This window comes from Phyllostomus discolor, chromosome 5, assembly GCF_004126475.2.
Source record: "Phyllostomus discolor isolate MPI-MPIP mPhyDis1 chromosome 5, mPhyDis1.pri.v3, whole genome shotgun sequence".
Lineage (NCBI taxonomy): Eukaryota > Metazoa > Chordata > Mammalia > Chiroptera > Phyllostomidae > Phyllostomus > Phyllostomus discolor.
Window position 1 is genome coordinate 148,735,428 of NC_040907.2, and position 254,533 is coordinate 148,989,960.

Genomic DNA, 254,533 nt, shown 5'->3' on the forward strand with positions numbered 1-254,533 from the left:
TGCCTTTAAAGACATATGCGTTACTTTTGTAATCACAACAAATAAACACATATAGAAAGAATGGTGGAAAATAATTCAAAGAGGGTCATGGAGTTAGCTTATTGAGAAAAGATAAGGTAGTAAGTGGAGTCTTCAAGGACTAAGATGGAAGAATGAAAAAGGAGAGTATGAGAAATTGAAGCAGTGACTAATAAAAGTCTCCTTTGGGAAGCTTGGCAAAGAAAGGAAATAATGAATGATAAGAACAAACAGATACCACATGATTCTGAATAAAGTTTATTAAATAATATGTACAGCAAATGTAGTAATTCAACACTTCTATTTATCAAATCAATCCACTGCAATAAAGAAAAGTAAATGAACAGAAAAACCTGTGTCTGCATGGTACATGCTCCTGGGGTGTAATTTAAATGGCAAAACTTTAAATTAATTGGTTATATATAATGTCAGGTATTTTTCTTTCAGAATGTAATCTTTTTTGTAGTAACCTGTTCTAGAAATAGGACTTAATACTACTTCAGAGAAATAGAACTGCCAAAAAAACCCACAAACAAACCAAGAACCCCCAAAACAAAAAATTCCAAACCAAAAAAAAAAAAAAAAAAGAAGAAGAAAAAAGAAAGAAACTGGGATTGAAGTTACCTTCTCTTCCGGAAATAATGATTATTTACTTAAAATTTCAACACTTTACAATGGCTATATTTGTGCTAAAAATCTGCCGGTGAGTTATTTGTAATTCCTTCATTTAAATAAAAATGCAAAAAACTCCATGACTTCCTTATTTTACCCCGCTTCAGTTCAAATTTTTAAAATTATTTTTCTATACAAAGTAGGTACATGGGCTATACAAAGTTAAATATACATATTTACAGTCCCACTTAAGCATATGATTTTCTTCCTTTACTGATCCCGGAGAGACTGCAAAAGAGAAGTAGTTTGGGGCTTGCCTTTACCCAGAAGCGTGGCTAATATATCAAAACTGTTAGCAAGGCATGCCGCCAGTTAGTTGCACTTGCTATTAATAAACCTGTATAAACATATCAGCATAAAAATAGGTATTTTATATTACTAAATGTCTGAAGACAAAAGAGCCATTGGAAACCTCTGTTCCTTGTTTTGTCACACATAGGAAGCTGAAGTTTGATGCAAATTTTAACATATGATTTTATTAAAGACTGGCAAATTAGTGAGGCATATCTGAGTTTCTGGAGATATACAAATGCGTGAGGCTGGCGTCATATGCAAATGTGGCTTTACAAATTGGTTTTATTTTCTAGCTGTATTTAAAGAGGTGTTCAAAATTACCTACTTAATCAGGAAGCACCCCTCAAAAACCTATTAGATAAAATCATGTTATTAATGGTTTGCATCTAAGAAAGACCAGGAAACACATCAGCCAATACAAGAATTACATTTCAAAATGGGTGAAATGCTGCTGTGCAAATGCACGTGCATACACACTTGTACTATATTCTCTCTGAGTCAAAAACACAGTGTCCTGGGAAGGTGGAGTGGACCTTCCAAAGCAATGAGTCTTATTTAAGGAATTTCTATCCAGGAAGCTCCTCCACCTACCTGCACCCCCAACATTAGTTCTACAATCTTTTCCTTTGGGATTAAGGCTCTGCTGTAGTTACTGGGAATAGGTAACACATTCCTCATATCAGCCATTTACACTTTAGTGTGAAGAAAGTCAGCGAGCAAGATTTACAAAGAGGACAGGGAGAGAAGTGAGGGTACTGTGGCTGTCTGATGGGGGTGGGCAGCTGAAGGGATCCTAAAATGAGTAATGGAGACAGAAGTTGAGGCAGGGACACTGAAGACAGACTTTGCGTAGTAGAGACCCCAGACTCTGGGACAACAGTCCGACGGCAATTCTGAGCTATATGCCAAGAGGCAGGATTCCTATACACACCCTAGCACTTGGAATTGCTATTCCTATTTGTGACTGTGGATGTGTTTGTGGGGAGAGTGAGAGTGTAAAGAGTGTGGAAACAATTCCAAGTATTTTCAGCCATAAAGTACCCTTGGGCAAAGGTCCTTCCGGCATCCTACGTATTCAACAGTGAGCTAATGGAGACAGAAATGTGATAATGCTTTCTAGGATCCCTCCAGGGAAAGTTTACCTCTTCCTCTCTCCCATCCTTCTCAGCACATATCACAATCTCTCTTGGTTTTTTGTGTATCTGTCTCCCTGGTCACCTGTGAGTTTCCAACAGGCAGGGAATGGGCCATTTCCATCTTTCATTCTCCAAGGGGTCTAACAGAGAAGCCAATAAACATTCCTGAACTAGGTAGAGTTGTGACTGAACACGCCTGGTGTCGCAGGGGCCCTGGCATAGACCTGACCTCCCGGAGTGGCAGAATTGCTTCCTCACGCCTGGGGCCACTGCATCTGCACCTCTCTGAAGAGAAGCCTCATAACCCTGGGTGACTGAGCACGTTTTGAGTGGCCCTTGAACTCCTACGGGAGTACAAATGAGACACGGTGAGTCTCTTCTCGGCTCAGAGCACGCCTTGCTCATTGGCAGCCCCGGCATCCAGCATGCATCAGTGTGTGTTGTTAAATGAGTCACTGAACACTGCCATCCTTGGTTGTCTGAGAACAGGCCTATCAACCTCAAACTGCTTGGCCAAAAACAATCCAAAAAAGAGAGGTTAGCAATGGCATTGATAAATGAAACCGCTGCCCTGAAAGTGACCATCTGTGAATGCCAGCACTATGGGAAAGGAACACACTGCCTGTGACCTCAAAAGCTAACAGGGTTTCTTGACTGAAGTCACTCCAATATAGACATTTAACTATCTGCCTGGTCACCAGCTCCCACAGGCAAACCTTGTGTGTGTTTCTGTCTGAACACCAGGGGTGTCAATGGCAATGCCACATGCAGGTTGGACGCACAGGGTGCCTAAGTTGTGCCTCCATTGCTCCAGAAACTTCAGCAGGTCCAGTGAGGGTCTCGGCCTTCGGGAGTTTGGGGGTGTCAGCAGCCTAGACAGATCTCCAGCAGTGTTGGGGGACCAGGGGGCTCTGAGTGGTGAGGAGTGGGACTGGAGTCTGTGTGTGGAGCCTTTGGAGAATGGCTGGGAAGCTGCCTGGCACTCTGAGGGCTGATTCGGGCTAAGCGCCGAGACCCTTTAGAGATGGAGCTGGTCAAAGGTGCAGCAGCCGGAGGCATTTCTGGCCTACCCGCTCCTGGGCTGGGCTACAGGTCAGATTACCTAAGATGGGGAGAGGAGGGGAGGGCTGGAGTGGCTCCCAGAGCAGCTAAGTAAATACAGATTTGCCTCATTCCTTTCTGCTCAGCACATGGTTCAGGCCTGTCTGATACACAGTAAGCTTAGACAGGCTCCAGTTTCAAACACAACACACTTCTCTGTCCCTCTCTTTTGCTTCTTACTTTTATCCACTGCATTACTTTTCCTACTGACTCAACTTTTAAATAAAGAGACTGGTTCATGAATTATGCTTCATCCTCCAATAAAAATCATCTCTGTGGTTTTCAGTCTTCTTATAGATACAAAGGCTTTACATAGTTGCCTGGAAAAGTACCAAACTGTCTTGTCCTTCTTGAAGTACCTATAAAAAAACACACATATGCACAATGAGAAGACTAGCCCACATGAGTTCAAAGACAGCCCCTGATAACACTCCTGCAGCTTGTAGTATAGTGTATGGTTTTCCAAAGCACTTTCCCTTATCTCATTTAGGTTGCAAAATAATGCTGAGTGGTAAGCAAGGCAGGCATTTTTAATACTCCTTTTTTTAAAAAAATGAGCTTTTTTCAGAGCGCTTAAGTGACATTGCTGAAGTCCCATAGCTCAGCAAGCATCGTAGGCAGACTTTGATTCCAGGTCTTCTGACTCCCAGCCCACTGCTCTTTCTAATACTTCTCCACTTTGGAAGAATGAGCACATTCATCTTCTAAACTCTAGAATTTCTAAAAGTCCACTGGATGTGACCACACATCAAAAGGAAATTCCTCTCATAAGCCTGCTTAAGTCCTAAATTGACTGCCTGTCTTTGCTACCAACTTTATTAGGGTTTCCGTTGAGCCAGGAACACTAAGCACTTGGGAACAAAGCCCTTCCTGGGCTGCTCCAGATCCAGAACTGCTGGATTCCTCATCTCCTTCCTGCCCTTGGGGGTCTCTCTGGAGAATTGGCACTGTGTGTGTGTGCACGTATGTGTTATGTTGTGTTATCATTACCCTCTCATGAACAGACATCACAATTTGATCACTGCTTCCTTTTCCCACCTGGCTTGGACAGAACTTCAGAAACCTGTTGAACATATTTCAAGCAGCCACTATCAGTGGGTTGGAGCTGTTGCCCGAAGTGAAGGAAGACATCTAAAGACATCTAAAACAACTATTGGAACCCCTTGGGCGGTGGGGATGGTTAAGGAGGACCCAGAGATGCGCTCAGATGCTGGTTAGCACCGTTCCTTGTGGGCGAGAAGGAGCTCTGCTGGGTTACTTTATTCTTAGTCTGAATATTAGGTTACTTTTTGAAGTGTTTGAGGCATTGAAGAATCTGAAATATTTCCTTTACCAAGCTGCCGGGGATGCCCCATTAGAGAATGCCCCTCACCCACCCCAAGTTCTTATAAAGAATGTAAATGCTTGTGGAAGAGGTTAATAGCTAATATGTACAAGAGCTGCACTCTAGTGTCTTAGCCACACGTGTCTACATGTCTACAGCACTTGAAAAATGGCCATTCTGAGCTGAGCTACACTGTAACTGTAAATATTTATCGCATTTCTAAGACTTAGTATGAGAAAAAGAATGTAAAATACTTCAACTTTTAAATACTGGTTACATGTTCAAATGACACTATTTTGAATGCATTGTTTAATAAAACATATGAACATTAATTTCACTGGTCTTATTTTACTTTTTTCAACATGGCTTCCAGGAAACTTTAAATTTCTTACATGGCTTCTATTATGTTTCTATTGGACTGCATTGCACTAGGTCAGCAATTTTCAACCTTTTTCATCTCATGGCACACACAAACTAATTACTAAAATTCTGCGGCACACCAAAAAATATATTTTGCCAATCTGACAAAAAAGAGGTATAATTTTGATTTATTTGTACTGGACCACTATTGTGTTGGCTATTGTCATTTTTTTTATTTGACAATGTAAGGGAAGAGAGGTCTCCGCCCCACTTTTAAATAGGTATTGCATGTTTTAGAAATTCTTGTCACACACCAGCTGAAAAATCACTGCAGTATACTACTGTTGACTTCTCAGATCTGGTTTTCTTCTATACACAACGATTTAAGGTAGCGAGTGCTACAGGCTTCTGGGGGCCTTGGGAGGATGGGTCAGCTTTCTAAGGAGCTGGTGAGGCCGAAGCAGATCTTTCTGGCTTCCCACTCATGCCGAGACCTTGCTATTCTTATTACCTCAGCCCTGACACTACTTTGCCTTTAGCAAAGCTTTTCCAGCAAGATCAGGAAAGAGCTAGTCTTTGGGAAGAAGATAAAGGTAAAGCCATTTGTAAAAGGGAAAATTGAGGCAAAAGGGGAGTCAGTGGCTACCAACATCATATGCATATCTGAGCAGAAAGAACAGAGGCTTGGGGAGAGATGAGCCTTCGTTCAAATACTGGCCCCACTATTTGCTACATGGGTGACCCTGGGCTAGTTAGTTATTTTCTTTGGACCTCAGTTTTTGAATCTGTGAAATGAGGAGGATTCTTGGCTTACAGGCTGTTTGTTTGTTGAATGAATGTCAATTAGAAAGTTTATCAAGCAAGCATTTGCTTTATAACAGAATCTCAATAATGTTGATCTTTCCCTCCCAGTTTTCAAAAGGTGAATCCCTTGTTTTAATTAAGAAGATCACTTTGATGAAAGTTATTAGAAGGCTGGGGTAAATAGGATCTTTAGAATGTCTAACACATGCTTGAGTTTCATGGTATAGGCCGAGGCTCCGTCAAGTTTTCCTGTGTTGTTTCACAAATGAGATTTAAAAAAAAATTTCCAAATGTTGAAAAGATACATGTCAATTAGAAATACAAACATAATCAGTGAATATGACAACTGCCTTTCCATGCACTTGATATTGGCACATTTGGTCTTTAGGTCCAACATTACTGCCATCCACACAGTCTTGAGAACAAACATAAACTGGGTGGCCTAGCCTTCCTCATGGTGGTACGGGAACTGAGAAGCTCCTCTTTCCACACAGAGAATATTGCTTTCTGCACAGTTCATCACTCCTAGTCATCATTCCTTCGAAACACAGCTGGTAGGAAAAGCATGACGAGATCACTCACCAACAAACCACCCGTCGTCACATTTTTCCATGACATCAACAATATCTCCATCTCGGAGTTCCAACTCATCATCGTTCTGTGGTATATAGCTATATAATGCTTGGTAGCTAAATCTATAAATGAGAAAAATGAATAGTAAGGGGCTAGTAGGGTTAAATAAGGAATTTTAAAAGCCATGTCAGTTAAGTCAACATTTAGGTAGTGTTTCTTACTCATCAGCAGAGATAAAAATATTGTGTTGGCTATCTCTCGAATGACTTAGCATTGGGGGAGATCCATTCCACATATGATAATAAATTAAGAAGGACAGGGATGGAAAACTGCTGATAAGCAGGTCATGATCAGTCCTTTTACTTAGTTTCAATTGGTTACCATAACCAAGGATTTTGTCTAGATGCCTGCCCCCTTTAAAGTTACCCAAGGTTTTCCTTAACATAGGATGATATGTGTAGATTGTCAAGAAGAATCACAGGTTACTTAGGTCCAGAGAAAGACATTATATTCTGGTCATTTATACTGGACAGCCCAAGACATTTGTCATATATCATAAAATTGTCATATTTATATGGAAACATATATATTCCAATTACCACACTGTTTAGCAAAACTACCTTGAGTTTCTTAATACACCAACATACATCTCATTCATTGCTATTAAGTATGAACATAATTTTCCTGAAATTCTTGAAAGCTTTTTTCCATCCTGTGGATTTGGGAGTTAAGATTTTTATTTGCTTGGTAGTTGGCCTAGGGCAACTTGGTGTGTGCTGTTCTGCTTGTTCTAACAATAGTCACTGGAGAAAGATGGACTACATGTGGTGAAATCTGATATCTGCTTTGGCAACAGAAAAAGCTTTGTTTCCACTTATTCCTTTCACAAATACTTCAGAAGCATCCACTATGCACCAGTTCACAATTCTGTTTACTCATTATTTTGAAACACAACAGTAGCAGGCAAAACTTTGCAAATGAGCCAAACATCTACCATGTCAGCAGATGCCAGTGATTTCCATTGTGGGCAAGACAGACTAGATACAAGTAGGTGGAGCCAGTTCCCAGAAACAAGGGGTTCATTCTCCTCTGTTAAAACCAAAGGGACAATTTCATTTTATGTACTTGTCCAAATGTGCTGATATTTTGGTAGATGGATCTGTCTGACAGAGGAAGGTCTCTAAAGAGGAATTAAGAGAGGCAGATAGATTTCCAGTTGGTAAACGAACACATTTTGATGTTTCTATGTTTGCCTCCTGTCCCCCCACCCAACCTGGACTCCTTGGAATGCCCTATCCCCCTCACTTGCACTTGGCTGCTTTGCTTGGCTCAACTCTGGAAGTAACTCCTGATTTCTGCTCCTCTGTCCTCACTCCCAGACTATGGAGCCTGGCTGGAGAAAAGTCCTGTCACCCTGCTGCTTGGGTCGCCCAGTCAGCTCTAATTTTGAATGGGCTGCATGCTGCTCAGGACCCTGTTCCATTGAGTCTGCCCACCTCCTGTGCCACTTCTGCTGCAGAGGGCTCTTCACTCTCCCCCATTTCCTGAGAGGAAGCTTGATGTGGGCATCACTTTAACTTTCCTCCCCTTCAGGTTTAAGTCTCTATACCTCTTCCCACCTGCCTCTGTTCTTATGTGTGAGGAAAGGTCCCTTCTGGCCATGCTGAATTCCCCTCCATGGGCTGTTTCCTTAACTTCGGTCTTCTCTCACATCTTTGGACTCTGTCAACACTTTCTCCTCTGGTACGAATGTACTGAAGTCTCTGTACCCTAAAAATGCCTCCTCTGTGTTTGCTACTCCCTCAATCTATAGCCCTTTCACTCACCACCAAACTGACTCATCGATCCTCTCTGACACTGCTGTCTCCCAGGTCACCAATGATTTTTCTAGCTGCCAAACAGAACACCTGGAGGACCCTTCTCACTTCCTACCCTCCTGGGCCTCCCTAAAGCAGGAGGCACTGCTGACCGAACATGCTTGCGTTGTTATGCGCAAGTGATTGCTCCTAGACCCTCTCCTGAGTCTCTTGCTGCTTCTTCTGTCTCCTTTGCTGCTACCTCTGTTGCCTTAAAAACTGGTTCTCCAAGGATCTACCTTCGTTTCCTTTCAAACTTTACCTTGAATCTCCTTGGGTAATCTTGTGTCCATGGTCATAAATTACCCACTGTCACTTCTTGGCTGGATTACAATATCTCCCAACCAATGTCTTTGTCTTTCATCTCCACCTTCTACTCTATTACCAGAGTTATCTCCCCAAAACAAAACATAATCAACATGCTCCTCATTTCAAAACTCTCTAGTGGTTCCTGAGTGCCTGCAGAATAAATTCCACACTTATTTCGGTAGCATGATGGATTCTACAATCTGGTCCCAACCTACTTCTTGAGTGTCATCTCTGTTTTCTCCATGAACTGTATCCCGTGGCCACATGGGCATTTTTGAAGTTGTCCTAACACTCCACTTCTGCACACGTAGTTTCCTCATCTAGAAAGATCCCTATTCTAGCTCCCAAATCCAATTTGTCTTTCAATGCTTATTCCAAACCTCCTTTTTCTGTCAATGGAGTTAACGCCTTTGTGCTTAAAACATAGGAGACAGCCAGTATTTTTAATTTTTGTATTGTTAATGGTTTATTTTATTCTCATTCGAGAGAGAGGGAGATGGGGAGAGATAAAGAAACATCAATGCTAGAGAGAAACACAATCAGCTGCCTCCTGTATGCACCCCAACTGCGGATCAGGCCTGCAACCTGGGCATGTACCGACTGGAAATTGAACCAGTGACCTTCTGGTTATGGGAAGACGCTCCAACCAACCGAACCACACCAGTCAGGGCAATGTTTTTTTTCCTAATGAATGGATAAACCCTATTCATTCAGCTCTGGTTGGAGCTAACCATTCCTTCCTCTACATTCCCACACTAGGAGTGAAACCAGTCAGCACAGCTCCCATTTGCCCTTGGGTACCAGTCTGCTCTTTACCCGCCTCTTTCTCCCAATAGGCCATGACATCCTTCATTTACCGGCCACCTGTTCTCACACTGGCTAATGGAAAACATGGTATTCTCAGAGAAGCTGGGAGTGCTTCATTCATTCCCCCAGAGTCAGTCAATGACCCACTTTCTAAGCCCAACTGTCCACTGAAACGTGAGAACTGAAGTTTGCCAAGTGTACTTACAAATCTTGTGAGGCTTGACTCCTGTCTGGAGTGACTCTTCGCTGCTGGGCTTGAGGTTGCTGAGAAATGATTAAAGATGATTTATTGTCAGAAGGGGATACCTTGTGATGAAAGTCAAGGGGATGAGAAACAGTGCTGCAGTAATGAACAGATTTTTCGGCAATGTTTATGATCTCATTGCAAACCGCTTCCTGTGAGGTGGCCCCGAGAAATCCAGAAACCCCCATAAAACAGTCAACATGGGGACAAAAAAAGAAAGAGAGGAAGAGATGGAACATTCCAGACGAAGCACATAAGTCCAGGGAAACAACAGAGTTGAAGATCCAGGTTAAAAAAATAGATATTCCAGTAGTGGAGTGCAGGAGGGATCCAGGCGTAAGCATGGAAAGACAGGTAAGATACAGAATTTGGAATTTAGTATGAATATTAAAAAAAAGGTAGTAGCATAAAAGGTTGTAATTAGTGAGTAACTGTTATAAACAGAATAATTTCAGGATAGAAATGCAAGTATGTATCCCCGATCATGCACTAAGAACATTCATTTAATCCCACATGTAGGCAGAGTACAATTATCATCTCTAAATTCCTCTGCTTTTTTTGAGAGGGAAAGGGGTGGCCTACCATCTCTCTCTACTGCAATAGCCACAAAATTCGTATAAATAATGGCTCGGTGAGTGAACCAAGCATTACTTCAGGCAAGACTCTAGAAGTCAGTAAGGATTCTCTTGAGAAAAGCTACAGTCTTATTCAACAGGCATCTTACCACATAGCTCTTTTCAGATTCTGTGAGATCAGGTCCTGCTCTCAATGAATGATGAGAAGGCTGTGATCACCAAGCAAATTATAAGGGAGACATTTTAGCAGATGTCACATCGGAAAGAAATCAAAATAAAAGCATGAGCAAATACATGTACCACACCATCACACTCGATGACACTGGATACTCGTGGCCTATGCCACTGAGTTTCCACAACAACACGGTGGGTGCACAGGAGAAAATGCAATGTACAGAGTTAGAAGCAAGCATCCAGGCAATGAAATGGGAAGTTGGAAACATGGCTGCGGTGAGGTGCGCATGAACAACACAGGGTCCCCGGACTGGCAGGAAAGAGACTCGGAAGGCTGTGTTAAGGAACAGCTGTGTCCCTCTGCAGCCATAGGCATTGGTCCCCTCAGTCTCAGCTGGGAAGCATCTGTGGATGGGCTGCTGGACCAAGAGCCAGTTTCAATCATCTGGTTGACTAGGAGCCTCCTCTGACTAAGCAGGCTCATAAAACAACAGGTATGACATATTTCGGTACTCATAAAAACTGAAAAGGAGAGTAGTGCTTTTGAAAAACTCCTTGGTAATAGTTAAAGTATCAAAAAGACCGTCCACTGGGAAATCTGCACATAACACACACACCAGCTAGGTATGAGAGGAGTTCAGAAAGTTTACGGAGCCGAGCTTGCTTCCAGAAACGAGTGTCCGGACGCAGTTGCAGAAACGAAACCATCACTCATCACCCATCAGCTCAGGTACCACATGCTGACAGGGAAGCACAGGTGCGATCATGGCTCACCACCCATCTTTTAAGGGGGTCTCCCACAGCAGAGGCCAGGCCTTCATTGAAAGAGTGTTAGAAATCATTTCCCTTAAAACAGATTCAATTCCAAGCTCTAGGAAGTCTCCCTAAGTAAACATTGGAAGAGCCGTCCCTGGAGAAATCCTCCAGGCAGCCCACAATCATAGCAATGAGCCTCAGTGATTCCACGCCCTTCGAGAAGGGCACTCAGAGGTCTTTTGTGCATAACTCACTTCTTTCACAACGATGCCCAGAGAAGGTGGCAGCCTTCCCTGATGTCACACAGTAAGTTAGGGGTACACTTGTTTCCTGGATTCCTCTACTGTCTCATTGAAACTTCCCCTTCCTCCTCGGACCATCTCCAACATTACCAAGTGTGCTCACTGACATTACCTTCACTGAGTTCCACAAAAACACTGGAGACAGGTAGGTCAGGGTCTATCAATCCTGCTTGCTTTCAGAACCCAGGAAGCTGATGCTCAGAAGGGTTTTGTGCATTCCCCACGGTCACACAGCTGGAGGTGCAAGGCTGCTAGGCTGTCTTTCCACATCACCACGCCATCCCTGCCTGGTCTTCACCACTATAAATGACCTCGCCTTTCAGCACACATGCCCTGCAGGTCCCATGTCCACACAAGATGCCACTTGTACACTCTGGTCCTTTTGGGAAACCTCTTCAAGTTCTCCAAACTCCGTCTAAACTTTTGTCATTTAAACCAGCCCCCTGGAGTCTGACAGGAGTGAAGGAAGAGAAGGGACTGGAGGAAGCCATTTCAAGCTCCTTTTGCAATGTCGCAGGACCTGCAGGCCTTTGGCAGGTGGCCAGGAGCTGACCTAGCGTAACGCCATTCACCATCTGTCCATCCTCTGGATGGGGCTTCTAGGTAACAAAGGAAAGTAATGACATTTCCAAGCACCTAGAGTGAAACTTATTCTGGGCACCCTGAGTGGATGATAGCTCCAGGCAGATTTAAAAAAATCTTTTATTGTATCTTTTCCATTACCATTTAGCCTCCTTATACTCCTCCCTACTATAATCCCCACACCGTTGTCCATGTCCATAAGTACTTTTTCCTTTTTGCTCAATCCCTCCACCTGCTTACCACCACCCCCGCAATACTCTCCATCTATGAGTCTGTCTCTATTTTGATTGTTAGTTCAATTTGTTCATTAGATTCCACATCTAAGTGAAATCATATGTTACTTATTCTCTGACTGGCTTATTTCACTTAACATAATGCTTTTCAGGTCCATCCATGTTGTCGCAAAGGGTCAAGTTTTTTTCTTTTTTATGGCTGAGTAGTATTCCATTTTGTGAATGCCCCATAGTTGTTTTATCTATTCATCTACTGATGGACACTTGGGCTGCTTCTGTATCTTGGCGATTGTAAATAATGCTGCATCCAGGCAGATTTTGACTTGAGAAAAGGTGATAGGGAAACTCAAGAGTTAAAGATTTTAGCTTCAGTCATAGTTGATAGCTTAAGTAATTAATGCAGGTAGAAAGCAGTTATCCCAGGAACTGAAATGACCTATTAAACTCCAGGACAAACAATCCAACCTTTGTGTCCCAGAGGGTCTGCAAATGATGGAGATGGTATCTGAGCCACTGAATTGTTGATCAGCAGATAAAGAAATACTAGCAAAATTGCTATGGACTGCAACTCTTACCTGATTAAACTTTTTCTAAACCCCTTACCTGTCCTTTCCTTAGCTCTATTAAAGAGGTTGGCTTGAGATGAGATGTTAAGATGTTTTTTTTCCTTTCTTTTTCTATTGTTGTTCAAGTACAGTTGTCTCTATTTCCCACTGACCAGAAGGTTTTTAAGGAAACATAACCTGCCATCTTCTCAGATTGCCAGCATCTGAATAAAATGCCCATAAAGATTTAGTCCTCATCTCTACGTAGTGGTTCTGATAGTGACAGGCAGCACCAACACTGACTTTTCTGGTTTCATTTTCTGGTGACTCCTGTGCGACACTTTCAGGACTCTCTGGTAAGTCTGGATATTCGGGTGGGGAGTCATGTTGGCTGCCTAGATTGCAGGGGGGGGAGTTGGGGTGCAGACTTGGAGACTCCCCAGCAGCTGCCAAAGTGATTTCACATGGGGACCCTCCTCTGATTCTCAGCATTCTCCATCACCTTTGTTTTTGATCAAATCTGGGTCATGACTCAGAAAAGACCTCAGGAATTGAGGTGCCTTCTACTTTGTGTGACATATAGAACTCTGTCTGGAAGAACTGTAGTCCCAGGTTACAGCTCAGAATGGTTGTCAGGAATTAAGCTGCATTCTGGTTTGTGCGCTATTACAGTACTCCGTCTGGTACTATGGTGTGGTGGGGGGTGGGGGGTGGAGCAGGCCTCCATTCTGGAAACAGCCTTCTGGGGCAAATTCTGGCTGATTGGTCAATCTATGTTTATGAACCTGAGAAAATGGTGTTTTATCCTAATACTGCTTGGCTTATGTATAATCTTGACTCAGAAGAATGCTGGTCACCAAAAGGACCTTTAAACCACTGTACTATGCTGCAATTAGAGTTGTTTTGTCAAAGATCAGGGAAGTGGGAAGATGGTTCACAGAATAGGGAATTTGCCTGTGGCAGATAGCAGAAGCTCAGAAGAGAGGGACCAGGAAGATCAGAATGGTTGCTGCGAGCAACCATTCTGCGGCTCCCACAGCCGCAGCAGCCCTGAAGGATTCTCCTCCTTCCTCATCTGAGGGAGCTGAAGGAAGAGAGCAGACTTCTCCAGTTTCAAAGGGAAACTTTCTGAAAGTTAAGAGCTGTCCAACCATAGAAGGGGTTTTCTCAGCTGTTCCAGCTGAGGCCGTGCTGACTACTACTAGTTGGGATATTGCAACGCGGTGCTTCTCAAACTCTAATGTGTGCTGGTATTCCCAGGGATGCTGTTCAAATGCAGGATCCTGTAGGATACATCTGGAGTGTGTCTTGAAACTGCACGTTTCCATCTGGTGAAGTTCACGCTGCTGGCCCACAGAACAACTGTGGGGGAGCAAGACAGCAGAGGACCTCAATTATCTGACACTGAGATTCTTTGTGGCGAGAGTGATAGGAGTCACACCTCATGAAACACAAGTTCTCATACAAATAAAAATATTTCCAAACTCCAGCTGGTGGCCTAACAACCTCAGGTCAAATGCAGAACAAAGAGAGAATGTGGACAATCTCTTAACATAATCTCCACAGTTTACAGAAGCCCCCCAGCATCTTTCAATTAACTTAATCCCACAGTGGTGACTGGAATTGATCAACTAGTAACTATTGGGCATGTAAGAGATTTGGTGAATCAGTTACAGAAAGAAGGACTGACATTTTACTATTCCTTTCTTTTATCAAGCACTTCTTTAAAGCAGCTTTCAAAGCATACATAGGTCCATTTCCTCATCTGACTCTTGTACTAACCCATTGACTTGGGGAGGGCAGAGGATACAATTTTAAAGCTGAGGGAAGTCTGAAAACTAGCACGAGGTGGCAAAGCCACTGAGTGCAGAGCCTCTCAAGTGTCTGATCACCATACACCACCTCCCTCTTAAGTCTTGATGAGATAGCTGGTATCACCAAACGATTAACACCCAGCTTCTGCCTCTTCTGAGGACAGGCAGTGAAACTTCTATTCTTGATTACTTTTTCGTTATGTAAAAGGTACAGTGGGCATTAATAGATATCATCCAATCATTAACTCGTCCCCAGTACTGGAAGTAATACTGATAGCTCCTCTTTCCTCGGTCTCAGGTCCTGTCCAGACCAGAGGGTAATCATCATCATAACCTTCACATCTGGACAAACTTATCCCTGAGAGCTAGAGACAACTTGATTGGTTCCTTACTTAATGAAGGAAGAAGACAAGATAAACATTTATCCTATTAGTGAGAGAGAAGGAAAGATAAACACTTATCTTATTAGCTAAGATTCTGTTCTCTCTCTTGGAAATGCCTTCCTTAGACTTAAATCAAATATCTCATATAACTGAAATACAAACAAGGTTTTTGGGAGGTGAGCCCTTAATGGAGATGGAAACCATTAACATCCACCATAGGGATTCACCCTTTGCTCGGAAGGTTGCTTATCCTCACATTTTTTCCCCCTCTAGGCCTAAGTTTTATTTTCTTTCCCTGGCCCCACTTATTGTGTACAGCTTTATTTTTCTCTTCCTCCAAACCTATACCATCCAATATGGTTGCCAGTAGCCACATGTATCTACTGAACACTTTAGATGTGGCTAGGATGAAATGTGCTGTAAGTGTAAAAATTTACACTGGATTTTAAAAATGTGGTACAAAATAAAGACTGCAAAATATCTTAGTAATTCTTATATTGATTATATGTTAAAATGATACTACTCTGATATATTAGGTTAAATAAAATTATTAAAATTAATTTCACCTGTTCCATTTTATGATCAGAAAATTTTAAATTACGTAATGCAGTTCATATTATGTTCCTACTCAACAGCATTGCTCTGATCCCCAGTCCTCATTGTCTGTCCTTATTTAGCTTAAAAGTAGATACAAATTCCCACCAGGACCTCAACCAGGGTTAAGAAAAAGGGGGTAATCATCTCGTGCTAAGTACACTTTGGACTCTGGGAGATGCAATGCAGTTTTTCAAATATTTAGAAAAACAGGAATTGGCTCAACACACACACACACACACCATTCCCCTTCCCTCTCCCATCAACAGTAAACAGGTGATAGTGGCTGACCCACAAACTGCTTTTCTTCCATATTTGCAGACATGCACTCAAGTGGCCTTTCTTGGCCTGAAGTACTTGTTTCATTCTTCCCGAGTGAGCAAGCCTGCATGTGTCCTTGCTCTGTTGTCCTGTTGCCCTTCTATCCTCAGTTCACAGAAGTTCCTCAGAAATCTGACCCCAGCCTCCCTGGGGCTGTTAATCCCTCAGGATCCACAAAACACCTGGTGCTACTGTGGTTACCAAGCAACCTCTTCCAGCTTTGGGTATGTGCCAAAGCCCTGAAGCCCAAAATAACTGACCACAGGCTAAAGAACAGCAGGAAGTCCTGGAGATGTGGACAGGATAGAGGAACTCAACCTCAACATGGTCTGAACCTTCCTGGAAATATCTGCTCTCCTAATGCCAAGTCCCTCAGAAATGGTATTCTTTTACTCATCTCAAGCCTCCTATCTTCCCATTTCCTCATACCGCAAACCACTTTGGGTGACCTACACTGGCCTCTTGGGTGGGCGTGGGGTGGACATAGGACTTGGAGTGAGAAAACCTGGCTTCCAGGCCAGGCTCTGATACTAATTTGTCTTTTGAGCAAAATGCTTAACTTCTTTGGACTTCAAGCTCTTGGTAAAATAAGAGTATTGGACAAGATTTATGTAAATGTCGTTTTGGCTCTACTGTTCCATGATTGGAGTGTGAGCACCCTATGAACTGAGAACCAGCACTGGGCAGGGCTGACCTGACTGAAGGGAGACAGCACCTCACTCATTGCCCTCTGAAGACTAGGTGGAGGGCTTTTGACAGCAGCCTCCCCATGTAGAGGTCTGGCAGTGTGGGAGGTGAGGGGTTGCCTCCAATGGCGACAAATTTGCAGCTCCTGGAACACCATGGGCAAACTCGGCCAGAGGAGTAGGAAGACAAGAATGATTCAGGCTACTGGGTTTGGGCTCTAGGCAACTTCCACGTGACCCTTCAGTCTCTGATTCCATTGAGTTCTCTTGAGTTTATTGAGAAAAATATCCCTTCTTAAATATTAAAACAATGACAATTAGTTCAGCTGCTTACTACCCAGACAATCTCCGTGCAGATTACTCCAGAGAATACACGTTAGCTTTGTTGCAATTTGAATCTGATTACAACACTCAAATGCTCCTCAGTCACCTCATCATAGTCTGGAATGTGGACTTCCGTTCCTTACCTAAAACAAGCAGAGGAGTAATGGCAAATGTGTTCTCAAGTATGAAGAAACCAAAAGCTTTCCAAAATGAGGGCTTTGTACTCAAGGTGGGAGAGAATAAGGAGGAGCACGAACTGGCAGAATGAAAAATCTGAATTTGCCAAATTCTGGAATTGTCTAACCCAAAGTAGAAGGATTCTCCCATTACCTACTTTCTTACCCCATGTTCCTCTCTTAGGTGGAATGGGGTAAGGAGGGTAAAATAAACTACTTCCATTTCTTTTCCCTGTTACACTGGTATCACGCAACAGGTATTAATTGAGTTCTAACTGCATGCTCAGTGCTAGGTGCTTGTCTCCAGGATATCTCATTTAATCCTCACAATAATTCAATAAGGTAGTCAACATGTAACTCATCTTACAAAACTAAGACCCACTATGTCTTCAGTTGGGAATCTGAAGAGCCAGGATTTGAACCCGTCTCTCTGACTGCAAGTCCTGCATATTCCACTGCACCCTGATCTCTGGTATTGGGGCGGAGTCTACTACCTACCATTTCTCCTAACACTTTATAGGGGTGGACACTTCAACTTTGGGTCTTAGTTTCCTACCTTAGATGCTGAGATGATGCTTATTTTTCTAAGAACTACAGCCAATGTCTCTCCCCATCCTGTGAATTGTTAAGTACCCTTGGTATTTACTTAGAGATTTCCCGCTTGAGTGAGCCAAAGGAAAATGTTTCCCATTCTTAGTTGGGTACCTCAACATTTTAATATATATTTATTGATTTTAGAGAGAGAGGAAGGGAGAGAGAGAAACATTATTGATCAGTTGCCTCTTGCTTGTGCCCTGACAGGGGACTGAACCTTTAACCTAGGCATGTGCCCTGACCGGTGTGCAGGATGATGCTCCAACAAACTGAGCAACACCGGCCAGGGTGAGTGTCTCAACATTTTAAATTTCCTTTTGGTTCTTGCAAGGTGCATCACATGCTTTCCATTCCAGTTCTGACTCCCATGCTCGTAGCAGGCCTATGCCTTTGTTGTTCTCTTTCTGGAACCAACCTAGTTTCCATGTGGTAAGGGATGTTCCCTCCAAGTCACCAAAGCATGTCTTTCTGTGATCAGCTGGGTAGCTTTCCTTCCTCTCCTTTCCTAAGGTTGTAGAATAGTTTGCTCTGCATTTCTCAGACAGATGCTTTGAGGACACATCGCTTTCCTGAATATTTTTATGTTAAACTTCACGCCCTCAAATTTTATTGTTTGACTGTCTTCCTTCCCTTTAGGAACCAAACTGACACCATAGAAGTGTTGCTTTCTTCAGGCTTCAGCTTTCTCATCGCATCATAAAAATCACATAAACTGGGGGCTCTTAACCTGGTGGACCACGGAGCTCTCTGGTGGACTCAAGTGTGACTCTCTTGAAACTTGATGCAAATTATATAGGCTGGCCTTGAGTTCCTGGTGACCTCAGACTCTCAAAGGTTCTGCGATCCAGAAGAAGGTACAAGTCACTGAAGTAGGTGATTTTCAAAGATTCTTTTTAATTCGGAAGTTCTATGAGGTGCTCTTATCAACTGTAGGGACTCAAAATCCAAGGCTAGATGCCAGTCCAAAACCAGGGCTTCTATCTTAGGGAAGAGCTTGGTAAGTAGTTGGTGATGCCAGTGAAAGATTTCTACCACCATCTTCCCCTTCACGTTCCTGATTGATGGGTCTAAACTTCCTTGGCCAAAACTATGTGCCCTAAACCCAAATCCAAGAACTTCATTGGTGATTCTTAACTCTTAAGCATTTTGTACGTATGTTTTTGTCGAATTAATTAAGCTGTCCCTCAAATAATAAAAGGGAAAACTTTCCCTTTTCTATTGAGAAGGTCTGCGGGTCTATAATAAATGCCGTACTTGGTATTTGTTCTTTTTTTTCCTTTCCACTGAAATTCACACAGATTTTTAGCTAATCAAGAACATCAAAGGTAAAAAGAACTTCAGTTTTCTTGTCTGAATGTTCTGTTTACAGACTGGGAAGCTGCAAGAGAAGGGAAGTGACTCACCCAGAGACACACAACAGTGATGCAGAGCTGAGCTAGAACAAGGCATCCATCCTGTCAGCACAGTGCTCTTCCCACTCAACCTCGGATCCCCCTAGGTACCCGCCCACCTGACTCACCCCCTCCTGCTGTTCAGACAGTATACACCTAAAAACATGAGCGATGGGCCCTGTGTGATGTCAGCTTGAGAGGCTACAAAGGAGTGGAGTGTCAAACCCTTTCGTGGAGAAATGGCGAGGAGCACAGGACAGGTGACGAAGGAGAAGGGAAGCAGCAGAGCGGGACTTAGGACCAAAAAGGTAAGTTTGACAACAGAGTCACAAGGTCACGTGACAGTGAGGAAGCTGATTAGACACACTGTCAGGAGGTGCTGATGAACATCCATCATGGCACCAGCGAGCCCCTCCAGGCTCTGCTCCAGCCTCTTCTCCACACCACCCCTCCCTGCCCACCTGCAGACACCCTATAGGTGTCACTGCAACCAGGAGCTCACCATTCCCCATACCCCCTTTCACATCCCCGCCCCTGTACTGTGGCTGGGCTATTTGTTTACCATGAATGCCACCCTCTTACTGTTCACCTATCTTTTTTTAAAGCTTTTATTTCTTTATTTTTTTTTAAAGAGAGGGGAATGGAGGAAGAAAGTGAAGGAGAGAGACGTCAATCTGCAAGAGAAATATCCATTGGCTGTGTCTCATGTGCCCCCAACTGGGGACCTGGCTTGCAGCCTAGGTAGGTGTGGGACGATGTCTGGCATCTGACTGGGAATTGAACCTATGACTTTTCAGTTCACAGGCCAGCACTCAATCCACTGAGTCACATCAGCTAGGGCAAAACTCCTTGTTCTTTACACCCCAGGTCAAATACACTTTTCTTATGAAGTGTTTCCAGATAGCGCCTTCTTCCTCCTGATGCTTATTATTTCTCCCCATCCTGAACTTTCAGAGTGAGCTGTTTGTGACTCTCCTCCTCTATCTGCATTATAATTATTTGTGAACATGTCATTTTCCCAATGGAGAGCATACACTCCTTTAGTTGGGGTCAGTCATTTTTTTAATCTTTTCTTTCACTCAACAAGTATTCATTGAGCGCCTTCCATGTCAGGTATCCACCTGCAGGGATCTCTCACTTTGGGGCGCTAACACTCACTGCGGCATGGACAAGCAAAGGGGCATATACCCAAGAGATGAAGAAGTGTCCCCACAGGTGAGGTGCAGAGAGCTGGGGAAGCAAAGTCAGAGCACTTAATCCGGTCTTGCAGGGGTGGGAGGACGTCGTCCTCTGAGAGGAGAAGTGTAGGGCAGGTGGCAATTACCCGGGCAAACAGCATGGGAGGCTTTGGAAGGTAAGGCTGGCTGGCTGGCTGTCTGAACAGCCCATCACGTGGTGCTTCGGAGCCCGTGAATGAGAGGCTCTCCTGAGAGCAGCAGGAAGAGGCCCTGATACCGTTCACCCCTCTGTATCTCTTACAGCACTGAGCAGTGCCTGGAACGTCCTTGATGCTTGAATGGGAGAGTGAATGATCACAACATCTCAGAATGTCTGCTATTTTAAGGCTCTCAGGGAAAATTCCCTCTGGCCAGATACTCAACCTAGCTTCCCAACAACTAAAATAAATATGAACTTTTGGTTCAGCTCCCCACAGCAAGTGGCCAGCAGTTTCCCTGATAACACAAACTGGCCTGGAATGCATTTATCTACATAAGTGACTCAGCCTGAGGTCACATCATCCTGATGGGCCACCAAAGAACAGCTGTCATTTAAGTCCTCTCCATCTTTAGCTCTGTTACCCAAAGAAGGTCTCAAGAGGCAGGAAGCTTCTTTTGAAGGACCCCATCTCCCGAGTTGAGGGATCCTATTCCCAGGCACAGGAGGGGAAAGTGAACGGGGCAGGAAGGGAAGTGTGTGGGCGGGAGCCCTTTTCTCACAACCCTCTACCTGTCAACAGGGAGCAAGGCCTGGGCCCATGGCCTGGGCACCCGCATGGAGAAGGGGCTTATGCTGGAAGAGCAGGAGAAAGGGAGGGGACCAGAAGGGGTACACGTGGGGTCTTGGAGGCCCACCAAGAAAGGAAAAACCATTTCCAACAAGCCTGGCTTTCCGTGCTGCCAGCTTCTCCTCTCCTACCCTTCCTAGGAAGCGAGAAGTGGATACCCCTAGGCTCCCCCCGAGCTCCGGCACCACGCACACTTCCTGTACACACTGGGTCCTGGAATCAGGTCATTATGACTCACTGCTGACAATAACAAGGTCTCCGGCCACCACATACTGACTTGGAATGTTTACAGAATTGTTCCTGTGTCAGGGACATTTAATTGTTTTCCATGAGCCACTTCACCACATCTCCCCAGTGAACTATTCTTCCCTTAACTGGACACACCCTCTTCTTCCTCGTGGAACCCACATTCCAGAAGTACCTGCCAGGCAAAGCCTTCCCCAGGTATTACTGTTTCCCTTGGCCCCACACTCGGAGCTGCAGCAAAAATCCCCTTTGTGGAGCCTCTCCCCCATCAGGCACCACACCTCCTCATTTGATCCTTACAACTACCCTTTGAGGGAGGGACTGCCCTGCACAGGAGAAAACTGGCTGGGGAGGTTAAGTGGCTTGCTAGCGAGAGGCTAAGCCTGATTAGTTACCACTGCCCCACACCTTCCTTCCCTGCAGCAAGCGATCCCCCTCTCCCAGTTGTTAGGCTGGAGCTAGAGGTCCTGCCTCGTCTGTGTTTCAGGCCTCTGTGGCCTCCAAGCACCCTCCCTCACTGCAGTCTGACGCCGCTGTGCCCGCCACTCACAGGAACTTAAGCGGGGATGCAGTGACCTCTGTAGCCTCCCCAGAGGCTGGTGTCTGTAAGTCCTGAATAAATATTTGTTGAGTGAATAAATGAAACTTTAAAGGGAAACTGGGATTGTGGGTCAAGCATAGCCTACGGTGGGCATTGTACACAGTAGACAATACATGGTTTGGAGAGACATCCTCAAGAATTCCATCTGGTTCTAAAGATATTCTAGAATGTTCTTAGTTCCAGAAGCAGCTCTAGATCACTCAGGATGGCTAGCTTCCATTTGCAAAGTGCTGGCCCTGCTCCACTCCCAGCCCTTGTGCTTAGCACTTCTCGTACGTCACTCCATGGAATCCGCTGAACCACTCTGTGAGGTAGGCGTTATCATGTCCATTTTAGAAACGGGGAAACTGAGGCTCAGAAAGGGGGAGTGACTGCCAAGTCCCTAGACATTAGGAGGTAAGCAGGCATTCAAACCTAGCTCCTCGGGAGAAGGTAGCCAAAGTCTTTGACTTTTGAGGTATTAAACAGCCTAGCAAAATTAGACTCATGATCTAATTGTCAAGCTCATCTCCCCTCCCCAACCCCAAATTTTTCAGCTCCCAAAACACCCTGGGTTCACCTTGCTCCAAACTGTGAAGTCTTCGTAGCTGACTCAGAGAGAAGATGGAATATTCACCTAAAAACCTGGCATGCCCACTCAAGGACCCCATGCCTGTGAGAGCCCCAGTGCCGGGCCTGCACGCTCCTCCCAGAACCAAGACACACTGGCTCCTCAGTGAGCGAAGGCCCTGTGCACCCACATGGACACGAGACAGGACAAAGACCTGACGGAGCGGAGCCGGGCACAGCGCCACGGGCCATGGCAACAGAGTGTCTCACACAAAATCAAACCACACTGAGCCAAACCGAAGCTTGGTGCTCTCAGCTGTGTTAGTCCGAGCAAACTGAGATGATCTACAAAGCATGAATGGGGCGTGAGGAAGGCCTTCCTTCCTTCTCAGGGGCTTTTGCAGCAGGCGAGGGAGTACCCAAAGTGGGAGTAGCTTTCGAATCACCTCAAGATGCCACAGCAGAGCCTGTCTTTAGCCTCTGACTTTCCCCAGGCCCGACACCTTAATCGAGGACCCCTCTGTTCCCTCCTGGGTGGTATTTCTGCTCCCAAGACAAGCAAGTGGGTCTCACTGGCATCCACAAGGCCTCTGTCAATGGACCGTGGGTGAGACCTCTGGCCCACCCTGCCACCTGAGACGCCAAGGCACACACGTCATGCTGCAGCCTACCTGGCTCACACCAGTCCGAGCAGCCTTCCGCTCAGCCTGCTCGCCACCTGTACGCGGCTCTGTCTGCTCAGCCTCCCTTCCCGGAAAAGGGCTACCCAGGGGCTTGCTGGGCTGGCTCTCCTCTGGGCTGTGGAGGTCTGAGAGTCTCTGTTCGGTGCTCAGGCACCTGACCACGTCTGACGGTTTCAAGCAGCTCTTCTTAGAGATCTTGGGTCCACCAGGGTACCTCTCACCTGCCTCCTTCTCTGCTTTCCTCTCATACTGTCTGCTTTCTTCTCGCCACGGCTGCCGCTTACCCTGGCTGTTAAAGGCATTGCTAAGCTCCGAGATGACACTATCAGAGCTCCCAAGCAGCGGCTGGGAGTAGCTGTCCTGCTGGAAACCTGAAGGTGGCACGTGGATGCCACTGTCACCGTTGATGTGAAGGGAGGCCTGGCCACCTGGTGCCATGGAATAGGCTTTGTGGGGGGCAGGAAGGGCCAGTGGGGAAACCATCGAGCGTGGGGTGGGACGATCTGACCAGCTCGAAAGGGGGAGGCTGAAGGACAGGGAGGGACTAGGCCTTGCCAACGAGGCAAGGTGGTCAGTGTGATAGACAGAAGCCTCCGGCAGAGGCGGCAGAGGCGGCGTCAGAGCCAGGGACCGCCTGCCTGGGACCCCCACAGTCAGCGAGATCCACTCAGAGGTGACAGCTTGCATCTCAGGGGACAGAGCTCGGTGGGAGTGAGGCAGAGATGAGGGGGCTGGTATGATGAGCTTGCTGTGACTGGGAAACTTAAAAAGAGAAAGGAAAACAAAAGAAAGAAGCAGAAGGTATAGAGTCAGCATAGAGAAGAGAGGAAGGGAATAATCACAAGGGATATGTGGAGAGGGGTGAAATGGAGACGAGCGGGACTCTCTGGCGTCCCAGAAGGAAACTGCTTGGGCTGGAGAGAAACTGGGATGTGGGTGTGGGTGTCTGTGACTGTGTGCAGGTGGGGGTGGATGGAAGAAGCAAGTGGGAGGGGAGGAAGGGTCCCGGTCCCCTCAGGGCAGCCACACATGGTGCTGGCCTGGTTCGCAGAACCGGACTTTCAAAGGGACACACTGGAAGCTCCCCACCCTGTCCCACCCGACCACCTCTGCCCCCGAAGCCCTGACCCAGAACCGTGAGGAAAAAATGATGGCCTGCCACTGCCCTGGCCTTCCCTTGGGCGTTTACTCTCTCTTCCAGAGAGGAGTATGAGCAGCGTAGTCGGTTTGTTTGGTAGTCTTGCTTGGCTACGGTCAGACAAAGAATCTAGTTGAGTTCCCCACACTGCAAAGCAGAATACCCTGCACCAGCCTCATACCCTGACCCCATAAGACATGGACCTTGGTGGTCAGGAAGCCTGCCAATACCCATCTCCCGGGTCAGCAGTGGGAGGTTGGAGGAGGAGAAAATGATGTGAGGATGAGAGAAAAGAGGCCCCGTCCGGCTGTCATGCTGGGTCCCTGGCCCTGCTCTCCATCCTCTGGCCATCCTCCCTACAACTTACAATGGCAGAATGGTCGGGCTCTTCGACGGAAGTCACCCCACCAGGCCTGTCCTGAGTCCAAGGTCCTCATTTTCTCTTGGCTTTGGGAAAGTGGGGATGGGTTTGGAGTAACTTATATTTGAAACAAATTTGCTCATAATTAACGTTCAGGAAAGCAAACATTTTATGATAATCGTTCTTTCTTTCAGCCCAGTGTAGACAGAGATGCTATCAGTTACATTTTCAACCTGGTTTCTGCTTGCAAAGGATACTCTGGGTCTTCATTTTCTGCAGGCCCAGCCTGACCAACAAGGTGAGTAAGAGAACCGTACGGGGCCATGGTATGTCTGGTACAGCAGTGGTACCCCGGCCACCAGGTCACTGGGTACTCCCAGTACAGGGTTTTGCACACACTGATAAAGGCTCCTACTTCTCTTTCCCTGCTCATCTTATCCCCAGAGCAATCACCTTAAGCTCTTCCTTTTCCCCTGAGATAATACTTCTCTAGCCAAGTATGTGAAAAATGCCATCTGTATGCATAAAAACAGACCTTGGTGTGTACACTCTGAGTTGCTGAGGGTGGTTCTTGATCACAGTGCTGAAGAACCACCTGCAAGAGGCGTGCGCCGTGAGCACTGTGGGTCTGTTGTGATGACTACGAAAACCAGTGACGAGAAGCTTAGGTACCTGTGGGCTCGCGGTGGTGCTACGACTTGGGGAGGAGGAGTAAGGCAGGTCGATGTAATCCACCGGGTTTTTCACCAGTGGCCTTTTGATCACATCCACATAGGTGATGGGGAAGATGCCTTGCCGAGATGTTCCTGGGATCCTCCCTTCGTACCAGTTCTCATCCACCTGTCGAAGCAGCGTGATCCTCTCACCCTGTAAGACACGGCAAGGCACAGGTCCTTGTCCCACCAGGCCTCAGCACACCTGAGGCCCTGCCTGCACCCTGTGCTATCCTGCTGGTTCATTACATTCTATGCTCCAAAAACCTTCCTAGACCTGGAAAGAATGAATTTCACTGGGAAGGAGATACTAACAGAAGTAAGGCTACCTAGATGCTGGGGAGTTAAGCTTGGTTGTGAAATATTTCAGTAAAGGAGAAGGTCAGATTCATTCCCCTGAGCTAGCTGGCAAGTGTAGTGTTTTTGGCTCACTGAGTGCAAAACAGACATGCAAACTTCTCGAAGGTAAAAGTTTTAGGGGGAGGAGTTTCCTTTTTTCTTCATTTTTGTAACTTTATTTTTTCCTGTACCATTATAGAAAAATTAAAACATAAGTAAACATAAAGCAGAGATAATCATTACCCATACTATTATCACTCGGGGTTAACTATTAATATTTTGATATATGTACTTCCCATATTGAATTCTACACATGTGAATTAGACTTGCACATATTTTTTCTTATAAAAATTGAGTATGCATTGTATTTCCCTTTTAACTTGCTTTTTTATTCTTAACAACATACAATGAGCCTCATTCTTTATCAAGAAATGTAATTCTACATTCTGAACAGTGTTGCCCAGCTTAACGGACCAGTGCGGACACCCTCTCTCGCGTGCACACACACACACACACTGACTCAATCACTGGTCTCCTGGTGTTGGGCAGCTGGGCTGCTTCTAGGGTCTGTCTCTTCTATAAGGGACTCACCTTTATCTAAGGCATGGGCTTGCTTCCCTCAATCCTCAAGAACAAGTAGTAACTTCATTAACTTTGGCAAGCCAGAGAATGTGACAGGTAAAGACAGTGTCTGAATTCCTGGGAAGAACAGTGTCCCTGCACCGCTCACTTGTGTTGGGAATAAGCACGCTGAGCTCCACAGCGGTGATGATAAGTGAGAGTAACACTGGCGCCTCCTGTCGGCTGAGCGCCGACTGGATGCCGCGTGTCATGCTGGGGGCTTCACCTCTGTGGTTTCATTTAATCCTCTTACAACAGCTCTCTGAGAGCCACTTAGCTTCAAATTATATACGAAGAAATGATGGCTCGGAAAAATGATTTAAGTCCCTAAAAGCCACACAGTTGATAAACTGTGACTTTTGACTTCAAAGTTTTTCAAACTTCTCCTGGTGTCAAGAAACTTGGTTTCCTCAACAAGGCCATACCACTGTAATGTAAAACCTAGTCACTTCTACAGTGCTTGCCACATCGTAGGTGCTCAATAAATGCTGACTGATACAGTTTACAAAAGGGGTCTCAGATTCCAGAAATACTGCTTCTACTCAATGAACTCAATGTAGCTAAACTCTGACACTAGCCTAGGGCTTATTTTTAAAATACCTCACCTCAGAAAATTCTCCAATTATCCTCCCTGCTACTCTTGACTAGAGGCATCTTCAAGGTGTTACTGTAGTGCCAACACTGCTGTGAGGACAGTGCCACCTACTATGGCCCCGAAGCCCGGGATGAGCGGGTGGCTTACCTTTCTGAAGGACATTTCTACTTGTGTATCACCATTAAAGTTAAACTTAGCAATAGCTTCTCCATACTCCAAAATCTGCACCGGTGGCAACTTTTTGGGCTGAGCCTTCTCCGCAGGAGGAAGAAGCTGAGAAAGGGAAAGAGGTAAAAGAGAAGAAAGTGGGGACATGGGAGAAAAGGAGGAAACAAAACACAAGGTCTCGGTAAATAAATGGTGCTTTGGGCACCACCGGGCTTTTCTCTGAGAAAAAGAAGGAGCTGCGGTACCTCGATGTAGGTGCGCGGGAAGATGCCCACCCGGCCATGGTGCTCTCCTTCGTACCAGTTCTGATCAATCTGCTTATAAATGTAAACAATGTCTCCCTTTTGCAGAGGAAGCTCCCTGTCAACAGAGGGTCATGCATGTTAGCAGATGTTCCAATATGTGTAAGATTAAGAAGCGTAGTTCTTCACTGAGAAGAGACCTTGAGTGGGGTCAAGAGGACTACAGTACACAACAGTGGACTCCATATTTGGGCGTGAGAACCCTACTAGACGGAAAATTACATCACACTGGCATTGTTCCAATCTTTTGTAGGATGGATGTCAATTTTCAGACGGACTGGCACTTGAAAATGCTCCGAAGCCCTATTTGTTGTGGTTTTCTTCATGTCTTTTTTTGTGAATGCTGTTCTATGCTCAGAATGTTTATCTAACACACAGCAATGCACTCAACAGTCTTAACTGATGTTCACTAAATGATGACATGTTTTTTTCTAAATACTTTCACAGCCTCCACTGCTTTAAATTACCATCACAGTATTTCTCATATGCTAATATCCTCTACCATTCCGTCCATTTAGCCACCCACCCACCCACCCGTTTCACCACCTGTCATTGTGTAGTAGAAAGGCTCTAAAATTAGGCAGATCTGGCTTCAAAAGCCAGTCATACCATTTACTAGCTCTGGAACACTGGGCAAAAACATTAATATCTCTGAGATACTTTATTAAAATAGGAGTTAACTCAAAATTGTTGGAGAATTCAGCAACAAACTACAAATAAAACACCCAGCACAGTGCCTGTCATATGGTTAACACTTGTTAATTCTCTTCCTTTTCACCATAAAGGGATCTTGGAAAGAAAAGTAGATTTTCAAATGTTCTTCATGCTTTTTCCAACGTTTCCATGTCCATCCCTTTGTTTGCTTAATAATGATGATGTTAACTTCTAATCAGGACTCCTTTTTGAAGGATAAAAAGGAAACACAAAGAAAACTTATACACAAAATGAGAACTTAAAAGGAGAACAAAAGTTGTAACTTGAAATTTTCTTGAATAAAAGAAAAATAACCTAGATCTTTTCCATTTGTGCCTGGAAAGAAAGGTCTCTGATTGCAATTTGGGGGCATTGTGCCTACTTTGCAGTGTGCCAGAAATCCCGCGGTATGTGAGAGATGCTGGCTAAACAATGGGGCCACATCTGGAAAACTTTACACAAAGTCAGCACTGTGCTGAATGAAAGAACAAGGCAGCCTTTGTGGGTCTCACATTGGTGGACAAGCTTCTAATCCTAAAGAGGCCCGTGAAGGGATCCGGGGCATTTGTCTCTGAAAGAAGGAATGTCTTTGGCCAAATTTTTACCAGAGCTCTCCTTGGTAGTGTTCTAAAATCACCCCTCCCTCTACACTCCACCATGGACACATGATGAGCAAGACCCTCAGCATCTCCACCCGTGCTGGAGGTCTGCAGGCTCCAAAGCTGCTCCCCCACGTGATTTGCAGTTGTGCAGGCAGGTGGGCGCCTAATGTTCCCACCATAAAGACAGGTGAGAAGAGCCCTCAAGAGGGGGAGGTGTGATTCATGGTCAAAGGAGATGCACCACTGCCATCCTTCCCTGCACTGTGGACCACACCCTGATCTCCCAACAAACCACATGATGAGGCCCGGTGGTAACAAGTTAACAGAATAGAGGCTCAGAGAAGTTCCATGGGAAAGAATCTGTTGAACTGAGTGTTCCCACAAAACACTTGTTTGAGTAATATACTATGGGGAAAAAAATAGAACCCAGTGACTGAAGATGTTTAAAAAATTCAGGTCTACAGATATGCCATTTGCTCTTTTTAAAAAGTTTGATGAAAGCACTGAGTCAGGAGCAAGCAGCCCTCTCTCCAGCACTGGCCATGTTGCTAAGTGGTGACAAGTCCAGTCTACCTCAGCTTTCTCACTGTTCTATCTGACAGAGTTGCTCTAAAGAAAAAAATGTTTTAACACTTTTAAAAATGAAGTCTAGGTAAATGCAATATTATCAATACAGCACCATTCAATGAATATTACATGGACCTTTCTCACATGAAATAAAAAGGGAGAAGAGAAGGCATCTACTTGATTAAACTAAATATTAATCTATAAATCTTTGTTATCCTCTCTGGTTAAAAAAAGGGGGTACTAACTTGCTACATTGTGCAAAATGTTTTGTAGTTATATTACCCTGGCTGCTCTGCCAAGCATTAAGAGGCATTTTTATGCCCATTTTACAGATGAGAAAATTTGAGGTGGGGAGGTGGGTGACTTGCCCATGGTCACAGAGACAGTAAGTGGCAGAGTCGGGACTGTAGAGCCCACAGTCTTTCCAGCACATGATGCCACCACCTCTTGTTCGCTGATGAGCTAAAGAACCGGAGCATTACATACCCACAGGCACCAGGTTTGTGCCCAGGTTCTGGAAACCATGGCCTGGTTTTGTGCTGGAGGAGATCACAGCCGAGCAGCCTCCACACAGCAGTTCCTGGTGTCTGAGGGTGGGAAGCGCTCTCCCTCATCACCAGACAAGACATCGGAACGGTTGCTGGCCATTGCTGCCAACGAAAACTCACTGCCCATTTTAATCCATGCTTAAACATTCATTCTGTTTAATCCTTTTGGACCCCTGTCTTTGGTAGCATTCCCCAAATTTCATTCCATGGGAAATACAAAGGTTTATTGGTCATTTAAATGTAGGTGACACTGGGTTAAATAAGCTACTTGGGTTTCTTTCTTCATTGAAAGACTTCTAGAGCCAGTAATATGCTAGTAGCAACGCATCTCTTCAAGGGTGCGGGGGAGGTATAGATACAGTAAGCAGTGGTCCCAGACTCACTTCTATGATGGAAGACCCTTTTTGAGAAATATTTTACAGAGAAACATACTTAGAGAAATGTTGGTCTCCTGTGGGTTCCTACAAGCCTTTAACCTCTCAGGATGTTGAAGCAAAACTGGTCAAGTTATCTTCCTAGAGACTGACTCTGGTTCTTTCCATGGAAAGGGTGGGTTGGATTGAGCCACCACTTAATCAAGCAAACTGAATCTCTATGTAAGAGAGGGCAGGATGGCGAGTGGAAACAGCCCAGGCTCTGACACAAGGCTGCCTGGGTTTGAATCCTGACTCCATCACTGATCAGCTTGGACAAGTTCCTTAACCTTGTAGTTCCTCAGTTTCCCCATTTACACAAAGGGAAAATAGTAGTACCGACCTCAGAGGGTCACAGCGTAACCTAGGCAACACCGCAATACAGTGTAAAGCCCTTTGAACAGTGCTCGGCACATGATAAACTCCACAAATCACTGATCATTATTCCTTCTCCAACTCTTCTCTATAAGTGAACTTCTGTGTTTCAAAGAGGCAGTTAAAATGGCACTTACTTTAGTGTCTGAGCTTTAAAGTCAAATTTGGCTCTGGCAGGTCTCATCTAAACATAAGAAACAATGTCAAGTTAAAAACCACGATTCATGTACAATGGAAAGGACACATTTTCACGAGTTTCCAGAAAGCAAAGCAGAAAAATTCAGTCTAACCAGTTCATTCTGGCGTACACATCTGGGCCAATTCCACTGTCTGACTCTAGCAGGACACTAGGTGGATGTTTGGTCAACTATGTCATGCATGAGACTCTCCCGGAGGAGGGCCAGATCTGGGGAAGAGATGGTTACGATAGTCTCAAAGTTCCAGTGCTATAGTTTCCCAAAGCTGACCATGGCTATTAAAAAACAAAATGGGAGTCAGCCAAAAGTCTTACTGTTGAGGAATTATCACTGTCTTACTCTTACATTTTTCATTTGCCTGACTTAAATTATGATATGCAAGTGGATGAAAAACTATGATTCATCTTCAGCTCCATACGTTTCTCGTGATCTGTGAGCTCATCCAAAAAGCCAGATAAAGTGAGCCCTGAGCTCATTCTTTCCCCAAGGCTTCCCTTCCTATAGGGGAGCCCTCTCCTTCCAGAACTCCAGGCCTGGCCATTGCCCTCGGCTCCAGGCTTCCCTTCTTCATCGAGTCTGTCATTCAGTCACGCCAACCCTCCCTCACCCTCCATCCCTCTACAGCCCTGCTCAGGTCTGGCCTCTGGTTCACAGGCACAAAGCTTCCTTTGACTTCACTGCTCGTCACACTAATCTACTGTCACTCAGGAGCACAAATAACATTCCTCAAATACTTCCATCACATCACTTCCTTGCTTTGAAGTTGGCTGAGGCTCTCAACTGTCTCTCAGATCAAATTTCAATTACTGAGGTGGGTTAAGGCCTTTGGGTAATTTCTCCCAACTCATACCTAACAGCCTTTATCTCTTATTACACTCTTCCTCTTCCCCTCAAGCAAGTCTGTTTGCTACACCTCAGTCTAAACTCCCTTCTCTGGAATTTCTTCATTTCCAGTTCTGGCCAAAAAAAAAAAAAAAAAAAAAAAAAAAGAACAAAAAGTTCACCTTACTTACTTACATGTATTTGCAGATCTTTCTCCCCTACCATTAAAAGTAGTTATTTTAGGTTGGAGGGGAGGAAGGCAGAAAACTGTGATTGAAAAACAATTTAAAAAGTGTAACAAAAATAGTAGTTATTTTAATTAACTTTTTTTTTTTTAAAGAAGGGTAGGGGGGGAGAAATCATGTGAGCAAGCTGTTTACAGCTGCCAATATAATTCTGACCCCATGGCTTTCTGGTCTAGGGAAACAACGTGATGAAAACTACACCGCACACTTCCCCTTCAATATTAGAGGCAGGGCCCAAATAGAAGGGGAAAATGGGAGACCCCAGGTGAGAAAAAAATGGTATTTAGAAACCTCATCAGGCTTAGTTTTAGATCCTAATCCCTCAGTGATATGCCCCAAATGACCAGGAATCCTCAAGGTGTGGTCTTGTAGGGATCTCCTTAAGGGCCATGAATTCTTCATGGAATTTTTTATTTTTTATTTTTGCATTTTCACACTGATATTTCCATCCCTCTACCCACACACACACATATCAGAGGTCAACTGAACGATGACCTTATAACCAATGCCACACAATTTCAGTGCCTGCATGTGTCCGTCTGCCACCTAAGAGCATAATGTATCAGTTGTAGACGAACACAAGGATGGATGTGGGGTTAGAGAAAAATGACAAGTTCACAAGAGAAGGCCAAATGACCAAAACTGTAAGGACAAACTTCCTAGTGACTCCAATAAATTGGTGGTCACCCCATGACAGCCGTAGAGCTGTGTGAACTTTAAAAATTTGTACCCAAACAGCACCATATTCACACTAGGAGTGGCAACTGAGTTCAGGCAAAATGATATGACCTATCAATTAAATTAATAAAGCTGTATAGGTGTGTACTTTACCATTTAAGTTGCAAATTGGCTTAGGCCAATACTGGGGGTTGGTGAAATTTCTTTTCCCATTAAGGGGAATGTATATATTACTCAAAGTGGAGAAACACTAATTCCCTTGATCTCGAGATATATTACCTGAGTCGTCATTGCTTGCAAAAAGCATCAGCTCCCTCTTTATCTTCCTGTGTCTCCCTGAGGGCGGACCCACCTGGCTCCCACAGCACTGTAGAACTCACCACAACAGAGAGAACTGGGTGTCTCTTCTGTTACAGTACCAGTTCACCAAGGGCGTCATCTGAGTCTAGCTTCTGCCTCCCCACAGGGTCTTGCACAGAACTAGTGTCAGTCAAAGTCTACTTAATGAAGTCTACTGAAGTATGTCCGCACAGCCTGGTGCCCCTGGGACTTGTTGGTGTCTATTTTCTCATGTCTGTTGGTCAACACCTAAGGCAGTGATTTTCAAAGTGTGGTCCCTAAACTGGTATCACCAACATCACCTGGGAAGTGGTTCGAAATGCACATTCTCAGGCACCACCCAGAACTGGAAGCTTTATGGAGGGAGCCCAGCAATCTGTATTTAACAAGCCCAGACGGGATACTGATACACTCAAGTCTGAGAATCACAGCTCTAGATGGGAGGCAGGGCGGGTAAGGCAGTTTGCTGGCCTCTGTCAGTGGTTACTCCAGTTGCATTTTCATTCATATGCATTGCCCACATGTGTGAGTTTGCAGGCCCAGGGTGCCTTTGTGTGTTCCTGTATTCCCCATCACTTACAAGCAAGCAGGCCTGGGAATGAGGGCCAACCACCCTCAGAGCCTTCAGAACAGGGGAGGGTACAATGAGGCCTGAGGGGCTGTCCTTCCCTGGCAACTGATTCACACTTGAGACCTTCTGCCTCCTCCTCATGACATTTTCTTTCCCCGCATCACTTTAGAGTCTCCTTTCCCTCCCTAGTTTCCCTTATTCGAACTTGGCTTCTTCTTCCCAGACAACAATTTGACAACTGGCCAGTGTTGCCTCTGTCACTCAAAAGACAGTAAAATGAATATTAATCTACTATTATACTGAAAGATTATAAAACTGTACACATACTTTGGGTGTCACTCATTTCCATACTGCCCAAGCCCCGGACACACATGTTCCTAAAAGGAGCTAACCTTCAGCAGGGCCACTGAGGAGGGGTCACGTGGCAGCCTTTGGGCAGCACAGGGATTGCGACACGCTGACCTCAGTGTAGGAAGCCAGGCCTGAAGAAAATCACTTCAAGGGTTTGTGCTTCTTTGTTTGCTTTATAATATTAAGTTTCATAATCTCAGCTGAAAAATGTTAAAATTAAGGGAACCAAAGAAATGTCCCTCGAAGAACGCTCACCATAGCTTACCCTAACTGCAACACTCTTTGGGTTTCAAAATTCGTTAGCGAGGGTTAGGTACTACTGAACACTTTATTCATTAATTCACTGTAAAAGACTGAGAGGCAGTATTGTTCTCTGACAGTTCAATATTAACATCACTAAATTTTGAGGACAGTGTAAATAATGCATCACTAGCTAACTTCGTAACATAATTTCTCTCAACCATCTCTTTAAAGAATCTTGTCACAGTCCGCACCAGAGCTCCTAATACACATGGACTAAGGAAAAGGATTCTAGGCAGAATGCACAGGCAACACAGTATCATGATGAAATGCAGAATGTGGAGGACTGGACGCATGAAGGCAGCCGATGCTCTAGGCATGCATAGGGGTGTTGCCAGCAGACCCGGTCCCACAGCCAGGCATGCTTGAACATACAGAGCGCAGGACATGATGGGACTCATGTCCACTGACCAGCCACAGAGAGCCAAAGCAAGCCTAAGGGAAGCCAGGATGACAGATGCTGTGTGGAGGACTAATTTGGCCTACAGAGGGGAGGCAAATATGGCTTTGGGTCAAGCAGCAGATCGAGGCGACCAAAACAGACCTCTGACCCAGATTTCCTTTTTGCCGTATCGTCTATATTGAGGAGGTCCCCAAAGCGCTCATTAGTGATAAACTGGTGGTGCGTTGGAATGACACCCGTGTGGCGCCGAGCTGCAATATCGGCCTCTTCTTGCTCACGCTTAAGTCGTCTCTGGTCCGCTAAAAGTTTCTGCCATGAAATCGCATAAAATGGGCAGTGAATCATCTGGTCCAGGGTATCGAAAAACTATCAACAAAAGCTACTATGGAAAAGGTGCTGGGTCAACAGGGAGGAAAGGGTTAGATGTTTCAGGGGCTTTACGGCCACAACTACCACGTCCTGCTATAACCACCCCTCTGGGCCACTCCACGTGGGGAGGAGATAGCCCTGCACAGGAGAAGCCTGGGGAACACTGGGGCACAGGGACGGATGAATTCCAGAGTTACACTGTTTGCAACCCATCCCCCTGCTCAGCCCAAAGCCTCCTGCTTCCTCATACATGGGTGGCAAAGGCCAGGTGACCCAGGGGGTAAATCCAGGGCATTCATAAGCATGCTGGGCTGGGGGCAGGAGGCTGGAACCACTGTCCTTACCTCACTTAAACAGTGGTGAGTTCCCCCAGAGTGTCCCCATGCGGGACTAGGGCTGGCTGACTCGTCTGCCCACATCAGGTCTATTAAACCTGCTATGGGCTTTTATTCTGTGGGGTCTATGGCAACTGGGTCATTTTTGTGTTTCCTATGTCTGCTACTGTAATATGCTTGACAGAGTGGAGCTGCCCATTTCAGAAAATATGGCACCCCTTCTCCTAGAACAGCCAATCTTTTTTCTGGATACAATTTTTAGGAGGCCTTAGCAAAAGGCTAGGTATGTGACTGACAGAGAGCATCAGTTACTTTCCTGCCACATTAAAAAAAAAGATTTTATTTTTTTATTTCTACACAGAGGGGAAGGGAGAAAGAGAGGGAGAGAAACATCAACGTGTGGTTGCCTCTCACCTGCCCTCTACTGGGGACCTGGCCCACAACCCAGGCATGTGCCCTGACTGGGAATCAAACTGCGTCCCTTTGGTTCACAGGCCAGCACTCATTCCACTGAGCCACACCAGCCAGGGCTCCTGCTACACTTTTAAATGTAACTATTTCTTCATTAGGTGAAATTAAGCTGAGTTTAAGTGAATGATGTAGAATATAAATATAGAAGATAAACTAAAAAGAATGGTACTTGGGTTTTGAAGAAATATTCTCTCCCAAATTAAGAAAATAAGTCATCTATTTCCATTTTTAAAGTTCTTTTAAAATAATTAAACAATGATGTATTTTACCAAATGTTGCATTTCCTCATTGCCTATTGAAATGGCCCTATGGAATAGAATTTTAATGTTTTCTTATTCCATACCAAATATACATTCTTAAGATTAAAATTTTTATATGAAAAGTATTAACTATAATGGATAATTCTTACATTCTTAGTAAAACACTAGTCTTTTTCTGGCAGGTAATTAAATGCCTCAAGTGACAGTCCTAAAAAACAGTGGGCCCCATTTTCCTCTTTTTTTCAGGGTCTACAAATAATAAAGTAATAATTCATCAAATGGCTGTAGGATTTCCAGTGCTCAGCTATGTTGCTGTAACAATTACAGAAGAAAAGACATAAAGTGTTTTGCAAAACACAATGGAGCCTGGTTTCTAGCTTGGCCTCTTGACTCAGTACAAGTTATCGCGGTGTGTGGCCTTGGGCAAGACACTGCCCTGTTGGAGGAAACAAGGGGACTGACTAGATGACCACTAATGTCTCTTCCAGGACCAACACACTATTTTTTCCTGAAATGCCATTACCATCCATGTTAATAATACAGCAGTTGCATAGAAAAATGCCAGGACTGACACCCCATTAGCTGGGAAGGGTATTTTTTTTGTATCAGTGGGAGTGGACAAGTGCTTGAGGCCATACCTCTGGTGCTCTGGCGAGGTTACATAAACCCAGTGAGAGTGGACAGGGAATGGAGTAAAGCTCCCAAACCAGTGCTTGAAGCTGATCTCAGTAAACCCATCCTTCCTGTAGTTTAACCACATAAGCCAAAACCATGGATAAAGACATGAAGTTTTTAAGGGTCTTTGAGCCAGTGTTATTCAGGAAAAAAGATGCTCCCTTTCTGAATGTACCTCTTAACAGATCAGTAGCTACACTGACTTAGTAAAACAGGCCTCTTGTATAGTTAGCAGAATTCTATCACAAAACCTTCCATGGTGGGTGCTACGGTTCACACTAGTAAGCTGGAATGTTGTCTTCCACCATAGCAGTCTGGGCTTGCGCAGGTGGGAACCTTGCACCTCGGGGATGGTGACTCATAATGAATCTGCTCTGTGGCCTTATGAGCACTCACTGTCCACGAGTTTTTCACCTCGTTATTACACATAATTCTGTACATCAATCCTCCCATTCTTTTCTTCCCAGGGACACGTGCAAGTGCCTTACTGAACAGTGTCTGCGGTGCCTGGAGAGGGGAGAGCCGTGGTCTTTCCTGGCCTTTGTCTCACCGTCTGGCAGTGATGATCATTATCTAGCTCTCCTCAAAGTTGGCCTTACTCTAAATCCTTAAGGAAAACCCACCTAAACTCTGAAACCACTCAACGAAACAGAACAACATAGGGCTTCAGACTTTATAGGGAAAGGAAGATTGCACAGACATGAACAACCTCTCTCTCAGGCTACCTCTTCAAAGCAATTCTTCCACCTCTTAATTCATTACAGGAAAATGGGCATCATAGCTTGTCTATTCTATTAGACCCTTTCTCCTGGGAATGCAGCACCTAGAAAGCATGCCTCACATCAACACTGTATTACAACAGAAGCTCATGATTTTGTCCATTTAGCTGATACATAGAATGACCTTGTCCTAAATCCCAAAATGCATTACTTTTCCAGCCCACTGCAGTATAAGACATGTCGGTAGCTGTAAGGGAAGGGCTGAGTCCTGAAGTTCTTGGTGGGCATTCACCAGCATTTACTGGGGTGTCTCTCTTCTTCTAAGTTAAAGGCAACTTCACATTGTTTCATAATGACCATGCAACCATGGTCATTATTATTTTCCAGTTTCCTTTTTCTCCTACTGCATCCTTCCCAATGTGAACTGTGCTTTGTGGTGGGCAGTATAGGAGAGGTGTGTGGGTAGATTTCCCTAGAGAATAATCAGGCAGGGGGTGGGGGAGGGATGAAAGAGCAAAGAGCAATCCGGGGTGCGTAACCTCTTGCTGAACCTCCTGTGCAGCAGTACTGGCTTGACACGGCGTTGAGAACCCAGCGCCTTGGGACCATCACTCCCACATTTGGGAAGAGTGGAACGAAAGGGGAGTGATTAAGCCTATGTCACATACAAAGTTACTTCTGACATTGCCAGTTGCTAGGCCACATCATCTGTCTGACAGGCATCTAGAACGTTTCCTTCCTTCATATTTTTACGTGTGCGAGAGCCAAGAGATATTAGACATGGCACTTACCTCTTTATCATCATGACGTCTTCGAATGAATTCTTCTGTGGATTCCAAGTAATCAGCGGGTATAAAATGTCTTGGTGATTCTGAATCTTCAAAACAACAAAGTAGAATTAAAACAGGCAACGATTTAGTGGGAAACCAGACTGGGAAAAGATTTCACCTTTCATCCATTCTAAATTTCAGGTTTTTACAGTTGTTGAGACCAATGATCAACAATCAAATTCTGAAGGAAAACAAAACAAAACAAGTTCTCCCCACGTTTTGGACTTACTTGTGAACTAGCATAATACAAAGAAAACTCATTAGAAGGCAAAAGGTAAGCAGAGAGGACCTTCTCTGAAAACTGTCCCTGCCAAGAGGCGTGCAGGATCTCACAGGGACACACTGTACACTCACACACACACACACAGGGCCACTGAGAGAGGCTGCCCCTCAAAAAACCGCGGGGTGAGTTGGGGTTGGTGCAAACTGCAAGGGGCTCAGAGGTTCAAATGAGCAAATTTCTCAGATGAGCTAAACGGCCAATTTTTCTTTCGAAACAGAGTTTGGTGGTTAGTCTAAATGACATGGGGGCTTTGTTTTTAAAGAAGTGCAGCCACTACGAGCCATGGTTAATTGCCAAGCAAAACAAACAGAAAACAAAGGGTGGACCAGAAAATGAGCACCAAGAGCACACGGGAGGAAGGGACAGAGCAAGCAAGGTGGAGAGACAGGTGAGGTGAGACTGGGCAAATACACAAAATGCCACCTCCGAGGGATGGTCCCAGTTCACTCTGTGGGTTGTTGTTTCTGTCCAGACCGCGGTCTGAGTGCGGCACAGAGTTCCCATTACTAAAGGCCCTGGGGCAGTCCTCGGGGACCATGGGTCTCTCCTGAGGGGGCTCTGAGATCCGCCTCAGCCTGGCCATGGTGTGTCTCGAAGACAAGCGTTTGGGGACCGAGGGCTTCCCCCTGGAGCGGGGCTCATCCTGATGGGGCTGACTGGGGAGGTCTGGTTTCCGGCCCAGCGGTGGGCCTGAGAAGTCCCCAGGGGAAGGTTGTCTGGGGTGGTGCTGGAGGGGCTTTTTCAACCGAAAGGGGAGGGGGCTCATCAGGTAGATGTTCCTGAGGAGCGTGCTCCTGTCCCCTCTGGGATCCAGGCGCCAGTCGGGCTGTCTGGAGGTCTGCTGCTGCTCATGCTTCCGGATGGTGGTGAAGCGGGTGTATGAGGCCGGGCAGGTGCCCTTGCACTTGTTGATGTGGTGTTTGGGGAAGTCTCCATGAATGCTGCCACTGCTGCCCTCTCTGCTGTCACTGGAGACGTTTGAGCAGTGATCGAGCTCGTCAGAGCACATGGAGAGGGGCTCCGCAGGTGCCAGACCCCTGAAGCCCAAGGTGGGGTCCACCATATTGCTGCATGTTGGGGAGACGTAGACCCCTCCAGGGTTCATCCCACCCATCTCCCTGGGCCGGAGCTTGGTTGACTCGAGGAGGGACTCAGCAGAGCGGGCCGAGGTCAGGCCACTCCGGGAAAGCACAGGTGTGGGAGACTTGCTCAGCCTGCCGGACAGGTCCAGGGATGGCATGGACCTCGACCTCTGAATCAGCTGCTCAAAAGCCGTGATGCGAGAGGAGACAGTGTGCTTGGGGATGTGCTCCGGGCCCTCCTGGCTGGGGCCTAGCTCACCCCTGGCCAAGGCCAGGCTGCTCCTTTCAAAGTGGGAAGCAAGATCGCGCACGCTGGAGGAGGAGGTGGATCCCAGGAAGAGGCCAGCTCGGTTGATCTGGTGCATGTCCCGGTAGAGCATGGAGAACTGCATCCCAGCCTTTCTCGAGAGAGGGCAGGGCCTCCTGGCGCTGGTGCCATACTCCTGCAGGCTCATGGTGCTGCTGGACTTGCTGTCATAATCCCGCCGGGAGCGCATGAGCAGGTTCTCAATGCTTCCCCCGACCTGGAGGGGGAGCCCTCTCTTGGAATCATTCAAAGAAACTGAAGTGCAAAGGTTCTCACAGCTCTGAGCCTTTTCTGATGGCAACAGGACACTCTTCTGTTCCTGCAAAAGAGCGCTGGGAGCAGAGAGCCTGGGTTTGAACTTGGAGGGAAGGATTTCCGAAATGCAGGCTTTTGCAGCGGACAGGGGTTTCTTGTGCTTACACACAGGGCCTAATGCATTGCTAGTGTTAACCGTTCGGCTATGAACTGAAGATGAAGAAATCATGTGAGCATTCCCACCTTTACGATCCACTGGAAAGCATGCAGAATAAAATAAACAGACCCATTAGGTTAAAGCTGAAAGCTGCTAAAAAACAAAAAAGGAGAGGTAACATGCTCATTTGTAATAGGATTCTTTTTATTAAAAAATTTCCAGTTGATGTCCAGAAGCAAAATAATCTATGCTGCAAAGCAGGTGCAAAGATGCAACGAAAAAATGGCCACCTTGCTAGAGTCAGGAAGGACTAAAGCTCAGCTAATTTCTAAGAAAAGGGAATCGGAACAAAAAAAAAATAAGAGAGAGAGAGATGTTTCAGGGAGAGCAAGGTTGGGGTTTACAGGAAGGGAAACTATTAACACCAGAAAGAAAAATGGCCGGTGAGAAACTAGCGGAAGGGACATAAGAAGGCTTGAAAGCCTGGAAGTGGACCTGAACAAGGCAGAAGTTATCCCAGTAGCTGGAGGTTCACCCACTGCCAACACCCCGATAACAGTGTGGCTAGGAGGCACCCCGATTATGGTAGACAGGCGAGAGGCCTGAGGCTTCACTCAGTTACCTTTGGTGGAGGCCGAGCTGGAGGGTCGCTTGAGCCCACTGAGGCCCTGGAGAGGGATGTCTCCACCTTCCAAGACGCTTTTATAAATCTGCCTCTCGTTCTCCAAGCTACCGAGGTCCCCAGGAGCCCCATCTGATTCCCTCTTCACTGCGTGGAAGTTGGAAGAATATATACTATGAACGATGTAATTTTAAAGGAAAGAGGGAAGAGGGAAAAAAAAGAACAGATGTTAGTATTTTTAACATATTTCTAAAATGCACATTTCCAACTGAGGATAGAAAAGACACTTTCTAGCTAATCAAGCACCACCCTTTCTAAAGAACATTCTTATTTAGACATGGAGCTAGACAGACAAGGCTGGCCCAGGGTGCCCTTAAATGCTCAGGAATCATTTCCAAACAGCAAATGTGCCCTGACTGAGATGACTGCGCTTGTGCTTTCAAAGAATAACTGAGAAATGCTGCTGGGGGAGGGACGGCAGGAGATGAGACTAGGAGGGGGGTGAGGGAGGAGGAGGGGTGCAGGGCTGGGCTGGGGGGGGGGGGGGGCGGCGCAGTGTGCCCAGGGGCTGCACACAAGACGGGGCAGTCAAGGGCATAAGGGGGACCTCCAACATGTTGCCGGCCAGTGTTGGTGACTTCAAGTCCATCACTTGGATTATTTTTCTCAGCTACTTTTCTTTGGCTGATGGAGCATTAAAATCAACCATGAAAAGAGGAAACCCAGCTGTCCTGAGGCTCCAGGAAAATCAGCCACCAAGTGAAAAAGGAACCTGGGATTCTCTGTGCTTTTATTATGCTAGCCACATTTTGCACCCATGTCTTTCAAAATGTATATTCAGAACGTGATGACACGTATATCCTTCTTTCACTGATCTACCTTTCATTTATTTTTATCTCGTTGAAGTTCCAGGTATTTTTGCAAGTTACCACAAATCCTTTTTGGAATGAGGTGGGGCAAAAAAATTGAGAGCATGCATTCAATGAACCCCTCCCTTCCCCTACCCGTTTTCTGTGCCCTCACGCACAGCCACCTTGACACACGGACACACACTCACTCGGACAGGGGAAGGGCTCTTCCGCGCGAAAGCACTCAGGCTTCTGCGAGCCCGCTTCTCAAGGCTACTGAATTCAGTTTGCTGGGATCAATATAGATTTCTCAGCTCCAAAGATGTGAACAGCTTGGTGAAATTTCCTCGTCCCCATGTTTTATCATGAATATTATCAAGTGCATAGAAATGCGAAAGGAGTTAAAATAGAGAACTCCCACACGTTCCCCCACACTGTTCTACAAGGCACACTGGGCTGCGCCTGCTTTATCGCACATCTGCCCATCTCCTTCCCTTCACCCATCAATCACGGTGGGACTATTTTTACAGCTCATACAGCCTCTGGGGCCCCATGGGCACAGATAATGATGGCAACAGCAACTCTACACACCACCAGGTGAGATGTCCGATGTGGGGAGCACTGTGCAAAGTGCCTGACGATCACGTTCTCTCTACCCCTCACAAGCAAACCTACTTTTTCCATTTTCAGACGAGAAGCCCCTCTGAGAGACTGGGGTTCCGGACAACACAGGCGCGGCGGCTCCGCGGAGCGCGAAGCTGCAACCTGAGCCATGGCTCGGAGCGCCACCCAGAGTGGACTCTGAGCCGCTGTTTTACAGGGCATTTCCCGGTAGCTGTGGAGGCTCGCACAGCACAGCACATGGGGCCTGAGGACCCTCCAGCTCCACGTATATCAGAACCCGTCACCAATGGATGTCTGGGACAAATGGCTGCAGAACCCAAGAGTTGGAAACATAAAAGAGATGAAGACTCTGGTAAAACAGGCAGTGTCTCCACCTCGGGGAGGGGAAGTTCGCCTGGACCACACCACTGGTTTTAAGGGCCTTGCCTGCCCTAGGTCAGGGGATTACCCTGGCGGCTAGGGTTCCCCTGGTCCCTCCCCCTTCTCGCAGGCCTAGGTCAGGTGACCGGATGCTTTTCCCCCTTTCCTCAGCCAAGACAGAGTACTGGGAATCTAAGGGAGAAGAAAACCAACCCCCAAAGATGAAAACAAAAAAGCAGGCGGATGAAGTGAGTCTACAGAGCAGCCTCCAGGGTGCGTCTCAGAGAGGAGAAACCTCCGGGACGGCCAGGAGGGGGCCGTCTACCTCCCCAGGCTGTGCACTGATTTTTAAGAGCCCACTTGACTACAGGGTCTACGAGGACACTCAGTAAATATTTGTTGAATGAGTGAAAGGTCACATTTTCTGAAAGCCAAACTTGCACACATTATCTGATTAAGGCTGTGTTTTGATTTGTGGAAGTATGTATTTAGATACTCTTCCACACACATACAAGAACTGTGTCATGTTTACTGAGGGCTCTGAGCTCCTGAGGTCAGTGGCCACAGAGTCATCAGAACAGCGGGCAGAAGAGGACTGCAGGGACTCCGGGTGGCCCAGACCCAGGTTGGCCGTCCTTCCTGGTGTCCAGGCCCCTGCCTGGGTGGCCTATTCCTACCTCTAGAGACAAAAAGCCTTGGCTCTCCCAGGCTTGGAGGCCAGGCCTAGGGACAAGGCCTGCCACCCTCACGGCTTTGGGCTCCCCTGCTTCTGCCTGCAGGGACATTCGTAGATGTCCCCAGTTCTGACCGACAAAAGCCATCAATTCTAGTTAGAGGACTGGAGGACCCCTAACAGTGACTTGCAAGGTTGTGGCACTCCACGGCAATTTAAATAAATGTAAGCTCATCTAAACTGGCTTTCCTTAGAACTTCCTAATTAAAAATAAATCTTTCTCTTCCCTACACCTGCCTTCCACAGTCCACCCTCTTCTTTTTGGTTGTGTTTTCTGGTCTTGTCCTTCAGCTTGCCCCCGAGTTTCTCCTTTTTGTACACCCCAACCGCAAAAAGATCCGTACGTGGATGTCCTTTAGTCTTCCAACCAACAGCTGTAATGACTGAGGGCGCTTTGGTGAGGGGGGAGTCTCCAAAGCCCTGGTTTGGGGTGACCAGACTTCACTCAGCACTGAGTGACTCTGATGGTGGCTTCTGTCCTGCTGTCCTTTCAACTGCCTCTGCCTCGGGCAGGGCAGCAGGACAGAAGCCAACCAGTCTGCCCTGGCTCCTCCTGACTTCTTGGCCATGACGCGGCTGCTGACCTCACCTCCTCTCCCTCCTCAGCTGTCAGAACTCACCCCCACCCCACCCCAACAGCCCCCCCCCCCACTTTCTGGCTTTATTCCACCCATTATCACCATTTTTTTCCTGCTTCCCCACCAGAACGACAAACCAGCCCTCAGGAAACCTCTCAGATTGGATTTGCTATGGCCAGTTGTTTTGTTTCTGATACCAAAGCCAACATGCTTTTTCCAGATGTGGGGCACTTTGCAACTAGTTTAAAAACAGTATCTAAAAGGCCTGGTACGGTGTTTTGTTTGTTTGTTTTACAATAAATGTATCCTTTTCATTGGCTCTCCTAATCAGAAAGGCAGACATCCACTGCACCAAAGGGGGAAACTGAGGATCAGAGTGGAGAAGGCATTTGTCATTGGTCACAGAGCTGCTGGGTGTTTGGTGTGTTCAAATAGATCAGAGGATGAGAGAAGTGGCCTCAGGCCGACTTGAGAAAGACACTGATTACTTAACAAAACAGGTCAAGTTCAGAAGCTCAGCTCTCAGCAGCTCTGGCTGAAGAAGAGCAAGCCAGGAGGAGACAGAGAAGAGAACTTACCCCCTGGCCAAGATGCAGAGCTGGCTGCGGAGTTTCAAGGGGATTCAACAAAAACACACTCACTCGAAGAATCAAGTGAGAGAACAGAGCGATCATTTTAGGGCCAAATGTTCCCAGTTGTGCTGACTGGAGGCCCTGGAAGAGGCGGGCAGGGTCCTGGCAGCTGGGATTCCAGCCAGACTCCAACAAGGAATGCGGGTCAGCCGAGGCAAAGCTGCTCCTTTTAAAGACTGGGAATCATTCGGTTTCTCTCAGCCTCCACTCCCTTCATCTGCAAAACCACTAGGTGTGGGAGACTGTCCTAAATGTTCACCTTCCAACCTGTTATCTATGGAGACCTTCCTGCTGGGCTCTAGACACATACATTCAGCTGCCTTCTAGGCCGCTCCACCTCGATGTTCCTCCGGCATCTTAAACCTGACATGTCCCAAACCAAACCCAGCTCTGTTCCCCCACCTCCCATCTCCCAAGCCAGAAAGCCCAGAAAATCAGCCCCCTTCTCCCCATCCTTGCTCCCAAAACCTAATCAGTCACCAAGTCCTGCTTACCCCTTGTCCTTGACACAGCTCACCTTAACCCTTCGTCCTCCGCCTCCTGGTCACCACCTCACCCACTCGCCCACACCTCTGCAGTCAAACACTCTCCTGGGTGGAGAGTCAACAACGAACAAACCAAAGGAATTCCAGCGTCATGGAATTTACTGTTCAAAACCATTGGTGTTTTCAGGAAGAAACTAAAAAGCAACTGTGGCTATGGGGGGGGGGGGCGGTGCTCTAGGCAATCCGGAGAGTGCAGCTGCATCGTCTAGCCTTTTGTACCACATGAAAAAAAATTTCTTTTTCTACTTGTAATCAAGTAGGAAATATCATGTTGTTGTTATTCACGTTTTATTTGCTGCTCCTCTATAAAGCCCACCTTTCCTCCTCCACAAAACAGAGGCGCTCACTCCCCCTGGGGTCCCACCATCATAGGTGCAGCTCTTGATTCTGACCATTATTTACAAGTCGGTCTCCCCACTACATTAGAATTTTTCCCTTGGGGTCAGGCAGTTTATCTGAGTAATCTGTGTGTGACTGGTACCTAGTCCCGTTGTTCAGTAAATACCAGTAGAATAAACGATTCCATGAAATTAAATGTCTACATGCACATAGATTTGACATATTTTTAAGCCTTGGGAAGTTTCTAATGTTTCATCAAGTTCTTCAACTAATGAGTTGTGTTTTGAGCTTCAGTTAGATTAAGGGGAAAAGTGTTTTTTTCTAGTGTACGGTTACCACTTAGGAAAATAGCAGCTTCTTGGGTGCCACCTGCTGGCCACATAAAGTAAAGCTCTTTGGTTAGGCAAAGAATGTATTAGTGCTGATCAATACTAAGTAATGATGAAAATGAGTAGGCTGCACTGTTGATTTGCAGGCCTGGTTAACACTACAGAAGTAAAACATTGGACATATACTGTGATCACAACTCTAAAAATGTATTATTGGAGAGGAAGGACTGGTAGTTATATAGGGCATTAGGACAAAGGGTAAATTTCCTCCTTGCTGTTCCCACATTCTTTTGATAGTCATTCACAATCCCTCTTTCTTCAGGCCTTAGGTTATGTCAAATCTCACCAACACTCTTTTTAACAGTTCATTCCTGTCTGAGTGAAAGGGGCCAGATTCAGTCCACAAGTTGCCTGCCTGGGTGCTGAGCAAGTTGGATTCTAGTTAATTAGACCTGTAGATGCCTTCATTTATCCAGCAGACGTTATCCTGCACTTCCCAATGTGTCGGGCACTGCACTCAAGCTGGTTCCTCACCAATTCCAAATGCAGGAAAACCTTACTCATTCGAACAAACGGGGAGAAAACCAAGCTCGAATTACTGATAAATCCCCAAATGGTAGAACAGCAGGAGGAAAACATATCTCCTCTATTCCTGCCAAATATTTCACGTGAGCTAAGCTAAGGCTGAAAAAAAAACAGAGGTCTTTGGGACCTGTTTCGATTGCGCAAACAAGAGTGCTTGGTCAATTAAAACATCAAATACCTTCATGTGCACAAATACTCAGTCTGACCGCAATTTGCTCTTTAAAGCAGCATGCCTTAGTCCCCCTCTATCCTGCCAACACAATGGCACGAATAGTTGCCTAAATTGCCTTTTTTTCAGTCACTCAAAAGACAATCAATTGTAGCCTGCTTTGTGTTAATTTATTACCCAATATTGAATCAGTACAGTGCAGATGAGAGCGTACTGCCGACACCAGTCCCATGCCCGAGAAGTTCGAGAAGTTTGAGGGGGCTGGTCTGATAGGATTAGGACAGTTCTGCCACACACCCCCTGTGGCACCTTGGGCATTGCACTGCCTACTTCCTCATGCCTCCAACAAGGATTAAAAATAATGTCTGATCCTGGAATGTGGAGAGGACTAAGTGAGGTGAATCACATAAGGAGCTAAGCATAGGGCCTGGCACCCAGTGAATGCTGAATAAATCATTAAAGTCACCACTTCATTCAAGAGCTGTGTGCCTGACTCTGACAGCCCAGGGGCATCGCTTTCTTTGCTTTTATCCATATAGTCTACTTCAATCACTTGCTACTTTGCCTTCTTATTTACTAGCATTCATTTTGTGTGTGTGTGTTTTACTCCCCCCCAAACTGTTAAACGACTATTTCTTATGTTCCTATTGTAATACCTAGCATAGTGCCTCAGATCCAGCAGAACTAAGGAATTCAATGAGCTGGCCGCCTGCAACCGGTGCATTTTTTTGTCCTGGGCATTTCAGGGAGATGGAGGTGAGGAGGCAGAGGGGAGAGACCAGGCAGCAGGGCTAATTTGATACAATCCTGGAAATGTCAGGCACTGGACAGTCAGGATTGAAAAAATGTCAAGCTTTGTCACAGACAAACAGGTGACCTCAAGGACCAGGGAGAGTTTGCTTGGAGCCTTGGGTTGAAGAAGCCCTTTATCTACAGACATCCTAAGGTCGTCTGGTGGGCTTCGCCCTTGACAGCACATCTGTAGGACCTTAGAAGGCCTGTGACCTGTCATCCTTGGAGCTAAGGGCATGGTTCAACTAGCTCCTTAACACAGAGTAAGCCTCAGAGCCCCAAGTTGGGGGAGAAGGGGGCAGTCCTGATGATACAGCTGAACTTCGGTTCTCCCTGTCGTACTGGCAGCCTCAGCACCAACCCCACAGTGAGTGCAGAGACTACGCTCAACCTTCTCCAGATGGAACCGTCCTTCCCGATAGAAGCTGTCCCCCTAGCCGCTGTCCTAACACTTCATCTCGACTACATCTGACACTCTGGGGTACATTAATCAAAATCATTAATGAACATATTTAGAGAAGAAATACTCACAGAATAGATCTGGTTAGGGATTTGGTCACTACCCTAAAAGGCTCAAGGTGTTTTCCCAATTTTCCAGTGAACTCCTCCAGTCCCAGCTGATTGACGTTCCAATGAAACTACTCTTGCAAAATGCCCAAGTGACCACAAAGTTTGCCACAAATCCGCATCAACTCAGCACCAGATCAAGTCAGGCTTCCATTTGAGCAGGTGAATTTTGCTCAGTATGGATCTGCCCAACCCAAATGGAGCAGGTAATAGTTGTGCCTCCCTTCCTGCCACACTTTGAAGAATAAGCCACAGATGCAACGGCGGTAAGATGAGGAGCTGCTCCAACCACAGCGAACTCCCAGATCCATGGGGTGCACCAGGCACGGTGGAGATGCAGTCCTTGTCCTCAGGAGTTTACGATTTATTAGCAGTTATAAAAACACAGAAACATAATCCAGGGACACAACGAAAGTCGGTGTCACAAGAGGTATTAACATGAGATTGGGTACAGACAGGCTCAGTGAGGGTCTTCTTGGACAAGCTAAAATGCTTGTCATTTACCGTGTGTGCAGGGCGGGGCAGGCAGCACCGAACCACTTTCAGCTGGGGCAGCAGCTGCGTGGCAAAGCTCTAAGACAGAATCTGGTAGAGAATGCAGGGGGTTAGGGGGGTAGTTTGGGGGATGATGTGGAGGAAAGGATGCAGGATGGTTTCAGGATGGTTGCCCTGTGAAGACGTGAGTGAGGTGTGCACGCACCACCCAGGGGGAATCCTGAGAACTGGTATGGGGAAGTAAAGCCACATCTCTGAGAGTCAGACCGGCGAGCCCCCTCGGCTCCGCCTGTCCCTGTGACAAGTCCTTACACATTCACATGCCTGTTCCCCACAAGAATCAGCAAATGAGGTAAACTTTGATCCTAAACTCAGGCTGATACACTCACATTCTAAAAGTCAAGATGACAACTCAGGAAAACCTGTCAAAGTTAACATGAAACATCACAAAATTAATTTGGAAGAGGAAAAGAAAACAAAAAAAAAAATCGAAGACCAGAATTGAATTGCTACTTATCACCAAACCATGCACCATTCAAAGCCACTGCACTGCTTCAAATAAAACGCACTCGGGTCCAACACACCAGCTCCTTCCTGTTTTTGACATCTCACACATTTGGTCACGATCATGTAAACAAAGGGGCAACTTACTATCCAGGAGGCTCTGAAGAAATTTCCGGAGTGGGGCTGACTGCTGAGCTCTGTAAATGTCAAAAAAAAAAGAGAGAGAGAGAGAGAATATGATTTATTTTGACTCCGATGTTTCAAGCCAAGGGGCAGAGAGAGAAGTCCCTTCCCTTTGCTAACTTAGACAGGGACCCCTGGGAGCAGGGGAGCCTGGCAAGAAGGGACTCAGTGCTGGTGGGGGTGGCGCCTTTTCCTTGGGAGGAGGCTTTCTGGGGAAGCGGGTGTTCTCATTGTCTCTGGTCTTTTGTCCCCCAGCGACTGCAGCCAAGGCTCTCTGGGTGAGTTAGGAGATGGCCTCCTCGATTGCTTGTACTTTCAGTCATGGGCCCACTGGGTGGAGGGGCCCACTGGGCAGAGGGGCCCACTATTTGGCTGGCATGCATTAGTGGCATGGACAGCATACCCTACGCCAGTGTACCCCAACCTTCAGACACCCCTGCCAACCCACCAGACTCCTTCATGCACCCCAGATGCCACATCCAGAGAGAGCCACCCAAAACTTCAGGTACAGAATACCCTGGGTTTGGACCATTGTTTGCCCCTGCAGATTTAGAAGTGTGAAAAGGGGAGAAATGCAGTTGTACAAAAGCTATTAATGACCATCTCAGCCTTGGTGGGGAACATTTCATGGGATTACATGCCACTATGCAAAAGGAAGAAAACAACTGAGAACTACATGCAGAGAAAAAGCAACATAATTGTGTAGCTTAGGGATTCTGTTGTCTTGTAGAGAAGAATGCAAAGGGTTCAATATACGTGCACTTAAAAATAGTGTGGTGGTTGAAAAATTCAGTGAAAAAGTTAACTTTTAAAGGTACTTCTAGCTCTGATGATGACCATTACAAGGAAAACAAAGTATCTAGGGGAGAGAAATTTGAGGCAAGGAGAGAAAGAGAAACACCAGGAACAAGGAAAGGGAGAGATGGAAAAGAGGGAGGTGACAGGAGAGAGGTGGCCTTTGTCAGGAGCTCGGCCACCCGGCCCCCTTCCTGCTGGGTCCTGTCATTTCTGAGGGCACCTCTGCCTCAGGAGGACAGCACCCTCTGCTCCCCATTACTCCTCAGAGGAGGCACCCCTCCTACCTCCACATTCATCCACCCAGCCCTTTGCTAGCCTGGTCTCTCCTGCCTACCCTCTCTCCCTGAATCTGACCTTTGACATCTGCCCCATTCTGGGTCTTCGCCCACCTCTGTGGACGATGTCCAGGTTTCCATGTTGAAAAACTTTTGCATAACCCTGCCGAGTCCCCTGGGAACGCCCCTGCCTTCCTTCCACGACCACGTGTTTTCAATTGGTGCCGTACCCCTGGGGGTCCTGCTGGTTCTCACCACGTACTCCGGCTCCCATCCACACTCACCCAGCAACCTCCAAAGTGTTTTGAAACCTCTTGGTTATCAAACTCATTGACCTTTCCTCAGGGTCTGCTTTTGGGACCTCTCTGGAGCCCTGGGTTGTTCTCCCCTGCTCACTCCACCACTCGTTTTCCCTCCCACACCTCAGAACTGTTCTCTGCCTGGCCCTCCCCGTGTCCTCCGGTTCCTCCATCAACATCCCTCAGTAGTTGCTGGTCTTTCATCCTTTCGCTGAACCTTTCTTTTACTCCTGGGTCCGGCGTCTTCATCCCCTGCAGGATGCCAGCCGTCGCTTCTGTTCTGGAGACTCCAATGGGCTTTGTAAGCCCCTGCCTCTCCCACGAGCCCCAGTTTTATGTGTTCAACTGTCTACCAGATATTCCCTACGTGATACCCAACCAACTCCTCAAAAATAAATGACCTAAAACCAAATCCTTCATCTCACCTCTGCACTGACTTTTCTCCCCATCTTTCTTCTGTGACCTACAATGTGTCCCCATTGTTCCAGCTGCCTGGACGGGGAGCATTGCTTTGTTTCCCACCCCATTCTTTGTTTCTCACACCAATTAATTAGCCGGTTCCCTGCCATTTCCTCTGCTCTCACACGCCCCACCGCCCTCATGCCATGCTGCTGAGGGTGGGTTCTCACCATTACCCGCCTCCTTATCCTCTCAGCCCCCACCTGGATGGCCTTCCTCCAATTCAGCATTTCTAAGTGCTGACACTACCCTTCCTGAAACACTCTGGAGTTAAATCATCGGTCCTTGGGCAACATCAATAATTTTCTTAATCATCTTTTCTGAGTCTCTGTAATCCAGGGTCAGCCCTGTTTCCCAAACCTATGCCCCCACTATGACCACCCCAAATGTTCTGTTATAGCTGAATCTTACTCCATTCCTCGAACACATCCTCAATACGTTCATGCCTGTGCTCCTTACCGGGCCTCCAGTGGCCGCGCCTACTGTCACTTCGTACCCGCGTTCCACCCTCTGGGATCTCAGCTACGTCTCTGAGAGTGTGCTCAGACTTCACATAAGACGTCCCTCCCTTCTGGCACTTACAGCCCCTCCCATGCACTTAGCTCTTAGCAGGCACTGCTGTGTGCTGCTGGCACTCTTTTGTTTAAGAGTGTGACTCAGCTGTCATGTTCCTGAAGGCAAAGCCCATTTTCTGGTGCTGAATTAGAACTTCCATCAGCATATCTCATATGTATTAGGGACTAATGGGCAGCAGTTAACTGAACCGATGGGAAGATGATTCATTTATGTATCAAACTCTTTGTGCCCATCTTGCCCCGGGGAATGAGGCCAGGTACTGGAAGCCATCTCGACCCTCAGAGAATTGCAGTGAGGTCGCTTCTCTAGTGGCCGTCCATCCTCACAGGTGTTACAGAACCACTCATTATCTGGACTACTTTCAGTCCCCTGCCCTGTCCCAACTCACTTTAGGACACACCTGTAGCCACAGCTGTCAAATGCAGAACTAACTCAGACCTTCAACCCCACGGTGGCTCCCCCCTGGCTGGGAACAGCCCTCTGCCCCCACCTGCGACATCCCTGTCTCAGCTTCATGCACCGTGGCTCAGATGTTGTGCCTCCCTGCAGTTCTGAAGGGACCCAGGGCCTAACGCTGGCCCCCTGGCTTCCTCATCCTTCACTGACTCTGGCTTCTGAAGCCCAACTCCCCCAATCTGTTAGTGGTTCCCTGGCCTCTATTCCAGGCTCCCACATCCCAGTGCTGCTGTAACCCCTGCTTTCCTTATCCTGGCCCTGGGTTACGTCTGGCACTCACATGACTTTTGGTACCCAAGTCACTCATGCTGGTGGTCTGACCCTCCTTCCTTGTCTTAGTTCTGAAGTTGACCACGATCCGCTCACAATTTCCACTTTTCCTGCCGCAGTCTGGGGGTCTTCCCAGCCTCATTAGCAGTGTCCACATTCCTTTGTATTTTCTGTAAAGACTCCCTTTCCTTGTAAGGGCCTCTCTTGTTTTGTCAGGGAGCCCCAGGAGCAGTTCTGCAAACACCGGGCTGTTTTTCTTCCCCCGGGAGCCCATTTACCTTGGACTTGCTCTCTTTCTGACCTATCCCTTAATAAACCACATTTTGACACAGCTCCATTTAAAAACATCAGTGCCGGTCGAGTTTCAAACGCTTGTTTGTGGCCAGGCAGTCTGGCCTCTGGGGTGCATTTTCTCACTGAGAACTTTCTGACCTTTTAAATCACAAATACGACTGCTCTGACAATGTCGTGCACATAAGAGGCACTCAACACACACTGCTACACTCTTACAATGACCTCCCGGGGCTGCAATAATGACAATGGCCAGATAATGGCTCCCTGAAAATTCAGAGAAGGCATTCCCAGGAGAAAGAAGGGAAGTTAGAGGGTCACCCCTGAAAGCAGAGGAAGAGGAGGAGCAGTTTAAATCACCAGCCACCCATGAGTATGTGGAAAAACCCCTTTAAGGAAGATGCCAAGCTCAAAAGAAATCCAAGCAAAAATGCAGGAGGGGAAAGGAATGCAAAGCGGGAGCCAGGAAGCCATGCAGCTTTAACGTAACCAGCGTAACTACTCCTCACCTTCCCTGCAGCGAACACTGCAGAGCTGAGGAGACAGAACAGAGCTGGGAAAGGGACTGACGGCATGAGGAAAAACTCAGAAATACCTGTGACAGGTTTGCACTGGGTGCTTTATTAAGCATCTCCATTTTTTCTAAATCTGCCTCTAACTCTGTTTGGCAGAGGTTGAGATCTTTTTCTAGGTTAGTCTGGTTCAAGAAAGAAAAGATGGGAAAGAATGTTTTAGTTTAGAGGAAAGGCAGAGAGAATGGCAGGTTAAGTTTGAAAAATGAACTTTTTAGTGTTGTATTTCAATAAGGCAGAGGTGGCATGGTTAAAACACAAGAGCTCACTGGAAGTTACATAAAGCCATGAGGACAGAGAATGCAGCATTAGGCACAGAAAATCTACATCCTGAAGTAACCTGAGATTCAAAACTCTATTCTACTTCCTAAAGAGAACTATAATTTCAACAAAAACCTACCTTTAAGGAAATACCTATTTTGTCTCTTTTCAGAGTAGGGTGACTGTGACAAATACTACGTGTCAGAAGAGTAAGTCATTGCTTAAAAAAAAAAAAAGCAAACGTCTAACCATTAGTACAAGTCTTAGAGACTGTTAAATAATCACCAAGCCAAAAAAAAGTTATCAATTTAAAGTAAAAGTGATTTAAGGAAATAAAAGAAAACCCCACAGCACACTCACACTAACCAGGCTAGAGAACACACACACAGCCCACGGAGGAGGCGCGAATTACCTTTCTATCCTCTCTAGGAAGGATAGAGCAGTCTCCAGGAGTATAATCCCATATCTTTTTGGGAGGCTGATGGGAAGCAGAGGAGGAAATGAAGAAATGAGCATAAAGACATAAAGACAAACACGGAGACTGGCTCAAACCAAGAGGGGCACACGGGGGAGCTGCCGACACAGAGAGGGTGACCAAAAGCGACGGGGTGGGCCCTGGCTGGGACGCTCGTTTCTAGGTCTCTGTCTCAAGAGTAAATCTTTGTTGGAGTCCAAATATTGAAAACTTAAAAGAAGACACAAAGAAAAATAAATAAATAAAAGCATTAACACTAACTTACACTGAAACAGAAACTTTAAAACTCCTTATTTTTCCTTTCGAACTGAGATTGACACTGAGATCGACACTGACATCCCACATTTCCGAAGCACTCTTCTCCACTATAAACTCCATGCTTTGGTAATAAACGTGTGAATTTGGAGATCTAGCCAGTGGAGGATAAACTGCACTGCATGCATTGTCTGTGCTTGGTGGCAACGATACCCACACATACAATGGGTGTCGGATTTTGAGCTGTGTATCTAGACAATTTTTAAAATCTTTCACTGTTTACTCGACTTTGTTAACACGCTAGTGGCAGAGCCATGCCTTCCATCTGCCTCAGAGAACAGAGTTTATACCATGAATTTAAATAGCGAACTGTAAGGTTATCTTTGTTTTCTCCTTTAACTCTTCAAGATAGAATTGGGTGCATTCCTACAACAGAAATCTGCCAGAATTGCTGTAAATTTAGTGAGGGAGGGGTTTGAAGGGTAGGACACCTGGAAGTTACGAGCCAATTCTAATTCTCCTCCTCCCCCATCCATCTTGCATGGCTTATTTAGACTTGAAATTTCCTAAACAGTGACTTTGGAGGCAATGGGATCATTAATAGCTCCTGGAATTTTGTGAAAATTTCATTATAACCAACTATGGAAGCATTCAAATTGGTTTACATTGTGACATTTTGCCCTGAGCTTACTTATAAAAATCACATCAATTTCTGTAGAAATTAGGGGGGCAGGGAGGCTAACGCTCTGGCTCTTTGCAATGAATTTGCAAATGAAAAGTAATCTGATTTCAACATGCATTCACCACTGACAGCACCAGGCCAGTGATGTGACCTCTGAGTCTACAAAGTGCTGTTAACAACCATCATTCTTCTTCAGGCACTTTGTACACATCACAGATGGTTCATATGGGGAAGCAGATGTTCTAAAGCCACTGATGGCATTCCTACTCATTTCTTTACTGGGGAAAAAAAGACAGTGCTTACAAATTAAATTGGTTTTAAATAACCTTCCCCAAAATGGTCCCTGGCATCTTGAATGATTTGATACTCTACAACAACCTATTGGAGCTAAAAGGTATTACAGTCAGGATCTTGCTGAAATTTCAGCTTGTTCAAGGTGGCTTTCAGTGAAGGAGATGGAGGCAGGGAGGCTAGGGTGAATGTCTAGTGTCTAAGTTCTGGCAGGCTCTCCTCTCTCAGGGGAGAAGGGTCCTGCGCTGGTAGGGAATAAACAGTGGAAAGGATGATCCAGAGGCTTTGGTAGGAGTTTTAATTTCACTCTGCTTCTGAATGACTGAAAACATTCTAAAACAACTTTCATGGTTTATGCCACTTTTTATTTATGTCTCTTACCCTTTTATGGCCCACAGTGCCCAGGACAGGAGAGAAGTCAAAAGAAGAACAATGTTCTCCCTACCACACCTTCTCACCAAATGCTGGGAGTAACATCCAGTCATTCGACTTGGTTCAACTAGGAACAAGTCAACCCCTAGAATGCCTTAGGCTGTAGGGAACCGTTCACTGCAACACAACACTGCTCCTCAGGATAGACATTAAGTTATTTTGGTAAGTCTTCAAAAGCATTATCTTCTATTACTTTAAAAGACTGACAGAGAGGAGGGTGAGAGGTAGAGGAGGCCTACTATATGGTGGCAGAAGATGGTTTGACTTCGGGTGGTGGGGACACAGTGCAATATACCGATCTAGTGCCATAGAAATGTGTGTTTGAAACCCATTTGACCCTGTATTAACTAAAGTCACCCCAGTAAATTTAATAAAAATTTCAAAGACTATGAAAGACCTACACAAAAAAGTATCAGTCCCATTTAAGAAGGACTCTAAGGTTTATGCCAGCAGTACTCATGGCTTTAGAAAAAGTGTCATTTTTGGAAAAGCACTCTTTAAATCACGAAGAGGCAGTTAGAACAATAGGGGAGGGATACAAATTACGGCGAGGCCCCGATGTCCAGATGGGCTGTGTTCCCAACATTTGTGTGGATTGGCTGTGTGATGTTCAGACCAGTTTCCAGTAGAAACAGTATTAACTTACTAAGCTCTCCACTGAGCCTATTTAATGTATGCTGGGACTGAAGTACTGCCTACTGCTGACAAAAATAGAATTATTTGCAATGACAGATTCAGTAAAACAAGCCAATCACAATTCATTATAAAAAACTGTGTCATAATGTTTCCTAAAAGCCAATATTTAAGATAGAACTAATTTAGTTACTTGGCCAATGAGGACACAGCTAGAAACTGTGGATTCTGAACAGGACTTGAAAAATCAATGGCACAAACTCTTGCTTATACATAATTTAAAGCTAATAGCTTTTGTTCTCCTGATGGAAATTTAGAATTATTGTATATGCCAATCTTGGTCTTTTGGGGGGAAGAGGGGAGGAACTATATATCAAAAGGCTTTTCTGAGATATTTGAACAGGTTTTAAGAAAAAGAAGAAAAGGAGAAGGGTTAGAATACTATTAAATATTTGCATGTGGAAAAGATTGCCTGAGGTTGACCCCATGGATGTCTGAAAGGCAGACAGCAGAGAAAAAAGGGAGAGAAAGGAGGAGTGAGGTGTGCATCAAACTTTGGGAAGGGGGAGTTGGTGCACACTTTGGGTTAGACGCTTCCCTGTCCACTCATCACTAGGTGGCGCTGTTCCCCCAGGACAGCTTAGCTGCCATTATTAGGACACAGTGTCTAAGGAGGGGGCCAGGTGGGAGGAATGTCTGTTGCTACAGGCAGGAGGTTTGCAAGCCAGGTGCTTCCAACTCAGAATGCGTGAACTTGGAAACAGAGCTCAGCATTGCTAAATCAGTTTAGTAGTTCCAGACACCAGCTTAATTTGCCTTTGTCTTCATCTTAACAAAAATACACACCATGGAATTTAACATTTTACTAAACTGTGAAGTTAATTCCTGCCTGGAGATAAAACTTTCATACCAAACCACAGCAATTCAAATACTGGATTCAATGCTTAAAGTCTCATACAAACATCTAATAAAAATGTTCTATTTTTATTCATTTAATCCTTCTACCTGTAAATTCTTTTTCCAGATGTAATAATTAAGATGTAAAATAACTGGAATTTTAAACTCAGTTTCCAGTCATTTCCAGTGGAAAAACAAGCTCAATTCTCCCTTCTGTCTGATACTAAGAAAATCCTCCTTTAATTGCCAAAAATCAATATTGACCAAAGCCAACTCAGACACACCAGGGGGAAGCTGCAGAATATTATTAAGCTGAACACTAAATTTGCTAGAATTCCTAACTCTAATTTCAAATTTTGGGAACTATTATCCTCACTCACAGAGATCACTCCCTAAAAGTTGCCTGAAATGGGATCGTATTAGTGGGTCAGATCTGCACGGAGAGACCTCTGTGGCTGGCTTTGGCACTTCCCTTGCACCTGTGCCTTTAAAAGTTCGATCTAACACGTGACAGTGCTGGTCTGCTCAGTGTGCAATGCATGTTCCTGCTTGCCTTCAGGATGCCACGAAGACTTTGGTCAAGGAACTAAACCAACAGCCAATACAATGCCATCCACAGGCAGGTGATGTTTGTTGCTAGTGGTGGGAGGTCCTAAGACAAGCAAGGATTTACTCGTGTTTCTCTGGGATCTCTGGCAAGAAATACTTGCAGGTACAGTCCTTTCTTGATCAAGTTAAGCAATGGAAAGCTTACAGCTTGTGGTGAGCGTAGATAGTCCCACCAGGGACAACTGACATGGTGCTCTCCACTCCCTGAATTCCTTATAGATAGATTTGATTCTTTAGTAGGGACAATGCATCAACAGCATTATTTTCAAAAATGTCTATAACCACTGAGGCTATTAAACTTACCGGTTTCCCAAACTCCAATTCCGAAAAGAATTTATACCAAGGTTCATTCTTTAAATCTATCTCTTCTGGGCTTATATCCCGACTCTATAGGGGTTGGTGATAGGGAAATGAAAGAGAGAGAAGGATAACATTATGCAAAGATTACATAGGAACAGGCCAGTAGAGATGCAGTGGATTCCAGTTATATGCAGCAACTGCGTTCAACAGCAGCGATCATCCATTTTTGCTGACATTGGCAAAACCACGGAGCTAAAACAGGCAGGGAAGGATGGGGACATTGAGCTAGGGAGCAGGGAGCGAATCCCTCCCAGTCCTAAGGCAGAAGACAGATGGACTGCTGATGGAGAACTCCGCACCACACTGCTGCCCTGCACAACAAATATGAATATGACTGGAACAGTAGTCCCACACTGCGGGGGAAAAGAAAGCCCTTATTTCCCCCTCATAAAGAACTATTAGTTATGAGCAGATAACCTGGTAAGCACATCAAACATTTAGCCATTTATGCCAGGTGAGTAGAGCAAACAATTTTTACAGCCTAGTACAGATTTAGTACTTATTTGCAAGGCTGCCTTAAGGGTTTCAAAATAAATGCAAATACTGACACTTTTATAAAAGCCAATTTGTTAATACTGCATCTTTAATGGCACATGAGTAGGTGAGAAACCATGTCCCATACACAGTAAAGTGAAAGATGATATAAGTAAAAACAGAAGACACAAGTGAAAAAACATTTTAAACAAGCATCCGTGGGGGATGAATACAGACAGGATACACTTTATGTTCTAACAAATAAATGTTAAAGGACTGGGAGAAACTAAAGGGAGGGAGAAGCTGAACAAGACGGATAACAGAACAACAGAGGTGGAGACTTCTGGGTCATGTTACAAAAATAGGTTAGATTTCTCACTTAAAGAACTCTAAGAGGTAGTTCACACAGACTGATCATTGATTCTCTGGGAGTTCATATTTAATCAGATATTTATAAAGTTCCAGTACCTTTCTCTGTGGAATAACATGTGCTTCTGGAAATAATTAGTTAAAAATGAACACCTGGAAAGCAAACCAAGTTTCCCCTTAATAAACTGGAGATGTGCTCACTGCAGACAAAACTGTTAGAGGCTCATGGCTGAATTAAATTCATACGTGTATGTTTCAAAAAAACCTTGATAGTCACAGGAGAGATGGCGATTTCCTGGAAATAATATAAAATGTACATGTTCCACTGAGATTAAAAGCAATGCGTAGGAAACTTCACTCCCTCGGGGCTCCACTCCCCGCGGCAGGGGCTGCTGTCCTGTGGCCAGGTCGTCACGTCTTCACCGTGACCGCTTCCCAAGCAGCTCTTCCTGGTCCTGTTTTTCTTCACGTGCCATTAACGGGCCTTTTGCAGCTGGTAGGAGTGGCTGTAAACTTTCTCAGTGACCTTCACCAATCGCTTCTTCTAAATCCTTACAAGAATCTTCACCGTTATTTCTACTTTTGTTTTAAATCAAGGAAAATATGGCAGAGAACCTTCCTGAACTGAAATTCACTGAATATAAGTTGAACTCAGCAGGATAAATGTCCAGATTAAAAGCTCCCCCCATTGTCTTTAGGGACTTGGGGCTTAAACCCTGAGGCAGAAGTCATGCTCCCTGGCAAGGGGCTCTGCAATTACGTAAAAATTTTAATGGATTCTGCATTTATTCAGTGAAATGAGGCCCAGTACCTTCAAGGACACAACTAATTGGGGAAAAACAGTTTAGACATTGGGATATCCTGGATGCTAATATGATGGGATTTCGTGAAACCTGTTTCATGTTCATTATTTTTAGAGACTATTTATAAGCTGCTTTCTTTGAATAGTTTAGGCTTTTAAAAAAATTATTAAAATGTACCAACTCCTTCAGGAAACTGCCTGAATGCTTTGGTACACAGACCTGAAAGAATGAACCCACTTTATCGCCAAAGGTTGTCTGCAGAGCGTTTCACTGCCGAGGTTGACATTAGGCTGAGAACGGAATCAGGGGGGATGTCGAGCAATGTGGGCCCAGAGCCGCTGGCCTCAGGCCTTCGAGCTCCCCGGGGAGAACGTTAAAGAGGTAACACCACACAGCGCTAAAATCTGTGCTTGATTTTGTCATTTACATCTCAGCTGTTGCTCCCGTTGTAGAACGGACTAACAGCCAGGACAGACGTGCAGAGCAGACGCACACCAGGACCTGGGGACTGGCGGGCGGGGCTGGCTCCACAGCACCTGGCTGCGTTCTCTGCCACCGGGGGCTCTTCTTTTCCCAGCTTGGCAAAGTCCTTCGAAAGGACAGGGGCCTTGTCAGGAAAATGCCTGATGCTCCTCAAGGACAGTTTTGCTGCTTGAATAGGAGCCAGCGACTAGCTTCAGATTTTAATTAAATAATAATCTGAATGTTCACTGGCACAGCACTTTATAATACTCGTGGCTCTTTTACCTGCACTGTTGCACTCGATCCTCTCACTCACAACCTCAGTGAGGTCGGCAGGCCAGACAATGCTTCTGGTTCCCAGAGGAAAACACTGAGGATCAGAAAGGTTGACAGACTTGCCCCAAGACAGAGGGCAGACCCGGAATCTGAACTCAGGTCCTCCGAGTCCTAGTCCAGTGCTCTTCAAACCACGTTCCACTTCCCACACGCCTATGACAAGGGGCAGGGCACTAGGTTTGCAGGTGATACCAGGCTAAAACAGGGCCAAGGGACAGACTTGAAATGCTAGAAAGGAACTTGAAGTGACTGTGAACTGGGAAAAAACCAAGCTGGGTAAATCCCCTTACTTTACTCTTCAGATACATGTTGTGTGATTATTACCTTAGTGTCTGCCCTTCCCACTACTGCCCCACAGGAGCAGAGACCCCTCCATCTAAGCCAGGGCCTGGCATATAAAAGTTATTCTATCTATATTTGTTGAGTTGAGCTGACATTCAATAAGGGAATTTGGAGGAAAGTAAGAGGAACAAAGCCTGAAAGAGGCTATTTCTGACAATGATCTTCAATGACAAGGCCACAGATAAGAAAGTGGATTCACGCTACGGCAAGACAGGCCAAGTTGTTATAAAGAACTTCATATGATTTTGCCAAAGAGCTGAATAGGTCACCCAGGCTGTAAATCTCCTATTGGGGTGTTTGGAGGTAGCATGGTGTTTTCTCTCTCTGGGATGGTTTGCGTTCGCACCAGATGAGCTCTAGGGCAGGCCTCACGGCCCACCGCTCAACCCTTCTGCAGACAGGTGCGCCAGTGAGGTCGCAATTTACATCGCCAGGCTTACGCAGACATGGGTACCTCAAACTGGAAATAAAAGCATTGTTTTCCCCCCAAATAACTGTGTATTTCTGAAAGTAAATTTAGATTCTACATTTGTCGCTAGTTAGTATACTTATCCATCGTTAGCTGTGTGTGTGTGTGTGTGTGTGTGTGTGTGTGTGTGTATGTGTCCTCCCAGTCTGGCAAAGCAGACACTGGACGTCAAAGGCAAGACTCAGACCCTGAAACTCATGTTCCAACTTTTCTGCTCAAAGTTAACAGGAAAAAAATCAAACACAAAGGACTAATTCAACTATTATGAAGATGGAAAAGATGGAGATGATGGAGATGTGACTGAAATTTCTCTCTCAAATGAAAAGCGTCCCTTTGGAAGAAGAGTGCTAAACAGAGTGAAGGCACTTCGATGCAAGGTGACGGACCCCTTTGGTGTTCGTGTCCCCTGCCTGGCTCGCCCGAGGGTGCTTCGCCACCAGGCGCCTGGCCACGACAGCTCTCCCAGGAGAGCCCCTGTCAGGTACTACGTGTTCCTCTTCTGAGTTTGTAAAAACAATACAAATGATCCCAAGGAATGATATGGAAGATATTTGATATCAAGGAGAAAAATAAAACGATATGGGTGTTTTTTTGCCCTAGTTCTGAATAGTGGTGAAATTAATAGGAACCAAGGAAAGGAGAGGAAAATAAAGGGGAAATGAAGATGTCTGGGATACACCCAAAGCATGACTTTCTTTCCAGGAACATCTATGTGGAAAATTGTGTTTTGTGTTTATTGTCTTCTAACAGGAAGAGAACCTCCAATGAAGGGTGGAGTCAGAGGCAAAATTCTCTGCTGCTCTCTGAACATTTTGCTTAAAATAACTGTGGTGCACGGAAAATGTTAAAGAATGACAGCTCTAAAGCATTTCTGCAAACTGCTTTATCCTAATTAAAATTACTCATCCCTTGGTGCTTTTAAAGATGTCACATTTTATTTTAGTAAAAGTCAAATCAATTACTCCTTAAAAACATGCAGAGCAGGAGAGGCAGAGGGGAAATAATTTGCGCCTGTATTTCAGAGGCTTACTTATTCTGTACTCAGTGTGGTACCAGCATTTTAATAAAATCCAATTCCCAGTAAGATCACTCCATCCTGCTGGCGCGGCTGGAGGGCTGCGAGGTTACGGAGCTTTGGAGAATCCCTTTAACCGTGATCAGAATCCTGAATCAGCTTGTCTCAAATAAAGGGTGAATAAAAGGAAGTGTGATTGGCAGGCAGGGAACTAACGGGTTTGTAAAAATTCTTCCCCATGTACAGCAGAAGCCGCTTGTCCAGGGTGGTCTGCTCTGCCCTGCAGGCCATTCCCCCAGCTTGTAATTGCCTGGAGATGTGAACTTGCGTAGGGAACCACAGACCAGACTGAACACGAAATTCTTCCTCAATATTGCATTTGTCAGACAAGGAAGACCTAAAACGCATTTTTTTTAACAGCCAGGGGTTTCCCCCCACACCAAATCACATGTTAATTATTCAGCTTTTAATGATGAACTAGTAGTAACTTCTACTACATGTATGCATGTTCAAAGAAGAGTCACTTTAAAAAACCCAAATTTAGTCCAGTTAGTAATAAGCCTGCTAAATTAATGGTTAGATGTTTAAAAAAAGACAGCAGCAAAACCAATCTTTACGTTAGTAGAAAATTTGAAATTATGAAAGCCATGCACACAAAGCGCCGGAAAGCCACAGCAAGAAGGTTCTTTCACAGAGGACTTGTTTTATGAACACCTGCAAAAGTGAAAAGGGTAAAAATACTTCATTGATTCATTGTCTTCCAAAGACAGCACGTCTATCTCAAGGGAGAAAGAACGCCATCCAAGTGCACAATGCCTCCGGATCAGAGAACAGGGGCAGGGTGAGACAAGAGAACTGCAATATGCACATTACCATCTTTTCGTTGGTCAGAACGGAGGACTTGCCCGGCTGATACTCGTAAATGCTTTTGGGCTCTGCACGGTATTTTCTTGTATCCACTTTCTTATCTGGGGGCTCCCAGTCGTTTCTGTAGAGAGAAAATCCTATTAGAACTATTTTCATGAAAATTGGCATCCCACATGTTCTGAGTTTGGCTGACTGTAGTCTAGCCAAGGAATTTTTATATCCGAAGCATAAAATCGGACTCTGTGCAAAGCGTCCAGTTGTGCTGGTTCCCTTCTCAGTACAACAGTTAAATCTCTGTGTTTGCTTCACAAAAGGCTTGAGGTGTCCTGAGCTCAAAACCAGGTCCTAGAAAGCAGAGAGAAGAGAAAGGAAGGAAGCAGCAGCAGCAAAGCTTTCTCTAAAAGAATTCTTTACCTTGCTCTGCTCTCCTGAGCCTATCATTCCCCAAACATGCCTGTACCTCCCACTCCTGCCAGTGCGGGGAGAGACAATGTACGTGGCAGAGCCAGTGGGTGGTGGTTGTAATCCCTGCAATATACTTGCTACCTGGTGACCCAGGCTGAGCACCTTACCTCTTGCTACCTTAGTTTCCTCATCTGAAAAGTGATTCCATTTGCAAGGATTAAACAAGACAGTGCATGTAAATTATGAGGTCCACAGAAACCACTCAATAAATGTTATTTGCTATTACAGTCCTGTTCTTCCTTCTTCCATGCTCCACCCCCTATAATCACCAAAATCATAGCCTTCAGCACAGATACTTAACCTCATCCAGTGGTGGGTTTCAAGGATACATGAATCCTTGGAAACTGCAAAATTTTTATGCATGTACATTATTGCATTTACACTGTGATTATATTTAGTTGTCCCTGCAAGGCTATAAACCTCTGAAAGGCAAGGACAATAATTTATGTGTGCTTTTATTCCCACACAGCTTCCAGTTCCATCAGCACACAGAATGCACCCAGTTTGATAGATGCACTTGAAAAGAATCTATAGGTATACCCAGCCTTCCTTTCAAATTAATTAGCAAACGCCTCAGCCAGATGCCATTTACGCATGCGTGAGACTTTCGAAACAGCTATTCATTTGTCTGTGAAGATGGAAGAGGCATGAAGGTGTGAAACTGAGTATGTCTTTTAGGGAAAAATAATTCAGTTTGGGTAGAACCTTTTTGTGTGTGTTGAGAAGTGGCAGAAGGTGCATGGGACACGGGTCCAGATGGCATAAGGAGGTCGCTCCGGAGGACCTGAGAACCCAGTGAAAGGACATTGGATCATCCCGGACAGGTGTTAAGAGATGACCGTCATCATCGTTACAACCACTCCAAGCCTCATGTCTGAATAATGTATGCCACAGAAATAAATGGACATTAAAAATTGTGGCTTCATAATAAAATTATAGTCTCTGCTATGGTCTCCATTAATAAACACAGAGTACAAAAATACACAACACATCCTACAGCTACAATTTCTCTTGGGAAAAGGTAAAAAAGTGATCATAGTTATAGTCAACGTTAATGAAGCCCATACTATGAGCCAGGGACTACTGGAAATGTTACATCATTATCTTGTTTTGTCCTTGCAACATCCCTAACAAATGTAAAATGCATTCCCATTTTACAGATAAGAACACTGAAACTCAGAAAGGATAAGTCACTGACTGCTAATACATAACAGAGTAGGGATTCAAAACCAGGTCTGCTTGACTCCGGACTCCAAGGCCACCAGCCCGGCAAAGAGAGAAATGGGATGGGACTGGTAGACTGTGTGTGAGCACCTGAAGTCACAGAGCTGACTGCGGAGCGGGGGAGCACTCACCTTTCTGGGCTTGATTTGAGTGAGGAAGAGCGGGCCGGGAGGGGAAGTGTGGCTGACCTCTTAACTACCTTCTCACCATCGATGTAGTTCATCTCACTTTTTGAGCGAGGCACAGAAAGGGGAGATTTGGCTGGAGAAGGAAAGTGGGTACAAATGACTTAAAACTGATGAAAACTGAAAACAAGAAGATGTCTTCCCTTATCCAACATGCCCCGCCCCATTTCCTCCTCCACACCCAGTATATTCTAAGTCACTTACTGTCTTCAGAAAAGGAGTAGCGAGGAGAGTACAGATCTGAATCATCATCTATTGAACAAAACAGAATGCAATCAGGAGAAGTCTGGCTAAGGTAGGAGAATGAGCGACTTGTCCCCCAAGCCCACTGTCCTGCGCTGGCCTCCTGCCACACCTGAGGGCCCACCGGGAGGGAGGGAGCAAAGCTAGAAGCTATACCACAGTAAACCACACTGGAGAGGAGTCATTCTGTAGAGCCCACCCACCCAAACAGAACCTGCAGTCTGGAAGGTACATTCACGCTGCCTGGGAGACAACTGCAGCCTAACTCTAAGAAAAGCATGGGTACAAGCAGCCAAAGGTCCTCCTCAAGAGAATTCCCACAAGCATAGCTGGAACACGGGGGTCCCCAGACTGGCTGAGCTGGAATCAGGAGCTGAGACAGACCCCTGATGCTCACCCCAAGTCTCTGGTCTATCCTGTTGAGTTCCCTGGAGTCCCCGAAGGCCTGCTGCTGGGTGGGATGGGGTGGGGGGGGGATGTGCGTTCTAGCTCCCCACCTCGGCTGTGACCTGTTTTACACACTAAGGTTCCCTAAACAATGTCATTGACCAGGCAGGTTCTGCAGCTAAGAAAACAGTTTGAGAAAACCCTGATATTCATGTTTCAACTCCACCCCAACCAGGTTCCTTGAGTGGCTCTTTCCTCGGGACATGCACAGGCATGGCAGGTGCGGTTACATGGTTTGCTCTGCAAACGTCCTGCTCGGGGTAAGTGTCTACTCTGTGACGCTGGGACAAATGAAACCCACAGGGTTCCTGTGCTGTGAGATGGCCCTCCATGGGCCTGACACACAATGCCCCCTCAGGGGGCACTGAGATACGATCCCAACCCCTCTTGGAAGTGGCTGCACTGCACTAAGGTTGAGACCACAGGTGTGTTTATAGGAACAGATCTCAAAATTGGGAGTGTCCTGAAAATTTGGGATATCTAGTCACTATACCCTGGACAGTCCCTCCAGAGTGTTAGGGTGAAACAGCCAGCCTTTCCCATTTTCTAATACTTGCCAACCCAAGTTCAGAGTTCATGAATGTGGAATGAAGACCCAACACCTTCCCTTAAAAATCTGTAGTGACTTTAACAAAACACATGAACTAACCTAAAAAGACAAGCCAAAGGATCCAATACATGTTAGTGACTAAGTGTTAATTAAGTCCTTTTGTCTATAGAAATCATTTTTAGTTTCATAGCAGTAAAGGTCAGAATATTTTGTGAAATGTAAATAAAGCTAACACTGCTATTATTGTTGAGTAAATATTAATTAAAGATGGCCTATCACCCTTTCTTACTTCCTTCTTTTCTCCACATTTTTATCTGCCCCAGGTCTCCCCGAGCCTGAATACAGAGAAGTCTTCAGGTTCCAAGTTATTTTTCCCTCCCTCCCCGCTCCCTCTCTTTGCTTTAAGGGTGGGAGTAATTGACATTGGCGCTGACCAGGGCTTAAGGTTCTTCTAACCAACACAGCCAAGCCTTTCTCCGCCATAAACTGAGTATGCAAGCTCATTTAACATCTGGAAACAGGGCAGAAGAGATAACACGGGATCCGGAAGTATGTATTTTGCAGTACTGTCGGAAGAATTTTGTATTGTCTGTTTTGTTTTAAACAGAACTTCTGATTATTGTACTGATAAAATGCTGCAATGTGAAAGACAATTAAAAATCAACTTTGATTGCAGGAATTTGATTGGAAAAATATTGGCCATCAAATAAAAATTAGCTTAGTTGGAAACCAATGTATGTCGTGCTTAAAAGCCAGCCTAGTGTTTTAGCTAACAACCCTGTATCTGTCTGAGCTGTAGAGAAATGCAGTTTATCTGTAGATGGTAAGGTGAGGATTAATTTCTGTTACCTGTCATTGAGGTACAAAGCAAATGGTGAAGGAAAAGGCATTTAAATATTCAAAGAATTTTTTTAAAGCCTGAGCTCTTTAAAAAAATTTTTCCTTCTAGAGTTTTCTAATGTGGATTTCTAGAAGATTTGTTAAAAGAAAATGAGACATATGTCTTATAAGATGAAAAAAAGTAGCTCCAAGTGTTAAACAATTTATGTATTTTGAAACCCAGAAGTAGGAAGGATGTGTGGGCGCAGTGAAGACAACAGAGAAAATGACTAAATGTTCTTTTTTTAAAAAATCCTCACTCGAGGATACGTTTTTATTGATTTTAGAGAGAAAGAAAGAGAGGGAGGGAGGGAGGGGGAGAGAGAGAGAGAAACATTGATAGGTTGCCTCCTGTACATACTCCAGCTGGGAATTGAACCCACACCCTACTGGTGTACAGGATGATGCTCCAAACAACTGAGCCACCTGGCTAGGGCTGACTGAATGTTCCTGAAGTTCTTTCTTCCTTGGTGTAGTTGGAAAAGGAAACCTCACCAATCAAGGCTAACACAGGGCATCTCAGAGGGAGCAAGGTTTGCATTTCTCACCCAGTGTCTATGGCATCTGACATGTGGATTTCAGGTTATCAAACTTTGAAGATGGCAAACTGAACTTGTATGGATTCATCTGAACATCTAGGAATACATAATTTATTCTTTGAATTTATGTTTGTGTTGCAAACCTCATGGAAGAAAACTTTACCTGTACTTTTGAATAAAAATAATAGCAGCCCCCATTATTAAGTGCCTAATAGTAGCTGGTAATTTACTAATATCATCTCACTTAATCTTTGCCAAAACTGTAGGAACAAATATCTTATTTTACAGATAAGGAAATTAAGGGCCAGGGAGGTTAAGGAAATTTGCCCGTAGCTCACAGTACACAACACAATGGGAATGAAATCAAGATCTTTCTGACTCCTCTTCCCTATGCTGCCTCTAAGCCCCCTGACGGGGATGGGTGCTTTATTCTATGGGTCACCCAACCCTAGCTGCCCAATTCTGGGGAGGGGACGTGGCTATTCCACTATAATTTATGTTATGCAAGAGACAAGGGCTGGGGAGTGTTTCTCTGCAGTGTTGGCCCGGCTGCCTACCAACCCTTGAGGCCTTTGCTCTGCTTTTCTGCCACCCCCTCCTTGGCGACGCTTAAGCAAGTTTTCTGTTGCCCCATCACATTTCTAGTTTTCCTCCTGCTGGTCTCCAGGGACAATGGGTAAAATTGAGTCACTCTTGCTGCATCTTCCATTTGCTGCTCCTTGCTCTCCACTCCTGGCAGGCTAGTCTATGCTGGGGTAAATGGGTATGAAGTTAGAAATACCAGTGAATGGGAAAACTGGGGTAAAGATACCCGCCTATATTTCTACATATTAGAGTTAGCCAAATGGAGTGTGTGTGCATGTGTGTGTGTGTGTGTGAGAGAGAGAGAGACAGAGAGAGAGAATTTAACCATAGTGAAGACACACTCAATAAAACACTTCTCAAGCTGTCCATGAACACAGACATTGCCAGTGTCTGAAATCCTGCCTTTACTCTTTTCCCAGGGCTTTTTAAAAACACTGCCAGAGTGGGCTCTGCTGAACCGGGATCCTGTGATTCTCGCTCATGGTGGAGCCACATGCTGCCTGTGCCCCTCAAAACAGCTAACGTCAAACCTTGGCAGCAACACTCAGAACTTCCTGTGCCAGTGCCTTCCAGGAAGCTCTGACTGTAAGCAGGATTTACTCAGGGTGAACAGCTCACTTCAGGGCCCGAAGGGCCCTGCTGGGCTCCGGTGTCCACGCGCCAATGATTACACTCTGCGCTTTGGCAATGTGTCCTGGGAGGCGCGTTTGGGAACAGCTACTCTCTCAAAACTGCCAGGAGGCACACAATTGCCTTTTCAGCCACAGTGACTTGAAAAATTAAGTTCTAATAAAAGACTTCTCTTTTTTTTTTTTGTAGAATTAATGACAATCTTAAAGACATTAGAAAAGGTGCTGGTTGAAAATGATTGTTCTATAAAAAATATCTAATTGTATTGTTCTATTAAAAGTATGGGATGATAGGCAAAGAGCAGTATTTGCATAATAACTCACCTATTATCAATTAAATTTCAACTTTATGCATTTCCTAGGCCTTGAGGATTCAAAACTATTTTTCAATATCAATGGCTTGTTTTTAATACAATCTTTTTCCACTGCTCAAATTAATTCCTTCTGCTTTATCCCGCACACTTAGGGAGAGAAAGGATAAATGGGTCAAGATAAGGACACACACCACAAACAAAAATATTCAAAGAAAAAGGCATACGCAGAGGTGGGTACACAAAGTCTGGGCAGGACGGAAGAGGAAGAATTTGCAAAAGAGGAAACGGGGTCAGGTGGTCAGGAATAGTCCAGGGAGTTTGGGGTAAGATTCCTAAAGCTGTCTATGTTCTGGTGAAAGGCAATCGAATTTTAAGGGATGAAAAAACGATCCGTAGAGGCTATAGAGTAGCTATGGAAGACAAATTCGGAAAAAAAGCAGATTTGAAGGAGAAGAGAATGAGGTGGAGCAGGAAAGGAGCAGAAGGAGTAAAAGCTGCAAAGGGACTCACCGACCTCATCGCCTGTGGCATGCCCGGCCTGTGAAGGTGGGAAGCGAGTGACTGCTAAGGCCTCAACCAGCTGCAGGCCCGGCAAAGATGTGCGCACTTGCTAGGCAGAGACCTTCTGGGCAGCTCCAGTCAGGAGAGCAAAGGTGACCGCTGTGAGCAGCTCAGCCCCTCCTCTGGGCAGTACTAGCTGGAGTTTGGGGCAGGAGGCACAGATCCTGGCCAGGCATCTTCACAATAGAGCGATTTGCTTGGGCTCAAGCAAAATAAGGCTATTCTTAGAAATCCTGTAAGGCCAGTAGGGGATTCTTTTAACTCAAATATAGATGTGCCTGGGAAAATCAGCCTCCTAAATCCTTGCCATGGTGCATCCTCATCGAGAAATAAGGAAAACGTGCAATGAGACAGACCAATGGACATGATGCATCTCCACAGCCTGGGGATGTCTTGGGGATGATGTCTTAAGTTATTTCACCAGAAATCAGCCTGACAGTGGTGCCAGAAGAATTCAAAAACAAGGGGAAAGCTGGTCACTGGGACTTCACACCTGGCTGACATGATAGCTCTTCATCCTGATACGGCCAAAGGGGTCCTCACAGGCCCTGGACCACAAGGTTTTATTGTTGATTTGGAGGGATAATTTGAAAATATCTTTCGTTTTCATGAATAGAACTTTTGCATCTGTATTCTCCACTCTAATCCTATATCCAAATTCCCCACATTGCACTAGTGAGAGTCTTCTCCTTTTGGAGAGTAAAAAGGGTGGTGTTCCCCCATCCCAGTGGTCCTCAGTCCTGGGTGAGGGTCGGGGGCACTTTCCTCACTTCCTATTCCCAGACACCATCCCAGGAGACACTGGCTCAGTGCGGGGAGACACAAGTGACTCAGAAGCAGAGCCAGCTGGAGTTGGGCACCAGAGAGCCCTTGGCAAGGGGCCAGCCAAGAACACAGAGTTCAGCAGGAGAGGAACGGGGATCGGCAGAGCAGAACACAGTAGGTAAAAGCCCAGGTCTGGGGAGCTTCAGAGACTGGGGTTTGAAATCTGCCTCTGCCATTTCCTGTGTGATGTTGCACAAATTACTTCACCTTTCTGAGCCTCACACCTTTATTGATAAAATGAGGACTTGCTCATAGGTTGCTGGGAAAATGAGAAGACCTCACGACTGTGATGCGCTCAGCACGGAGCCTGGTATTTGTTAGGGGCATCACAGAGGGCAGAGGGAGGCACAGTCACTGTGGTGGCTCTGCTGTTATTATTAATAGGATTACAACTCTGAGCTGCTGGCATGCTAGCCACCACGCTGCTATTTCTGAAAGCAGAAGAGAGAAAGAGGGCAAGAGGCAGTGCCAGTGTTTCTCAAGCTGTTTCTCCATAGTTTGTTACTCTCACTCCTGCTTCAGGGGGAAACCACGGGCAGGGCATCTGGAGACTCCTCTGGGCATCCCCTCCAGCTCTGGGTGCAGCCGGCGGGAGGGGCTGGTACTGGTCTCCATCAGCATCCCCCTCCCCACACCCACAGTCTTTTACACTTGGTGGCAGCTCAGGTGCAAGGAAAGGACATTTGCTTTTGAGAGAGAGAATGGAGTGTAATTTCCAGACAAGTCACTTTGAGTCAGAGAGGAAGAAATGATGGAGAAAAAGAAGATCAAGCAAAGGGAAGGAAGGAAAGGAGGGAGGGAGGGAGGCAGCCTCATTTGCTTAGCATTACTTGAAAGTTATTCTGGTAAACTATTTTTATTTTTGATAAGCTTCCCAATGACAAAGGTATACAGGAAAGAATTCATTCTACTCTTCCCAAATTTCCTAGCCCCGACTCTTCCACACTGCCTCATGCAATGAAGAGTAATTAAACATATTGCTCCTGCCCCACAGGGTGCTTGAAAAGGTTCTGCAGTGACTGGAAGGGCAGCTCCTTAGTGGAACATACAGGTTTCTTTAAAAGAACATTTTAAACCTCACTGATCAAGACATGCTAATTCTATTTATCTTCTGAAACTCTGGCCAGAAGTTTACTTTTCACAGTAGCTGGGGAAAGAAGGTTGCTAAGCCAGCATAAACAAACTTTCACATGGTCCTTTACTACTTAGGAGAATCGGCTTTGAGACTCTTAGAAACATTTTTTTCATGTTGTATAAACAACCAGAATTGAGACAGAGGCAGTGGCTTTAAGCTAGGTTTTGGTAGGTTTATTGCAAATAATTCTAGTTTCCAATTTTGAATTCAAACCAAACAAAAAACCCAGCAGCAACAACAGTCTCCTCCTCCCCAGAGGATAAACTCTGAAATGATGATTCACATTTCTTAATAAAGCTGTGTTTTTTATCGCTCATTAAAAACTACTGGTAAAGCCTCAGGTGCTAATCTGCCTTTAACACCTTTCTCTGAAAGGTATAGCTCGTTCCCATGTTTGGAAGAGTGTGCAGCCCCGGCCTACGTGGCTCAGTTGGTTGAAGTGTCATCCTGTATACCAGAAGGCTGTGGGTTCAGTTCCCAGTCAGAGCACATACCTAGGTTGCAGGTTCAATCCCTAGTTGGGGCACATATGGGAGGCAACCAACTGATGTTTGTCTCTCTCTCAAATCAATGAACATATCCTTATGTGAGGGAAGGAAGGAAGGAAGGGAGGAAGGAAGGAAGAGAGGGAAAGAGATAGAGATAGAGGGAGAGGGAGAAAGGAAGGAAGGAAGGAAGGAAGGAAGGAAGGAAGGGAGGGAGGGAGGGAGGGAGGGAGGGAGGGAGGAAGGAAGACCTGCCTACAAAGCCGAGGGCTGCCCATCAGGAGCACAGGCCTGGCGCCACACCAAGGACAGGACTGAGGAAGACCTGCTGGAACTCACAGACATCAAAACCACAAGCCAGAGACTCTCTTAATAGTTAAAAAAAATTAAAATCAAAATAACAATTCTTTCAAGTGATCTAGTTCAAACGTTTCACTCACTTGTAAAAAGCCCTCATCTAATTGAATGCATCTGTCATCTCAGCAGAAGTGTGGGCAAGAGATGACATCTACCCTATTTTTAAAAGATCTCCAGGGAAGAAGACTTCTTAGAAATGTGTGTTAAAGTTTAATTATATTGGATATTATGAATTTTTCATGTCCAATCTAATTTTTTTTTCTTTTTGTCCTTTAAGACTATTTCTTCCTTTTTGGTCTTTGGGGGAAAAAATAAGGTCTACTCCCTAAATTATAGGTGAAAAGTTATTATGTCACTGCTTTTCGTTTATGACTTTAGGCAAAACAACCCACGTTGCGGCTTGTGCCTGAGTTGACGTAAACCAAAAGGCAGCCATCACCGTCACCCTGGGTCGCTAGGTATGGCAGCGGATGGCGTGGCAGCTCTGGGTGTGAAGCCGTGAAGCCCTGTCTTCAGATCAACAGCCCGGCTGACTGTGACATCTGCTGGCACTGCCTATGACGGGCCTACGGCATTTTTCCAGTCCAGCAGGCGCCACTGTTCTGCCCCCCAGGACTCCTGCAGGTGCCCTTCGTCTGCCTGTGTCTACAGGATAACACGCCTTCAGGCATGGTGTGCGCTGGTCATAGAAGAGAACCTTATCTTATGGAGTGGGTTGGGTTCCCAGGTCCCAATAAAGCAAAAATCAAGAACGGCATTTAGTCAAAGTTGCCTGGAAAAAATTCCCTTGTCCTCGGTCAATTGTTTCTTAAGCAATGCTTTTTGGGTAGAATCAGCACTCCAAGATAAAAAAGGCTAGGTTATCTCAGACCAAGAAGGCCCTTGGTGGCAGTGAGGAGGTCATCGATTAACATTAAATTCTCAGCTTTTAATTTTTAAGTCTGTGTTTGTCCAGTAGACTTTTCTTTTCATTCAAAACAGGCCCCAGGCATGAAATGATTGGAAACCAAAGACTAGCACATAACAACAAGGAGACCGAAAAGGAAATAAGGTATTTTAACTAAAACTAACACATGCCAGTGTGTCATCTCGTATACATTAAGTAATGGATAAAAGTGTAGTGAATGATCGAATGGACAACTCTAGTGATGACGAGAAGGGCTGTGCAGGATGGTTTGCTGGCCTCATTAGAGCAGAGAAGAACAGTGGTGGTAGCCCTGGGCTTGTCCTAGAGAACAACTCCGATTCCATGGTCCAAAGCCCTCACTCATCAACATCCTCCAGGTGTGTGCTAAGGACCTGCTGTGTGCCAGCAAGGTTTTCTCTGCCCTTCTGGACACATGCTTTTGCAACAGCCACCACACTGGACAGGGTATGATGGAGTGGTCCCAACTGATTCCCTGCTAGATGTGGACTTTTGAGAACAGAGGACAGATCTTAGTCATGGCAGTAGCCTCAGTTCCGAGGACAGTGTACGGCACATGCAAGTGCTCAGTACTGCCTGAGTGAGTGAAGTTCAGAGCACTCAACACGTCCTCCTAGAAGAGCAGTTAATGAAAACTTGCCCTGCGTATCCCATGGACTCTCTCCTCTTTCTGGACCACTCATCCAAAGATTGGGAAATCCTGGGATTAGAATAATTCTTGGGATGTTGCCTTTAACTCCTTAACTTGCCTATTAGAACCTTCTTTGACACCTAGATTTTTTGCCCTAGTGAAGAATCTCTTAGATATAAATGTGGCTATCCTCCCCAGCATGTCCAAATTCCTAAGCCGGCTCTTTCAGGAAATATTTTCTAACTTGAACAAAAACTCTGTTTTCAAGAAATATCATTTCCCACCATGACTGAATCTCACGCCTGGATACCTCTTTGGGAATTCCCTACCAAGCAGATACACCTTGAGGGTCTATGACAAGAGGGGCCCAGTGATGAGCCAGTTGCACATGTGGGGATTGGGTAACTTTTCTGTTGTTGACAGATGGCATGTCGACCTTCTGCTCACCAGCCATAACGACTCAGCTTCCCAGAGTCACTGCCCAGCCACCGATACTTTGCGAGTGCGCCCAACATAAAGCCCTGGTTGGTTGGATATGGACAGCTTTTCCCAGAGCCCTACATGTTCAGAGCATCATAACTAAGCTTCACTGACTACCCCATTAATCCTGTGACTCCAAGGGAATAGGATTAAAACACCATCTGGATAGACACTGGTTACATAGTCGGCGAGGAGCAAGACACCACCACACAGCACGAGGTTAGAGGGAAGCAAATGATCGGGAGACAGACCTTAGCCACCAGAGAGAAAACCCAAGGTAAAAAAGAAAGTAACAGCACGGGTATGAGGAGAGGCACATGATTTCCCTTTAATTACCTTCCGATTTAGGACTAGGAGTAGATGCAGGAAACTGGTAGGTGGGAGTGTAAGGATTGTCCTCTGCAGCAGAGAAAAGCAGTGGATTTTGAAACTACCCACCATGAAGTGGAGGAACTGACAAATCCCCAACTGACTCTCTGAATGACTGATCACCTATTTTAGTGTTATTAAAGCACACAGGCACTGCACTTAAAAACAGGTTAATGCACTAGAAAGGCCTTAGTTATTTTAATGTAGCACATCATGCAGATGAGTGAAATAAAACGTTCGCCAACCAAAAACGACTACAAAAACAAAATCTAAAGGCCGAATCTCATTCCTACAATGGAATTATAGGAATTAATTTAAGGCTAGGACAACAGACACACTGTCTAAGTTTATGGTACCTTCAGAATTTTGCTGGCTTTCAGGAAGTTCAGGGAATTTGTACGTAGGGAAATAAGGGTTTTCTTCAGGAGTGTCTAGGCAGAGGAGCAGGTTTGGGAGAGAGAATAGAGGAAGATACAAATGGAGAGAATGAACGAATAGGAATCCACACACAATTCAGGCTCCTTGAGTTCTGGAACATACCAAGCTTCACTAGTGACATGAAAGAAGTTAAAATGGCTTTTAAAAATCCAGTCCTTTTGCCTGAAGTACTGAGACACATCTAAAGAGACAATACCATTTCTCTTCTTAAAGAGTCATACATATATATATATATACACACACACACATAGGCTCTAGTAAGCAAGAGGCATTAGCACAAAGCTTCAGGTTTTTACCTTTGATAGGCAAAAATATTAATTATGATAAGAAATAGTATGTAATGAAAACACTATGATAAAATGTTTTTTTAAAAATAAATCAAACCTTGTACTGTGGACGTGAGAATCAAGGAAAACAAATGGGTTCCTCTGCCTACCACTAAGGCAGGCGGTTTCGTCGAGGACGTGTGATTTCGGCTGTTAACAGCTGTGACACAGGAGAGGACCCACACTGCCTACAGGCAGAATTATATATTTTTCACATGTGTACCTGTGTCTCAGCACCTGGGCTGCCAGAGCTGGGTCTAAAGGTGAGACACAGGTGGGTGCAGGAAATGGACACTGGCTTTAGGCAGTGACCAGTGGAACTAACGCCATCCCATCAGAGACCCAGGCTTTAGCATCACCACCATGACTGAGCTCATCCGCCCAACGACAGCGGACTTACTCCTGGCTCAGAGACATGAACACAAATGAGCATCTTGATATTTAGAAGAGTGTGAAGAGGGGGCACAGCCAGGTCCATTCTGAGCACTGCAGGAGCTAATTAACAGCGACGTTAGCTGGCATCCACTGTAATCAGAGAGATTCGTTATTGGTGACTTAGGCCAGCACTGACCAGAACGTTTTTTCTTTGCCTTCGTGTGTCATCTGTGCCAGGCAGCCAGACTGGATTTGGCCACAGGGGAGGACAGGATGCCCTGCCTGCAGGAGAAGTGGGACTTCCCATGGTGCAGCTGTGTCCCTGCCTATCAGCTGACTGGCGGCACAGGCGGATGGGAGCTGTGGGCTCATGACCTGCCCAAGCGCTGGCCTGGGGTTCTCCCACCATGCTGGGTCACCTGCTGCCACCCAGCGGGCCCCTGACTTGGAAGCATTTCTCTTCCAGCTTGAGCAGGCTTTGGTGTGTCAGCTCTTGACTGACTCGCAGGGCTACCTGCCAAGGACTGGCTCCCAGGTGGGGGAGATTATTTTTCATATTAACACCACATTACAGGCATACCAGGCATGCTACTTCACAAGGCAGGATTTGCTCTCTTTTGCACCCTGCAACATCCCTTGGAGGAAGGGAAGCGGGACAAACACAAAGAGGTATATGATTGGTCCAATGTCACATGAGTCCTGGGGGACCGAACCCAGGTGAGAAGTTTTTAACTCCCAGTTCAGGACTTTCTCACCTTGCCCTGCCTACAAGGCAGTCATGGGCTGACACAGGGAAGTGCACCTAAAGCTGGAAGCAGGTGGGAGTTGGGCTGCTTGCATCCCAGGCAGGCAGATGCCAGAGCGCAGGGAGGGGCCTGGGCTCAGCCTGTTGCATCCCACAACATCTGGGAGGGAGGACTTCTGAGCCGACCTCAAATCCCACATCTAAGGCAGGTGCACAAGTGCCCCCTCCTTCCTCAGCTCTGAAGGTGTCTGGCTGGGCTCAGGCAGGCTGGTGCTTAATGAGGTCAAGTGCAGAGGCAGGCTCCTGGCACCCGAGAGAAGTGGGTTTAGGTCCTCACCACAACAGTCAACATACGAGCACAGCAGAGCTTCTACAAAAGCAAACCAGTACCTCTGTTTAGTTTGTGGATCTGTTTAAACATGGTCTTGTACCAGTCTTTCGATCTCTCGGTGTTCTGGAGAAAAACAAAGGCAAAGAGTAAAATGAAATGGAAATCTTCGTATGTTTTAGAACCTCTACGATTACAAAATCAAAACGGAAAGTGACGACATCTCAAGTATAAACTCATGTAATTCTATACATCTTTGTGATTCCACATTTAAATCTTTTTACAAAAATGCAAAACTGCCCTGGCTGGTGCAGCTCAGTGGACTGAGCACCGGCCTGTGAACCAAAAGGTCGCCAGTTCAATTCCTGGTCAGGGTGCATGCCTGGGTTGTGGGCCAGGTTCCTAGCTGGGGGCATTCAAGAAGCAACTGATTAAATCTCTTGTACACAGTTGTTTCTCTCCCTTTCTTTCTCCCTCCCTTCCCCTTTCTCTAAAAGTAAATAAATATGGGGGGGTAATGGGGGGGGAGAGGGGAGGGTTGGGTGGGTGGGCTGGAATGGGAGCAAGTGGGAGAAAACTGTACTTGAACAATGATTAAAATAAAATTAAAAAAAAAGTAAATAAATAAAATCTAAAAAAAAGCTGGCTCTGTAACTAATAAAAAAAATAAGAAATTCAAAACTTTTGAGAAATATAAGCCAAGGGATTCAGACGCAAATCTGCAGAGTAACATTTGGCCAAAAGGCCATAGATTTTGAAAACAGTGAAGAGCCACTTAAAACTGTCCATTTTTACATAAATTTTTAAAAATTTCATTTTTAGAGAGAATCTCTTTCCATATACAGATGACTAAACTGAAGTACCCCCCTTGAAGCACGTGTGAGACAAAGAACACGGGCTTATCAGGTTGCCCTCCACTGTGTCTAAGCCTCCTCGAGCCGGGCCAGACTTAGAATGCACACCTTCCAATGTAACCCAGTGGAGCGCCAATGCCAGAGAGCTGTCATTTAATAACTGGGCTTTTTTTTTTAAGATAAAAATAAAACAAGGAAGGGGATAGGTGGTTAGATCGGGTATTGTCACTCCCACTTTACAGAGGAGGAAAAATGCGTCGCAGCTGCCCGAAGTCCAAGAGCTGCTGAGAAGACGAGTGGAAGGGTGTGGGTTTGGACAGGCTGCTCCATCGCCCACAAATTACGCAGTCCTAGGCAAGTGTTGTAGGCTCTCTCAGTCCCTGCTTCCTCATCTGTAAAATGGGAATGACATTCGTATCCACCATGTAGAGTGAATGATGTTTAAATGAGATAATGCACTTGGCAAATGGTAGCTGTGATAACTATGAGTAATAATTCTCATTCTCATTATTGTTATTATTTTACAGTTATTATTCCATAGGACCAGACAATGGTTCTTTTGAGATGTAGTCCACTGCTCTTTCTATTGGCCCTCTCCAAAGGGACCCAGAAACCTGTCTATTAGCTCAATGGACATCACAGAGAAACACATTTCGACCAGTGTTCTGGTGGGCACCTGGACAGGAACGAGATTCACCCTAATCTAGTGTCAAAAGCTGGGCTTGCCTAGAGTCCCTAAGGGCCCGCAGGAGACTGGCATACCTGTACAGGGGGGAGGGCCGGGCAGGGCCACCCGAGACCCACTCTGCTCTGGAGGCCTCAGCAGGCTGAATCCATTCTGTGGTTGCCTTCGCATTTCCTTCTCACTTTGGGTGATGGGCTAGATCCCATCCAGGGGAACTTCTCCCGGAACCCGTGAACAGGGACCCAGAGCCTCACTCTCCCCGGGGTCCTCTAACCCTAGACTGACAATTTCCAAGCCTGCTCCATGGAACAGTAAATAATGTGTCCATGAAGGGGGCAGACTGGGAAACTGCCCACAACATCCTCCCCTTGAACTCTCACGTGCCCAAAGCCTCTCAGAAGTTCTGCTGCAGAACAAACTGCCTTTGTTCCACCCAGCTTTCCTTCACGTTCATTCCACCATGAAATCCTTTTCCGCACAAGACTTAGTAACACCTCACCCATGCTTTGGGGAAAGCTGCTGCACACTGAGCCCAGGACCAAGGCGGGCTTGGGAGACTGGAGCACAGCACTTTGAGTCTCTGAGGCCCTTAGTGGGCTTGGAGGGTGGACAGAGGTGAGGACCCTCCTTAAGATGCTTTTGCAACCCACAGGGGTGTCCACAGGCACTCAGGGGTGTGTGCCTGTCACTGGCTTAAGAGGAAGCCTAAGAAGGACTCCTTGGTCAGGATTCATACCCGGAGTGGGATGCCCACTTCGTCCATGGACACATCGCTTAGGTCCTGAGCGCTCTTAACCACCCGTCTGCTGTCATCCTTGGCCTTTTTCTCAGTAGTCCTGCCAGCGGAGGTGGGTTTTTCCTGGGCCGGTGCCGAGTCCCGTTCTCCCACTCTCCTTTCAGATGCAGGATCTGGAAGTGAAAAACAATCATTAGCTGAAGCTCTTCTGGTGGCTCCAAAGCCAAAAAAACAAAAAAAAAATCCCAGTTGGGGGGAAGTGTGTTTGCTAATTCTCAATTGGAATGAGTTTCACGTAGAGCAAGGGTCAGCAAACTGGGCCCAGCCACCTGTTTTTATAAATAAACTTTTATTGGAATACAGTCACACCCCTTCACTTACATGTTATTTATGGCTGCTTTCAAGCCAAGGTGGCAAAGTTGAGTGACTGAGACAGAAACCGTATGGCCTGTGAAGCCTGAAATATTTACCATCTGGCCATTTAAAAAACAAATCTGCAGAGGGATACACTCAGTACTCCAGACACCCCAGTGGTTCCAGCTGTCAGGGAACAGGTAAAACCTTAAAGAGATGGCCAACAGTTCTTGAAAGTCCTTGTTTCATCTTGGGGCAGCCACCTAACTTTTCTGTGCCTCTCCTTTCTCTTCCAAAATGAGGATAACACTTCCGCTGGCCAGCTCACAGGGATGCTCTGAGAGGACCTACCAAGATAACTTATGCCAAAGTGCTCAGAAAGCTGTAAATAGCTAAGTGAACATTAGAATATTTTAAATTTGATTCATGGTTGGAACTTATAGAGCTGATAACATACCCCATGCAGTCCACAGATTATAAAATTGCTTAATTTAACCTGTTATTCCAAGCCATGTCATTTATTTCTGGTAAAGCGTTACTGAGCACCTGCCAGGTGCTATGCATTCCCATGCAAAGAAAAGGGACCTGGGTTGGGGAAGGCAGGGAGAGATGGCCTCTTCCATTTAGACATGGTAACTGAGGTGACAGCGAGATGTTCAAGTAGAAATGCCGTAGAAACCCCTAGAAGAAATGCGGGAGTGGAGCCCAGGTGAGAGGCCCCAGCAGAAGGGCAATTTTGGAGCCAACAGCACAAAAGCGATGGCTGAGGTCAAGGAGATGGAGGAGCTCGGTGGGGGAGGTAAACAGGACAGAGTCAAGGGCTGAAGTCATGCACTGAGGGACGTCGCAGTCACAGGTTGAAAAAACAAAGGCTCCCCCAACGAGGCAGGACTCGTTAGAGGGACAGGAGATGACCCGGAAGGGCGGAGTGAGGTGTCTTTAAAACCAGAGAAGACTGAATCCAAGCAGTGCATGGTTAAATATGTCAAAAGAACAAAAAACAGCCCAAAACAGAAATGAAGCTAGAGAAGAGTCACGGATCGCTCTGAAGGAGAAATTTCAGGAGAGCAGTGGGGGCAGATGCCAGGTCGCAGGGAAAGAAATGTATAAGCAGTAAGTGGGTTAGTAAGCAGGGAGATGGGCATGGAAGAAATAGGGCAACCGGAGAGGTCACAGGATTACAGGGGCAAAAAGGTCTAAGCCAGGGAAGACTACATCCTATCAGTGAGGCCCTGGGTGAGGCCAAGGGGATGGAGGTGTGCCCTGGCAATGACAACTGCTCACTCGGTAAGCACCTGCTCATGGACTGAGGAGGGGGTCCTCATTTTTGAGAGAGGAACGGGTGCAGAGTACTGGCTGGAGGACTAAATTTTGGCTAAAAGGAGGAACTCGAGGCTATGTACAAAGCTGTGCTGAAGTCAGAGATGTCCGTGTGTGGAAGAGGGGCTGGGGGAGTGGGGAAACACTGATGGGTGTGCCCTCAGGTTTCACAACTTCCAGTCTGCGCTGTGGGGCGACTCTGCCTGGATTTGAAACTGACCACTGAAATGAGGATTCATTCTGTGGCCACAGAATGATTTCTAAACATTCTGCAGGAGACTTGGCTCAGGGAGTCCTTTGGAAAGCCCGATCCTGGAAGGCATCACCATGAGTTCTACAGGACGTTGAGACCAGACTGGTTTCATGGGAGGAGTTCTCATGCTCCCAGGAAAGTCTAACAGGAGGCCCAGGATTTAGCAGGAAGCATGGGGCATGCAGAGGGATCTCAAGTTAGCAGAGCCCACCCTTAAAATGGCTCTGCTGGGCATTCTCCTCCCACTGGAAAGGCCTTCCTTAGTGTGGTCACGACTTCAAGCTGTCTCACCTGGTACTGGGAGGCGCTCACACTCCTCTTCTTCAAGGCCATTTCTTTAGAAGAAGAGGAAAATCACAGCTATGCCATTCTCAGGGTTTGGGGGTCCAGAGAATTTTTTAAAAATATTTTTATGGCAGGTGGCTCTAACAACAATTACTTAAAACCTGGGCTAACAGTCCATGGATTTATTCCAAAGCTGCCAGAGTCTGTTTGATCTACAAAAATTAGCCCTGAATGATATTACTTTAGAAGCTTGTGATCATGTGATTTATGATTGAGTGGATTTCAATATGTGGACAGCTGCACAGCAGACCCTGAAGAAAAACGGTTTCTTTATACAGTGAAAACCCAAAGTGACACTTCACTGTGCCACACAGGTGACAGGGCCACCCTTCTGACATACGTGTAACAATGAGGGCTTGCTGCTATTTCTCACCAGGCAAATACAGGTCCCTCACATGACATCTTGGAGCACTTCCATCTAATCTTACACTGTGTTCAAAAGCAAGGCCCTGGAAGGAGCCACTAAGTAAATAATAGTGTGACAACCTGAGACAGGGCCTCCGTGCTCGTGGGGGCTGGGAAAGCTCACCTTGTCTTCACCCCAAGCTTTGTGATTGAGGGTTACAGCAGTGCTGACACCTCCCTCGGGGAGGGCGGCATGGCCCGTGAGACTCTCGCTGAGCATGAAGCCCCAGAGACTCGGCACAAATCGGTTAACGGGCGGGAGGCTGGTGGCTCTTCCAAGTCCCGTCAGCACATGTGTGATGGGCAGAGCCTCCCTCACTCCCGGGCACAGGCTGCAGTGCCAGCCCAGCCAGCCCTCTCTCCTTCAGGAGCTTTCTGAACAAAATGGTGCTTCTTTTTAAACAAAAACAAACACTCAGTGAGCTATTTATGTGCCACTCTATCAAACACCACGCGTGGATCTGTCCCAAAACTCGAAGAGGACAGAGCACGAGGCTTCTTTCAGAGCCTGGGGAGTGGCCTGAGCCTGGAGGCAAGGTAGAGAGGCCAGCCTTTGTCACAGCACTTCCAGGGTGCAAGCGTAGCTCAGAGCTTCCTGTCGCACACCATCCTCACTTGCAACGCTTCTTTGAGGCAGGAGCAAGGACTGTCATCCTCACTTCCCACATGAGAAACCTGGCTCAGAGGGTAACGGGGGCAAACAGCTATAAGAGGGATGAGCCAGGACCAAACTCTGGGTTTAATTTTGTGTGTGGGTATCTTTTAAAAACTCTATTCCACTGCTCCTTTCAAACACCCAAAGGCAGGGAGGAGCCCAGAGGAGCTACCTCTTTTCCTGAGCCACCCTGCTCTTAGCAACCTGGGCTGGGGCCATAGATGAAGTGGACTGGAGCGTGGCCCCTTGGGGAGGGGGCAGCGAAGGACACCTTGTGCTCAGCCACAGCCTGTCCTGGCTCCACAGCCAAGTCCCGATAAAGCTGAGAGGGTGTGAGAACCCCATGTCCTCCCCACCTGGCTTTCCATGAATCACAAGGACAGCAGAGGGATGCAGTGACACAAAAATCATGGGGCAACTGCTCAGAAAATGGCAGCCTTTGTTACCCACCAAACCAGGGGCTCTGAACCCCAGAGTTCAAGGGTCTCTGCACACCCACCGTGAGCGTGTGTTTCCACATGTGTGGCTTTTTCTAGGGAATGAATCTACTGGCTGTCTTCACTAGATTTCCCAAATGGTCTGTGACCAACACAAGGTCACAAACCCTCCCAGCACCAGCTGCCTGAGGGCAGCACACTTCCCTGACAAGGCTCCAGAGCCTGGCTCCGTGCTCAACACAAAGTAGACATTCAGTAATATGACGCGTGAATCAGTGGAGGCACCTACAGAAAACAGGGACTCCCGCCCAGCAAGCACTTTGTGAATGCCATCGCTCAGTGCTGAGCTGTTTATAAGCGGAACGTCTGACAGATAAGAAACTGATCTGTAGTTGAGATCAGGAGTAACCTGCCTACAGCTGCACATCAGTATGTGGTAGAACCAGGATTCAAAGTTAAATAGCTACAGAAAGCCAGGACAAAATGGCTAAACATTCCCACTCCTGGGTCTCCTCAGTTGCAGCCTACATGGGCAACTCCTCCCAGTCCTGCACACGTTATCAGGGAGTGAGCCTGGGTATCCGACTGTATTTGTAGTCACTCCCCGCCACGGCTGCCTACTGATGACGCTTGCTACTCAAGTGTGGTCAGTATAGAGGGCAGCATGAGCATCGCCTGACAGCTGGTTAGAAATGCACATTCTTCCCTACACCCATTCAATCCAAATCTCTGCATGTGCAGCCTAAGCTTTGACCAGCTGCCCAGGAAATTCTGATGCCAGCTCAAGTTCAAGGAGCCGAGCTCACACGCACTCTTCCAGGCACTGCTGGTCCCGAGGCTCTCACCTGGGTCCATCACCCCCAAGTCACCTGGTGGCATCTGGGCTTGCCACTCAAAATGAAGAGAACTTTCCCATGTTTCCCACCCCCCAACCCATCATGTCCTAGAAGAGGGACAGAAGCAACAGAAAGGTGACTTCCTCAGCAAGGCCTGCCATGAGCACACTCCATCTAAAATGTAATTCCTTGTTCTTTTTAATCAGGATATCTTGTTTTTACCCAGCAAGGCATGTATCACGGTTCACAGGAGACGTTTACTAGTTGGGTCCACCTGTCTGGTCTGCCCCCACCAGCCTGCAAGCTGCCATGCCAGCTGTCACCATCCTTGCTGTCCAGCAACAGAGTCCCCAGCACCTCAGAAGAGCTCATAAGGCAGCGCTGAGCAGACATCAGGTGGTGAGCAGAAGCCAGTTTCAACAGGGACAGATATTAACATGTAAAGAAATATTTCTCACCTACCTGAAAGGCTACTGAGTCGTTTCTGCTGTTCTGTGATAAAAAAAAATACACAGTGTGAGATTTACAAACACACAGTAGACTGAGAAGTCCCACCCTAACGCATTAGGACCGCAGGATCTGTGCCCTCGCTGTCCTCGGGCTTAGATGTGAAAATACCACGTGTCCAGTGAATACAGACAGGTTAACGTGTCTCCTGTCATCTCATCCCCCTGCTCCTAGATCTGCACAGGATTCAGGGGACTGTCACTGGCTTCTGGTTGCTTACATCTTGTCTGAAGATAATCTGATCCCTGAAGGAGACCCTCCCAACTCCACTGGTTTCAAGGGAGCAGGAGTTTATACAACCCCAGTCTTGGTACCTTTTGAGGGAAAGTAATTATAACCATAACCACATCAGCTACCGTTTCCTGAGAGCTTGTGAAGTGCCAAACACTATTCTAAAAGCTTTCACACAGGATAATGCATTTAATCTTTGCCACAGCCCTAGCAGGTAGGTCAGGATGGTGGAGACACTCTCAGTTAGGGACGCAAACTACATAAGATGACACTGAAAACCAGAGCTGGGTCTAAAACCTGGAATCCACTTATCTTCTACTCCAGGGTTCTGTCCAGCTCTAATCACCAGGCCCCCATTCCTTAACGGTGAGGCCTACGGGTATTTCACCCTCTGAGGTACTTGTGAGGCAGGGAGGCCAAACTCTCCTTTGGAGAGTTCTGTGTGTACGTGCTATGGCATGAGCACAAAAATGACCTCTACCTTCCATAGCCGCTAAATATAAAGCAGCCACATAGATAAAAATAGAATGCTTGCCAGCCCATGGGTGCTATCATCATTCCCCTTGGCTGTGTCCCACCCTCCCTCCAGAATCAGTGTGGGCAAGAAGGAAACGGAGCAGCAGGGGAGCTCCCGACTGGTGGAGGCAGCCCTGTTCACCTCTGACCCGTGGACAAGGCTCACTGGCACTGGCTGGTCAACAAGAGCCCAGCAGGGCTCGAGGGTCAGCTCTGCCAGCCACATGCCAGATGACATGACCAATCATGGAACCTCAGTTTCCTCAGTCTCCCCCTCAGTTCCCTCATCTGTTGATTCAAAGTGCCCACTGGATCCACGCATCCCGAACTCTGGTCTCCAAGCCAAGAGGGGCAAGGTCTTCCCCAGCAGGCAAAAGCAAATTTATTCAATGTAAAACATGATGTGGTTCCTACTTCTGAGCTGTGGCATGGCCTTTCTTTCTTGGAATGTCATGTGATGTTATAATACCAATTGTTTTTCAGGGGTGTTATTTAGCAGAGTGAGAAATTAGCAGCCCTGGTGTGGTCCCCAGACTGTTTCATGTGACAAGAATCTGGGAACCACTGAGCTCTTGCTCTCCAGTGCGGCCCATGGACCAGCAGCACCAACACACCCTGCGAGTTGCTGAAAAATGCAGAATCTCATCCCTGCCTCCGATTGCCTGAGCCTGAATCTGCAAGTTAAGAAGATCCCCAAGACTCCAGGCACAATAAAGACCAAGAAGCTTTGCCCTGGCCGGGTAGCTCAGTTGGTCAGAGCATCATCCCGACCCACCGAGGCTGTGGTTCGATCTCTGGTCAGGGTACATAAGAATCAACAAATGAATGCATACATAAGTGAAACAAATCAATGTCTCTCTCTCTCTCTCTCAAATCAGTCAATCCATCAATCCATACGTAAGCTGAGCCAGGGGACTCATGCATCTCTTTCAGTCCCGAGAGTTTTCTGATTCGAGTCCTCCTACCAGACTTTCATAAGCAATCTGCGCTCAGACATGTGCAATGTGGACACTCAGGAGTGGAGCAAGGGCTGCTTTGTGCATGGCCCTCAGAGCCAGGCCAGACACACGGCACCTCTCCATTTGTTTGCAGTGCAGGGAGCTGGCTGCCAGAGATGGGGTTATGATCACACTGTGTGCCCTGGGTCAGTCTGGGCAGGAAAAAAGGGAACCTTTCTTCAGGATGACTAAACTAGAATTCCAGAAGAGAAGTCGTTATCATTCCCTCAGGAGACTTTGCGACAGTTAAGAAATTGTTTTTACGGGAATTATCTGTGAGGCAAAGCAGAGCTGCCCGGCTGGGTCAATTCCAAAGCAAAGCCAGAAACACTTGACCTAAACCCCACTGACAATCAGGAAGCCGGGGCTGGGCTAGCAAGGCGCTTCCATTCTCCTTGACTCTTCCTGCCCCACCTCCTCGGGGGAACATATGGTTTGCTCTTTATGGGAAGCTACTTCTAATTCCAAAAAAACGAATGTACGTGTATCCTTTTTTGAAGGATGTGTGATTCAGGCTGCACAATTCTAATTTTTAAACTCAAGGGCAGGGCTTGGACAAAAGAGAAAGGTAACAGCCAAAGGCATTTGGGCAGATAAGAAGAACCCGTCTGTTCAGGGAAGAAAGAGAAAGGAGCCGTAGGTGCTCCTGGGCCCAGAGAAGTCTCACTAGGTGTCATCAGAGGGACTTGGCACGACCAGCTGACATTATACTCGGCATTTCCCAAAAAACCAAGTTGCCTTGGGAATGAATCCCATTTTTAGAGAAACTGCTTTTCCTTCTGGGAACTAACTTGCTTCTGTTTGACTGGGTTTTTTAGAAAGATGAGTCATAAAGAAGTTCATAGAGAACCAAAGTTCCACTTTGTCCTGCATCACGGGCACTTTCTGGGCAGAGAAAGCTGTTGCTGAGAGCAGAATGGGCTCTTACATAATTTGATGTGGGGGTTGGGATATTTTTTTATTTTTGAAGAGCACAGATTCATGGGTGAAAATTAATATGGGAATTGCACACAGTGAAAAAAATAAAATTACTAAAATAACTAAGATTTGAGTGGGAAGATTTTAAGTGAGAGAAATGTTCCATTCATCTGTTTTTTTAAGTTGGAAGCAGGAAACAGAAAACTCCATTTAATATGGAGAACAATTAAAAATAGACTTCAGCCCTGTCCTCATCCAAGTTAATGCAGAGAGAGAGGCGGAAGGGAGGGAAACTATGAGGTAGGCAAGCAGGCAGTCAAGAAAATGAAGATTTGGTACCGAGCTTTGCACTCTGCACAAAATAATTAAACCTCCACTGTTCTTAGAAATTCAGATGAGGAAGCCCTTTCTACACGCAGAAACTCAGAAAGTTTGGAAACTTTACATCTGACATCGCAAAGGCCTTTGGGGAAGGGAAAGTTTATTATTTTACTGAATTCCAAAAACAAAAAATTTGGCTTTAGGATCATCTTCTGGAATTTTAAAGCAGAAGGGTCGACATAGGCAGTTATTACCTAAAAGCACTTCTGTTTCACCTAAGATGCCCCCGCAAAGAAGGGGAAGAAGCAGCCAGAGGAACTGCAGAGAACAAGCATGCAGTGCCGCCGCCGAGCCATCGGGGGCGCCGAGCGAGGGGGCAAACAGCCACTGCCGTCCCCAGAGGGTGTGCCGAAAGGCGGCGGCTCGGCGGGGCAGCTGCTGCTGGCAAGAATGGAGCGGGTGAGTCACTAAGAAAAAGTCCAACAGCCTCTGAGAGGTACGAAAAATTGTTTTACGTTTTAGAAAATATTCCATCCACTATGTTTTCTTTTTATAATTTTGGCCCTCAAACTTTTGCTTTCTAGAAAAACTCATGACATCAAAGAACCAACTGATTCAGGACACCACTGAAAAGAGATATTACTGGACCTAGGTTTTCCAAACACAGCTCTGGTTAGGATTCTCACGGTGAGGAATTAAGGGGCACTGATTTCTTCTCTCTGCCTTTTCTTTCTTTTTGGTGCTAACCTCCGAAGACACCATGAACATCCAAGGTGTGGGACACGCACTGTACCAGCTTACTCTTTCCGATACCTGACATCACCCCAAGTCAGGGGTCTGTCTGCTATGATCTGCTTTGTGGGTTGTGGACTAAAGTGGGGCAGATGGCCTCAGGGAAGAATAAGATTCATGAAAATTTCTGCAGAAAGGCAGAATTACGGACCCAGGTGTCACGGAATGGGGAGCCAAAGGGGGAGGCGTGCAGCAAAGCTCCCTCACCTCGGTTGTGCTGCAAGAGCACGATCGTGGGATTGACAATTGTCGTGGAGGGGTAGGCAGAGGACGGCTTGCTGACTGGTGCGAAGGTGTGGGAGTCGGTGCCGGCCCGGGATGGAGAAACTTCATCTAGCAGGGGGCTGGGATCCTGAAAAGAAAGCAAAGGTTGTAACTTTCAGTACATGAAACCTAGAGTTAACGCTTTTTAAAAAGAAATTCAAAGCTTTATAAGGACCTTAATTATAAAAAGAAATGTAATTAATGAGACATCATTAATTCCAGTTAGAAGCTTAATCTGGAATGCTTATTCTCTGTGTTGGTATTAGTAAGGGGAGAGAGGGGAGGTAAAGTTATCGAAAGTCTCAGCAACATCATTCATTTTTTTCACCTGGTAACAATTGTGGATCAATCCAGTTACTGAAAAAGCAAATTCAAATCAAAGTAGAAAAAAACATGCAAGACTCATGCAATTCCAAATGCGATCCCAGGATGAGAGCTGGTTTAATTGGGAAAAATCAGGAAAGTTTAGTATGCGTGTTTAAAGAAACACTAGACAGTGGGAGGACAGGAAACCATAGACACAGGAATAGAAAGCGTTAAGTGTGGGTACTCTGGGAAAGCTTTTCTTACCCACATGCTGAACAACCTTCCTAGCACTTGCTCCTGAGACTCAGATAGTATCCTGTCCTACTGGGATGTGTTTTTCACTCCAATATCGAGTGACAAAGATCTCTGAAGTAAAGACTTGTGAAAATCCTGACTTTTAAAAACCTAAGTGCATCTGCCAGAAATACCAATAAAATTATTACTACATACTCACATTATAATCTGCATGATTATCTGCAATAATGCCAGTCTTTTTAAAGATAGGAAGACCTCAAAATGCAGTAAGGATACGTAGACAGTTTCCTATCGTGCCTACAAATTTTGCAACACTTCTATTTTACAATTTATAGACCCTAACACCAGTATACAATTCTTGAAGGGACGGAAGAATGAGACTGCGTTACTCTCCAGATAAAAGCATGGCACACAAGCGATTCACGTGCCCCATCAGAGATCATCGCTCTCTAAGTACTTGCAGTACAAGAGCCATGCCTCCTTCCCCCTCCCCCACCCTGGCACAGTGCCCTGCAGACAGCAGGTGGTCAGTAAATGCCACATGAATGGCAGGAGCCGCCTACCAGCAAAGGTGTTTCTGAACAACTTCTGTCCAAAAGAACAACAGTTCAAGAGAACACATGCCCACCAAGAGGGTACATGAGTGTCAGGACCCAGGACAGGTCCCGACACACAGTAGGGCCGCCTTCCTAAAAAACCGTGGCTGGGTCAGTCCAGCTCTTCTGAGAGTGCCCTGATGTGCAGTTGTTATGTATGAGTGGCAGCTCAGTTTAGTGAATAAAACTCTTCCCCAAGACCCCAATATGGCACAACTCGAGCTTGTACAAAAGAGTTTCATCTCAATTTTTCATTTGTAAAGTGGGAAAACAATTACACTGTCCTAATTTATTTCCAAAGTGATGTAATACAGATAAAGGTCCTTTCAGTGAAAACTCTGCCACAATGCAGCCAAGAAACACAAAAACTCGGGCACGTGGCTTGTTACAGTGTCGATACCGCCTGTGATGCCTGGGGGGGGGGGGGTTATGTGAGCATGAAGCATTTTATAAACTTTACTCTGGGGCACAAGTCATTTCTGGGACGTTACAAAAATGGTTATTGACTAAAAAACCTGCACAAATTGACATGAATTTTCTGCTTCCCTCTTACTGTCAGGTAGCTGCAGACAGAGCAGATGTCAGCTTGGGGTTTGGCCACCACGCCCAGGGCGTCTACTCTTCTCGACAATTCTCGTGCAGTTGGGGAACCCAAGCAGCTTCCTTATTCACCTCTTACTTTGTGACCTGGGGCCAAACTACAAGTTATCAGGCCAGCTGAAGCCTCCCGGGAAGTCCATACCAGGTTGATCAGTCAGTCGGGCTTGAGGAACTGAGGACACGGTCCCAACTAACCTGTCCTGGTACACCTGAAACAGACTCAACACGAGCACCAAGATCCACACAGATGATAAAGTACAGGGTGCAGACCGGAACTGCTCACAATGTACACAGCACGCTAAAAACAAGACTCGCTTGACATGCTGCTCTAGAGAAACACCCCGTGCCCAAGGGAAGAATACCTGTATTCTTCAAAACAAGGGCAGCTTCCAAATTCACCCATAAGTTGAGTGAGGGCAAGGTGAGCGCATCAGGGAACAATCTAGCATTTTCCTCCAACAGGGCAGAGTTGCAATGCTCGAAGCTAGGATACCCAAGCCCTGGGCCACGTTTGGCAGGGTCCTGACCTAACTGCAAGGTGCTGCATCTAGAGCTTTGAGAAGAGGTTCTAGCCCAGGATGTTGCCATGCCCAGCTCTGCATCTGAATCTCACTATAATTTATCTTAAAAGCCCCCTCCGCCCCTCCAAAGTTTCCCTCCACTTTCTTCATAAACTCTGTATGGGTTTAACGAGCCATTTGAGCCCATTTTGTAGGCGTACCTCTTTAGACAAAGGGATGTCAGTGAACGTTTAGTTCCATCAGCCAACTGCATGACCCTGTATCTTAAAATGTGGTCCATGGACCCTCAGTGTTGGAATCCCCAGGATGCACATTACCAAGTGGTCTGAGTCCTAGGTCTCTCCCCAGACCACTCAATCAGAACTCTAGCAGCAAAACCTGGAGTTGACTATTTAAATGAGTTTTCCTGGCACTCAGATGATCCCATGTACACTGAGCTTGAGAACACCACCCAGATAAATCCTGAGAGCAGGGGCTGGGCCTTGTTCAAGGCTGTGCACTGAGAATTTAGAAGAATGCCTAGGACATGGTGGGAACTCAGTGATTGTTAATTAGCCAGTTACTTGTTTTGAGGGACTCTGGCCCCCACTTGTTGGGGCAAGTCCACAGCAATGTAGCTAACACTTGCTGGGTGCTGCTCTCCCTGTGCCCAGGACCATAACTGAAACTTTCACACTCTCACCCCACTGCATCCCACAGCCCTGAGTGTAGATCCATGCACCCCCTTTTTATAACTCACACTTAGCTCTTCTCAGTCTCTCAATCCCCAGGGCTCCTGAGAAGGGAACAGGCTGAGTACCTGTACTGAGCTTTTCCTTAAAGCACTTGGGCTTTTCCACCTGCGCTGTGGACCTGTCCCTCAGGTTGTGGGACCTGAAGTGTCAGGGCCCTAGAACTTCAGGCCCAGTGAGGTGCTGTGTTGCCACCAAGGCGCTGGGAGCCACTACTCAGGGGCCCCAGCAACGTTCTGCCTTTTGAGGAAATAGCCCTAACATTTGTACAAGGCTTTTATACCCATTTTCTCAATCACATTCAACTCTTTTTTTAACCTAGTCCCTGCCACTGCTGTGTAGAAAAGCTTGCTTGCTAAGTCAACACAAAAGTGACTCTCTTCCTCCCCTGCTCTCTGGCAGAGAAACTGCTGTTGGCTTCTCCACACAGTTCTTCAGCTTTCCTCAGCTCTCAGCATTGCCTCTGCTGGCCTGTGGCAAGTAGCACCAGCAGGAGGCAAGGCCTTGGAGATGGTTTTCTCTGAGGGAAAACAAAGGTCTTTCAGGAGGACGTGCATTCGGAACAGGACAGCGAGGAGAGCCCCAGGGACACACACGGGAGGCATGCACTCTAGGGACAGCAAACACGGTTCCAGTCGTCACGCAAGCACAGCGGCAGCCAACACTTCCTTCGGAACTTAGTACTTCAGTGAGAAAGGGGTTTTTACTGCCGGGAGCAGACATTCAGGAAAGCCGTGAGGAAGGGATCCCAGCGAGCTTACGGTACTTGAAACAGCTCCCGTGAGGTCAGGCTCCGAGACTCGGTGCAGGCCCTCCGGAACCGGGGGGACCAGCGGAGGTGGTGGTGAGAAGGATGGTGGTGTCTGGCTAACGGGGGGGTGGGGGCCAGGAACGCTGGCCGGCGGGCTGTGGTGGGGCCGCCTCTGCAGATGAGGGGGAATGAAATCATCTAGAGTCGGGAAGGTCAGAGGTGAGCCGGCAGGGGCGGTGGCCGGGACTGGGGGGCCCAGTGGCCCCAGAGATGCTGGAGGTCTGGCAGTGCCTTCTTGCCCTCTGTCGGTATTAACCAGGTAGAGAGGGACAACTATAACCTCAGGCTGGGCTGGGCTGGAGGAAGTGGCATCCTGTGGGAAATAAGGGGGTCGTCACGTAAAGGGGTACGGCAGCAGGGAGAAGGAATTCCATATTTAAACAGTTGCGAGTGGACATGCAATGATGTACTCTGAGAACTATTTAATCGGTGCCCTTTCCTCAGAGTGCATGAGACAGCCGGTGCGAGCCAGTTGGCCTCCTGACTCCCTGTGACACAGAGGGAGCCTCGTCCAAGTTTACTTTCCATCCATCTATTTTTGAATCCTTTTAACACTTTATGAGAGAGAAAGAGAGACAACAGGCAGGCAGGCTGTGCTTAACCCCCAAAGCCGCTTGCGGAGCCTAAAAGCTTGGGAGTAAATACAATTTTTGGCAACTTTTTATAAAACATAAACACTCTCTCACCATAGTGTTAGTCTTTATATTCCACGCGCTGGCATACTTACATATTTACAGGAAAGAGAGAAGGAGAGACAGAGGAGACTGTGCTGAGATGTTTAGAGAGAGGATTTCGGGATTCAAGCTGCAGCAATATTAACGAGGAAAGGAGGGTAGGGCAGCCCAGAAAACAAACGAGCTCTCACGTGAGTTTCAAAAGAGACGGAGTAGAAGACACACAAACATTCCTAATTCCTTGCCTTGGCTGGATAACACGGCTGCAAAAGGTAAGGTTCTTTTCTCCTCCGGTTTTCGGGATCAGAGGTACCCTGGGGGCCTAGCACAGGTGGTCCCACTGCGTCTGGGAATGAAGGCCGAGTCCCCAGGGAAGGACTCTTGCCAGAGTTAACAGCATCTTTACGGGGGTCAAAGAATAGCTTGGGAGGGTGAGGAGGAGCGGAGGGTGGCTTCCCCGTGCCGGCTGTGCAGGAGACAATGCTGGGAGCCGGTGCTCGAGTGCCTGTGGCTGGGTCACGTGCAACACGAGAGAGGCTTTCCGATGCCACCGGGCAAATGTTACTGGATAAACATGGTACATATAAGCTGCTGACCTTTTTATTCCCAACTGCCTGATGACGTGGGTTAGAGCTCACATTCCCACTGTAAACTGTCCCGGCGGCTGCACGGTGGTGCTGCTGGGTTCGGGATGAAGCACTGGGGAATGCAGGACCCGGGAGTGAGGGCCCAGGGCACACCACACCTTTGGGAGCTGATCTGGCTGCCAGGGCCACAGAGACAGGCTGCGGGGGTGCAGGGTTCTGCTGGCTGGGGGTGCTAGGTGGGACATAAGGCTTTGGTGAGCTCCGGTAGAGCGAGTCCTTGTAGGTACCGTGGAGGGCAGGGCGCTGCCATGCAAAGCGGCCCTCTTTAGGGAGAGGCGGGCGTGGGGGAGAGAGAACCTTTAGTATTATTTTCAAGACACAGTGTCAAGACAGGGAAAAAAGAAAGGAGGGGAGATGGAAAGAAGGACGACCATTAGAAATAGCAGCATAACACAACTGGAAGAAAAAACAATTCTAGACATGTTTTTATGCAAATCCTCAAATTAGACTCCTCATGGAGTCTGCATCGCTCTTCTGGGTAAAGCCGAAGACGGAATCATACTCACCTGGAGAGGCAGGCCCGACTCTCCCTCACATCCAAGGGAGGCTGAGCTCAGCCCTGCAGCGGCCACCTGCTGAGTCAGTTCTGACATCAATCCTTGGCTGGCCTGCACCCTTTCAGGCCTCCTGACTGAAGACAGGTGCCCAACAGCTAAGTGCCAGTGGAAGAAGCCCCAAGCTCCCAAGTTTCAACATCTCCCATCCTCAAAGACTCTTCTTTTATGCCTTTGGCTTTAAAAGCTGAAGTTCAGTAAAACACTCAAGTGTCTTTCATTCTTTTCCCTTAGGAAATGTGGGATTGGAAGAATCTTCCTTATTTGTGCTTGCAGGAGATAGATGTCTTAACTGAGTCACTGGGTTTTAGTGCGAGATTCCATAAGCCTAACGAATTAAAGCTCCCCAAGAAGAGAATGCTGAGGACTTAGAATCCCATGTGCTCTTTTCTCGGAGGAAACAATCTGATGGAACTAATTATTAGAAGGAAGACAGGCATGAGACTAAATGCAGGTAGCCTCCACTTTTTGGTGTGCACAGAACACAGGGACCAGGCAACGAAGCACTTAATGGGCCTACCAGATTGGACTGTACCTGGTTTATCACGCACGCTCCGGCCCGGTCCCCATTCCCACCCACCTCACTAAGAGGCATCGAGAACCCTGGAGGGAGGTGGTCAGCCCCAGGGCTCCTGGCGTGAGGCCAATGCTCTGGTCCCAGGTTCAGAACTAGAAAGCCATTGCTCCCAGCACATTCCCTCTCCCTCAGCATGACTCCTCCTTGGATCCCAGTGGGGCAGAAGGTCAGGAAATGAGGTAAATCTCCAGACTGATCCTCATTTCAATGAGAGCCATCTGTGAACCTGTGGCTCAACTGAGAATTAGATCATAAGATGAGCGAGGTTTATTTTCCTAGTGTTGTGGTTGAGTGTCTGCATCCGCCAAAATTCATATGCTGAGCCCCTAACCCCAAGTAATGATTTTTAAAGGTGAGGCCTTGGGGAGGCACTTAGGGTTAGATAAGGCCATGAGGGCGGGGCCCCATGATGTGGCTGGGCCGCGTGCAACACAAGAGAGGCTTTCCGATGCCGCCAGAAAGGAAAGTGACCAGAGGTCTCTCTCTTTCCACCTTGTGAGCACACGGTGAGAAGGCAGCCGTCTACAACCCAGGAGGAGCCTCCTGGTTCCTCACCAGGAACCAGACAGGCCAGCACCTTGATCTTGGACTTCCCAGCCTCCAGAACTGTGAGAAACAAATGTCTGTTGTTTGAGCCACCCAGTCTATGGTGTTCTGTTACAGTAGCCCAAGCCAAGACACCTAGATGCTCTTCACTGGCCCCTCTCCTTAAAGAAAGCCCAGTTCTAGAAGAAAACCAGAACCGTCCACCAAATGGCACAGGTGAGATGCATTAGAGTTTGGTCACTATGTGGCAAATGGGTTGTGGCCCAAAACTGGGAGGGTACGAAGGTGTGGACCTATTTTGAGGTTGTTTTTTACTTTCTGTTTATTTTTTCATGGAGTGCAGGTAGCAAGGGGAAAAGGATGTTAGCAAGATTAAATAAGTGAGAAATGAAGAATTTTTTTGAGTCTGGATTAGAATATCAACCCAGAAACAGTAAACAACCTACCCCTTAACAAACTCAAGTAACCTGGGAGGAGAAGAAGCTATCTGAGCACCAGGGCTAACCTGACGTCTATCCTTTCCTCAGGGCGCCCGTGACAGCGCCAGTGGAATGTGGCCGTAGGTACCAGCCAAAAAGACAAACCGAGCGACCCTCTTCAGTAGCAACGAGGAGCAAAGCTTCCAGATGCACTCACTTGGTTTCCGTGAACACAGGCTGGAGGTTGGGGGTGCGTATAGACTAAATGATGCTCTCTGGAAACAAAACACTTGAGCTAACACACACCAAAGGGACTGTGGGGTAAGCTGATAATGGTTATCTAGGGACGTAAGTAAAAGACAATTTTGAATTAGGTTCAGATTTACTTTTACTTTGAGCTCGAGTGTCCCCATGTGATTCCTTCTTGTCCAAAGATAGAAATCCATTTCAATTGAGTTTTTAACTTAATTTGGCTGTGGCCGTATATGGTGCCGCAGCTGCATGACACCAGGCGTGAGCCTGCCCAGGGCTTTGACCCTGCAGAGAGGATGCATCCCCAGGGTGTTGACCACCACGCAGAGCCAAAGGCCTTCCTGTCCTGGGGCTTCTTTTGCCCTAAAGGAGGAGCTGGATAGGCACAGTCCCTTTGCACGGAGGGGGCCACTTTCTGTTTCATGTAAACATTGTAGGAGCCTCATAGTAAAGGCTACCAGCAGAATTTCATTTCTCTTCTTAGAAAGTGAGACAGTGAAAACATGGGAAGAATCTGGGATGTTCCCAGTTCACACAGTTCTGGGAACTACCGATCCCCACCTCCACTGGGGACACCAACATGATGACGCTCTTGGAGAGGGCAGCCCTGGCTCCCTGTCACTGTCAGACAGCAGGGCAGCAGGTCCAGGCTGGCGGGAGGAAAGGCAGCCTCCACCCCCAACCATGTGCCCCTCGCACCCCAACTCAGTCCTTTAGAGGAGATGCACAGTACTCAATAAACCTGCAGTATATAAATGTGTAAAGTAATTTTTATTTACTTCACATGCTTTTAAATTAAATCATGCCTTTTGAAGAGTTGTTTAAGAAGCCAAAAGGAATTAGTGAGCTCTCCTTGAGCTAAGTCACTGATAGTGGAGGAGGATGTGCTTTTACATTTGCCTTGAATGAATCAGCACTGCCTCCTAACCTGGAACAGAGCCAGCTGCATCTACTCTCGAGGTGGCTGAGAAGGAAGCCCGTCTGCCCCAGGCAGCACATTCCTATGCCAGGGAAGGTCTGATCCAGGGAAACCAAAGACAAGCCATTTACTGGACAGGTGACCTCCCGAGTCCCCACGTCTGATGAAGACTTCAGGAGGTGCCTTCACAGCTCCTGATTCCAACAGGGGCCCTGGGTGCACACGGCCAGACCTGAGACAGGTGAGCCATGGTGGGGGCGGGAAGGCTTCGTGGTACTGCTCAGCACATCGGGGAACAATTAAATGACCAACTGTAAGCGTGGGGAGACAGGGGTCTGCAGAGAGGAAGGGGGACATTATCTCTGACTCAGTTGCCCTTCAGGGGCCAGTGCAATTTTACGTCCTCAGGAACAGGAACCAGAGGATCACTGGAGAACGAGTGTGGGAGGCAGGATGGAAATGCAGAGTACCGGGCTCTTGGTGAGCTCTGGGAGCACCGTGACAGGAAGGAGGCACAAGGAAGTGGGCCACATGAGGAACACATTCCTGCAACATATTTTGGGCTGCAGAGCTTCCTTTAAAAGAAAGAACTGCCCCGTCCCATGGCTGTGGCTCCTCCGTGTAAGCACTCTTCGAGGATTGCCTGAATTAAAGCCGGGTCTGCTCCATTCACCAAAATGGCAAAGCAGCCACGGGCGGGGGAGGACAGAAAGATCAGGAAAACAACCTGGGGGAAAGGCTGAAGCAAAATGATCCCTACTCCAAGTTGTACACCTTGGAGTTTTGGGGGTTTTTTTGTTTTTGTTTTTTTGTAAGGAGGCCTAGGTGGTTTAAAGAGTTTTTAACAGACAAGCTCAGAACTTTCCCCCACTATTCAAAGCCAAATGATTCTCTCTTCCAAAACATTCCCAAACACACTGAAACATGGTCAAACATTGGGCCCATATTTCCAATACTGTGGTACACACCAGCCTCACCCCGTGCCTCTGCCTCCCTCAGCCCTAGCTTCTCCCTCGCTGATTCCTGCAGAGCTTTTCCAGAGCTGGCCACCAGGGCAAGTCTCAGCCCAGCCCATTACCCAGCTGAACAAGCTGGAAGCCTGAACTGAAGCAAAAACACTTAAGAACAGGTGCCGCCCAGCAGTCCCTACCCCGCCCTGGGGCACATGCCTACCTGGGGCTTGTCAGAAGGAAGGTTGGGATGCACACTTCTGTAGCCCTTGGCAGCGAGTGAAGAGGGCTGGGCGTTTCCGTTGGCATCGGCATTGGAAGAAGGCCTCCACTCATCTGAGACGGAAAAGAGAAAACAAAAAACACTCACTCCCAAGGAACACTCCCTGGCTCCCCTCTGGTTGAGGGGCCCCTGGTGGAAGGCAGGGATGGGAGGAATGCAAGGGAAGCCATACCTGCCGAGGGACTCTCTGACTCCAGAACTATGTGTGGTGCAGGAAGGATGAAAACAAGAAAGAAAAAGGGGTGGGGGAGACAGCAGTGGTTACATTTGCAGGAAACAAGCATGCGCCCCACAGAAAGATGCAAGTCCAGCACCCCGCTGCCTGACACAAAATGCCCTCAGTCACGATGGCCCAATTACCATAGGAACCCACTCCAAACCATGATGTGCTCACAGGCGCTGACCTTTGAAAACACAAGGCTAGCATTCACAGCAATGAAGAAACAATTGTTCCTTGACATTCTTATTTTACAGACTAAACGGCAACAGAACTTCACTGTCCAGTGCCTCCTCACTAACTCTCCTTCCCCTTCTTCACGCCTGACGGGGGTTCAGCATGACCCCTCCTCATTAGCAGGCTGGGCTAATTAACAGACCCAGCGGAGGGAGAAGAGATCAGCACTTTTTCCGTCGGTCTTTGGTGCTGGGCTAGCGAGAGAACATTTCAGCCCAGAGGTATCTGAGGTGGTAAGAACACTTTTTTCTCCCCGGCTGCTTTTCTTCTTTCTGTTAAATGAGTCACATAAACATTTAACACCACCAGGCAACATGGTTATTAGCTCGCCTGGGAAGGCAGGCGGACCTCAATTCAAATCCTAACTCCACCATCCATGGACTCTGTGTCCCTGAGCAAGTTATAAGCCTCAGTTTCTCCATCTGAAGAGTGGGGATAATGGGATGCCTGCTTCATAAGTATTGCTATATGAATTAAATGATATAACGCATAAGAAACACTTAGCCCAGTGCCTGGCAGAGCTCGGTAAATGTCTGCTCTTATGATCTTCTGCATTATCTCTCGTCTCCATTCTCTATCCTCCATCTAGCCCAGGGGTCGGCCAGCTTTTTCTATAATGAGCCAGGCAGTAAATGTTTTAGGTTCTGCAGCCACATGATCTCATTGGAGACTATGCAACTCTTCTGTTGCTGCGCAAGAGCAGGCATAGATGCTGTGTGTATGAGTGAGTGTTCCAATACATTCAATACAGCGAATGGCTATATTCCAATACACCTTTACTTATGGACACAGATCTGAATTTCAAAGAATTCTCATGTGGCATATAATATTGTTTTGACTTCTCTTTCAACCATTTAAACATGTAAAAGTCGTTCATAGTTCATGGGCTGTGCAAAAACAGGCACTGCTGCCTCTGGCCCACGGATCAAGTTTGCCAACCCCTGATCTGGCCAATGCCTTCACCTCCCTCTCCCTGCGTGCCTCCTCCTGTCTTACCCTGCACAGAGGAAGGGAGGGAGTGACCCAGCAGCTCTCACAGCCCACGGCTCCATTTCAGTGTGTGTCCCCCAAGGACTAGCGAGGGGCCTTCCAGAGGTCAAGCTGAGATTTACAAACGTTTACTGAATACCTTTCTAAGTGCCAGACGCGGTCAGTCACCTGTGCTCCAATTTAGTATTTCATTTAGGCGCACAAGCCTGTGACACAGGTAATCATTTCACTTCATGGATGAGGAAACAGAAAAGCCAACTGACGTGCCCAAAGTCACCCAGCTGGGAAACAACTGAGCAGTCAGCCCCGGTCTTTAGAATGATGTACAGTGCGCTGTCCACCATCCACAGCCACCATCGGCCACCAAGGAGAGCCTACATTTCAGGGAGGTGGTGGGCGCCACAAGGTGGCAGAGCTGCATCAGAATCACAGGGAGGATGTGAAATCGGACCGCTGGGCTTCACCCCCAGGTTCCTCCCGACTCAGTGATAGGAGGTTAGGTCTGAAAATTTGCATTTCTAACATGCTCCCAGACGATGCTCAGGCTGATGATCCATAGCCCACACTCTGAGAACCACTGATACAAGCAATACTTGAAAACATTCTTATTCTGGAAAACTAACTGTTTATTTTTGCTTATTTTCCCCCCTGTAAGTCAGTTTTAACATGTTTCAGGTGCATATTCCTTTAGCAGGCCGTCTGTTACATTTCTGCCCTTCCCTTATGGGCAATTCACAGATGCTTGTCCTCTCTTCCCAACCACGTAAGTGGGGACATTTATAGGACTTGATTTTTATCTACATCACTGCAGTGGACAGCTTGTATGACCAAGGGCAAGCTGTTCATCACTTCCATCTGTAACATATAACCCTTACTCCATGTACACCTCACAGGGTTGCTGAAGATCCAGAGAGCAGGCATGTGAAGTATCCTCTAAGTGACCATTTTCTAAGTGTCTAAGTGACACTCTCTGCTGCATCTGCCCAGAGCCCTGGCCCAGAGATTTCCTCACACCTAACAGGTCCCGAAACACCAGGTGACATGTGGTGACGATGGCTCTCATTTCTCATTAGAAAAAGTTATTTCTAATTCACCTTTGTGAGATCTTTCTATCAAACCTATTAGATTTACAAATATACTAGAATGTCAATAGGTGCTGAGTGAGGAACTATTCAATAAAGGATATGAGCTTTGTACATGGATTTTGGGACACCTTATTTTGCTTTCTCTTTGGTTCTCAGTGGGGTTGGCTACTCAGGTGACACTGATAACAGATAGGTTATAGAAAACCGAGATGAGTCTGTCCCTCCAAAAGTCTAGGTACCAAAGGGACCACCATGTCAGCCCCAGACCGCCAAATTTAAATGCTGACTATCCTTCTAATTGCATATCCTGAGGCAAATGACTTAGTCTCATTTATAAAAGAGATCTATCTCTTTTGAGTCTCGAGGATCCAGTGGAAATGAATGGCATAAAGTATGTGCTTAGTAAACGAATCCAAAGCATAAGAAAAAAAAATTTCCCCAGACAGAAATAAATGAGAGTTGCTGACTTCTGCCATTTGATAAACAGTTTCAAGAACATAATATCCTTAGGGATCAACCTACTTTTTCCTTCTAATTCCAAGTCATTAAAACTGTTCCCCTTACCCTGACCTTATTAGTTCCTGGGACCCTTCTAAGCATTTCCCTCTCCCTTTAAAGGGGGGTGGTATGTCTGACATTTCATCACCCTTCATCTGTTACCTAGTCTTCTCAGCCTGGAAGGGTGGTAGCAGTGCAGGGTCACTGTGTGCCTGAAACAGCATGTGGGATCTTATACATGGAGCCATCAATTATTAACTCTGGGCGAGGAGATTGTCAAAATGCTTCTTACAACAAATGTCACCTGGAGCTCCTGAGGGGAAGAGGGCCCTGGAAAGTTGGATCTTAGGTAGGTTCTGCAGCCCTGAAGAGACCCAAGCCTTCCCAGGAGAATTAGATTTCTTTCATCTCTTTTCCTCCATCTGTTCTTTATACTCCACCTTTTCTGGCCTGTGGCCAATAGCCCCCTGATATTTCCTTGTGTGTTATTCTGTGCTAATGTCATTTTGGTCTGTTCTCAATTGTTCTGCTGGTCAGTTTCTTCTTGGAATCTTAGGATAACTTTCTCTGAGCGATTTGATGTGTTCTGGTAGAGTGTCCCAACAGATGAGAGGGGTTAAAAGCAGCTCTAGGAGTGTTTTAAAATTCTTTGCTTATGTTTATTTCTTCTTCATGCTGTGTGGTGAAGGACTTAACCTTGCCCAGAACGATGTCTGGCGTTGCCCTCTGGCTTCTGGGAGCCGATCTCTAAAGCCCTGGACGTCACCTGACGGGCGTGTCTCTGTCTCACACCAATAATGTGCCTTAGGGTGTCGGCCACGTGGGCAGCGGGTAATGCCTACGTGATGGAGCCTCAGTAAAACCTCAGGACACAACGGCTCAGGTGAGTTTCCTGCTCGGAACAGTCTGAGCAACGGTTGCACCTAAATGGTAGTAACTACGTGTCCTGACTCCACAGGAGAGGACACTGGAAACTGTGGTTCTTCTCCTGGCTGGTTTTAATCTGTAGTAAACCATACCCATGAGTGTAATAGCTTTCAGTGAGTTCTCTGAGGCCTTCTAGAAGACTATGAATACTGAGGATGGCTTGCGGAACCCCCTAACCTTGGAGCTGGCATCAGAAGCGATGGTGTTCTCTCACAGGGACTTTTCCTTCCATCTCCTCAGTTGGCTCCAATTCTCACACGTGGGCTCACAGAAAGTTAGTGTGGGTTAGTGCGGGTAGGAGGTGTCTTTCACCATCCTGGTGTTAATTTTCTCATGACATCTTTTTTGCTACTACTGCCATTTCTGGAGAGCAAATGTGAGACTCCAACTAGAGTTAATGAGTTGACTGCAGGCCCAAGAATCTTTACGTCCAAAGCAAACTTGGTCCTCCAGAATCAAGCAAAAGGAGTGGAGCCAACTGGCACATAATTAACGAAATGTAAGAGTTGAACTGGGTTTTGGCTTGTGAGTCAAAACACAGGCATTGATGGTCTTCAGGCTACACAGGACAGGAAGCTTGGCATCACACCCCCCACCATTCCAGGCTCCCTGTCTCCTCTGGAATAAAAACTCCTGACCTGAGGGCATGGGTGGGGTCACTCTGGACCAACAGACCAACACCCAGACCTGGCCATGCAACCATATCAGGAAGCAGGGATAAGGTAACACCTCTCCCAGGGTCAGGGAGTCAGCACTAAGATTACTGCACTAAATCCTCTCCAGATGGTTCTATTCCAAAAACTAAGGTCCACAGTCAGAGATTAGAAGCTGGTCAGAAAACCACGGCCAGGGATCCAGAGGCAAGCCACCACGTGAGAGCAAGAGTCTGGACAGGGAGTTTAAACCAGGCAACTCTAAAAGCTCCATCTGCCACTGAACCTCTGAGAGCAGCTCCACCCTCCCCTGTGTTCATTTGGTTGCAGGTGGCTACCAGATGCATATCTAGACTCCAAATTTCCAAATGCCTATTAGAAACTTCCTCCCAGAAGTCCTTCCCTTGCCAAAAAACTCAACATGTCAAAAAAAAAAAAAAAAAGGAATTCACCATTCCTTCACCTTCCCTCACGTCCACGAGTGCCAGCCGCTCTCCTGGTCAGCATGGAGCCCGCCCTCCGCGCTCCTGAGGCGCACTGTGCTGAGCCCTGCCATTGCCCTCTCCCGAGTCCATGCAGCCTTGGCCCCTGCTCTTCATTCCTGCCGCCAGCATGCCAGGCCCAGGCCCTCAGGGCCTCTGACTGAAAGTATGGGAAACCTTTGGGGAACCTTCCGGTCTGTGGTAACTAGAATGGTTACCATTAAAGGGCACCTGCTGTCTGCCAGGCTCTGTGTTAAATGTTTATATGAAAGAGCTCATTGAATCCCAAAAACTCTATTAAGAGCATCCCTGTTTTATAATTGAGAAAATTGACACTCTCTAAGGCTGAGTAATTTGCTGATATTACAAAGATGGTGGCAGAGCGGAGCCTCAATGGAGGACTGTATGACTCAGGAATGAGAACATGTTTCCCAGGATGAAGGATGAGAGGGTTGGATATAGGGGGTGTCTCTGGAATGTGGGTGTCAGAGGTCCATTTAAGGAAAGAAATCAGGACACAGTGTGGGAAGCTGGAGCTTCCAGTCTACAGGCAACTTGGAGAGCTGTAGGAATGGAGGAAGAAGGTGGTAAAGGCAGGGAGCAAGGCAGCGGGGGGGGGGGGGGGCAGGACACTGCCTGACATTAGCTATCTGTGCAGATGCTGGGAGTGGGGGGACACACTGCCTCACACTTGGGCCCCCAGTCCAGGTGGGGCATGGCTGCCTGACAGCACTGCTGAAAACTGTTTTCACGAGGCTGGTCTGGGCCCAGGGGAGACCAGGACAGGACTGGAGACTGGTGTGAGCCAGGAAGATGTCATCTAGCGGCCCTGATGGAGGGGGCAGGCAGGGATGAGCGGGGGCCAGGGGGCTACGAGGACACAGCCAGAGTCAAGAGCCAGCAAGACGCTGGTCAGCGAGCAGTAGGATTCGAGGACAAGATCCCGAAGGTCCGACCTCTAGAGTCACATCCCTGGAACCTCCCCCGCAGTGTCAACTCATTCAGCCTGCTGTGCACCCTTACTCAGGATGGGGCCTCTTCCCCTCTATGCAAGTCAAGCTTGCTCCTTTGGAACTAGAATGGCTTGGAAGCAAGCTTACCCAAGTCCCTCATACTTCATATGTGCCTGAAACGTGTCACTTAGCCATGGTCAGATAGCACAGGGCTGGGCCAGGGGCTCGTGCCCGACTCTGCTACCGCAATAAGCTGCACTCTGTCCTCGCCTAATGCTCCCAGAATTACTCTCCCTTCTCCTCCCCTCTCCCCACTTCTCATCACAATCCCCTGGACTCACTTAGTGCCTGGCACAGAGATGATGCTACATAAATGTCTGAATGAATAATCTGGATTCAGTTGATCTCAACTTACAGGATGAAAATCACCTATTAAGGTTAATTTATTGGAAGGTGTGAATGACAGCTTGTTATCCCCTAATTATTCAGAGTACTTGTGTGTTTAAACATGATTTTTTTCACACAAATTACCTGTTAGAAACTTATAAGATATAGAATGATTTCAGGGCCAGAGAGCTTCCTAAAGTGCCTCAAATAACTGCACAGTGCTGTAGCAAAAGCCTACTACAGACCGCTGGATAGAGGAGCATTTACATTCTGATAGTGCCACACTGTGCCCACCAGGGGGCGCTCAAGGCTCCCTCGCCTCCCATCCTCCCATTCACCATCAGAGAAAGGACCAGGTGATTGATAGGTCATTTTATTGAGCCATTCGGCTGTAGGATGGTTTTTCTCTTTAACCATCACTTGGGATTCTCTCTTCCTCAAACGTCCTCCAGCTTGGCAGCTGGATATTCCCAGTTAGGCCTGAGGAACAGTTAGACTTTGAGAAGAAATTATTTTGCCTTCACTGCTTGGCCCCACCTTTCCTGGAGAAGAAGGTGGCAAGCGGCAGTGGGGCAAGCGCGAGGTGTGGGCCCAGAAATCCAGCGCCAAGAAGAGACTTTTGAGTTTCGGTGCCAGAGGCTACTCACTCCTTCCCTGAGCCGAGGGAGAAAGCTCTCCACAGGGACCAGCATGACCAGAATGGGGCTTGTGCTCAAACCCCAGCCTGGCCTTGTCCCTGGACACCTGCCTGGGCACCTGTTACAGGTGGCTGGCACAGAAGGGAAGTCAGTTCCCTTCCCACGGCACACTGCTCCCCACTGTACCGACAAGCTTTCATGCCCGATGCCCTTTCCTCTCTGCTCCCTAGGGAGCAGTCATCACCCTGATCCCTTTTCTCCCTGTATCGCCTTCCTTCTAGAAGGCAACTTCCATACTCTACAGTTCTCAAATGTGGTCCTGGCACCAGCATCATCAGTATGACCTGGGAACCTGTCAGAAATGCAAACCTCTGACACCACCCCGGGCCTATAAGTGGGAATCATAAGTTCTGAAGCTCTGACCTGGGGGCCCAGCAACCTGTGTTTTTACTCCAGGTGATTCTGATGCAACTCAAGTGTGAGAACCATGCACTGCCCTACAGAGTGCGGAGGGGCTGCCCCACCCTGTGCTAGCAGGGCCTGTGGGACCTCTAGGTCAGCATTTCCCAGCTCCCGGGACACTTGGGCTGTGGAGAGCCCTCTCCAGAGAGGCTGAAGTAATCACATCTTCCAGAATTACAGAGCACTTTCGAATGAGCTTGGAAACCATCTTGCCCAAGTCCCTCAGACTTTAAATGTGTTTCAAAGGTGTGACTTACCCAAGGCCAGAAAGCACTCCCCAAGGCAGCGCACGAGGGGCCCACCCCTGACTCTGCTGGTGCAACAAATGCAGCTCGCTCCAGGTGTGGTGCACAACACTTGCCGAATTTCATCCTCACAGTAATGCCATGAGGCAGGTGCAGTCATCAACCTCATTCTACCAATGAGGTTACTAGGGCTGAGAGACTAAATGCCTCATCCAAGGTGGCACAGCCAACAGGTAGTGAAGGACTTGAACACAGATCTATCAGGTTCCAAAGTCCCAGGTTTAAACTTCAACACCATGCTCTAGATGCCCAAGTTTCCCAAGGGATGGGTCAGGGTGGGCAGGTGGGCTTCAGGTGGACTTCTTTCACCTCCCTTTGCTCCTGGTTTGCACTGGCCTCAGAACTGCTCTTTGAACCTGCTTCCTTGGCTGCCAGGTCATTCCCCCAGGCCCGAGCCTGCCGCACCTCCACTTTCCTGGGAGCCAGGTCAGCCAGCTGCTGGCACTTCTCAGTGTCCCCTGGCTGCTTCCCAGCCCCAGCCCTGCCTGGCCCTCAGAGACACCTAACCACTAGCCCATCTCCCCGGTCCCTCCTCATGCCTGCAAGCCATCTTTGTGTTCACCAGCAAGGTCTGCAAAGCCACCAACTCTGTAGCCAAGTTTCTGCTCAATTGTTCCATCAAAAGCTGAACTAAAGTGGTGGTTGCTGAATCAAGTGAGTACCTGTCAGTTCAGGGCATCGATCGCCACCCATCGCAGATGGAACAAGGAGCTGACTGACCCAGGGGCCCCTGGGAGAATCAAGAAGCAGCTGACGAATCCATGCCCTTCCCATGTGGCTTTGGCCACCTGCCCCTAGCAGCAGGGGTAGCGCACCTGGTTTACTTTCCTGTTGTGGGGCTTCCTGAGGGCTCACAGGGCTACTGCTTGGGGTGTCCCTGTAGGAGGATGAGGCCCGGAGAGTCACAGCTCCCTTCCCAGTGCAGACTTTTGTAGGATCCATATCTGAAAAGGAAACATCCAAAAGGGAGCCCTGAATCCAAGGCTCCTAATGAATTAAGCAACAGTCAGCTAGCAACTTGTTAAAGCTGGGGAATGAGATGAACCTGGTTAGAGCCACGCACAGTCTTATGGCGAATGCAGATAAATCTGTGGGTGGTGGAGAGGAACGAACCGCATTTTCAGAGGTTCACCGCCCATCATGAGGTTAGGGAAAACAGAGGCAACTGTGAGTTCTGAGTAAATGTATGAGTTGTAATATCAGCTGAAAACATTTCAAAATGAAAGTGGGTTTATTTCTTTTATTAAATGAAGTTTAGCTTGGTGAGCAGGCGTCTGACCAATTAGTAAGGCACAGTTCAAGAAAGGATTTAGGACAGACTTCTCAAGCTTCCAGGCGAGCTGTCTTATAAAAGGCCAAGCTGGCGATATCAGGAACGAGCACTGCTTCTCACACTTCTCCCATGGGAAAAGGAAAAGAAAGTCTGTATCAGCAAGTCAAAGCCTGAAACGACGAGGCGGGACGTGCTGCCTGGGGAGAGAGCATGTGAGTGAGAGAGCCTCACATTCCAAACTTAATGAAGAAAAGTCACACCAAAGAGAACGGCCAGAAACACTACACCCTTCCACGAACAGTGTTCGCCGCACCCCAGTGGAGCCATCCCTGCGTCCTGACCTCTCCTGCAGTTGACAATGGCCTAATAACAGACCCAGGTCACCTTTCGGAATTCCACCGAGAAGGATTTAAAAATAGGCTTCAAAAGAGCTGGATGCTCATCCTCCAGGAAATCAGTCACAGGAGGCAAGAAGCCGATGCAGACCGCACAGTCCTGGAAGGCACACGTGCTAAGTGTTTCTGCGCAGCTGAGCTGAACTGAATTCCACAGTTCATTTTTTCAAATTGCTCGCAGCACAGCCGGGATCTCTGACCTAAAATCACCAAGCCTGGGTTGTGGGGTAAAGCGTGAGGTGGACGTGGGACAGGATGCGGGCTCGGACGTCCAACGCATCCCCACGCCTGGGCCAGGCAGAGAGAAGCAAGGCCCCTTTGCTCCTTCTTTCCACCCTAGCAGCCTCCTTTCTAACAACTTAGAGCAGTCCTGAGTGTTACAGAAAAGCACAGATCTGCCCCACCGAACACGAAGCACGAAAGCACAATATGTGGCAGAGCGGGCTGAGCCTCTGACTCGTCCAACCCTATCAAGAGGATGAGTGACTGACGTCACAAAACAGCTGGGAAAACTGATCCATAGTCCACGGCCTTCTCACAAGGAAGAGGGGCAAGCTGACAAATCCAGCCCACTCATGGGTCTCTGAATGCACGGCCAGACTTGCCCACTTCCTGAAAGCACCACTGAGACAAAGGGTCACCCGGGCCACACTTGTCCTGCTTCGTACAGAAGGCAGCTATGAGCTGGAGCTGACACCTGAACCTTACCCCTTCTTGCAGAGGAGAAGCAGGAAGTGGCCGCAGGTGAAGGTCGGGGTGGGGAGGGAGTGCTCTGGGAAATGGCCCAGCGAGCTTCACAGAGGTACGTCTATCTAGGTTTGGCAGCTGCTTCAAGTTCAGCCCAATTCAGAGGTTCCCTGGGCAGCCACATTAATTCTCGGGGAGACTGGAATTCTAAATGAAGTACTGGAAGCTGGAAACTTCTAGGGAGAGCCCAAGAAGCCCATGTACCTCAGACCCACACCAGATTAAATGTTTAGCCTCTGGGCTGACCCCTGTCCTAACAAGGGGCAGGGGGGCCAGGTATCTGTCAGTTTGTCTCCAGGCTGGCTGGCTCACAGGAACACACGCGTGCGCGTGCACACACACGCACACACACACACACACACACACACACACACCGAAGAAGAAAAGAAACCACTGCGGAAGTGAGAGGAAATGGCTCCTTAAGCATGCAAGGATTAAGCCTCCAAGTCTTTGTTAGGTGGAAAGAAGGAAGGAAAACCATGCATGATCTGCTAACAATTAAAAAAAAAAAAAAAAAAAAAAGAAACCAACCCAAGGAGAGGTACCTGAAGGGAATACTAGGCCTGAAGAGCTTTTCACTGTCTTCACAGGAATTATTTTAACAGCGGAAATAGAGCGTGCGCGTAAAGGGTCGGCAGCTGCTGCAAACACAAAAGGGTAAATGGTGCCTCCAGAAAGAACATTTGGGAAACACTCAGGCAGTTGAGGAACTGGGCAAGGACAATAGGAGGAAGTTGCCCACATGAAGAGAACACTAGAAAGAGCAGTAGACACAGTAATTTGAATTAACCTGCTTTCTCTGTTTAGAGTTCGGTGCCAGGACGACAGAACCCTCCCTCCAACCGTCACCCACATGCAGTTGGTCAGTGTCTGTGCCTCCTGCCACACCAGGAACTTGCCAAGATTTAGAGACGCAGATGGCCTGGCAAACAGAGGAAGGGGAGAGCAATCAGGACCCAAGCCGCCCCCAAAGAATGTTGGAGTATCTGTGCTGGGGGGGAGGGCTCCAGGAAGGAGAGCCATGGCTCAGGTCCCAGGGGAGTGGAGGAAGGGAAGGGACGCATTGCAGCTGCTTCCCCAGAATCTTAACTTCTGGGGTCCTGTGCCTGCTCCTCTCTGAGCACCCACATGTGCAGCCTGAGGTCCTGACACTCAACTGAGATTCCAGAGAGCTGGGGTAACTTGCCTGGGATGTGGCAAGGGCTGCTGTCTCTCCAATGGCAACAAATAAAGAGAGAGCTCAGGTGCTGTGCACCAACACCACTCCAATGAGCAACACTCGGAGGTCTTTTGGCCTCAGATCCATGTAATAACTGGGGGAAGGGCGGGGGAAGCAGGGCTGTTTAGGAAGCAAGATGGTCACTGATGAATTAGTATTGTGCTGACAAGCCCATCCAGGGGACAGGAGGCAGGGAGGAGCCTCTGCAATAGCCGGTTCACCTTGCAGTCCATCAGGCTGCTATTTCATAGGGCACACAGCAATCATGTGGCCGTCAATAACTAAGTCGATCGTATCAATGCTGCCTGTCTGGAGATACAAACGTGCTTTTACGGCAACCCTGTGGACTGCTCTTTATGACCAGCTGGGAGATTGGCTGGGTTGGAGGGTTTTGTTATGTTACCATTTTCAGAAGAAGAAGCAAGAGGCTCAGAGAGCTGCTCTCAGGGGAAGAGGCTGAGACTAGAGCTCAGCTGGGCTGGCCCTGGGTTCAGCGACCAACTCGGGCCACCACGATGACCTTTAGGTTACATCTGCCTCCTCTCTCCAACCAAAAGTAAGTCTTACTGAAGAGAGGGTGGAATCGACCTCCATCTGCCATCCTCCCCCTGCACCCCTGAAGTCTCTTCTTTCAGTGAATTCATAGGGATGGTGTTGATGGCCCCACAGGTTTTAAAAGCATCAGAGTCCCAACCTCTCCCATGCTCCTCATTGGATGATTAAACCCTCCCCTGGAGCCACTCCATAGGCACCTTCAACACCCCTACATGCAACTTAGCTGAGATCATCCAGGACCCCAAGAACACAGGCCTGTACCACGAGTGCAGAAGGGCGGTGGGCAGGGAGGCACGGAACCTGCCCCGACCCAGCCACCCCCCGTGCCCTGTCCCTCCTGCTCTCTATGCCTCCCCTGTTCAGCTCCCCGACTTTACCCTTGGCCTTGTCTCAAAAGGGATACTTGGCAAACCCAGATAAAAAATGCAAAAGCCCAACATGTCAAACTCTGAAATTACTTAAATACCCAATGATAGAACTTTGGCTCTCCCTCTTTGGCACCATAACATGCAGTGCGATGGAGGCAGAGAGAATCCCTGGAACCCAGAATCTGAAGCAGGAATAATACTGCAGATCCTACAATTCCTCTGTTTCCTAGAAATGGGAGTTTACACCCATGAAGACAAAGGCCTCCCAGGGATGCATGTGAGTGGCAGAACTGGTACTTGAACCTGCATCTTGTCACCCCAACTCACACCACACTGCAGAAGTGATGTGGGCACTGAGCTCTCCGGTCAGCCTCGAGACACCCGGATGAGAGACCACAGGGCAAATGGGACCTCAAAGGTCATCTTATCCGTCACTCATGTCACACTTAAGTTTTTCATCCTAAAGCTTTTAAAAACTGAAAAGATGAAAGGGTGTGTATGAAACTAGTGCCACTGGAATCATTTATTTCAGCAATTCAGGCTCTTGCCTCAGGGTCAAGACTAAAGGTGAAATGCCGGGTAAGGGAAATTTCAGGCTGAAAAACGCCACATGCATGAGGCATGAGGTACGCCTCGGCCTGTGTGTTTGGGAGCTGAGGACCGTTTTCAGTATGTCACCTCTGATTCCTGAGATGCAAGAACATGCTCACTTTTTCAGAAAGTCAGTCTGGGAAATGGGTCTCCAACTCAAGGCCCAATAGGACCAGAGACCAGTCCTGCCAGGCGAGTGGTCCAGGCCCAACATCCTCTGCTCCTCCTACAAACGTTTTCCAGTACCAAGCCGGGCTTCCCTTTCAAAGCCTTACCTCTGTCCTGCCCATTGCTGCCTGGTGCCAACCCGTTCACCACAGCTTTAGAGGCGCCAACGTCACATTCTGAAAGAAAGACAAAAGGCATGAGGCTGAAGATGAGGTCTCCCTCCCCAGCAGACACTGAGTCCCACACAGTGTGAGGCGCTGGGGACACGCAGGCTTCCGCAGGCCTGGGCATGGGCCCCTCCGGCGTCGTGGGAGAATTCTGAGAACCGTGTGCAGCCTGAGGCAGGAGAGAAGGCAAAGCTGTTTGGGGATGGAAGTATGTGGTGGGTGATATAAATTCTCCTGCCTTCTTGCTATGGCTTCATTTTGGACATTTAAAAGAAATCTGCTTAATTCCCTCAAAATGGCGTCTCCTGCCTGACAAAGGCTTATCTCTGCCCATTCAAAGGCCAGCTCACACGCCCCCCCCCCCCCCCCCCCCCCCGTGAGATCAGACTGAGGGTCAGGCGGCTGAAAGCTCAGGCTCCGTGACCCTTTTCTTCGCCCCATCCCACGTCCAGTCGTCAGCAAAACCATGCTGTAGCTCCCTGGACACTGCCCCTCCTCAACCGCCCACTGTCCCAGCTGAGGCTCCTGTGTTATTGTCCCAGAGATGACATGACCCCCTGACCGTTCTCCCTGCTTCCATTCTGTCCCTCCTCGTCCCCACTCCTCAGCCTGCACCGGAGAACACTTTCTAGACCTGGACCTACCCACAGCCCTGGGCCGACAAGCCCCAGGGTACAGGACAGATGAAAACCAAACAGAACAACGCAGTAGGATTTTCTAAAATTCTTCTACTTTAACCTTGCTGTATTTCCTCTCTGCCTTATTTTATTTTATTATTTTTAAAAGATTGTATTTACTTGTTTTTAGAGATGGGAAGAGAGGGAGAGAAACATCAATGTGTGGTTGCCTCTTGCACCCCCCGCCACTGGGGCACCTGGCCGGCAACCCAGGCTTGTGCCCTAGATTGGGAATCAAACCAGTGACCCTTTGGTTTGCAGACCAGCACTCAATCCACTGGGCCACACCAGCCAGTGCTCACCTCTGTTTTAAAAGTAAAAATGTTGGGGTTTAGTCTGGGAATTCAACCATTTATTTATACTATTTGCTTGAAAATAAATGTATTCCAAGTTCCCAAAAATGTACCAATGATTGTTTGGAATACGGTTTTGTAGTAAGTGGGATGACCTGTATCTTGGCATACCTGGTTGTATTTAAATTAATGAATTGGCCTTCTTGATAATTAAAAGCAAACCAACAAGCCCCAAAGGCCAGCAGGCACCTATGGGACAAAGCCTGGGGACATTCACCCTGGACTGGAGGCTCTTCAACCACTGGTCCCAGCTCTCTCACAGCTGCACTGTCCTCCTCCCCCTGCCGGACACACTCACCTCCTCTCACGGCCTGTCAGGTACTTTTAGACCAGTAGGCCTGTTCCTTCAAGGCTCTGGCTTGAGAATGTGCCTCCCCTTTTTTTAAGTTGTGGAAATCCTATGTATCCTGTAGGCAATGCCACCTGCTCTGTGTCTGCTGAGACCTGTCTGAATCCTGCTCAGCTGCAGACACTGAGGCCCTCGCTGCTCACCTTTGTCCCACCCAGAATTGATGGAGGCGGGAAAGAGAAGAGAGGTGGGTGGGCAGACCCTGCCACCCAAGAACATGTGACCAGTGTGCTTGGAGTGACCCTTAATAGCCAAAAGCCAACCAATCATAACAGCTATGGTCTTTTAAATGTCTGTGTGGCTGGATCTGAGGAGCTATGCTAAGCATTCCATAATTAGCCTCTCATTTTGTCCCTAAGACTCAGGGCTCTGGAGTTCGGTATTAGGAATTGCTATTTAATAAATAAAAAATCTGAGGCTCAGAGAAGATGCCAGGCTCTAAGGTCATGAAGCTGGAATTTGAACTCTGGTCTGTTCCATCCACAGGCTGTCTTGTTCATCCCTGACTGGGATAAACACTTTTTTAAAAAGATTTTATTTATTTTTAGAGAGAGGGGAAGAGAGGGAGAAAGTGAGGGAGAGAAGCATCGATGTGCGAGAGAAACATCAATCGCTTGCCTCTCACACCCGGGCCAGGGACAGAACCAGGAACGGAGCTGGAATTGAAACAGTGACTTTCTGCTGTGCGGGATGATGCCCGACCAACTGACCCACACTGGTCAGGGAAAACACTTTTTATTTTTAAAATTAAAAATATTTTGTATACATATATGTCAGATATATTCTATATAAAATGCTTTATGTATACATATGTAAACTAGATACATTCTGTATTATATATATTCTATAGAATATGTTGGGTTGATATATCTCCTACTTCCCTAAATACTAGCTACTTCCCTAAATGCTAGCACTGAAGCCCTGTCCCAAACCCCAGCAGCTCACTTTACTGAGACAAGGTCACCCCACCTGTCCTTAACAATCAGCCTCCCCAACACAAACTACCCCCACAGGCCCTCCTGGATGCTCCTGGATGCGGACAGGGGCAGGGCCCACTGCTCCTCCTACCAGCTGCCTGGACAGGCCCCCCAAGCTCCGTTCTGTTTACTGCCTTCGACCCACCCACGGATGAAGGCCAGTTCCCCCAGAGGCCAACGTCTCCCTTGCACCTCTGTTACTGGGGTGGGTGAAAGGAGGGTGTGGCAATAAGGCCAGAAATCCAAGTAAAAGAAACATCACAGGTTCTATCACCCCACCTGTCCTTTGACTATCCCTTTCCCCACACACCTGTCCAATTTTTCTTGGCTGTCTTCTTTCTAGGACCGTAGACTTGGCTTTGGGTCCCTCAAGCCAGCATCAGAGCAGCCTCTGAGCTTCCACCAGGTCTAGCTCCATGTCTTTCCTCTCCTTTTTTCCCTTCTATTAATTAAACACAGCTAACTTAAAGAAATTTTGCAAAATCATTCCATCCCCTTAGACTCAAACTCTGCAGCACAGTGATGTCCAACATTACTATGGGTTTGCCCCAGCTCCTACTCACTAACCAGTGATCCCAAATTATTAACCACTCAGGGCCTCAGTTTCCCCATCTGAAGAATGGGAGAAGTAAACCATGCCCACCTTTGTGGGTCTGCCAGGAGAGCGAAATGAGATAATGCAAAGTACCTACCTCGGTGACTGGCAGCCAGTCCTGACTCGGAGTAAGAATGTAACAGGGTGCAGCCAAGAGGGGGGCCCCAAATAGGGATTTGTAATGGGGTCCAGAACTCAAGGTGTCCAGGAAATTTTTAGAAAAAAAATATATAGGATGTCCTCACCCCCACAAATCTGAGCTGATTCTTCCAGTAAAGCTGGAAGAATACAGGAATGCTGGCTGGTGTAACTGATTATAGGGGGAGTCGGAAATGGGGCTGCAGAGGAAGACTGGCGCTGGGATTTAAACCCAGGCGCAGCAGCCATGCCAAGGAGAGGACCCCACAGCTGGGGCAGTAGGGGGCGAGTAGGTGGCTTTGGGGTGCTCCTTTTTGCCACGTGACTTAGGAAGCAGGAGAGACTTTGCCTGGAAGAAAAGGGGTGAAAGGACTCTTGCTGGTGGGCCATGAGAAGGTGCCACATGGCTTTGTATTAACTGGAGATCCTGGCGGCGACACAACTGATGATGCCGGGAGCCTGAATCACGGACTTCTACTTCTTTTCCTGAGATACGGTGCCCCGGACTGGGCAGAGGGAGAAGGAAGGACTGTGCATTTGTAGGTATTCTAAAGGATTCTAGTGTTTTAATGAAGACATTAAGTCATTACTCTAAGTCTGTATAGTTTTAAAATAAATAATTCCTTTCCTTTTCACCAATCTCTGGCATTGAGAGGTGTCTTTCCTCTGGCGGCAGGCAAAGTGAACTTAGTATGGAAGGAACCCCTGGAGAAAAAAGGGGGGCCTTTTCAGTAATAGCATATTGTATACCCCGCCCCCGGTCTGTTCTGTAACAAGAAGAATCCATCATTTTCATGCTGCTCAGTCTGCCAGAGGTTAAAAGAAATGTTTTCTACATAGCTGCTCTCTTCCCAATGATCATTTTAATATTGGCATAATATTCCATCAAGTAAGTACACAGAATGAACCTACTGATTCCCCACCTTCCTTTGGATGTTTTTGTTACCTTCGAATGAAGACAGACATTTCCAAGAGTGGGATTATCAGGTCAGAGGGTCCAGACTTTTTGGACTCTGGCTGTGCAAAGCCTCCCTCCAGCACCACACCCGAGAGCGAGACCCTGGGGAAAAGTCCCACAGGGACTCCCACACCCTCGGCCTCGTGCTCAGCCCCTCCCTTCCTACTTCTTCTGCCCTTTATTCTGCTGGGAGTAAGCAGCAATGCCAGTTTAGGCTAATTCTGATATTAGAAGAACAAAAAACTTTAGGCTGCAGAATAAAAGTTTTAAAAAAATGACAACAGAGACAAAAAGTTAAACAAAAACACAAAACAAGTTACAAAGCAGGAACTCCTGGTGCTACCTGAATCCACCTGGAAGGGAAACGTGTGCAGCCTTCTCCTGCACAGCAGAAGCACGGGCGACACCCGGGAGCAGTGAGTCCTCCTTGAAAGGAGGAAACCGGGGCTGATAACCTTCGGGCGGAACACCGGCCAAGCCTTGGGCAGGGTGCTCAGTGCACCAGAAGCACTGCCTCACTTAATCATCACACAGTGCCAGCGAGCTGGCACTCTTAGGATGGCCACTTTACAGAGGATGCGGAGAAGGGTCTACCACAGGCCCAAGGTCACACAGGTAGCACCTGAGGAAGCCGAGCTGTGGCCCTGATTGGCTCAGGACCTGGCTAAAGGGCACTCTGTGCAAACAAACAGGAAGCCTTGTTTTTCACCCACAGAGGTCTCTGGTAACACCCTGGAAATAACGCAGGATTAGAGCACCCTTGACCGAGCTATCCCCTCGTCATCCCTCCACCCCTGGTGCCTCCAGGTCGTGGGAGGCTGCAGGCAGGCTCAGTAGCTAAGGCAGGCCTTCATCTCCAGATGGAAGCATCTCATCCTCCAATTCAGGGCTGGAAAGCAGACAGCTCTTGGCCGCACAATGAGCAAGAACACATTCCCTTCTCATCTTCCCCAGCCCGTACTTTCCACGCCAGCTCTACATTAAACACACTCAAAACCAGTCATTTGTTTAGGTCTCACAAAAGGGCGAGCGAAGGGCTCTGCCAGCCAGGATGAAGGCCGTGTTAGATTAACTCGCACCCTGGGGCAATTATGGCCAATCTGTTTACTTTCACTGCCGTCACTGGGATTAAGAAAGCCTTTGGGGTGTACACACGTCAAATTTTTATCGAATTGTATACTTAAAATATCTGCAGTTTATTGTATCCCAATTATATCTCAATAAAGTTGTTAAAATGGAGGGAAAGGAAGCTATTATAGAGGTCAGGATATGTGCATACAGAGTGTGTGGCACAGTTCCTGTCACGTGGTAGATAATGAATCCATAATAATGAATGTGATGACAGTGATGATGATGGTTTATGACAAAGCTTTGGCACTCACCCAGGTCTCAAAAACTAAAAAATGCAGTGCAGTTGGGACTTTCAGAGTAAGGAGGAAATCTGGGTAAACTGCCCAGTTGTGTAGATTTGTCCAGAACAAAACAGGTTTTAAATGACTTACCAGAACTCATGGTGGTGACAGGACAAGTCTGCAACTGGGGCTCTGCACGGCTCTGCAGAAAAACACATACCACACAACGGCAGCGATGAGCAGCAGGTTCAAGACAAATCCCCATGGTTCACGTTAAAAATGAGAATAACATATACATCCTTGACCAGACAGAGTGGAAATGGGAGTCAGCGTGGCCAGGCTCCTGGTTCCTGGTCTGCTCCGCACCGACAGGACCTTGGGCACACCACTCAGCCTTCCTGGCCTCAGTTTTGTTACCCATACTTGGTCTCAGTATTATCCAAGGTCTCTTCCAGCTCTAAAATTCCATTAAAGCCCTCAAGTTACGGCAGTGCACATAGGTCAGGGAGAGATTGAAGGAAAGAGCCACATTTTGGGAGAAAGTTAAAATCACAATATTATTGGGGGTTAATAGTAACAACAACAGCAGCAATAAAGACAGCTTATTAGGCACAGGGAAATGTTCTAGATGCTTTCAATAAATTAGTTCATTTGCTCTTCACAACGACCCTACAAGGTAAGCTCTACTGTCATATTAGCTCATACAGATGAGGAAACCGAGGTACAGAGAGGTGAACAGCTTGCCTGCCGATGTAGCAGAGTGGCTGCTGGAGCCCGGACAGCCTGACTTGAAAGCCCAGGCTCGCAGGCGCTACACTGACCACTGAAATTCAAATGGACCACCCTCTTATTCAGTGAAGTCTTATCCTTGGGCCCCAGTAACCACTGATCTGCTTTATGTCACCACAGTTTCTTCTCTTCTAGAACTTTATATAAATAGTACCATAGTGCATGTAATCTTTGTACCTGGCTTTGCCTGCTTAGCATAACACAATTTAGCATTTGACCATATATATGTGGGTCCTTTTCTGGACTTCATTCTGTTCCACTGATCTGTCTTAATCCAATAACTCACGGTCTTGATTACTATAACTTTACAGTAAGTCTTGATATAGGTCATGTCAGTCTTCCAACTTTGTTCTTTCTCAAAATTGCTTTGGTTCTTCTAGGACCTTTGATTTTCATATAAAGTTTAGAATCATCTTGTCAACTTCTACCAAAAACAAAAACAACAAAGAAGAAGAAGAAGAAGAAGAAACCTGCTAGAATTTTTATTGTGATCATGTTGAATCTATACATTAATCTGGGGGAAATTACCATTTTAACAACATTGAATTTTCCAATTCATGAGAACAGGCTATCTCCCTTCTTATGCAAGTCTTCTTTAACTCCTCTCAGCAGTGTTTTGTGATGCTCAGACTGCAGGTCTCACACGTATTCTGAACAGGAAGGTACAGCTGAACATCTGAAGGACAATCTGAAGAGCGAGTCTCCAGGATATGTGGCTCCTTGCTATTTAAAGAGTGGTCTGCAGACCAGAGGCACTGGCATTGGCTGGGAGCTTATTAAAAATGCAGAACCTTAGTCTCTACACCAACTGAATCAGAATCTGCATTTTAAAAAGACCCCCAGCTGGTCCCTGGGCAGTTTAAAGTATGAGAAGCAACAATGTAGAGGAAACCAACTCCTAGGTTGATAAACTCTGTAATAAAAAGGTCCAGGTATGGATTGAAGGTCTGCACAAGGAGACATGCTTTAGCTTCCTTTTGACATGGGCACTGTTTCCTTTCTGGGTGGCTGCCTTGATCACTACCCTTGGAATTGACCCAGGAGAATGCTCAGGGCAACAATGAAGTCATTCCAAGTCCTATGCAGCCCAAATCAGCAATACTTTGCCTCTGTCACTGTCAGTACACCTGAGACTACCCTTGACCCTCAAGAGCCCCTCAGATCATTGTCTAAGTGGTGGAAACATTTGTTTTCTCAGTCAAGGAACACAACCCTCTGTGTTCTCTAAGCCCAGTGGTTTCCAGTCCTGGTTTTATGATACTTTAGTTTTCTTCCCAGGACCGAGAGGGCTGTTGTGGCCCTGACCAGTGTGGCTCACTTGGTTGGGCGTCGTCCTGTACAGTGAAAGGTCATGGGTTCAATTCCCCTTCAGGGCATATGCCTAGGTCACAGGTTCGGTCCCTGTTCAGAACATGTACTAAAGGCAACTGAGTGATGTTTCTCTCTCACATTGATGTTTCTCTCCCTCTTTTTCTCCCTCCCTTCCCCTCTCTCTAAAAATTAAATACATTTAAATAAATGAGTGAATAAATTTAAAAAGGGGGGCTGTTCGATAGCATCCAAACATTTGTATTTTAAAGATAATTTTAGTAATCAATTTTATTATGTTAAGGTTTTATGCATTCAACTTTTAAGGCATTATTGAAGAAATGGTATTAATTCAACCATGGAGCTATCTTAATAGCTTTATAGTCCTTCTGCCTTTAGCTATCTGCATAAATAACATTTACATAGTCGTAACCATAATGTCTGGACATTTTTGTGTTCTTTTTTTTTTAATTGTCACCCAAGGATACATTCACTGATTTTAGAGACAGAGGAAGGGATAGAGAAAGAGAGAGAGAGAGAGAGAGACATCGATGTGAGAGAGAAACGTCAATCAGTTGCCTCCCACAAGTGCCCTGAATTGGGGATCAAACCAACAGTCCAGGTATGTGCCCCAACTAGGAATTGAACCCATAACTTTTTGGTGTATAGGATGATGCCATCTGGCCAGGGCCCAACTTTTAAATTAAATATTTCATTAACATTTCCTGGATTTTTACAGTCATTATATCCATCATTTTAATGGCTCTATAATATTTCATAGTAATAACACTCCATAATTTATTTACCAATTCCCTCTGTATAGTTTATTTTAATCCATCTTAATTTTACAAATAAGTATGCAGCATGACAGCATGCTTAGGCGGGGAAGAGACTAATGGAAATATCCTATAAAGCAAACACAAAGGATGTCTCGTCTCACAAGTGATGAGTAATCATCATCACATGTGGGTAGTCCTTTGTCCATTTTATATTCTTTAATATGCACACTAGTGATTTCTAAGTGTCAGCCCTTTCTTATTTACAAACTAATCTAAAGTACACATGGTCAGGGATAACATCCCAAATACTATCCGTTGCTTTGACACAAACGTCCACCAACCACAGTAGATGCCACTGCAGCTCTCTGGGAGGCCATCCCTGTATCAGGTACTAACCATTCAGTGGTTGGGTTGGAAGGAGAAATCCCTGGCCAGGTATCTCAGTTGGTTAGAGTATTGTCCCCATATGCCAAGGTTGCATGTTCCATCCCTGGTCAGGGCACATAGAAGAAGTAACCAATGAATGTATAAATAAGTGGAACAAAAAAAAATCTGTCTCTCTTTCTCAAATCTACAATAAATATTTTTTTTAAAAAGATGAAAGGAGAGTGGGCCCAGAGTGACAGGACACTCTTCTGATGACAGTGTAGGTGATAGTGACAATGTATAGGGGAGTAGCAGCTCTGCACATGAAGACTTTTGGGGACTAGGTTCTGCTGCATGCTGTCACTTGGTGATTGATTGAATCTGCAGCAGGTGACACGAAGGCGCAGTGGGCAGTTTTAAATAAAAACTGCAGCAAGAATGGCAGTGGCAGCTGTGCCAAGGATGGTGCCCAGAGTCCAGTCCTCACCAGTGGTAGCGACAGCAGTGACACCCTACCCAGACTATTCCAGGGCCTGATTTTGGCTCTGATTCCAGCCAACTCAGCCTCCTTGAATTCCTGCCCCTGTTCTGAGTGCCATTCTCCAGCTTCCCATAAACTCAGAACCACCCAAGGTCTTGCCAATAAATCCCTTTTCAGTGTGAGTTAACCAGGGGTGCTTTCTGGTGGTTCTGCAACACAAGAACCTTGACCGGCAGAGATGAGGGGGAGGAGGGCGTCCCAAAGGTTTCACTGGGAAAGGAGAGCCTTCATTCCTCTCTCCTGCAATATGGCCAGCCAGATCCGAATCCCAAGTGGCTCAGCAAATGGTTTTGTCAGCGGATGCATCCAGGAAAATGCACAAACCCAGCCTGACCGTAAGAATGCTAAGCGCTTTGAAAGTCATAATCCAGTCTCTACTGTTTATTTGGACATAGTACAAGCTATTACAATCATATGTAGAATGTGAGAGTTTATTTTACATAGAAACCTGTGACACTTAATATTTATTTAAAAACTAAGCTGTAAAGAGCTTAATCTGGTTGAGAACATGATGGCACCTCTTTGGAATCTCTCCCATTGGTCTGCTCCAAAGGAGGCAGGCACCTTTGGGTAAAAGCCAAACATGAACAGCGCCATCTAGTGGCAAAACTGGACTGGTTTCCCCCAATGGGTTGCAGGAAGCTACACAGTTGAGTGTCACAGTTTGGGTGGGCCAGTGAGGGTCAAGCCACCATTCCGCCCACAGGCTGTGGGACCTACCGTACTTGGTCAAAGCACTGCTGCATCAACACAAACATTCCACCAGAAGAACAAGATGTGAAGTAGCCAGACTTGTTAAGAATGCATCTAGATAATGAACAGTTCTGCATGGTCCCTCCCTAATTCCACGACCCTGTAATTCTGAGATGACACAGAATGAAAAATTACTGAAAAGCAAAAGTTATACTCCTGCTTCCAGCTTATGAAACAGGATTCAATAACTAAATATGGGTCTTTTGTTGGGGAAGGAAAGAAGGTCCTTATATGGGTGGTTCAGGGATATATGTATGACCAGGAAGGAATTGAGTTTGCCTATAAACACGAGCTCAAGGTTCAGCAAAGCTTCTTAGAAGAGAATAAGCCTTCGGTTGGCCTCTCAACACAGCATGCTCTAGCTTCACCGATGCACAGCAGCATTTTGCCTCCATGAGCCACCCTCACCCCTCTGCACACACACAAGACTGTAAGTTTCCGGAGCAGAGACACTGGCATCCTCAGGACCAAGCATACAGTGGGTGCGCAGTCATGAACTTGGCCCTTCTCTCTATTTTGTCTTCAGGACCTAAGTTTGGAGTCTTGTCTTCGAGATAACCAGACTGTCCTTAACTCCACTGCAGCTGCTTAAAAGGAAGCTAGCTCCCCACTCTGACCAAACCCTGGTTCTACTCTAGCTTTGAAATGCAATCTGGGACTTGATATATTTGCAGTTACTTCCAATGGCTTGAAAAGAATAGAGGCAGGTCACAAAGCCTTATTGCTTTAAACTTGGCTGATCCACCACAAAGTCATGCTTCTCCAATTTGACAGCTCATCCTCTTCTCAATCTCTATTGATGTCATTTTTCTTCAAATGCACTCTCTACAGTGTTGTGCAGAGGCTCCTCAGAAAGCCAGAAAAGACAAACACTGAGTCACTAACACTTCCTTTTCAAGGAGAGGAAGTTAGAATAAGCTCGACCCTGACATTAACTTCAGTCTGGAATCCCATAACATGGCTGGTGGCTCAGAACACAGCAAACACAGGATTTCTGTGAAACGATCGATGATCCTGGAGAGTGAGCGATAGGAAAACACATCAGAAAGGCCACCCCCCACATCCTCCCATTTCCTCCTGGAGTCCCTCCAACACAGTTTCCGTTCTAACCAATTATCTGAAATGGCCTTCAGAAAGGTTTCCAGTGCACACACACGGCCAAGCCCAATGAATTGTGCCCTGACCGGGGCCTCACTGACCTTTCCACTGAATGTAAGACAGTTAACTCCTTCCTCCTCCCACAGTCACTTTCTGGTCCTGATCTCTAAGTGTCACTGTGCACTGGTTTACCTTCTGTGATCCTTCTAGGAGTTTAAGAGCTGGGGATCCCTGGCTAGTCCTCATTCCTTTCTGACGACACACTCACTCCCTTGAGGATTTCATCTGGAATGTTAGAACCAGAGGATCCATGCAGGTTACAGAGTCCTCACTTCAACCAGGGTAGCTGTGCTTTTGACAATTTCATTCATTTGTACTTCCTGAGCTTTCCTTGGATAAATGGGTTCTATAGCTATAAAAAAAAGTTTGTGAACCAGAAATCTATTCTCCCCCTTATTATTTAGGAGCAAAAACAGATTCAGAAAAGCTTCCCTCTGTCTTGCTTTATACTCCTCTTAAACCCACTCTCCCATCCCTCTTCTAACTCCCTCAGAGTGCCTTCGGCCTCTTGGCAACAGAATCTGAATTCCAGATGAAGCCCTCCATAGCTGACAGACTGGGCAGTGTCATTTTCCCCTTTAGAACCTTTTGATATCACACTAAACAATGCAAAGTCCTGATAATGAACTGCCAGGACCAACTGAACCCATCACTCACCTCTCCCCACCTTCCCTCCCAGTCTCCGCTCCTCCAGTCAGGCCTCATACACAAAGTCCACCAGACAGTGAGTACCTTCAGGCAGAGCAGTGTCTTGTTTATCTCTATTCTAACACCTACTAAGGCACCCAGCACAGAGCAAACACCCAATCAATATCAGTGTGGAGTGAATGGCTGTCCCTTGCATATGCCTGAGTGCCCTGCTTTCTCCTCTTTTCCTTGCCACGTCCTCCACCCAACACCTGATAAATTGCCTAGTCTTGTCATCTCTTCCATCTTCATGACTCATGTGTCCTAGCCACCTCTGCTTTTCCATCCGCACACTCACCATTCTATTCCATCAACTCATTCTCAGACCATTACAATAGCCTAATAAGGCTCAGACGCACCCTCATAGTCCGTGTACTGCCACATTCTGGCTTCAGCAGTGAAAGAGTTCCTGGGACAGATTTCAATGGGGGAGAAAATCTACAGGGCCCCTCTGAGCTCAGGGGGGTTGGCTTGGCATTATGGGGCAAAAGAAAAAAGGCGGTGGAGCTCCTAAGAAAGAATAATGCATCTAAAACACAGATCTGTTGATACCATTCAAACAGCATTTCTTCAGCACCGACTATGCACCCAGGGCAGAGCTTGGCCCAGAGGACACCAACATGAATGTGACGCAGCTGTTGTCTTTGAGGCTATCACAGAGTGACAGGGTGACAGACATAGCCCCTTGAAACATAATAATACAATGGGCAACCCTTCTGCTAGCAACCTGACCGAAGTGTTATGGGAACACAGAAAGAAAAGGAATGAATTCCACATCGGAGAGAGAATCAAGGAAAGAACAAATGCTAAAATTTAAAAATGTTCAATGCCATGCCTTCTAAAAATGATCTACAATGACACACTTTGGGAAACACTAGTCTAAAACATCAAGTCCAAATTCTTTAATGTACCATAAAACCCTATAAGATGAGATTTCAAGGACTTTCCCAGTCTCATTTCCCCATATCTCCAATAAGCCCCAAGCTCCACATTCACCGTATGTGCCACTCCTACTGACCCCTGACAAGATTTCCTGATTCTGGGTCTTTAATCCCCTTGTTTCTTCCCAGTAAGGACCCTCCTCTCACCTCCCCACACTTTAAGGCCAATCCCAATAGTCAGATCCACCTGGCCCACAACTAAAGGTTTTTATTTTGGTTTAGTTTTGTTTTTTAACCCCCCATTAAAATTCATGATGATAAGAAACTCATTTTAATGAGACTTATTTGTAATCAAAGGATTCCGAAATCCCATGCCCAGGTCTCAATGAGACCATCACACCTTCATCCCAGGGCCATGCCAGAGAAAGGGCATCCAGAGCAAGAGAGTTAACTACCAATCAGTCTGCAAGCATTTTTAACCTTCCATATCTAAATGAAGCCTTTAAATGAACATACAAAGTTGATGCTGTCAAAAAAATTACCAACAACCAAAGTATAGCCCCCAAATAGCTTAAAGTCTTATGAAAGCAATATTATTTGAACTTCAGACAATAGACTTTAAGAGATAACCTGTAATCATAGATTATTTATATATTATAATGCATGGTTTACAGCAAGCATAATAGAGGGTTAATATCCTTTTTTTTAAAATCCTCACCCAACGATCTTTTTTTTTCATTGCTTTTGGAGAGAAAGGAAGGGAAGAGGGAAACATTGATGTGAGAGAAAAACATCAATCAATTGCCTCCTACACACGCCCAGACTGGGGACTGAACCCACAATCTAGGTATATGCCCTGACTGAGAATCAAACCTGTAACGTTTTGGTTACAGGGCAATGCTCCTAACAACTGAGCCACACCAGCCAGGGCAGGTTAATACCCTTAGTTTACAGCATACTTATACTTATTGCCAAGAAGTATAAAATTTACTAAAAGTAAAAAAACTTAAAAGACATGAAGAAGTAATTCCCAGAAGAAAAAATGCAAATCTGAGAAAATGTTTACTTAACATGATTAATTTTAGAAAACATTCAAATAATGACTAATCCTTTTTTCCACAAATCCTTTTTTCCTTCTTAAATTAGTCCACAAATTTAAAAACATTAATATTCAATGTGGACAAATGCAAAGATGCTGACATTTTCCTATACAGGCGGTGACACCATAGATTGTTACTACTGTTTCCAGCACGGCGTATCAGGAGCTATGCACCTGGTACCCTTGGTGCTTCAGGGAAATCTCACCTGAAGAAAGAACCCCAAGTGACAATAAAGTAATGCAGACAGTAGTGTTTGTCACAGATTTATTAAGGGTAGTGAGAACTTAGTAACACTCCAGTATTCAGTGACAGTGGACCAGACCAACTACATGGCCATGCACTCCTGTGTGGACTGTTGAATAGTTATGAAAATAAATGGTTATACGGACCACACAATACAGGAAAAGACTTCTTATCATAAGATTAGGTGAATAAAGCAAGGCATAGGTCTGTTTGACATTTGTGATTATAATTACATAAAAAACAAAACATATGCACATATTTGAAAGGAAATACGCCCAAATTCTAGTAATGATGTGGTAATGTGGCATTACAGGTAACCTTATTTCATTCATATTTTCCACTCTGTTTATGAGATAGTTATAATATTTTTTTAAGTGAAAAGTGATTTTTTTCATGCCTGGCATTTGATATGCAATTGTTTAATCTTTAGAACTTTCAGGAGAAAATTCTAGGAGACAAGCTTTTAAAAATTGCCACTAACAATCTTGCCCATTAGAACATAGCAATCTTCCACATGACGCAATCTTCCACAGAACTAATGGCAAACACCCCAAATGTGGAATTTCAACATGAATTGCCAGTGATTGCTTTTGTTTAATGAAGCCAAACTACTCCCATGCAGTGTCTTATGAGGACGGGGTTGGATGGGGTTGGGTGGGGTGGGGATGAACTGACTAGAATGTTCAGCCAGATTTCCTAAAGAAGCAATTGCACTGAAAGGTTTCGTCTTAAAATAGTCCACCAAGGCTGCCAGGTGACAACACACACTGCACCCCACTGCTCCCTAGGACTCTGGTTGCCAGTTCCCTGCTCCCGACCCGACTTCATGGCATTCCACAGCCCTGAGCTCCTTCTCAAACTCTTTATATGTACAACTCCGGGCACACAGAGTTTCTGAAACATGCATTGTTAACCAGGATGAGTCTTCAATACAAGAACTGGCCCGTTTGTGTTTCCCAAATATGGCTGTGTCCACGGAGCCAAACCCAAGCTGTCTGACGGCAGCATCGGGATGCGCGGAGCCCTTCTCTCAGACAAGCTAGATGATTCAAACGAGGGCAGATGCGCAAACTCATTAGATAAAAGTCAAACGTCTTAGCTCTATTTCAACTGTGAACACAAAACCTCAAACTAATAAAGGCAAGCCCTGGCCATGGATGACACCCTTCTTCTGAAGTGGCCACCACGTCATGTCTCCCTGTAGAGAAAGCATGAATGAAAGCATTCTGAATTCTCAGGAGAGTCAAGACTGGGCTGTAGTCTACAGTACAGGGAAAGGGGACTGAGATGTTACTGTGTGTGGTTTAACAAAAACCTCAACAAATCTGAAAACAGTCTGTTAGACGTTGAGAACAAGGAAGAAGGGTGGGTTTGATATGGCAGGAGAGATGTCCACTCTTACAGACAATCCACAGTTCAACTTTTCTTTTAAACCACAAAACTGCTCAGGCTACGTGCTTGCCACACCATGCATCACACAGACATCTGCAGAGCAGGCCCACAGCAAGCTCGGGAATGGGGGAACAGAAGTTCCATTCAGTGAAAGGCCTCAAGTACCTCGATTCACAATCTGGCGCATTCAGGAATTGTTTGTTTTCTTTAAGAAGTTCTGAAGTTTTACTGAGTGTGTACTGACCTAGCAAAAAGCCAACATGAAACACTGAAAACATTATCTTTTCTAAGAAAGCCTCTCTTCTTGGTGGCATTTATTTGGGAACTGGGGTGGAACACACACAGGCAGGCCCAGAATCAATAATCCCTGAACTCGGGCCATGCTGAGGCCTGCGAAGACCATTAGTGCCCACCTGCCAAGACCGTGAGACTCCGGCTTCCACGAACCACACAGTGAGCTCCAGTACATTAGCCACTTTTCTCTACTTTCTTAATTTTATCCTGCACTGATTTTAAGCAATTTTTCAATATATCAGGCAAAAGAGTTACATTGAAGCATTTGAGAACACAGTGCAAATTTCTGAAGCAGGTTTTTTTCAAAATAAGCAAAGATCACTAAAATATTCAATGTAGTGCCAAACTCGTAGCAAACATTCAATCAAAATGTATTTAAGAAAATCTATGTTGTCTCTTAGACCAGGCTACCTGGAAATAGATTGGCATCTATTGCACATTTACATACTGATAAATAAAAAATTTAACTACGTGCCCACATATACATGCACACACACTTCCAACTTCAGTTGCTCTATGTGTATCCAACTACATCGATGATCACTTTGAACGTCAATGGTCTAAATGCACCATTTAAAAGACATTGTCAGAGTGGATCAAAAACTAGACCCAACTGCATGCTGTCTGTAAGAAACCCACTTTAACTATAAAGATATACATAGATTAAAAATAAATGGATGGAGAAAAAATATGTCATGTTAATAGCTGGTACATGTGCTCAGTGGCTCTGAAAGAATAAACAAAACAAAATAGGGTCAGAAGAACTGGTCTTGAATCCAAACTCTGCCAGGGCTCTGAGCCCCTTAAATGCTTTATATGTACAACTCTGGGCACACAAAGTTTCATTTTTGTCAGGGCTGTACAAATTGGCAAAACCCTTAATTCCTCAGAGTTTAACTTATCTATAAAACGGAATACCTAAATTAGTAAGGTGTTTCTAAAATTAAAATGTAAAATATATATGAGCTCTGGCCAAGTGGCTCAGTTGGTTGGAGCATCCCAAAAGATTGCAGGTTTGATCCCTGGTCAGAGCACATACCTAAGTTGCAAGTTTGATCCCTAGCTAGGGTGCATATGGGAGACATCAGATGGATATTTCTCTCCTTCTCTGTCTCCCTTCTTCTCTCTCGAAAATCAATAAACATATCCTCCAGTGAGGATTAAAGAAATAGGCTTAAGCCTATTTAAACATACATATATATATGAAACATTCTATATTGTTGTATTATAAAAGTATTCTAGCCAAGAAGGTGCTGGTCTAGTGCTATTATCCTTTGTGTATTACTTTAATAGACTGTTTAATATAATCATTGTGTAACTTATTGTGAGGTTGATATTACCAGCACTAACCTGCACAAAACGTCAGGCTTCTCTAACTGAAGTAGCATCTAAGAACCAAGGCATCCATTTCTGGCTCTGCCTTCCTATGCAAAGCCAGGCAGTGAAGGGCACTCTTAATAAAGGTGTCAGGGACAAACCCTGAGAATATTATGCTCAGGGAATAAGCTAAAGAGTATATGACGCCACTTACATGAAGTAGCTAGAGTAGTCAAACTCCCAGACCGAAAGTAGAACGGCTGCCAGGAGCTGGGGGACCAGGGAGGAAGGGGCGTTGTTGAATGGATATAGAGGTTCTGTTCTGCAAGCTGAGAAGAGTTCTAGATGGATGGTGGTGGTAGAGGTGGTTGCACAACAATGTGAATGTACTTAATACCATTGAACTATGTGCTTAAAAAATAGTTAGGATGTTAAATTTTACATTATGTGTGCTTTACCACAATAAAAAAAAATTTTTAAAAAGAATGACTTCGGCCCTGGCTGGCATAGCTCAGTGGATTGAGCGCGGGCTGGGAACCAGGGTGTCCCAGGTTCGATTCCCAGCCGGGGTACATGCCTGGGTTGCAGGCCATAACCCCCAGCAACCTCACATTGATGTTTCTCTCTCTCTCTCTCTATCTCCCTCCCTTCCCTCTCTAAAATAAATAAATAAATAAAACCTTTAAAAAAAAAAAAAGAATGACTTCGGAATTGCTATCTCTTTAAGGTCAGGTCTCAAGGAACCAAACCATCCTCCGTGAGCACTGTTCATGGTGCGCACCGCCTGTGTGAGGCCCTAAGGCCCTGTGCTCGAGCTGCAGATCAGACAGATGAACCATCTCTTCATTTCCTGAATTCTGGCTGTGAACCAGCCACTTGACACATGTCGTTTCTAATCTGTACAACTCCATGTAAGGTCTCTATACCCATTTTGCAAATGGAGAAACCGAGCCTCAATTAACGTTAAAAGATTCACGGAAGAGTCTTGCAGAAGCCAGCAGGAAAGCTGGATTACAGGCCCTAGCGCTGGCTCCCAAGCCTGTGCTCTTTCCAGTCCACGATGTGGCCTCACCCACAGAGGCACCAAACAGTCCCTGCCTGAAGCCTGAGGCTCTTATGTCAAGGTCGATCAGAGAATCTACAGACCTAAAAAAGAGACACGGATAACTTTAGGGGGCATTTTTACCCAGCTACGGTAAAGAAATAATCCAATTTATCAGCCAAGGTAAAACATGGTGCCTGCCCTCAGAGACCTTACATTCTAGCTGGGGACAAAAGACTAGCTGCCTCAAACCCTTGATGAGTCACTAGAGGCAGCATGAGAGAGCATCGACGGGCCGCCCTCCACTGTGAGGACATGCCAGCTGGGAGAAGGCCAAACTTCCAGACCTACCTGCAAAAGACCTGGGGCCATGCTGACAAAAGCACCTTTTCTGAATGCTTAAAATATCCCTGTCGATCTTGTGACACTAATTTCAGTAAGGCGAGTGTTCGGGGCGGCAGCGGGGAGTGTTAAACTGAATACACTCACATTTTCTAACAGCCTTTAGGAAGCAATGACACCCATCAACACACCCTTACCTACAAAATCCTTTAAAAATGTGTACATGAACCCTGGAATAAATATAATTGGTTTCAGCTGCTGCTCCGCCATTTACTAGTTGCATGATCTGGGGATGGTCATTTAACCTTGCGAAGCCTCAGTGTCCTCATCTATAAAATGAGTAAAACAACAGCCACCACTTTTGGGGGTCACGGTGAGCATTGAATCAGGTCAGGCATGTCAAGTGTGCCTGTCACAGCGTCAGAAAGTGCTCACCACACGTGGCTGCTTTCAGCTTGATCGGCAGCAGCAAAGGCCTCTGAGGGTGGGGCTCAACGCTGTTCAGTCCGTCCTCAGCTGGTTTCTGAGTAGCTGCAGATGTGCTGTTTCATCTACAGAGAGGCTTGTCTTCTCAAGCTGATTAAAAGAGCAGCCCCAGCTCGGCTTGCCTTTCAAGAGCTTACTGCACCTACTTCTCTCTCCTGAAGTTATGTGGCCTGTCTTTCCTCAACAGCACCATCCCCTCTGTAACTCAGATCCCCATGGTTACCTCATACGGCTGCTACTAGCTAGGCGTCACTTGATTTACATCTAGAACTTACTGTCTTCCATGTCTCAGGCTATTAACAAGCTGTTCACCTGAAGTTTCCAAGGTGGTTTCCACACAGGTAGTGCTTGGTACACAGTAAAGAACAGACCCAAGTCCAATTCAATGGGTGGAAAGGATTTCTACTGAAGCGTATGTGGAAGTGGGAGTATATGACAGTAAAGTAAGCACAGGCCACAAAATGGCCTTGAATGCAGTCAAAGGCTCTTGCATTTGTCTGTCAGGCCATAAAACATGAGGTACAGTCTCTGGAAGTTTCCGGATTCAAGATTAATCTGACTGAGGCACACGGGACGAACCACAGAGGCGGGGGAACCAGGGCAGGTACTGCATGTGAGCCGAGGTCAGGCCAACAGAGAGAGTTTTGATGTCCAGTGATTTTTACCAGAGCCCCACCACCCCCCGCCACCTGCCCCAAAACTCCCCTTAACCACATATACCCTGCTCTACCAGGAGAGAAGCTCCCAGCCAACGTATTTTGCCCATTCATCTGTGAAAAGCTCCACAGAGGCCTTGATTACAGCAACCACAGGTGACAATTTCTACATTTGTCCTGTCTTGCTTATTTGTAGCAAAAACTGCTGCTCAGAGAGAATTTGATTTTCTGAGCTTACTGCTGAAATCTCACTCTGCCACTTTTTCGAATCTTTTTTTTTCTGCCCAATTGCCTTGGTGGCTGACAACATAAAATTATCAATAAAGAAAAGGTGTCAAACATCCCTTAGAACTCAAAGAAGCTTACCAACTAGGGACACTAAATTAGCAACTGCTTAACCAGAATAAAAGATGACAGAGTCAGGGAGGTTTAAGGTCATTTTCAAACTGATGTTAAAGAGAAGTTCTCAACACAAAATGACCTTGTCTTCACAACTCACAGTTTATATAAATACAGCATAAGCCATTAGGAGAAAATAACTATGTTTTCAATGAAATTTGTTATAGGATTGGGGGGATACGATAATGACACTGATATTCTGATTATAAGAATATTAAATCCCTCACACCCAACTCTATCAGCAAAGAGTTCTAGGTGTTCAGGCAGTGATTCTAACCACTGTGAGCCTCAGTTTCCCCATGTGTGAAAACAGAGATTAAAATAGCACTAACCTGGAACAATGGGGCTGAGCATTTACCCAGGTAGCTCAGTGCTTGGCATACAGTAAGCACTCAATAAATAGTCAGGTACTCACATAATTGGTTTATTTGCCATTTGTCTGGTTCTGATTACAAAAATGAGGAGAGCAGGAGGTGGGTGGGAATCCTGACTAATAATAGAGGCTCTAATTAGTCACTGTTTTACTATAACAACAGTTCACTGGGATTATGTTTGAAGGAGACGGGGCACTGCCAGGAATGAAGGGTTTTTTTTGCCTTGGGAAGAAAAACCACAAAATTTGTGGTGACCCCACCCAGCACTCACATTTGTGCAGAACTACACAGGTTACAGAACAGCGTTGCCCTTGGCTGTGCAAAACTGGTTGTAAGGAAAGAGAGAAAGAGGCAGAGGCAGACAGAGAAAGAGACAAAGCGACAGAGAGAGAAAGGAAAGAGAAATGCAATATGGTATGTCTTTGAGAAAGTCTCATGTAACCAAAGGGCTCATAGAATCACAGAATTCAGGGCTGGAAAGGACCACGATTTCCAAATGTTACAAGCCTTGAAGTCCTGACAGTGAGATGAGCAAATGCAACACCCAGGTACACATCCTCCCGGAAAGAGAAAGGACCCGCGCCCTGCCAAGCCCTTCCAGCAGGACAAGGCGGGGAAGCCAAGCCAGCAATGGGTGTTACAACCACCACACCTGTGGTCCTGCTGTGCTTTCTAGAAGCTGAGCTTCCCCAAAGACAGGCGTTTGTAACTGTATGAGTTTGTAATTCACAAGGGCAAGAATATTATTCTAAGTTGCTTTTTAAAATCTTTGTTGTGACATTCTCTTCCTTCTATTAAGAAAAGCAGTAGACAATTCAAATCGGAACTCTCATAACATGTACAGTAACTCAAAGTGTCTCTAAAACTAACACCTAAAATCTTATATACAAGTACAAGGTTGGAGAATAAATGGCTTTCTCCTTTTAAAAAAAAACAATCATTAATTAGAGCATATCCACCATCAATGCCCTTTGGTAATTCTGAGCTCATTAATTCATTCAATAGAAGTTCACTAATTTGGGGCATTGAATAGTGGGTCTTCTCACCATTACAATTTATAGTTACGTCTTACGTATTTGGACATGAAGTCATCAAAAATTCTAGCAGGGCATAAGACTGCAGAGGCGGGGGGAAGAATAAAGGTCCCATACCACAATCTCCCCAGTCCTTTAAGTATGCTACAAAAACCCTTCATAAAAAATGGAACTGTAGAACTCTTGGGTGGTTTCCCAATCTTCTTAGAGGAGGCTTTGGTGTTTGTGGAGTTTGGTGAATATATTACATTTCTGGAGGACATCCAGTTTAAGAAGCGTATAATTATAGACTTTCTTCCTATCGGTTTAGCAATAAAGGTACAAAAACAAATAAGTTTTTGTGTGTGTAAAAATGTAAAGTCTAAGTAAATACACTAGATTATAAGGGAGAAAAAAACTAAAATATGTGCCTAGCACTCTAAAAACAGAAATAAAAAACGCTTGAACTCTCGGCAAGGTAATAAAGCATTTCAAATTCCCATCTGCTAATATCACAGCTCTAAAAATCTAACCGGCAAATTTAAATGTGGAGAACCAGGTGCAGTAGACCTGGGGTAGCATGAAATCTGGGATGACCATGCAGTTTGTCAGCAGGCTTTGCTACACTGTCAAGTCCAACCAGTGAGCAGGGACAGAAACTCCCAGTGACTCTAAGTTACATATATGTGTGATTTCAAATACGTTCCTGCTTCACTGCTGGTTACACCAAAGTCCAAAGAGAAGGGAGGGAGGGGCAGGCAGGCTCAGGAATGTGCCCTAGACACCGACCAGATGAGAATGAGCTGGAAAGGCCCTTTCTCGGAGTCACCCAGCAGCCGGCATTTACTCATTGAACTCTGAGCACGGACAAGCAGCCGAGTCCTGCCAATGGGGTGCCAGACGGGGAAACCCTTCCCGGGGCCACTCAGCTCTGCTCCCTCATTAAATGCAGAGTGAAACCAGCTGCAGGGAAAGACAGAGGGTGACCCAGCCATGGCTCTGGAAATTCCTAGCAGAGAAAACAAATGGAGTGCCTGGGTCATGGGAGCTCATAGATCACAGTGGTAGACGGGAGATTGCAGGCAATTAATTTTCAGGGAAGTACAGAAATCATCCAGAGCAATCAGCCTATTGCTCTGCTCCTGGCTAGAAATAAAGTGTGGTTTCTCTATAGAATGCACTGGGTTCACATTCCAGTCCCCTGGGCCCCTCTGTCCTCAGGGAGGGAGAGCAGATGGTGGAAGATGGGGGTTGGGGGACAGGCGGGCAAGGAGTGCCCAAAGGCCAGCACAACAGTGTGCACGAAGAACAGACCAGTGTTGCCCAGTTCAAATAGTATTTCAAGGGGGAAAACAAGGGTCAAAGCTTCACAAGAATTACTAAAATTATATGACAGAGATATGAAATTCTTCCCTAAACAGAAGTTAGTTTTATTTGAATCTTATTCATTTCTTCTGCCCCTGAAATCTACACAAATGACATGACAAAATTATATTCAAATGTAGATGTTATGTGAAATCATTTTTAAAGTCACAAAAGTGCTGAGATAATCAAAGTGCTTGTTTCCTTCATGCCCCGATTTTCCCCCCTTACAGATATATCTGCATACAGAGTGCGGCAAGACACGCACAGACCCTTCTTGGCTTTAATTTCATCAGAAGCCAAAAACGTTGCTTTGTGTAATTATGTGATTAAAAGATCCTAATAAAACCATGTTGTCTGTTTGTGGAATACCGGCTATTGTCCTTATTTTATCCTCAAACAAATTATACTTAGTGAATTATGTATCAGTTTTAATCCTTCACATGAGGTAACATCTCTTCCTCCCTTTCCCTCTAGATTTAATCATTTCTTTCAAATTTACTGGTTTATGAATTCCCAAATGACTCCATGATCAATGACTTTCACAAATGTAAGTTTCCTTCTTGCGAATACTGAGAGAGCATCTTCAAGTGCTACTTGCAATGCTGGTCCTGGTCCATGCCGACTGGTTGGAGAGTTTAGAAAACAGCAAGGAGAGCAGTTTAAAACGTATTCTCCCACGTGCACCTCAACTAAATCTTTAAGTGGGACTTCAGTTTTCATTATGAATTTGAATTCTCTGTATTTAAAACTATTTTCAACTCAGATAACAACTAAACCTTTCCCAGGTGCTGCCCCCAGACAGGTTGACTGAGAAGGGCCCAGGGGGCCCCGGAACCGCCTTTCTGGCAGGTCTGGTTGTAGGCCACGTGCTGAGAAACACTAGCCACAGTGACCACGCTGGAAACGATCACGAATTTCTTCCATCGCTTTAAATGTAATCTATAATTTTGCACTGATAGTGTCAGAATTATATTTAAGCAGGATGTCAGTTTTTCCTTTTTTTCTCTGCAAAAGGTTCACAGTGAATAAAACAATGTGCACATGTAATTCTACCTGCGGGGTCCGCCAGGCGCGGCGGCTGCCCATCTGCACACAGTCTGGCACCGGGCTTCCACCTGAGAGATCCCTGCGGAGGGCACGCGTCGCCTAGCGCTTAGCGTGAAACCTCCCATGCGGACGCTTGAGAAAGCGAAGAATTCAGTTGTACCCTGAAGTAAGGGCTATTTCATGTCACAATCCACAGTGACTATAACCTTAGAAGAGGAATATACTTTGATACACTTGTTGGTGCCATCTAAAGAGCAAATATTTATTTTTTTAATTACACAGACTTTCAGCTTCCACGAGTCTGTTAATACTTTACCCTACTATATTATTGTAAGGGGAAAGTTTTCAATTCTTATCAGACTCTTAACTTCTCAACGTGTTTCCACTAAATATAGTCTCATTAATTATTTAGCACCAGAAAATACTTTCTTGTACAAAGCAATTAGAAAGGCAATTAAAACCCTCCAAATTCAAAAGAGGTTGCTGTTCAAGCATTAAACTATTTTTTTTTAAAGAATCCCTCTTACATTTCATTTCAGGAATGTAGTTTTTAGATTTAACAGGCTTTATTTTTTAAAACATGTTTTAAATGACAAAAGAAATCTAAACACAGAACCAAATATCCAGATATTAAAGAAAGAGGCCCATAATAATCTGTAGACCCAAACTGCCAGTACAATAGCACTCATATCCTGGGGAGCTGGTGTCTGATGCAGGTAGGTACAAAGCATTCAGGACTGCACCAGTCTTCACCATGTAAACTTGTAACTTGGGGGGTGGGGGCCACATACTCAAGTCCTGCTACATATTTATTTTGAAAGGTAGCTAGATCTGAGTTTTCACCTCGAGTAATAAATAAAACACAACTATTATTATTATTAAGAGCTCCCCAGGCACCATGCTTAGCATGATATATATAATATCTCATTTATCCCCAGTACGCTTATGATGTGTCCACTGTTGCTACCAGTTAAAAGAGGCAGCAATGGTTCTTCTCCTGGGTCACATGGCCAATCTGCAGTGGAATTGTGACCTGAAACTCGATCTGTGTGATAGTACATCACAGGCTGTCAACCCCTACCTCACTACAAAGATGTCTTACCACACACTTCCCTTCCTTTCACTCTCCCCCCATTTTAAAAACACCTTTCCACTGCACTCACACCTATGGTTATTAAGTAAACGCACTCAACAAATCACTCCACATATTTACCCAGACTTTACGAAGGGTCTGCTTAGTGCTGCGTACTGTGCTCAGAGCTAGCTCCGGAGATGAACACTATTACTGCCTATGAGGGACTGACACTTCAAGCGCTGGAGGGCACTTAAAAGCAAGATAGTGGGTTTTTGTTTTTGTTTTGTTTGAGTGCCACGTGACACCTGGACAATGTCCACTGCTGGCTGCTGAGACAGTGACAGTGAACAGAAGCTTGGACTGAGGCCTATGAGCGGACACAGTGAGCACTGCAGCCCAGGAAAGGAGCTGAGCGCTAGTCAGGACCTCCACGCTGCTCGCCTGGAGCCTCTCCCGGCACAAGTCCCGGGTCTAGGCTTTTTCAATTCTGCAAGTGGGACGTTAAAAGGAAACTATATTAGTTTACAGTGAAATCACGTTTTGGGAAATTTGAAAAAAAATCATTTTAAGCCTTTTCATAGTTATGCTCTCGGGGTCACCCTTCAATCCCAAGTAACTGAGTCCAGCTGTTTACTCTCTTGACGTGACTTTTGCCAGCTCAAGTGGCAAAGATATCACAAGTTCCAGTAAACAGGCGGCTCTTTTTAGCACTGGTGGGAATGCTGGAGGGAGTTTTTTGGCCAGGCTTGGGCTACAGTCTTAACAGAGAGACAGTATTCCCCAGGATCTAGCAAGGCAGGGACAGGTAATCAAGGTGAGTGAACCATAAGGAAATGGGTCCATGTAGGTGGTTCATGGTCATGAATGCCCCCTTCTCCCTTCACCACCAACTCATGGCCAATTCCATGCTCCCCTTTAATGGGAGGTCTATTGCCTTTCTCTACCCATTACCTCACCCTTCCCTCCGAGGCACGGTGATTGATAATATAAGTTCAATATCAGTTATTGGTTCTACCACTTACGGGCTCTGTGACCTTGGGCAAGCTACCGTGGTTTTCTCATATGTCAAAGGCAGTAATCACAGCATTCCTCTCATGTGGCTACTACAAGGCTTGGTTGGGATAATATAGATAAAGCCCCCAGAAGTAGTTGGCACAAAGCCAGGCATGGGGCAAGAGCTTAATAAATGACAGCTGTTGCTCAGGACCCAGGGCACTTGCTGTCTAGTCCACCTTGTCCCACTTATGTGACAGCTCCTATATCATTTCCTCTGCTGTGAACCAGGGGTAAGTCTTGAAAGGGGGTGCCGAGCACCCCACTCATTGTGACATCCTCTCTGCTCTTGGCAGTGATCTACTCTTGCAGAATGGTCAAAAATATTTTGGTTTGGTTGGTCCGTTTATCTAGCTACGAGGGATCTTTAAAAACTTCCCAAAGTAAGAGACTCTCTTACACTTACTGGGAACTATCTCCGTATCTTACACAGTGGAAAATATCCAATAAAAATCATTGTCGGGCTTATTTTGTTGTGGACACCTTAGAAATAATCCAGTCGGACACCTAACTGTACAGATGAGGAGAAGGCCAGGTGGGAAAGGAGAAGCCTGCCCACGAAGTCGGAGTGAGCTTGTGACTGGGACAGGAACGAAACAGGACTTTTAACTCCCAACCCAGTGTGGCTTCCCCCAAAGGAGGCTCCCTTGAGTCAGGGCACGGCTCACTGGCTTTATCTCTCTAGAGACAAACAGCAAAGAGAACTTCATATTAATGTCATACTTCAAGGGGAGCAAAATTCTTTATTTGCTGCAAATATTCTTTCTGAATCTTCACACAATGTAGTAAATAGGCAACAAATGTTTGATTGATTTGACTTTGTATAAAAAGTATGATACTAAGACCTTCATTAGGAAAAATTCTTCTAGATCCTAACTTTCCATGGACAAAGAGATAATGGAATGTCCTAGATGAAATATGCTGGTTGCTATGGTCTGAATGTTTGTGTCCCCTGCCCAAGTTCATGTGCTGAACACCAAACCCCCAAGGTGATGATATTAGAAGGGGGGGCCTTTGGGAGGCAAGGTGGTCATGAGGACAGAGCCCCAGAGGGATCCCCTCACCCCTTCTGCCATGTGAGGACAGCCTCAAACACGGCCAGGAGAATTAGCTCTGTTTCATAGTGATTTTCTTCAGTGAGTTTGGGTGGGGGGTTGGGGGGGAAGCAGGGGGGCTTGGGGTGAACAGTCACCGAAGTCACCAAAAACTCCCTTGACTAGAGCTCTAGACCCATTTTCTGAGCATTCCGATCAAAGTTTTACTGCACAATAATTTATGAGATGTCTGAGGCATGTTGTGAAAAAAAAATATGTCTGACATTTAAGACTATTTTAAAAGATCTCGCTTGTAAGAAGAGCCGGAGGTGTGGCAGGTTAGGCCAAGCTCGTGCCTGGGGGAGGGCTGTTTTTAGCAGCGTGGGGCAGGGACTGGCGCACCAGGCCGGCTCTCCGCACACCCCGAGGCCCTGTTGGGCAAAGAAGGCATCTCTGTCCCTGTCTGGGGCCTCTGCACTCTGTTTGCCTTTCAAGGTTCCCTGCTGCCTAAAGAAACATTCGAAATATTTCCGTAAAGGACTGCTGTGTGGAAGCAACAGGAAATAAAGGTTTACTCCAGCGACTCCCTGCTAATAAAGAGGCAGGGGTTGCATTTGAGAATCAGTCTTCCAAGAGACTTGTTATTTTTACCAGATGTTTTCAAAGGCAAGTCTTGTGCACAGTATCTGAGAGGTGTTTTTGTTTTCTGGAATAAAGAGGACTTAACCATGAGACATATCTTACTTGAGCACTAAAAGCCAACCCAAGTTCAAAATGGCATGGGAGAATGCAACCTCTTCAGAAATGTGACTTACAAATTTTCTTGGGGCATAAGAGAAACGAAGTATTCATATACTCTGAAACTTCCGAAAGGTGGTGAAATCAGTTCTTAGAAAATCAACATTTACCATCTTCTAAGGAAAAACATTAGGTGAAAGAGACTTCACCAGACCCAGGGATGTGGCCCCCATACACCCTGGCTTCGCCCTACTGCTCACCCACCTCCCACCACCAGCCCCACTTCCACGGGGCCACGGCACCCATGGCGAGAGCACCCTTTCATTCTGCCCCCACTGCCAAGCCTCCCCAAGCTGTGCCGTATGCCTGAAAAATGTCCCTCCACCTCCCCCAGCTCCAACAAACTCGGTTGCCTCATTCATGCCCTTCAAATGGCTCCCACACCCGCCAAAAATGTTTCCCAGAATGAGGCTAATCCCCCCAAAGGATGGATGACAGATTTCCACAGCCCCGACCCACCCAGACGTGGAAACTGCACGTTTACCATCTCTGTCTCTTCCCCGTGCTGTGTAATCTGCATACTTTTACCCTTAATTTACATGTCTGCCTCGTGGGCTCCTCTCTCCTGACTGCTCAGAACGCGAGCTGTAGAGAGCAGTGTTTTCAGCCTCGGTGTGTGGAGAAAACCTGGAGAAGAGAGGCCATTTCTCCTGAAAAGCTGTGTGGGGACGGCACGGGCTGCCAGTCCCAACAGGGCTGTTTGGCTTGGGCCTCCCTTTCCCAGCTTCTTTCCACGGGTGACTTGCTTTGCTTCTTTGAGCTTCACTTTCTTCTTCTGCAAAGAGCGAAATAACAAAACCTGCCTTTGGGGTTACAACGAGGAATGAATGGGGTACGTGGAAAACCCTCCGTGCATAGAGGACTTCAGGCCCTGCATTCACCATTGTCACTTTTCCCAAACTCTGCCTACACCTTTTATAAATAGTTCCTTTATTTAAATCTCTTAAGTTACCTGATTTCAATATGCCATATGTTTCCTGCCAGGACTCCAATACTGTCAGTAAATGACATTTTCCTAAATTGGTCATCCCCCCGCCTTCCCCTAATATACGATTTTCTACCTAAGAAAAATATGACACTGTAGCCTTCCGTTCAGTATCTTCCCAATGTCCCAGTTGCTACCTGAGTCTGGCTTACCTAAGGCCCAAGCAAAGCTGGCCACTAAGTCTACAAGCACCATGTCTGATTTTCCCTGCATCTGAGGTTTCTGCAGTTCTCACTGAGTTGCAGGAACACTGATCTCAAGGCTCCATGTGCTCTTACAGATCACCAAGACTGCATCTCCCAAAATGTGTTCCACAAGATACTGTTCCCAGAAAAGTCAGCAGGGATGTGGCAGAAACAGTGTTGTGGCATCTAACAAGTTTGCAACACCTCTCAGTGACCCTCAGTGACACACCAGAGTAGCCAAGAAGGCTCGCCACAAAACATCCTGTCTAAATTTGGTAAAACCATTTCACTAACTTATTTGGCCACAGAACCTCTTACCTACCCCTACCTTTTGGGCACCTATTAACATCCTGCAGAACAGAGTTCTATAAAACACCCTTGGAAAGGGAGAGGAGAAAAAGAAAAGTTTACTTTCCTACAGTCAGGTCAGTCGGTAAATGGCAGAGCTGGCTTCAAACCAAGCCTCTCAGACTTTTGAACCCCCCTCCTCACTATACCAGAGGCCGTTTAAACTTCATCATGCAGCAGAATCACCAGGAGTGCTCGTTAAACTTCGGCATCCCACCCCCGACTTTCTAACCTAGTGGGCGAGGTGAGCACTTCTGACCTGTTCTCAGGGGCTGCTGCGCTGGGAAGCGCACTGGAGAGCCACAGCGCCACACCCAGCTGCGATGGGGCAGGGGCTGCCCGGTTCCTCAGTTCCTTGGCTCACAGGCAAGACCTAGTAGGGAAGCTGAGGCATACACACAGGAAAACACCCAAAGGACAACAGGGTTAATAACTAACAGCTCAACACACAAGCCTGCATCTAACTAACAGCCAGTCCAATAGCCCAGAATCAAAGACCTACGCAAACTGGACAGGGGGACTTGAGCTGGATCTTAAAGGACAGACAGGTTTGAGCGGAAAAAAAAAAAGAAAAAGAGAAAGAACGGGGAAGAGCATACCAAGTGATAATAATGGTTTCTATTATCCAAATAAGTGTTTGTAGAATCCCAGCCTTTTGTAGCTGGAAGGGACCTGGCCCGTCCACCACTCTGGTTCCTACAGTTGAATATGGGTGTGACTGCTATTTCAAAAATTCACAGCAAAACACTTAATGCAAAATAAAGTAGCTCCTCTCCAAATAAGTGATTTGGAGGATCTCGAAAAGGCCTTCCTGTTCCCTTTCCAGCTGTACCTGACTTCCCCTGCTCGCACCCCCTGCTTGGGTGCCCAGCAGCCCACCTCCAAACCATAAACCAAGGGCCAAGCAAAGCTGGCCACTAAGTCCACAAGCCAACAGGATCATCACTTTTCTTGAGAAGTGGGGGTGAAACAGTCAGAGCTCTTTTCCTGTGAGTCCTGTTCCAATGGAGCTTCGATGAAATGAAACAGGTTCTACACATCCCTCCCACCCCCACGGCTCCCCACAAAAAAATACCTGGGAAAATAATTTCCATGAGTTGGCTATAGCAAATTTCCTCAAAGGGAGAACCAAGAATGAAAATACTGTTCTCTGTGATCACTTCAGGGGCTACCATAACTCCCTGAGGCTCCTAATTCCAATCTTGCAATGCTGTTGCTAGCTACTGCTTTTCAAAGAAATGATAATGACCTCCCTGGGGTAGAGAAATGGAAAGCCTGCCTCTCACAAAACTCAATTGCTGGCATTCATTGAACATTTGGTTAACATAAGGTAGGATACAGTGACAACTACTGAGACATAAAATGCCCTCCCAGTTAAGGCAGAGAAAGCACACCGGTAAAATCATAAGGAAAATCAGGAGCAGCATGCAGACGAAGAGCACTGGAGCTTTAGGTGGAGGCGGCTACCTCCAGGGGACTGTGGTGTGGCGGGAGGAAGTGCTATGCAGGAGGGGGAAAGTCAGAAGAACTGATGGTTCATGAGCACCTGCTCTGTGCCATACACTGTTGGGTTCTTCATCTACTCTCTCTTGTCATCCTCATAAAGTCCTATGAGAGAGATCAATGTCTCCCTTCACAGATGGGGACCCAGTGCCCTGGAAGGGTAAGTGACTTGACCAAAGTCGAATAGCAACACCAACATGGGGATTTCAGCTGTGGTCTGTCTGAATCCAAAAGTGCTGGACTTTGATGACGTAAGACTTATAGGTGACACAGGACCCTGTAAACTTCCACCATCAAAGTCAACTAAATCAGGGTGAGTACACACTCTAGTCTTTCCTAAAGATTTAACTTACAATTTAAAACATGGTGAAATCATTAAATAAATTTGAGTCATACACACATACACACACCTAAGCCGTGTATTTACCTAAATGTAAAAAAAAATATTACAAAGTTCTAAATTAGTTAAGTATGAGGGAAGGGAAATCTGGACCATTTGTTAAAAATTATTGCCATGGGCAATACATTTAATGCAGTTGAAAAAGTTTGGACACATGAGTATAGTGGCCTGAAATACAATCTTCCTTTTTCTCCTCCAAGATGTTACACAAAAGCAACAACGAAATGGGGAAGGGGAGGATGAAGTGGCATTTCAGTAAATTTAGGAGAGAAAACCCTCAGGCTCAAAAACTATGTTATGGCTCCTAAAAGCCAGTAAGAGTGATTCAGAGACACTTAGAGATAAGTGCGTCTTAGAACTGAGGAGTTTCCACATCACACAAAATGATAGCACTCGTAAATACACACAGATCTGTCTACATGCCCAGCACTGGCCTATAAGCTTTAGTGTTTGTTTTTTTTTAATCCTCACCTAAGGATATGTTTATTAATTTTAGAGAGAGAGGAAGGGAGGGACGGAAGGAGAGAGAGAGAAAGGCAGAGAGAAAAACATTGATGTGAGAAACAACTGACCAGTTGCTTCCCATATGTGCCCCAACCAGAGATCAAACCCACAACCTAGGTATGGACCCTAACCAGGATCAAGGCTACAACATTTTGGTGTACAGAACAACACTCCAACCAACTGAGCTACCTGGCCTGGCTAGGTTAGGCTTTAGTGTTTTTAATCATCTCATCTTACCTATGAGATAAATACTATCTTAGAAATGAGGAAACTGAGGCACAGAGAGATTAAGTAACAGCCAAGACCAGAGTATACAATAGTAAATGGAGAAACTAGGGTTTAAACCCAGGTCCTTGGGGTCCAGAGCCCACTCCCATATGACTGAGACAGATCACCTATCCTACGGCACATGTACAAGATTACCACTATTCCATGGTTTTAGTGACAAAAGATTAGAATGGCCTAAATATCATTCATAGGCAATTGCGTGTTATGACACACCTTACTCAATGAAAATAACAAAACTATGAGAGATCATGAGGTAGCTTGAAATATGAGACAGAATGATTTCTAAGACGATGGTTAAATAGACATGCCAAGTGTAAAACACTGTGAAAAGCATGATGTCATCTGTGTAAAGAAAACACAGATACACATATATTTATAAACTCAAGGGAAAATCTCTGGAATAGCATACGAGAAACTGGTGCCCAGAATTGCTGCTGAAGAGAGAACTAGGCACCTTGATAGTGGAGAGATGGAAGATTTACTTTTCACTACAAACATTTCTCCAGTTTTTGAATTCTGAACATGGTCATGTATCACCTACTTATTTGAAATAAAAAACAAAAAATTATTTGAAGAAAATCAATGACTTGCTTTCCAACCTGATTCATAGTAGGGAGGGCGGGTAGAGTAAAAGTGATCAGAACAGTCTCTTTTTGACAATTCTCTATTCACCTCATTGAGAGAAGTAAGTAATTTCCTACAATGTTTTATAATAGAGATTCTGAAAGGTATGGAACCAAAAGAAGAAGAAGAAGAAGAAAGAAGGAGGAGGAGGAGAAGAAGGAGGAGGAGGAGAAGGAGGAGGAGAAGGAGGAGGTAGAGGAGGAGAAGGAGGAGGAGGTGGAAAGGGAGGAGAAGAGGGAGGTGGAAGAGAGGAAGAGGAGGTGGGGGAGGAGAAAAAGAAGAAGGAGGAGAAGAAGAAGAAGGAGGAGGAGGAGAAGGAGGAAGAGGAGGAGAAGGAGAAAGAGAAGAAGGAGGAGAAGGAGAAGAATGAAGAGGAGGAGAAGGAAAAGAAGAGGAGGAGGAAGAAGAAGAAGGAGGAGGAGGAGAAGGAGGAAAAGAGGAATAAGAAGGAGAAGAGGAACAAGAAGAATAAGAAGGTGGAGGAGAAGATCATGCCATCTACTTTGTTAAATTCAGAACTCCCGTTTCTGACAAACGCAGCAGGCAGATAGCAGAACATAATTCTCTGTGTAGATGGTAGTAAGAAGTGTTTCACTGTCTGCGCATGAGAATACAGGAGAGAGAGTGAGAAATCCCTCAAAAAAAATAAAATGATGATGGCAGGTAATGACCCAGCACAACCACTGTGAGGCTAAAATAGAAATGGGTATGTCACCTCCATGCCACTAAAGAAACGGAATCTCTCATGTCCTACAAAACACGCAAGGCATCTTGCCTTGCCAAATTTAAATGGGGACATTATTTTTGAGTTACTATAATTAGTTCCCATTTGTCTATGAATCAGCCTTTATGAGGCAATAGCATCTAAGCCCTATCAGATGAAACCCGAGGCGACATCATCTCTGTTTATTATTTTGAAAAGAAAGAGAGGGTGCCAAGTTTCCTGCAACACCCAATTCAAACACTGAAATTTGGAGGACAGAATGTCCTGTTGTCCCCGTTTGAAGATAGGAGTATATTTTCATGTAATACATCAGTCCCAGGTTCAGCTGGCAACAGGAAGGAATTGAATTCCAGAGCTCAAAAATAGGACTTAAGTACTAAAGCACCTTTCTTTGCTCCTATACCATACTATTTACATTTTAACCTCTTACGTTGCAGCATGTTTAAGAGCCTACGTTTGTGAACTAACACAAAACATTTTCATCGAGAGATACCTGCCTAAGTGACAAGAGATTGGCAAGTACAAGTGTTGTTTGCTTATTTCTACGTTCCTGATACACTGCTTTCAGAATTAAGTTTCTCAAACGCCATGAAGAATTTCAACACCAAATATAAAGACAAGGGGAGGAGAAGGATTCCTATTTGGGCTTGAATGGGACAGGTCTTTTGAGGTGTTCTGAAATCAGGTATATAAGTACGGTAGAATCTCCAAAGGGAGTCCAGCCAGAGGACAGGCAACACTAACCAGGCAGTTAGAGTCTGGAAGAAGCTTAACCTGGCACGTTCGGAAGTCCCAGAGGCCCAGTGCAGGGTAAGTGCCCAACGCTGCAACTCACAGAGACCGCCGGTCAGCATCAGGCCAGGGGTCGGCTGTAGCACACGTGAGGGAGGGAGGGTGTGGGCGCGGAAGAGGGAGATCCACTCTTCACTTGCCTCAGATTTATTTGCCTCCACATTCATTATATCAAAGCCTTAATATATTCACTCACACCCAGGTGGCCTGGGTAAATGTGTGCAAGTGCACCTGGACCTTCTCTTACAGCAAAAGCCAGGGGTTCAGGGCCCAGTTTCAGTATTTACTAGCCAGCTTCCCTTCAGCAAACCATTATAACACATCGGAATCTCATTTTTATCCTCCAATACAGTAACAACGGAAAATGGGGATGCGGAGTGATACCTGCCCATCTAACCTCACAGGGACTCTATAAGAATCAAAAATGAAATAATTAATAATGGTTTTATGGCTTTTAGAATGTAGCAAACATTTATATAACACTGTGAGCCAGGCATGAGGTACTGTGAAATTCTTACTTTTAACAACTCTCTGATATAAGTTCTATTATTATCCCTGGTTCATGCATAAGAAAACTAAGGCCCAGAGAGGCTCAGTAACTTTGTCAAGGTTACATAACTAGGAAGTGGAACTTGGGCAGTCTGACTCCAGGGTCTGTGCAACTATATAATAGTATGTAGCCTATCATCATCATAATTGTGATTATTATGAACACCCTCACATTAATCCCAATTCCACAAATGAGGAAAAGGACGCTCAGAGGCTGTCACCCGCCAAGATAAGATCATTAAGCAAGTGCAAGGCAGAGAGCCAGGATCTGAAACCAAGTCCATGACTCCAGACCTTTTACTCTTAACCCCAAAGTTAATAAACTTCGATCCACAAATATTTACCCTGTACCTACTGTGCTCGAAAACACTACTTTTTAAAAAGGTAAGAGGTAGTGGTGTTCCCTCAGGAGCTGAAGGTCTTTCCTATCACTTCCAGGCTGCAGCAGCTCTACCCACAATCCCAGGGCAAAGTCTGGACCCCGCACGCAGCAGGTGCCCGTGGAAAAGTGATGCCCATAAGGATGATGAGGACAGAAACATTTTCAATGTTAGGATATAGTTTCAAAAGGGAATTAGCCTGCTCAGTCTGGAGGGGAAAAAGCCCTACAAGGCAGAATGCCAATGCAGTTTTTAAAACAATGTGAATAGGTGTGGTCTGTCTCAACAGGTGGCATATGTTAGGAGCCCTATTCATTCCTAGTGACCTTTCAACTCCTCAGGTAGGGTGACCAGCTCAGCCCAGTTCTCCCTGGACTTTTCCGGTAGACTCATGTCCCGGGAAGCCCCTTGGTTGGCCACCCTAGAAGGCAAGTACCAGGTTTTATATTCTTGACCTTCTACCCCAACCCCCTGGTTCTAGCAGAGTGCATTGCAAATAGGTGCTTAGTAAGTCTCAGTTGGGAGGACAGATGGAAGAAGCGATATTTTCTAGTACTCACTTCCATTGCACAAGGGTTGCCAAGCAGCAGTCCCCACACTGCTGAAATGACTATGTGAGAATCATTTCAATTGGCACATTCATTGTTCATATGCAAATGTGCATTCCTAAAGTGAGTCCTTTAGAAATCTTTTCCTAAATCAACACCCCTCACTGAGATTTTTCTTAGTAAATCCTTGTCCACAGACAGTGAAGAAGTAAATTTCAATCCAGCCTAAACATAACGATCCTAAATCTCTAATAATAAAGTTAAGATGTTCTTTATAGGAATGACAAGTCTAAAATGAGGAAATGTGAGGCACTTCCAGGAGCCAGGACAGAGCTGCTCCTTGACTTACTCGTCCCAAAGCAGAATGGGCAACTCTAAGAGAGGGTGCACTCCCAACACCAAGTTCTTTTTGCAGAAAGGCGGAGCACCTGGCTGCCTGGTTCCCCTGGCTTATACAGTCCTCAGAGTTATCATAAGCAAGACTTTCCAGCCTCCCTCTGTTCTCCGTTCCCCAAGTGTCCAGCTTCCAGCTGAGGCAGCCCATGCTCTCTGCTGGCCCATCCCTGGCCAGTTTCCTTCCCCTGGTCCTCTGACCTGGGGCTGGGTGGCCTTAGTCTTGTACTTCTGCTCAGAGAGAGGCCCAGACACTGAGAGTTCAACCCTGGCAGAGGTACTAGTAGACCCAGCCCAGCCCTGCCCTGGGTGGGAGCTCTGAAGAGATGGTCTCTTGGGGGATCAGGGCGGGAATAAAAGTTATGCGCAGTTTGCAGGGCTGAGTCTTGTCCTGAGTCACTAACCCAGTCCTGCATGGTTATGCCAGGCAGCCTAGGGAGCCCGTCACAGCTTAAAATTAGAGAACATGATGATGAGAAGTGCAGTTCTCGGAAGGGCAAACAGGGAGTAGAGGTTACCCGAGCTTGGAGAACAACTCCTGTTGTCCCAAAGGGTGGTGCAGACTGGAGCTAGCAGAGCCCTGAAAAGTCCCTTAAACGCCTGCAAAGCTCCATCCGCAGGCCTGGGCCACAGGAGGAGGAAACAGTCAAGGCTGAACAAAAGACAGTAGGTTATCAGTCAGAAGGAAGTCTGAAAGGCTAAGGTCTGGGATGAGTTAAACATATGAGCAATCTAAATAATCATCAGGGAAGGTGGTTTTGTGGGAGTGTTGTTTTTTGGGTTTAAAAGCTATGATCAGAGCAAAGAAGTAATAGGCCTGCTACGGGCAGCCAGTGTAATGTTACATTGGCGGAAACAAGAGAAATGGTTCCTTGTGGTGCTGTTTGTACCTCCTCCCCCCGACAGCACGTCCTCCATACTGGAAAAGGCAGCTTGGTAAGAGGTGACTGAAGCAGAAGACAGGTGTGGAGCCGGAAGGAGAGCCACAGCTGCAAAGTCAAGTCAGGTTTTCAGGTTCAAACGAATCCACCCACAGGTAGCCAAGATGCGAGCAGGTGTCAGTTACCCTCCAGAAAGGAATGGTGTTGAAAGATGGGGAAGGAAGGTTCTAGATGTATACCCCAAGAAGCTTGGCACCGATGTCCAGAAAAATTCCAGCCTGGAGTATTAAATAGGTGAGCATCTAAGAAAAGAAAGCATGGCAATCACCAAGAACTGACATGAGTTCACTATGAATAAATACCAAACTAACCAGTTCTTTTTTTTAAATTCTGATTTATCAATATTAGACCAATTGTCCAGATGATTGTAACTTCACCTGAACCAGGCTTTAACAAAGAGCCCAGTGATATTCTCGTGAATATGATGGAAGAAACCTGAGCAACTAGGTGGGTTTAGATATAGACGATTGAACCATCAGACCACCACCAGCACGTGGATTTAGCCCTGTCCTGGGACATTCTGGTCAACAACTCATGTCTGGAGGTAATGCAAACGAGAGATACATCTAACCTGTGAGATGACAAAAGCTGGATTGTAAAAGTCCTTCAAGGAGGCAAGATGAATGAACCAAGTCTAGCAAGGTTAAGTGTAAGATGGCTACACATGAAGTCTACATATTTCTGGGGGAGCTGAGGAGGGGCAGTACTTTGGCTGACCACATGTTCCACATGAACCGAGAGCCTGAAGTGGCCACTGAAAAGAATAGTCAAGTCTTGGTTGTGTCAGGGTCTTTGTGATGATCCTCAGACAACTTCCGGAGGAGACCCCAACACACCTCTGGGATGCCAGGAGAACCTCTTCTAATGCTCTCATTCATGGCACCTCACAGAAAAATTACACCTGGAGGGTTGGGCTACAGAGAAGCCACCTCTCAAAATACACTTTCAGGTCACAGCCCAGCAGGGTGATGGCCGACACCTTAGAAACACCTTCTGCTAGATACCTGTGATAGTCAAAGCCATTTGTCTCGAGACTGTCACTCTCAACACTAACCAGCAAAAGGACCACAGCCCATGGGGATGGGTCAAGGAGGGGTGGAAGTCAGAAGCATTTTAAAATTGGTGACGTCCTTCTCACCCAGTGACCTGGGAGTGACAAGCCAAGGTCCCTGAATGGAAATGCCTGGTTGGACTGCCGTCTTAGCTCATCAATCAGACAAGAACCTTTGGAGGTATTTTTTCCAAGGAAGGGGACGTCCCTGAAGGAAATGAGTAGATGCCAAGCAGAGAATATAGCAAATCAAAATGCTTCCTGGCACAGTCCAAACCCTTGGCTGATGTCCTTCCAGCTCCAATCTTGGAACTCAGGATCAGCCCAAAGGGTCCAAAGTGCCTTCAGAAACCCCTTTGATCAAAGACACTGGCTCTTTCCGAGGCACAGGATTTCTGAGCTAAAAGGGGGCAGCAATCCTTTCAGACGTCCATGGGCATCATCCAGTTCTTAATTATTTTTAAATAGGGAATATTTAAATAGTGAATATGGAAGTGCTGAGGGTAGGCAATATTGCAGAGCTTCCTAAAGTAATGAAGAATTGGAAGACCCTGGTCTCTATAGTACTTTTTCCAAAATGGGCATTCGCCAGGTGCTGTTTGGTAGTTAACAGAAAAACACAAAGGTTCAAACCAGTCTCCCCCACCCCCAGTGCTCAATGAGTGCACCTTCCCATCCTGGAGCTGAGGTGAGGGGCTGTGGACCGAGGGTGATGCAGAGAGCCCCAATGATCCACAGTGAATGGGAACCAACCTCACAAAACTGCATCATCCATGAACAGGCAGTAAGGGAACCAGCCACACCCCACCCTCTGTCACGCTGAGACTTAACCCTAAACAGAACATGCTGAACATCGAATATTGTCCAAAAACTCGGAGACAAGTTGTGGAGATAGAAAACACACAAACAGCAGTTCTAGATTCCAAGCTATCTTGTATCCCATTCTGCTAGGAGGGGTCTGGAAACTTAAAGAGTGACTTTTTTTTTTTTTTTTGCTGACACAAAATGATTCAGATGAGTGTTCACTTTCTCTCTCTTAAGGCTTCCCTTTTTCAGTGCTCTTGCTCCAAGGAGGAAAGGTCCGTTGTGCACCACGAGTCTTTAACACGCTGCACCAGGGCAATCTGGATCGGGAGGAGCAGTGACAGCAGCCAGAAGGGGACAGACGGAGGCACTGAATGTTTGAACTACAAACTCTGAATCTGAGATTCCTCTGTTTACTTAGAAACGGTTGCTGATGCCTGCGCCGACCAAAGATAAACTCGGACAAACCCGGAAAGGGAAGGGGAAGCAGTGAGGTAAGTGCTGTTGTAAACCTGGCACCGTGCAGAGGAAAAGCTCCTGGGTTGTCAGGACACTGTTTTCCTCTCTGCGAGAAAAACGAGGTAACAGGCCCTGTGAACAGTGACGGCGGCTCTAACCAGGAGCCAAGCGGAGGCAGAGGCTTGACACCCTTACACACTTAGAAGTCGTCCACAGACACATGTGGAGACTGCTGCAGTGTAGAGGAGAGAAGATGGCATTTGGAGTCGGAAGAGGTGACTGTGAGTCCTGGCTCTGCCTCAGGCGAGCTGGGTGACATCAGGGCAGGCGCTCAGCCTCTCCGAGTTTCAGATCCATGTGAATTACAGAATGAGTTGGACTAGCTGATCTTGTCACTTCTTCCAGTTCCAACATCCTGTTATACTATTGCGTTAGCCAAAAAAGTTCATTTGATTTTTTCCGTAAGAGGGTAGAGTGCTAAGTTGTTTTTAACTTCATTAGAGACAATTTTGTTAGATTGTATTGTGACAGCTGTCATATCAGCATGCACTTAAAAACACTTATCAAAGCTGGCGAGTTTTTGTATAGCCATTTTAATATTGAAGATGGAAGGAAGTATGCAACATTTTCAGCATATTATGCTTTATTATTTCAAGCAAGGTAAAAACACAACTGAAACACATACAAGAAAAGATCTGTGCAGTGTATGGGGAAGGTGCTGTGACTGATGTGTCAAAAGTGGCTTGCGAAGTTTCCTGCTGGAGATTTCTTGCTGGATAATGCTCCATGGTCGGGTAGATCATTTGAAGTTGATAGTGATCAAATCGAGACATTAATTGAGATCAATATTATACCAATTGGGAGATGGCTGACATACTCAAAACATCCAAATCAATACAGTTATGGGTGGAAATGAAAAATGTGCCTTTTACAGAAAAAGCCATACAGACTTTTTGACCAACCCAGTACTAACACTGCAGCAAAGCAGTCCTGTCTCCGTTCGAAAAGCACTGGCTGGACACCTTCTGCACTTCTGGTGCTCTGCAGCCACTAGAACAGTCTTGCACTTGAAAAAATCTTCTGATCCACACACACCAGCAGCCCGTAAACAACCTTCTAGAGTACAGAGGGGAGATGTGGACAGGGAGAAGGGTCGGCTGACCCAGCAGAAAATGGAGCACGTGGCAATCAGGAACAGCTTCTCAGGAGTGTGCTGTCCAGGCCGGCACTTGAAGTAGGAGGGAATTATTAAGCCAAAGGAAAGGGTGAAAGGAATAAATGTACAAAAGACACAGGAGTGGCCCACGAGGGCATGCACAGGGGGAGCAGTTCTGAGATAAAGGGTCTCATAGGCCATGCTAAGAAGAGCTATTAATGCCCAGCACTCCCAGGCCCCCAACTTTCCCCACTGTTCATCTCAACATCTCCTTATACAGCCACATTCTCAGGGCTGGTGTATGCCAGCACCAGGTCAACCACCAGGCAACCATCAAACCCCTGACTCCCAGCCTCTCCTCTCATCCCCGGTCATACAGCAGCCACACCTGCTGTACACAAAGGCTTCTCGCTAGTCGCTCAGTGGGCCTTGCTTTCAGCTCTTGCTCGGCCCTGACTGCCCAACCCACGGCAGCTGTTCCAAATAGTTTCCATCTTCCTCAGAGCTGCAACCGCATCCCACCCAGCCCACTCACGCTCAGTAGATGATCCCCACCTCCTCTGTTCCTAAGCATGACGTCCACACACAGCTCCCATGGCAACCTTCTGCCCACGCATCCTGAGTTCTTTCCTCAAGAGTCCAGGCTGAGCTGTGGGCATCTCTGCCCACAGCACAACATACAGGGAAGAGTGGAGACCACAATCAATACCCAATGCCAGCTGTTGCCCATGCATCTGACTGGACTCAAACGAGCACACCTGAGTGGGATGAAGTACATGGATTTACTCTGCATGCCAACAGGCCATTATGCAAATATTATTAGCAATTCAATCATTGTTGGCTGAATTAATGAGTAAACACATCAGTGAATCTGATGTTGAAGAGGTCATCTAAAGAGATGCAAAACACACATGATCTTCAGGTATTCAGCCTAGGATTCTTCCCAGAAGATCCTTTCTGCTACACAGTGGCAAGGCCGTCTCAGGCCTGGTCTCTGCTCCTGCTTTGCTCCTGTACAAGCAGCCCATTGAATGCCAATCTAAACAGCACTGAATCATTCCAGTGCCAGTTATTTCTGAAATAAAATTCCTAAAGTAAACCCAATATATTAATATAAGATACACACTCAGTAGGTTGAATATATACTGCATACATATTACAGTGTGTATTTATTTTTCCAGGCTCTAAGTGCCACTACAGGCTCTCCGCCAACGGGATGGAACACCATGTGCATGCAGCCAGTAGCTGGCACGGCCCCGCCACGAGGCACCCTCAGCTGCCTCCACGTCACCACCCTGTGCTGGGCATGTTCTACAGCATGCACTGTCTACTTTGCTAAAAACTTTGCCGTGTGTTTTTTGTTCTAGCCAACAATTTTGACTCTTACTAGTCAAGAGATGGTATGCAACTGGTGTTAGATCTAATAGGAAGAAATAAAGGAAACGTAGGAGGATCACTTCATAAGTTATATAAATGTCGAACCACTATGCTTGCTGCATACCCGAAACTAATATAATATTGAATGTCAACTGTAATTGGAACATAAAAAAGATAACTGCTAATAAAATAAGTCAAAACAAGAATTTTATTTAAAAGAAATAAAAGTGTCACCCAGAATTATAAAATTCAAGTGCTAGGGCAGTCAACCAGTGAACGTGGGTCAGCTTATAAATCCAGGCACACAGGCTTTGGAAACATTCTATAGGATGCCAAGAACATAAAAATCCTGCCCAGTTCACCTCTCTACTAAACAGAGCAACAGAGTTCTCTCCCAGTGCTGTGGGTTTAGTGTTGTTACACCGTGAACACAAAACTCATTATACTTAGTTCTTTCGTGTTTATTACAGTCACCATGAGGAATAAATAATGACATTAGGAACCTTGCTCCACTGGGACTCTGCTCTTCTAATCCCACAGAGATCGCTATGCGGCTAATACTCCAGTTTCCCAGAACTCATGCCCAGCTCTGAGTGCTGCACGGGACAGAACGGAGAATTCTAGACTGTTAGAGTTTGAGGGAAACCCAAATAAATCTCATTTTATATAAGAAACAAACTGCCCTGGCTGGTGTGGATCAGTGGATTGAGTGCTGGCCTGTGAGCCAAAGCATTGCTGGTTTGATTCCCAGTCAAGGCACATGCCTGGGTTGCAGGCTAGGTCCCCAGTAGGGGGCACTTGAGAGGCAACCACACACTGATGTTTCTCTCCCGCTCTCCCTCCCGCCTTCTCTCTCTAAAAATAAATAAATAAAATCTTAAAAAAAAAAAAACAAAAAACACCCTAGGTTGTCCTAATGTGGGTGGCAAGTCAGGGCCGGGCAGGTGGCCAGGGCGAAGATTCCAGCCTCTGCATCCCCGGCCCAGCATTCCAAGAGTCCTGCATGAGCACTCACCCTAAAGCCAAGTAGCTGAAAGAAGGGGTCAAGGTGCTGTCTTCATCCTGACTAGCACATAGTTTCCAGAAGTTTACAAAAACAATTTTAGGAGGAAAAAAGCATTATTAGGGGAAAGAGAAAGTGCTGACCACAATAGCTCATAAAATGGGAATGACAGATGAAACGCACATGGACATTAAAGTCCGTGTTGGTTGGTTTGCTGACTTTGTCTTGTTTACGTGGAGTTCGTTTCCCATAATCTACTGGGCACTTCGGAAGGCGCCACCTTCCAAAAACTAACAGCCCTCTTTTCCTAAGATAATGATTTCTGTTATCTAATTTTATATTTTTGTCTGCCTACTGTAAAAAGGGAAAAAAACTCAGAAATGATTGGCTTCTTCAAGTTCAGTAGTTCAGTTCTATTTGGAAGAAAAAAAAACTGGACATATGTGAAAGCAAATGTAATTAGTAGATTTGTATAAATGTTCCCAATATGGTAATTTTATGAGCAAACCACATTATACGGAGTACATGACATGTTTCAAAACTAATATAATGGTTTGATATTTTTAAAGAATACAAAAAAAATCATATTATTGCTCTTTTTCCTTCCTCTCTTATTTCAAAAATGCATAAATCTCTTTAAGGAGGAAAACATTGGTTTCACAACCCCATTGCTCCAACTATTTTTCTCCCTATCATTTCAAGTTTAGTTTCTATTATTTAAAAAGGAGGATACCACAACAATGCCTTGCTACCTCAAGATCCCTTGATTTTTCAAGATAAGATTTTAGACTGAAGTTTTAAGTCAGGGGTTATAAAACAAAAAGCCGGAGAAGGTCCAACAGGCAAGGGGAGGTGTGGGGACAGCAGCAGACCGGGGCTCGCGTGCCCCCACATGCAGGGACGAGGGCCGCAGTGACAGTCCCTTGCTGGTCCGTGCAAGAACACAGCCCCATAATACTAGAGAGTCTAATTGTCAAGTGTAGCTAGGAATCAAGTTATGAGAAATTCCCTGACCTTTACAACGCTGGCCACTTCAAAAGCCCTTTAAAAACTAGTGTTTTGTGGGCAGCTAGTCTGCAACCTACCACCTCAAACAGAAAGCTATAAATATGATCAACTCAGGGGAAAAATATACAACATCTAGAAACACAAATTTTGTTGAAAAATGAAGGTTGAATGCTTTATTTTCTTAAAAAACCTATATTCTTCAATATTAATAACCTTTCTCTTGGCCAGGGGAGAAGGGAGAAAAAATGAAATCAGTTGTTAGGAAACAAAAAGGGTACAGATGCCCCTACTTCCTTTTTTATGTAAAAACAATAGCCATTCATAGAAGAGTATCTTCAACTTTGGAGTCCACATTGGGGCAATTCTGGTAGCTGCGAATTTCACTGAAGTTTGGCTGCCTTGAACACACCTATCTTCCCTCAACTTTCCCTGTCTAAGAGGAATGTCTCCCCAGAGCAGCGCCCTGCCACTCAGAGCTACTACACACAGTTGCGGTCACCATGGTACATTAGCAGTTTGTGTGACTGTTAAAAGGCTTGATAACTGGCAGGGGAGTATCACCTCCCAAAAATGTAACACTATCACATATGCAAATAGTGTATATGCGTATGTGTTCTAGAGGAATTCTTGACCCTTCTTCCCCAAAAGCTTAAGAACCAATGACCCAATACCTATCTGATTATAACAATGAAAGTTCAATTGCACAAGCTCAAGCACAAACAATGCATTTGATTTTTCAAAGCATCCCTCTGCAGGAACCATTTTTTATTTAATCACTGCTGTAATCAGCAGACCAGAGAAAATCTCTGAGTGAGGAAAACAGAGTGAGTCATCTTGGGGTTGTTAAGGAGGCTTCAGGATGAGGGCACTGCTGTGAAGTAGGTATCAGATGGTGCCTGTCTAAATTAGTCAGTGGAGCATTCAGAGTGATTTCATCCCGTGACATTCAGTAATCACTGGAGAGGAGGCTGATCTCCTTGTTTTAGTGACAACCCCAAGTACAATCTCATAGTTACTTCCTCGGACCAGGGACAAAAGGGAAAGACAAAAGATGTATTTTGCTCTCTATTTGTAGTTACTAGATGGAAAAGGAAAAAACTATATTGGCTTTACACATGGTTGGTAAATGGGATACAGCCTTCCTGTTTGTTGAAAAAGTACAAAATCAAATGTGTAAACCTCTTGGAGAAGCACCAACACCTAAGAAACGTCACTGCTGCACAAAATGGGTTCATGTCTTTGAAGAACACAATGACCAACCAAGGCAGCAGCCCAAGGGGACGCTCGCAGACAATGACCTGTGCAGAAGCTGCCCCAACAGCACACACTCCACACAGCAATGAGGCGAGCAGCGGCGTGGATCCGAGACACAGCCCGGACTTCATTCTCAAAAAGGTGACAACTTACGCAAATTCCCTTTCAAGCATTTTCCTATGGTAGCGGTAGCAGAGATTCTGAAGACAAGGATCATGAGTTTGGGCTGCTTTTAAATTCGACTGAACTCTGGAGCTGGAAACTATCAAAAACAGGAGATTCCAAATCCCTGGGCCTGTTCCACAATGCAGCAAGCCTTTGCTTTGAAGGGTGGCAGAGAGCAGGCCAGTTGAAACATCCATAATTTGTGGCTTGACTCCTGGCAATTACAGCTCATTTCTAATTCATATTTGTCTAAAGCGGCTGAATTGGCTAGAGGTAACCTTAAATCCTTTTTGAAAGGAAGGATGGAGGGAGGAAAGTGGCCTGACTAATCCCTAACATGCAAAAATTTTAAATTCAACTTTTTAAACTTATAAGAAGTCCAGTGCCAAGTTGTTTATGAACATGAAGCCTGGAACAAATAAAGGCCATGGGCAGGGAAGAGACAACGACCTTGGTCAAAATACACCTCGAGCAAGAGCACTCCGAAAACCAAGCAGTGAAGGAGCTTTGGTATTTCTAGATCACGTAGAAGGCCTAAAGGAGATACCATTATGCTTTTCAAAGCTAATACAACAACATGATACAAAAAATTAAAAGTGTAAATGGGTACACAGTGAAAAGTAAGTCTCCTTCTTATACCACTGCCTTCCCCACAAGGCTACTCACCTCCAGCACCTCATCCTGAGACGGTCGGCAGCATGCAAGCAATGAACCACTGTCCTGCTTTTTAGCATTAAGGAGGACACCGCCTTTGTTTTCTAATGGCCCACCACTTTAAGTCCCTCGGGGCACCAGAAAGTGCCATCCTTTTATTCCTAGACTCACTTACTGGACAAGTAAGTAGGGAGGAGAAATCCTCCCCAATGTGATTGCCAGTAAGTCTCATTTCTTTTTTAGCTTTTTTAGGTTCCACTCTGTGGGAACAGAAGACAAATGAAAACCAGGGTTGGTGTCACTCATCACAAATACCATTTCACTGAAATCTTCATTTTGCCATAAACTGCTGATTATAGATATAGAACATTATATAATCAATGCTCACTTCTCGGAGATTAGAGGCTAAAGAAGTCCCACTGAGATATTTTCACTGAAATACGAGGGCCTGGAACTGCCTGTAAAAGCCAGTGTGGGCTGCCGTCTCCCGAGCGACCCGCAGCCGCAGTGCAGAATGCCGAGTGTCACACTGCCCTCAACAACTGCACTGGGGTCCCACTCTTCTGTCACCCCCACAAAAGGCCTGAAAAGGCCAGGCCTGCGGGGAAAAGTGAAAATGTTTTCAAAGGAAATCTTGAGGCTATTCAAAGAAGCCTGGAGGGACAGCTAAACTGGGGGGCTCCCCAGGGCAGCCAGAGCTGGGTGGGGCCCAAGCTCAGGGCAGGAGACAGCAGGCCGGCAGGCTCTGACGCAGTAGCTGTGGTCAGGGAACCACACTGTCTGAGATAACAAGACTAAAGAAACTCCCCAGGTAAGCTCAAAAATGAGAAATCTCAGGAGCCCAGTGAGAATATGCAGGAAGTTCAGCAGGACAGTTTGTCTGGGGGATGGACAAAACCAGAATGTAACATCTGTGTTTGAGGCCAGAAGCCCACAAACAGATGAAGTTGGGTGGGATTCAGAACGGATTTTCTCTCCTCAGTCAGTGGCAGCAGAAGGACACGGGTGGTACTTGAAACACACACACATCTATCGTCTTACAAGAATCAGAGTACATTTTTGCTGCTTTTTATCTTGTAGAATTTATTCCCGCTATTTCAAAGACACCCTAAATACTTCCTAAATTGAGGTACTGCAAATTATGTGACTATTTGATCATCTCCATAAAATTTTATCACCTCTAACTTTCACTGCAAAGTGAATGACTTTTCAGGCATGTTTTTCACTTAGTGAACCCTCATTTAATGAACTTTTGGATGATGTAATTATAGGATGAAAAAAAATCTGAAACACTAACAGTGAATTAAATTTAATAGTCATCAAAATAGCCTGCAAAGTCCCAGTGCATAGAAAGAACAGTGCAGTTTACACGGTACTGGCAGAGGGTTCTAGCTCTTTCCCTCGCCAGCCAAAGGCATGGCTGTGTGCCAGCTGCAGGAATGCAGTTATAACTCACTTAGCTGACCAGATTTAAAATTAGGCAATTTTAAAACTAACATACTTTCATTTTATATATTTCTGAGGTATAACCGACATACAACGCTGTATCAGTTTCAGGTGTACAACATAATGATTTGATATTTACATATACTGTGAAATGATCATCACAATTAGTCTAATTGACATCTATCACTATACATAATGACAGAATTTTTTTCTTGTGATCAGAACTTTTAAGATCTCTCTTAGCAACTTTCAAATGTGCAACATAGTATTATTAAATATAGCCGCTATGCTGTACATTACTTCCTTGAGACTTATTTATTTTATGATTGGAAGATTGTACATTTTGACTCACTTCACCCATTTTTCCTACTCCTCACTCCCGAACCTCTGGCAGTCACCAACCTGTTGTTGGTGCTGAATGTAGGAGCTGAAAGGAATTTTCTTGTTTTGGGGGAGTCACAGTATTTCCAATATTTTTATACAAGGAGAGGCTTTGTTCCCACTCTTGTATCGCATTATCTTATTTAAATAATTTATATTTGCATGACAGGAAATCCTACCATATTCCTTAGCATGTGTCTTTACTGACTTCTTAGTAGGGATTTTACATGGGAAATCCATGCTCTGCCTTCCCTCTTTTCTGTCCGAATCCTGTCTCTTCCTCATTTCTTTCCCCAGATGATCTCGTCCAGTCTCACCACTTCAAAGACCATCTACGTTTGAATGACTCTCAAAGGTACCATTTCCAGCCCCAGGCAATTCTACATCTCTGTGAGAATATCAAATGAGAATCTCAAATGTAATATATCCCGAACAAAACTCTTAGGGTCCACCTAAAACTCCCCCTTTGTTCCCCATCTCGGTAAATAGCAACTTCATTCACCCCCCAAAAAACACCAACTTATCCTTGACTCTTCCCTTTGCTTACACCCACACCCAACCCAACAGACTCTCCCGTCTACATATCCCGGCCTTCGCCACCTCACGTCATTCTGAAACCACCACACTAAGCCATGCCTGGACCACCAGAAGAGCCTCCTAGAGGTTACACTTATTCTACTCTTGTCCCCAAAGTCTACTATCTACTTGGGACCCAGAGAAATCATTTTAAAGTACAAATCAGATCACATCACATTACTCAAACTTCTCGGAGTAAAACCCAAACTCCTTATCATGGCCTACAGGATCTGGCTCCCACCTACCACTGACCTCATCTCATATCACTCTCCTTCCCATAGCTACCCTCAGCTCAAGGCCAGCCAGACTGGCTGCCTTCCTGGTCCTCTCTCATGCCAAGCTCTGCCATCATCAAAGGCCTTTCTTTTAGCTTGCTGTTCCCTCCGCCTAAACACCCCTCCCCAGATTCTTCCACTCCTTTCTGATCGCTGCACAAAACAAAATCTTTCTCCCTGCCCCCCACCCCACAGAAGCCTTTTCGGACCACTCTTTCAAAAAAGGGCCCCATCCTGTCCCTCACGTTGTTTTTTCTTAGTTATGTGTTCTAACCAGGAATTGAATCCATGACCCTTTTGTTATAGACAATGCTTCAACCAGCGGAGCCACACCAGCCAGGGCACTTTGTTTTCTCTTCTGCACTTATTACTACCTGAAATGATATTACCTATTTAGTTATTTGCTTCATTCATAAAACAATGTGTAGTGCTCTTCCCAGAACTGGGTGATACAGCAATAATGAGATAAGCAAAGCCTCCTGCCCCCAGGGAGCTCACATTCTTGGTTGTCACCTGCACTCAAATCTAAGCTCCAGGGAAACGTGGATACAGTCGGTCTTGCGCCACTGAGTCTCCAATGCCCGGAGCTGTGCCTTGGCACAGAGTGGGCATTTAATACATACTTGCTGAATAGGCAAAGTGCCCCACCCATCTGAGGCCATCTGCTTCCCTGGGGACTCTCACCACAGACCTCATCCTGCTTACCAGATGGGACTCCAGTCACAGGACCCCGAATGTCCATCAGGTCCCTTCAGACACAGTAATCTGAACAGTCAGCTTTTCAAGCCTGAGATGGGTCCCTAACCCTTGGCCTGCCTGTCCCGACTAACTGCCCTTCCTTCCTGCTCCAGCACTCAGCATGCAGCAAGTTCCCTCGTGGTTGTGCCACTGCGATTTGTCTCACGGGACACGAGAGCACCTGCTCCACATGGTGGGAGCCGACCAGGCAGTCAGCGTCAAACAAGCCAGCTTTTCTCAGAAGAGTGTCCGGAATCAAGATGCACAGGTCTCACTGACGCCCTGGTCCTGCCCCTCCACGGCTCGCACGAGACCTCCAACAACAATTAGCTGCAGGCCTCAACGCATTCTCTTCTCAGCTGTGCAACACACTTCTGTTAAGGACATGTCTTTGCCTCTTTCAACTCCCACAGAGGCGAAATGTTTACCTGTTGTGATGAGTAAATAAGTTTCTTTCTAAAAAGAAAGAACACTTGTCAACTGTGAAATTATCTGATCGCAAATACAAAAACGAAGCTAGCAATGAAATGTAATTAATTCATCTTTCAAAAAATACAGCAGCTGCAGTGGTAGGAAGAAAAAAATAAATTGCAAATCTTCTGAAGAACCACTCTGGGAGGCTCAGAAGACAGGTATTGAAAATTTACATTTTCATCGTGTGTTCATGTTTTATTTGTTAGCTTAGAATTGCCATGCCAAATAGGATCACCTTATACTTGCCAAGCACTTTATTCCCTGTGAAGCAATCTCACAAGAGTAACCTCTTTTTGCAGGGCAGGATTGGTTTCTGACTGGGGCCCAGAGAAGTCCAACTATTCATCTAAAATCCCACAGTAAAAGTGGCAGCGTCCATCAGGTACCAGAAGCCAGATATGCCTAGTTCCAGCCCAGTGTCCTTCCTTTCTATAATAGAAAGGACAGTGTGGTTCCCTGAAAACCACATCCTACAGTCCACTGAAAATATTTCCCTTCATTGCAGAAGAAAAAAAACACATATATTCACCAGTGGTTTGATGTGATGGAAAGATGCATTGGTCCAGGAGCTCTGGGCAGAGAGAGGGTCTCATAAACTCTTCCGAAAATGCCAATTCCTGCAATGACAAACATACAGAACATCTGGTATGAATCAGGCACCTGCGGCCCCTGTCCAAGGAGGTCACCTAAACACCAGTTCCAAGACATCCTGTTTCCTCAAAGCCCCCAGCCGCCCCTTCTAGCCTACTCCCTCCCCACGCTGACTTGCCCAGATAGAACAAGAATCTTCGCTGCACCAGCTGACGTGGTTCCCTGTAGAATCAGTGGATACTGGGCAGAAAGAAGCATTAGAGATCATACAACAGGGATCACAAGGTGAAAGCCCATTGGGTCACATCTAGCCTATACAGGTATTGTTACATTGAGCTATAGGATATGTTTAGAAAATCTAAGCCAAACCAAAAATCCAGAGATGTTGTGAAACCCAGACTTCTGAAACCCAGACCTCTGGCATCTCTTTAACAAAAAATCAGGAGATCTGTCAAAATGGCCCATATTTATGTTAGAATATGATTAGCTGGTGCTAAGTAGCAGCTGCCCTTCATGGGCAAGTTTGGCTACTCCAGTATGCCACAGTCCCCAGCACTCCCTATTGTCTCAACACAAAGAAGAGCTGTGATTATCACTGCCCTTCCATTACTGTTTTCTTGCGGTACAGAACTATTCCCTCTACCTATGATTTTAACAAAAGTAGGAAAAAAGAAGAAAAGGCGGTTGTGAGTTCCAAGAGAAAAAATGGTAGAGCACATATATCAACAAGTTACTAACCTCACTTCTATAGAGTCTGCAATCCCTGAACAAGTACAAAACTCCCATTTTATAGAAATGTAAGCAAGAAACTAACTTGCCCACTTCCACAGTTAGAGGTAGAGCTAATTCTAGAATCTAGGTCTCTTGACAGCCAATCCACAACCTTTCACTATGCCCCACTGCACAGCAGTCTTACATTATGAAGCAAAATATAAGTATACACACACACACACACACACACACACACAGAAAGATACCTGTGTGTGTCTCTCAAAGCTAACACTAAATTCATGGAAATTACAGTTGAAGTATCCAGGCTACTTTTTACTAAAATACTCACTAGACCTTCATTTGTCAAAAAAATATAAGAGTAAATTATATCAAGTTCCCTAAGGGTTCATTTCCTAATGTAACATTTTCAATAATTGTGCTGCTTTAAGTACAAAAAAAATCTCACAAATATAATGTATCTACCACTTCAACAGTGCTCAGTTAATGTCTAAAATATACTCTTTATGCGAGAAACATTTCCCTTTACAAGGCTATAAATAAGCTTATTATATACAAGGTACTAGCACTGTAATAAGTAAACATTGTTCAACTCTAAGATCTTGGTGGGAATTATTTATACCATCCCCTCAAAGCATGTATTGATTCATTCACTCAGCAGATATTTACTGAGCTCTATTACAGGCCAGGCCGTGTGCGAGGTGACTGACATACGAAGATGAACGAGGCCCAGTCCTTGCCCTCACGGTGGTCCATCTGGATAAGAGACAGACCCAGACACTCAGAGAGAATTTGAAAACAATAGGTACATGGAAAGAGCTGGGTAGGCACAGCTGTTACGGGAACACTGAGCAGGGCCTCCTGGCACAGCTGAGGTGAAGCAACACTTCCCAGCATGGGCAGGGACCTGAGGAAGCCCTAGAGCAGGGATGGGACTGGGGCAGGCAGGGGGCCACCTGAGGGGAAGGTGAGAATTACAGGTCACGGGACAACAGGGGCAAAAGCAAGGACTGAGAGCAGTCCCCCCAATTTGGTCCGGTCCAAATCTCACATTACTTCAGGGGTCTTAAAAACCCCTGCCTTTTGCCATGTGCCCCCACATCTGCTGAGACTTCACACACAGCCCTACCTGCGCACCCCTGGAAGTCTACCTCGCCAAGGGCCCTTGTTAAGAGTGCCACCGGTTCAGCCCCACTCCCTGGCCCACCTAGGAGTCCCTCCGGCCAACTAGTGTTGTCTGTGAGTCTGCAGGCCAAAGAAACCAGGCCTCTGAAAAGACAGTAAACAGATATTTTTCCTGTGCTAGTCACCACATGGTCCTGTCCACCTCAGGGCCTGGGTTTCCAGGGCCAGAGTGTGCTATGCAGTCAAGCTTCAAGCAGGACAATTTTAAGAGAACATGTCCCAGTGTATCTGCCCATCGAAATCCCTAGGAGGAGTTCTCCTGTTCTGCGTGGATGAGAAAGAGGTGAGGCAAAGCCTGGCAGGGAGGTGGGGGGAGATGAAGAACTGAAAGGGCGCCGGTTCTTTCCCGATAGGGGCACATGCCTGGGTTGCAGGCTGGGTTCCTGGTTGGGGAGCGTGAGAGGCAACCAATCGATGTTTCTCTCACGCACTGATGTATCTCTCCCTCTCTTTCTTCCTCCCTTCCCTTCTCTCTGAAAATAAATAAAATCTAAAAAAAAAAATGAAAAAAAGAAAGAAAGCATCCCCAAAAGACAAGCTTTTGGAAAGGGGCATAAAGAGGAGTAAAGACCAACTACATGTCCATGGTTAGTAGGGCTCAGCGTTCAAGGTCAGTATGAGGAAACAAGGAGGCAGAATTCACTTGAAGAGTAAGAAGAGCTCCCCTAGATCTCTGAGAAGCTCTTCTCACTAGAAGAAAAAAAAAATTCCTGGGCCCCAGACCTATTAAGTCAGAATCTCTGATTTGGAGGCCCAGGCAATATTCAGGTGATTCTGATGCCCAGACTCTGGTACCCATTTGGAAAAGTGTATTTTTCACCCAGAGAGTTCAGGAGCTCTCTGGTACAAGCTCCCGAAGTTCCGTAATTCAGCCTCCTTGGGGCAGGATTCACGGATCCAGGCTCTGGAAGAGTTGCACATTTCTTAGTATATTTACCCACTCCTTACATCACATTATGACATCCATCATTTAACTCCTTTTTATTTTAAGTAAATAAAAATACATAAAATGCCAGCACCCAGGATGGAAACTAGGTAAACGAAGGGGGCCTCCCTCCTTGCCCCCGTCCATATACCATGAACCAATGCCAGGGCCTCCAGATAAATGACTATAGGTGGTCCGGTCTCAACTGAGGCCTGAGCCCTCGTATACTTGTGTAGGCTCACCCTGGCAGATCAGAGGGTCTGGGAGGATCCAGTCATCAAGGCGGCCTTCGAGGAACAGCTCCAAGGCACATTGCACTCTGATCACGTCCTGACTGCCTAAAGAGCAGGATGCTGCTGATCAATACAATGCCTGGAAACCCGCCAAGCCAAGAGAGCACTTCTGTTCCCAGATTTCCACGTTGTGGTCAAGTAACAACCTGAGCAATGTCAAGCCAAGAATGGCAAAGTAAATGCTGTGTAACACAAAGAGGACAGGTCAGAGAAAGTGGGTTCCCTGAATGGTCCAGCCTAGAGAGGTCTCTTCCCTGACATCCCCGGGTGCTACCAGGGGACCTCAGACAGCCCAGTACCTGAGAAACCGATGGCTGACCAAGGTCACTTCTTCACGGCAAGGCCCAGCAGCAATGCACAGCATCCCTCTCTAGGATAAGAGTTCCCTTCAACTTAAGAGCTCTTCAGTTGAGTCATAATGCAAATCTGGAAGAGCACGGGTGGGAAGCACATTTAGGAAAAGCTCAAAATACTCACTGGCCCCTTCTGGTAGTCCTCAAGTCATAGGGGATCCATTTTTTCCTACTGTACCATTATATCCTTGCCTAAAACAAGACCCTTCTCTGACCCAATCCTCCAAAAGAAATCACAAGAGTTGCTCCAGGCCCTGCCAAACACCTTGAAAATCATTACCTCCCTCCCTCATCTATATCCTCATCTCTACCCCATCCCAAGAGCAAAGAACAATACTGGATTTGTGAAAGTCACCTAGCCACCGTCATTCCTACCAAACATCAATCCAGACCATCCAGCTCTGGACCAGTGGGAGCTTCTCGCAGCACCACCGTCATAGCACCAAGTACTTACTCATGCTTGCCTTTTTGTTGTTTTTGAGGTTTCAAGGGGTCTCTTGTTTGCCTGGCTAATCATTGCATGCCAACATACTGCTTTCACACCCTCCAGGTTGTTTCAAGAATATACCTCAAATTTCATGTCTCCCAGCCAAAAGACGATCAAGCCAACCCATTTCCCAACTACGTAGTCTTGCCACCGGCCTCTGAAATTTAAGCAGCCGCTAGACCACAGGTGGCAAACACAAGGCCAAATCCGGCCTTCCACCTTGCTTTATCCAGCCGGGCTCCTTGCTTCTTTCTACCCGGCGGCAGCACCGAGCTCTCCCTTAACTGTTAAGGAGTAGTTACATTTATACAGTCCTAAAATTACACTCGGCCCTTTGAAGGTTGCATGTGCAGCAACGCTGACATGGCCCCCAGTGAAAATGAGTTTGATACCCCTGCACTAAACAGTCCACTAACTTAGTGGACCTTAAGAAGGACCCTGCTCAGAAGGCTAGTCTAGAACTGGAGAAAATCCCCAGCTGACCTGGAGGCTGACCAACTCAGGAAAGAAACATATCAAAACGATTATCTTTTTCTTTTGTGGAGGGCTCTTTTTTTTTCTTAAACCACAGGGCATTTACTATTTTTTAAGGTAACTTTCTAATATATGTAAAATAAACTCCGTTTTGACCTTGAAGAGCACTTTCCGATTTCCCAGAACAAATCCCACTGAGGCCATGCCCAGGGCCACATCCTTAGGACTTGACCGCTACTGAAGCTTCCAAGATGCTCAGTGCCGAGGTGGCTCAAGCATCTCTCACCTCTTGTTCCACTGCCCAGCTGTCCTCCCTCATGCCCCTTGGCAGAGGAAAGTGGGCTTGGAGGAGCTTTTTCAAGTTCTCCCACCCACTCCACAGACTCAGTAGGAGGGAGAATGAATGTTTCCAAGTTCTCTGAATGACACAAAAGCTCATAAAGTAGAATAAAACTAGTTAAAAAATAGGAAAATGATTTTTAGCTCCCGCTAAAAAAAAAGAAGCACGCCCACGTTAAAAGATTCAGAGTGACTTCATACTTTCTTCTTCCCAAAGCTGCTGGTGCCCCCCCCTTCCCCGCTCCACTCCGAAGACAAGGCGCCCGTTCAGTCTGATTTGAGGCCCCCTGAGAAATCTTGACGAAGCCCGGAGCACCCCCTGCAGATGGCCAGAGGCTCCTTCCCCTCAAGGACTGTTGCATTTGCTAGTCTCTCTGCCTGGAAAGCTCTAAATTTAAAAAAAAATTAATTCTTTTTTTAAAAAGTCAAAGGTTTTACCTTTTACATATTCTGGTTTTGTGGCTTCTCTCGAAAAATACCAGGATCTGGTAACACTGGGCCTCAAGGACAAAATCCAGGTGGAACTGGGTGGTGGCTATTCCCCTCACAGGGGCAAAGCTCTCAGACTCATCTCCTTAAACACCAAGGTCAAGTGTCATTTGCCATTTAGCATGGCGCTTACCCTGCTTTTTTCTCTAAAAAGAGAAATATTTTTCTATCACAGCATGGAAATGAAAGACCAAGAGGGCCCTGTATTTCCCCAAAACAGGAGAGACACCCACATTTTTTGTGCAAGTGAAGGGCATCCCTGTGAGTGTGATCTGGAGTCTCCCATCCTTCATCGCATTGCCTGCCTGACCTCTGTGGTTTAGACCCCTGGGCTATAACTCGTCAGGAACAAATTTCTTACTGTAAGTCAGCAAACACATTTAAAACTAAACCATTGGAAAAGAAAACAGCTTCAGTGCACAGTATCCCGTTCTCCCATGAATATTTTGACTCTTCAGTCTCACCTTCCTGAGAACACAGGATCCTGCTTTCGGCCACCAAAAGGGAAGGTTCCACCCCTTATGCATGATCACATCCAGGTAAATAAACAGGATTTCTTTTTTCCATCGAAACTGCAGTTCTATATGTAGGCAAGAAGAAAGGTCCCCAGGGCATGCATTCCCCCACCTTTCCCATCACTCCCTCACCTTTCCCATCATACCCCTACCTCCACCCCCACAGAACGTGCTTGGAATGCAAGTACTTAGCAAAGGGAGCGGGCAAAGTCAGAGAAGCCAGGTAAATTGCCTAGGGAATGTTTTCCGTGTGTTGTTTCCAATCAGGCTACACAGAAGAAGCACCTGCGGCTCCGGGCTGATCGGGAAATGTTAGTATTCTCTTCGTCAGGAGGCACTTGTGCAGGCTGCCTGGGACTGATTGATTCTTCCTGTGGCATTTGGAAACCACTAATTAAAAAAATTGTGACCCCTAGCTACCTTTGGCAGCCAGACAGGACGCACCTCTCCAGTCAGGTGCTGGCGCTGGACTGTCCTGCAAGGTAGCCACTCACTAGCCATACGTGGCCACTGAGCCCTTGAAATGTGGCTTAGGGTGACTTGCGTTGTGCTGTAATGGTAACACACACTGGTTTTGAAAATTTTGGTGTGGAAAAAAAAAGAATGTGCAATTTCTCACTGATATTTTTAAATATCCATTACATATTGAAATGGTATTTTGGATACACTGGGTTAAAGAAATATGTACTTAAAATTAATTTGACTTGTTTCTTTTTACCTTTTAATGTGGCTACTAGAAAATCTTAAATTACACAAGCGGCTGACACTGTGTTTCGACTGTGCAGCCACACTGGAGGAGACATGCAGCGTTCTAGCGTGGGGATGACAACCAGAGAGCAAGAGATGAGCACTTGGTCAAGCCTGGTCTCCACCCGCCGCCTGCAGGATCCTGAGCAAGTTCTCGATCTGCCTGGCGTCCACTTCCTCCCCTGCACATGGGCGTGATAACTGAGGGGGGGGGGGGCAGAAATCAGATGCAAAAGAGCACCTAGAAGCACTGGACAAGGAGTAGTCCCACAGGTGGTGCTCAACACCAGTGCACTTCCCACCCTTCTCCCTTCCCTGGCACCCTTAAGAGCACAGACTCTGAACCCAGGATCTCCTGGCATCCAATTTACTAACCACAATGCCCAGTTTGCATACAGACTATAGATGGCACAGTGGCTCCCCATCCACAGGGTACAAAGGAGCCACCTGGGGAGCCCTGGACCCCTGCCCCCAGGCTCTGACTCTGTCCACACGCAGTGGATCCAGGTACACACTACTCACAAGAACTGTGCAGCACTGCAATGCCCATGTTCTAGGAGTCCCTCTGCGAAACACTGAGGAATTATAACCAATACGGTCAGGGCTGCCCCTGGACTTCCCCAGCTGGCAGGCAAGCCAGCCTGCAACAAGGCAGGTGTGGCCCGTGGGCGAGCCAGAACTGATCAGGGCTTTCCCCCAGCAGAGGGTTGCTTTCCTGCCTCTTTGAAACAGGTAGGAAACGACAGCCTGCCCTAAGCATTGTTTCAAGCACCAGAAGGCAGCTGACATTTCCTGCCCTCATACAAGGCCCCTGAGGAGGATCAAAAAATACGCCTTGGCAATTGGGCTGAAGAGACTGAGCTGCTGAGCATCCCCACCAGCAACAGGGTCTTTCCACCCTTGCCTGGTACCCAGAAACACCAACTCTTGCTTGAACCATTTGGATGTCAGGCCAACCTGGTGGGTCTTCTGTGGAAGAGTTTCCCCTGCTCTCCTCGGAGGCCATAAAGGGGCCAGGACTTCCGTATACAGACCTGCACGGTCCAGTGCCGGTTTATTCTGGGGTCTTCAGCCCCGGAAGAAGTCATTTTATTGAACATGACTGCTGGTCAGAGCACACAGATCAATTCAACCCCAGGAAGCCCACTGGCAGAAAAAAAAAACACCCTTTTTATCTCAGGGCTGTCCCAGCTGCGGCCTGTGGACCACATGCAGCCCAGGACAGCTGTGAATGCGGCCCAACACAAAACTGTAAGTTTACTTAAAAGGTTATGAGATTTTTTTGTGTGTGATTGCACATCACAGTGTATTTAATGTGTGCCCCAAGACAACTCTTCTTCTTCCAGTGTGGCCCAGAGACGCCAAAAGGTTGGACACCCCTGAAACCAAACAGTCGCTGCCTCAAATTTTCTTGGAAATAGGGTACAAAGTGAATAAGCAGTAACCTGAGAACTCTGACTTTTTTTTTTACTTTTAATGCAGGAAAATGATCCGGGGTTTGTCCAAAGTGTAGTAGCACAAACCACACGCTGACTCTGGCACATCAGCCCAGGACCGCCCCCTCCCTGCCCCGACCCACCACAGAGCCTTTCCCCCAGATCGCCCACCCTCCCGAGTCCGCTTCTCACGTTCCTCTGCCCCACACTCAGCCTGTCTCCCAGACAGAATGCACCAGTAACATGAATATAGGTAGGTCTCCAGGTAGCCACGAAGCAAACAGTTAAGCCCAAACATAATAAAAAGTAATTCAAAATGTTAGTGGATGTGGTTGAACACCAATGGGAGGAAATGAAATCCTTACTGCATAGGAAACTATCTTTAAAGTCCTTTGTTTTCCACCACTTCATACCCCCCACACGGCAGCTATTCTAGAACCTCTGCTCTTCTCCCCACTCCTCCCACCTCCCCAGTGCCCAGCTTATGAACACTTTTCCCTCTCCTTTCCTCTAGCCACCATGCCGTCTTCTCTCACAAGTTCTGGGCCTTTTGAGATATAAATAAAGTCCTTCCTTACATGTACACAGAGACCACCCTCAACTCCTGGTCCCCCAGTGCAGCCTCCACTCATTGTCCTGACTCTATGAAAAACACCCAGGAGCCGAGTTAACCAAGAGAAAATTGTCCCTAGAAGGCAGAGAAACTGGGAAGCTGAGTAATAGACAATGGAACTCTCATTAGTAGAGAGAAGAGAAGAAAGTCCACGGACCCTGACAGTGGCATGTGGCGAGGAGCAGTGGGTGGAAGCTAGCACCTAGTAGGGCTGTCACCACTCAGAACCCCCCGCCCAGCCCCAGAAAGGGTGCTCTGCATATCCGAGTTGGATCTCTGCTGGAGAGAGAGCCCGGGCACAGCCATTAATAACCCATATCACCTTGGCTCCCAGAAACTTCCAGGAACATGCTGGCTGGGTGTATCCATCACTACTGTAATGGGGAGGCAGTAGTGTATAGAGACGGGTATTTCCCAGGTAGGTCTCTATATTCAAGCAGGGATTCATCCTGGCACCTGGAGAAGTTACAATGATCTGAATGTGTAAAGTGTGGGCCTAGCACCAGAATGAACTTCTGAGATGGCTCTGCTTACACAGATGGCTCTGTTCCTTCCTTCACCCTGCACTGAGGTAGGGTGGAAGGCATTGAGGAGGAACAGGGGAAGTTATGGTGAGAATGGCCCAGCAATCAGAGGGGACCAGGTAAAAACTGACAAAGGGTTGCATCTGCTCGTGAAGAGCATTAAGAGGAGAGATACGGGCAGCCACATGCCACAACTGAAGTTCTGGCTCTGTCATGGATTAGCTGTGTGGTCTTGGTCAAGTTCCCACACCTCTCTGAGCCTATTTCTATTCCTGCATAATAAGAAGGCTGGCCTTAGGTGATCAGGGTCCTTCCCAGCACCAATAGTCCATGGCCCTGTGATACCAAGGATACCTACTGTGGGGGTCATGGACAAACAGGTGGGGAATAGGAAGGTAGAGACAGGGGGAGGGTACAAACTATTCCAAAATCTTATTTATCATGATCTCTGAATGTTGCTCTATGAATACATTCACTGGACCTTCCACAGCTGCAGTTGTCAGGTGTGGCCTGTGGTCATAGGTCACTCTCTGGGTCCATTAATCTTAATAAAAGGACATGACCACAATTCATTTGGAGCAGGCCATTTGCTTATAAGCTACCCTGAAGACATATTAAGAGCAGTGTCTTCCTCATAGAGTGGGGAGACCCTCCTCATCCTAATGAAGGCCAGAGTTCATCCTCCCCTGTTTGCGGATGAGAAGGCAGCCTCAGAGAGTGAGTGACTCCATGAATCACACAGCTTAGAGGGGCAGAACCAGGAGAGAAGCCCAGATTGTCTCACTCCCCACCTACCATTAAATGCCAATTAGATAACTGAGTGGGATCCATGCAAAGCTTGGACACTGAGAAACCCCACGCAGATGCACAGAACTGATCCAAGAGGACGGGGGAGGATTCTGCAAAGGGGAGCCAAGAGCAGCCTTTCCTTCCTCCACCACCTTGAGTAGCAGGTTGATCACCAGCTGTGGGGGTTGGTATCCACCTACTATCCTGTTACATATACAAACTTCCCTCTTTAAGCAATGCAGGTGGTCACTTGTACTCTAGAAATTAGGTACTCTAGATCCTGGGGTGAACTGAAATCATACAGAAAGATACTGTACCACTTTTTAAATGTACATCCATAGGCAAGCCATTTAACATCTTAATGCCTCAGTTTCTTCATCTTTAGAAGAGGGATAACAATAGTATGTATACCTCAAAGGGTTATGATGAGGATTAAAAGAGGTTAACACATGTAAGTGCTTAGCACAATGCCTACAACATAAATGTTGGTTATGATCACTATGACTTTTCTGGGAACAAGTCCAAAGCTTTCATCAGATTCTCAAAGGGGTCTATGACCAAATAAAAATTAATAATCCCTGTTCTACATGCTCAGAATGGAACTAAGGCCATTCGGTGGGAAGGGAAATACCTCCTCTAGCTTCCTTGCCTTTCCTGAAGAAGGGGATTTGAGGCTTTCTATGCTGCCTACTCTTAGAGGGCACAAGAAAAAGAACTGATGAATGAATGGCACTGGAGGTACTTGGTTGTCATTTCTGTGGCTGGAAATGCTTCCTCAGACCCAATAAAGCCCCAATTTAAAAGTGAGAAATTAGAAAAGAGAATCAAACCCTAACTCCAGTTTCCACACAATCAGGAATAAACCCACTCGCTCCTGGTCTGTCAGGGTGCAGGAGGGGGAGCTTCTGACATTGTGGCCTTTCATTCCAGGTGTCTGGCCACCTTTCCTGAACCTCCTGATGTGCTGGGATGTGAAAAAGGCCTGAAGCTGAGGTTCTGTCTGGAAAGGGCTGATTAAGGAGGAAAAGGATTAAAGAGAAGTTTAAATGATGTAAGAGATGGAAAGCAATTTAAATCCTAAATTTGCATGAACATAGACTCTAAAATCCTCGATAAAATCCTCAGCAAACCAAATACAGCAATGTATGAAAAAAAATCATACACCATGATCAAGTGGGATTTATTTTGGGAATGCAAGGTTGGTACAACATTTGCAAATTAATAAATGTGATTCACCATATAAACTAAATGAAGTCTAAAAGCTACATGATCATATCAACAGAGGAAGGGAAAGCTTTTGTTAAAATCCAGCACCCATTTATAATAAAAACTCTCTGCAAAATGGGATTAGAGGGAATATACCTAAGCATAATAAAGGCCATATATGACAAACCCACTGCTAGCATAATACTCTACAGTCAAAAACTACAAGCATTCCCCTTATGATTGGTAATAATCAATACAAGGATGTCCACTTTCGCCTTTCTTATTCAAGATAGTACTAGAAGTCCTAGCCACAGCAATCAGACAAGAAGAAATAAAAGGCATCCAAATTCAAAGGGAAGAAGTAAAACTGTCATTATTTGCAGGTGACATGATACTGTACATAGAGAACCCCAAAGAGTCCACCAAGAAACTACTACAACTGATAAACAAATTCAATGAAGTAGCAGAATACAAAATTAATACCCATGAATCAGTTGCATTTTTATATGCCAATAATGAAATAACAGAAAGAAAAATTTTTAAAAAATCATATTCATAAATGCATCAAAAAGAATAAAATACCTAGGTATAAACCTAACCAAGGAAGTAAAAGACCTATACTCAGAAAATTATAAGACACTGAAGAAAGAAATTGAGGATACAAATAAGTGGAAGTACATACTGTGTTCATTAGTAGGAAGAATTAAAATAATTAAAATGTCCATGCTACCCAAATCAGTCTATAGGCTCAATGCAATTTCTATCAAGATTCCAATGACATATATCACAGAACCAGAAGAAATATTTCAAAAATCTATGTGGAACCACAAAAGGTCCCACATAGCAACAATGATTCTGAGAAAGAAGAACAAAGTTGGAGGAATCATACTACTTAATATCAAACTATACTATAAGGCCATGGTAATCAAAACAGCCTAGTACTCGCATAAAAGCAACATATAGATCAATGGAAGAGAATAGAGAACCCAGAAATAAACCCACACCTTTACAGTCAATTAATATTTGACAAAGGAAGCAAGCACATGCAATGGGCTAGAGATAGTTTATTCAGCCCTGGCTGGTATGGCTCAGTGGATCATGTGCTGGTCTGTAAACCAGACAGTTGCCAGTTCGATTCCCAGTTAGGGCACATGCCTGAGTTGCAGGCCAGGTCAGGTCCTTGGTAGGGGGGTGGGCAAGAGGCAACCACACATTGATGTTTCTCTCCCTCTCTCCCTCCCTTCCCCTCTGTCTAAAATAAATAAATAGTCCCCTAAAGCAAGGAACATAAAGGAAAGAATAAACAAATGGGACCTCATCAAATTAAAAAGCTTCTGCATGGCTAAAGAAAATAGCATTAAAATGAAAAGAGAATCAACTATATGGGAAAATATATTTGCCAATGATACCTCAAACAAGAGTTTGATCTCCAAAATATAGAAAGAACTCACATGACTCCAGTCCAGGAAGACAAAACAAACAAACAAAAAAAACCCACAACAACAATTAAAAAATGGGCAAAAGACTTGAACAGACACTTCTCCAAGGAGGACATACAGTGGGCCCAGAGACATATGAAAAGATGCTCAGCATCACTAGCCATCAGAGAGATGCAAATTAAAACCATAATGAGATACCACCTCACACCAGTCAGAATGGCCATCATAAATAAATCAACAAACAAGGGTTGGAGAGGTTGTGGAGAAAAGGGAACTCTAGTGCACTGTTGGTGGGAATGCAGAATGGTGCAGCCACTGTAGAAAATAGTACAGAATTTCCTCAGAAAACTAAAAATGGAACTGCCCTTTGAACCAGCAATTCTGCTGCTGGGATTATATCCTAAGAGCCCTGAAACACCAGCCCAAAAGAACCTATGCACCCTAATGTTCATAGCAGCACAATTTACAATAGCCCAGTGCTGGAAGCAACCTAACTGCCCATCAGTAAATGAGTGGGTCAAAAAGCTATGGTACATTTACACAATGGAATACTATGCAGCAGAAAGAAAGAAGGAGCTCCTACCCATTGGGACAGCATGGATGGAACTGGAGAGCATTATGTGAAGTGAAATAAGCCAGGCAGTGAGGGACAAACACCATATGATCTCACCTTTAACTAGAACATATTCAACAGAAGAAAAAAGCAAACAAAATATAACCAGAGACATTGAAATTAAGAACAATCTAACAATAACCAGAGGGGAGGTAGAAAGGAACACTGCGGGGAAGGGTTTTCAGGAACTACTATGAAGGACACATGGACAAAAACCAAGGGGGATGGTGGAAGCAAGGGAGGGAGGTGAGTTTGGCTGGGGTTGGAGGGAGTGGTAGGGAGGAAATGCAGACAACTGTAATTGAACAACAATAAATTAATTTTTAAAAATAAATTAAATAAATAAATAAAATCTTTTAAAAAGATAGTTTATTCAATAAATGGTGTTGGGAAAATTGGATAGATACATGCAGAAAAGTTAAACTAGACCACCTTCTTACACCACACACAAGAACAAATTCAAAATGGATCAAAGACTTAAATGTTACACCCAAAACCATAAAAGTCCTAGAAGAACAAACAGGCAGCAAAATCTCAGACATTGTTCATAGCAATATTTTATTGGGTGTATCTCCCCAGGCAAAGGAAACAAAAGAAAAAATAAACCAATGCGACTACATCAAACTAAAAGTTTTTGCACAGCAAAGGAAATCATCAACAAAATAAAAAGACAACCCACAGCATGGGAGAACATATCTGCCAATACATCTGATAAGGGGTTAATATCCAAAATTTATAAAGAACTTACAAAACTCAACACTAAAAAAAAACCCAATTAAAAAATGGGCAAAGGACCTGAATAGATATTTCTTCAAAGAGGACATATAGATGGCCAATGGACATATGAAAAGATGCTCAATATCACTAATCATCAGAGAAATGCAAACTGAAACCACAATGAGAGATCACCTCACAACTGTCAGAGTGGCCTCATCAATAAATCAACAAACAACAAGTGCTGGTGAGAAAGAGGAACACTTTTGTACTGTTGGTAGGAATGCAGATTGGTATAGCCACTGTGGAAAGCAGTAAGGAGATACCTCAAAAAATTAAAAATGAATCTGCCTTTTGACCCAGCAACCCCATATCTGGGAATAATCCTATATCCAAAGGAACCCAAAACACTAATTCAAAAGAACATAACCACTCCTACGTTCATTGCAGCATTATTTACAATTGCCAAGACATGGAAGCAACCCAAGTGTCCATCAGTAGATGAGTGGATAAAACAACTATGGACCATGTATACAATGGAATACTACTCAGCCATAATGAAAAAAAAAAAAAAAAGAAAATTGTACCCTTTGCAATAGTATGGATGGACCTGGAGAACATTATGCTAAATGAAATAAGCCAGTCAGAGAAAGACAAATACCACATGGTTTCATTCATATGTGGAGTCTAATGAACAAATTGAACTAACAAGGAAAATGGGGACAGACTCATAGATGGAGAGCAGGATGACAGCTGTGGGGAGGGGAAGTCAGGGGGTGGAGGCAGTAAGTAAAAAGGAAAAAGGACTCATGGACATGGACAGCACTGTGGGGATGGCTGGGAGGAGGGAGTTATAAGGGGACTAAATGGTAATGGAAAAAAATCATAAAGATTAAATAAAACATATTATAAATTAAAATTAAAATAAATAAATCCTGACTTTGCTATTCTTTGACCTCATGACTTTGGACATAAAAACTCAGTTTCTCCATCAACAAAACTGGGGGCTCATTAACAGTGCTTGCTTAGCAGAGGGGTTATGAGGGCCAAATGAGATCTGTGTAGACATTTAACATAGCATCTGGTAGTAACTCCGTAAGTGCTCACTTAACTGATGCTAAGCGACTTATTATTACCATTATGAGAATTATGATGATGAGGAGAGATGAGACAAAGGGCAGCATAGTCACAAAGCCTTATTATATTATTGGTTTGGGGTTTTTAGATGTTGTTAAAAACTAAAACCTAAAAACAGAATAGAGGAATTTGTGGGGAGAAATATCAGTACTAGAAGGAATACAGGGTCTTGGGCCCAAAACACAAAAGAGCTCTAACTGCAGGAGCCCAACCCTGAGTCTCCGGCTCAGAAAGTCCCACTTAGAGAGCAATGAAGGTAAACACAGATGTGTGCCTAACAGAGGGGCCAGCTCAAACATCCCACATCTTTACTCTTGGCTGGAATAGCATCAATTCTGTAAAATTATCTACGTAATTCTCTTTGATCAACAATGGGGGAATTACCACTTAATAAACTCAGTGTTGGGTGAGATGAAATCTTTCAAAGCAAGGGATGTTTAGAAGAAAAACAAGTATAAAAATAAAAGAGAGGCATCTTGGATGGTAAAAAGACTGCCATGGCAGCCCCGGCTCCCAGCAACCCTTGTTTCTGATCTGTGATCCCTCCTAAATTTACCCTGTTACCTCCTTGGCAGACTAGGAGTGAGTGTGACAGCAGCCATGCTTTTTTTCCCAAATAATTTTCTCTAATATAAAAGCAACATACGTTCATCATAGGAGGCTGGAAAAACAAAGGAAGTCTCAAAGGAAACACAATAGTCCAACCACCAATGTTAACATATTCATTTAGTGTTGCCAGTGTCTTTAAATAGAATCACATCACACAGTTTTCCTAGGATGCCAGAGCTGAAGAATGAGTAAAAGCAAAAGATTCAAGAAAAATTTTAAACTGGTTGACAAAAATGGAGACAAGTGTATGTACACTCACACACACACACACACACACACACACAGGTCTCAGAGGCCACTCACAGTCACCATCCAGGACGGTCACTGTGGTCAGCCCTGAGCTAGGGAGTTGAAACTCAGAGGATCAAAAGAGAACTCCACCCACTAAAACAATGTTCTTTAAGTATCAAAAAGGCTAGAATTACAAACGAGCATTTTTAAAAACACATTTAAAAAAACCCAAAACCTGTGACGTGTTCCTTGGCACAAATCTGGGTCGGTTCCTGGTGGGGTTCCAGGATAGAATTTCAAAGATTCTGTAATTATTCCTCATGTCACTGATACCGGTCTAATAGACTTAAATAAATCAAAATCAAAATGAAAAAGAAAAACAAAACTGAACCTCTCTGGTTGCCAGTGTGTTTCTGGCAACACACTTGGTGCTTAGAAAACATGAGTTTCAACCAGCGTCTTTTATGGTTGCCTCTTAAAAGCATTTTCAATACCACTTACGCCAGAGTAACAGGAAGATTAATTTTTGTTGATTAGTTTCAACAAACTGCCTTCAAGGCTGCCCTCATCTGTTTAGTGAATAGAAGTCCCAGACAAGGATGTCTGTTCAGCAGGAAAGAACTCCCTTGAAAGAAGCCATCCAATATTGGAAAGGGTGGCTTCTTGAGAGAGTGAGCTCCTTACTGCTGGAGGTATGCGAGCAGAGTTGTACAAACCACATGGCTTACAGCGTTAAGACTCAAAGTCTTCATTTCTCACAGTGGAAGTCATGAGGGCATTGCCCTGTTACCTCCCATCATTATTCATTAATGAGAGAGGGTAACATCACTGGTGTGAGTTCCAGAGAAGACTTTCAGAACAGAGACAGGCCATAAATAGAGACAAAAGTCAGGAGGTGAGAGTCCTCATGAGTCTGGAGAAAACAGAGAATCCCAGGAGAATGGCCTCTAGATTTGGACAAAGAATTCAGAGGTGTTTGTGGGTGGCTCTGGGAAACTCTGAGACTTGGAGTAGAGTCCACATGCCCTAACTGGGTATTGAACAGCAGCAGCTTCTCTGGGGAAAATGGAACTTTTCGGACTTTACACAAGGCCCACTTGGGCCTCAGGACACAGGCATCTCTGCCACTGCCCCACAAACCCTGGACATGACCAGTCAAATGTAGACAGAAGCTGACAAATAAAGACCCTTGAGAGTGTCCTGGAACTGAGAGTTCAAAGCAGGTGCCTTCTAGGACCCCCAAGATAACCGAGTCCAGCAGACAATGGCCACAATTAACTAGGATGCTTTATTTTCTCTGCACTCTACTTTCATGATAAAAGCAAAGGGTAACAAAATAAATTGATACTCGCACCAAAACACGTTATCTAGGAGATGCCCTAATTCAATGCAGATTCCAATGGGCCCTTGTTTTGGATGGTCCATAGAACAAGGAACAACACGTGGCCCAACTCAAACCTGTAACTTAGAATTTTGGACAGACCTTCAAAGTCTTATCAGCAAGATCACAAAAGGCCAAAAGATGTGCATGTTACTCCATGTAAGGAAACCTTGTCCTCTAGCATAACGTATGGTGTGACACTTAGAGAAGCAAGACAGGATTTTTCTTCCTCCGAAGACAAAGAGAGATAGTGCATGGGGAGGAGGAGAGCCAAATCCCTACCTTACATGGTGAGGAGTCAACAAATAATGCCCCAAAGTAGCACAACACACAAGTTATGGAAAAATGTGGAAGTAAATACCAAAAGAATTAGCTAATATTTTTTAATGACAGTCACTGGGGAGTTGGGGTAGAGGTGACAAGGCAGGACTGCAGTCCTGGAGAACTATTCGATTCTTGAAACCATGTAACTGGTAAACACTACAAATTTTAAAAACAAGAAGGAAAAGGGAAAATGGGCTAGCATACCATGGGTGCGTATATTTTCCAAATTAAGATATTTTAAAAAATACTTCAGTTAAATGATAGTACTCAAATATTGTTTCTCCATATTTTTCAACGGAAGTATTATTTTTTAGTAACTTCTTCTAGTTAAACTGATACTGTTCACTGTTAGAAAATAACACCCCCTCCAAAAAGGGGGAAAATGAGCAATAGTTGTAAAATCACCATCCAGAGATAACCACTGAATTATTTGGAGGTAGTTTCTTTCTACATACGTGCATGTGTATATGCTGACTGATAAAAACACTGAAAATTTTCTTAACTCTCTGGACTTATCCGAAGACTTAAGTCTTTTGTTTTGTTTTGAGGGGAAAGGAATATTTTATTTTGAAGAATATGAAATAAATTGGGCCTTTGCTCCCCATACCATCAGTCAATATCAAGATTTCATTCTATAGGGCCAGTCATGTCAGGCCATATTCTGACTTCATGGCACATGTACAAAGAAAAGCAAACCCTTCTGGGATAGCGATTGTGTAATTTTCTCAGGATTCCTAGACATGAAATTAGAGCAATGGGGTGGAAACTTCACTGCCAACTGGTTTCACCTCAAATTGTGTTGTTCTGACTCTGCGCCTTGTCTGTTTCTTCCTATTCGAGTCTCTCTGCTTCTCTTTCTCTCCCCAGGGCCTCCAACTTGTCACTGTCTTTTCTTCCCCAGGTACCCACCCCAATGTCTTGCTTTATTCCTCTCTCCCACACCTATACCTTCTCCCTGCCACCTTAAAGGGGATGCAATGTGGAACTGAAGTGATATGCTCATTACTTTTTGCATCTGTAGAATAGAATTGTGTTTAAGTCTAAAAAGGCAATACAATGCATTGTTTAGACATTTGCTAAAACCCATGTTGCCTCCCCCCATTTTTTGAACAAAGGCATAGTCCCAGGGCCTAGAGCCTAAGTAGGAAACCCTCAGAATAAGAAAAACTCTGACTCCTTTCTGAAAAAGCCAATGTAGACATGGAAGAGACCTTGTGTGGGTAGGGGGGCAGGTTCCCAGAGGGGAAGCAAGAGAGGAGGACTAATGTCCAAGCCCACTCACTCTGCTCCTGCAGCACCCAGCCCAGCATCACCTCCTGTGGTGGAGGCAGTAGGTCCAGAAGGCAAACCTAAAACTATCAGGGCGCCCAGCTAAAGAACCACCTACTCATGCACCTCTCTAAGAAGGACTTGCCTCTTTTTCTAATCATTGAAAACGCCTGAGTCTTTTTCCACAAGAGCTTCTTTTAAAATCAGGTCACCTCTATCCTACTCATAAAAGATTTTTATTATAACCCAGGTGCTGGGCACATCTTAGATGAGCTCTCTGGGTTCTGGTTGCTTTTTGAAGTGTAAGCACTCTCTCCCAGCCCCAAGACGTCTGCATATACTTCACATGGCTGCTTTCTATAGCTCCGAGTGTCTGATTAAAAATATTGCCCAGGCACGATCCTATGCCTACCACAAGAGACCTCCCACACAGAGCATGCAAACCTGATCTGGTAATCCAGCCAGCAGTGAATCTACCTGCAGCCTCATTATCCATCCCATACTTCCCAATTTAGCCATAGGCTCCTGGAGGGATTCTTCCCCTTAGATGCCTGAGGTCAGCACACATGGCACTGTACCTACTGCACATCCTTGAGTCCATGTCAGAAAAGGCATATGATCCACTGACAGGCTTGTACTCCAGGAACTTACACTGGTTCTTAATTACTACTGTGTTCTTCTTGGTAACTATTCCAAAGCCATCTCCTTGTGAAGATATATGAAATTAAGAAAGAAAAAGAAAAGAGAAAAGAAAAGAACCATATAATTTCACTCATATGTGGAATATAACGAACAAATTGAACTAACAGGGAAAATGGGGACAGGCTCATAGATGGAGAGCAGGATGACAGCTGTTGGTGGAGGGAGGTTAGTGGGTGGAGGGATGGAGCAAAAAGGGAAAAGGACTCATGGACATGGACCACAGTGTGGTGATTGCTGGGGGAAGGTGGGTATAAGGGGACTAAATGGTAATGGAAAAAAAAATACAATACAGGTTAAATTTTAAAAAAAGAAAAGAAAGATGGAAGCACAAATGAGGCAGTTCTGCTTTCCCTGTGTATTTCCCCAAGAAAATCAGGCAACAACTCCAGTTCTGAGAAACAAACCAGTAAATTCCTGATCAACAAATTTTCTACAAATGATGCTGGAAAGGGGGGGGGGGGAACAGAAGGGATGGACCAGTTCTCATCAAAGAGCATAGATGAGTCAAGTTTTTATACAGTGGCAAATGTTCCTATTGGACTTGCTTCAAACCTGTGTGTGGGCTGATTCTCTGAAACAAACAAAATTCTCTTGTATAACAGAGGTTATAGGGTGACTAAGAGGGTGAGGATTCCAACAGAAAAGAAATCACCCACAAAACACCTTTGACTAAAAGAAATCGTCTCTGATAAATAAGATCAGTTCATCTGCCTCCACTGGGTCTTAACTCTGCAAAACCTGACCGGGGACATGGAGCCATGGCAAGGGGTCCACACAACCCCAGAGGGAGGCGTATATGCTCCAGTTTAAGTTCAGCAACAACCTGAACCAGTGCAAATTTTCAGAGCATTGATACGCCCTGTTCCACCCAGCAAAGAGCTGGAATGCCAATCCTGGCTTCACCCAGCTCCCATACACTGCCGAGGGAGGCACAGTGTCCTGAACAGCACTTGGCCAAACACGCACGAGGGAGGTGCAGCTGCTGAGCTTCTGTGTTTACCAGGAAGAATGAGTGTTGATTTTGCAGATTTCTGATAATGTTTTCACAGCCAGTGTTATTCCCAACCCATTTTAAAATGCAATCCGAACAACACCCTTTTCCTCATCAGTCTCCTTAAATTTAAACAGTTCCATCAGCCTTGGTCCTGGAAGCCCTATCTCTGCTGGCCACACCTCAGTTTGGCCAAGTGGGGGAGCAGAAAGGAGCCAGGGTCTCTGCAATGGCAGGGCAGGGAGAGGAACCGTAAATTCAGACACAGGACACTTGGCTTAGGACCCTGGTGCCCAGCAGATCTCCGAGGGCCAGCTAGGGTCACCTATAGGAAGAACTCCCTCAGCTCTCATGGTCTTTGGGTCTGTGGTTGTACTGAACTGATTCCATATTCTTGCCTGAAATTTAGTTACCCAAATGTAATAAGTCACAAGGATCTGAAAGGACTAGAATGAACTAAGAAGTTACTTTAGACTAAGAACAAAGAATGGGCCAAACAACCAGCCATCCTGCCGAAGGGGATCTGGCATGCCCCCACAGAAAGGACCCAGGCTAGAAAGAGCCATTTACAAAATGCTAAGAGTTTGCCCAGGCCCTTTTGAAAACTGGGTTCTTGGGTTGTTTCCTGATCTCTTTTTCCAGAATCTCAAACATTGACTATTATGTAGAAAAAAGAAACATTTTAAGGGACAAATCTATCTTTGGGAGGCACAGGAAGAATGCTGTTTGAAGTAAGGACCTTTTCTCTCTTTCTCTGACACACACAGCCACATACACACACTCAACTAGGCTTCTGAGAAACCCGCTGCTATGGCTGACGCCCAGCTAACTCTGCCATGGCCAGCAATCTCTGCCAACCACTGATGCAGTGGGATAGCTGTCTGACCAGCTCCCTTCCTGATGCTGGTCTATTTTTGGTTAAAACTTGGGCTTCACATAGGGGCTCAGATTTGCCTGCGGCTCCCTCCTTAGAAGTACTATTTGATGATGGTCATCCTCTAGGGTCTGTGCTAAAAATGACGCTGTGAAGAACAAGACAGTTTCAGACCCTTATTGCCATGGTTTTGATATCTGTGCAGGGATCAAGCTGCAGTCAGCCCAGAAACATCATGGTGAATCTACCTATCCTACTATTGATTACCTATCTATCTGTATGTCCAACATACCATGTAAACATCTTAACTTCTGCGATGCTTACAATATACTTTCAGAGATAAAAATCAGCCCAGTGAAAGCTAACCAGACTTTTGCTTTATAGCCATAAAAAGCAAAAGGTAAAAATTAAGTCCTGGCCGGGTAGCTCAGTTGGTTGGAGCTTCGTTCTGATCACACCAAGGTTGTGTGTTCCATCTCTGGTTGGGGCACATACAGGGGTCAATCAATGGGTTTATAGATAAGTGGAACAACAAGATCTATGCCCCCCAACATCAATAAATTTAAAAAATCAATTAAAAAAAACCCATCATCAATAACAAGAAGTTGTGAGAATGAACCAAGTATGGGCTACAAAGGTCACCCAGACATTGCACAAGGCCTTGGGGCAGGAGGAGAGTTTGTGTAAATAGAATATGATGAAGACAACCCAGAAAAAGGGCCTCATTAGTGACCACAACAGAAACCCTGGTGCTTCCTTCTCAGAGAAATCAAGGGCCAGGTCATACGCTGGCCAACCAAGAAAGCAACCATTAACAAACCCCCACCTCTTCCAGGCCCACAGCTTTGTGTCTCTCTGGTATGGATTATAGACTCAAAGTAGGAAACTCCAAGAAAGACAGATGTGCAAGCAGGAGCTTCTGGATGGTTGGAATAAAAGTGGTACCTACCACATGTTGGCACACTGAAAAGCAAGTCAAATTCTCTATAATTTTCTCCCTAAGTGTGGTTCTCATATCCCTGCATCAGAACCCCTGGAATTTCTCCAGACCTGAGAAATCAGAAGCTTTGAGGGTGTCGCCAGGGAATCTGCGTTTTTAATAAGCTACTCAATATCATCCCAAAAGTGTAAAAACTGTTGTTAGCTTGTTCCAGCCTGTTCTCTTCCAAAATGGGGGTAATTAAAGAAAAGGTCGAGTGTCTCAATTAAGAAAGAGATTTCAGTAGTAACCACATATTGTGGTGGGGAAAGGGAGTGGCTAGAGCAATCAGTGGGAAATCTCTGAGGGTAAGAAAATACGATGCTGAGCCACTGAGCCCCATAGGGAGACCTCCCTCCACTGCAGCCTAGGAAGACCATAAGAAAGAAGGTGATTTCTTTCCAGGGGCCAAAGAGGACTTGAGTTTCGGTGGATCTGGGCCAGTCTCAAGAATGGATGAGTTTATGAATGTGGATGGGACCATCCAAGTTTGGCCCAAAGCACCCTGCAAGTGGTACCTTCTTCCCACACACCACAGCCCTGAGAACCAGGGGCCATCCCAAGTCCTAACAGATCCGAGGAAATGGTGAAGCTACTTCCACTCCACCCTGGACATCACAGCCACTGACGCAGAGTGGCCAGTGCCCACGCAGCTCTGTCTGGCTACAACATGGCCCTGAACTGGCATCTATATACCCACAAGGGTCAGTGGGTTTCCTCTGTCACTCTCTAGGCCTGAGGCAGTGTCAGGGCTAAGTGGGTCCAGATCTAAGTGGTATGTGCCAGGAGTTCTCAAAGTGCGGTCAGCAGCCCGGCAGCATCAGTATCATGTGGGGACTTGTGAGAAATACAAATTCTCTGGCCCCTCTCTAGAGCTCCTGAATCAAATTCTGCAGAGGGGCCCGAGCAATCTGTGACTTAATGAGCTCTCCTGGTCATTCTGCTGCAGCTGAAGTTTGAGAACCAGTGTATTAACATTATTAATAATACGAACCATAATGGTAAATCAACAGAACAGGCATCTATTTACATAGGCCCATAAAACACTTTGAGCACATTATCTTAGGGATACCCTCTTCTAATCCTAAGGCCCTATAATTCATTTGAATGCCATAGCAATTCTGAGGTAGATAAAGCAGCATTATCATCTCATTTGGTAGGTAAGGAGATGGAGACTCAGAGAGATGAAGTGACTGCCACACATTATCCCCACCCAGAGCCCACTCATTGACAAGCCACAGGAGAGTCACTGAGACTTTGAGTAACTAAGTGATCAGCCTGCACCAATTTCTTTTCCCCATAACCCAAAGGGTTACTGCTGGCAGTAGATATTGGCATTCTTTCTTTTTACCTGGCCCATTGTTACTCACCTCAAGTGACTATTTCTAAGACCATCCTCCAATAATTCAGGATTTGAACTGAAAAGACAATTTTAAAACCACTGCAAGACAGATCCACTTGGACTCCCTGCTGACATGACATAGACAACAACCCTCAATGGATAAATGGTCCACATGGCAAAAGTTCATTTATAAGTTGGAGGGCTGGACCTCAGACTGCGTTTTACAAACGAACACAACATGGAGCTGGTGGTTGGATCCCAGATCAACCCACCTCAAGCCTGTCTGTAAGAGGGAGAGGCAGAGGGCACGGGCAGGTTTGACTGTGAGCCAAAAGGTTCAAATCCCAGCATCTCCATCATTAACCAACATGAGACAAAGCCCAAGTCACTTAGTCTTTCTGGCCCTCAGTTTTTTTTCACCTGGAAATTTTAATACCTTGTAGGGCTGTTGAAATGATTAACTAAATGACAACGTACATACAGTGCCTGCCACACAGTAGACACTCAACAAATATTGCAGTTTATGTTGTTTAACTCGTAAAGTGGCCATCATACTATATTTTTGTCCTGAAAACTATGCAGTTAAAAAAGGCAAACATTTGAAATTACATAAGGATTGACTGTAGAAGAATTAACTACCTCCTAAAACACCAAGGAAAAAGAGGAAGGGTGGCAGGCTCAGGGGTCAGTCACCTGTTCCCCTCAGCTTTGGCCTTCCTTCAGCTCTCAGCTCAATTCTTTGGGGACCTTCTTTGTCCTCCCAGACTGGGTCAGCTTTATTTAGTGTATGCTATGCTCCCATGGCCCCCAAGTACTTCCTATTCATAGCCTTACAATGATTATAATTTAACCCTTATATACTTAAAGGCTACGTTTCCCACCATCTCATTAGGTCCAAGGAGTCAAGGCCCAGGTCCGTTTCTGCTCACCAGCACCTTTCCCTGGTACTTTGCCCTGTGTCTGGAACACAGTAGGCACTCAAATATTTGAAGAATGAATCATACCAGGGCAGCTGGGCAAGGATGAGTAATGGGAAAAAGAGGTTGTGTGCACTGGCTATGCATTTGTGCAAATAACTCATAAGTCGGAGAACTATGACTCAGGGTTGCCTAGACAAGCGTACAAGTTTTTCTGCCCCAATAAACTCAATCTGTCTCAGCCATATCATTCAGCCAATAAAGGCTGATTATTAAACCCACAGGCATCCACCTTGTGTAGGCACACTTTCCCCCAGAACCTCAGTCTGCTCACAGGGCAAATGCCGAATGAAGTAACAGCGGTGCAGGAGTCCAGGCAGGTGTGGAATTCGTTGTAGTTCTCCTGCTTCAATATCAGTTAAAGAGGAGGGAAGACCCCAGACTCACCCCAGCTTGAACTCTGAAGCAAGGCGTGGAAAATGCTGCTGCTAGCTTCATTTTACTGAGTGTCTCTATGTACCAGGGAACAGTCTGGGGCAATCCTCAGAAACCAGTGAGGAGGGTGTGGTTCCCATTCTACAGATGAGAAAACCAAGACTTGGGAAATTAGGAACACACTGATGGTCACATAGATAATAAGCAGAGCCAGAACTGGACTCCAAGTTAGTCAGATGCACAGCGTGTGGGTTCTTGGCCTGTTTCAACCACCTTTCCCATAGGGCAGGTGTAAGCTTCTCCTGACTGAAGGATGCTTGAACCAATGCAGTGGTAAGAGGATTTAGTCCATGTTCTTCCACTACCATGTGATCCAGGGTAAGTCATTTTACTTCCCTGGGCCCAGGAAGGCTTGCTCCCCAGTAATGTAAGAGAGAAAAACCAGATGACCTTTAAGAGAGGAGACCCAGTGCTATTGAGCACATAAAATCGCCTGTCAGTCAAAAGCTATCATCCAATCTCCTCTGCCTGGTCTTTACCTGGACCCCCAATATGCCGCTGCTGAGCTCTCCCTCACCCGAAGTGGAGGACTGCCAGAGACTGAGCTTCCTGGTAGGCAGAAAGGAATGAGAGAGGCCAATGACTTTCCTACCAGAACCTCTGACACAGGCTTGGAATGAACCAAGGATAAGCAACAAGGGAAATGAGACTGTTTATCATACATTTAATTAAAGCTGAACCTCCCTTCCTGCAGCAGAAAATTGAAAAACTACTACATGCTGTGAAAAAGCAGCTGTCTATCCTCCAGGTTCCTTGGGACTTGTGCCCACCAGCAGTCTCCTCTGAGGCACCAACTCCCTCTGGGATGGATTCAACATGCCCAAGACCAACTGCGGGAACAGTCTTCAGAGGTCAGGACCAACGGTCTAAGAAACAGTCTCTCTGTGTACAGCGTTGGCCTCTGCACTGCTGTACAGAGTGATCTGGAATTTACAGTCTCTTCTACAAAGCCTTACAAGGTCAAAAATGTCCAAGCTGTGTAGTTCCTATGATAAAAAGCCTGTGGAACAGCACAGACTCCATGTCCAATAGGAAGGACACTTCAGAAGCCAAAACTTACTAGCCAAACCTCGGAGTCAGCAATGGCACAGCAGCAGCCAAGGAGCCCGGGGCTGGCCAGGCTTCAGCAGCACTCTAGCCTGTGCAGCCAGCAGCCCCCATGAGCGTTACCTCCTCCTGTCAGTCCCCTGCCAAGAGGGAGCACAGTCACCCCAGCACCGATATAGGAGTCACAAAGAGTTGGCATCCACTTTGGGGAAAGTTGCTGACTCCTGGGCCATCACTCTCTTTGTAAAACCTACTGACTTTTACATGTACAGTATGGCATGGGGGAAATGGCCACAGACACTTTGTAAAATGTTCATTAAAATAAAGCCTGAACTATGAGGCAAAGAAGCAGGGAAGGAAGAAACATCCCCTTCTTTACCACAAGCCTAGATGTGCTAAGTCAAGCAACGTATAAGGGCAGAAAAGTAGAAAGAAGGGAAATAGAGCAAGAAGAAGAGAACATAGAGAGAGGAGAATGGTGTTCAAGAGGAAGCCCAATGTCAAGTTGCTCCCACCTGACCCTGCCTCAGGAAGCTTGGTCTTGCTTCCCCAGCCCTAACTCTTTACCAAAGCTGTGCAAGAGGAGGTCTATGAATCCACCCCAAACAACAAACATCAAAGACAAAACAACCCTAACAAACCAACTGTGCTATGTCAGCTCCCAATCTCCTGCAAAATAAGAAAAGCAAACCGGCAAATGTGGAGTGGACCCATCACCAAGTAAAATACCAGATGCAAAGTTTGAAAACATTTCTAGCTTCTAAAATAAGCTATTAAATGCCTAAATATACTTAGGAAAACCCTTTCAAATTAAATGATAAAATATACACTTATAAAACAGAAATTTTAAGTTTTTTAAAAATAAAGGATGTGTTGTGCTTGCATACTGAAAGGGCAAGAAAAACTACCAGGATTTTGCAATAAATATTGGGAGGCTTAAGAGGCTGCAATAAGACTGAGACTATATCTAACCTATGTTAGATGTAAAGCTACGGTTCTGTAAATTAGGGGAAAGAGTAGTCATCAGCTAAACTGGTACCAACAGATTTCCCCTGCGTAAAAATGTGTTAAGATGGACATTTCTACAAAAAGATCTTTAAAGCAGTTTTTATACATGAACTTGAATACTCTGAATACCACCTACCCTACTGTTCAGATATAAAAAAGACACAATCACAAAAGACAGTTCTAGTTCTTTCCACGCTTGACTTTGATGTTATTATCACATATGAGTCCTGCATTGGATGATGAGACAGAGAGTGTTTATTAAACACCTACTGCCCAGGCTGGAGTGGCTCAGTGGATTGATCACCAGCCTGCAAAGCAAAGGATCACTGGTTCAATTCCCAGTCAGGGCACATGCCGGGCTTGCAGGCCAGGTCCCCAGTGGGAGCGCACGAGAGGTAACCACACATTGATGTTTCTCTTCCTTTCTTTCTTCTTCCCTTTCCCTCTCTCTAAAAATAAATTTTAAAAAAGTATTTTTAAAAAACACCTACTGTGTGCCAGACCTCAGAGCTAAGGTTCCCCTTTTGCCTAACCCCTTGTCTCCCCAGTTCCCAAACAGCTGTGACAGGTTAGGAATGTAGAAAGAGGCCCGAAGGTCACACATGCACAGAAATGAACAGCATGCACAGAGAACTCGATGCTTCACATAACTGAGGAATATGGCAGCCCCTAATTAGAGATGACTTTTTTCATCCTAAAAGGCAGACAAATGTAGACTGATGAACTCTTTCACCATTCTTTTTCCAGTGGCTGCTGAGCCAATCTTCCTACCCGTCAGGCCCTCCTGATTGAAGACAGAACTTCCTCCCCTAATTTTATCTTGTTTCTGGTCACCGATAAGACTGATCTGGAATTCAGCAGGACCTCAGAGTAGCAGAAAAGTGAAAACTGGGGCTGTCTTGAAAAAAGGATGAAGTCACATCACTAACTTCAAGGAGACAAGTTTCCCAGGCCCAGATAGAGCTTAGAGCAAGGTCCCAGTGTGTTTATAGGTTTGAGATGGAAACAGTGAGAAAACTTTTACAGTTTCAAGACCCAAACCAAAAGGGCCTCCTTCTTTCTCTTTTCTTCTTTCCAGTTGCTAATTTTTCCCATTTTGCTTTTCTAGTCAACACATTTCTTGAGTCTTTACTTAACACATGCATGTTTCCTGGTTTAACATGGCCTTTAACAACATAATGAAATTGTACACAAGCCTGACATTTTGTGAAGTCTGCCCTGAGGGGATCTTAGAGAAAGTCTCATGAAACACAATCTCTGAAGTGAAATTTCACCAAATGTGATTTTATGTTGTTGGATCAAAGCTCCTACCAATGACCTACACCCCACCAACTTCATGTCAATAGTCAGAATTATGGGTGCAAAGTACTGATAATGAATGCAAGGCCAGCGTTCTTCCTGCATAATCACATATGGGACACGCATGAACCAATTTATAAGGCTGGCACTATCAGTCCAGTAGTAATAATGAAGGACAGCCACCATGATGTATTGAGCCCCTGTTCATGGGTCAGGCAATAGGCTGGTGCTATTGAACTATGCATTACTTAGTTCAATCCTTACAAGAACTGTGAGGCCAATTTTATCATCCCAATTTAATGGGTGGGGGCAGGAAGCTGAGCTCAAAGATCTTGCCTGCAGTTAGTTACACAGCAAGTAAGAGGCAAAGCCAAAATCTGGCTTGGGGATAGTCTAACAACTCTTCTCTCCCCAGTGGTGAAGAGTTAGACAGGACTCACTGCCTACAGCACATGCGGCAAGGCCCTCCCAGTCCTGGGTGCTCCTCCATTGTATATGTGGACAGGGCAGTGGACACGAATGCTGGGGGTGGAAAATCTGTATGCCAGAAATATCCAGGGGGGAGGAGGGCTGGCAGTAAATGTCTGTTTGTTTTTCATGATTAAAATGAGGGAAGGGGAAAGGGAGAAATCTGCCATGCAAATACTTTCTCTATGCACCCGATAATGTCAGTTTTCTCCAAAAGCGTTATCTTAAGCTTTTGTACTTGAACATTTTTAAAGTGATCAGCACAGACCAGCAAGGTCTGACCTGATGAGGCTGGGTTGCAAAGATGCAATCTGTATTGTTTTATTCAAGTTACATCCAAGATTTGTCTAAAACTTTCAGATTTCAAAGATATCACTAGACAACTCCCAGGGACCTGGGCTATCAGAGCATCACTAGCTTCTCTACTTCGTCCTCAAGTACCACTGAAGGCAATGCCAGGGGTGCATGGGCACTGCCAGCCTGGCTCCAAGCTCCTGGCTCTGCAGCAAACCTGCAGCTAAGCTCTGCAGCCCTGAGTCACTGCCGACCAACTGGGGCACGTGTGTGGTGTTAAGAAAAATATGAACAAGAGGCAATATACCCCTATTTTAAAAAACAAAGAAAATAAAACCACATTCACCAATATTCCTACCACAGTATTATTTGGGGACATTTTTTTGCAGGCTTTTTCATACACATTTAGCACACAGTACTGACTGCAGCTTATATACAACTTGGTTTCTTATTCCTTCAGCTACTACTTCTGCTTGATTACCAAGGGTTACCTATTCTATTCAACCTTTCCCAGCCATCCCTCTGCCCAGGGAAACTGACCTCTTTCATCCTCTATGCATCCACTATTCTCTGAACACACTTGAATCATGCTCCTCTGAAACTTTACTGACTAACCTGAACATCAGGCTCCCCTTATAGATGACAATCCTTCCAAAGCAGTCTGACTGTACACTTAGATTATTTTTCACAAAGTTGGCAGAAATGACACCGAAATGTTAACAGAGGCCAAGTAGGAGTGGCGCATGATGACTGATTTGTTTTAGCTTTCCTCCTACTTTTTGATGTGGTTCCAAATTTTCTTTAGACAACATATAATTCTTTCATGCATCTTTAACTGCCTATAAAAGTTTCCAAGAACTGTGACTGATCAACTTCAAAATCACACTAAGAAGGAAGGGGTCTGACAGCATAAGACATGTCCTGATATTAAAGTAGGACAGTGGGCAATCCTGACATCTGCAACTAAATAAGCCCTGAGAGCTACAAATTAAGAGACTCCTGGCGGACAGAGCAAGGTGTTGAGACTGTCTGGACAAAATGCGGAACTGATCCCAGCCAGGTCAATAGAAAGAAGGTTGGGGTAGGAAACAGTCTTCCTGAAATGATACTACAACTAATTAGATGCACCTACAGCAAGTGAAATGAAGACTTGGATTATTTTGCCAAATAGTATGCCTAAAACTCAGCTGCAGGCTATACTGCAGGCTGGTGAGGAAGAACACATTTCAAATTTCAAAAATATCATATCTGGGTCTTCTGGTCAAGATGCATGGGAAACATAGGTAGACACGCTTTGCCTCCTCATGCAACCACAAAGAGTTAAAACTAAATCTCAAAACAAATAACACCCACAACTGTCAGAAAATTGAACCGTATGGAAGTCTGACAACCAAGGATTTAAAGAAGCCACATTCATCCAGGCACGTAGGAGGGGCAGAGACGCAGATATGTCAGAGAGGCGTGGTGTGGTGCAGAGAGGCGGCAGCGGCAGAGCAGGCATGGGCGGTCCTACATTCATGTATGATGGATAAAAATTGGAAGGGATACCTTGGGAGCAAGTGATCCCAGCCCCAGGACAGACCACACAGCTCAGGATTCCAGAGCCAGGAAGATGAATCCCCATAACTTCTGGCTGTAAAAATCAGTGGGTATTGGGGTGGCGGAAGAAACAGCTGGATTTTCAGGAAATTCCACTTAAAGGGACCATGTGGTCTTAAAACTGCAAACCCACCCACTATGGGATTGAACATCAGGGCGACAGCTGGAAGAGCACCAGTCACATACAGGGAGTGGGTGAAGTGACTGGAAACACAGCGAGTGCTGGGCAAAACTGCAGAAGCCAGGCAGCAGCCAGGCAGCAGCACAGTCTGCTCTCCAAGCCCTCCCCCAACAAGGGCCACAAAGTGGTAAAGGGGGTTGACCCAACCTGGCAATTACCTGAGGCTCTGCCCCCACACAATTTACAGGTACCTTTCTGATAATAGGACATGCTACTAAGACAGGGAGTCAAAGCAGCTCTACCTAATACACAGAAACAAACATTGGGAGGCTATAAAATTGAGGAGACAAAGGAATATGGCCCAAATGAAAGAACAGAACAAAACCCCAGAAAAAGAACTAAACAAAATAGAGATAACCAACCTATCAGATGCGAAGTTTAAAACACTGGTGATTGGGACACTCAAAGAACTCACTGAGTATAGCAACAACATAAAGGAAGAAATGAAGTTTACACTAAGTGAAATAAAGAAAAATCTACAGGGAACAAACAGTGAATAAGAAGAAGCTGGAATTCAAATCATTGATTTGGAATAAGGTGGAAATGAACATTCAACCAGAACAGAAAGAAGAAACAACAATTTTAAAAAATGAGAATAGTAAAGAAGGTCATTGGACATCTCCAAATGTGCCAACATCTGAATCATAGGGTTGCCAGAAGAAGAGGAATAGCAAGAAACTGAAAATTTATTTGAAAAAATAATGAAAGAAAATTTCCTTAATTTGGCAAAGGAAATAGACATACAAGTCCAGGAAGCACAGAGTCCCAGACATGATGGATGCAAAGAGGCTCACACCAAGACATATCATAATTAAGATGCCAAAGGTTAAAGATAAAGAGAGAATCTTAAAAGCAGCAAGATAAAAGCAGTGAGTTACCTACAAAGGAATTCCCATAAGACTATCAGCTGATTTCTCAAAAGAAACTTGGCAGGCCAGAAGGGACTGGCAAGAAGTATTCAAAGTGACAAAAGCAAGGACCTATAGCCTAGATTACTTTATCCAGCGAAATTATCATTTAGAATGGGAAGGCAGATAAAGTGCTTCCTAGACAAGGTAAAGTTAAAAGAGTTCATCATCACCAAGCCATTATTACATGAAATGTTAAAGGGACTTATTTAAGAAAAAGAAGATCAAAACTATGAACATTAAAAAGGCAACAAATTTATAACTATCAACAACTGAATGTAAAAAAAAGCACACAACCAAAATAGGAACAGAATCATAGTTATGGTGATTATTTGGAGGGGTATCAGCTGGAAAGGGGAGAGGGAGGATGGGGGAAAAGTCTAAGGATTAAAAATTATTGGTAGGTACAAAATAGACAAGGGGATGTTAGGAAAAGTATAGGAAATGGAGAAGCCAAAGAACTTATATGCACGACCCATGGACATGAACTAAGGAGGGTGGAGATTGCTGGAGGGAAGTGGGGTACGGGGCAGAGGGGAAAAAGGGGGGAAATTGGGGCAACTGGAATAATATAAACAATAAAATACACTTAAAAAATAGAGACTCCTGACAAAATTATAAAACAAATATTTTCAAGGACATTTAGAAAAGAGTATCTAAGCATTAGGAAAAAAGCCATGTGGGTACACGGTGACCAACTCATGCCAAAAAAGAAGCAGTTGTTTCTTGTTGTGATTACCAAGTTGGTAGACCAGGTAAAATATGAAAGGTAAAATGCATTAGACTTCAGCAAAGCAACTAGAAAAATCTCCAGTGATTCACCTGCAGATACGTTTGTGACATAGAGTCAGTTTGTACTAGTGCGTGACTACCCAGCCAGTTGAACCACTACCCCCACAGAATGTACGTTGCCCCCTCCTTTGGGCCAGGACTGTACTTTGCATATTCCCCTGTCATAGCACTTACCCAACCTGAGTGAGCTCCTAGTCTGTCTTCCTATTAGACCCGGGGTCAACACACTACAGCCCACAGGTGAAATCTAGCTTCTCACCTATTTTTGCAACATTTTACTGGATGAACCATGCCATTCATTTACATGTTGGCAATGGCTATGTTGGTGTTATCCGGGCAAGGTTGAGTATTTACAACAGAGATTGACCCACAAAGCTAAAATATTTACTATCTGGCTCGTTAGAGAAAAAACCTTCCCACCTCTATCCCAGATGATTCTCTCTCTTTTGGGCAGGAAGGCCGTCTTATTTCTCCACGCACCCTCAGCACTAGCACAGTGCCTGGCGCGTAACAGGTGCACGTCAAACACCTGCGCACTCTGATGTCTTCAAACGTCCTGGTGACAAGCTAGAGGAAGGTTACCGACAGCATGACACAACGTTCGATTCTTCCCCACGTCCTGCCCGATGTCTTCTTAACAATGACCTGACTGAAGAGAGACACAGGAGGCAGGCTCATCGAACCCCCAGATGGCACCAGACCGGGAAGAGGAACTAATACTATAGATGACAGAATCAAGATGCAAATGATCCAGCCAGCCTAATTCTGGGCCAAACACAAAGCTGGTTGTGCAAGTACAGGCTGGGGGCAGTTCTAAACTTCCTCGAGTCCGTGGGACCTGCCCTGGCAACCATTCATGCGAAACAGAGCTGGGTACTGTCACTGACCACAAGGTTCATCAGAGCCCACAGGCCAAGAGTAACACAGTCTCAAGTGGCATCAAAAGTAGGACAGTGTCCAAATCCCAGAAAAACAGTGACACTCCCACTGTACCTCACAGCAGCCGGGCCACAGTGGAAGATTCAGCTCAGGACACCACACTTTTTAAAATAAGTTTCTTAAGTGGGTTACAGTCACATTATTTAAAAGGCACCCAGTGCTTTCTAGTGAAAAGTTCCTATTCCACCCCATTTCCTCCTCAAAGACAAACAGCGTTACCCATTTCTTTTGTGCCCTTCCACAGATACTGTATGCATATACAGGCAAATAAACATATACTGTCCCCTGCTTTTTTTGCACACTATATACGCAGTTCCATGTTTCCTACAGAGTCCCACACCAATACTCAAAAAGCAGCCTCGTTCTTTTCTGCGGCTGCACAGGGTCCAATCGCATGGAGATGCTAGACTGGCGAACACTGAGGTTATTGCAGCCTTTTACTGCTAGAACCAATGTTGTAAGGAACGCACATACATCATTTCTCACCTACGCAGGTATATCTGTAGGACAAATTCCAAGAACTGGAATTACAAGGAAAAAGAGCAGATGCATTTGTAATTCTGATGGATGTTGTCAAATGGGGCACTGCCTTTTAAAGAGAATCGTTGAGTTTCCCAAGAGAGGGGGGCTGGAAATTATGTTCCAGAAGGAAGAGTTCAAGAGGCTGAGTGTGGAAAAAAGAGGGCTGGAAGGAGAGGTGAGCACCATCGGCTTCAAAGACCATGGCTGCCACCAATAAGTCCAGTCCTCCTTCACTGACACCTGCCAGACACATCCTCAGGGACTCACATACATCACCCCCCTTGACTATTAGGACAGCATGAGGGATGGACATGTTTACCCTCATTATGTAGGTAAGGAAACTGAGGCCAGAGTCCTCTTGCCCAATTCCACAGAGCTGATAAGAGGCAGAGCCAGAACTCAAACCCAACCAGGTAACTCCACCATCTGAGCTCTTCACTACCCCAGGCCACTCCAGCCCTGGCTGTACAGAATTCCCTGGGAGGCTTCTGCACAGGCCCCACCCCCCACCCTCAGATTCTGATCTGACTTGTTGGGGCACAGCAGGCGCAGGCTTAAAAGCAACCTCCCCACAACCCCCGCCGCCTGCTCAGGTGACTCCAGTGTGCAGCCAAGACTGAGACCCATTGCTCTTGTCTACATACAGCAGTAATTCAACTAGGGAAGACAGCAGAGCCACCTGGAGCCCTCAGAAAACAATTTTCAGGCCCCACCCATGAGTTCCTGAGTCAGCACTTCTGGAGTGGTGCTAGGAAATCTGGCTTTCAAGCAAGTTCCCAGGTGCTGCTGCTGACCTGGGAACCACACTTCGAGAACTGCTCTGGAAGCAAGAGCTAGCACTACTCTTAGTAATACCCAGCAATTAACACGTTACAAGCTACATCGCCCCAATGAACTCTCACTGCTTTTGAAGGTCCAGTGAGATAATGTCCTCTATAAAATGAAGTGAAAACAGATACTCAAGTGTGTTAACCAAGTTCATACAGTTTGTAAGTGGTACAAAACCTTCATTTCTTTTTCTTTTTTTAGAACATTTCTTTGGCTTGTACTCAGGTTTTTCTAACATCTAGCTCAATGCCCCTTCCACTATACTAACACCAGGCTCCCAGTTCCAGGAGGCAGGAACCTTGTCTATCTTGTTTTATCTTATTTCTCCTGAACCTAAAACATAGCTGCTGCTCAACACATATGCTTGAATAAATGAATAAATGAATCATGGTGTATAAATATAGTGAGACATGGGCCCTGAAGAAGAAAATGGTAAGATAGGTTGATTATACTTCATACTAAAAAATTCTAATAATTAGAAGCATTCAAAACAAATAAACTACCCCTTGCCCTTGGAGAGACACCAGCAAAAGCTGAACAACCAAATGACAGAAATGTCACAAAGCAACTATACACTCCAAGGTGACCTCCGTCACCTTTAAAAGCCTTTGCGAAGATACATTTTAATTCATGTGTATCCCTGTAGACAGGAGGTACTCCGTAAATCTTGATTATTGGTCACCTGGCCTGCCAACAACTCCACTGTGTAAACATAGACTCATTACTTCACTCCTGTGCCTCAGTTTCTCTAAACACAAAATGAAGAGGTTTTTTAATCAATCTCTAGGGATTATCTTGCACATAATAAACAACTAACAGATGTATCAAAGCACTCAAAGTGCATACTATCTATGTCTGTCTTTTCCCCTCTCTGCCATCATGCACTGCAACTGATCCTACATCTAATTGATATTTCCATGAAAATTAAATATAAGGAAGAACCAAAGGTAAATTCAAATTCACACAGATCAGCTTTTTGAATGCCATGCCTTTACCGGTTAAATTACTTGTCTATCTTTTTTTTTTAAATCCATGTTTCCAGCAGCCACATGTTGGGTACCCACTAGGGACAGAGAATTTGGAAATACAGGGGAAAACCACACCCAGCCCTGCCTTCTTTAGTGCAAAACTACACCTACCACTTTCATTGTTTAAAGATACCTAAGCCCTGGATGGTGTGGCTCAGTGGATTGAGCGTCAGCTTATAAACCAAACAGTCGCCAGTTCGATTCCCAGTCAGGGCACATGCATGGGTTGCAGGCCAGGTCCCCAGTAGGGGGCATGCGAGAGGCAACCACACATTGATGTTTCCCTCCCTCTCTTTCTCCCTCCCTTCCCCTTCTCTCTAAAAATAAATAAATAACATCTTAAAAAAATATAAACACCTGAGTAATGTCGAAGTGTTCATCAGAATGTACTAGTGTAGAATTCTGTGTTTACAGATTGATTTTGACAGGGAAAACCAAAACACAAAATAATAGAACCAGAAGTGAACCGAGATCCAGAGGAAAGTTCTCAGTTTTCAAGATGTAGGGTGCTAGGTGCCAAGGTTTCATCTTTAGGAAAGGCAAGAACACAGCGCCCACACCTAGGACCCTTTCACTGAACGCCTGAATGATACGAAGGGTCAGGCTCAGAGCAGTTCTTCAGCAAGAGCTTCTCAACGTCCCCAGCACTGCGGAGTCTTCGGGGCCACTGGGAGGTTTCTGACAGGGAAGGACAAGAAACTGGAACAACTCCCAGGCAACTATAGAAAGCCCTTCTTTACTTACTTGGAGCATTAAAACCTGTGTGTTCAGATACAGTACACAAAAATGAGAACACATGCAGCCGCTTTTAAAACATTGTGACCCTCCCTGACTAACTTCACAAAGATGATCTGAGAAGAACCAAAGTGGAGACACCATTTGTGAAGGAGAAGTTGACAGCTTTGGCCTCATGTAGACAATGCCAGTGACACTGCCAGCACACAGGAAGTCCAGGGAGAAGAACTCCGGACAGGGAGGCCCGTCAAGCTCTCCGAAGCCAGAGCTGAGAAGCTGAGATGGGTGTTTGTTGCGATGATTCGGCTCCTAAACAGATTCTGACAGTCACATTCAGGTGCACGTGAACAGGGCTTTTCTTCCTTAAGGAATCTCAGACCCAGCCATGTAACCGCTCACAGGCACACACTGGCAAGTGCCAGGACACCTCAACTACGGAGCAGCTTGCTGAAGGCATCACTGCAAGGACAAAATGCCAAGAAGGCTCACGTTTTATTTTTCCCATTCCTGCACACCTACCTACGGCTGAGGAGGTTAGGGCTGAAAGTGTTACAGATTGAAAGCATGTGGCTCAGGGGTCCCTAAAACACTAGGATGGCTGGGAATCCCCTGGAGCGACTGTTAAATGCAGACTCCCAGGCCCTACTCCCAAGCATCCGGTGTATGAATGGGGAGGAGCCACCCCACCATTCATACACCTCGGACTCCACACACCTTGCCATTCTAAGGTAGGTGGTCCTGAGATCTCTGTTTGAGAAACACTGACCTGGTCCAACAGCCTTTTTTTTTCATAAGCGAGAAAAATAAAGCCCAGAGAAGTGAAGTGCCTTGACCAAGTCCAACTTCCTAAGCCCAGGAGGAGGAAATGTAAGTATAAATAAACACCTCAGAGTATAATTCAAATTGTTGAAGGGCACGGTCAACCCTGAGCAGCAGGCAGCAAGCTAGCTTCTTAAACTGAGCCTCTCATCAATCAAAAAAAACAACAAAAACCTGCAAAGAAAGAACCTTCCTGGAAGGAAGACTAAATAGCAAACACCAGTAAGTTAAGCAGGGCTCCTATGTTTCCACAGGGCTCTGTCCACACTCGTCATGCTGTCACCCGCACTGTCATTTCCTCTGCACCTCTGACTGCGAGCACCTGCAGGGCGGGGACTCAGTCCCACCCACCCCGCATCACCGCCAGCACACTGCAGGCTTCCGTGAACGCTCCGCATTGCCCGATGAAAGCTATTCCCACCCTCTGCCTAGAATTCCTTCCAAGAGGCTGGTCCACCTGGCACGTTTCTCTCCCAGCTTTCCAGCCCCAGCTCAGGTGTCACCTCCCCAGAGAAATGGCTGCCCCTCCCCCACCAGGCACAATCCAGTGTCCCCTCCTACCTCTCCCAGAGGACCCTTATTGCAGGCATGCTGTCCACCATTTGTCAGTGGTCTCCCCAACCCAGGCTGCTTCTCCCACCCTCTCGGTCACAGCCTTCCATTTCCAAATCCAGCAAACCTCCAGGCTTTTTTGAGAGTTCTTCCTATTCACATTTTACTGCTATTTAACAAACCAGATTTCCTGTTTCTTTCTTGTGTTTATTATGCTCAGGATATTTTTTCCTAGTGCCCTGAGAATTATTCCCATAGGAAACATTCAGCTCCTTTGGAACTTTTTTGACACTAAACCCTCTTCCCTGAGAACCTTCCCTCGGGGGCATAACAGGGCTGGCAGCTGCTGATAAGGGCGAGTGTGGGGTAGGGTAGCAGCTGAGGATGCTGAGTCAGGGAGTCGCCGGCCTGGCCTGGCTCCCCCACCCACCAGCTGTGCAACCCACCACGGCCAACTTCACCTTCCTGGGCCTCGATGTCCCCATCCATAAAATAAGAATAATATGACCTAACTGAAGAGGTTGTTGCCAGGACTGAAGGTAATGTCTGCATTATACCTAGCACAGGGGTTGAAATGGGTAGTCCCCCAAATTTGAGCTGGTATCATTATTTCAACTGGGTTTGGGTACAGCCACTGTGAAGGTGGGACATCAATTTTTTTTCCTCATGCCTGGAGAATTCTTTCCATAGGAAACATTCGGTAAGGCCCCCTGCCACAAATATCTGCAGTCATGGAGGAGAAATCAGAATGAAGGGGGCTGCCTGGAGACCTCAGGAAGGCCAGAAAAAGGATGATTTCCTTCCTAGGGCTAAAAGGCCTCTCAGACACTCCAGTTCCCTCGCCCCCAACCCACACAGCCTACCCCTCTGTTATCTAAGACAAGTCACTGAAGCTCTGTGAGTGTCATTTCCTCATCTGCACAGCAGAGATAACCTTACCCACAGCCCGACCGTGCAGGATGATGCGAGGCAATGTTTCTTGGCGCGTGGTCTGCAAACCACCTGCTCCCCGGGCCCTGGTGGTTGCCTCCCCAGCCCCTAGTCCCCCTCCTTCCTTCCTTCCTAACAGAGCCCCATTTGGTTCCGGTGCCTGCCCCTCCTCCAGACGCCCGAAGTGCAAACACCTCCAGTGATTGACTCAGGGATGGACATGTGACCCAGGTCCAGCCAAGAAGGCATCATGGATGTGCCTTAAGTAGCTTCCTGGCTTCTAAGAGAGCAAGCCAGAAATCAATCTATGTTCTTCTCCTTCCCCTGGATGTCACATGTCTGACAAAGATGCTTGGAAATGCTGCAACCATCTTATTCCCAGGCTGCAGACGAAGCTAGCACCACAATGGGCCTTGTTGACAGTGCTGAGAGACTGAAACAATCAACCCTGAAGCGCCCCCTACCTCAGGGTTCAGAACTGCCCGACTGCACAGCTCCAGGGAGCACAATTCACAACGCTGCCCTGGAAGGGCGGGTCTTGGAGTTGTTCAGCCCACCACTCCTGTTCCAGAGACAATGAGCTCCTGTTAGCCAGCCTGAGTTAGAGTTCATTCCTTGCAGCAGAAACTATCTGGATAGAACCTGCAAAACCTACAGAACATGTTAAAAATACCGATTATTGGGACCCACAAGGGAGAAATATGCATTTTCAACAAGCACCCCAGGTGACTGTGATGCTCCCCACCGCTTAAGGACCACTGCTTTAAGGGAAGGTAAAGGTATCCAGTGTGGCCAGGCACATGCCAACACTCTCAGCAGGTCCACAATGGACTCACCTGAGGAACCCCATTCACCTGCCCATTTCCTGTGACCAGCTACTGCAGAGAACAGATGAGGGGAACAGAGGGGAGCATGAGTTGTTGAACAAATGGCGCCTCTTCACAAAAGGCGGCTCTGCACAGTGGTAGGAAAACATCTGCTAATGTTCAGCCAGAACCCTCCTCCGTGACAGCCTGGCTCCATTCGTTTCCCCAGCAGCTACAGCTGGAGTCATTACCTGGAACCTGTTCCGATGGCAACCGCAGCACACCGCAGAGAGGCTCACGGCCACACATCTGGCCATCCCGGCTCTCCCAGGGGCCCTTTCAACTTTATTAAAAGGTCATTTTCCTGGCCTGGCTATTTCTTATCCTGGACTGATCACCCTCTGTGGCACCAGGAAACTGCAAGGGAAGCTGTATTTACTAGAAGATAAAAGAAGGAGCTGGCTGAGCCATCAGACCAATTCCTGAAATCACTGTTTCAAATGTCAGAGGTGCAGTGCCCTTAGGGGTCACACCCCACACCCCTCATTCCAAGGGAGAGACCAAAAGCAAAGAGGGGCTCCCCTACACAGAGCTTTATCTTTCAGCACCGGTCAGAGCTAGGACGTCTCTTATCTGGCAGTGGTAATGGATGGAGCGGGGACAGAGACAGCTTAGCCTGGGAAAGAAAGACTGAACAGAGGGACAGGCTCTAATTTAGAGAGGCCTTTGCAGGATACCAGTTGCCTAGATAAACACTGTCCGTTCACTCACCTGACTCTGTGCCCTACAGCAAGGGGCTCCCGTTGTTCGTCTTGTTCATCGAGACATCTCTAGCACAGGTGTAGCACCCGCAGAGTGCTGGTGCTGGTCATACTCAGTGCATGGGGGGAAGCCCTCAGGAATGCTGGCTGATGAAACGGATACATGACTGGGTGAATGGACAGTGGATGGACAGAGAAGCCAAAGAGTTCTGGCCATGGAATCAGGGAAGCCTTCAGGAAGGGCTGCACATCTACCGGCAAGCCAGATCTTGAAGCATTTAGACACGTGGAAATGGAGGACCCACTTCACCCCAAGTGCCTAGTGCCACCTTAGGCAGAAACCTGGTGCTTAATGAAGTGCTTCCTGGAGGAATTTACTACTGAACTGGCTTTCCTAAGTGAAGGAAGCCGGCTTCATTTCCCACAGCCTTTGTTTCTCCCTAAGTAAACAGAAGCCGCTCCTAGACAGCAATTAAATTCATAAACCAAGGAAAAGGCAACTGCCTACCAGTCTCTACAAACACTCCTACCCAAAGCCAGTTCAGCAGAACAAGGATACTCCATTTCTACTGGCATGGAGTGTTCCAGGGTGCATTGCGAAGTGACAAAGACAATGTCACCCCCCGATGTGTGTAACTACATCTAGAAATACTGGAAGGATACATAAGAAACTAATAAAAGTGATTATCAGTCTCTAAGGGAATGTGTCATTTATCACCTGAACTAGGGCACTTTTGGGAATGAAAGAGGGTATCGCTGACCATTCACTGGCACAATGAACACAAGGCCAGGACTGTCGTGGGCACCCTGCAATGCGTGTTCGGCCACCCAGTGGGGTCCGGGTTGGGGAGGGAATGAGGAAGACGTCATGGGGGCGAGAATGAAAGTTTTCTCTGCACACATTTTTACGATGTTTTGATTTCTGAACCGTGTGTGTGTAACTATTTGAAAATGTAATAATTCTTTTAACAGGAAGGGGGAAAAGCCCCAAAAGTTAGCTTTCCAACTCTCTTGGTCAGAAAAAAGCTCATTGGGGGCACTACCGAGTAGCCGCCCTGAAGAGCACCCTGGGACAGCGAGTGAAGTCCCGGCTCACAGCACGGCCCCTCCGCAGCGCACGAGAGCACGAGGACGCAGCCGTGAGAGCAGCGCTGTGCATGGCCTAAAAAGGCTCTGACTCCGCGGGCCAGCGCGAGAGGGGAACGTCGGGGAGTGTAAACAGTGTGACAGACAGAAAGCAGTTCGGGTTTTACACAATCATGGCAACAAAGTGAGACTGATTCACGACTGAACTAAGCTCTTTATATTGCTTCTACTTAAAAAGGAAATGTATTGACTACAGTCCTCCTCACAGATTTATCTTTCCTGACATCAAGCACATTCATAACCTATTTCAAATTCCAAGGAACAATGCTGGGGTTTAGGAAAGTGAATACCAGTGTGTTTCACCAGAACATTTTGGAGCCTGGGGAGAAGGTCTCTGACTTTAAATTGCTCAGGAAATATGCACGTGTATTTTTTTCCCTTATCAGTCATAACTCAAGTTAGAAAAACTCCTCCCCGAGATGCCTGAACTTCAGGATGGGTCTTTCTTTGGAAGAGCTACTTTGGAACCTCTTAAAGACCATGGGTGACATTGCCTTGACCTTACTGTCTTTGGTAACCATGGGCTCCTTCCACACGACAACTCCTCGGGCTTGGGCCTGAATCACCTGGACTGGAGACCGTCTTTTTACCCGTCTCCCAGAGACCAGCCTAACCATGGCCCACTATGAACCCGTAAGGGGCTCCACAGAGCTCTCAGGATGGCAGGACCATATAATTTATCATCCACACAGGGACACCCGAGAGTGAAAGGGGGCGTTATGCCTAATCACACTGGGACAACAGGCAAAGCCACCCTGTGAAAGTGGAATGTGAGGTCATCCTCCTACAGGAAAAATCTGGCCCAGCTTACCTTTCCAGACCTTTTGCAGCCCAACCATACCACATGATCCAACCCCAAAAGAGCTGCAGTTCCCCAACATGCCTTGGGCTTCACTCTCTCTGTGCATTTGCTCACACCATTTCCTCCTCCTGCCTCCACCCCACCCCATCCCCGGCCAGTCTGTAATGTGCCTCTACTGCATCTACGCAGGTCTAACTCCTACGCTTCCTTCAAAACCCAAGTCCAATGGTACCATTCTTTACTGCATTCATTTAACAAATCATCACTGACTGCTCATTATGGTGCCAGGCACATAGTGAAGAAGACTGAAAAAATTTCGCCTCCAATGGAACTTTAATTTGTGTGTGTGCACAATTGTGATAGCTCGTGCCAAGGCTGGAGAGTCTACTCCATTAGTTTTGTGCAGACACACCCCCCACCCCACAAGGCTGGGGGCTCCTTGCAGACAAAGCCCAAGAGACCCATCTTACAGCCCTGCTGAGCCCACCACGCACCCTTGGATACAGGAGGTTCTCATGAAACATTTACCGAGTTAATAATTAATATGAAAAACCTTATTTAGTCTGAAGTCAGTCTCCTAACAACTACTTCTGAGTTCTCCATGAACCTGTATGGGAGGGATCCAAGGGGAACCTGAATTTCCACTGACCTTAGAGAAACTCCCCAGGCCTTGCAACGGTGACTCTCACCCGACGCTGATGCTGGAAGGGGACGGAGGTCACCTGACTCAACACCGTGTTGCTTCTCCAGAGGTTAACTGACTCACACATCCAAGGGCACACAGCTAGTCAGTGACTGAGCCACTGGAGAGGTCAGAAGGTGACACCAAGAATTTAATGACTGGATAAATGACCAAAGGAGTCACTGGGCAGCAGTGTCTGGAAGAGGGAGGTGACCCTGGAAGTGAGAGTGGCCAGAGAGCTTTGAGAAGGACGCCTGGGGTGGGGCCCGGGTGACGGAAAGGCAGGAGGGATTGTTCCCACTAGTGAGGCAGCAGGGCAAAGCAGCATGGTAGGGACTTTGGTAAGGGCAGGCTACAGGGTTACAAAGGGAGGCCTGCTACTGAGGCAAACCAACCTTACCTGGTGATGCACACCACCTGAGAGAAGGGCCCAGACGCCCCTTCTCAGTGTCTGACCTGGAAGAGGGGCCTGAAGTAAGAGCAGGCGGGGTGAAGCAAGACTTTTGTCAGGACTGCCCACATGGCGCCCCCTGTCAGGTGAGGGGGATGCCCGATCTGACCTATGGGTTGCTGGCCATGCTCAGACAAAGCTGCTCAGAGAAGCCCATGTCGAGGCCAAGTCCTGGGACTTCCCCAAATGCGTTTGCCTTCCTGCCCTGAGTGGCGTGGGGCAGACGAAAGTCAAACAGTAACGAGCAGCAAAGGAGCCTGGCAAGCAGCACGGCCGTGTCCCAGAGCATCTGCAACATGCGCACCCCTTTCTTGTGCCTTTCCCATGGTGCGTAGTCATAGCAACCATTTACTGAAGGCATTTAAGAAAGAAAAAATGGACAATTAACTGGATCTAAGTTCTTATTTTAGTTGCACACAGAGAAACCGCCAAGTCGATTTGCAGCAGCCCGGACGGGACCCCACACACCTCTCCCGGCCCTGGGCCTGTCTGCAGCTCTAAGCCACCCTGCCCTGTCACACCTTGCCAAAGTGTTTCTTCCTGGCCCCCACCCACCACCGCCCCCACCCTTGCCCTGGAGCTCTGACAGTGAAGGGCCCGTACTGCAAACACTCATTAGCATACGACTTAAGTCTCTGGAGCTAAAGGAACAACTCAGGTTCCTCAGATGGGCTTTCCAGATGGCCTTCCATTAGCCCTGCGCTCTGAAGTGAAAACACGACCAGGTCCCCTGAGGGCAGCGTTGCCCAACATTGGCACACTGACATTGCGCAGGGGACACCTCTTTGTTGTGGGGCTGTCCTATGCATTGTAAGATATTTAGGAGCACACTGGTTTCTACCCACCAGATACCATAGCATCCCCTAAACTGTGACAATCAAAGACATCCCCAGACATTGCCAAATGTCCCCGAGGGGTAAAATCACCCGTGGCCAAGAACCACTGCCGAAGGGTGACCTCCCTAAATGCTCTGTCCTATACATTCCCACATGCTCAGGCACCTGGAGCGCCTAGTCCTCCAAAAAGCTTAGAGGTCAAAGGCAGAAATTTGGGTCAAGTGGATCTTGGTTGGAGTCCTGCCTCTGTGGTGAACTAACTCTGTGACTTTAGGTAGGTCACTCAGCCTCTCTGAGTCTCTGTTCCTTCACCTGTAAAATGGGAACAACAAAACGGTCCCTACCTCACGGCGAGGCCATGGCAGTTACATAAAACAACACATAAAGATTGACCAGCACAGTGAGCATTCAATAAATGTTAAGGATTATTTTCAGGCCTGGAACATTCCTTTTAGCCAAGCCTGGAGTTTAGTTTTCTATTTTTGTGGCTTCTGATCTTCCCCCTCCTTCCTATGCCCTTTCCACCTGTTAAATGCCTTTGGTCTTAACCTTTGGTCTGAAGGAATCCTTCCTGCTGGTTCAAAGGCATCTGAGGTTAAAGTGAAGGAAAGAAACACACACACACACACACACACACACACACAGGACCTTTCAAATCCAGCCCTGCCCAGACCAACTCTCCTGACAAAGGTTTCCATTGTTGTCTACAAACTTTTCCACAGAGAGGTCTTAAAAGAGCCCAAAAGTCTCCAAGTCTCCAGACTCTTCCAGTTCTCACCACCATTCTGTCCTTGATCTTGGTACATCCCTTCTCCTTTCTGGGCCTCAGTTTCCTGATCTGTGAAGTGAGGGTCGATGAGCTCGGAGAGCCCCGTCACTGTTCTCTGGGACGCTGCACGGCACTGGAACGTGGCCATGTGGACGGCAGCTGGACCCACATTTCAAGTACATGCTTAACTGGAAATGAGGGTCGGAAAGACAAATCATTCCCTTTTTATCCCTGAGTTCCCCCCAAGCCAGTGGAATATAGTATTTGCAGAAAGTAGAAATGAGTATTAGTTGCCATCGGAGTCAGAAATCTGAGTAAAATGAAATCCTGTGCTGAGACCTTGGACAAATTAGTTCATCTCTTTAATCCTGCTGCCTTATCGGTAAAATGGGATAGTAAAAGAGGCAGAAATGGTGTCAGGATGAGACAGAGATCATGAAAGCTGGCACAGAGCTGGTATACACACTAGGTATTCAAAAAACCACATCTTCCTTTGTAGACTCTCTATTTCAAGTTCTGTAATATAACTTCCTGTCATTCTCCTCTGTCCAAGCCCTCCTCTGACAGGAAGCCTTCCTGCAAAGACTGTTTCTAAAGGTCCAAAGCCATTAAGCTTCCCAAAGGTTGGCTTGGGGAACAGGGACGGGGCTGTGGGCAGAAAAGGAGGGGAAGGAGTTCACTAATAACCACTTCCCTGCCCTGATGATCTCCTTTCTGTGAATTCAGGAAGATTAACCACCCTTCCTTATGCACCCCAGAATGGAGCACTGACCCCAGCCACACTCCAAGAAGAAAAGGAATAGGACTAGGCGGTTCCTTCTCTCACCTCCATTCTCGGTCTCACAAATCTGCAGTCCAGACCCTTCCCCTTGCCCGAGCCCTAGGACTGGAACGACTCCACTGTGGGAGATGAGCTTGAACCGTAAGGCAGAGGGGCCTACTGATAAAAAACAGAGCTCGGGAGATAAAGAAACTGGCCCAAGGTCTCCCAGCTAGTTCAGAGGCAGGCTGGGGTAGAACAGGAGTCTTGAGGCTCTAGACTCACCAAGCCGCTGCCCACACCCTCTTTCCCACCTGCTGGTCCCCTCCTGTCTCAGATGTTGCCATTCTTTCAAGCTAGGAAGCTTGCAGTCACCTCCACCTCTTCCCTCGCCTTATTTTCCTCCTCCTCTTATCACCAAGACCAGTAATCCTTCAGTGATAAAAAAAAAAAAAAAATGCAGATGGCCCCACCACTGCCTGGTCCCCATCAGCTCAGGACAAGGAGCCCAGGCTGAACTCCTCAGAAGTCCATTCTAGTCACAAGGACCAGACCGTTCTTTCTTCCACGTGCCTTCATCATGCTGTTCTCCCATCCAACAACCTGCCCTGGCTCTGCAGTCCCACTAGATTAAACCTGTCCTGCCCAACACACCCATCCCCCAGGAATTAGCCCACCTGGTTTCATCCTGCTCCCTGTGGGCTCCCCCAACCCCTCTCCCAGATGACCTCCTCTCAGCGCCCTCTCTAACCTCTGCCCATATCACTCCCGTCCTTCGGCAAGTCTTACCTTCTCCCCCCTTCCCTATCCTACTGTCCTTCCAGGCTCTGTCCCAGGCCCCCTCCACGAGGACGGCTCCCTGACCTCCACGGCCCACAGCAATCTCTGACTCCTCTCACACAGTCCCCACTGCACGGTGGCGGGCCTAAGCCTGGCGCCCTCCCGGCCTCTGCTGCCGCTGCTCCACCAGAGCTGTGTGAGCCCTACCCCCTCACCAAACCGCAGTGGCCACTCAACAACTTGGCCATGTTCCTTCTATCTCCAAACTCAGCCTGGCATTCATTCCACAAATATTATCTGAGTGCCTCTAACATGCCAGAAAGTTCTCGTCCTTGCTCTTGAAACCCGCCTTTCCATTCAAGGCACTTGTTAAAGGTCACCTACTCTGTGAATCTTTCCCCAACCCGCCCCTGGAGTCTTCACGTCTCCACCTTGGGGCCTCCTAGTTGTCCTCAAGCTAATGACCCCCGTGTCCTCCCTGAGATCCAGACCTTTTCTTTACTCCTGGCTGGGCCTCCCACAATACCCTGTACCAATAAATGCTCAATGAATCGCTTTCACAGTGAACTGAAACAGAATCTGCCCAGTTCTCCGGCCAGCTTGGGCTTCTGGGTGGCCTCAAGCTCCGTACATCCAAATGACCTCTTACTGTTCTTCCCAGATTGGATTTGGGCCCAGACTGAGTCAAATGACCTCTTATCATTCTTCCAAAATTAGGCTTTCCTCTTTAATTACACCTTATCTAGCCATAGTCTATGTGGGTTCTAATTACATAATTACTTCAAGTCCTGGGACTTAAAAACAAAAAAGAAAAGAAAGGCGTGTACACGATTACACAGGTAAGCAAATCCATCCAATACGCACATTTACATATACCACGCTCCATTTTCTAGCTCACATACAATTCTGTAACCCAGAAAGCAGAGTCTGTGGCAGGGTCTACCCGACATTAAGGTAAAAATCTCACCGGGTGGGGATAGATGAAGGAGAACTTTATGGAGAAGTCGAACCCTGAGATGGGCCTGAAAGAAGCGTCAAGTCAGCCCCGGGCCTCTCCTTTCCCCTTCTGCAATGAAGGCGGGGGCGGGGGTGGGGGGGTGACCTTGGGCATGGGATTTTAAAAGCATGACGGCCTGATCCCTGCTAACCAAAATATCCACCCTCTGCTGAATTCCCGGTACTTACTGTGCTGTTGCTCTCCTAAGCACATTGGCACAAGTCTTTGTGTCCTACTAGACTATGTCCATCCTGCAGACAAGGGCCCAGGCTCACCCATCTGGGCACTCCCAGTGCTCCGTCCCTCCCAATACCAGAAGGGGCTTCCAGCAGGCACTCTCCCTGCCTTCTCCTCCAGCCTTATTAAAATACATGTCCCTCTCCCAAGGCGCTAAGCCTTCTCATGCCGCCCTGCCTTTGCATGTGCTGGGCCCTCTGCCAGGAATGGCCTCCTCGGGTCCGGTTCCAGCTCCCCTCCTGGGTGGCCCCCACTGCACCCTGTACTTGCCCTAACTTACTGCTTATCACACTTTGGCATAAAAATCCTTCCATGTGCCTACCTCCCCCTTCAGACCACGGTCACCAAACTTTTTGATCACACCCTCCTATTAGTAAAATAGCATTGAGCATGCTCACTTACCAGTTAATTATAAATCTGTGTTATAAATAGGAAAGCTACGTTGTTCTATATTTGAATTAAAGAATAAATAGAACTTGAACTGATAATGTTTTCTTCCTGCTCTCCATGGGTGTCTTAGGTTCACCCGATGTTGGAAACAATGTGAGGACAGCGAGGGAGTTTTATTCTCTTCGTATTCCCAAAACAGAACCCAGAACTTAAGAAATGAACTAATTCACTCCACAGATAGAGACTAGCCACAATGGGCCAGGCACATGCTGGGCTCTGAGGGTAGAACGGTGACGAGAAACAGCCCTGGCCCCTGTCATCGTGGATCCTACACAGGTGGGGTTGGACAGGCAAAAGATGATTTTCTAAACACGTGTGACAAAGCAGCTGAGACGGATGCTGTGAAGAATGCTGTGTCCAGAGCCACCAAATCATGAGCCTCACACATGTGCGCTTAACCTGCTCCGGAGGGTCAGAGGAGGCTTCCTTCTTTGCTGCTGCAGGCAAAATCTGAAGGGTGGGCAGCACTTCAGATTGTGGGCAGAGGAAAGCACACTCCAGGCTAAGGCAACTGCACCGGCAGAAGTCCCGAGGCTGGATGGAGAGGCGTAAGTGCCGGGACTAACAGAAGCCGATAAAATGGAATGAATGAACAGGCCACCAAAGGAGGGTACGTTCTCCTCCTCGCATTTACTTCTCTTCACTTATCAAGACCACCTCCAGCCTCGTGCCTCTGCAGGGTCACTCAGCCCTGCCACTGCCCAGTCCTCTGAGAGACAGGCCCCCACCCCTTCTGAGGAGCCCCAAAGCCCCATGAAGACACTCCTGAAAACCATGCATGTTGCCATGGGCACCACCAATCAAAGCCTCCTGGGCAGTTTAATTTTTTAAAGAGTATGTTAAATATTTTACATCACCTAACAGCGCAGCTTCTTCCTTGCCTACAATGATGGAAAGGAATACCCTATACTTCCCGAATTAAGGATCCACACAAAAGAAAATGCCAATCTAAAAGGCAGTCTGGAGGTGCACACTGTTGGCAAGGGCCTCCTCTGGATTTGCTGGTTGCCCAGGTTCCTTAAGGGAGCAACCTGGAGACTCTAGAACCACAGCCACGAAACTCCTCTCTGTGGGAGCTTCTCTGACTCCAGGGAGGGAAAATTATTTACAATGATGCTTCAGGTGAGTGTTTAAATAGCCCGTGACTTGAATAATTAAAGACAAAGGCAGGACCATAGATTGTAATGCAGGCTGGCGGGCGGCAGGGCTCCTCCTGCAGCAGCTGTCTTGAAGAGGAGCTGTATCTTCTATCAGTGCGCAGGCATGACTAACATTTCCCAGCTCCTGGGGGGCCTCACCCCCTCACACCTGCCAGTGCTGGCTCCCTAATTTACCGTGTCCAGCATAAAGGCCCCACAAAGCAAATGAAATAGTCCTCAAAGGCCTGAGGCTGCCTTGGCCCAAGGCTCGTGGTCTGGCAACCTGGTTTTCAGCAACCACCACCAAACCTGCTTAGGTCCCCGGCTCTGCTGAATCCCAGCTTTCTCCAGCTACTCTATCTTCTGTCCCTGGTGGGATTTTGCTTTCTCCAAGCCTTACTCATTTTGTCCTGCTTACAGCAGCCCAGTTCCTGCTTTTGCCGTGCTTTCTCCGTCCGGATCCCTGGCCTGCTCTCGAGCCCACTGCCCGGGCCACTGGGGCAGCGGCTCAGATCTCCCAGCTCCAGTTCCAGCCTCTCTAACCTCATCCCTGGCTTCCTGATCCCGCCCAGTCTCTTATCACCTGCCTCCATGTGCACTGTCTATAAAGAGAGGCCCAAGCAAGGGAGAGTCAGCGCTGTGTGTATGTCACAGCCATCTAACATCAGCGCACCACACAAATGTTTCCACTTTCCCCCTGCTGTTTTGTTATAAACAACCCCTGACCATCATTCTGTGCTCACAGGAAATAGTCACCCAATACTAGGTCTGCCCCAACCACAGACAAACACTAAGTAGAGAAGCAATCTGCCAATATATTACTTATTCACCTGTTGGTCAAGGAAACTGCTTATGTGCACAGACACCAGGTTCCTTGCAAAATCCAGGCAATAGGAGAAACTGTTTGGATTTCACAAGGTATGTGCTAGTGACCCTTCATACTGGGAAACTAAGCTCAAAGGTCAGCCTGCAGGCTGATGTTAACAATCGATGCATAAGGCATTATATAAATGAGTAATGAGTTTTCTCATTGACAATCAGGCAGGAGGACAATTCCGGGATCTAACTAAGCGCCCATTCCTGTCACAGCTGCTATGAGCTCAAACATCACCCATGATGGAAAGGCCCAAAAGGGAATGAGGTTGGCCGAGCCAGTTATAGGTTAAGGCACAAGTACTCACTACTCTTGGTCACTGGTTATGGGTACTCAGGCTATTTTTTTATGGCACACTGACAATCCAGGTTGTCAGGAAAAGTCTCCTCCCGGGTCATTCCTGAGTCCGTCACTGGCCTCTCTGTGCTCTCTGCCCTGTGTACCGCACTTGGGTGAGGCGAGTTGCCCATGGGTTATCACGTCTAGTGTGCCCTCACTGCCCCACCCCTGACACCCACTTTGTCATACTAAAACCTTCCTACTTCAAAACCTGAAACAATGAATGCCTGCTGGAGAAGATAAGAGCCTAGCCTTCTTGGTGTTAATGAAGAAATCAACTCCAGGAGGGCAATACCCATGTCTCCATTGTTCATTGACAGTTGTTTAATGAACAAAACGAAAATGTGGCTACTGAGCACTTCCTAATCTAAAGGTCCACATATAAGCAGAGATTCACCTATCCAACGCTGTACCTTCCCATCCCTGGGGCTAATATCAGAGCTCTCTTCCTCTTCACCCAGCAAAAGGGGGCACCTTAGGACACCCTGAGACATGGGACAGACCTGCTTGCAAGACTGAGCAATGATGGGAATGCAAATCACCATGCAATAGAAACCTCAAAGAAAGGGCCAGGGTCAACTACCTGGGCTTCTGCCCCTTCTCTCTTCTGCCCTCCTTTGGCAAATCCCTGTGCTCCACGGGGGTGATGGTAAATGTCTGTGATCCCACCCCTCCAAGGTGGAGGTGCAGAGATGGGAGAAGGGATGTTTGGGGACAGAAGAAAGGGCTGCTGGCAGGGACAGACCAGGAAGAAGGAAAGATCAAAAGGATCCTTGTTCCGAGTACAGGGAATTCAGAGGCCTCAGGAACATGCTGGCATTTTCACCTCAGCTCACGTGACCAAAGCAGCCCCTGGCTTAGAAACATTCAGTTCTGTGTCCTTCTCCAGCTTAGTTCTACAAACACGGCCTCGCCTGCCAAGGTTCTTTTCCCATTCCACAGTCTCCTGTTTGAAAACGCCTCCTAGACTCTACCAATAACTTCTCATTCTCAATATAGCAACCAGCAACGTGGAGTGATTACTGTGTATCAGGCACAGTTCTAAAGGCTTGCACTATTGGATTATCTGATCCGCCCCATAATCCTGTGAGGTCGGTACTATTATTTTCTCCATTTGACAAGCAAGGCAACTGAGGCACAGAGCAGTAACTGCCCCAGGAAGCCACAGAGCCTGGAGGTGAACCCAAGCAGCCTGAGTGCAGAGACCACTCTCTCAGTCACCCTACTCCCCGAGCTCACTTTTGGTGCAGGAGAGCCAAACTCCAAGACAAGAGATCTGTTCCCAGCTCAAGCTCATCCGGCCCCATGACCTTAAACAAATGACTTTTTTCTGCCTCAGCTGAGAAACAAAGCTAACCAGATGCCTGGTGTAGAAGCTGTTTCTTAGCTCTGCAGTCCAGTGTTGCCCAAGAGAACCTCCTGAGGCGATGGAGACGTTCCTGTGTGTGCTATCCACACGGCAGCCGCCGGTCTCACGTAGCTACTGAGCACTTGAAATGTGCCCAGTGTGACTGAGAAACTGAATTTTAAATTGTATTTCATTTTAATTAATTTAAACTGAAAGAACCACACATGGCTAGTGGCTACCATATTGGAAAACTCAGCTCTGGTCTATAAATTCCTGGATGGCAGGAGCCATTTCTCTTTGGTCCTCACTGCACTCCCATAGCCCAGCATCAACCCCTTAGTAGACTACTTAGCGGTCCTGGCACATTAGCTCACAGGTTTTGGAAAACCAAAATAAGTTATGACAAAGCACTTAAATATTTTTAAACTCTATAAACACAAAATTATATCTGTAGTTCATTTCTTAGTTAGGATCAATCTGATATTAACTCATAACAGTGTAAGGCTGATTAAATACATAACTATGATCTGTCTGGGGGAAATAATCGTCCATGGTCAGGGCTGTGGTCCAGAATTGCTATGTCTGCTAACTCTAAGATCAACACATTGGAGTCCCCAGACTCCATAGGTGAGCCAGGCAGTGAGCAGCTGAATTAGCCAATAGCAAGGCCTTGTTCTTTTGTAGGGTCTGGGGATTCTTGCAGAGCAACTCACATATTTCCATATTTCTAAGTGGAAAAACCTAACATTTACCATACACCTCCTATGCACTAAGAACTGTAGCAGACACAGGAAATATAAAGATGACTTCAATACGGTCCTCAAAAGAAGCCCATAGTCTAGAAAAAGTAAGAGGTCAAATTCAGAGTCCTTCCTTCTGTGCAAAGCACCAAACCACAATCAGGAGAAAGAGACAAACCAAACACAATCAATTCATTGACAAGAGCTATAACAATTGTATGCACCATACTTTGCACATAGTACATACTCAGTGTAGTGAACTGAATCAAATCTTGGCTCATTTTAAGGTTGAAGAAACCAAGATCCAGACAGGTTAAATGACTTCTCAAAGTGACCCAAGAAGTTAGTAACAGGGCTGGAGGTAGCACCTGGGCCTCATCACTCACCAGCTCAAAAATCTATACAGGGGTGGGCAAAAGTAGGTTTACAGTTGCATTGTGACACTCTTTTGAGTTGATAAAGCTGCTGTAATAATCAGAACCTGCATGTCTTTTTCCCCCATGAACAACTGTAAACCTACTTTTGCCCACCTCTATAAGCTGTCCCCTGATGCTTCTTACTGGATAGCATGGGAAGAGTGGCCCGATCTGCCTGGTATTATGTCTATCTCAGAATAAACCATGGACTTATTTTTCTAGGATTGTGTATTTGAGACTCTTGAAATCTGATGACTAACCATGTGTATACCGTCTAAAAACACGCATTCACTCACTCAACATACATTTCTTGGGAATATACTACATATCAGGCACCAATTAAGGGCTTGAATAAAGAGATGAAACAAACTTCTGGTCAAATCAGAGAATTGAACAGCCATATTTATCTCTGCTCTCTCCTAAAACCACACTGAAAGGGATTTTTTTTTTTTAGCAGAAAGGACACAACGGGACACAAGGCATGTCAACAGAACTCTGCAAGACAGAGGGCTGACCACCGTGCAGTGGCTGATTTAGGTTTCTGCTTCATCTGCTCTGCCAAGTGCAAGCGGGAGAAAACCATTCAACAAGTCACAACTTATGCCACAGAAACAGGAGAAGGCTCAGGAATTGGAGGCACCAAGGACTGTGAGAAGCAGGAGGGGGTCTACAGAGAGGACAGCCTGCTAAAAGTTGGTGCAAAGAGCAATCAGACCCCAGAGTCGCTCTGAAATCTGCTCAGTCTGGCAACTCTCCTTCCTTAGCTGGCAGAAGGTGGCAGTTCACTGTTTAGGCAATTCACACTAGACACTCTAAATTCAGACACAGGTGAGGGAGGGACGCACAACTGAGGGAGGTAAGGAGAGAGGGAGGCAACTTTCAGAAAATAGATGGATTGAGTGAAAGTCTACACACACTGAAGGGAAAACCCAGCTTACTTCCCAAACAAGGCTCCCAGAATGGGGAACAACCAGCCTATTCCAACCCCAGGCAGACTCCAGGAAAACCCAACATCCACAGAGAAAGGATCTACAGACACTGGCATCTAAGTGCCCTCAATGGGAAAAAAAAAAAAGGCGGGGGACTCTGTGCTGGATCACCCTATGCTGAAATTAACAACTCCTTCCTTGTCACAGATGCCCTATCAGCATTTTGGTGTCCACTCTTAAAATACAAATGGACAACTCAGTGATCAGCATACATGGAAGGATGGCTCCAATGGGAGGAGATACAGTAACCAAAATAAGCAGAAAAAGAGACTTGGAGGGAACAAAGACAATGTGGGGAACAGCAGAAAAATGCAGGAAAACAAACAAAAACCTATTAGAAGTGAACTGATTGGACCCATGAAATAAGAACAGGATGTATTTTAAAAAGAAAGAAGACAGAAAAGTGAGCATTTGGAGAAAAGGGAGTTCTAAAAAATAAAACTTGCAAGGATGTTTCATGCAAAACCATGAAAGTATAAATTTTAAAAATTAAAAAAAAGAATAAAGATGAAGATATCACTCTAAAAGTAAAACAAAAATAAAATTTAAAAAAGAGATTTTAAAATTATAAACTTGAACCAGTAAATTCAACACCCAACTAATATGAGTTCCAGAGACAGACGCAGAAAATGGAGAAAAGGAAATTGTCAAAGAAAACATAAGAGAATTTCCAAAAATTAAAGGATATAAATCTTCAGTTCAAAAGAGCATGCCAAGGATGCAGCACAATAATTTTTAAAGCAAGAAAACTCCAAATACAGAGAGAGAGGATTCTAACTTTCAGCAAGAAAAAGGCAGGTTACCCATACATGATCAAGAATGGCATCCAAATTTTTCACATCACTATTGGATGCTAGAAGACAATACAGCAGTGCTTTCAAAATTCTAAGGAAAAATGGCTTTCAACCTAAAGTTCTAGACAAATAAAACCACGAACTGATTGTGAATGTAGAATAAGGTGCTTTTAGACTTGCAAGTTTGAAGTGATCAGCTTCCACAGACCCTCTCAGGAACTCCTGGAGGAATAAATCGAGGAAGAGGAAACAGGTTACAACCCAGAACAAGACAAGGGAATCCCCGGGCCCAGAAGTCAGTGGCACAGAATAGAGGAGAGGAAATGAGGCCTCTGGGAGCAAGGTCTCTAAGGCAAAAGTACTTAATAAAATTAAAAGAAACATATGTCATAAACAGAAATGTTTTAAAACATTATCAGAAAGTGGGAATTTGTAATATGTACATAGAAAACTAAATAAACAGAAAAAAGAAAGTAATTATTAACTCAAAGAAAAAATGTACAAGACAGAAAATATCATTATATGGCTAAGGCCATGAGCACAATTTACACAATCAAACTAATGTAAGCACTGAATATCGACATAACCAGAAACTGTGATGGGATGATGGGAAGGACGGGGAGGATGTGGAGAAGGGAAGTGATAAGAGAGGAATAAGGGCTCCTCTAATCCATAATAGGACATGAAGAACTAACATTTAAAATGAACAATCAAGAACCAATATTGTAAGCAGGTAACTTACAAATACAATAGCAATATAAGGAGAAACGACTAAGAACACTGGAAGTGATTGTGGTAGGCAGAACAGCCCCTTAAAGATGTCCATATCCAAATCTCTGAACCTGCAAACACAGCAAAGGGGAATTAAAGCTGCTGACCAACTAATCAAAACAGGGAAAGCATCCTAGATTATCCAGGTAAGCCTGAAATAATCACAAGGATCCTTAAAAGTGAAGAGGGTGGAAGAACGGAGTCAGAGGAAGATGTGACTATGTTAGAAGGACAGAGGGATGCCATGGGAGGGCTCATCTGGCCACCACTGGCTTTGAAGGCGGAAGAAGAAGGCCATGAGCCAAGGAATGCAGGCAACCTCGAGAGCTGGAAGAAGCAAGAAAAATTCTTCCCAAAAGAAGATGCAGCCTCGCTACCACCTGGATTTTAACCCAGTGAAACCCTTTCTTCAGACTATTAACTTACAGAACTGTAATATAAACTAAAGGTCTGTTGTTTTAAGCCACTAGGGTGGGGTAATCTGTTACCTCAGTAACAGAAAATCGTTCGTGTTCAGTGACTGACTCTGGGAAGCAGATCACCAGGATGAGGAGGAGGACACCGTTATTTGACTTTTAGAACTTCATATGTACATATATGACTTCGATACAAATTAAAATTGTATTTTAAAAGATGAAACGCAGATTCTCCCTTGCCAGATCTCAGAACCTGGTGGAGAAGCCCGACAGGAAACCAGCTGTTGCTAAAAAGCAAACGCAGGAAGAATAGCCTCTTTTAGATGTGAGGGGAGCCTGAAAAGAGAAGGAGGAGTCCTCTAGATGACAGAGAATAAGGTCTTCTGGTGAGGGGAGAAGTCCTGGCATTGGGGAGAACCTGGTCTTTGGGGACAGGGAAGAGTTCTGAAGGACTGGGATCTCAGTGGGTCTGCCAGAGCCGGTGGAAAAGGCTGGAGCAGGTCCTCGACACCACTCAACACGGTGCCTGCCCCACTGCTGGCTTCTCCAGCTGGAGGACGGACCTGCTGTGCATCTTTAGAGTGCACATGGGCAGGTGGAGGCCCAGTAGAAACACATTTTCCTGGACCATCAACTGTACTCAACAGTAAAGCATTGTAAATGCTTTTGTGCTAAAAGCAGCCCATATTATAGAACACAAAACTCCTGAGAATTTTTAACATAAAAATGGGAGACTCAGCCCTGGCTGGTGTAGCTCAGTGGATTGAGCGTGGGCTGCAAACCAAAGCATCGCAGGTTTGATTCCCAGTCAGGGCACATGCCTGTGTTGCAGACCATGGCCCCCAGCAACCGCACATTGATGTTTCTCTCTCTCTCTCTCTCTCCCCCTTCCTTCTCTAAAAATAAATAAATAAAAAATCTTTAAAAAAATGGGAGACTCAAGGGAACATCTTGCTTAAGAAGCCCACTTTACACACTAAACTTCCCAAGGACCATGAGCACCACGACTCAATCTTCTCTGTAATTAATCAGTCAGAAGAAAGGTTGAAAGGGCTATATAGCATGCATCCATCAAAGTATCTGGGACTTCACACTAGCAACCTGCCAGTGGCAGCCTACCCTCCCTGTGTCACCACAAGACACCCTTTGGTTCCTAACCAACACTCATCAGAAAGATGAGAAGCAATCCATTCTTTTCCAAAGGGGTCTCAGTCCTGTTCCTGGTGGGAGGGTTAATTCCACCTGGGGGGACAAAGAAAAACCATCGCAGTGAATTTTTCAGGGGGAATGACTAAAGTATTCACAGAGACACTTTCAAGGCCTAAAGAGTACTGCTCCCCTACTCCACACATTACACGAATCAGCAACTAGATCCCCCGCTCCACCATCAGGACCCCCGACCCCTCACAGTGCAGGCCTCTGTCAGAGACTACACTACAGATGCGCTTTCCAGGGCAGGAAGTCAAGAAACAGGGCACATCTCTTGGGAGAGAGTGTCCCTTGTGTCCACAGTACAAGGGTGGAAACTTTTTCCATTGTTATAGCTGGTCTGTTATAAAAACAATAGCCACATGACAGTGAGCTGGGAATTTTTTTTTTCTAAAAAGAGACACTACTGACCACAGAAGAGGGAGAATGGGGGGGTCAACGGAAGACCACACAGAAGTAAAAAGCAATTTAATTGGGTTTGGTTTGTTGGTTTTGTGTGTAAGACACATGTACACACATTCAGAAAGACTGAACTCAGCTGATTTCAAATTAAGAACAGAGAACATGAAATTTTAATGACAATAAATTTATTAAAATACACTACAAAGCTACATCCTTGGCAGTAAAGAAAGGATGGGGAGGAAGACAAGGAAAAAGACACAATAGGAGAGAAAAAGAAATGTTCAGAAGAGGAAGATGTGGGAAAGGATGGGAAGACAGTGAGGTACAGGGACAGACACGCATGCCTGACCCTCCACAAAAAGAAGGAACCACTAAAATCCAGAGACACTTTCTAGGCCTGCAGAGTTAGCCAAGTAAATTTTACTGTACATGGCCAGCTGTTGGCTTGGCTATAGACTTCAAAGTATTATCACCTATTATACCTTCGAACGGTTACTGATCTGGTAAACCACTGTCTGATTGCTTGTCGAAACATTCGGAGACTTAGCTGACGTCATAGGCCAGAAGCTCCCCCAGATGAGCTACAATCCAACAAGTCAGTCATCTCCAGGTATCTCCTCTGAAAAAGAGTACATGAAACACTACCTCACACAAAGTGCAAGGAAAGTCAGAGGAGAAAATGCTGCTCAAGTTGAAAAGAAATTCCATGGAAAACTTTTTTCAGTATCTGCATTAAAAAAAATGGGTCTTCAGCAAAACTGGGTCCAACCTCAGCATTCTCTAGCATCACCACTGGCACACCTGACTTCCCACATGTTCAAATTCCTGCCCCAGTGGATCCAAAGGCCTCAGCTGGCCCTGGGAAAAAGCAGCTTCCACACTCCAGTTTGAGGGTCAAAGGACAGATCCCAAGGAGACTCCAAGTTAGTCCCAGGCCCAGGGTGGATTCTGAGTTCACCCATGCTCACAGCCTTGTGTAGGCCAAGCCTCTTCACACTTAACTTCACTCTAAGGGATGCAGAAATCTGCTATTTCACAGCTGATAGAGCCCCCACCTTCCAGCTCCACTCTCTCCTCCAAGCTTAGTGTCTGTGTTTTCTCCTTCCCCACCTGACCTGCCCCCAACCTCCTCCCCAGGCTGTTTCTCCAGCCTCCAATTTCTCCCTTCCTCAGCCCCTACGTCTTCACTTTACTCCATCTTAGAATCATTTCTGTTGGAGGAGGAGGGAGCTTTAAAGACACATCTAGAATACAAAACCTAGAATCTATACCCATCTGGGATTCTACCCCAGCTCTGCATTTTGCTAGCTGCATGACCTCAGACAAATCAGCAAACCTCACAACCCATCGAATTACTCAGGGAAGGAGGGTAAACCTGACAATCACAGAAGTCTCTTCCAATTCTCAGGTTCTAAATATCTAAACAGTTACCTGTATGACCATAAGTTAACCATGAGTTAAGCATACACAGAAAGAGAGAATTAATAATAGCAACTCCCTTCTCCCAGCATTCTATCATCCTCCCCTCCCCCCATCTTCCCAGCCAACTACCCACTCTGAAGGTCTGTGCCTATCTCCCTGGCCAGTTCTAGCTCTGAATTGTTTACATACAGTAAAACCTCAAGAGTCACACTAATCAAGAAAAAGGTGAGTCTTAATCCAACAGAAGTCTGAGTCTCACAATGCTTCTTTCATGCCATTCAGCAAGATTGTGGATTTAACATCAGCTTAGCAAACAGAAGAGAATCTAAAGAAGGCACCACAAACTGTATCTTTGATTCTAAGGACAGTAATGCTATCAGGAACCCCGGAAAACAGTCTGCTCAAAAGCCCTCCTCTGGACCAAGGTTCAGAGGACAGAAGCCCCTATTAGCCCAAAGGCCAAAGCAGGTTGGTGGCCAGAATCAAAGCCAGCTGTCCTGCCTCTGGTCCAGAAGTCCTTCACCAAAGCTTTTTGAGACCATCCATCTCCTTTTTCATAGACAAATAATAAATCCTAAATTACCAATGAGTGCCCTCTACAGCAAATCCATTTCCATGTCCAGGGAAAGGTCCAGAACTAAATCTAGATGACCAGCTGATTTACTAATGCTGCCTAGTAAAAGCTTGCTTTCCTGAACCCTGACTATTCATTCTTTGCAAAGAAAACCCCAGACTGTTACCCACATTGAACTCTATTTTGGAGAGGGGAAAAAAGGGGAGAGCTGAACAGTTCTTTGTCCTGCCAGTAATGGGCATTTTTCTGTTCATCCTTTCCCATAAGGCCTACTCCACCCCACAATATGCCCAATTCCTTCTGAAAAGTTCACAGCAACTCTCCAACTAGAATTTTTAAATGCAGTTAAGAGGAGAAAGTCAACAGCGGGTAAGTATCCAGTGGAAGATGATAATACCCTCCCTTCTCTTCACCTTGTGGGGTAGAAAGCATTTCTTTTCAGTTGCTAATACCCTGCAGGGAAGTCACCAGAGCTAGTTCAACTCAGGGCTCTCCAGCTAAGAAATGAGCTCTCAGCAATCCCTGCAGAACTAACCTTTCACTAACTATCAACTCTAACAGTGTCCAGGGCAAAGGTACTAACAGACCAACCCCCTTCCCTGTGAACCCCTCTGGCCAACAGCGGGAGTCTGAGACACCCCTGGAGCTTGGCTGGCAAGGACCTATTTAAGGCAGCATCAAGAGCGTAGGGCAGAAATTTGCTGGCAGCATCCTCCTCCTCCACCCCTCCCTCACAGCCAAAACACACCTCACAGCCAACACACACACACCCCTCACTTCATAGCCATCTATCTCACCTATGTCTCTTTAAGGCTCTAGATCTGGAGTCCCCAAATATCCAGTATGTGTTTTCTGTCTTTAAGGTTGTTGTCCCCATGTGGTGCTCATCCCTCTTAATCAACCCCCTTCTCTTTGATCACCATTAAGCCAAAAACACAGAATTGGATCTAGAGGAGCTCAAAAACCAGAGGTGAGTGGGTTCAGACAAACCATCCTTTCGATTATGAGAGGAAAAAGGGCGCAAGTGAGGGCAATGTCAGATGCCTGGCATGCCGTTTAGTTCCATGATGTCTGTAAGTGAACCTTCCTCCTATTGACAATGAAATCAATTCAGCCAATTTCAGCAGGTCGGCTCTCTGACAACAGGAGCATCTCAGCGCTTAGTTTAAAACAAAAATCCAAAGGCTCGGCCAGGACACGCTAGAAAAAACCAGGGTCTAGATAAAAGGAGCCACGCTCAGTGGGATGGATCCCTTTTGCTTTTACGTAGCAATGTAATAGCGTAATAAATTCTGTCTGCCTTAAGAAAGCATGCACTGGTGAATTTCAAAGCCATCTTACGACAGCAGATGCTGGGGGATGCAGAATTCGACAGCACATTCCCCCATGCAAGGAACATAATGACTTCAAGCCTCTTTTCGCCTCTATCTTGAATGGGGCTACCGCTTATCAAGGAAGCCTTGTCTGAAAGCAGCGAGGGGAGAGCCGGGGATGTCGGGGGAATTTGATTTAAGTCCATCTCGGCGATGAGCTGCCAGTCACTCTAGAGGATGAAGGATCACGGGCAGATGGGCAGACACGGTGTCCTCGGACGGACACACACGGACACACACACACACACACACACACTCGTTCTGGTGGGTCCTAGGCCAGACCGGCCGTCCTTGGCCCCTCCCGCCGCCTTCCCCTCCAGAAGGATGCTGATGAATGAAAACACCTGAGATGCCTCCATCCTGGCGCTCGCTCCCTTCTCCCTTGGCTGCAGCAGAGGAGCCTCTCCTCGGTAGTTTCACTTTACAGAGCAAACCCACCCCGGGCTTTGATATCGCCTCCACCCACCCATATTGCAGCCAGCCTGAAGCAGGAGGACGTTCCTTCCTGGCAGAGGCCATGATCGCACGTACCCCCCAACCCACCAAAAAAAAGCCCTGGAATCTCCCAGAACCCCCGCACCCTGGGGAACTTTCCTTGAAAGACTGGCAGGAAAGAGGGTTGGCCGAGGAGGGCCATGATTTCCCTGGGACTACGGGGGATGCTCTGGGGGAGGGGGTCCCCAAGTCCTTCCAACAGCTGGCCCTTTAAACGCGCCTCCTCCGAGCGTGGAACAAAGGCGCCGCCCGCGGGGGCCGGGCTGGCGCACGCCCCCGGCGCCGGCGCCACAGATCGGGTGAGAGCGGGCTGGCAGGAGGCTGGCGCGGGCTTACCTTGCGGGTCGCCAGGCGGGCGGGCGGGCAGCGCGCGTCCTGCCCCACTCGCACTACACGCTGCAGTTGGCCCCGCTCTGTTTTTCTGGGACTCGGCGCTGACTTCACCGACACTCCGCAGCGGGCCAATGGGCTGCGGCGGCCGCCCCCTCATTAGCATGCATCTGGAACCGTCCACTCCGGCTGCACTCTGGCAGCGGGCGGTGCCAGGGGGCGGTGCCGAGCCGGGTAGTGACAGGAAGGGGCGTGTGCGCCAATAGGAGGCGAGGTAGCGCCCGCCGCCCCTCCCCGCGGTATTGTCAGCGCAGAGCGCGGGCCCGCGGATCCCCGGCCCGTAACGCGCGCGGGGGACCAATAACCCTTTCTGTGGTGGCCGACTGCGGGCTAGTCTGGAGGTTAGCGCAGCGCGCCCTCTGGCCGTTCAGAAAGATCGCCCACGGGAAGCTGGAAAGGACCCTTGGGCAAAAAATAACATCGGTCATGTATGTTACTTAAGCGTATATGTTTTTTGACCGTATATGTTACTTAACGCCTACGCCCCAGTTTGCTCATCTGCAAAATGGTATAATAGTAGGATGTAGTAAAGATTAATATAATTAACCTACGTAAAGCGTTTAGTTCCGTTATCTGGCTGTAGTGCTATGTAAACGTTTGCTACTACAATTATACTCTATACCAGCCAGTGTGCTTAATGCTTCCTGGATATTTTCTCATTTGATCCTCATAGCCTTCAGAGGCACTGGTATTAAACCCTATTTTTCCAAGCAGGAAAACTGAGGTGTGGTTTAAGTGGCTTTCTCGAGGTTACACGGAAAGCGCTGCAATCATGACTTGAACCCAGGCTCTGAATGTTCATTCATGCTGCACACATTTATTCAGGGGCTGCATGGCAGGCATGTGTTAGGCCCTTGGATCACTGAAGAAAAAACAAGCAGGCAAGGGCCCTCCCCTCATGCAGTTTCTTATTTAGTCGGGCAGACAGGCAGATCAATACGTGAATAAATAACCAAGATCGCCTGCAATGTGAAAAGTAGAGTGGATAAAATAAAACAGGGTAATGTGTGAGGGGAGAGAAGAGTACTTGACTAGATTGAATTTTGAGCTAACCATTGTGCAATACCATCCTGATCTCCTCCAGTCCCCTGTCATGTTTCAGAAAAGGAATCAGAGAGGGAAAGCTGCTTGCCCAAGGTCACAGGGCCAGCAAATAGCTGGCCTGGAACTTGATCCCTTCATGCCTAGCTTCTCACATCCCTAGGACATCCCGGTCATCCTTGGCCTGAACAGAACTGACTTTGGTCAGCTGCCCTTGGCAAAATTCTTCAGCCAGAGCACGTTCCCAGTTAATAGTCTGTGTGTGGCACGGTAAAGACAGGCCTTGATGACTGAAGAGGGTGATGGGAAGCCCATCTGCTAATGTTCTTAGATGTCAGGTAACAGTGACAAGCCTTTTGTGAGCATCTGCTGTCCTCTTCTGTGTAAAGAAAAATAAAATTTTAGAAAACTCCTAGCCACCTGGGAGTTTACTCTACAACTAAGGAGACAGGACACCACTAGAAAACTATTCAATCTAGGGAACCCCCAGTCCAGGCCTCTCTCCACTTGCACCTACCTCTTCCCGCTGCTTTGCAAAGAACACTGCACTAGGAATCACGCTTCCTGGACTCTGCTATTAACTTACTCCACGATCTAGACGAGACAGCTCCTTCTGGATCTAAAAGGAATAAAAAGGCTTTTCTCGAGCACGTCTAGTCTGCTGTGTGCTATTCTGTACTTGCGCTAAGAGCTTTACCTGCATTAACTCACTGACACCCCACAACAAGCCCAGGAGGGATACTATAATTATCTTGAGGTTGTCCACACAGGAGGAAAATAACAGGTAGAGAAACTAAGTAAGCTGCCTACCCAGCAAATTCAGGGCAACACCATTTAGAGTAAAAAAAAAAATCAAAACAATTCAAATATTCAATTAAATGGATTGGATAAAAAAATTACAGCATAACCATATGCTGCGATGCCAATAGTCATGCAAAATGAAAGAGTAAAGTGACACTTATTAACACATAAAGATGCTCATAATATATTGTTGAATGGAAAAGTAGGTTAAAAACAAGTTTTATACTGCAATCCTATTAAAACAATTTCTAATAGTTCTAATGAGATTATGAGTATTTTTGCTCATCTATATTTTTCTGGTTTTTCTTTAAAAACATCAATCAAATTGTTCGATGATAAGAAAACAAAATAATTTTATTTTTAAAAAATGCATTTAAAACTAAATAATTTTAAAATGAAAAACCGGACTCTACCCATGGACATTTGATCTACAGGCAAGGCCATCTCTATAAGTGAGAAACTGCCTCAAGGAATCTTAAATGAGGCCGAAGTCTTCTCATCATCCCCCAGATGTCGAACTCCTGTGCTGGTTCCAGTCTGTGTGAGTGTTGCATTTCTCACTGTAAAGTTTGACATTATCATTAGAGTTTGTGAGCTAAATGGGAAAATACTGGAAGAACAGGAAGGAAGGAAAGAGGGAAAAACAGAAAATTCCTACTATCCTTTAAGACTCATCTCAAATGTCTTCAAGAATTATTCAGAATCAATGTCTAATAACTTTAACACTGAAATCAACCCAAGAAATCACCAGAGCTCATTGTTCAATTCATTCTTATGTCCAGTCACTCACTGTTGTGTCTGAGTAGCAGGCCCTGAGCTAGACACTGGTGACACTTGGCTCCTTGTCTCCCAAAGGCAACCCTTGATGAAGCAGATGCCCAGGGAGGCCCAGGTCCATGGAGATGCAACCTGTGCTGGGAAGGGTCCCTCCCATGTTCCGCTCTCACCATCTTGAAATTCTTCATATTTGAACAAGGAGCCCCACAATTTTATTTTGCACTGACCCTGTAAATTATGTGGGCTTGTCATAGGGAGGAGAAACACCAAGTTCTTATCAGTGCATCCAATGATCGAGCCTGGAGTAAAGCTCAGGGCTCTCTGGTCTCCATCCCAATCATTCTCTTATATCACATGGTTTGTCCCCAGTTCCCCAGGGAAATGTGAGTTCTCCTGCTTTCCAGTCCCACAAGCACTTCATTCATTCCTCTCTCATGGAATTTACCATGTTTGGCAGGAACTCATATATATGTGTATAGTCTTATTCCTCATCCTCTCTCCCCACCAGATTGTAAATTCCATGAGGTCCTGTCTTGTGTCTGCTTGCTTCAAACAGTGCTTAGCAGTGTGCTCTACACACTGTTAAAAATCTGCTTAAATGTGATTTAATCTTATTAGTAAACCCTTGTTTTCTCTACATGCGCATCAGATTATTCCCAGCAGTCTTTCTGCTGTTTGAGAGAAACAAAAATATCAGGAGAGTCGATCATACAAACCAGGATCATAAACATGCAGGAGGAAGCAGCCCACAGATGGTCTATGAGTGTGAAGAATTAGAAGAGAGAGCAGGAGAAAAAGCGAATCTATACTCTTGTGCTGTATAGATTACTGAGGACACAGAACTGATTTGAACATTGTGGAATGCTAGATCAAGAATTCTATGTTCTCCAGAGGTCAATGCTGGGAGCCGTGCTTTAGGGAAGTTTGGCGAGATTGGTGGATGTTGGTCAGAAGTCTATGGGGCCAGGAAAAAATGAGAGGAGCTGTGGGGTTCACTCTGCTTGGGAAGCAGGGCCAAGATGAGCATAAATCGGTAACCCACAGAGTCCAGTCACAGGCCTCTGTTCATCGATCTAAAAACACTTGTGATGTAGGTTGGACACAAACATGTGTACATAATAGGATCACAATTCTATACAATTGCATTGTATTTGACCAAGTATGTAAGGTTTCACTTTGAGATTGCTTTATGCTATTAAATAGTCAAAATAAGACATTTAAATAAGAACTGGGTAGACCTTTGAGAGAAATGAGAAGTACATAATGTACTTCTCTCCACTTCTACTGTGTTAATAGAATGGCCTGCCCTAGGTCAGGGGTTTGGGAGGGCTACAAGAGGAGAGGGGCATCTGAAGGCAGCTGCGGAGTCAGGGAGTCATCAGTTAGAATATGCTGAGTTTACTTTAGAAGACTTACTACTCTGAAATAAGTTAGTTATTGAAGTGTTTACCTGAAAAAAACAATCATTTTTAGGGTTAGCAATAAAAGCCAGGAAGAAGGAATAAGCAGGGAGAGAGGAAGAAAAAGAGGGTGGTGAAGGAAAAGGGGGTGGATGTCAAGAGAGGAAGAGAAATCATTAAATGGCCTGAAGAAAAAAAAAATACAACTTCAGAAATAGGGCAACTAGCTTCACTAAACAAATGTAACCTTAACAAGATTTTAAAAAATCAACAACAATGGTGTTAAGGGAATAACTGACATTCTGGAAGCTGCTGGAAGCTTTGTCAGAGGTGATTGGAAGAGTTCACTGAGGAAACTCATTAAACAGGGCCAAGCTGAGTCACATGGATGCCCTGGGACAGTTAATAACAGTTTGTCAGCATTTACCAAGAGTCGCTGCACAGTGTGGGGAAAGGGCAGGAGGGGAGATGGCAGTAGTGCCCATCAGATAACAGCCCCTTCTCCATCACCTCTGCATGTCTGTCCTGCCCCCACACTTGCTTGCCCGTCTCCTACACCAGTCTCCTAAGCCTTCGCTTATCTTGACCTGCTTCCATGGATGGCAGTGTGGTGACCATCCCTCGTCACTGTGCTGTGCTCCTCAGGGAGCACGCTGCCTGCTCTCCCAGCTGGCTGAACCAAGTGATTCACCAGGCACGTCTGGCTGTCTGTGAGAGGAGGTCTAGGAAAGTCCTATTTCCAGGGATGTTGGAGCCCTCTTAAAACTGGCGATCTAGACTGTATTTGTGCAGCCAGCCTGTTTGTTTGGTTCTGTCTGTAAGAAGGGGGTAAAATGAAGGAACCAGGTCCTACGGCCAAGTGAGTGAAAGCAACTGGAGCTTGTAGAAGAGAGAAGTGGACAGAGATACCTCTCGTTTCCCCCTTACTCCAAAAGAACTGGGGGCTTTTTTATTTGACCTTGATTAGAAATACAGCAGAACCAGACAGTGTACTAGAGTCAGGCTCCAAGAATCTGCTGCAGCCCAGCTTACCACCTCCAAAGAAGGAGGGTCATTCATGGTGAACCTGCCAACAGGAGGAGAGTGAGGACCCCTGAGGGGTCAGTGGCAGCCCCTTCGTTCAACTCACTGTGACGCTTGGACAAGGCTCAATGGTGTTAAATGATGTGATTCTACCAGTTGGTGTGCAAACCATAGGCTGCTCCATTCTTTGGTTCCAGACTGAATACACTACGCCTGGACTAGGGCTCTGAACAGCTAGGTGGTCCATCAGGGTGGGAGCAGAGCCCTGGGCTTGTGGGGAGACAACCCTCAAATTATTCAGTTAACCAGTTTCATAGGTCTGTTCCAGGTCCTCTAGTCGGTACTGGGGAACCAGAGAACAAAGACAGGACCTTATCTTCAAGATGCTCAGTCTAGTGGGAGAGACAAATAAAAGTACATTGGCAATGACAAGACAGTGTGATTGACACACTGTTTTAAAAAAAAATTGAGGTGTAATTCACATACCAGGATATTCACTCTCTTAAAGTGTCCAAGGCCAGTGGTTTTTAGTATATTCATAAGGTTGTGCAACCATCGCCAGAAACTAATTCCAGAACATTTTCATCACTGTTAAAAGTAAAGCTATACCTATTAGCAGTCAACCCACATTTCCCCTTTTCTCCACTGGAATCATATCTGTCTGTATAGATTTGCCTATTCTGGGCATCTCATATCAGTGGAATCATACCATATATGGCCTTTTATGTCTAGCTTCTTTTACTTGGCATACTGTTTTCAATGTTCATCCTTGCTGTAGTATGCATCAGTATTTTGTTCCTTTTTAGGATGAAATAACATTCCGCTGGATACACAATTTGTTTATCCCTTTATCAGTTGATTCCACTTTGAGGATATTATAAATAATGCTGTTATGAACATTCATGTACCAGGGTTTTTTTTTATCCTCACCCAAGAACATGCTAGAGAGAGGGGAAGAGAGGGGGTGAGAGAGGGAGAGAAACATTGATGTGAGAGAGAGAAACATTGATCCTGTATGTGCCCCAATCAAGGACAGAACCCACAACCAGGCATGCGCCCTGACCAGGAATCAAACCCACGACCTTTCAGTTCACAGAATGAATCTCCAACCCACTTAGCCACACCAACCAGGGCAATTCATGTACAAGTTTTTATGTGGACATATGTTTTCAATTCTCTTGGGTAAGTAATGGAATCATAAGCTATATGGTATGTGAAACTCCAAGTTCAACTTTTTGAGGAGCTGCCAGACTAGCCTGAGTTCAGTTTCTATTATTTTTAATGGCAGAAGCCAATACACCTTGCTGAATGAAAAGCATAGGCCACTTTATTTATTTAGGTGTGTATTATTACTTTATATATTTTTATAAGAACTTTCTGAGGATAAGTATACTACTAATCATTTTAGACAATTTTCAAAATACAAAAACATTTAAAGGGGAACCAGTTAAAATCACGTATATCCCTATTGCCCAAAGGTACCACTATTCCCATTTGGCATGCTTTTTTCCTTTTAATCTTTTTTTCTCTGTATACTTTTAAAAAGCTATGTCATATTGTATGCTTAGTTTTACAATCTGCCTGTCTCTCTGATGGTTATATTGTAAGTAGTTCACCATTCACTGTTTTATAAATCAGTCTTTATTTTATGTTTTCTTTTTTTAAATGTTATCTTTATTTTTCTTGCTTTTGAAGAGGGGGCTAAGGTAAGAGAGAGAGAGATTGATTTGAGGGAAAGCGGAAGAACATACCAAGGAGAATACATGAGAAGAGAAAGGAAAGACAGCAGGAACGACCCTTGTTTGCTTTCTTATATGTCCATATTTTATCCTGCCCGGCTGCAGACAAGGTTTAAGGCACCATTGTCTTTGAGAACTGTCTCTGAGAACAGCTCTCTGGTCTCTTTTGTCGGTGGCTGCAGTGGCTGCAGAGGCTGCTGCTGTTTCCATGTGCCTGGGACGCTGAGGCTGAGCCAGAGATAGCTTCTGCAGACTGCAGTGCAAGACGGCCAATTTGCAATCTTAGCAAAATCAATCTATTGGAAACTACTGAGGCACAAATAGTTCATGCACTTTGAGGCAGATCTGCCAAATGAGATAAACAGGGCTCAACCACCAGGGAAAGTCAATGATGCAAAAATGCATTTCAGCCTAGCGTTATTTCCTCCTGGGATATCCACAACATCACATTCTATTGTTTTGATGCTTCTGTGGCAATTCTGGTTTAAGCTTCTGTAGGCCAGGCTGGGAGAACTCCCGCATCCAGGGTTTCATGTGTCCAGGGGTTGATTTTTTTAAAAAAGGCCACAATTTGGTGGCTGTCACACAGAGGCCTGGGCAGCCACATGTGTGAGAAGTGAGGACTTTCAGTTTTATAAACAAATGCTAACCTGTGTGTTTCTAAACCACCCTGTATAACAAATGATAATTAGCAAGGAACATAATGGTGAACTTTCCAAGATAGAAAATCACAAAAGTATTATGTCATTAATTCACATGTATAACACATAAAATATAGAGTGATGTTTTAATATCCTATCATTTTTGTGCCACACAGTTGATTTTCTTAAATATTCTACTAGAAAAATTTGATTGCTGTGAAAAAAAATAAGAAACCATTGATAACCAAAGAATTTTAATCATCTCTATTAAATTTTATTTCTATTTTTCCAAATTCCTCTCCATGAAGGATTATTATTATTATTGTTATATATATTTTTTAAATATTTTATTTATTTATTTTTTAGAGAGAGTGGAAGGGAGGGAGAAAGAGTGGGAGAGAACCATCCATGTGTGGTTGCCTCTCAAGTGCCCCTTACTGAGGACCTGGCCCGAAACCCAGGCATATGCCCTGACAGGAATCGAACCAGTGACCCTTTGGTTTGCAGGCCCGTGCTCAATCCACTGAGCCACACCAGCCAGGGTGTTACTATTATATTTTTTAGAGAGAGGGGAAGGGAGGGAGAAAGAGAGGGGGAGAAACATTGATGTAAGAGAAACATTGGTTGCCTCTGGTACGCGTCCCAACCTGGGGACCAAACCCATAACCCAGGCATGTGCCCTGACTGGGAATTGAACCAATGACCTTTCACTTTACAAAACAATGTCCAACCACCTGAGCCTCACTGGTCAGGGCCACGGAGAATATTTTTAAAAATGAGACCATGTAATACATGCTGTTCTATAACCTATATAACCTATTTAAAAATTTTTATATGTTGAAGCTGTTCATTCTAATCAGGTCTTTCCCACAGTGTCATGATGTTGCCTGGGAGGGTCAGGCCTCCACAGTCTGTTTGGAAGGCCACTGGGTCCTTGGGAGGCCTGACTGTATGAGTTTGGGTCAAGGAAGTGGGGAAGGGACTAGAACACAAAGTCTGATCCCAACTAGGGGGTTTCCTGCAGGAACTGGGGCCCAAGTAAGGAGCTAAGTTAGATAGGCCTGGCCTGTCAGCTAGCTCCAAGGCAACCATTAGAGATAAACGGCAGCCCAAAGGTGGCTAGAAAACCAAGGGCACAGACTAAGACCCAAGGTCCAGTCTGACCAAGGAGGCTCAGAGTGAGGCCGTTCCAGGGTCTGGGAGAATATGTGGGTAATCCAAAGCAGTTAACTCTCTCCTCAAGAGCAAGGAATGGATCTGTTTGGGCCAGGCCTGGTTCTCAGCAGAGTGGAAATTCAGTAAGTACTTGTTAAATAAAGGAATGGTGGTCCTGCTCCTTCCTAATCATGCTTCTGGTCTTAGCTTAGATTCTCTCTCCCCTGGAGAACAGCCAGAAAAGGGAACATCAGTCCAGACTAAGGCAATGGCCTGAGGATGGTCATAGAGTCAAGTGCCAGATGTGTGAGAAGAGACCAGAGGGTTTGCAAATGTGGCTGTAGTTTTAGGCAGAAAGCTAAAGACGTTAACTAGGGCCAGAGTGCAGTGGCCTTGAAAGCTAAGCTCGTGATTTTGCATTTTGCCTGGTAGCCAGTGAGAAATCAACAAAGGTTTTAAACAGAGCAGTTGTGAGAGGGAGGGACATGTAAGGACAGCCTGTCTGGTGGCAGCAGCAGGATGAACTACAAATGACAAAGGTCAGAGGCAGAGCATCCAGTAGAGAGTGTATTCTCATTGCGCTGGTGTGAGGTAATAAGGGCTGGGACTAGGGGGGTGACCATGAGGAACGGTAAGAAAGAGACATTTCATTTACCTACTCATTCATTCATTCATTCAACAAATACTTATTAAGCACTGAGAGCCAGGAACTGTGCTAGATCTGGACACCAAACTCATAAAGGGAGATGTGGCGAGATTTGTCTTTCACTGGGATACAAGGTCCTAAGCAGAGGTGACCAAAGATGACTCCCTAGATAACGGGGATCATGACAGTGTCATTAACAGAATAGAGAAGTCAGGATAAAGACCTAGTTTGGGCATCTAAGAAATAATTCTGGACTTTTTTCAGGTCACCGTAGGACAGACAGATGGAATGATTTGGCAGGCAGGTGAGAATGTAGGATTCGAGCTGGAGAGGGATGTCAAGGCAGGAGATGGAGACACCGGTGCCTCTGCAAGGAGAGGGGCTTCACACCCACAGGGGTGCTGTGACTTAGGAAGGTCTGAGCCAGCCTGAATGAGTGCCTGCCCAAGCTGGGAGCAGAGAAAGAAAACAATACAGATCTGTGCAAAGCTGCTGCCTCTTTCCTGTGACTCCCGGCACGACGGCCCCATCACACCCACTGACGTGACTTTCCAAAAGTTGCTTATTTAAAGCCCCAAATCTGACTCCTGTTTCACCTCTAGCTTGGATAGTGCTCTTCACTCTCCCAGCTAGGAAAGGGTGCAGTGCAGGCAGATGGTAAACTGTGAACAGAAATAAACTCTCTTCACATGTAGCAAGTGTATTTATATCCAATCCTATAATATCACTGCAGGCATAATTATAGCCAATCCCATAATTGCGTTGCGGGTATCAGGCACCAAAAACCAACAATCAAACGTGCCGTGGAGACCACGAAGATACAGCTGTTGGGACAGGGAGCCACAGGGCCAGCTGCTGCCCCTGCAAGGTGACTGGGCGACACAGGGCAGGACTGTCTGCAGCTTGACAGCTCTGCCAGCAGAGGCAGGAGGGCGGTAGATGATGACTTCGTGAGATACATGGCTCAAACTCCTGTTTCACTCATGCAGTGTGCTTTCAATCTTTTTTAAAAATTATAAAATCAATACTTATTTACTGTGCAAGGTTTAGGAAATATGGAAAATTGTCCATAATCCTACAATCTGAGAGTAGCCTTATTAGAGGGTATTACGCTAAGTGAGATAAGTCAGACAGAGAAAGACAAAGACCAATGATTTCCCTTTTATGTGGAACCTAATGAACAAAATAAATGAACAAATAAAACAGAAGCAAACTCCTAGGTACAGAGAACAAACTGATGATTGATTGCCAGGTGCAGGGGTGCGGAGGGGGGAGGGTAAAAGAAAGGTAAATTGCCAGTTATAGAGACAGGCAAGGGGCTGCTCAGTCTGTGGAGTAGCCACTTTCTGTCTCACTGTTGCACTAATAAACTTTCTTTCACTTCAAATGCCAAAGGGGAAAAAAATACAAACAGTCACGGGGATGTAAAGTACAGCATAGGGAATATAGTCGATAATATTATAATAACCCTGTATGGTACTAACTTATCAGGGTGACCACTTTGTAAGAGATATAAATGTCTAATCACTATGCTGTACACCTGAAACTAATATAATATTGTATGTTAACTTTAACTAAAAAATTTATATAAATAAATATAAATTGTCGCCCCCCCAAAATAACAGTTAACTTTTTTGTATCTGTCATTGCAGTATTCTGCATGTGTGTGTATAGATAGATAGATATATGAATGTCATACTATAAATAACAATTTATATCTTGCTTTTCTCATTTAATATTAGGAGTACTTATATCATAAAGATGTGATCTAAAGTACTATTTTAAAACTTTCCATTGTGGTATATGAAATCTACATAGCATAAAATGAATAAAGCAGAGCTTCAACATATTGAGAAATACTAATTCTTGCCCTGGCCAGGTGGCACAGTTGGTGGGAGCAGCATCCTGTGCACCAAAAAGTGCAGGTTTGGTTCCCAGTCAGGACACATACCTAGGCTGTGGGCTCCATCCCCAGCTGGAGCGTGTACGGGGGCAACCAATCACTGCTTCTCGTATCGATGTTTGTCTGTCTGTCTGTCTCTCTCTCGTGCACACTCTTTCTCTCTCAAATCAATAAAAAAAAAAAGAATATCCTTAGATGAGGATTAAAAAAGGAAATACTAATCCTTAATATAAGAGTAATTAAAAAGGTAATTTGCTGAGTAGGAAATATAATTCAATTTTCAAGAAGTAAAAGACCCAAAACAGTATTACATACTGTTAATGTCATAGGACCTGTAAAAAAGTACAGAAAAATGGATGGGAGGAATTTTCTATGGGGAGGGTATAAAAGAGTGTTGCTTTCTATATTTTGTATATCTTTAAAAAATTATCTAAATCAAATATGGCAGTATCTTAACAAATTTGCATGGTGAATCAATGTGTGTTCATTGTATTCTCTGTATTTTTCTGCATGTTTGAAATATACATTATCATTTTTTAAATTGATAGGCTTTATTTTTCAGAGCAGTTTTGGGTTTACAGTAAAGTGGAATAGAAAGCACAGGAAGCTCTCATTCACCAAGCACACCCCCCTCCAAACACACACGCACCGGCCCTGGCACACAATTTCCCTGTTATTAACATCTTGCCTTAGTGTGGCACATTCATCACAATGGGACCAATATTAATACATTACTATTAACCAGAGTTCATAGTTTACATTAGCGTTCACTCTTTGTGTCGTATACTCTGTGGGTTTAGACACCTGTATGATGACATGTCTAATCTAGGAGACAGTTTCACTGCCCTAAAAATTACCTGTGTTCCACCTATGCGTTCCTCACACCTCCCTCCCTCCACCCAAACCCCTGGCAACTGCCAATCTTTTTACTGTCTCATAGTTTTGCATTTTCCAGAATGTCATGTAGAATTGGAATCATACAGTATGTAGCCTTTGCAGATAGGCTTCTGAATGAATCCTTTTTTTAAAATATATTTTATTGATTATGCTATTACAGTTGTCCCATTTTCCCCCTTCGCTCCCCTTCACCCTGCCCACCCCCTCCCACCCACCTTCCCCCCCTTTAGTTCATGTCCATGTGTCATAAGTTCTTTCGCTTCTACATTTCCCATACTATTCTTGCCCTCTCCCTGTCTGTCTTCTACCTACCATTTATGCTACTTATTTTCTGTACCTTTTCCCCCTCTCTCCTCCTCTCACTCCCCTGTTGCTAACCCTCCATGTGATCTCCATTTCTGTGGTTCTGTTCCTGTTCTAGTTGTTTGCTTAGTTTGCTTTTGTTTTAGGTGTGGTTGTTACTGTGATTTTGATGTCTTTTTTTACTGTTCATATTTTTTATCTTCTTTTTCTTAGATAAGTCCCTTTAACATTTCATATAATAAGGGCTTGGTGATGATGAACTCCTTTAACTTGGCCTTATCTGAGAAGCACTTTATCTGCCTTTCCATTCTAAATGAAAGCTTAGCTGGATAGAGCAATCTTGGCTGTAGGTCCTTGCCTTTCATGACTTGGAATACTTCTTTCCAGCCCCTTCTTGCCTGCAAGGTCTGTTTTGAGAAATCAGCTGACAGTCTGATATCAGGGAACTCCTTTGTAGGTAACTGTCCCGTTTATCTCTTGCTGCTTCTAGAATTCTCTCCTTCATTTTTACCTTGGGTAATGTAATTATGATGTACCTTGGTGTGTTCCTCCTTGGGTCCAACATCTTTGGGACTCTCTGAGCTTCCTGGACTTCCTGTAAGTCTATTTCCCTTGTCAGATTGGGGAAGTTCTCCTTTATTATTTGTTCAAATAACTTTTCCATTTGTTGTTTTTCCTCTTCCCCTTCTGGTACCCCTATAATTCAGATGTTGGGACATTTATAGATGTCCTGGAGGTACCTAAGCCTCTCCTCATTTTTTTTTGAATTCTTGTTTCTTCATTCTTCATTCTTTCTTCATTCTTTCATTCTTCATTCTTCATTCTTTCCTGTTTGGTTGTTCCTTTCTTCCTTCTGATCCATTCCATTGATTTGAAACCCAGTTTTCTTTCCATCACTATTGGCTCCGTTTGCATTTTTCTTCATTTCACTTATTATAGCCTTCACTTGTTCATCTAATTTGCAAACAAAATCAACCAATTCTGTGAACATCTTGATCACCAGTGCTTTGAACTCTGCATCTGATAGGTTGGCAATCTCTCGTTTGCTTAAAAGTACTGGCTGAGGGGCTTTTAATTCTGTTTGAGCCATCTTTCCCCCACCCACTTTGGTCTGGTTGCACCTGTTGTGTATGAGGGGCAGAGCCTTAGGTGTTCACCAGAGCAGGGCACTCCAGTCGCTGGGTTGTGACGTTGTATGTGGGAGCAGGGGTCTGAAAGGGAACAATGGTGTCTTCTCCACTCTCTCTAGGACTTCAGTCCCCTCTGCCACTTCCCACAAGCAGATTGGGCCCTTCTGGTGCTGGCTCCCGGGTGGGTGGGCTTGTGTACTTTCTGGACTCTGTGGGTCTCCCCAAGGAGCTCTCCTGTGAGGCTGGGAGATTCTCCTGGCCTCAACTCCCACAGGTGTTTTCAATCGGTGCCTTTAGGCTTTGTTTCCTGGCACTGGGTCCCTGGGTTGCGAGGTCTGTGTTGCTGCCTGTTTTCACCTAGTTTATCTGCGTGCGAATGTGTGACTGCGGACAGCCAGCTGCCTTGTGCCCCTCACTGGGTCTGCTCATTGCCTCCCGTGCCCAGGGTCTGCCACCGGGTCCGTCAGCTGCCCCTGGGCTACTGGGGTCCGCCAACTGCTGTCTGCACCCTGCGAGCCCACATCTGCCAGCCACCGCTTGTTCCTGCTGGGACCCCTTGACCCCTCTCCTTAGGCCTCCAACTCCACCCCTCCTTACTGGTCTGGATGAATGGTTGTCAGACTTTCATTCAGTTCATTTCTCTCTGTTCTGGTTGTTTTTTTGTTTCTAAATTTTTGTTGTCCTTAGTTTTGGTTGTGTGAGGAGGCACGGTGCCTCCATCTTGGCCAGAAGTCTGAATGAATCATTTTTAAATCAATCATTTAACAAAGAAAAGAAAAATCACCAGGAATTTCACTATTTTGATATGATCATTACTGACCATGCATACAATATATCTTCTCTCATGTAAATGGCATTGTAGTGTGCAAAATATTGTGTTACCTTTCTTTTCACTTCACAAACCATACATTATGAAACTAGTGTGGTTCAAAAAATTTTAAGGCCTTCAAGAATGTTTTGTGGTATAGAATATTATATCAGTGAGTTAACAAATAGTTAAATATTATTGGACATTTAGGCTGTTTTCACCTAAGGCAGGAATTTTTTCTGGCCCCTTTTCAGTTAAAAAAGGCCCTTGAAGTCTCCATAGAATCGGAAACAGTCAGCCTTCCAGATATGTGGGACCTGGACAACATGCTTGACATTAACTGTGAGTCCCCTACTGTCAAAGACAACATTTACCTACTTTCCTCGCTCATTACCAACACAGCAGGTGTGTGGGGACATGGAGGCAATGGATCTGACTGCCCTGATCAGGTGATGCCAGGGTCCTCTCTGAAGAAATCCCCAAATCTCAGAGAGGACTGACTTCTTTAAGAGCATGGACTGCTCACTAGGAACCTGAGAAAGAGATCGGGGGGCCCTGTTTTGCAGAGCAGAGCTAGATGGGCTCCGTGGAGAACTGGGACTCCGGGACTGGGTGGGAACAGAGGGCAGGGGGCATGTCTGCAGAGAAACAGTGAGAACCTGCCCACCACCCTGCGATCAAGGCCAAGAGCAACTGGAGTTTTGTGTAGGTGGAGGAAGTGCTCCGACTCCCCTGAGAACATTTTCCTTTCTTCAGTCAGTATAATCATATTGGTTGAGAACCTGCGGTCTGGTATGGGACTTCTGGTTCAAATCCCAACTCAGCTACTCTCAGGCTATTTGACTTTGGGCAAGTAGCTCAGCCATGATGGTTTCAGCCCCAAAGAAGAATAAAAGAACACCACCTCAAAGAGTTGTCATAAAAGTTAAATGAGATTATGTATATAGCAAAGTGCAAGGCAAAGTGCCTGGCGCTTAGTAAGTGCTCAGTAAATGTTGTGGCAACAAGGGCTGAGCATCTGTTCTTTAGAAAAGCAAAGTGAACTGTCAGCAAAAACATGAGATAGCCAAGCCCAGAAGGTCAGCAGGATTCTCACACCAACACTTTCCTTTTAGAGAAAGGCCCAGCACATTTCACAACACCAGGTATGGCCTTGATTCAAGTGGGTGGAGAGCTATGGGAGCAGGAAATAGAAACACCCTATTCAGTAGCACCAAAGGAATTTGGGCTACTTTAATGATTTCTACAAGCTACCTGCCAGTCCATGGGCATTCCCTTGTTTTTATGTTCATTTTCCCATGTAGCCATCTCTAGCTCTTATCTTTTGTTTGGTTGCTAACTCCAGCCATTGCAGGCAGAGTTTCAAATCAACACATGGCCTTTGAACCCACCTGGTACACACACCCACCCAGTGAGGGTCTGTCCATAACAGCCCTACGTGTTCTTGTCCAGTCTGGGAGGCATTCTGGATTCCTCTTTCCTTCAGTCATTTCCAAGCAAACCTGGTCGAGTCCATCTTCAAAGCAGATCTTACATCTCCCCTTGTCCTGCTGTCACCGTCGCCACCCTTCTTCACCCCTCACCTAGACTACTGGCTCCTAACTGGCCTCCTTATTTCCACACTTCCATCCTGCAGTCTGTTCTTCCTCAGGAACCAGGGTACCTTGTAAAAAGGTGAATCAGACCAGGACTGTCTCCCTATCTTAGGTTGAGTTTCCCAGAAGCAGGCCCTGAGACGAGGATTCATGAGCAAGTGTTTTATTTAAAAAGTATCCCCAAGAGAAACCCATAAGGGAATGGGGCAGGGTGGGGGCAGGGAGCCACACCACAGGGAATCGGAAGTCACCCAGCAAGGAAGAAGCCTGGGAGCCTGGACTGCATCCAGAGTTGTTCCTCCTAAGGATGACGGGCTTCATGGTCCCACTCCACTGGCTGAGTCCTGGGCTAAGGGTTGTTAGGAGGGGCTCTCTGTGCATGTGAGCGGAGAGCTCCAGCGTCCCCAGGGTTGTCCTTGGAACAAAGTTGCAGGAGTTAGTCCTTGTGACATAAGTGCACAGAAGCTAGGGGACTGGCACGCAGAAACCACAACAGGGACCCTTGGCGGAGCGCCCGCAAGGTTCACTCCAATGTCCTCCCTTCTTCCCTTCCACATTTCCTTCATAACACACTGTGATTTATAAGGAGTTTATACAATTGTCCCTTTATTTGTTGTTCTGTTTTCCCCACAAAAATGAAGTCTCCAGGAGAGTAGTGAGAATGTTTGTCCTGTTGGCTTCTGTACCTCAGTGCCTGGAATAGAGATGGCAGGTGTGGGGTCTCCACAGACATTTGCATGCATGGGTAAGTGGACAATGGAACCTTGGTTTGGGCACCTTCAGCAAAATGAGGAGTTTCTGCAGGTCATTCTATCAGAAAGCCTAAATGGCATGTCTGACCAGGGCTGAGCTGTGATTAGATTCTGGTTCACATCAGCCAGTCCCCCATCTGGAACAACTCAGGAGATGAGGACATGTTCCATGTCTAAGGTTCCACCTTTCTCTCCTCTAGACCAACCAACCCCAGCTTCTCCAAACATTCCTCACTTGACTTGAATTTTAGAGTCACTGGCATCCGTACTTTCACTAGTCTGATAAAATTCCTCTTACCTACCTACCCACACAATGATGCATAGTGATCCCTCCCACAGCACCCTGAATACACCCAATCTGGGAAGGTAAACTGGGCCATGCCAGATAAGAATTTAAAGGAGTGAAGCTGAAGATTACCTGCCAGCACTCCAGAGCCAGCAAACCCAGGTTTGATCCCAGCTCCACTACTGTTAAATGACTGATCCTAAGCAAAATACTTAATTTCTTCATCTGTATAAGCAGAAAAAATAAGAGCACCCACATAACAGAGCTGGTGTGAGGGTCAAATTAAGTAAGACAGCAGATGTAAAGCTCTTAGCAGAATGCCCAGCACATCTTTAAGGACTTGGATCTTCCCCAAACTCTACTTCTGACCTGCTAGCTCTCCATGCCCCCATAAACTCCTTTTCCCCAGTCAAAGCTTCCTGTTAATCCAGCTCCATCACAGACACCTCCCTGCTCCTGCAGGCATGATACAGCTTCCAGGTCCTGTATTCAGATGTTTTCCTGGCCATTATTTCTTCCCACTTTCTCACACTCTCCATGTCAGCATTTTGCTTCTCTAACCTACTCCTGACTACCCATTTACATACCTACCCCTTCTCCCTTTCTCTTTCACTTGTCCTTCTTGCTCACTTAATTCTTTCTTGCTCTCTGTTTTTCCCCATTTCTCCTTATATCATGCAAACCAGTAAAGTTATTTTAAAATTTTTCATTTTCTATTCTGCCTCCTACCTTGGTTGCAGATAGCCAAAAAGAGATGATAACAGTAAGAATGGTAGGTAAGCTACAGACCATTTCCATCTACTCCTTTCCACAGACCGAGTGGTAAAAGTCAAGGTCAAAAGGGCAAGGATAGAGGAGAGACAGGAAGTTCTCTTTCCCTCTCACCTATATGTGTGCTTCTCATTCCTTTCTAGACTGCCATATTAGTGCACTACTGTGAATGTCGTCTCTCACTGTAAGAGAAAGTCTGGTTCCCAGCTTCCATGGAAATGTCTCTAATATTTTGCCATTAATAATGAATTTTTTCTAGGCTTTGTGCTATAGCACAAAGGCTATAGCCTTTACTCAATGTGGGGAATTCTCTTCTCTGTCTGGTTTGCTAAGCTTATGTAATATGTCATTGTGGTTATTGGGCTTGTGTCTCTAGGTTGGAGGCAGAGCACTGACAATCAGGGAAGCAGGGTGATAAGAAGGTTGGCTTTGGAGGTATCCTGGGGCTATCAGAAGAAAGAAATCGAGGCCAATTGAGGCCAAGCGAGCAGGCAGGGGATGATGGAGCTTCCTGTCCTGAGGGATGGTCACAGAACCGATAGTTACTCCTCAAACTCGGCTCTTGCAATTCAAAGGCTCTACTGGGACCTTAAGGGTAGCCATGCAAAGCTTGGCTCTAGTTACTGTTCTTTTACTATGTTTATTAATTTAAATAAGCCATTCTGGATTTTCAAGAAGCTTCTTAAACTGGAGCAGATAACTGAAACTTCATCCCTTTTCACGTGAAAGCTTTTGGGACATGGATCCGATCCCGGGTTTCCATTCCACTCGGCTGCTGTGAAAGCCACTTGTTCTTGCTGTGGGCAGATCAAGCCTCTTTTTCTCGCTGATGGAAATTCAGGAAGGAAACCAAATAATTCCCAGCAGAGACAAGAGTTGACCACAGTACCATCCAAAAGGGCTTTTAAAGATTTCAATCTTGCATGTGAGAACATTGGCAGCCAAGGGTGGTTACTTGCGCTGCACTGTCAACTAGACGGAAGGCTTGGGAGGAGATGCGGTCTGCCATTTTGACAGGAAATTCTTTTATGATGGAGAAGGACTTGCAGTGGAAACATTGCTAAGGTGCACTTTAACACTGGAAAACTTCTGTGAAAGTGTTTGTGACGAGCATCCAAAATGAAGTACTGGACACTCAGGCGCAGACATTTCTCAGCCCACCACCCAGCTCACACCGCGGGACTGGTGAAAGGAGGAAGCGACATTCTGACATCAAAATCACCCAGTGTGGCGTCTCTTGATTGCTGTTCTAACCCTATTATATGGCATCTTCGGGGTGTCTGCTTTGTTTTTACCATGATTGATGGAAAAATTGGCCAACCTGCCCCTGGAAAACCAAGAGTTGACTGTGCTGCACTTTTTAAAAGAAGATTTTATTTATTTATTTTTAGGTAAAGGGGATGAGAGGGAGAGAGAGAGGGAGAGAAACATCGGTGTGAAAGAGAAACATCGACTGGTTGACTCTCCCGTGCCCCCACCTGGGGACCAGGCCCACAACCCAGGCATGTGCTCTGACAACCCGTGAATCGAACCCATGACCTTTCGGTAGGCAGAACAATGCCTAACCCACTGAGCGGCACAAGTCAGAGCTGTGCTTCCCTTCTTTATTTAGTTTCGTTCTTAAGAGGGGTGAAGAAAATAAGTGCTAAGCAACCTGTCATGAAGGGAAAATTTAAACAAACCAGTAATGTGTCAGACAGCTTTGGAATAATCTCAGGGGACAAGTAAATTAAATCTAGGAAGAAAAGTTGAAGGAACTGGCATATCTCAGCCTTAAAAAGAGAAGCTGACAGGCTTACACAGTGACTGTTTCTAGTACAGTACACTAGATTATATGTGCACTCCAAAAACACGGTCGATGTTCAGCTGAGGTGGTGTAGTGGGCAAAAGCCACGGGCTTAGCTCAGGAGAACAATGCTCCAGTCCCACCTCTGTCAGCAGGTGACCTTGGCAGTCTCCCTGTCTACCTCAGTTTCCATCCCTGTAAAATTAAAAAGTTGGATGACTTTAGGATTCCCAGGTAAGTCTTCCTGTAAGGCTCACGAAAGAAGAAAGGTTCAGACATTTCAAACCACTCCAAAAGTATAGGGCTTTTAAAGCATTACATAATAAATGCATTTATTTAGTGAGCAGAATTGTTCAAACAGGGGACTTGCTAGGAAAAAGAATAATGAAAGAGGCGCTCAGTGGTAAGACTCTGGGAGCCAGTCTGCGAGTAGGAGACTCTGGAGGAGGGGTGGTGCCTGCTCCCTGCTGGAGACCTCAGTGCCAGCAGGGCCCCTCCTCCAGCGCTCAGTAAGCACCAGGCACACAAAGGCTCTGAGAACACATCGTAAATTCCCAGGTACCCACCACCCAGCTCCAGGCTTCATCCCTCATGGCTTCCAGGTGGAGCAAATGGATTCTGCTCCATCTCTTCGTTTACCAGCTGGCATATTTCTAGAAGGAAAAGCGTCCCCTCGTCAACTACGTGGTGGTCCTGACATTGCTAGGAAAGTCCGCAGAGTAAATGCCATTTCTCCCCCTTTCTTTACCAGTTTTAAACTAATAAGCTGTTCCCCAGCATCCTTCAAAAGATGACAAATGGTTTTGTTTTTTGAGTATGACTACAAACTCGTGGGTTTAAATGTGTACAAGGAGTTTGAGTTCAATGAAGGTACAATCCTTATTAGTTATCCCATCACTGGTCACTGGGATGGTACAGGCATTTTGGCCCAGCTCAAGTGGTAGTTGAGGTTCTTATGTTTTCTTTTCTTTTTCCAGTTTTATTACAATATAATTGACATACAACATTGCATTAGTTTAAGGTGTGTAACGTAATGTATATCTTGATAGATGTATATTGCAGAGTAATTACTGTGATAAGTTTTAGTTAACATCCTTTGCCTCACATAGTTACAATATTTTTTTCTTGTAATGAGAACTTTTAAGATTTATACTTTAGCCACTTTCAAATATATACCATGGCACTGGGAATTGTAGTCACCGTGCTGTACTGTACAGCCCCAGAAACTTATTCCATGGCTTCTGCCCTGGGAAATCAGGAAAAGAGCGCCTACTTCACCTTAAAGTTGGCCCTCAAATCACCCCAAATGGGTGTCTAGACTGGACTGATTTCCTGATAACTCCCTTCCTGCCCATTCCCATCCCCACTCCCTGATCCTCAGCTGGGGTGATGTAGTTTCGGGAGGCACCTAGAAGCTGAAAGTCAGGTGTAGGAGAGGGTAACCTACCACCCTAACTCTAGGGGAGCTTAACTGGGTTAGTCTCCCTCTTGGGTTTGGGTGCATCCTGTCACCACCCAGGAGTCCTGGGCCTGGGGCCAGCTTCTGCCCTGCCTGACCCCAGCATGTCCCTGGTACATATGACTCAGATGTCCAGATGGCAGAATGACCAGGGAGAACCTGGTTGCCAGTTCTCAGAAAGGTAGGCTACAGGGTAAGAGAAAGGCTTGGTTGGGAGCATTGGGCAGAGATGGATATAGCTCCATGAATAGCTTTAAACATTTTAACATATGGTACATGGAGCAACATTGGCCCTTTTGTAAATGCCAGGGCAGTGTGGTCCTTCTGGCTCAGACATTCCAAGCCAGTGCTTGAAGTGAGAAGAGGCAGACTTCACAGTTCAGTCTAGTTCCTTGCCCCAGTTCTTTGTTTCCCAGTCATCAGGGAAAACAGACTGCGGCTGGCATTGTTGACTTCTGAGCATGCTTAGAATTTGTCATGGGGCTGCTGCTCTTCATTTAAAGTTGGTGGAAAGGAGCAGTTTGGGGGAGTGTGGTGGGAGCTTGTACAAACCTCAGAGGGATCCTGATAGCTGGGGTGACACTGACCACTTGGTTAAAGCTGATTAATTATGGCGCACACACCCCACCCAAGTGCTCTCGTCTGAGAACTCCGAACAGAGACACACTGGCTGAACGCTTCTGCAACAGTCGCCTGAGAGGTCCCCCGGTGCCAGCTGCCAGGGTGTCTGGAGCCGTCCTAAGTCCTTCCTTGCCTAAATCTTCTTTGTAGATCTCCTCATTCAATTAGGTGATATACTCAGTAGCCTTCAAAAAACTATTTTTTATTAGTTTGAGCTAGCGTAAGGCAGTTTCTTTTACCTTCATGCGTGTGCATGCACATGCGCACGCACATGCACACACACACAACCCTTAACGAAAACCATTGTAAGAAGGAGCTCTGGATAAGGAGCCACAGCACCTGGATCCATCCCTTCCCCTCTGACACCCCTATCCCTGTTATCGCATCTTTAAATCGCGGGGTTACTAACCTCTGCCTATAACCAGAGCTGATGCAGTAAGGTGAAATAAAAATAATGGTCAAAAAATAATAATGCTAATAGTAATACCTATCACTCCTTTTGGCACTTTGTATACCAGGAACTGTGTTAAATGCTTTACATAAATTATTTTATTGAATCTATTGCTCAAAACTAGCCCTAGGTTTGTTGGGATGCTATTGACTCTACATAGAGAAACCCTAAACTCATAATAGCCTAAACATAAGGAAGTGAGTTATTTATATGTAATGAGAAGTTCCCAGTCAGGGTAGCATCAGGGCTCTTCAAATTAGAGGCTTGGTGGTGTCATCAGGGGCTCGGGTTCTTTCCCTCTCTTTGCTCCGTTCACTTGGGCCTCCTTGTGACGGCACAGCAGCTGCTCAGTTTCCAGGCATGCAACCGAACAGGCACTGTTTAGCAGAGGGATGATCCCTTCCTTGTGTCTCTTTTTGAAATGCAAGAAAAGCTTTCCTAGAAGCCTCCAGCTGCTCACCCGTCCCATCTCTGTGGCCAGGACTGGGTCATACACTCATGCCTAACCCAATCATTGAGCAGGGAGTAGGATCACTGCCAAGACTGATTCACCGTTGAGTTGAGAGGGGCAAGGTAAAACGCTGAAAAGAAAAAAATGAGATCTTTTCCAGCAAAGAAGGGAGAACACTGTTAGGTTCCTAACCCAAAAGCATCTGCTTAAAAGCATCTGCTACAGACCTTGTCTGATATGTAGGAGAGGTAAAGCGACTTGTCTGAGGAAAAACGACTAGTTAATGGCAGATGTGGGATCTGAACCCAGAATTGTCTCTAGAACCTGCTCTCTTCACCTGTACTCTGGGAGGCAGTTAGTCCTCACTGGATCCTTTTGCCTTTGAGGAATTCAAGGCACTAAGGCTATCCTGGGTGTTTCATGAGAAGAACTGGTGTGGGAGCTGCCAGCCACCAGATTCAAGAGACCAAGCAACAGAGTAAACCTTATTCAGTTTCTTCCCCCATGGGGAATCTCTTTACTCCATTTAGATGGAATTTAGAACAATCTAAACTCAGCAAACAGGCTTCACTGCCAGGTCTCTGGCTTTCTAAGTGAGCACCACATGTGAATAAACACCCCTTGCTTCCTATGTCCTCCCAGTTTTCCTCTTATTCTCTTATTGCCCCCTTTGGGGAATTCCTTCTCTCCAGCTTCAGTCATTTGGTTCTGGTGGGAACTTTCAATGATAATGCCAAGGGGCAACATTCAAATATATAGTTGACAGATAGGAAAGCATAAACACCACCCAGTCAAAAGGGTCACTGGCAGCGGTGGCAAAGCAGGAGGAGGGTGCCCCTGGCTGGACCAGCAAATGACCAGCTTTAGTTGGTAGATCACGGGGAAGCCCCAGTGCCAGGAAAGGCCAGGTGGCCCTGCAGGGGGAGGGGAGGGAACTCAGGAGGCTTGGGCCAATGGCTATTTACCAATTGGTATGGAAACACTTCATTTTGTGAGTTCTTAATTTTGGATGTTGCATGTATTGGTTCTAGAATGTCTACTTGATCTTTTCTGTATAGATTCCAATTCTTTACTGACACTTTTTATCTTTTCAGATTGGTGTTCTCCTCTATTTTCTTTAACATGTTTATAATACTTATTATAAAGTCCTTGTCTACTGACTCAAATATCAGAATCATTTATGGATCTGCTTCCATTGTCTGCTTTTTCCCTTAATTATTACTCATATGTTCCTGCTCTTTGCAATGTCTTGTAATTGTATAAAACCATTTTAGGGGTTGTAGATGATGTTATTTTTGTCAAGTGATGATTCTTTTTTGGTTCTGTTAGCAGATGGCATGAGGGACTGATCACCTCCAACCAGTCAAGGATTCAGCTGCGTAGGGGCTGGACTGCACTTTTATTCGTCCCGGTCCAACCCTGAGTCATCTTATGCCTCAAGGGGAGTCCACTCAAGCTGTGGGCTGTCAGCCTGACAGGTCTTCTCAACCCTGAAAGCTGGTGGAAGATTCAGTTGTGTTCTTTCATCTCTTGCCCCACAATTTCAAATTTTAGCAAATGTCTTGAGGGTGGATACCCATTATAAGTTTGATGTGGTCCTCCTCCCTCCAATAGGATTTTGTTTCCCACGTGGTACAAGTCAGTGGGAAATTTCCCTCTGCTGTTAGACTCGTCCAGTCCAGCCTCTCCTGCTCTGCCCCAGAATTCAGCAGATGTCCCATGGGAAAATGGACCATGTGTTTGCAGCACCTCTAGATTCCAATGTTACACTCCTCCAGCTCACATCGATCATCAGAGCCCTACTAGTCTCTCTTTGTCCCCATAATGACCTTATGCCCAGCCCTGACCAGTGTGGCTTTTCATCCTGCAAAGTGAAAGGTCACAGGTTCAATTGCCGGTCAGGACACATGCCTGGGTTGCAGGTTCAGTCCCGGCCAGGAGCGTATGAGAAGCAACCGATTAATGTTTCTCTCTCACACTGATGTTTCTCTCTCTTTCTTTCTCCCTCCCTTCCCCTCACACTAAAAATAAATAATAAAACCTTTATTTAAAAAAAAGACCTTATGTCTAAGCAAAACTCTATCCTAGGCCTGCCCCCAGATTTGGCAAACACCACAGGAAAGAAAATGATCAGAGATTATCAGCTTGTTGATAAAGGGCTCTCTCCTCTCCAGAATTTTAGTTCATTAGTCCTCATTGCTGCCATAACAATCCAATGTCTTTAAAATATGATGGTATAACTTACCCAGGTTTTCTAGTTATTTCAGCAGGAACATTGGGTTGTTGTTACATACCACGGCCTATCCAGGAGAAGTCCTATGAGATTATTGCAAGGTGTAACCACAGTACGGTCATGCAGGTGTGACCTGGGATGTCAGGGTATGCAGCATGATACATGGCTGAATGAACCCAGTCCAGCCATGGCCCTCCTCTCTATGTGACTACAGTGAGGACAGGTGGCCCAAGCAGACCACCCAGAGTCCTTCCGCACGGCACTGGGAGCCAAGAATGCTTTTGTATTTGCAGTGGGTGGGAAGTGGGACAAAGCTCTGAGAGTAAGTCTGGAGCTTCCACCGGTTATGTCCCATCCTCATGAGGAAGCCAGGCTCCAGTAGGAGGGAATTAAACCCTCACACAGAAAGCAGGGGTGTAGGAGCGTCCAGGGCATGGATGTTGGGGTCCCTGAGTCCTGTCATTCCTGCTTGCCTTGGTAAGCCACGGCTTGCTCTTTTTTTGCCTGAGCTGCTTCCAGCCTCCTGAGAGCCTGAAAGGCTGGGTGAGCGCTCTCTCTCTCTCTCTCTCTCTCTCTCTCTCTCTATATATATATATATCATTCATATATATATCATTCATATATATATGAATGATAGCAGTTATCATATATATGCCCTTGGGCTTTCTGAGATACCCTGTGCATAAAATATATTATCCTTTTCCTCTTAAGCAAAGTGGAGATGGTTTATGTTACTCGTAACTCACAGAGTCTTAAATAAGACTGCTCCTTTAGAGGTGGGCAGGTTTAGAAGGGCCTGGTGAAGTTATCTCCCTCATTGCACAGAAGGATAGTGGTACTGCTGAGACCTCCGCTTTGGATCATGAGTCCTCACCCCAAAGAGAGGGGGATGCTTCAGGGTTCTGGACACTCGGCCCGCTGTGGGCGGAACTTCAGACTTGCCTGAGAAGCCTGTGGCCAGAGCCGTGCTGTTTCACTGACTCCGGTGGGGAACCTGCATCCTCGCTCTCGATGATGATATTCGTAGGTGAGGGGAGTGGAAACAGGGAAACTCCTGTGTTTACACATTTTATCCACTCCTGGGGCTCCCAACTTGCAGATGGGCCTGAAGTTTACACCGGAGGGTAAACAAGATAGCTATTTGGACATCACACACCACTTTGCCAGTTTCCGTTCTCTTGAATTATTTACCATCTAATTGTCTGCATGGAAACAGAATCTGGAGACACAGTCAGTGACGCAGCCTTATTTGCGAGTTAGAGAAGGAAAACCAGAGTCTGGAGAAGCACTGGGAGCAGAAACGTCTCACGGCTTTCTGAAGCTCTCCAGCGAAGTGGGTGAAACGGGCGCAGCGACAGACAGAGCCACAGGCTGGAGGCTGCCGCGGGCACTACCAGCGCAGTCTCTCCCTGAGGCCACACTCCCCAGACGGGCAGGGGCCTGGGTTCCTGTCTGGACTTATCCCCTGAGCCTCGATTTCTTGTCTGCAAAAGGCAGGCTGCAAAGCGAGGTGGGATGGAAAAACAAGCTTCTCTTTTGACTTAAAAGATTGTTATCACAAATTTTATTTTCACCGTGTACCAAGAATTTCCCATAGGAATAAAGATTAGTAGCTCTGAAAACAAGAAAAATAGTCTAAAAATAATTCAGGCAGTAAAATAGAAACTTTGGAAAACTTAGAATATAATGACAAATAAAACCCACTAGTAGTCTCACTTCTCAGTAAGAATCACTCATGATATTTTGATACATTTTCTTCCAGGCTTTTTTCTAACCATGTCCCTATAATATTATTGGGAAATAGAAGTTATACTTCTTTTATAGTCTAGTGTTTTCTATTCAACATTTCGTGGTGAGCCTCTACCCCGTGTCAGTACTCATTTAAAACAAGATTTTTAACGGCTGTTTTCAAATAGTTCACTGCAAAGAGATACATAATTCAAATATTATTAATTAGGACTCAGTAGGTTCAGTTTGATTTCACACTAAACGCTAATGAGGATACTTGGAAGGAGGCTGATAATGACATAGTCGTAGACCAGACAGAGAGCATGGAAACAGACCTGGAAGCAATCCGCCCCTACGACCTGGAAGCAATCCGTTTGTACAAGGGCCATTTCCACTGTGCACACAGTGAGTCCACACTGCTGGCTCTAGAGCCGGAAGTGAGAAAAAGGGAGCTGTAGGTGGGAGGGTGCGTGGGTGGGTGGGCGGTCAAGGTGAGGCGTGTGTGTAGCATGCAGGTGAGGGTGCGGGAGTCGGGGGCAGATCCTAGAAAATTCATGACCCTCATCACAGAACTTGCTTATAACTGCAACCGTGCTACTCCATAAGCCATCACGGCCAAAAACCATAGGCCACACACCACCTTTATACTCACATTTCCGTACATTTCTCTAAGTACCCTTTTCCCTTTGACATAGCTGAAATCTAAAGTATGAATATTTTTATTACCTGTGGTTTTTTTTTTTTTTCATTTGATTTGCATGAGTTTAGGATAGAGGAAAAGGGACTGTGCATCAACACAAAAAGACAGCCCATTCCTAGTTAGGATCCTGGGTACACCACCGATTGAAACGTGATTTGAAATTTGCAGAAAATCGGTCCATTTCCACCAAATACTTTTCGGGACGGGGAATGAAGGAGAGGCAGGCACACAGTGTACACAGCCAATGCCTCCCTTTTCCTCTCAGGCAACTAGGGGGAGGGGTAAGGGGTAAGTAAAGGCATGTCAGGGAAAGTTGGAGAAGCATCCACACCTGCTCTTTATATCAGGTATCTAGAGACTCTCTAAATAATTCAGGTGTGGTTGGCTCCCTCCAGGGGCAGGTGTTGAGGAGAGTTTCCAGACAAACGTCTCCTCTTGCAAAACTGGAGCAGACCGAGGATCTGATTACTTGAAAAGGGGTCCAGTTAGTAGCTATGACAACCTCCTTCTTCAGCCTTACTTACAGCTTGCCTTGGACTAAGGAGGTACAGGAAGCTTCTGAGAAAATACTACTGCTTCTGGTGGTTAAGAGTGTTGATGCCCAGCTGTCTAGGTTCTAATCCAGGTTCCACCCCTTTTAAATGTGTGGCCTTAGGCAGTTTACTCAACCTCTCTGATACTGACTTTGTGTACCTGTAAAATAGGGATAACAATGCCCTCAAACTGGTGTGGCATTAGGCTTTTATTTTAGTGCCTGGTACATGATCGACATCTCTTAAGAGTGTCCCCACCTGATTTTCTAAGAATAGATATTTGGACTTTAAATAAAAGAGCAACATCCAGAACTAAGAGAAAGCCATTTCTTAGAGCAGAATAAATAGCTGCAGCTAACAGTTATCGAAGGTTTATCACAAGCTGGATGTTGTGCTAAATGCTTTACCTAAAATCTCACAAAACCCATTTATGGGCAAGTATTACCTAAGTTCAGAGAACCTGAGACTTTCCCCAGGTCAAACAGCTAGTGGGTGGTGGAATCAAGGTCCAAACCCTGTTCTGCCTCTAGTCCCCAAAAAGGCCTGTTTTCTTACCTCTAGGTGAACGGGTCCCTGAAGTTACGTGTCCATGCCGGTGCTGTCCATGTGAGCAGGCTGAGGATGCCACTGGGTTGCAGGCACCAGGACCTGAGGGAGGGCCGACCTTCTTAGGTCTATGGGGCCAGGCTGCCCCCTAGTGTTTGAGGAATCTTAGGGCAAGATGGAATAAAGTGGGGCTGCTTTTCTTCTGAGGTTTGTAGTGAACGCTCCTCCCTTCCAGCCTGGAGCAGATCTGCCTGGTTTGGTGCCTTCCTATTGTCCAGAGGATTTCTCCTGGGAATGAGAGTAAAGTAGGTGGTAAAGATGGGAGGTAAGGAGAAATATGGGGAGTAGAGCAGCAATTCTCAGACAGGTTAAGTTTTGAACCATTGGGTATGGGGAATATCTCTTATTACCAGCACACAGCACTTAATAAGTGCTCACTGAATACAGAATGAAGTTTTCAATTTCATTCTCACTAAAGGGAGTTCTGCCAGTGAGAGTGGTTATGAAGTTACTCATTCACTTTTGCTGGAAGCACTAGCAGAAAAGACATTGTGACGAGTAGCCCACTGTCCACTCCAGCAGACTCCAAGGGCATGTTCAAGTTCACAACTAGGTGAGAACCATGACAGAAATAAGGTGGGGTCAGCAAAGACATATGATCATTTTAGGTTGCCACCTTCACACCAGTGTCCCTAATGGCTCTGGGGTCTCGGAGAAGCTCCCCCCGCCCCCCCGCACCTCCCTAATTCTGCCCAAGTAGTCCACTTCAATAGCAATCAATAGCCACCATATGGAAACAATCTAAGTGTCCATCAATGCCAAATGGATAAAGAACATGTGTCATATACATATATAAAGGGATAGTATTCAGCCATAAAAAGAAGGGAATCCTACTATTTGAGACAACATGGATGAACCTGGGGGACATCACACTAAGTGACACATGTTAGACAGACAAATACAATCTCTCTTATATGTGGAATCTCAAACACACATACACAGCAAACCACGCTCACAGACAGAGAACAGACTGGTGGCTGCCAGAGGCGGGTGAAATGGGTGAAGGTGGTCACAAAGCACCAGCTCCCAGTTCTGAAATGAGTCAGTCCTGGGGATGTAATGTACGGCGTGGTGGCTATATGTGATAATTGTGTATTGCATCTTTAAAAGCTGCTAAGTGTTGATCTTTAAAGTTTTCATCACAAGAAAAAAATTTATAACTCTGTATGGTGACAGTTGTTAATTAGACTTATTGTGATATCATTTCACAGTATATACAAATATCAAGTCATTGTGTTGCACACCCAAAACTAATAGAATGGTACATGTCAATTAAACCTCAATAAAAATGTGCCGATCACTTAGCACCTGCACGAGCATTGCTCCTAGCTGCACTCAGTGGGGAATATAAGGACAGATAGACCAGGCGGGTCCCTGCTACTAACTGTGGTGAACATGGATGGAGCTTCTTTCATGACTTAGGCGTCTAAGCCATTGCCTGGTTCTCTGCTGACAGGTAGGTGTTCGTCCTCCAGTTTTTGACAATAAGGAAATTGAGCTTCATTTCAGTAAATAGAACTCTGCTAAGTTCATACAGTTCACAGTCGGCCTTGCAGGTCAGTGTGACTCCCAAATGCATGCTCTTTCCACTGTTGTTCCGGCCAATTCTTTGAAACAATAAGATTCCTTTTCTAAGATGCAAGTCCTTCCAAGAGAATCACTCCCACCAAGCCATCAATTTAAAAACAAATGGCTTTTCTCACACTTTGGCTGTTTAGCTTTCTCCAGCCTAATCTCCTACCGGTCCTTGGTTTGTACCCTCTGCTTAGGGCAGGTATACAAGCCACTCTCTCCTCTCCAAAACTACCCTGGAATTTCACCTTTTCTCCATCTCTTACAGAACAATTTCGTTTTCCCCCATCCTACTGCAAATCCTGAATTACAAAACCCATCTGTGATCTCAAGGACATAAAATAACCTTTCAAGAAAATCCACAAGGCCTTATGGGTTATTGTGGCAAATAGTGCCAGTAGCTTACCCAATACTTACCTTCTTTCCTTCCTTATGAAGGGGATCCTGGTTTTTGTTTGGGCAGGACTGTGCTCAGCTGCAAAGCTATATTTCTCAGCCTCCCTTGCAGCTCGAGAGGTCCATGTGGCCACATCAAACAGATCCTTCCCTAACAGCGATGTTTAGGACAATAGATCCACTTCCAGTTCCATGAATCAATTAGGATAATTTCCTTTTTACCCAATTTTCCTCCACCCTTATCAATCAACTCCTACTTCTTGGAGCTCAATGTGCCCAGACCCCTTATAGAGAGGGGAGGCCACTCGCCAGTTCTGGCCAAGCCATTGGTTGGGCCTTCCTGGAAAGTC

The 254,533-nt window shown here is 45.9% G+C and overlaps 1 protein-coding gene and 1 long non-coding RNA gene across 43 annotated transcripts; one reads left to right on the forward strand and one right to left on the reverse strand.

Moving 5' to 3' along the window:
- Positions 1-260: 260 nt before the first annotated feature.
- Positions 261-224,051, reverse strand: SORBS1 (sorbin and SH3 domain containing 1). 42 transcript variants are annotated; one of them, XM_036027020.1, is made up of 34 exons: positions 223,926-224,051; positions 161,680-161,767; positions 117,024-117,075; positions 111,415-111,483; positions 106,807-106,935; positions 98,330-98,356; positions 98,098-98,210; positions 93,256-93,954; positions 92,287-92,649; positions 88,460-88,604; positions 84,432-84,461; positions 79,365-79,537; positions 77,152-77,215; positions 75,234-75,308; positions 74,845-74,907; positions 65,128-65,175; positions 64,870-64,999; positions 63,056-63,170; positions 57,856-57,939; positions 53,691-53,756; positions 53,041-53,142; positions 48,986-49,035; positions 40,739-40,911; positions 37,994-38,079; positions 34,515-34,682; positions 30,605-30,651; positions 27,213-27,327; positions 26,947-27,072; positions 25,204-25,398; positions 23,021-23,794; positions 10,223-10,282; positions 9,460-9,650; positions 6,292-6,404; positions 261-3,580 (listed from the first exon to the last, which is right to left on the reverse strand). In XM_036027020.1, exons 3-34 carry the CDS (start codon positions 117,031-117,033, stop codon positions 3,513-3,515), a joined length of 4,671 nt encoding a protein of 1,556 aa, XP_035882913.1. In that variant the 5' UTR covers positions 117,034-117,075; positions 161,680-161,767; positions 223,926-224,051; the 3' UTR covers positions 261-3,512. The 42 variants fall into 42 exon arrangements, with proteins under 42 accessions (XP_035882913.1, XP_035882917.1, XP_035882914.1 ...); XM_036027024.1 differs by lacking the exon at positions 93,256-93,954 and adding an exon at positions 108,952-109,047 and having other exon boundaries at positions 223,926-224,049; XM_036027021.1 differs by lacking the exon at positions 98,330-98,356 and having other exon boundaries at positions 223,926-224,050.
- On the forward strand, positions 93,073-96,025 carry LOC118500876. Its single transcript, XR_004903456.1, has 3 exons — positions 93,073-93,282; positions 95,452-95,550; positions 95,862-96,025. It is a non-coding gene; the product is annotated as an uncharacterized LOC118500876 (long non-coding RNA).
- Positions 224,052-254,533: the final 30,482 nt, after the last annotated feature.

Coding starts and splice junctions, on each gene's coding strand:
- SORBS1 (XM_036027020.1), bottom strand. Junction 49,036..53,040: donor CCAGTGCAAACCTGTCACAG/GTATTTCTGAGT, acceptor TGACATTTACAG/AGCTCAGCAGTCAGCCCCAC. Junction 10,283..23,020: donor CTCGGACTGGTGTGAGCCAG/GTAGGCTGCAGC, acceptor TGGTGATCACAG/CCTTCTCATCATTCATTGAG.